Genomic DNA, 213,218 nt, shown 5'->3' with positions numbered 1-213,218 from the left:
CAGTGTTAAGCTAAAGGAATGACAATCTAACCGTGAAGTAATATCTGGCATCCACCTTTCCAACAACATAACTCTGTTGTGAGCTCAGGGTTACTCTCGGCAGCAGCACAAAGCTCTGGGATGAGAGGACGGAGAAGCAGCCACCTCAACCGTGGGAACCCCAGGTGATGAGAGATGGTACACAGTAGGTGATGATGTCATGCGACGAAGGCACTCATATAACTGTGGACCATGTGCTGTGGGAGCACAGGGCTTCCGACTTGAGCCAGGGAGTGAAGGTGTGCGTGCATGTGCGTGTACTTCTATATGTATGCACGCATACACACAAAAAACAGATACTATTACAGGTACTATTATATTACAGACACATGTACATTATCGTATTTATGCATTGTGTATACATGTGTATATGTATACATACATATACACGCAAAATAGATGTTATTATAGACATGTATTTTAGGCATGTGTACATATGTATGAATATGTGTACACATGTGTATGTACATCTATTATATGTACAAATGCACACACGTACCCACACGTAAAATAGATAACATTTTATTATACATATTATATTATAGACATGTGTACATTATCATTTATGTATTGTGTATATGTTGAGTGTGTGTATATCTATTACATACACATAAAATAGATAGTATTATAGGCATGTATTATTATAGGCATGTGTACATCACATGTATGAATATGTGTACACATGGGTATGTGTGTGTGTACATCTATTATATGTACAAATGCACACGCATACCCACACATAAAATAGATAACATTTTATTATAGGTATTATTATTATATTATAGGCATGTGTACACCATTATATGTATGTATATGTGTACATATATGTGTATATGTTTGTGAGTGTGTATGTGTGTAAAAGCCATTACTAAAAAAACAGCTAATGCTCACTGGATACTTAAATACCACATGCCAAGTCCACTGCACAGCGGCGAGTGGCAGAACTGGGGTTTCTCCCCAGGAGCCCGAACATGGACCACGTGCACATGTGAGCCCAGTGATGGGTTCAGGGGCCATCACTGCCACACGCACCCAGCAGGGCTGGGCCCGGGGCCTGTGTGAGGGGGCGGGCTGGGCTGGGAAGGCATCCCCAGCAGCTCAGACAAACTCCCACCCTCCCTGGGGAGTGTCAAGCAAGAGCTCTGTGATCAGTGCCAAACGGACATCGTCTAGTCTCCTGGACAGACTACCGTGCTGTTCTCTTCGCAAAGCAGCTGAGCTCAATGCCCCGTGAAATCTATGAATGTTTTGTTCCAGGTAACTAGTAATGGGCCTGGCGTAGCACGTAACATACAACATGCAGGGAAACGGAATAGGAGGTGATGACATCTGAGGAGAGGTACATGAATTTTGTAAAAAGTGAGACAGCTGCCAACTCTTCCATGGAATAAGAATCTGTCCCCTCTGGGAAGTAGCGCTCAGGATTTGCTTAAGTTAGGAATTTAAGGAGCAAATATTTATGGGTCCCTACACAACTGATAAGCAGGAAAAACAATGTGTCAGAAATCACCTTCTAATTTTAAAAAGTGACATTCATTTATTTGGCTATGTTATTAGGCTAACCCCTAGACCATAGTAATTTAAAATAAACAAATGCAAAGTGGCTGATCCTCAACCAACACCCTGGAAAATATCCTTTCCCCCTTTTGCTGAATAGAGAGAGAATAAATCAGTGGAAAAGAATTTGCGTAAAAGGTGACAAACTGAAATATGAATACTTTCAGTCAAAGTGAAGACTTGGTCTGCTATTTCAGACAAGACTCGATACATAAATATGAGATTGGCAACACAGCATCACATTTAACTAGAATTAGACTATCCTAGCTGTACCAGAAACTGTGTTATCTTGCGTAAGTTATTAAACTCTCCAGGTAAAAGTGTCTTCAGAGAAATGGGGAAAATAACATTCATGAGAGGTGATTCACAAGCAGAAGATGAGTCATTATCAATAATTAGTAGGACCTTCTTCCAGTGGGAATTCCAGCACATGCACTGCGAACCACGGCTCTGTAATCACTATTTGTGGTCTCGCCTTAGCTCATTCTTCTAGTTTCTCCATTTAAAAAGCATTCTTTCCCTCAGTTGTTTTTTTTTTTTTTTCTTCCAATATCTATCAATTCCTTCTTGTATCTCAGACAAAATGTATCGACCACCTTCCTGGTTTCTAACTTCTACCCCTTTCATTCCTTTCAAATCAATGGATAAAAGAGTATTTGTTTCCTGAGGACTCAACTCAGACACATTTCTTTATTTGTAAAGGATGAATCTCACATATGTGTCTAAAGTTCTGGTCCTCAGAATGACACTGAAATACATGGTGAAGTGTATCTTTCTATTAACATGTAGCACATCCTCCCTATATAGAGTTCTTGGAGCTGTTTTGAAGCTATGGATAAAGTGGTGAATCAAACAACAATGACATGTGCTTAACACCATGAGCACTGGCTGTGAGTTCCCCGAAGGGTCAGCTCATCCTCGTCTTGTCTGTAAAGGAGAAATGTCAACACAAACCAGCCTTACAGTAGTGGTATAAACAGCACCTCAAAAACATGGGATTTCTGTGGGAAGCACCACAAAACAGCAATATATTAATTTCATTACATAATCTAAGAATAACCTTAGTAGCAGAAAACACATACTGCCTATTATGCATATCTAATATTTTAAATAATATATCACAAACACAGGTCCACATCAAGGAGGGAAGGCTAACTCCAAAACTACGTGTGATCAGCTATTTTCAAGTTTTCTATTAACATTTGATTGGTACTTCTTTGTTAATTTGGGGGAATCACCTAGGCATTTGTGAGGACCCAAACCAGAGTGCAAAAATAATAATTGGAGGAAAATTTTTTAATTGAGAAAAGTCTATTTTCTGAGCACGAAGCCAAGACCTTGGTTTTCGGGGCAGCCCTAGTGCTGGTGAGGTGGGGTGACCACGTGGACGTGGGGGGTCAGCCAAACCAGCAACAGGGTCACAGAGGAGGGGGGCTGCGAGCCAGATGCCACAGTCCCCGCTGGAGGGTGGAGAGCAGCAAGGATGAGACAGCAGACAGCCAAGGGGAGGGGGAAGGTGCTTAGCCCAGCAAGTGCAATTGGTTAGAAACTATCATGTTACACACACACACTGCAAGTTTCACACTAAGGTATAAATCACACGTCGTCAAAATGGCAGACCAAAAGGAGATCACCACTTCCTAGCACCCTCTATGTCTGGTGCACTGGGGCGCTATGTCTGCCTGCTCAGCGCACCTTCCCTTTTCCTTCTGGCAACAGCACCTCCTATTTCCTACAGAGAATGGCATTCCCACTCTCCTTACGGTCCTGGCCAGGCTGCCAGTGATGTGCCAACCCTCCAGCCTTGTAAAGTCAGGTGACCTAATCCGCAAAAATACGCATGTGCCTCCCGTGAATTTCACTCCTGAGAAGAGCCAGGAGAGGCGGAGATGAACCCACTCACCCAGGGGAACAGCTGCGCCCAGGAAACAGTCAGGACCCCCTGCTGCCAGGACGCCCAGAGCTCCCGGTCCTGACACTTGGCTGTTAACCTCCTCCTCGATCATGCGGGGGACCCAGTATTATTCTAACACTTTTCTTCCTTCAGCTTGGCAGTGCTGGTGTGGGTTGCTTGTAACCCGAGCACTCTGACACTGCCAGGCAGGGTGCTAGGTGCTTTATATGGGAATGTCTTTAATTTTGTGCTCGTAACATCCTTGAGGGGAAGATACCCTGATCCCACGTTACGCACAAGAGGCCGTGGAGGTTAGAGTCGCTTACTCACCGACACACCGCCAACGAGGGATGAAGCGTGATGAGGACCTCACTGGATGCCAGGAGCCAGGCTCCTCCAGCTCACAGACAAGCAGGGATATTAAAAAGTTCCCTTTGTTAGGCAGGCAGGATGAATAGTTGAAGTGTAGGTTTTTTAGGGCAGTGAAACTATTCTGTATGATAGTGTAGTGATGGATACATGACACACATTTGTCAAAACCCATAAAACTGTACAACACAAAGAGCGAATCTAATGTAAATTAATAATATATCAGCATTGGTTCATTAATTGTGACAAATACAGCACACTAATGCATGATGTTAATAATAGAGCAGACTGTGAAGGGCAGAGGTATATGGAACTTTCTGAACTATCTTCTCAGGTCTTTAAAACCCTGCTAAAAAATAAAGTCAATTGATTTTTTTTTAATAAAACAAAATTCCCTTCGTTGCCCCATAAGCTCAACATCTCAGGTGCTTTCTGCTTTGAAGGACCTTTACTACATATCAGCAGATACAACAAATTAAAGTTCTAGATATTGTTTTAATGTATATATTATTTCCCTATATAAAACATCTCATCGTCACATGAAATCCGGATCTTTTATTCTCTGTTCGGTTATGGTGCAAATTCTTTTGTATTCCTGATTAAGAACAATTTAATTGCATACAGTCACCTAACGGTTGTTAAGTGTCATGGTGACTCTGAGAACACGCTTAGTAACCATGGTATTAAGCAAGCTAACATAACAATCAGTAAAGAGGTATCCTATGTGTGAGGAACTGTACCAGGTGTCATGGGAGAAACAACGTATACAAAGGGAATTTTTTTTTTTCTATTTAAGTATATTTGATTTACAATGTTGTGTTAGTTTCAGGTGTAAGCACAATGATTCAGTTAGATACTGTTTTCAGATTATATTCCATTATAGGTTACTACAAGATATTGAATATAGTTCCCTGTGCTATACAGTAAGACCTGTTTTATATATAGTAGTGTGTATGGGTTAATCCCCAATTCCTAATTTATCTCTCCTCTGTCCTTCCCCTTTGGTAACCGTATGTTTGTTTTCTATGTCTGTTGAGTCTCTTTCTGTTTTGTAAATAAGCTCATTTGTATGATTTTTTTACATTCCACATATATTAAATGTCTTTCTCTGTCTGACCTACTTCACTTTGATAATCTCTAGGTCCACCCTTATTGCTGCAAATGGCAATATTTCATTCTTTTTATGGCTGAGTAGGATTCCATTGTATATATGTACCACCTTAAGAAGAGAAGTTTCCTCCCAAGGCTTTTACTGTCTAACTGGAAAGACGAAGAGTAAAGTAGAGGCTAGAGGTGGAACAAAAATGTAGAAGTGTGTGTGACTCGCTGTGAAATGGATGTTTTAACAGAGGTGACCATGACATCCCAGGAAGGACCTGAAGGTCTCTCAGAGCCAGGGAAACAGGAACGAGGAACTCGGCTTGTTTCCGTCGGACAGCAAACCGTGTGACGCCCAGCAGCCCCCTGAAGTAATATAAGGTGCCCGTGGGGCACGGCTGACACATGGCGTGTCCATTTCCAGGGGACAACTTCCAGAGGCTGGTTTTCCAGATTCACAGGACACAGCTTCTGAGTGGTCACCTTCTGCTCCTCCCAGCCGAACCAGAGACAAGTCACATCACTACACTGACTTTGTTAAGGAGGTCACTGCCTCGTGTTAGGAACCTCCAGGGAGGGTTTGGTGCCGTCCTCTCAGGCTGATTATTTGAGATTTATGTCTTGAAATGCCAAACGGCATGTTTAATCTGTCATCCAAGCAGACTGTCAGATCCAGAAATGACAAGATTTAACACACAGTATTTCATGCCCAAGACTAACAGCAAAAGCTGCAGTGTGTCTCTGCACACTCAAAGTAAACACAATGTGCTAACGGGTGGTTTTTCCTCCCTCACCAAATAATTACTGGTTTCTTCTTACTAAAAACAAATTATTTTATTTCACGTAAGAAGACTATGATTAAGTGTACAAAATTACACTTGTCTTTAATTGAACAGATTTCCTTCCTTCCTCTGGGTTAGTGGGATGTTGCATGTTATCATACAGCTTGGGAAAACCCAGACAAGGAAGCCTTCACTTTCAGGACTGAAGCTGGGTTGGTAACAGCTGTTGCAGAACTATGTCTGGTGGGTGGCAAAGTTTCATTCCATCCTTAAAGTTACCTATGGCAAACGGAGCCACAGCACCTTACATCCTGTCTCAGTCCGTTCTGGGCATCTTATAAACAACAGACATTTATGTCTCACAGCTCTGGAGGCTGTATGTCCAAGATCAAGGGGCCAGCCTGGCGGGGTGGGGGCCTCGTTCAGATTCATAGCTAGCACCTTTCCTCTGTGTCTTCACATGGAAGAAGGCGTGAGCGGCTCTGTGGGGTCTCCTCTATAAGGGCACTAATCCTATTCAGGAGGGCTCCACCCTTATGACCTAAGAACCTCCCAAACCCCACCCCCCACCCGAACACCATCACATCGGGCAGGATTTTCAATATATGAATTTGGGGGCATACAAACATTCAGACCATAGCAAATTCTAATTCTAACTTACTAGGAGCACACTGATACCTCCCTAATTTCACCTAAGAGGACACTAGCCTTAGAAAATTTCCCAGAACATGGTGGGCTAAGGCTTTCTAAAGACATGTCCCTAAGACAAGGGTTCTCACCACAGTGCCGTTGCATCACAGCTGGGTCCTCTCCTGTGTGTGGCCAGAGGGAAAAATAAATTCTGTCTCGCTTAAACCACTGTTACCTTGGGGCCTTTGTTACAGCAACTGGCATTTGCACCTTAACTAAATAAGGCAAATCCCAACTAGTGTCACAGGTACTAAGTCAAGAAAGTAGAGGTTAAGACAGGAGGAGTTTTCTCTGTCCTACTGGAATTTAAGGAAGGTCCCAACTGGCTCTCCACCCTTCAATGGAAAATGTCCCTTTTTTGTTCTAATACTACCCCCAGGGGAACAGCCTTGAGCAGTTATGGAGCAGTGAGTCAGTGACCCACAGAGTTAGACCAGGCGAGTTTACCCAGGTGATCGGACAGGGGACGGCGCACGGGGGTCCCTTCCCAGGTGATCAGATGGGGGACGGTGCATGGGACTCCTTTCCCAGGTAATCAGGTGGGAGGACGGTGCACGGGCGTCCTTTCCTGGGTGATCAGACAGGAAGGGCACACAGGGGTCCTTTCCAGGCTTAAGCTGAGATTCCCGTCTGGCAGGTGAGTTCTCTCCGCAGCTTCTATTCACATTAGAGGATTACCACAGGAAGGGCAGCCAGCACGTACTTTTGTGTGATGTCAAGACTGAGAAAGACTCATCAGTGGAAAGGGTGGCCAATGGCCGCCCTGCTGCCCAGCTCGTGGATGAGGTGGGACCCACTGGGGAGTGCAGGTTAGCCGGCCATGTGAGGACACGGGTCCCTGAGGGGCTCCAGGAGACGCTTGCCTTGTCCTCCCACGTGGGCAAGAACCGCAGCCCAGCACTGGGAGGGCTCGTTCCTCGAGGGTGACAGTGAGGAGACCATGGCCGAGGCCTGGGCTCCGTGGACACCATCGAGTCTTCCAGGCCCGCCAGATCACTGCAGGGCCACGTGTCAGAGCTGTGCAGACACACCCAGACCAACGACCCCCAGTAACGCCCAGAAACCCCTGAGGATACGGCGATCCCAGCAGGTGAGGCCTGACGCTGCCCCCAGGTGATATGGACTGTCCCCTGCATGGACAAGACGGCTGCCTGGCTCAGCCGTTCTCCAAGACCCCTCTCCCTCCACCACTCGAGCCAGGAGGGACCTGGCTACATCCAGGGACATGTGACCAAAACAGAAGACGCTCCTGGGAAAATATGTTCCTCTCCTGGACTGCTGGTAGAAATAGAAAATGGTCCAGCCACCCAGGAAGATTGTTCAGCAGTTTCTTATAAAACTAAACATGCACTTTCCACACAATCCAAGAGCACAACAGCCATATGCTTGGGCATTTATCCCAGAGAAATGAACACTCATGTTCACAAACACATACACAAAAACCTAGGTTCATAGAGGGTTAATTTGTGATCACAAAAACCTGCAAATGACCCAAATGTCTTTCAAAGAATGAGCGGTTAAATGGACTCTGGAACGATCCATATGATGAATACCACACAGCTTGGATGGACCCAAGGGCACTGCGCTGAGTGAAAAGGCCAATCTCACACACACACACACACACACACACACACACACACACACGCACGCACACACACCCCCTGTAGAAACTAGTGAAAACCGAGTAAGGCTCCCAGACTGTTACCAGTTGACTGGTTTGATACTGGGTTGCGGAAACCTAAGATGTCACTGTCTGGGGAAGATGGGAGAGGAGAGCATGGAACCCTGTGTGTTAGTTTCACAACTTTCTGTGAGCCTATGATTATTTCAACACAAAAGCTTTTGAAAATATCAGTCCTAGACACATGCACCCCAGTGTTCACTGCAGCTCTATTTACAATAGCCAGGTCATGGAAGCAACTTAAAAGCTCATCGACAGATGAATGGATAAAGAAGATGTGGCACATATATACACTGAAATATTACTCAGCCATAAAAAGGAACGAAACTGGGTCATTTGTAGAGACGTGGATGGATCTAGAGACTGTCATACAGAGTGAAGTAAGTCAGAAAGAGAAAACCAAATATCGTATATTAACGCATATATGTGGAAACTAGAAAAATGGTACAGATGAACTGGTTTGCAAGGCAGAAATAGAGACACAGATGTAGGGAACAAACGTATGGACACCAACGGGGGAAGGCAGGGGGAGGGTGGTGGAGGTGGCATGAATTGGGAGATTGGGATTGACATATATACACTAATATGTATATAATACATAACTAATAAGAACCTGCGGTATAAAAAAAAATAACATTCAAAACACAAAACAAAACAAAAATCAGTCCTAGTCATCAGCAGAAAAGAAAACTGACTATGCAGATATCTTTCTTGAATGGAATCTACAATCATTTTCCTTCAGATTTCTCATACAGTTTAAGGTGGATAGAAACTCTGCCTTATTAAAGTTGTGAATGAAAAAATATCACCTGCCGTATCAGTAAACAAAGGATGTTGCAGCCATCAAGCCATCACATTACAGCCGCCCAGAAGGTGAGCCCTGAGGGAGCTCAGGATGGAGACAGGATGCCGGCCATCAAGCCCTCAGCCACTGCAGCTACTCCCCACCTCCCTCTACCCCACTTCCCGATGGTGCACCCTGAGGACACTCAGGATGGGAAAGCACAGGACGCTGGCCCCAGAGAGCTGAGGTGCACATCAAAGGAATGATTCCAGTGAGCCCAGACTCTTGCATCTTCCCATACACAGAAAAGCGCTAAATTCCTTAACTTGAGATGTCTGGTTTTCTTTAATTAACAGTAATCTTTTGATGTTCTGACCACCTGGTCTTTGTTGCAAAACCTCCTGTACATCCTGGCTCCTCTGTTACCTCTGGGGAGCAGACCCTCGGAGCTGTCTGAGAGGCTGTGTCCTGGGCTTAAGTCCTCAGTTTTGTCTGCCCAATAAAACATAATCCTCAACTTTTCGGTTGTGCATTTTTTTCCATCAACGAAGTCAACGTGGCATAACTGTAGGAAGACAAAGTTTGGGGCACGGAAGAAGAAAGCAGGGAACAATACATATCCTTCGGACTTAGAGGAGGGCGATAATGAAACAATGAAAATATTTTCAATATTTTCAGATTCTTAGTGAAAAAACTGACCTTGAGGGTCTTATTCAAGTAGAGCAATGGGTCAAAAAATAAGATAAACAGGGACTTCCCTGCCTTTCCCTCAGTTAAGATTCTGCACTCCCACTGCAGGGGGCACAGGTTCAATCCCTGGTCAGGGAAATAAGATCCCGCATGCTGCGTGTTGCGGCCAAAAAAAAAAAAAAGTAAACATAAATATAGTGCAGACTTGAATTTTTAAGTCAACATCGATGTTCCGAGAAATTCTTGATTCAATTACCCTTTATGGGCCAAAGAAAGACCCTGTCACCTAACACACAATTTACTGTTTTTTTCCCACCTCTCTTGGGAAAGTAAGATGAAATGACCAAACTGTGACTACTGGGCAAGTTACACAAAAGCTTCATGCACTTTCCCTGGAAAGAGAAATTGTACATATTCGCAACAAGCAGAAGAAACGATTGCACAATTCTGACACAGACTCTTCCCGGGGCCACCCTGGTTGCAGCTGACACGGCAATGAGTGACAGTCCCATGTGCCAGCTACCGTGAAGGCTGTCACCACCCTCACTCCTGTCTGGAGGGGGCAATGAAGCTGTCCGAAGTTTTCTCTTTGGAAGTCATCATCTGGTTATTCATGGAAGTGGCTATAAATTAGGGACAAAAATCGCAGGAGTAGGAGGGGGTGTCCCGATTGCTGTAACTTTTGAAACAATGACTCTCTTGCCCAGGCAGGGGGAGCAGGGGTGGGACTGCCTTCGGGGGGAACAGAGGATTCAGCAGCGAAGCTGGTTTCCCTCTCCAGCTGTCCTGAGCTCAGACGCTGGCTTATTCCAAAGCCCTGAAATTAGCCCTGCAGGGAAGGGGTCCCCTGACTCTGCAAAGTCCTCGTGCAGTCATGAACCTCCACTTTTTTTTAGCTTTACCTGCCACCTTTGGCAGTGTGCAAACACGTAGAGACTTGCACGATATTCTGGAAGCAAAGCTGCACCAACTGAAAAATCCCATGTATCTTCTCTGATCGTGGTCCAGCAAGGCCAGATACACATTAAAATTGTGACAAATACTGGCTGCTGAACAAACACCCGAGTAAACAAAACTGAACATAAACGTCTAACTTCCACAGGAATTTAAACACATGAACTGGGGATTGCTGTATCCTCAAATTCCAACAGTAACTTTCAGAAAATTTAAGAACTAAACTGTGAAATGCTAGAAGAACCATCACAATAATATGCAATTATTTACTAGGATGAAAACTTCCGGGAAAAGGAGAGAGCTATCGGGGGGTTGTATCTGGCAACAAGTCTGCGGAAGAATTGCATCTTTTTTTTTTTTTTTTTTTGCGGTGCGCGGGCCTCTCACTGCTGTGGCCTCTCCCGTTGCGGAGCACAGGCTCAGCGGCCATGGCTCACGGGCCCAGCCGCTCCGCGGCATGTGGGATCTTCCCGGTCCGGGGCACGAACCTGTGTCCCCGGCATCGGCAGGCGGACTCTCAACCACTGCGCCACCAGGGAAGCCCAGAATTACATCTTTAAAAAGCTGAATTACGGCACCAATTTGAGGGCCCAAGGCATCCAACTGTTAGGAGAGAGTGGATTGGGCAGTCTGTAACTGAGACAGTGACTCACATTGTGCAAACTGGTCAATCCCTTTACCCTTAACAGTGGCCACAGAAGGTATCAGGGGCCAATTTTTTTCTCCTCTGACCTCTCCCTATTCTATGACTCTCATCCTGCAGTAACTCCTGGCTGACTTGAAAGGCCTTCTGGGACATCAATTCCCAGGACTCAGTTTTCTCTATCAGACTGTTGCAAATAAATCTCATTTTACGCCTCGGCTCATAACAGCAGGGAAAGTGCGTTCCTGCGCCTCTGCTTTCTGGTGCTGTGTTTAATGCTGCAGCTGAGACCTGAGCATCCCCCACCACGAGACACAGAAGATGGGACACCACCGCCCCCATTCAGCTCCCAGAAACAACCGAGCAGTAATGCAGTAAATCACCATCGTAATTGTCTCGATAGAGCCAGTCAGCTGGCTTAATGAGACAGGAAGGAGGCTACCGGGTAAGAGGAATGACGTTTTAACAACTCACGTCCAGCTGTAATTTATCCTTCACAACACATTTAATTTTTCTGCGGCGTTCTCAGAAGCACCGTTGCCATTTTGAAGATGCCGAACCCTGCGTGACCCTTCTTGATCACTTCCCTCAATCAACACAAGCATACAGGACATCCTTTAAGTGCCTGAAAATATAAGCTAGCAAAATGCGGTCTATGTGCCTCCTTTCCTGCTGGGTCTGCAGCATTTGAGATTTAAAACCTTCCAATTGACAAGGCCGCACTCGTGCAATATTCTCTTCTCATTCTGCAAGGCTTGGCGAACTCCGGTCTTTTTTCATGCACAACTGCCTCCTTCTCGTCAGGAAGGTGGACCCGTGCTTTCTGTTCACCGTCTCCACAGCCCGTTAAATATTCCCAAATCAATGACCAGCGGCCCGAGTCTGCCAGGTTCAAATTCAGAAACAAAGCTGAGGTTCCCAGAGCCACAGGGACGGGCCATCGTGCTGGTCCCGGGGGGACCGAGAAGGAGCCCCACGTGAGAGCTGGGCCACGAGGACCACAGAGAGACACGGCGCCCGTCCTAGGGCCCTCTTCGTAGTTGGTGGTCGCTCTGCAGCGCACACAGACGTCGGATTACAAGACAGTACAACTGGAACACGCCATCCCTCTGCACTGAGCCTCTGCTCTGCTCGGGGACTCCGCCACCAGGCAGGTGCTCAAGGGCCCTGGAGCCCGGCGCGGCCTCCTAGCTTCAAGGGCGCCTCTGCCTCAAGATCTCACACCCTACCGGACGACGGAAGGAGCTGCCTGCTTGCTGGGGGGGGGCCTCGCCCTCCCGTCTGACTTACTGCCCAGGCCCCATCCCTTGTTCACCTTTGTCAGGCCGCCTCTCATCGGCTAACGATACACACCCCGGCCTACACCCAGCAGGTGCAGTGAGAGCGGCACTCACCCTGGCTGGCCACGTGGCCACGTTCCCCCGGGCCCGCCCCCAACCTCGCCTCTGCCCTTCTCTAAACACTGGAGATGCTGCCTCCACACGTGACGATCCCCCAGCAGCGGCGAGATTAGCCTGGTCACCTTCTCTCGTCGCTCACGCTGTCCTCAGAGAGAAGTTGGTGAAGGGACAGAAACAGCACCCTCCGCAGTGCCCACCTTAGGAAATACAGCCTCTTAGTTCTTGCCTTTTCTCAGTACCGAGAAGGGATTTTTTTATTATCCTTTTGACAGAAAACACCTCCAGGAAGTACATCTGGGGCAGAATTCTTACCAAAGTAACGTCTTCCAAGAATCCAATTTTTATTCAGACTCTCCGTGACTCAAAATCTTGAACTCTCAAGGGCTTGGGTTTGGCCCCGCAGGGTCAAGCAGCCAAAAACCGAGAGGCTGGAGGGAGTGAACGGCCTGCTGAGGGGCAGGGCACACCCGCTACGTCTGAATCCCTAGAAACACAAGGCTGTCTTCTCATTTTCTGAGAGCTAATTGTTCCAAGGCCCAGAGGGACCCTCCACACAATCACTTTCTGCAGAGACTTGATTCCCTGGCAAGAAAAGCCTTTTAATTTTTTTCCTTCTGGTGCACGTAACCCATTGAATCCCATCTAATTCTTTAATGAGGCTCTGTTTTCCACACAGCTCTCACATTTTAAAATTTCTTGTCCACTTCTATTCCCGAAGCATTGACAAGATTGTCTGGTTTGCTTCACTTGAGCCCTGCCTACACGAGGTCTAAAACAAACAGAAACAAGAAACCCAGACAAGAGCAGTGCATTGATTTGATTGTCAACAATGATGTAAGCTGATGGCTTCACTGAACTAGCCAGTGATTTCGTCAACGTGATTTAAGGGAATCAACCTGATTCCCTTAAAACTATCAAACCATGTAAATAGCCAAATTCCAGAAACTCTTCTAAGGAGAATAATTTCTGTGTCCTCCTCCTTTAACAGTGAGCTGAAGCAAGGCTCCTCTGAATTTGGGGGGAACTCCTCCAAGCCCTGATGAGTGTCACGGGGCTGAGAGCTGTGCAGAAATGCAGCGTGATGGCCTGTCGCCCCGAGCGAGGAGCTTGTCTGAGAAGCGCGGATGGCGGTGCTGCAGCCACGGATCCCTGGGAATGCAAGTAAGCGGACTCCCAAGGAACGTTTAGCTCTTCTTGTGGGGAGTGCTGCAGACGCCTATCTGTGGATTTCCAATGGATCTGATTTTCAGTTTTTAGAAATGGCAAAGGGGGACGTGACCTCTCCGTGTGGTCGCAGCGGCCCTCCTGGTGGTCTGCAGCACGAGCCCTGAACAACAATTCATCCTCACCTGCCACGCTGGGCAGCGCATGGGTTCAGACAGGGGCCCTGTATCAACAAGGAAACAGGTTTTTTCTTTAAATCTGAAGATGTTATTCCAAGTGTGTCTCGGCCGACAGAGCTGTGACTTGGGAGCTTTTTCTTCAGTCCCCCAGGCCCCCAGCTCCCATGTCTGCCATCCCAGGTCGCCGGCTGCAACGGATGCTCACCACCAAACCACAGCCTCGCAGAACCCAAACCTGCGTACACACACACACACACACACACACACACACACACACGTCATGGCGAATCAAGAAGTTGGCACCTTCTTCACTGCCTTCTGTTAATCTCTCACCTTTCGGGTGGATTTTCAGATACAGTGATCAGAGCAGTTGAGGAGGGGAGAGATGTAAGTCTGCTGGATGCGGTGTTATGTGAACCTTTGCAGACTCTGCTGAGAACAGAAGCTCCGCCCACCTGGACCTCAGTTTCCCCTCCTGCAGAAGGTGGGCGGCCGTGTCTGCCAGTTTGAGAAGGGCAGGTACCATCCCGTCTTTACGACTCTCTAAGCTTCAGTGTACAAGGAACAAAGTACTGTTTTCCTTCAGGCGGAATAACTACAACAAAATCTCCTGCGTCCCCTCCCTGCGCCTGGCTCTCACAATGATCATGCGGCCATCCTGAGAACACGGCCCTCCGAGCGGTTTATCTCCCATCGCTGTGCCCCCTCCAGGGGGACACACACCCCACCCTCGGCTCTGAGGAAGTGCTCACATCCATTATGGAAGGATACTGTCTTTCTCTCAGATAAGCACCTCGACTGCTTCGGGAATAGTCTGTCATTGCTGCAGCCCTGGGACTCGTTATTGTTGATACGATGAAGAACCGGCCTCCTCCTCCATAGGCGGTAACTGAAGGGGTGGCAGTGGTCCCTGCGCCCCATGACAAGGCTGGCGTCACCCTGGAGACCAGGCCAGAGGTCTGCCTCTCACTCCTGTCCCGGTGTGCTTGAGGCCGTAAGGCAGATGTCAGAACACAGGCGGTCACAGCCAGGGCTCACCTGAAGGCACAGGGAAGCCACCTCTGGCATACGGCGGGGCGTCAGGGCTGTGACTTGTATCTACATCCAAGATAGTATTAAGAGCATCAACTGTGGACCCTGACAAGCTTTCAGGAGTTTACTTTCTGTATCCAGAGGCCACATCAGAGTCTACTTGGAGTGGACAAACTCAGGAGGATTGAATACTTGAAATTCGATGGAAACGAATCCACGTCCCGTTAGCAGCGGGTAAGCTAGTCGTCGGGGCTTCCTTTGACCAGTCCTTTGTTCGCTCGCTCCGTCAGTCCCATAAACGTTCCCCGTTTCCTGCTCTGCTCCGGACCACATGCTTGACTCTGGGGTGAAGCGGTCTCGCCCTAAAGAGCCCACCCACCCACCTGCTCCCCGCTTTCTGCTTCTTGTAACCTTTCTCTTTCCGTCCTTCTTGCCTTAAACATTCAGATCTAAAGCCCTTTGCCATTGTTTCCTACTTTCGCCCAGCCTTATGAGGGGACCGGTGATAAAGCAGAAGTTGACCCGAGTAAGACACGAGAAGTAAGAAGCCACGTTTTGCCCCCCTTCTGCTCGCCACTGAAAACACCAGAAACATCAAATAAAATGTGGTTTGGGGTACTGCACGCAGCGTCAAGCCTGGGGAAGCCGTTCTGTGGTTTATACTGTGTGGAGATCGTTTTAGTGAAGGGCAGTGCCAATACCTGGTGAGGACACTTTAGCCACAGGTGTCTGAGGACAACTGTTTATTTAGTAAAGATCTACTGGAGTGTGAGCATTTGAGATTGTTTTTCAAAGAGCAGATTCTTCCCTCAGTACCTCAGGGAAGCTCTTTTCTATTACAAAAAAGGTCAATTTTGGAGTAGAAAGAGGGACTTCCCGTGCTCAGCAGGACAGATGCACGGCCCTTTGTGTTCACAGCTGGTGCTGTTGGTGCCTTTCTGGGAGAGGGGGCTCCTAAACGCTTCCACCAACAGATTTGTCCTTATCTACACGTCCCTGTCCCTTCCTAACCCTCGAGACATGGCAGCCCCTGGGGAGACGGTGGAATATGCTGCCCTCCGCCCCAGAACATGCCACTTTGGTGTGCTGATTATTTTGAGCTGCAGGCAGTCACCTGAAAAACAGCGACGGCAGCTAGAGGCTTTCCCTGAACCTCCTTATCTGGCGCCAGACACTGGTCCTCCCCTGAAGGACCTCAGCTGTCATAAATCCTCTCCCCGGGAGTTCCATCAGTCCAGGGGGTCCCACTTGTCACAGGGGAGGTGACTAGAAGTCGACACCGCACCCGGGAGAACGTTGTCACAAACCATCACCCCTCCCATTCCATTGTAAGGGCCCTTTCATCTTTCCTAAAAATCACCTACTCTCCCCCAGAGTCCTGCCCCCTCCCCTTCCCTATTAACCTGGTGTCTGAGCCCGGCTCCTAAGCCACTGGGGCAGCCACTCATGTTCCCCCGGCACCTGCCAAGTACGCACGAGGTAAGCATGTCACCCAACTTCTGTGTGTGGTGCTTGCTAGCCTGACTTTTCTTCCAGGAGTCTCAGCGAAGAACTCAGAGGGGCAGAGGGAAAATGACTTTTCCTCTCCTGCAGCTGAAGCTGTGCTAGGTATGCTGAGGGTGTCTGGAGGCAAGTACCAGAAACCACTGGACTCTCCCACGCACCGGGGCACGTGGCACCAGGATGCAGCGTCCCCGGGAGCTTTAGGCAGGGGCGCAGCCGGGCTGCAGGAGGGGCTGCAGTTGGGAAGCAGAGAGCATCTGCCTTCCTGAGGGTCCCCTCGGGCTCTCCTGCTTCCTCCTCTCAGCTCCCCGCAAGGCAGAGGACGGCGAAGCACAGCCAGCCGGCCCCTCTGTGGCCGTTCCTGCCACAAGCATGCCCCAGCGGCTGTCTCTCCCTCCTCCTAAGCGGCCCTGCTTTGAACCCAGGCTCCACCCCTGCTCAGCCATCAATGCCGGCAGGCGAGTCACGTGACCGTCTCCACCCACATGGAGCAGACGCTTCTCAGACAAGGTGGGATGGACTGAGGGCTGCAATGCTGAATTTTGGTAAAGACACCCCCCAAAATGTCTGCAGGGTGGCCACCAAATTCTGGCAGCACGGATCAACAGATGACAAATAATGTATTAATTCTACATAATGAGATCGTTTTGTTTCCAGACGGGGCGGCCACCTCGTACCACAGGGTGGCCGATGACCCGGGCACAGAAGGAAGCGGCAGAGCCAGACTCCGCAGCGTGTCATTATCCCGGATGTCCGTGCTCCTGGGCTAGCCGGCCACACATGCCCACGTGGATCATGTCCATAGGTTCGTACATAATAAAGAGATCATTGCCTCGGCAACCAAATAGCCTCCAGTCACAGAGAACTGTTTAGCAGGCTAATTAGCAGCCTTGCTTAGTCTTCCCCAGGCCCCCGAGAATGATTCACGCTAAATCCTGAGTAATCCACACCCTGGCTCTCAACTTTCCACTATCTGTCCCCAGCCCCGACGGTATTCACCATCCCCTCCCCTAGATGGTCAGCAGCAGTAGGGTCGTGCTCATCGTAAAAAAAAAAAAAAACGTGGTCTCTCTAGCATGGCGGCTTCAGTACAGCCGGACATGCTATGTGTCCGCTGAGGGCCCCCAAGGCATAGGAGAGAGCGACAGAGACAGAGAGACAGAGCCATATCACCCTCTGTAACCTGGCCTCCACACCCTGTTTGCTGTGTTCTATTAGGAGCAAGAAGCTAGAGCTGCCCCATAATTGAAGGGAAGGGTATTAGCCTTTACCTTCTGATAGGAAGAGAATCAAAGAGATTGTGGATACGTTTTAAAATCATGATGGAAGTTTCCGGTCTTTGCACAAGAAGTACCAGGAGAGGCATCCGGAGGCCCTGCAGTGGCTGAGCTGTGTTATCAAAATGCAGCTCCTTCGACCTTTCCTCTCAGCATCTTTAAGGACTGGCTTCTCGTCTTATGTTCACACAATGGCTGCTGCCTCACCAGCAATCACATCCGTCTTCTAGGCAGGGTGAAGGCAGAATGTCGTTTGTCTCCCACCCCCAACTCCCTGCTTGCCTGAGCAGGCACGTTAAAGCCTTCTCATACACCATCTGGCCGACTTCCGCTTACATTTAATTGCCCCAAATTGTGGGCCGTGGCTGTCAGGAGCTCAGCTGAGCTGCCAGGGGTTAAAGACCAGCCAAGGAAGGCAACCAGGAGCCACAGTGATGCCTGTCGTCACCCACGGCAATGCTACGAGCACCCATCTGCCCCCTCCCTCCCACTGGGCGAGAGGCTGGGTCAGTGCAGACACGGGGGTCTCACTTTCCAGGGAGCCGGAGCACAGGGACCAGACTGGGGGGGAGATGCTCCCTTTAGACCCTGCAGCCTGGCCGTGCACCAGTCTCCTGGGGGAGGGCTCACATCGGAGGTCTCCCAGGGACAAAAGACTTTCTGACGGCCTTATCGGGCCTGAGAAACCGCAGACAGGTTTTTACCCTGGAGCCAGACCCCTCAGGCCCCAGAGAAGCTGAGAGATTCTTTTCTAACATTTACAATGAAAGAAGGCAGGGGCCCGGGTGGCCGGGATGCTGGTGGAGAGGACAGATCAACATTGCCCGTCAAGCAGCATAAATTCCCAGAAAGGATGCGCGGTTGCATTTCAGATGTGTGGATGTGTAATGATTCAACAACTGTGAATTCTGAAATATAGTTTAATGTGTATATGTAATAGATATCAAGTAGCAGAAAATATTTGAGGAGAGAAAAGTCAGGAAAAAAGTAGGGGGAGGAGGAAATGAGAGGAACGAGTGAGGACAAAACCAAGACGGCTCCCCTGAAGCCAGGAGGACGGGAGGGTAGGCCGGCGACCCCACAGGACGGCAGGGGAGGCCAGGGACCCCGCAGGATGGGAGGGGAAGCCGGGGACCTGGGATTCAGTTTCTCAAACCCAAGGGAGGTCACTGTTGGGTTTGTTTGACGTGTCCTTCTCTCAGCATCGTGAATTTGGTCTCGCCTGTTTTTGGCCGTAGCAGTTCACTCCCTTGTCAGCATAAAAGACTGATCGTCCAGAATGAATCTCGCACTTTCCCAGACTCCTCTTCAAGCAGAAAGTTCTGAAAATGAACGCACCCTGCTTCCTAGGTTTATTTACCACCCCCTCTGCTAGACTTCCAGCAGCTGTAGGATCATGCTCCTGCAAAAAAAAAATTTTTTTCCTGCTCAATTCATTTTTAAATTTTTATTTATTTATTTGTTTTTGGCTGCATCGGGTCTTCGCTGCTGTGAGCGGGCTTTCTCTAGTTGCGGCGAGCGGGGGCTACTCTTGGTCGCGGTGCGTGGGCTTCTCATTGCGGTGGCTTCTCTTGTTGTAGAGCACAGGCTCTAGGCACACAAGCTTCAGTAGTTGTGGCACGTGGGCTCTAGAGCGCAGGCTCAGTAGCTGTGGCTCACGGGCTCTAGAGCGCAGGCTCAGTAGTTGTGGAGCACGGGCTTAGTCACTCCGCGGCATGTGGGATCTTCCCAGACCAGGGATTGAACACATGTCCCCCTCCATTGGCAGGCGGATTCTTAACCACTGTGCCAACAGGGAAGCCCCCAGTTCATTTTTTTTTTTCCAATTGTTCTGCTTTGTCAATCAATCAACTTCATTAAGGCTCCCAGGTGAGCTGTGCATTCTGTTATTTATTCACCCATTAAACATATATTTATTGTCTACTGTATGGCAGGTTCTTTGCCATGTTTCCAAAATTAGATGTTAGACCAGAAAGTAGGGGGGTTGAGAGATAGAACCACTCCAAAAAGTACAGTCTATTTGTGGACATGGAAATAGATTGAGCACATCCAGAATACAAAACACTTAGCAGCTGTGCTAAGCAGTCTGTAAGATGGCTCAATGGCCTTGCTTCCTGACATTCATACTCTGTCTTTAAGTCACTTAGTAACCCACTGAATTCAGTAACTCCCTTCTAACAAATCGAATGTAGCAAAAATGATGGTATACCGCTTCAGAAATTAGGTTATACAAAAACACTGGCTTCCATCCTAGGGTCTCTCTTTCTCTCTCACTCTCTCTCTCGTTTGGATTGCCTGCTCTGAGGGAAGCCAGGTGCCACGTTGGGAGAATACTCAGGCAACATAAGGGAGGCCCACGAGGCAAGAGACCAAAGCCTCCTGCCAGCAACCGTGTGAATGAGTCCAGCCACGCCCGGGACTTGGATGAGGGCGCCCAGGCCAACAGCGTGACTGCAGCCTCATGAGGGACCTTGAGCCAGAGCCACCCAGCTAAGCTGCTCCCAGGTTCTTGATCTCAGAAACCACAGGACAGTAAATGTTTGCTGTCTTAATTTGCTAACTTTTAGGGAAATTTTTAAAAATTCAGCCATAGATAACTATTAATATAGAAAGGATAAGCTTCGTTATAGCTCTGAGTTTTTAAGGGGGCAGAGTAGTGAAATGGTAATTGGGTGGAATGATCTCACAATTGGCGGAAACAGGCCATAAAAGACGGAGTCAGTACTGATGAGAAATGTTTGTCCATTCACTGTTGCTGTGTATTGTGTGAGTCAGTTATTCTAAATCAAATGAAAGTTTAGCCACTAAGGTTTCAGAGTTTAGAAAGTCCTCTGAGGAAAATACAGCATGATCCAGTACTTTTGGCTGCATAATGTCCAATTATGAAAACTTACTGAAGACCTTCAAAAAAGGGAAAGAAAAGCAGTTAACGAAACCAAATATAACCCTTTGCCCACTTGCCTTGTTCTGTACGTTTAAGGTCGATGTGTATGTGTGTGCTTCTTCTTGGTATCTTCAAATACATGCTTTTTTGTAAATAAATGAGTTATGACTGCAACAATTATACAAGGTTGAAGAATTTAAAGGGTCTGCAAAATGCTGTATAACACACTCACATAAAACCTATTCAAGAAAAGGCATGCAGCAAGGCAGGAGCAAGAGTGTACAAGCCAGCATCGGGGCCTGGGACATTGGCAGGCACACCCACACAAAGTCTCTTCTCAGTCACACAGGACGCACTTCATCTGTGGGTTATGACCAGTACTTGTCAGGAAGTTAACATTTCTCATCACAACTTCTGTGTAAGCTCCTGGCTCGTAACTGTCCATTTCACCTGTGACAATGTGAGCAACGCTTGCGGCCCGTCCTCTCACAGCACCTGTAGCTCGATCTCAGTGATCAGCATCCTGGTCTCTCAAGGCTATGATACATTGGTTGACATCTTCTAGGATGTCAACGCTTGGAATGTCATCTACAGCTTCAGTGACGACATGGATATGATCCTCCCACATGCATCTGTACATTTCCATGGTTTTTTTGACCACTTGACTTTTGGGTCTTGCAGCCAAAGCAAGTGCGGTGTTAATCATCTGTGGACACAAGGTTTCCGGGTGATTGGCTGCAACTGTGACAATCTTAATTCCATCTTCATTTGTTGACATGGAACAAGCAAGATCTGCCACCTCTACAAGCCTGCTGGAGTGTTCACGAAGTATCGCAGCATATTCTTTTATTTCCTTTTATTTTCTTTTAATATTCTTTTAATATTCTTTTATTTCCTTTTCCCGGCCATTCTTGGCAGCTTCAATGAGAACCAAAAGTGAGACTGTCGTATCCAAAACATGATCATGACACATGATCTATAATAACCTTACGGAGCTGTCTGTGAAGGTCTCTTGTCTTCCCGCACATGGTTTTTACCGCAATATTCAAGGTATTTACTCCTTTCCTTTTCTCCGGTCTTTAAGGACTTAGTCCCTCCACTGCCTCTTCCGAGCAGCCATCTTTCACGCACCCAGTTCATCTCTTTAACACTTAGTTGTTTTTTCTGTCAAAGTCAGAGATGAATTAGCAATGACTTGGCAGCCAATCAAAATTCATAGCAAGCTATTTTGTGACCCGTGGGTCAGAAACAAATTTCCTACAAACTTCAGGAGGGATCTCCCTTGGGTTTGTTTGGGTGGGAAATTCACATCCTGCTCTGGGTTCTCAGCCCTGAGCAGGGTGGTGGCGCGTGCTCCTGAGGCAGCGTCTATGCAGCTGGGAGTCCCTGAGTTGCCTCTCGGCGATTTCCCAGCGACGCGGGGAGGTCTGAGGCTGCGGCTGCCAGTGAGTGATTCTCAGCTGCAAGTCCCTGTTAGCTGTGGACCAAGAAGAGATGCAGGAGAGGGTGAGACCAAGACTGCCCGTCTTCCCGGTTCTGAGGCTGGACCACTCTCCTCCCCAGGAAGAGAAAGGCCACCACCGCCAGGCGTTTCCCAGGTGTGACAAACACGCTGAAGTGAAATCAGCCTTCCTTTTCCCCGAGTCAGAACTGCATGGTTCGGGATCTGTCAGTGAATCTCGACGGATGGAAACGTCTATTTTCGAACGCGTAGAATTTCCCATTCCAGCAGGATTAGCAAACTCTCAAATTGCTAGGAGTTGACCAATCGTTTTTGTCGATGGTCATTCCACTGAGAAGAAATGATCTTGGACCTTCAGTCATTAAAAGGATTGGACACATGCAACATGTCCCTTCACGTCACTATGTTTACTGAAGAGCAAATGCTCTGCAACATGGAACATCTGTGAAGACAATACATCGTTTCTGACACTGTGCTGTCAAAGGGACAGAAGGAAAAGCTTTATACAAAAAGAAAAGCAAGTACGGCCAGCTAGTTAGTCAAGAGGACAAAGGCAGGGGGACCTACATTAACTGGATCTTCACAGCTGCTAAAAGCCTGACAAGGGAACTATGCAGTTTAACCAGCTACCAAGCAATGCGGCATTTGAGTAACACAGAAAACAGAAGAGACTTTAATTTTCTCCTTGTCAGTTTTCAACAGACAGGCTGTCACTTGAGCAAGCACGGCTACCACGCGGGCTGCAGAAGGACCCCGTCCTGCCAACACCCTGGCTCAACGTGACACGGAGTGCAGGATGGCTGCACCGTCTCCCTCCATCACATTTCAACCAGCCTGCCCCTGTGAGGGGCTTCCTTTTTTGGGCACCACCAGCTCCCTGGGCTCTGTCGTAGCCTTCGTCATAGTAAAGGGAACATGGGTGAAAAGCGGCCACCGTGAGCATGTCCTCCTGGGCCGCTGTCCAGCCCCATCAAGGGGATTCTGGGGTCACGTGCCATTTTCCCAGTTACTGGTCTGGTGCCAATTTAGTTCAATTTAACAAAAAGACTTTAAGCCTTAGGTTACTCCTGGGTGCTGAGGCTCTGGGTCATATACTGTGTTTCCAGATATGATTTCAAAAGTGCTGTCTGGGGAATTCCCTGGCGGTCCCGTGGTCATAACGGACTCGGCGCCCTCACTGTCACGGCCCGGGTTCGATCCCTGGTTGGGCAACTAGGATCCCGAAAGCAGCACGGCAACCTGACAACAGTTACGGACGTCCCCAGAGAGCCGGCGGGTGTGTAGGAAACGTGATCCACATTAATTATTTCCTGAGTGCCGCTTACCCTCTTATTCTCAAGGAACCTACATTCTAGCAGGGAGAGAGGGTAACGACGATGTCACCAAACAGACAGAGCTGACCCGCCTGAAGGGCCTGCTCTGAAGAGCAGGGCACACGCTGACGATGAAGATCAGAGCGGCCTCAGCGGGTGGCTGGACGGGCCGCTCCCGGGAGGTGTGTGAGCTGAGCCCCGATGATGAAGAGCCGGTTCCAGGCCAGCTCTGAGGCCAGAATAAGCTTCTAGAGAAATCCAGGGCTCAGAGCAGGAACGGAGCCGGGAGGAGGGCCCGGTGAGACACGGGGTGTACTCGCCCTGCAGCAGGAAGCCCCGGGAGGGCCCAGCCGGGTCACCAGGGTGCCCGGGCCACAGAGCCCGGGCGAGGCACGTCCAGCAGGGTCCTTGCCACCGGCCAGGCAGCCTCCGGCCAGGTCCCTCTGGTCGCTCTGCACCAGGAGCGGCCGTCCCATCAGCTCACACTGAAACTGTGAACCTTACAGAAGTCCAACACCTGGCGCCTGTCTGATGGGCTGATTCTCAATCACGCGTTAGATCACTATATCCTTAGAACAGGGGTCCCCCTGACCCGTCGTGAGAACCCCCGAAGAATTCACTCTGATCCACTGACTCTGAATGTGCCCCTTGGAAAACAACAACAGGCCTGGGACCAGGGCTTGAATCTGAGGCTAAGAAGAAGCATTCACTGATCAGAGGTCCTTAGTTCCCAGCCTTGTTCACAGCTGTATCTTAGCACCCAGCACAGAGGCTGACACGTAACTATTTGCTGAAAGAGTTCACACGTTAGCCTAGTAAAAGCTCAAGAAACACGACGATGAAACCTCGGTACTGCAGCACCCCAACCAGCTAGATGAAGTGGCCTTGGACACTAGCCCTGGTGTGTGAAGACCATTTGCGGGGAACGGTGGGATGGACCCACATCTACTCCAGCCTCGGGGCACCAGCATCCACCGCTCACTGCTGCTCCAAGCTTCTGGGACCGCCTGACCACGCGGACGATTCCATCTCTGGCCTGTCCCCCTGCCCTCCAGGCCCTCACCCTCCAGAGACCAGGCAGGCAGTGTCTCCCTGACCCACGGGGCCCCGGTGGGCACCAGCCCCTCATCCTGTCTCCCAGCTGCCTTCCCCTCTGCCCTACTTCCGGCTCTGTACCAAAACCAGGGGAGCCTCTTGTGGGAGCGATCAAGCCCTAAATCACTCGTTTTATTTCTTGGAGTAAACTTAAGGCTGAGAAAAGGTTCTGGAATGACTGCCCTGGGGAACTAAAAGTCCATCTGGAAGCATGAAGAATGTGAAATTTATCCCTCCGTGGAGCCCCACAAGTACAACTACGATATCATCCTTTCTGAGAATTCCTGCCAATTTTTTATGGGGTCAGCAGAAAGTTACATCTTAAGTGAAAACTGCACAGCTTTCTGCAGGGGTAGGGAACTGGTGCGACGAGGGATGTGGAAGCTGCAGGTAACAGTGCAACTCCACAGACGGGATTTGTGAACACCTGGCCCTTCACGTCAGGACGCGGGACGAGTATGTCATCCATCCAGATACTGACTGAGTGGCTGCTGTGTGCCAGGCATTGTAGGCACCGAGGGGGCAGCCATTGCCCTCGTGGAGCTGACCTCTTCCTGGGGCTGGAAGACGGGTCCTAAAGGTCTCACTAAACATGATGTCCAAGGTCAACGTGTGACGTCTAGTCCTTATTGTGGCTCAGACAGTATGAAAGAACGAGCTTGTTGCTTCATTATAGTTGAGAGTGAGATTTGAGAGTGAGACAGATGTGTAGTCATTGTGTGAAAACTCCCAGAATAATGAGATCTGGCATTGACATGTTCTCTCGTACTTTTCTTCTCAAGCTGCAGAGCTCGACTGGGAGATATCTGGCAAAAGGCCTCGCTTGCCTAAGCTGTCACCTGACAGCGTGTGCGGCTCTGGGCCAGCCCGGCTCCAACTCAACTGCGGCAGCTTGATGAGGCCGTGAGCACAGAGTACCGAGTACCGTTAACATGGCAGAGTGGCTGTAACTCATCCCATCACGGCTAGAAATTATCCGCCTCCAAGGAAAAGTGTCAACAGCGGTCATCTTCCGGAGGGTCGGCAGTTCTTAAATTTTAGTTTCAGAAGCATCACTCAATGAGTCTGTAACCAAGAGGTCCCAGCTCCTCCCCTAGGAATTCAGCTTGAGGTGGTCTGGGGAAGGGCCCAGAGGTGCATTTTACCACTGTGCGTGCTGATTCTACGGCACGGGGCTCTGGTAACCCTGGGACGGAGGGTGCAGACCTCCAGGTCCTGTTCCCCAGATGTACAGCATCTTGGCAAGGATCTCCTCCTTGGAAGGGAAAACGGTTGGAACAGTCTCTTGCACTGATTAAGCTTATTCCTTCCTCTCATGTGTCCAGCAAATACTGTTTAGCAACTGCAGTGGACGTGGTATAGTCTGCCTACTGGAGGGAGGGTGTCAGGATGACTGCGCACCAGCCGCTGTCCCTGGAGATGGAGGATCTTTTAGGGACAACGGTGGGCCCCACTGGACTGAGCCTGCCTGACTCTGCGTCTTCTCGGTGCTCCCCAAACACCCAAGTTTTCTTTCCTCATCTCCTTCAAGTATTTACTGAACGGACTTCTTTCACTGAAACCTCACTAGATCATTTTGCACTAAACCCAGCATGTCAAAGCCTGAACCTCTCTCTTCCCCAGAGTCCTCCCCGGCTCTGTAAAGAGCAACTCCCCTCTTCCAGCTGCAGAAGCAGAATCTGTTCGCCCCTCCTGCACCCACTCTCTGATCCATGGCAAAGTCCTGATGGTCCTGCTCTGAGATGTGCCCAGAACCCACTGCTTCTCCCAGCTTTCCTCCAAGCCAACGTTGCCATGTCCCCGAGTTACTTGCCTCCCGTCCCCCTCCCCTTCCCCCCGCTAACCATCCTGAAGGACGAATCACCCTCTGTGTGCCTCTCCCCTGGGAAGCCTGCCCTGACTCCCCACACCTGGGTCTGGTGTTCCTGTCCTTCCTTGCTGTGGTACTTCCTGCACAGCCTGGCTTGCTGACTCCCTGTTTATTCTTTTGTTTTCTCCGTTAGGTTGCAAGGTCTGTAAGCGTAGGTGTTGTTTCACATAACCTGTTTCCTAGTAGGCGCCCCGTGACGGTTGGTTCGTTTAATGAAGGGGGGAAGGGAAGACTGAGGCAGAGGAAATAGTGGAAGAAGACTCAGGATCAGAGAGGGCAAGCAGTGCCGTGTGCCTGGGCAGAGGCTTCGTGGGATGTTGCGTGGGACACAGAGAGACATGTACATGCGGACAGAGAAGAGGAGGAAAACATGGGAGGTTCTGGGTAGAAAACTGGTCTTTGGTCAGCTGTGGGGACCACTGGATGATTTTGAGCAGAATGGCACACGATGCTCCTTTCAGAAGATAATCTGGTCCTGAACTGGACTGAAAGGGGAAAGCACAAAGACAGAATCCGCCCAACCGCATGAGGAGAAATACCCCAATTCGGACAGCAGCAAGGGGATTGGGGAGGAGCAGACAGAAGTGAGAAACGTTTGGAGGAAAGATACTGGATGCTGAGGACAAAGGAGACAAGGCACTTGAGGCCGGATCACGTGGCTGGAAGAACAGCGGTGCCTTTCATGGAAAAACGGAGAAACTGCAAAGATGGCATAATTAGGTGCAAAGAGCATGAGTGTGTCTCCAGGCCTTTTGAGTCTGAAACATTCTCAGGACAGTCTGGTAAGAATAAACTGAACCGGAGATTCAGGGCTAAACTCTAGGAGAAATGTCTCTCTCTCTGTAAAGCCTGAATATTCCAGCCTCTGTCCCAGGAGGAGAGCGAACACTTAGCTTTCCAGGAGTTTGGCTCACGCGGACATCAAAATGTTTTTGAACGTTGTTTAAAGGGTTGTTTAATTTTCTGAAAATATTTAGTATCCTTTCTTATTAAGTGGGGCAACACTCAGCAGTTTGGGTGCACTTTTTCACACCTGGAACCTCTGGAGCCAGAGGGTTCTCGCATTCGGCGGGGATGGGCGTTAGCCCTGTGAACATATGGCAAACTGGTGGAGAACATGTACACGGTGTAAGTCTGAGAAAACCTGCCCAGGTGCTGAGACAGTCTTTAGGGCGATCCTTCTGCTTAAGGCATGTGGCTGGGGCAGTACTGCTCTGCACAAATGTACAACGTTTCCAGTATCCGGAGACTCAGAGGCGCTTCTGTGCATGGCCAGCAACCAACTAGAACTGAACTTATCGATGCTTCCCATCTACCAAAAATACACATGCAGGGGATTTAATTCTAAACGCAACTTAAAAAATGTCTGATACAGATGGGACAAAATGCTAGTATTTGTTAAATCTACAAATAGATACTCGGATCCCTATTATGTTATTTTCTGCACTCTTCTGTATGCTTGACACACAGTAGTTCATCCTTTTTTTAAAAAAACACTTCAAAAAACAGATATGCGAAACAGAGCCAAAGACTGAGATCCTGAGAACCAGGCAAGTCTGGGAAGATGACCTACAGAAGCAATAGCGTGACCCCACTTTGCAAAGTTCCTGTCCCCTCCAAGAACAAAAGGCCATGGTGGTGACCAGAACGTTCGAGGTCATGGGATAGAGAGGGAGGTAGCGATTCTCTCTGCTGGCCGTGGGTCCCACGGGTCTGTAATAGTCCTTGTGAGGTCACCGCCAGCCTGGGAAGTCGCAGACCCACCATGACACACTCCCAATTTGACAATTACGTGGAACCCAGCAGAGTGACAGAGGAACTTCCTCGACAGCCAGGCCACACCGTGCCCCGGAGCTCGGCTTGGTTCCCAGAACAGGGCCACCATGTCACGTGCTGTCACGGTGCCCTTCCCAGCAAACACACCCAAGGTGCGAGTCTCGGGGATCGGTATCTCCTCCGGGGCTTCGTGACCAGGGAGACGCCCCAGTGACAGCTCCTCCAAGCTCCCCAAAGCTTTCCAGCCTTCTATTCCCTTCCTTTGGACAAGCAGAGAGCCTCCTCTGTAGTGTCACAAAAGCCTGTCTACGACTTAGGCTTTGGAAAATCCAGCATTTCCCAAAGCTGACAGACGCCTCCTCTGCCCCCGGCTTCTTGCATTCAGGCCCGTGTCAGAAACACAGCGTCATGACCACCAGCCACGTCGTGGGCCCAGTGCAGGGACAGCAAGGCTCCAGTGCATCAGCTCTTAAGACCAAATAGAGCGGCAACACCGCCGAAAGAACCGGATCCTGGGGACCCCCTGTGGGCTTTAGACTTCTGCAAGGGGGAGGGGAAAGAGCGGACATGTCCTTCCAGCCAGACCCTGAGTGGAAATCCTCCCAATAAAGTATCTTTCAACAAACCGAAAGCAGAGCTCCCTCTGGCTCTCAAACCCTTGCAAGCAGTCAGCATCCAGCCACAGCTCCCACCCTCGGGAACCACTCCCAGAAAGGTGCCCTGGGCCCCGCACCTGCTCCCCTGGGGCTGTGCCGTCTGAGGGGCCCCAGCTGCCCCTCTTTACCAGCAGCCAGGCGTGTGTGCTGGTGACTTCCCTGCACCAAGCTGCCAGGACCTGCTGGAACAAGGAAGACTGAACATTCAGCCCTGGGAGCGCCCCCGAAAGCAGACCTCCTAAAATCTGCTTGCTTCCATCACAGTGCTGGAGCCCCCGACCCTCCTGTGGGAGAAGACCGGGTCAGAGATTCTAAAGGTCGGACCGACAGCAGCCCTCCTTCCCAGCATCCTGGGACCCCGGGGTCGCAGGGCCTCCTGGGGGCTGGGCTCTGTTTCCAGTCGAGGGAGTGGGAACATCACGCCACGTGCCCACTCGCCTGGCACCTGTGAGCCCCGCGGCCCTGTGTTTTCCTTCAAGGACAATCGCAAGGATCCCAGGTCCTCTTCTCTGCGGCCAGGCTCTGCCCAGCAGGCACAGTGCTGGAGCCTCAGCCCGTCGCCACGGAGGCCTGCTGGGCGCAGAGCAGGTCCACACGCCCACAAGACGGTCAGTCGAGGCACACCAGTCGTCCTCTCGGCGGTGGTGTTGCCTCTTGTTTGGGGGCAGGTGTAGGGCAGCAGCCCGAGGCAGAGAGGAACTGAGTCGTCTCCCGCAGCCCCGAGGAAGTGCACGAGCTGGGTCCTAGCTGTCAACGGAGGCATCTGGCATCGTGTGGGCTTTCCGGCTCAGAAATACCGAATAACCTCATGTGCATCCACCCCTTACACTGGATGAGGTTTATGATGCCACAGACACAGCTGCTGGTTAAAGGAAGGCCACAGATCGGGGAACAAGGTCATCCAGGCAGACCACGCCATCCAATGCTCCTCTGGTCCCCATAATATACATTTTGGCAAATACATTTGAGGGACAAAAAGAGGATGCTTGTCCTGGGCATGTATCCAGAAAAGACGAAAACTACAGTTTGAAAAGATACACGCACCCCTATGTTCACAGCAGCTCTATTTACAATAGCCAAGACACGGAAGCAACCTAAATGTCCATCGACAGATGAATGGATAAAGACGATGTGGTATAAAAGTCAACCCTCAGAATGGGAGAAAATATTTCCAAATGAAGCGACCAACAAGGGATTCATCTCCAAAATATACAAACAGCTCATGCAGCTCTACATCAAAAAAACAAACAAACCACCCAATCCAAAAATGGGCAGAAGACCTAAACAGACGTTTCTCCAAAGAAGACATACAGATGGCCGAAGAAGCCCATGAAAAGATGCTCAACATCTCTAATTATTAGAGAAATGCAAATCGAAACCACAATGACGTATCACCTCACACTGGTCAGAATGGCCATGAAAAAATCTACAAATAATAAATGCTGGAGAGGGTGTGGAGAGAAGGGAACCCTCCTATACTGTTGGTGGGAATGTAAATTGATACAGCGACTATGGAGAACAGTGTGGAGGTTCCTTAAAAAACTAAAAATAGAACTACCATATGACCCAGCAATCCCACTACTGGGCATATACCCTGAGAAAACCATGGTTCGAAAACATACATGCACCCAGAGGAATGGTTAAAGAAGATGTGGTGTTATATATATATATATATATATATATATATACACACACACACACACACACATACATACACACAATGGAATATTATGCAGCCATAAAAAAGAACGAAATAATGCCATTTGTAGCAACACGGATGGACCTAAAGATTATCATATAAGTGAAGTAACTCAGACAAATATCATATGATATCACTCATATGTTGAATCTAATTAAAAAATGATACAAATGAACTTATTAACATAACAGAGACAGACTCACAAATTTCAAAAACAAAATTATGGTTACCAAAGGGGAAACGTGGGAAAGGGGGAGGGATAAATTAGGAGTTTGGGATTAACACATACATACTACTATATATAAAATAGATAACCAACAAGGTCCTACTGTAGAGCACAGGGAACTCTACTCAACATTCTGTAATAACCTATATGGGAAAAGAATCTGAAAAGAATGAATATATGTATATGTATAACTGAATCACTTTGCTGTACACCTGAAACTAACACAACATTGTAAATCAACTATACTTCAATTTTTAAAAAGGGGGGAAAAAAAGAGGATACCGTAACAACATTAATCTTAAACAAGATAACAGAAAGAAAAGCAACCACAGGTGGAACACCCAAAGGGCGGGCATCATTGACAGATGTGTCTTGTCTTCAAAGGCCCTGTGTTGGCATCTGTGCTTTGGACCCCATACAGCACGGTGTAAATGCTGGTTAAACCTTTGAGCGTCACAGGACTTGTAAACGGCATGATTTGTTTCACATCAGACAGAAACCAGAGCCTTTCTAACTTGAACCAACACTCCTTCCCTCGAGTTCTACCCTCGGTCAACACCAGCTAATGTGGGCTAGGTGCGTGGGGTCCACACCTGAGGGTTACCCACATTTTCTTGAGATTCCTCCACATTCGGCTCATCTGGATATAAACCGCTCCCCACCCCGACCTAGCTCCCGGCTCTAAGTTATACAACTCAAGTCGCTGTGGCAGCAATTCCGAGGAAAGAGAGAAGAGGGACGGGGAAGGAAAAAGATAACGGCCCAAGCATCACTCCTCAAACTCTGATGCGCTGAATAGAAGGGTGTGTCGGAAACAGTCCTGGTCACAGCGGGCGGACCCGGCAGTAACAGGACGAGCATCATTTCATAACCACACACACTCACTGTCTGTCCCGACATTCTGTCATCACTCTGGCCTTGATGATTGGCCCCAGGATGGTGTGGCTTCTTCCTTCTGAGTCGGAAGCAGGAGGGCAGCCCACACCCTGTCCTGTGCCCTTCCTGTGATGCTCCTCCGCGGCTCCTAAGGTGGCTGTGAAGCTGGTGTCTCTGCTCCACAAGAAGCCGTTGTTGGGCGTCCGTCCTTCCCGGGGAGCAGCCGTGCAACACGTGGACGGTCCAGGCAGAGTAATTCACGCCCAAGCAGGAAGAGCTAGCTCCTCAGCTGCGTGCCGCCCTGGTGGCTCCCAGCCCACGCACGCCCCCTCCTCGCGCCCTGGCTGCCAGTGACCGCGTTCCAGGTGTGCCAAAGCGTGCTTCCCCCATCTCAGTCCACGGACGACCCTCACCCTGACGCTCGCCACCCACTCACAGCACAAACAGCACAGAAGAGAAACAGTGACAACAAAAATCACATCACTTGAATATCCAGAGAGCTAAGGAGGTAGAGACACTGCTTACCTTCCTAAAACTCATCGCGACGGGGCTGTCTGCTTGGGGCACTGGACTCTGCTGGTGGGCACTGGTGGGGGTGGTCTGAGAGCCTGCAGAACCCCCCAAGTTGCCACTCGTACTGCATTCATCCCCCACGCCTCACCCCTCCTTCAAAATGACTCTGTCAGCAAGTCCCGGAACTGGTCATTGAGGCGGGCGGTCTTCCGGGCAGTCTGCTCGGGTAGGACCTGACGCCTGGCACCCTTCATCCTTCAGATGCGGCTGCTCCGAAGCCTCAGAATCCCTCAGCCTCACAGCTCCTTCCAAGGTTCTAGGAAGGCCCCTGGCTGTGCGTGTATCTGTTAGTAATAAAATGTACAAACGTAAGATAGTTTAACTCAAGGGCCTCTCGTGCCAGGTGGCGCCAAGGTGGCCGTGAGCCCTCTGGGGCTGCAGCCACGGGCGCCGAGTTAGGGGCGCATCCACCTGGATCACAGACGCATCTGTGGATAGCTAGTCACTGCCAGTCGCCCGATGCAGGAATGGCCTCCAGGAAAACCAGCACCCATTGTGCCAACTTGCCCGGCCTCACCATGAGGAAGAGCAGAGCCCGGCTCTGCATGCAGCGTAGAGGCGTGCTGCAGCTTCGGGCACCAGGTGCTCGGATCACAACCCTACAGCACTGTCAGAACACTGGGAGCCGGAAGCCAGTCTGCGGGCGATTCCTCGAGTCCACAGCTTATCTTTTTTTTTTTTTTTTTTTTTTTGCGGTACGCGGGCCTCTCACTGCTGTGGCCTCTCCCGTTGCGGAGCACAGGCTCCGGACGCGCAGGCTCAGCGGCCATGGCTCACGGGCCCAGCCGCTCCGCGGCATGTGGGATCCTCCCGGACCGGGGCACGAACCCGTGTCCCCTGCTTCGGCAGGCGGACTCTCAACCACTGCGCCACCAGGGAAGCCCCACAGCTTATCTTTAAAGGGAACGTGATAGGGACTTCCCTGGCGGTCCACTGGTTAAGGCTTCGCCTTCCGATGCAGGGGGTGAGGGTTCGATCCCTGGTCGGGGAGCTAAGATCCCACATGCCGCGTGGCCAGAAAAACATAAAACGGAAGCAATATTGTAACAAATTCAATAAAGACTTTAAAAATGGTCCGCATCAAAAAAATCTTTAAAGAAAAAGTAAAGGGAGTGTGATAGATGTGATCCCAGATTTACCACCACCCCAGAATTTTAAATGGCTTTAACCAAGAACAACACATTCAAACTATCCATAAATCCACTTCAACCAACCAGGCCAGAGGAAAGACTGAACGATATTCAATCTTTTGTTTAAAAACATGACCAGAGGGCTTCCCTGGTGGCGCAGTGGTTGAGAGTCCGCCTGCCGATGCAGGGGACACGGGTTCGTGCCCCGGTCCGGAAAGATCCCACATGCCGCGGAGCGGCTGGGCCCGTGAGCCATGGCCGCTGAGCCTGCGCGTCCGGAGCCTGTGCTCCGCAACGGGAGAGGCCACAGCAGTGAGAGGCCCGCGTACCGCAAAAAAAAAAAAAAAAAAAAAAAAAAAAAAAGACCAAAGAATATACAGGCAAAGGAGGTAGGGAGGAAAAGTTTTACAGAAGTATAGCAGCCAGTTAGCTAATTCAAACATTGTATTATGTTTCTGGATTTTGTGATTTTGTATTATTTGTTAGCTTTTTTAAAATACATAATTCTCAGTGACTTCTTCACTCGTTATGTCATAACTAATTTTGTAACCTAATTTTGCATCCTTGTTCTTTTTTATTGTCAGGAGAAGAAAGAATTTATCACCTGCAGCAAGTAAGGAGAACACTGGGCATCTCTCCCCAAGCAGTGTCTCTGTGTTCTTCTCCTTAAAGAGGCTCCCTGGACCGTGTCAACTTCCGGCTCCACCTCTGCCCCCCACGTCCCGTGGAGAAGCGCAGGGAAAATGCTGAAATGGTCTGAATGTTCACCGAATTCAACGCTGCTCCCTTTTCCTCGTGAAAGTCACCCCCTCTGCTTTTCCTCCTCTCTCCCTCCTCCCGAGGAGGTGGCCCCAGCTGTGTCCCCGGAGCTGCGTCCTCCGGGCCACCGCCTGCCACTGCCGTCAGCATCCCCCAGCACATGCCCGTCAGCTCTGCTGAGATGCCACCAGCGATGACAAGGTCCAGGCAACGGGGGGGTGGCGGGTGTGGCGGCGTGGGAGAAGGTGGCCTCCAGAGGTGGGAGACCACTGGGGACAGCTGCACACAGAGGGCCTGGGGTCGGAACAGCCCCCCAACGATCCCTGCTGTGAGGCCGGCACCGACACCCGACACGCCACTTACGGGAAGTACATCCGAGACAACCCCTGATGGGCCCAGGCAGACGCGAAGCACAGAAACCTAGCTGCCCTCTAAAACGTCAAGCTTTTCCGACGAGAAGCGACAGGGCCGTCGTGACCACTGTGCCAGCTTACGAACCGACCGGTCTTTACGGACGACCGCAGGAGTGCAGGTGGCTGAGCCTCCACTGGATCTGCGGGGCAGCAGTGTTATCTCCCTGTTTCCTCGGGGGGAAGGTCTGGAAACGGAGAAACACTCGCCGACTAGGTGAGGTGCTCTGAGCGGTCACGAGGGACCCCGCTTCTCCTTTACCCGGGCTCCACCAGGACGGGGGCAAGTCACACTCACGTCACCCTGCCTTTTACTCACACGTTTTCATCTTCACTTACGTGGCGTGGAGGCATAGGGGTTCTCGAAGATTAAAATAACATTTTAAAATTTTAAGCTGAGGTTCTTTACCTCGGGGAGTTACTGGCTGTCCACCCGTGGGTCCGACGGCGCTGATGTGCTCAGGACACGGGCCAGACACAGCAGTCAGGGAAGGTGCTGGGCGGAGTCACAATTTAGGACGTGAAGCTGAAGACACGTGACAGAGCTAGCCGTGCGCGTGCGTGCGTGAGCGTAAGAGAAAGGGCGGCGCGGGGCGGCGCGAGACAGAGAGAGAGAGGTGGTGCTTTGATCTGGAGTTTCAAAAGGGCTTGGCTTTAAGATGATGCTAAGACCTTGGAGGAGGAGATGGTAGAGCAGGTGTTAGCTTCTAAATGATGCAGGTCACGGTATGAGGTCATTTCCCCATCAAGAAACAAAGCAATGAAAGTATTTCGTACACAGGACAGGGGGCGGCGGCGGAGCCTAGACAGGCAGGCGGGGGGAGAGCCGTACAGGAGGCGTGGGCGGGGTGGGGGCGGCGCATCCCCGGCGCTGAGAGTCTGCGGGCTGGGGGCAGAGAACGCGGGGTGAGGGCGGAGGGCCTGGGGCCTGTGTCTCCACCGCCCTGGCCGCCTGCCCTACAGGGACGCGGGGAGGGCAGGCCTGGACTGATGGAGGGCGGCGGACGACCACCCACCTGAGCCCCCTCAGCTCTCTCTCCGAGTGGGGAAGTCACAGCCCCTCGGGAGCGGGAGGAAGGGTTGGTGACAGCAGCCCGGCCGGGATGCAGGTGGTCAGTGGTGAAAGCACGGGACCAAGGCCGACACTGAGAGCAAGGTGACAAGACGTCTCCAAGGGGGTGGGCTGGGGGCAGGAGCACAGAAAGCACAGGCCTCACCCCAGGCTCAGCGGTGGAGAGGACGAGGGAGACCGGCCCCGAACGAGTTAAAATCCTGAACTGACCGAGGAATTGCCCAGAGGAGGCTTTTAGGCCAGAAGGGGGTCTGTTACCCTCAAGGGCCAAGTTTGGGTTTTCACCACCTCACCAGCAATCTCGGTGCAGTCCCAGAGGAATAAAGGCCCGTTTTGCACATCAGAGGTGTCACCATACATTTGAAACCCACTGTACACGTTGGAAATCCCTGCCCCCTGCCCCACGTCCCCGAAAGAGTCCAATCACAAAGGCCGCCTCGTGTGCTGAGGATTCGCCTACTCTTGGGGTGGGATTAGCAGGGCCTGGACCAGACATACTCTGAACTTCCAGAAATCTGCTGCTGTCAGTGTTCCTTGGCACTTCCTGACCCTAATTCGGGGAAGGATTCAGGAGAGGAACATGTGGTCTCTCATACAGGTCACAGGCCACGAGCACCGTTAGTCCTGTCATCCTCATAATCACAGTTCCCACCACGCTGGCCTAATCTAAGGTAATACGGTAAGTCCCCTACATACGAACTTACAAGTTGCGAACTTTCAAAGATGCAAATATGCATCTGGTTCCAGCAAGGAACCAGAACCTGTGCCGTCAGCGTCAGGCGTGAGTGACATTGCAGCTTGCCCTCCGTCCCCTATTGCTGACGATCCTTCAGCTCTATCATCTCCCACCTCCTCTCCCCCCTCCAGTCAGTAACTCTTCTTGCCTGTTTCCTCGATGCCAGCCCCTGTGTGCCAGCTGTTGTACTGGACTACTGTACTTTACAAGGGACTGTACTGTAAGATTAAAAAGGGTTTCTCTATTTTTTGTGTTTCTTTGTTTTTTATGTATTATTTGTGTGAAAAGTGTTAGAAACCTATGATAGTACAGTACTATATACCCGACTGTGTTAGTTGGGTACCTAGGCTAACTTTGCTGGACTTATGAACAAATGGGACTTACGAATGCACTCTCCGAAGGGAACTCGTTCATATGCAGGGGACTTACTGTGTGAGTAGTATGGGGTCTGCTTTTTCTTTGTTTCTCTCCCCTTTCACCTGCTGTTATCTTGGAGGCAGAGAATGACCATGTAAGCACGAGTTACCCTGTCCTCCCAACGTGGCATCCACTGTGCTCAGGGCCCCTCGGGACCCCTCCCCGTCCACCCGGAGCAACCAACTTGAGCACCACAATTCCCTTCGTTCGTCCCCTGCGTTGTTTCTCTCCTGGAATGTGGGTGAGAGGCCTGGACTGTGCTTCTCCAAGTGCCCTGAAGCTGAACGGCTTCGTTTGCTTTCTTTGGACTCTCTTCACTCACCCCCCTCCCCTCGCGCAGCTCCAGGCTGGCGTGACTGTCACGATTCATGCGGAACTGAAATGAAAGCATTACCAACCCTGCAGGTAAAACGAGGCTATCTCCCATCTCCACTGTAAGTTGGGTGCAGCTCAAGTATTCAGCAGAGACTAAATCAAATCTCTTAAAATCCTCGTGCATATATTAGAGCGACTTATATTACCTTCGTAATGCCAGATATTTCCATAGAAAACAGAATCTTAAAATGGCAAGTTCTAAGCAAAAATAAGCAAGTGGGACTACCTCAAACTAAAAGCTTCTGCACAGCGAAGGAAGCTATCAACAAAATGAAAAGGAAATTTACTGAATGGGAGTAAATATTTGCAAACCATATATCCGGTAAGGGGTAACTCTCCAAAAGAGCTCATACAACTCAATAGAAAAAACAAGCAATCCAGTTAGAACATGGGCAGAAGACCTGAACAGACATTTTTCCAAAGAAGACATACAGATGGCCAACAGGCACATGAAAAGATGTCCCACATCACTAATCATCAGGGAAATGCACATCTAAACGACGGTGAGATATCACCTCACACCTGTCAGAATGGCCATCACCAAAAAGAATACAAATATCAAATGCTGGAGAGGGTGTGGAGAAAAGGGAACCTTCCTGCACTGTTGGTGGGAATGTAAACTGATACAGCCACTATGGAAAACAGCATGGAGGTTCCTTAAAAAACGACAAATAGAACTACCATCTGACCCAGAAATTCCACTCCTGGGTACTCGTCCGAAAAATATGAAAACACGAATGATAAAAGATACATGCACCCCTAGGTTCATAGCAGCACCATTTATAAGAGCCAAGACTTGGGAGCTCCCTAAGTGTCCATCAATAAATAAATGGATAAGGAAGATGTGGTGTATACACACAATGGAATATTACTCAGTCAAGAGAAAGAAGGGGATCCTGCCACATGCAGCAACATGGATGGACCTGGAGGGCATTATGCTCAGTGAAGTGAGTCAGAGAAAGACAAATACCGGTTGCCAACAGTGGAGTCGGAAGGTATAAACTTCCAGTTATAAAATGACTAAGCCCTGGGATGTAGCGTACAGCATGCTGACTATAGTTAGCAATACAGTACCGCAGAGTTGAACGTTGCAGAGAGAGTAGATCTTAAAGGTTCTCGTCACAGGAAAAAGATTCTGTAACTGTATGGGAAAGGATGTTACCTCGACAATGTGGCGATCATTCCACAATATGTACGTATACCGTACCATTATACACCCGACGCTAATGTGGTGTTATATGCCAATTGTATCTCAATAAAATGTTTACATAAAAATATTAAAGCTAAAAAAAGTTGGACGTTCACTTAGTCTAAGCTTAGCTGCGGGCCCCTCAACAGCGCCTCTACTGCTGGCCACGACCTCTCATCTGAACACCTCCAGTGACAGGTACGTGTGACACGCCCCACCCCACCCCTGCCCCAGACTCTTCTAGCTCAGGCGGAACTGCTGGGGAACCACTGACAGAAACCTCCGGCCCCAGCCAGGCCCGGGAGTAACTGCTTGCGTGAGTTCTCTTTCAACAGGAGGTCCTGGTAAGGAATGCGGAACTAACAAGCCACCACCGACCGGAAGAATTCAGGCGGGCCAAAAGGAGGGAGGAGACACCAGCCCATAATATATCCTGCCAACCTCCCAGAATCCTTGTGGAATCCATCTTGGCTGAGATGCGTGTGCCACCAGGAAGGACCCTGCGTTGGACCAAATATGAGCCAGGCAAGCTGATTGGCCAGAGACAACCCGGAAACTAACCCCATGACCATAAAACCCGAGACAGAGCCACGTGGAGAGCAGTCCTCCTGGGCTCCCTTACCCCGCTGCTCTCTGCCCGGGCACGCCTTCCCAATAACGTCTCTTGCTCTGTCAGCACGTGTGTCTCCTCGGATAGTTCATATCCGAGTGTGAGACAAGAGCCCACTCTCGGGCCCTGGAAGGGGTCCCCCTTCCTGCAACAGAATGGTTTCTTCCTTTTGCTGAGGACGCCCTATAATTGGCTGGATTGGGCCTCGGTTTCAGCCCCTGACACCCTGTGGGCGAGATCTCCCCTTCTCCCATGTGCACACTCTTTGGGTGACTGGTGACCCCTCTCGTATCCCTCCCTCCAAGGCCCCTCTTCCTGTCCCGGCGCTGAGTCCACGCACCTTCCCGGAGCCCCTGGGAGCATCTACGACTGGCCGGGCCCTCACTGACCGTAGTGCTCAGGGCTTGGCTCGGGGCTCAGCTGTGGCCGCTCAGTGCGGAGCGGGACCGCTTTGTTCTCAACACTGCGGTCCATTCACGCGGCCTAGAGTTTAATTAGCTTTCCTGGCAACCGCATTAAACAATGGCTTGTTTCTTAGCGGCGACTAGGCATTTGAGCGGTTGGGTTTTGAAAACCCGAAAACAGAGCCCGCCATTTACTTACTGATAGACTTTGTCCTGTCCTATGGGCTGGTTCATTCAGACTTTCAGAGACCTTTTGTGATTCTGATTTTTCCCTTGAATGTATTAGCATTCCACTCTAGTTCTGTGTCACCTGCAGATAAAATAAGCCACCGATTAAAAAAAAAAAAAACGCAGAGTCCTGCGGTATGCCAATAACAACCTTCTTTTAGATTAAAAAGGATTGATTAATTAGCAACCCTATGATCCTCCGACCATTGATAAACCTACCCAATTACCCTCTCCCTCAACCTCTGGGAGCAGGACATTAGCCAGTCTTTATGGCCGTCATCATCTGAGCCCCTTTTCTATGTGGGGCAATTACTCACCTTATGAGTCTTTTGGGAGCCAAGACCAACTCCCAGAATGAAAAAGGCAGAAAATGCCAGCCTCTGGCTTTCCCAGCATCCTTTGCAGCTTGGGTACAGCCATGGGATCCGGGCTCCAGCGGTTGGAAGCATCGTGCCGAACTTTGACCCAGGAGCTCGAGAGGGTGGGGACAGCTTCATGCCCTTGGGGACACCAGGGTCATGGTGTCGGCAGTGGGAAAGGTGATGCCCAGGCTGGTGTTGACAAGCTCTTGTGTCCTCACAGGACCAGCCCCGTGATTTCTGGATGTAGTTCTGACGTGTGATGTCCAAACCCGGCTGTCCAGCCCTTCCCGAGAGTCGGTAAGCGGCTCTATATCCTTGAAAATCCCTTTTCTGCTTAAACTAACTAGAATCTGTCTCTGTTGTTTTGACCTAAAAGCAGCCAGTGAGACCTGCCTCTTCCCTCATCCTCACGGCCCTGGAGTGAGTCCTTCCTGGACTGTGGGCCATCATCACCAACCTCTCTTACACATTTGCCAGTCGGATGGTCCTGTCGGAAAAGGAGGTGAAAACAGCCTGACACCATGTGTTTTTTGGGACCTGGGCTGGCTCTTCAGAGTCACTGATGCCCTTTGCGAGAGCTTGGAAACCATCTTCGCGGACTTTCTTCAAGATGCTGGCCCAGAATCAACAACAAGCCCACTGATCTGAACTGCACAGAACCTGCACTCTTTCTCTTTTTGAAAATTACAACTGTCATCTCCCCATCTCTTGGGGCTCCGTTATTTTTCACGATTCCTCCGAGATTATCCCAAGGATTTCTCCACTGCATCTGTGGATTCTTCAGCATCCCGGGATTTCCTCTTCCTGGCTAGGAACATGCTCTCATACAACCCTCTCAGCTGTTTGATCTGCACTTTTTAGTTTGCAGAGGACTCTTCTTTGAGAAGACAGAAGCCACGCAGGGGTTGAGGGGCTGCACGTTCTCTGTGATCTGTGAACAACCCCCCACCCAGCTTCCACGGCAGCTTCCTCACAGCCCCGCACATCCCTGGAGGATGAGGCAGCGTGCAGCCGTCTGTCTGCGCGTCCGACGTCTGAGCCAAACCCCGTGCCCTGCAGCCTACATATGCCGTCCTTGTGCCCGGAGGAGCCTGTGCGTGGGTGGGCATCCTGACCAGTGGCTGCAGCCCACCCCAGACACCTGCTGCCCTGCAAGCTTCACGCCCATCACTGGCGACTCAGATCCCACCACAGAAACACAGGAGCCGCCACGTAAAATAGTTTATAATCTCTGGGCCTTACTTACCTTTTTAAACGTCACCGTTTAGTCTCACTTAATACAGCTTACGTATCTCTGGCAACAAAAGCAAGATTATTTCAAACTGTTAGAATCGTGAGTCTTCAAAAGCACAGTACTGAGTTCAACGTATCTGTGCCCAAATATCCAGTATTCAGTTAATGAACTACTCAGACCACTAGAAATGGGGGTGCGGGGGAGAGTGGAGGAGGACCCCTGCCAGGAGGCTGAGGGGCGTCGAAGACGCACATGGTCTGTAGGCAAGGGGCCAACCCCCGAGGCCCTGTGCTTTGAGGGTTTAACAGGAGCGGGCTTTCTGTCAGCGAGGTCGCGGTCTTGTCACGGAGACGGGAGCTCTGTCCCCTGGCCCCGGGCCCCTGGGGCTGTAACACCCTGGGCTCGGGCCTGGGAGGGCGTGAGGGCCTCCCGACCAAGCCAGCCCTAGAGAGTCAGTGTTCCCAGAACGTCTACAAAGGGCTCTGCTCTGGCCCAGTGGAGCAATGGGGGCAGATGACACAAGACTCAGAGACGCATTCCACCCCTCTCCCTCCCCTGCTGAGAAGACCACCAGTCCCGGCCTCAGCTGCCATGCCCACCACTACCCCACCCGGTGCCCAGGAGCTGCAGGGATTAAGGGGCTCAGCTCCAAGTCCCTGGGCCAGTTTGGCGGGGGTGCCCTTCACTGAGATAGAGATACCCGGAGGGTCCCTGGCCAGTGAGATGGGAGGAGATGGCCCGGGCTCTGACACCTGCCAGGCTGCGGGAGGAGACCCTGCCCAAACCCAGCGCCTCCTCCCCCAGCCCAGCTCTGGGCGCTGGTCCCGACTCGCCACCACCAGGCCCTGTTCAGCCACCAGCTCCTCTCTGCCCTGATCACTTAGTGACCCACGACCCAGCCCGTCTGTACCTACGTCTGCACCCAGGCTACCAGAAGTTCATGGTCAGGTACGGGGAAAGGGGCTGGCGCGTCTCAGGAAGACTGACACCCGTGTTCCGGTGTCAGGGAGGGGCCCTGGAGCGCTCACTCTGCTGGGCCTGAAGGGGTCCTATGATTCTTCCACGTCTTTAAGCCCCAAACATACGGCCTTAGGTTCCCACAATCCTGCACCTACTCTCATTCTTGTCGCTAAGATGCCAAACAAAAACTGCAATAAATCTAAATGTTCCCCTTCTCCCAAAGGTGAGATCCCACCTTTGGGGTGGATCCCACCCCATACTAAAAGAACACATCTTAACTACCGTGATCAGAGACACACAGGACACCCCGCACCCTCTACCACCTTTAAGAACAAGGAAAATCACAGACAAAAGTCAGCAAGTACGTGATTGAGAAAACCATAATTTGAAAAGATACATGCACCCCAATGTTCACAGCAGCACTACTTACAATAGCCAGGACATGGAAGCAACCTAAATGTCTGTCAACACATGACATGACAGATAAAGAAGATGTGGTACATATGTACAATGGAATATTACTCAGCCATAAAAAAGAACAAAATAATGCCATCTGCAGCAACATGGATGGACCTAGAGATTATCATATAAGTGAAGTCAGAAAGAGAAAGACAAATATATACTATCACTTATATGTGCAATCTAAAAAAAAGATACAAATGAACTTATTTACAAAACAGAAACAGACTCACATAGAAAACAACTTGATGGTTACCAAAGGGGAAGGGGGGAGGGATAAATTAGGAGTTTCAGATTGACATACACTCACTACTATATATAAAATAGATAACCAACAAGGACCTACCGTAGAGCACAGGAAACTCTACTCAACACTCTCTAATAACCTATATGGGAAAAGAATCTAAAAAAGAGTGGATACCTGTATATGTATAACTGATTCACTGTGCTGTACACCTGAAACTAACACAGCATTGTAAATCGACTAGACTCCAATTAAAAAAAAGTCAGCAGGCACACGAGCAGATCGAACAGTGCAGAGGAGACGGGTCCGACACAGCAAGAGAACAGGGCAAGAAACGGGAGACCCGCTCGTACTCCTGAGGAACGATCACGAGGGGCAGCGCTTCCGGGGGGTCCCACCAGCAGCTTCCCGCTCAGATCCCGGCCTCGCCCACCAGCAGAGGAGCAGAGCCAGCCCCTGGGGGCTTGGGTGCAGGCGGGGCTGCCCTGCTCAGCCTCCCCTCCACGCCGCCTGCACTGCAGGGACGGGTACCTGTGATCTCTGACTGCCCTTCTATTTCTATGCCTGGGTTGTGGGGGAGATTCGTCAGCACAGGACAGAGGACAGGGGGCGTCAGTACCAGCCCAGGACGACCTTCAGCCACATCAGGTGACACCTCCCCCAGGTCTATCTCTGCATTTTGGGACACAGGAATCCACGGTCTGGACTTGCCATCTCTGAGGATCTGCGTGGTCATCTGGCTCCCAGGATGTTTCCTTTCTTTGAGGAAGAAACACAGACAATTCTGGGTCCTTCTCCTCCCTCTGTCCTGTTAGATGGGAAACATTTTCAAGTCACCCTGTGTTCTGACCTTGAGAAATCACCAGCAGAGTTAACAGAATCATCAACAACATGTGTTTCTTCCCTCCCTGTGGCCATGTGCCTGGGGAGGCTGGAGGGATGCAATGAAAGAAGAAAAGGATGAGAGATGGAAAGAAATTGCATCGGGGGAAGGCCCAGAAAGGATGCAGGTCCAGACAGCAAGTGTGATGCTTGTAGGTTATGCGGTGGCACCTGCCAAAATCTCTCCTTGTAGCCGGGCTGTGGGTTCTCCGCCCGCAGTTATATGAACAGCACAGTGGGCAGCGGGGTGGGTGCCTGTCTCATAAAGGATCTGGCCTTACTTTGCACATGAAAAATCAATGTAAGGAAACACTCTCACGTTTGTATATCAACTATTGGGCTGTGTTCACTGAGATGTTTGTGATTTTAAAGACATCTTTCCTACACGTCAATCCCCATCATCTACCGGCAGAATTTCCACGTCATCGCACAGTCACATTAGAGCAAGGACACAGGGATTTTATTTCAGCTCTGACTGGGTCTACAAGGCCTTTGCATTCTTTTCTCAAAGAGGAATAGCTTAAAAAAAAAATTTTTTTTAAGAGAGGAGAGAAAAGGGTCAGCATGGCTGCCAAGAACTCCTTGGTTTGGTTCCAAAGCACTGTGAACAGAACTCGCTAAGGTCAAATGGACCCCCCCCCCCAGGGGCTCCGTGCAGAGGAGACGGGAACTACGCCGCCTTCCTCGGCCCCTCCGTCTGCTGTGGTGGGTCCTGCTGGCCTCTCCTGCTGGAAGCTGCTCTCCGGGACCCTCTTCTCGCCCCGTCACCAGACGACAACTCTGTCCTGTGAGCCTTTCCCAACTGCAGCCGTCGGTCCTGGCTTGTCCACCTCACACACCCATTGTCCTTGAAGGAGTTCAAAGCACCTGGTTGGTCGTTTTCCCACCGTTGCCCCACTTGAGCTTAAATGTCATGTTTTCAGGAAGAAATTTAAAAGTCCCGCCATCATTTTGAACTCACCGTTTCCAAAATGGAACTTCCCGTCTTGACCTGGAACTACACTTCCGGCTGACGTCTGCATCCTTCTCAAAGGCTCCGCGGTTGCCATGGTCACCCTGACGCACATCTTAGATGCTGTTTTTGTCCCACCTCCTCTATTCTTCAGCCATCAATTCCTACCGGCCCTTTTCTCTAAATGTCTCTGCCAGCTTCTTTGTCCCCTCTGCCCCGCGCAATGGGGGCGGGGCGGGAAGCTCCCATCTCCTCATCTCTGACCCCCGGGCCCCCAGCTCCGCATCTGATCTCCCGTACAACGGCCGGGCTGGTCTTCCCCCCACGTCACTTCTGTATCGGGAAACCTTCAGCAGCATCAGGTGAACCCTTCCGCCGGCCTTTCCTGCCTTGCAGGCAGGCATCTGGCCCTGTGCTCACTACAAAGCACGCACGTACTGTGCAAGCCCTGGGTTTCCATCTCCCCACGGACGAGCTGCCTTGTGTCTGCCGCTGAGCCTTTGTGTTGCAGTCCTTCCTGTGTGCCCGCCTATCCTGTGCTTTTTCCGAAATGTATTGGAAATTTCTCCATCTTCATCGCTCAGGCCCCATCACCTTTTTATCTAAAACGTACTCCCACCTTCCTCGCCTCGTCTCCTCCAAGCTTATGTCGGGTTTGTAATCTCTGCCGCAAAGTTAGTAGAGTGATGCGTTGTCTTCTAATATTTCTTAGAATTTTCAGCTTGCATGTTTCTCCCCATCCAGACTGTGCTCTCCTTGAGGGCAGGGACAGTGTCTTATATCTCTTCCTCCCAATTATCCCCTCCTCCTGGTATCCTACTTGTTTTCCATGATCCCACATTTTATCTATTTTGCTTTTATCATTTTTTATTGTGTACATTTTTGTAAGCAATCCCCAAACTTTTGCAGGATAAAAAAACAATTTCTTCTGTATCTTTCATAATACCCATCGTTGTAGTAGCTAAACACAGGTGATTTGTGAGAACCCACTCAACAAATATGGAGTTGATTTTGAAATATAGTAGGGCACGTGTATTAATCTCAGGCAACTAAAAAATGTATTTCAGCCCCTTAAGAATCTGAATTTAGGGGCTTCCCTGGTGGCGCAGTGGTTGAGAGTCCGCCTGCCAATGCAGGGGACACGGGTTCGTGCCCCGGTCCGGGAAGATCCCACATGCCGCAGAGCGGCTGGGCCCGTGAGCCATGGCCGCTGGGCCTGCGCGTCCAGAGCCTGTGCTCCGCAACGGGAGAGGCCACAGCAGTAAGAGGCCCGCGTACCGCAAAAAAAAAAAAAAAAAAAAAAAAAAATCTGAATTTAAGTGGAATCATTTAGGCCTTTTTCCCCATTCTGATTCAGCTCTGCTGTTTTTCATTATATCCCAGTACTCTGATAATGACTTGATACAACTAAAACTGAAAAGACAGAAAAGGTAAAAACAATCAAACAAGAACAACAAAAAGCCTCAAAGGCTCTTCAGATGGGATTTTAAAGAGGACAGCTGGTAGATCATTTCTATATGAGGACACGGGTGTATGGGACATTGTTCTACACACCAAGTTCCATGAGCCCAACACCCACACTGAGCAGTGGAAGGGCAGGGCAGGTAGAGACGCAGACACACAGAGACACAGGGCGATAGGACAGAAATCATACAAAACAGGATTTTTTTTTGAATTTTATTTTATTTATTTTTTATACAGCAGGTTCTTATTAGCTATCTATTTTATACATATTAGTGTATATAGGATCTTTTTTTTTAAGGAAAGAAAAAATGCATTCTCTGGCATAAGGAACAGTTCAGAAAAAAAGGCTAAGACTCTGATTTTTAAAGTTTTGTGTCTGTTCTCTCACGCCTAAGCCACTGGGCAAGATCATTACAGCTCTGCTCGTGTGGTGCGTTTCCTTTGCGACGCCCTCTTCTTGGAAGCTTCACTCACTCCGGGGTGATTACAGGGGCCAAGTGATAACAGGCCAGTCCTGCACATCTGTCTCAGTGGGTAAATAGATCACAGGCGGGATCATTTCAGCTTGGAGGGTAGAAACTCGAGCCCAGCTTTGATTTCTGCCACCATCGCCACATCACAGCAACCCCAGTTGCTGCCCCAGAGGAACCAGCAGCGAGGTTACATGTGGACACGGCCCCAGCGCCACGCGGCCAGAACGAAAGGGCGTGGCAGCTCCTCACCCTCCTGGCATCTCCTCCTGGACGGGATGGAGGGCTCGTCCTCACTCCACGGCCTCGCAGGTGCCTGTGCTGTGTGGACCCCACTGCTCGAGCACCATGGGGCCCACGTGATAGGGGAGGTGCTTTTAAGCACCGCGTCTGTTCAATTGTTCTGTGTCTGTCTTTATTTACTGGACATGGAGGGTTTCAATAGCCATGGTGGGCTTATGGAAATGGAGCAGTTAAAGCTGGTCGCTGATCCACAGAAAGGACTCGCAGACTTGGTGGTCCTGCTGCCTGTCATCTTGTAAAACCTCAGAAGGATCCGACCCCCAGACCCTCCCTCCCCCAAACCAGGGGTCTCCATCAGAATCAGGTCCCAGCAGAAAGCTCGCTACACGTGTGCAAGGGAGGGGAAGAAGCGTGGCTTACAAACGACGCTGGGCTCGCAGGTGTGGAGAAGGAGCTGGCAGCCGGGCCTCCGTCCTCGCTTTGCATCTGCCTTTACGGGCTTTACGGAACGTGCTCCTGGGATATCGCTGATAAGGAAATTGGCTTAACCCCAAAGGACGTTTTCGCTTTATGTCTTGTAGTGCCCTTGAGTGCTTAACAAAAGGGAAAAGGTAATTCTATCAAGCTTTCAGTTTTCACTGGCAGAAGGAATGGGCTCGCCAGGAATGGGATGAGAAGCACGGCCTTGCTCCCGGGGTTCATTTCACAGTGAGTTACAGGGCTCGAATTCTGCGTTTTCTCTCTATAAACCCCGACCCCAATCTGCTGAGAACATTCATTGGCTCACAGGAGGCAGAGCCCCTGACCATCACCTTGACAGCCCACGGAGCCACGTGTCCATCCTGCTGGCCCCTCGTGGACTCAGCATCACATCAAGACGCACTTGGAAGACATGGGCTGACCTCTGAAGACTCCCCGGCCTCTGCGTGCAGAGACGCGGCGTTCCCTCCACACAGCAAAGGCCTCAGGGAACCCCAATTCTCTTCGCGACTCGAATCCGTCACTTGGCCCAATTCTTCGCTGACGAGGGAAGAAGAAACTATTAAAGAGCAAAGAAGTAATCTCTACTGCTGAAGTTACGATGCCTTCACATATCTTGGGTGGGTTTCTAATTCTACTTTCTTTTATTTTTATTTTTTGGCCGTGCTGCACGGCATGCGGGATCTTAGTTCTCCGACCAAGTGTTGTCAAACCCACGCCCGCTGCACTGGAAGCGTGGAGTCTTAACCACTGGACTGCCAGGGAATTCCCTTGAGAGGGTTTCTAATATGATTTATCTTTAAATCATGGGCTGGTGCCCCTGAATGAGAAGCTGGACCCAGTATAGCACGTTTCTCCGTTTTTTGGGTGATCATCTAAAAACAGATTTTTATTCTCTTCAACTACACTATTACAGTAGCTACTGGCTACATGTGACTATTTCTGTTTAAACTTAAATTAATTAAAATGCACTCAGATTAGAGATTCAGTTCCTGGGTCACGGCAGCCACACGTGGCGAGTGGCCCCCGTACTGGACAGCACGGGTATGAGACATCCCATCACTCCCAGGGCAGATGCTCTGATGGACAGCGCTGCTCTAGAGAATAACCACTGATGCGTTTATTTCTCCCCTACGCTCACCTATATTCCGTATCTCAAACATTTACCAGCAATTCAGAGATAACTATACAGCCGCCTTTAGCCTCTTTCATCAACTAAGTCTTGTGAATTCAAGGCCAGCTGGTTGTGGCAGACTGATTTCCTTCCAAAGAGGGTTTTTCAGACACTCCACCTGCAGAGATGATGGAAGCCCCTGAAGGGTGAACTAGAGAACCTGCAGAGAGAGCGAGCTGGAGGGACAGGGCCAGCAAAGACACTATGAATTTTACGTCTTACCTGCTTACCTGAGGAGGGCTTGGGGTTTTTTTTGTGTGTGTGTGTGTTTTTTTTTTTGCTGTACGCGGGCCTCTCACTGCTGTGGCCTCTGCCGTTGCGGAGCACAGGCTCCAGACGCGCAGGCCCAGCGGCCATGGATCACGGGCCCAGTCGCTCCGCGGCATGTGGGGTCTTCCCGGACTGGGGCACGAACCCACGTCCCCTGCATTGGCAGGCGGACTCTCAACCACTGCGCCACCAGGGAAGCCCCTACCCTGGGTTCTTGAAGGCAATGTGCTCTGAATACTCAGCAGTGGTGGCAACATGGGATGGCCCTTCTCTTCCTAAACGACGTCATTTTTCCACCTGCCCCTGAACTCAGCAGTGATCATTCTCTCCAAAGTGGGTATCCCTTGCTCTCTCACTTAATTTCCAAGCTCTCATCTCCCTAAAACATTGTGGATGTCTGCTCCTCCCTTCCAAATCTGTGACCCCCACAGGTCGGGGCCTTAGGTCCTCTGTCTGTCCGAGGGGAGACTCAGACAGAGGAAGGAAGCTGGCACAGACCCGTCTTGAACGGTGGACAACAGTACCACGGCAGTTCCCTGCTCTCCTGCCAGAGACACTGCATCAAACACGACCTAAAAGCCGTGCTGTGTGCATCCTTCCCCGTCCTGACGTCTCCCTAAGCGGCAGCACACTCTACCTCATCTTTGTCCTTTACCTGTGAAGCTCAGAGATGCGCCAATCCGCATGTCAGGGACTTCCCAGCGGGGATGCTTTTCATGGTTGTGTAGCTTCTGCTGCACAGATGTCACCAGAGCCCCACCGATGGACACTTAGGCTGTTGCCGGTATTTTGCTGTGATAAACAACACTGCAATGGATAAGGCACGGGCATTTTACACTTGATGAATAAGTGCCTCTGGAAGACAGATTCTTAGAATGGGTGAATGCATTTGCAATTTTGATATTTTCTAGGATGCTCTCCCTAGATGTTTTATCAAATCACGTTCTCATCAGTAAAATAAGTGCTCCTAATTTCTCATTTTTAAAATTTATTATTATTTTATTTTCTTTTTTTTTGGCTGCGTTGGGTCTTATTTGTGGCACACGGGATCTTTCGTTGCGGCGAGTGGGCTTCTCTCTAGTTGCGGTGGGCAGGTTTTCTCTTCTCTAGTGGCACACAGGCTGCGGGGCGTGTGGGCCCTGTAGTTTGCGGCATGCGGGCTCTCTCACTGAGGCGTGGGGGTTTAGTTGCCCTGCAGCATGTGGGATCTTAGTTCCCCAACCAGGAATCGAACCCGTCCCCTGCATTGGAAGGCGGATTCCCTTTCTAACTTCTTTTAAAGTTTCCAACTTTATAGGTGAAAAATATTTCACAGTTATTAAGTGCATCTACATTAGAAATATGGTAGAACACCTTTTAATATATTGGCATTTCTTTTTTGAGGAACTGCCAGTTAATACTGGCATCAGGTTGGTGTGGGTGAGAGAGCAGACTACAGTCAAGGGGTTTATTCTCACACAGATCATGTCTGGAGATGAGTAGTTCAGGCCGGCACGAAGGCTGCAAGGTTATCAGGGTCTCAAGCTCCTCGTTTCTTTCCCCCCCATCATATTAAAATGTGGCTTTGGTCTTAAAGGTCACCTAGGCTCAAGATAGCTGCTGGAGTACCAGCTAACGTGTCTACACTGCAGGCTACAAGAAGGAAAAAGAAAACGGCCACACAAAGAAAACGGCCACAGGGTGTGTGCCTCCTCCCTTTTAAGAAGCCTCACAGAAGCCCCCTTTGACATTTAGCTTCTGTTTCAGCAACAACTCAGTAACGTGGCTGTGTCTGAAGGAAACTGGAAAATGGGGCTTTTTAACTGACGGCGTTGCCTGGGAATCAGTTAATAAGGGAGAAGAGGGCACTGGGTATTGGGAGGGCACTGGCAGTTTCTGTCCCATATTCTTGGTCAGTTTTACTTTTGGATTTTCATTCTTACTCTTATTGAGTCCCAGGAGCTCTTTATATATGAAGGAGATTCTCCTTGCCTGTCACAGGAGTTACAAAAATTTTTTCTATTATTTTCTTTTGACTTTGATTAAGGTCTTTTGTCACATAGGTATTTTTTCTGTAGTTGAAGGTATCCATGTTTTCTTTTTTACGGCTTCTGGTTTTTGAGTCACATATAGGAAGGTCTCTCCTGGTTCCTTCTGGGACTTTTACGAAGGTCTCATACCCGGAAAGATTCAACTCAAGGTCAAAGCCTTCTGGAACCGAATTTCCTCTCTGTGTTGTGGGCCATAGCAGTGGCAGCTGGCTCACTGACCACTCTGCTACCTCTGGAGACTTAAGGACATCACTCAAGCAGTCTGACCTGTAGCCATAGTATGGTGACTTGAAGACCACTGCCACATGCAGGTCTTTCCATCAAGGTTCCTGGGGTCTGGGTGGCTGCAGAGCAACAAGAATTTGCATTCAGTGAGCTTAAGGTGCTGTTTAGGATGGAAATTTAAATAGCCAAGTCAGAAAGTTATTACAAGTTATTAACAGAAAGACAAGAGAAATGAGAGAAACATTCCTCTGTAAAAGAGGGAGGGTATTTTAAGGCATTCATAGTTCACACAGGCCACCCCAACAGTTCCTTCTGGTCTCTGGTGAGAATCACTTACCACCAAGAACAGAGCCGGGCGTTCACAGGAGTCAGGGAAGGGCAAGCCTGTGCTCAGCTGGACACGGCAAGTCTTGTGTGACACCCCCTCTCTTACTGCGGTTGGTTGGCATATTCTTTTTCTTGGAAAAAAGCAATTCAAATAGGATGCTACCTCGATAAGAACATAGCTTAACCGGTTCAAAACAGTTTTTAAAAAGTTCACATGGATACACACAACAAGTTGTACAACTTAGTCTAACCTCTACTAAAAGCGTTTTCCAAACTTGAATCCTAATGTGTAGAGCTCTGGATTGAAATGTTCACCTGAGCTTCTCTGGAGGCATGAAAACACTGTCCTGTTCTCATTAGGAATAGAAAATCACATGCACCGCAGTTGGAAACACCACCTTAACTTGTTCTTTCTAAATCTGATTAGACACAGCAAAGGCTCGTGCATACACCCCAGGAGACTGTAGTGAAATATCTGAAAGCAGAGGTGAAAATAGTGCACGTGTTAAAATAGCGCTTTTCACAGGGGGAAACTAAATGATCACCGACTTGCCCAGGTGGTTACAAAGGTAGCTTTCGGCAAAAGCTCTCATACAACCTACAATTCCTGATTCTTAATTCTGACAATTTGATAGCAACTAAAAGTTAAATTAGGAAAATACTTTTTTAACCCGATAGACGCAATCTTTTTAAACTTACGACTTGCTGGTTTTCCGTGGGGGTTAAAATCACAGCGAGTGTGAAGATGATGGGCCCACGCCTTGCGAGACCTGCAGGCTACGGCACGGCTGGTTTAGGTCTGGTACTCCCTTCTGTGGCCAAGAAGAAACTTCCAGAGTCACCGGACGGTTTAGCCACCGTGAAGGGGGAAAGCAGTGCAGCCCCTGGTTGAGACTCCACACGCTCTCTTTTCAGACTGTAAACTCTCTGGGGAAACCTTAATAAATAAGGTTTGTTGGCTGGAGAGGTAAACTGTGGATTATTGTAGATGCCATCTGTCTGAGGAACATGCAAAGAATTTTTATGCCGTAGAAACTGTGCCATGTTTAAAACAAAAAAAGAAAAACTTTAAGGATGGACACAATGGATGCATAAAGGCTGAACATCAAATTTTAATCTTGAACCTTTTCTCCAGTCTTCAAATTATTAACATGAAAAGGAACAATAAATTGCAATTTTATCATTACCTTAATCGCCGTGTAACAAGCCCTTGTTACAAAATCTCCATCTACAGTGCCCAAAAAACCAACAGAAAACCCATACATTATATTATCTAAGTGATCTATTAACAGATGAAATTTTAACCAACTTCATACCAGGAAACTATTAACAGAGGTACTTCAATCACATAGCTTAAAATATGGAGAAAAGACAGGTAAAAAAATGATCTTATCCTGGAGTAGTAGTCTTCTTACTTTTTAAAATTTTTATAAAATACACTAATTTCCCAAAATAAAGAATATTATGACACATTGGTGTCAACTTACACAGATGAAAGCTGATGGCAGCTTTGTTTCTAGCTAAATTTCATTTCACCAAAACTTTATATATTACATGAATATCCCAGTAAAGTATTTTTTAAAAAAATTCAATACACAGGAACATAATATACAGTGTCTTATAAAAACAAATGGTTAATTTAGGAATGATTTCGTTTCAACCATGTAATGGATCTCTTTAAGACCATGAAGCCGCTAGCTACTGCGAGAAGACGCGCAGGCCATGTTTTGATTCCCCAGCTGCAATTCTTAAAAGTAAAAAATGAAAAAGGCTTTTGCGTCTGCTTTTTCATGAGAAAACTGTGGCCACGGTCTCTGACATCGCCAAGCCCAATTCCCTGGTTCTGTTTGGAGGGCGGCCCTGACCCAGGCTGCGGGGCCCGACAGGGTGAAGGTGGGCTGTCAGGGCGGGGTTGCAGGATGCGGGCTCCGCCCACCTGCACCCACCACCCTGCAAGGGGGGCGCCGCCCTGAGGCCCCGCCTGCAGCCACCTGGAGGGACAGGGAGCCCAGGTCACAGCCGGAGAGGGCCTGGTTTGGGGCAGAGGAGGGGCTGCCCAGTCCAGCCCAGGCGCGTGGGCATCACCCGTGGCCTCTGTGCAGGGGGTCCACCACCCTCGGGGGCGGGGGTGTGGGAAGCGCCACACGGACGCCTGGGCCGCCTCGCAGGGTCCCTCCTGCATGACTGCACAGGCAGGTCCCCAGGGTGACAGCGCGATGACATTCAGAGCCATCCTCAGACAGCTGGCAACCTCGGTTCTTCAACTTCCAGCCACCGAGCTGAGCTGCTCCGTTATGAAACTAAATCTATTTCTGAACACATGCTGTCCAAGGGCTGTGCTTTATTCTTCCTTATTCTAGGGAATCAGAGACCTTCAAGGTTAAACTGAGGACCAGGTCTTGGAGTGATTCCCGACCCCAACCAGAGAGAGAGGCTCCTGCCTCGCTACCCCGGGGTCCCTCAGCGACACGGACTCACTTGCGTGTCCTGGTTTCCCAAAGAGACAACCAAACCCGAGAACGGGCATCTCTGACTCAAAGAAGCCGAGGTGAAGCCCGGGGGGGCAGGGGCTGCCTCTGAGTCAAGGACACGCTTTTGCTCCCGACAGGGGATCCTCCAGCTTCTCCTTGGCTATCATTTCATAAATTAATAATTTCTTAAAATCATAATCCAAAGAATTTATCTATTACAAGAAAAATTCAAGTTTAAAAAAGCAAATAAATTAGTTAAGCCTTGTAAACAGGTGTCTGTCTCAGCTAGATATCTCTTTAGGAAAGGTTCCTCTGTGGAGTGAATCGGACAGGACCAGGCACACGGCACGCACCCTGGTCCTGCCGCCCCGGGGCCCTGTGGGCCTTGTGACGGATGCCGTGATAGGCCAGGTCCAGCCCCCGGCGGCTCCTCAGATGTTTTCCACGAAGCTCCCGGGGAAGAGGCCCGTCTTCCCGTTCCGCTGCAGCGTGCCCTTGAACCAGCCGTCCTCCCGCTTCCTGTGCACAAACACGATGTCGCCCTCCTTGAGTTCCAGTTCTGCCTCACTCTGCGGGGGGTAGGAAACCACCACCCGGTGCCTGCAAGAGAGGGGGGGAGTGAGGGAGAAAGAGATGGAGCGGGGAAGAGAGATGGGGGGGAGAGAGAGATGGGAGGAGATGGGGGGGAGAGAGAGAGAGAGATGGGGGGAGATGGGGGAGAAAGAGAGAGATGGGGGAGAGAGAGGAGAAGGAGGGAGGGGAAGCAAGGAGGAGTGGGGGGAGAGACAGAGTGGGCTTAGTCACAGCTGCTCAGAGTTGAGCAAAGCCAGTGCACACGCCTGAGACGCTGACAGAACAGGACGGAGCACAAGTCTGCCTATAATGTTGGTAAAATGACTCAAAATGCCACCGTCCCCTGTTGAGTAGAGACTTGGCATGAACAATGTTTGGATGTGCATAATGGTCCACAACTGACCAGGGGCTGATTGAGGAAATCCTGCCCTAAACACCCCAATTCTCCCTGGGGCAGGTTGTCCCAAGGTCCACACAGGGAGGGGAGGACGGAGACCACCAGTTCAATCCACCACCACCAGCAAGGAGGCCGGCATTCAGAACTCAGTTGGTCTGACATCTGTGTCTGTTTCTCCACTGGTTCTCAACTCAGGTATCAGTGGAAAAATATGTAGTTATTACGGAAAGATTCCAGAAGCCTTGCTGGTTTAAGGTCATCTACCCCCTGCTTCCATGCTTCTTCGTATCCTTCTGCAAAATTATGGTTAAGAGCCAGGGAAGCCAGAGGGAGGTGAGCTGTTTTTCACAGTCTGTGTGGTCTCCGCCCACCTGTGTGACCAACAGAATCCTGTGAAAATGACGGTCTCTGGTCCTGAGGTGAGGTCCTAACGGGCGTGCGGCTCCCACCCCGCTGTCTCCCGGGAAACCAGTCCCACACTGTCAGCTGACTCATCACCCTGTGGACAGGACCACACGCCGGGTAACAGACGTCTCTTCCCATAAGCCAGCGGGACCACCTTGAAAGGGGTCTTCCAGCCCCAGTCAAACCAGTTTACACAACTGCAGCTCAGGCTGCCATCTGGACACTCATCCTAACACACAGCCTAAGCCAGAATCACCCAGGTAAGCTACCCCCAAATTCTCAACCCACAGCACTATGAAATAATACGTATTTACAGTTATTCTAAGCCACTGAGTTTTGGGGGTGATGTGTTATACAGCAAAGGATAACTAATCATCTCTCCCTGTCTCACGCTAATTAGTCAGTCTTCAGCTACAAAAGTGGTTGGGTTTCTACTCTCCTTTGGGTCTCAACGTCAGAAAATGAATTTAGAGCCTCACAGGAATTACTCTTAACGGCAAGTAGAGAACGTCATGGGTGAAGAGTTGGTCATCAGAACCGATTCTACAGAACTGCCCTAAACTCATGAAAGCCATCTGAGCCCGGTCCTTTTGGAAGATTGCTAGTTTCACCAGCCTCTATTCCATAAAACCCAGAATCCACTCATGTTAAGACCTGAGGAAGAGCCCCAGGCTATGACTCTATTAAAAAAAGGCATCTCTGCAAAGGCCCAGGGGCCACCCACACCATTTCCCAGCAACCCTGGGCTCGGGAGCCAAACCATCCTCCAGGGTCTGGAGCAGAAGCGTGGCACAGAGGCTGCCTGATTATCTCAAGAAAGGTCCAGAAAACTGCAACGTGAGTACCGACAGGCTTCAGTCAAGCTTGGAGGAGGTGGGGGAGGCCTGGCCTCGTGGGAGAAGTGGGCCTGGGGTCCACGCAGCCTTTGGGGCCACTCAGAGCAGCTTCACCGTGGGCGGCCATCGGGGTTCTCATCTGTGAACTAGGGCCGCAGGGGCCTCGGGGTTCTCATCTGTGAACTAGGGCCGCAGGGGCCAGAGCGGGTGGCATCAGGTGATGTGTGGAGAACACAGGTGGGACGCACCCAGCATGGTGTCTATCACAGAGCTGATACCCCAAGTGCCAGCCCGCAGCACGATCGTGGGGCTCCGGCTAGGGCGGGCGGGGGCCTGGCGCTGCAAGGAGGTGACCGACAGCCGCCTCTACCCAGGAACGACTCACTGAGACAACACACTGACAAACTTTAGAACGGCAGAGTTAGGGCTCTGGAACCCCTTCTCTGACAGCTTCCCACTGTGGACTAACCTGAAGGAAGGAACCCAGATGAGAAGACTTCTCAACTCTGATGCCAACAGGCTGAAGATCCACGTGAAAGCTCATGCCGCCGGGACTTCCCTGGCGGCCCAGTGGTTAAGACTCTGCCCTTCCAGGGCAGGGGACGCGGGTTCGATCCCTGGTCGGGGAACTAAGATCCCACGTGCCGTGGAGCAACTAAGCCCGCGCGCCACAACTACTGAGCTTGTGTGCTCTGGAGCTCTGGAACCCGCGCACCACAGCGAGAGAGGAGCCTGCACGACACAACGAAGAGCTCGTGTGCCGCAACTAAGACCCGATGCAGCCAAATAAATAAATATTTAAAAAAATTTAAAAAAAAATCCAAGCTGCCACTTGGGGCAAGTTGAAATTTGAGCAAAACTTTATAATTATGGAAAGAAGCGTACAAGTGACTCAAATCATATTCACAGTAGCTCTCTGATGAAATGTATCCCCACCGGTCCTCTGCCAGCTGCCTTACAGGTGAAATGGAACAAAAACATTTCTTGAAAAAAGTGAATAGTTCTAATATTTGCATTTTAAAAACGGTACTAAACCAATTTTGTCAAACATTTCCTGAACTAGAATCGCTGCTAGGCTAAGACCACGATCTTCCTGCCAAGCCCCCAGGGCAGTGGATTTTCACCGCTAAGGGACGGGCCTCCAGGGCTGATATGAGTGGGAACTGCGACCTCGGGGTGTAGGGAGACCAGCCGGTGCAGCGGAGACTCTGCTCAGATGCTGGATGTGCCTCGAGGGTGTCTGCACCAGGTTTCCAATGCAGCCGCTCAAGGCCAACAATGGGCCCAGCCGGCCACCGTCTCAGGTGTGGAGGAGCTTTGCCAAGTGGACGTTCAGCAACCCCCGGCAGATGAGAGCACAGCCGTCGGGCCCCCGGATGACGCTCGGCTGGATCTGAGCAGGGACGCTGGGCAGCCCTGAGCCTCAGGGGCCACACTTCTTTCCCGTGGCCGCCACGGGACCTGGGGTCCACCTGCAAGTCTGCACTCCGGCCACGCCGCTGCGTCCCCTCCCACCTGACCAAACAGCCTGCCTGTCCTCCCGCCTCAATCTCCTCCTGTCCCCATTCCATTTTGCAAAGAAGCAAAATACTAACTTTAACTGCCAGCTCTATTTGTAGCTATTTCTGGCTCAAAACTCCTTTCGGCTTCCCAGCGCCTCTCAGTTAGGTTATTCCTCAGCCTGGTGTGTGAAGCCCTCAGTGACCGGCCTCAGTCTCTCTTTATAGCTACAGCTACTATTATCCCCACAAATGTGCCAAGCACGCCTCCACACGGGGACACTCCCCCAGGCGTGGCCTCTCTCCCCACCCCATGTCTTGGCTCATGTGGTCCCCTGGGGACTCTCTCAGACAACCTCCGCGCCCGCCCACGCCTGACAGGCCTCTCAAAGCCTGGCTCCCACCTGCCCTGCGGCTGCAGGTAACTTCACACCTGACCAGATTCCAGAAGCCTCGGCACTTCGCACTGGCATCCCAGCCTCATGCATTCGGCCAAAACATGAGCTGCTTCAGGGGCGAAGTGATGGTAAACTCACCGTATACACCTCATACCACCGAACACAGTACATACACATGGTCATTCTTTTTTTTTTTTTTTTTTTTTTTTGCGGTACGCAGGCCTCTCATTGTTGTGGCTTCTCCCGTTGCGGAGCACAGGCTCCGGAAGCGCAGGCTCAGCGGCCATGGCTCACGGGCCCAGCCGCTCCGCGGCATGTGGGATCTTCCCGGACCGGGGCACAAACCCGTGTGCCCTGCATCGGCAGGCGGACTCCCAACCACTGCGCCACCAGGCAAGCCCCATATGGTCATTCTTAATAAGCATGCCGAATGACAAAAATAAAAGTCCTGATCGTATAGGAAAACTACTTTTTAAATGGACAAAGCTCCTCAAAAAGGAATGAAATTCTGACATTCAGAGGTTACAACGTGGATGAATCTTAAAAACATTATGCTAAGTGAAATAAGCCGCACGCAAAGGAACAAATATATGATTTCACTTGTGAGGTTTGCAGAACAAACTCATGCAGTCAGAAAGTAGAATGGGGGCTGTCAGGGGCCGAGAGAGGACGGAACGGGGAGTTAGTGCTGAATGGGATGATGGATAGTGGTGATGGTTCTACAACAATGTGAACGTACTTAATGCTACTGAATTGTACACTTGGAAAAAATGGTAAAAATGGTATTTGATCACAATTTAAAAATTAAGTGAATTTAAAACTTAATGGAAAGATGAAAGAAAGCAAAGAAAGAAAGAAAAGGAAGGAAGGAAGGAAGGGAGGGTGGAACGGAGGAAGGGAAAGGGAGAGAGAAAGCAAGAAAGGAAAGCGAGAAAGAGGAAAAACCACCCAAAGCTGCACAGTGCTTGGCTGCTGGGACGCATCTCCTGCCCCCTCTGGACAGAGCCCTGGGGTCACTGTGGGACGTACAGAGTGGCTCACAGACCTGGCACTAAATAGGCCTCGGCCTCTTGGTGGCTGTGTGACACTAAATAAATTTTTGGTGATAATGACCAGGGTGGAATTTGAGAAAAAGACGCTTGCTGTATCAAGAAGCTTCGCTGACATCCCAAGGGCAGTCCTCCCGCTCTGGGCTAAGGTATCTGGCTTCTGACTAGATGAGCACTTGCAGTCTTTTATTAGCACGAATTTTCTATTTCCTTAATTTTTCTGGTCTCTCTCATGTTCTCTGTAGTTGGTGCATTTTTGGTTTAGCCCAAATTGCACCCCGTGACTCTGGGAAGCACCCTGTCCAGCTCCCTGGCCTGGGGGTGCCCTTCACTGCTTTCTGCCAGTTGCGACAGCAAACTGCTCTCCAATTAAGTACTTCACTGGCAAAACCAAACTCACTCGCTTTGTAGTTTGCTTGAAGTCCGAGTGAATTATGTCCATTGCTTCACCCAGTGGATTCACTGTCACGGGCTCAAATTAATCATGCTGTTTAAGCCCGACTGCCTTTCTGTAAATCTCTACCCAATTTGTATGTTTCTAAGCATTCTAGCAAAATCCCTCATCAAAGATCAGAGGTTCTTTGCCAATTCAGCAGATGGGCTTATAGGTATGTGGTTTTATCAGTTTAATTCCTAAACTTAAAAATATACAGAGATGACCTGCTGTGTCTCCTTAAGCCCTTTATCTGTAATTTTTTTTTTAGTAGGAAAAAAACCTGTCACATGCCCTTTCTTTTATTTGCCATTCCTTCTGAAATATTTTATTTCTGCTTTCTCTTTGCAATTTCCTAATTATATTTTTCCCAGTCCCTCCCAAAGAGAGCCTAAAACATCTGTTCTGTTATTTCCACTGTCATCGATTCTATTCTGCCTCCAGGATATAACATTTCTTGCTTGTTTTCTTCAGTCTCTCCAACAAACACTAAAGAATCCTTTTGTTCCTCAGAGAACAGTCTCAGCTGACACCAAGATCTGTCAACACACCTCCAGGCTCCTCCTTCCTTATTGTGAGATGCTTATGTCTTTCTCTCCTGAGAATGCTTCTTCCGCCTGACAGCACTGGGCACCCTGGTCCCATTCTTTCATTTGAGATTTATGGGGCAGGGTCATGGTTTGAGAGGAAATTTTATTCCTGTTCTCATTCTCATCTGCAGATGAATCCTATCTCATACTGGACCGATGTTAGACACTGAAAAACATTTCAGTGAAATTCTACCAGGAAAAATTCTACCAAAAGAACCTCCGGCTTCTGCGCTTTGTGGGGGCTGGAGTCGTGAGTTTTAGATTGTGAATCGAGGACTCTGAGATCATGAAATGCTTCCTGAATTAGACTAATGTGACAGTTAATCTTCCCTGCATTTTTAGCATGAAGTACTTTTTATGATGTTGAAAGTTCTGAAATACTGAAACAGGCAATCCCTAAATGATGTCCTCGGTAGCTTCTGAGTAACCAAAAAATTTCATTCCCAGTGGACAACAGGATAATAGACTGTTTTCCTCTTCTGCTTGTTTCCCCACATTTTCCTGTTGTTTTTATAGTCAGGCAGAGCTAAGAATCCAAGTCAGATTCATAACAACAGCCGCGCTGTATGAACGCAGAAGGGCTGGGAGAAGTCGGTCAGGCTGGCTATTACATTCAATATTCCAGTGAACACATGGATTATAAAAATATAAACGCGGGGCAGACATTCTCTCCCAAGAGCACTTTCCCACTTGTAAAGATGGAAATGGTGCTATACAACACCCGGAAGAGGATTCCAGCACACCGTGCCCCCTCCGTCCCACCAGTAAATCCTCTCCGCTCCCCGTCTGAGGGGCAGCCTGCCCCTGAACCGCTGTCACCTGCCTGCACCGGCGGCCCCTCCTTTGCAGATGCTCTGGACAGCAGCAGCCTGCTGTGAGCAAGGAGGAAGGAGCTGGGATGCAGAAGCTCACAGACTGGGCACATGTGGCATCTGGAAAGGAATGTGTGCTCGGGGAAGAAAAGTGTCACTTGGAACAGTCACGCCGCCACCACAAATGACAGGGGAGGGGAGAGGCTCACGGCTCGGAGGGAAACTGCACATCAGTGCCTGAGACTGAAAGAAAGAAAGTAAGCTGCCGGACTGGCACACAGGTGCGATCCCTGGAAAGCAGAGAAACACCGCAGAGAAGAGCGAGACTCTCGGAATAAACGATGACGTGAATTTGGGGCAGGATTTCAAAGCTTTACTGAGAGCCCAACAGGTGAGGGGAAAGACACAACGATTTTATTGGCGGGACAGAAACACTTTTTAGGGTGACGTCTCATTTCATAACTGGTTTCATAAGGGTCAGAAATACATGAAGTTACTTCACTTCCCCGTAAAAGTGCACAGTAAATTGTGTACCTTGTACTCAAGGCGCGTAGATTGTTTGACGAATTCTTTCCCAGGTTATTTTTGAGTAATAAAGTGTGCCCCCCCCCAAGTCGTCTGAATGAAAGCCTCAGATTTTGGTGGGTATAAGTGTCCCCCTGAAATAGAGTTAAGGTGAATTTAAGTCATTTGAAAGTATAACACTTTCTAGAAGTTTTTGAATGAGTAACAGAAAATGCTGCCCCAAAGGCAACACCTCCACAAACTAGAAATTTGCTTTATTTATGAGATGAAGGGACAGAGGGAATAAAGCTTACAGAGACAGACGGCACCTTTAAAGCACGTATTTATATATTTCTGCATTATGGGAAAACAGTCCCCTATTTTTAGTGTACTGTGCCGTGTTTCTAATTCATACGATCCTAGTAGGTTTTTGTCTTATTTACTAGATTTTCTCTCCTAATGCGCCCCTAAGAGCCCCAGCAGCGGAATCAGAAAGGGTGGCTCCCGTGTGTAAATTACGGTGACTCAGGGCCACAGTCACGGAACGGGGCTCGTCGTCCTGCGGGTATCGGAACCCAGTCAGCGGGTCAGGAGGGGGTCAGGCGGGGGTCAGGCGGGGAGAACTCGGACGCCCTCTGGCTCAGGAAGCATCCAAAGTGAGTAGGCAGATGCTCCAGGTGCTTCACAACTAGCAGGTCGTGACGTGAACCTCTGATGAAAATGCCAAACATGAAATGAGGGCGGAGGGCTGGCCCTGAACGAGGAACGAGAAGGAGCGGCACCAGGGCGGCGGTGACCCACAGCCCCGTCGGGGACAGTGCTGGAGACACGGACGGAAAGGGGGTCACAGCCCCACGGGGCGAGAACACAGAGCGAACGGCAGAGGGGGAGCCCGTCACCCCAGGGGGGCCAGGCTGGCCGTCACCACGGACCCAGTGAAGGAGACGTGAGGCCCCTCGGACGCCACAGACCTGCCGGCTCCCCGGCAGCCGTGACCATGGACTCACCTTTCACAGACCGCAGGCCTCGCGTCACCGGCCGCCGGGCCCAGGGACGAGCAGGGCTGCCGCGGCGGTGGGGCCACCGGGGCCGAGTCCAGGGAGCAGGTCCGGCGCTGCGGGCCGGGGGCAGGGGCCGGGGCCGGGGTGTCGGCATCACAGGGCCCGGGGCAGGCGCAGGGGGCGCCAGGGGCCCCGGGCAGCAGCTCAGCCCCCGGCTCGACGTCCAGGGTGGGCGAGGCCGGCGGCGACCCCCGCGGCTTGCGCTTGGTGGAGGCCCCGGAGAGCAGCTTCAACAGCCCCTTTCTCTCTTTCTAGAAAAAAGAAAAAAGCACAAGAGTCGAAGACATGGTTCTGTTGCTGCAGTTTCAAGTTCTGATGTGAGCTTTCGAGGGGCGCCTATGGGTGTCTGGGGACTCTCGGTCTGGATCCCGGGGGCGTGTGTTCACCTGCCCTTGGCCTCCCCCGCACCTGCCTGGGCATTTTCCCTAGTTCTGGACATTCCACTGCTCATCGGCATCCTCCACGGAGGAGGTAAGACAAGCAGAGAAAAATGATGTGAAACCCAAATCCCACCTATTCACCTCTCAGGCTTGGTGAAGGCAAAGCAGCACTTTAGGACAAAATGGAAATTTCAGATTATGGCTTTAATTTCCTGAAATTCTGCCTACCCTAGCTCTAATTCTTGTGTGCTGAATTAGCATAAACCTGCTCCCATTTCTACAGCCACAGACCTGACGCTTATCATTTATAGGGGTGATGTCTGTTTTTTTTGGTCCGTGCCGCGCGGCACGCGGGATCTTAGTTCCCCAACTAGGGATCGAACTCGCGCCCCCTGCAGTGGAAGCGCGGAGTCTTAACCACCGGGCCACCAGGGAAGTCCATGGAGGGGATGGGTGACGTTTTGATGAAAGTGTTCACTTGTCACCACCTTGATGAAATTAAACAAACCAATAATAACAGAAGTCAAACCATTTCTATTGCGCAAGTACTTCCTTGATCAAAAAGCCAAAAACAAACTCCACAAAATTAGAAAAAAGCGCTTCAGTATAATAAAAACCATTGTTATGTCTCTTTGTTGCAAGCAACCATACAAGTAAGAATTTTTCCTAACCGTCTCACAGAAGCCACCTCGTGGCTCGACAGCTTTGTTCTGCTAGGAAACCAGAGAGAGGGCTGGCTCTCCTCCGTGCCCAGACCCCAAGCGTCCGTGTTCTTCTGATGCCCAAGCACAGGTTAACCATCATCACTTTAAATTGTTTTACTAAGATGTCAACTACACCATCAGGTCCTCTGACTCAAAACATGGCCTGAGAATAAAACACTTCAGAGAAATGATTCTTTAGAACATTCTCCAGGCAAGCTGGGATTATTAAGGTCCACTAACAGGGAAGCAGAATTATGAGGGGCCCTTAAGGAGACAGAACACTGAGGAATTTTTCCTGAACACTGATTAGTTCAGACTCAGTAGAAGTCCCTTAGGGGGAGGCATAATAACACAGTTTCATTAGAGGCAGGCTGGCAGAAAGAGGAAGAAACAAAAGTAATCATGTAGCAGATGAACAAGTGTCCCAGGGGGTCTGCACCCCCAGGCCCCATTTAGCTATCGCTACCCACAGCACCTGTAACCCCCGGGGCAGGAATGAAGTGGAGAGGGGCAGGCTGTGCTGGACCATTTCTGTTTGTCGGAGGTTCAGGCTGCAGAGCTGGCGCATCAGCCCCCCAACCCTTCCCCTCCCTCCCGAAGAAGGTTCTCTTGCATCTTTAGTCAGGCCGGGCCTCAGCCACACCTCTCTGACTTCTGCTTCACCCCTTCACCTTCCGTAGGGCCATGTGTGCACTGCAGTGAACGGTCCCACATTCCTTGGCCAGGTACCCGAGCCTGCATGTCCTACGGCGCCAGTGCCGAGAGCAGGACACAGATGAGCTGGCAGAGGACGGGGGATGGGAAGCAAGCTGGCCGGACCCAGGGCTGAGGAAGGAGGAGAGGACAGTCTGCACTCCACAGGGCAATGGTGATTCCATCTACACGGCAGCCTGTGAGGGGGAAGGACACACCTGCTGGCACATCTGCCCCTCCTCTGAGGGAGCCTGGGGTCTCGGGGCTGATACGTGAGCTGGGAAGAACGTCCAGCCTTGCAGGTCCTCAGTGGTTCCCGCTGGGACATAAGGAGGCACACGAGAGCCCCGGGGCCCCACAGGTCTACTGAGAACACAGTCCGGTGATAAACTCAGTCTCAGGAAACCACGGCTAAAGACTCTTCCTAAAAGCTCAGTCCTCATGGCAGGAAAACAGTTAACTGGATGCCTCTCGGGGAACAGCCTCGAAAGTGATTAAGAAGAAAGATGACTCTGTTCCTCTAAAGGGTCACACACATGAAGTGCAGCTCCAGTGACTTCCAGGGGATGTGTGGGGATGGGCTGGGGGATGGGGTGCGGATGGGGGTGGGGATGGGGGAGGGGGAGGGGATGGGGTGGGGTGGGGATGGAGGTGGGGGTGAGGATGGGGTGGGGTGGGGGTGGGGAGGGGATGGGGTGGGGTGGGGATGGAGGTGGGGGTGCGGATGGGGTGGGGGTGGGGAGGGGATGGGGGTGTGGATGGGGGTGGGGATGGGGGAGGGGGAGGGGATGGGGTGGGGATGGAGGTGGGGTGAGGATGGGGGTGGGGTGGGGGTGCGGATGGCGTGGGGGTGGGGAGGGGATGGGGGAGGGGATGGGGTGGGGTGGGGCTGGGGCTGGGGAGGGGGTGGGAGTGGGGATGGGGTGGGGGTGGGGATGCGAGGACTGGGATGGGGGGATGTGGGCAGGGATGGGGCACTGGCATGGAGGGTCCAGTAGCCGGGCTGTGAATACCATATTCCAGTGTTTCCATGTTAGCAGAACACTGAGCCCCTTGAGAGAATTTTGCAAACTCAGACATGTATCATTAAGGGCACCTTTGTTTCTCAAAACACAACAGCAGAAATGAAAACTACGGATGAATTAATAACAGATACACTTCAGCAAAGCAATTTTTAAAATGTCATGTTAGCATGCACGGAAAAGGGCATATCTTTTAACATAAATCTTAATAATTCTTCTCCTGTGGGTTTTTCCAAGAAACTATTCCTAGATGTATAATGTTTTTGCTGTCATAATTCCTCTTCAGAAGATTTCATCATTTAAAATCACATCTCATATGAAAACAAAAAGCTATTTGGGTCAGGAAATCATCACCAGATAGCCAGAAAGAGTTTCACATATAAACATAATGTCTGAACATAAAGTCAGTAAGTCTGTATTAGTCACACAGCAGAGGCGGGGGACACTATGGAAACGCCACGTCAGAGCTCCTTCCCAAGCAGAAATGAATCGCACTTGAACTACCCACCATTACCCACACCCGAGCCGGTCTTCTTCTCTGGTCTGCTGTGCCCTGAGATGCACAGAGAACGTTGCAAGAGGGAGGCTTCTGGGCCTTTGGTATCAAAAATCTACGTCGTCAGGCTCCCAAGGATAAGAGGTGCTGTTCACAGGAAAGCCACCTCCGACACCTAATTCACACCATCGTCTGATGATAATCACTCGTTTCTTAAGCGAGTATTTACTGAGCATCGAATACGATGCCTCAGTGCCCTGGGCTCTGGGATCACAGCAGTGAATCTGCAGCAAGAAGCTCACACCATCCGGCAGAGACGCAGCCCTGCGGGCACACAGGTGCTCACAGGAAACACAGCAGGGCCGGGGGAGGACGACGGGGTGCTGGCCCCAGTGGACGCGTGGCTCAAGAGGCATCGTGCATGGAGAGAGGGAAAGGCCACGTGAGATTCCAGATGTGGTTAAACACCAATGGGCTCAAGAACCTTGCTCAGTGCGTCCACAAGTCTCCATGTTTGTTCCTGACACCAACCTGATGGAACAGGAATCAGTACTGTCCTCATCGCCTAAGGCTCATCAATGGTCATCACTGTCAGGGGTGACGTGGGCTTTCACCCGAGCCCACCCTCTGCTCTGAGCTCAGTGTGGCCACATCTCTGGAAGCACCTCTGCCCTGGGGACCGTCCGCCAGGGCTGCAGGCCACAGAGGCCAGGGGGCCCAGCTCTGCGGACGGGTCTGGACCTTCCAGACCCGGCTCGGCAGGAACTTCTTCTCCTTAAGACAATGAAACAGCCAAGCCACAGACTCCCTTGTTTCTGACAGCGAAACACGAGCTGGGAGGAAGGAAGATTGCGGGGCAAAGGAAGCCACGAGCAGGGACTTCAGGATGAACGTTCAGGAGAGAAGGAAACGGGCACTTAAACCCGAGATGGATGCTCCAGTCAAGAAACCCAAGAATGGGCCTTCCCTGGTGGGCCAGTGGTTGAGACTCCGCGCTTCCGATGCAGGAGCCGTGGGTTTGATCCCTGGGCGGAGAACTAAGATCCAGAGGGCAAAACATAAAATTTTAAAAAAGAAAGAAAAAAAAAAGAAACCCAAGGTTAACAGCAAGGGTCCTCAAGCATCAGCCAGCACAGTGACAAAGAAGGGGACAGTCGTTAGGGATCCGGGGCACTAAAGTGGACGTGTAGGAAAGCCACCTTCTAGGAAGGTGTTCCAGGAGCCTGGGGCTCAGCACCACTCGGCTGGGGGGCTCGGGAACAAAGGACAATATGGGGACGATGCTCCCAGCGCCTGAGGGACTAGGGAGGTGGGCAGAAGAGGAGGGCGTCAGAGATGGGTTCTTCTCTTCTCCTGTTGTGCGATCAGGACAGTTGAGTTAATTAAACCATCAGGCTTTAATCAGAGACCATTAGACAAGCTCTAAGCAAACCAGGCCTCCGCCTGCAGACGCCTCAGGGTTGAGAAATCCACACCCAGGACAACCAGTCACAGAGGACTAACCCTCCCCAAATAAGGGGACACTTAACCTGTAGCCAATCACGTAATTTCCCTGCTCTGTTTCTGCATCTTCTCTATAAAAGCCTGGCCCTCAGCTCCTGGCTGGTGTCTCCCGACCACTCCCACTGTGGCACTGCCTGATTTGAACAGAATTTTGCTCAAATCAAACTGTTACATTTTTTAAATGCCTCAGTTATGTTTCAACGGAACTCAGAGTTTATAAGAACAGCCGATTACATAATTGGTGCTAATGAAAAAGATTTTATTTCTAGATGAAAGCTCAATAGACCAAAATAATATCTGCTATATTTTAGTATCTAGGGGAAAAAAGCATGTATACGCCACCATATTAGTGGTTTTCTTTGAAACCCTGGATCACATTTAGGTTTTAGATGTCTGGATCTTCTCTAACTTCTAAATAAATATGCAGAAGTTAAAAAAGTTTATAATTAGAAAACAATAAAAAATGTATATACATATACATGAGTATCTCATAAGGACTGAGAAATACATTTGCCCGGAGACGAGCTGATCAAATAATGAAGCCTTTAAATGGAGCATGAAGTTCGAAAAATGTCCAGATAAGCGGTTAAACTGATAACCGTAAAAGCTATCAGAGGTCTTACAGAAAGAAGAAAAACAGTGGTAGAAACGCCCAGAGTTTCAAACAAGAAAAAACTGAGATAATGTTTGGAAACATATGACAGACCTTCCAATACCTATTTATCAAACCACACAACACAGTTACCGACAGCGTTAGCTAGAGATTTCACGTCGGGGCAAAAACACGTTTCTGAGAGTGGGTGAGCAAGGACTTCCAGACAAAATACTGTTCAAGAGGAACAGCTCTGAGCACACGTGGGAGTGACCCGCCATGTGGGGCAGCCTGGCAGCCCCCCAGAGGGCCCCCGTGTGCAGAGAGAAGGGCACGATGGATGGACCCTCACATGGGGGACAGTTTATGTATATGGGGAATGCCGATCACAGAATGACAAGGGAGACAGAAATAATGAGGGAATTGTCAAAAACCTAGATAGCGGCTGCAAGTCCCAACAAAAACTAGAATCTCTGATACACTTAGAATCTCGGATACACTTTTCCCTTGACCTGCTGATAACTTTTTTTCATATTTATTTATTTATGTATTTGGCCGCGTCGGGTCTTGGTTGCAGCGCTCGGGATCTTCTGTTGTGGTGGGCGGGCTCTTCATCGTGGCACACGGGCTCTCTTGGCAGTTGTGGCGCTTGGGCTTAGCTGGCCCGCGGCATGGGGGATCTTAGTTCCCCGACCAGGGATCGAACCCACATCGCCTGCACTGGAAGGCAGATTCTTAACCACTGGACCACCAGGGAAGTCCATGACTTGCCGCTAATTTAATCTCACAGGAAGCCGAGCTAACTGCAACGTAGGGTCTAACTCTGATCACCTGGGGGAAAGGCAGAGCCCAGGGGCAGAGATGTCCAGCGGGTGAGGACTCCGAAGTGCGTGCCCACGAGACAGACTGCCCGTGGTCAGGCTTGAACTCCGAAGGGTAAAAGAACTGATTTTAAAAGTTCCCAGAAAATATATGCATGACCGGAAACTCAAAAGGAAAGATGCTTCAAGAGCAGTGGGAGGGCTTTCCAGAATGAGGTTCTAAGGACACAAATGCGAACTACCTCAGCGGATGAAAATGCAGAGCCACCCAAAGGCACTGATGTGATGCCCCAGGAAGCGGCCGAAAGGACTCTACAAAGGGATCGGGAGAAGGGCCCTAAGAAGAACATATCACGGCCGCGGCAATTCAAGAAGCTGAAGACCAGAATGAGCTTAAATTACACTGGCAAAAATGCTAATGACCAAAAACAAAGTGTGTGTGTGTAGGGAGCGCTGCCTCAAGTTATGCTCGAGAAAGGAAGAACGAGAGAGACGCGGAGCCGCCGTTTGGGGTGGATGGAGGTCCTCAGACACAGGAAGAAAGGGAAGGGCCACCTTCCGACGGGAAAGGAAGAACAAAGCCCCTTGACAGAAGGGAAACGGGGGAGGAGACTGGGATTTAGAGATCAAACCACTCCTCCTCACAGGCTGAACCCACCCCAGCGGACAGAGGAAATGCAACCAATAATCTGACAGATCGGGATGCCCTGGTGGCGCAGTGGTTGAGAGTCTGCCTGCCGATGCAGGGGACGCGGGTTCGTGCCCCGGTCCGGGAGGATCCCACATGCTGCGGAGCGGCTGGGCCCGTGAGCCGTGGCCGCTGAGCCTGCGCGTCCGGAGCCTGTGCTCGGCAGTGAGAGGCCTGCGTACTGCAAAAAAAGAAAAAAATCTGACAGATCCTGGTGAACCTGGGATCAGGGTCAACTCAACAGGCCAAAGAAGGGCACATCTAGTCCTCATTTTCATAAAGAACACAACAACACGCCTTGCAGACGTGGAAAATCCTAGAACAGTGTATTCGATGAAAGGCTGACTTAGGAGAGGAAGTGAGACCGAGGAAGAGTCTCTTCCAGGAGATGCTGGCTATAGTCAGTTACAGCAGAGATGATGGGGCAGCCGGGGAACAGTCTGGATGGAGGAATGAGAGACGCTCAGACCTCATCTGGCATCCGTCAAGCTCCCCCTGGATGTCCTGGGCAACAGGATGGAGCGATGTGGGCAGCGTGACACTCGTGCGAATCATGGGATCACTGAGTTTAGAGTGACTGGGACAGTCTCTTTAGTGAGCTGGGAACATTAAATGAGGTGAGACTTAGAAAGGGACATCTGAAATCTGTGACATGAGGAATAGGAAAAAAAAAACCGTAGAGCATAGCCTTTCAAAAAAGAAGATAATGTAGAAAAGAGACCGTCATGTAGAAAAGAGACCGTCAATTTTCTTTCTTTTTTTTTTTTTTTTTTCCCTGCTGCACAGCTTGTGGGATCTTCGTTCCCGGACCAGAGATTGAACACAGGCCCTTGGCATTGAGAGTGTGGAATCCTAACCACTGGACCACCAAGGAACTGAGATCATCATTTTCTACATAGCCCCTCAAAACACAGAGCGAGGGTCTGAAGTCACAGAAGACAGGTGTGTGCTGAAGCGACTTTCTCCGAGTCGGAGGTGCCTGAAGACAGCAAGGATGCTAGGGAGCCAGGGCACAGGGGCCACAGGGGTCCAAGCAGGGGCCAGTGGCCACTTGTCAAGGATGGGGACTCAGCAGGATAAATGTAAGGGCCTTATCGGTTGCTGCTGTAACCAATCACCCCAAACTTCACGGCAAAAACCCGGTGTCAGCAGGGCTGGGTCCTCCTGGAGGCACCGGGGGAGAGCGTTTCCTCGCCGCTTCCCGGTTCCAGGAGCTGCTTGCGTTTCCTGGCTTGCGGTCCCCTCCTCAGGTCACTCTGCTCCCTGGTTCCAACCTCACATCTCCTCGGGCCCTGATCCTCTTCCCTCCCTTATATGAAGATCCTTGTGATTATACTGGGCCCACCCGGATAATTCAAACACCTTTCAACCTTTAATTGAATCCCATCCGGAAGATCCCCTTTGCAATGTAAGGAAATGCATTCTCGGACGTCAGGGATCAGGAAATGGACATCCTTGCGGGAGCCATTATTCTGTCTAGCACAGGCGTTACTTCAGCCTCAGAGACTCCGTGAATGCTTCCCTGGGAGGCCTGCGGCTGAAGAGTCTGTCCTGCTCTGTGACAATGGCCCTGACACACCGTCCCGGAACCTTCAGATCTAAACTGTAAAATAATTCTTCCGAAGATACTGACAAAGTTGACCATGTCAGCTTGAGTACAAGTTTAACGTAGTTAATTATAAACAAGGAACAGATACCAATCTTTTGCAAAAACACTCATGTTAACTCAACAATTAAATATTAACTTTTTAGTAGCCTGTAAAGTTTATTTCCTTGCAAACCCCTGCTTACGGGCTTCCTTAACCATTTAAAGAGAGCAACATACATGACCACGGAACCTGGTGATGACCCTAGAGCTGCAGGCCAGCTCTGGGGAAAAGGCATGAACGCTGGGGGGCAAGTCGTGATTACAATACAATTGCGCAGAATCTGCTGTCACTCTGCTCTTTCTGTGCATGTTTAATCAGCAGGCATTTCCCTTGTCTCCAAACGCAACCAGAAGTTAGTCTTTCAAACACAGCTTCCCACTTACATCTCCTTTCAAATTCAGGCCCAAAGGAGAGGTTTTAAAAAGGTCTATCAAATTAGAAAATAATTTCCCCCCTGTATTTCAAGTCAAGAGAAAACCTATCCACACAGATTAAAATCAAACACAGTGTAGGAACAATAAAGCCACAAGTAACACTTCTGATCAACCGTTTCTAGCCCTTACTATATTAAGTACATTTCTGCAGGACTGTTAACCAGAAGCAAAGCTCACTAAACAGGAGGAGTTAAGGTCAGCGAGGGGGTGGGGTGGAAGCCCCCGGACGCAGACCCCAGCTTCCCACACCAGGGTCTAACTGCAGAGGGCCGGGCCCCGGTCGCCTGGCAGGCCCTTGGGGTGGTCACCTTGCTGTCCTTGTCTGGCTTGGCCGCTGAGCTGCTGTCGGGAGAGGTGGGCGGCCCGGGGAGCACGGTCACTGGGCGACCGCCAGGCTCAGTCTCCAGGGAGGCGGCGGGGAGGCTTGGCGGGGCCGCAGCGCAGGCCAGCGGGGCGCCGACCCGGCCCAGGCTGCCAGCAGCCACGTGGGCAGGGGGACCCATCGGGCCGGGGGGCTGGGGCGAGGCCAGGGGGTGATGGGGCAGCCCCGCGGCGCTCTGAACCTGGATGGGCGTCACGGCCGCCGTGGGGCGCTCCTGGCTGTGTGCCGAGACTGGAGAACGGGAGAGAAGAGCAGAGTGTGACTTGGCTGCGTGCCGCTCACTGACCCCGCGCCAGACCAGCGCGCCTGTCACGATGGTTAAGAAACCACGGTGGTTTAGGGGCGCTTACTTGGTCTTGGCGGGGTGCCTGGACACCACCCTTCCAGATCCCGGGATCAGCCCCACGTCAGCTGAGTGCCTGTGAGCCCACTCCACCCAGGGACCCAGCGACACCCCTACAGGGTCAGGTCAGGCTGGCCCCAGAGCTTTTTTATTATCATTGTTCTCCCTTTTCTCAGTAACCCTTTTCCTTCCTTTGGTTATTCTGACAGAACTGAACAGTGCTCTCCACCACTGTTACCTAAGACTCTTGGGAGGTTTTTCAGTGCTGTAGAAAGAAGAAAGCTATTGAAGGTCCGCTGGGTCTGAAGCAGAGCTGTGGTGAAGCTCATACCAGACGCTCGGCACGGCGATCCTCAGGGCGCCACGCCGCTGCAGCAGTGGGATTCGGGACCACCTGATCTCGAGCACAAAAGTCACATTTTCAAGTACTATGGACATCGCTAGGGTCCACCTAACTTCCTTCAGACTCTCCACCTGTAGATCAGGCTTGAATTCACGAGCCACGCAGGCGGAGTCGAGTGGCTGTGACTAGACTGTGCCTGCCTGTCTCCTAACGCTCTTCATTGATTTTAAAGTTCCGTCTGTCCTTCTCAGCATCTGTTGTAAAAGGTCTGATGTTGGTCGGGTCCCCCTTCCTGGTGCCACCGGCCCGGCCCCCCTACCTGTCCTCACAGCGCTGCGCGCCTGGTTGACGGTCATCTGTCCGGACATGTGCAGCAGGACCTTGGCCTGGGGACTCGTCTGGATGTGAGCTGCTGACACCACGGCGGTGGGGACCCCGGGACCGCCGGCCATGCCGTTCCCCGGGGGCTTCTGGGCAGGCGCTCCTGCGGGGGAAGTGCTGGCCGGTCCCCCACCTCGACTTGTCTGGCCAGCGGTCGACACGGGGACTTTACCCTGGGAGGCGCTGGTCGCTGCCCTGCCGAGACAGAAGCCCAGTCCATCAGCAAGACGGGAGACAGAACAAGTAACGACCAGAAAAACGACGCAGAGCTTACAAACAGGACACGTTAGGAAGTGAATGGAACTATCTGCCCAAGGGTAAGAAGAGCAGATTCAAAGAACGACGGCCCTGAGGCAGAGGACGGTCTGGAAACTGCGTCGGAGAAAGGACATACCGTTCCTGGTCTCAGCTCCCACCTGAAGCTAAACATCCCCACCAGCTTCCAGGCCCTGGAGAAGCCGCTCTGTTAGACGACAGGGTCTATGTTGTCACGGCTGTGTCCACGTGCCCTGCCCTCCTCCCTAACTGCCCCGTGTACACGTGCGTGTGTGCACACACTTTGCAACGTCCCCTCTGGCTTCCTTCGAACTACCTTAATCTCATTCATGTTTCAATCCTGTCATTCCCAGCAGCCTGGCCGAAGGCTCAGGCCTAAGACCTCGGGATTCTACTGTTTCAGGTGGATTTCTTCCTTCTGTGACCCTTGATTACAAAGTACGGTGTGTTATTTTTTTAGTAAATTCCTTATTAAATACTCCTGACTCAGTAAAAGTTCCCTGAAAGCAGGGCCACGTGCAATGGTTCTTTTCCATTCCTCTTGTACATGCACCGTTATAGGGGTACAGCCAGCTATCAACAAATATTTACTGGTTGAATTTAACTAAATTAGGTTCACTGTAGCTTTACGTAACGTATTTTTTTAATATTCTAAATTCACTTAAACAACAATTCTATAGTAACTTTCTACCAAGCAGGATACTCCATTAACTTGAACCTCCTTATTTACCATGAGGAGGAACAGAGAATTTACTGTCAGTAAGCATCTCTCCAGAGCCTTTTGGATAATTTGTATTTGAATCTTATGAAAATGTTTTCCTTCGCTAACTTGATTTTTTGTTGTTGCTTTGGTTTCTCTCCCTCAGTTGTTGTGGCTTTTTGTTTGTTTTCTTCCCACCAGGGAAGGCCTAGCTGCCATCTTCTGGATGTGAGCGTAGATTTTAACACACACCGAGGAGAAGGTTTATAGTGATGCAAAATCTGCAAGTCAAATGAAAGCTAACATGCTGTCACCTTCTGCAAAGAGAATGATTGTCATCTGATTAGGCTGCTGGCCAGCCTCTGAATCAAGGCCAACAGCTGACAACATGTCAGTTCATTCAACTATTTACTTAAAATCAGGGACTTTGAGAAATGATTTAACACAGTGAAGCTGGCCCATTTATGAAGAGCCAGGTGGCCCCAAACTGGGGCTTCCTCAATGATGATGCCGTTATAGGTCATTGCATTCGTTCCAGAGCTATTTTCCTCAGTGCCCAGAAAGGGGACTACCTTTAAATAAAGTGAAGACTATATATCTATACATCTAAAGGTCTTGCTTTCTACTGTCCTCAAACACGGTTTCTCAACCTTGGTGACACTTGGGGCCAGAGAGCTCCTTTCTGCGCAGGCTGTGCCGTGCCCTGCAGGTGTCCCGTGCGTCCCTGGTTTCTGTGCGCTGGAGACCAGTAGCACTCCCACCCCCCATCGTGACAATCAAAAATGTGTCCAGCCATTGCCATATTCCCCTGGGGAGCCAAACTGCCCTCATTTGAGAAGGGTGAAGGAGCTATGTCATATTGAAGGAATTCTGTTTCTGTGTTACAGAAAATAATTGTGAGAATTCAGAGGTGACCGCCAAGCTACTGGAATGGCTGGCTGGCTTTCAGCACCTCTTCACCAGGTGACCTCAGACGAGTTGCTTAACCTCTCCACCCCTACGGGCTCGACGGCTGAGTGGGGATCGCGACAGCACATACATCATCAGGGAGCTGTTTAAGGACGTGGCGTTAACGCGTGTAACGCGTTTAGAAATCTGCGTGTCTGGCATCTCGTAAGCATAACGTAAACATTGGAGTATTAATAATATCGCTTTTATTTATACTAAATGCTACCTTTTTAATTTTCTGGCAGAAAAATATTGAAAATGGTGTCGCTGAGTCTCCTCACATGTAACTTAAAGCAAATAATTTAAAACCCAGTACGTTTATTGGTAGAAACGTACAATTTCACATACATCCGTGTGAACAGTGAGCTAAAATTTGGAGAATTAGAAGGGATTTTGGCAAATACAGATAGAGATCTTTAAAATGCCGGCTGTAAAAAAAAAAAAAAAAAAATGCCGGCTGTGTAACAAGCAACTGTAGTGGGAGGAGGAATCCTGGACAGGCTGAACAGCATGGGAAAGGACCAAGCTGCTCTGTTTAGAACTCAGAGCCCTACCTCGTGACGGGGGCCACATAATTGCCAGGGAAGACCCCTATCTTGCTGGTGTGCATGGACGTGCCCTTGAACCAGCCGTCCTGGCAGCGCTCAAACACGAGAAACATCTCCCCCTTCCTCAGCTCCAGCTCATCCTCTTTCCGGGGGGTGTAGGGATAAATGGCAACATACCTAGAAGAGGAAAACACAGTTGATTTCAAGCTGAGTAACAGACAGACCACAAGATGCTCCAAACTCTTCTTTGGCACAAAGCCTTGGAGGTTTCATACAAAAGTAAACAGAAAATACAATCCTTTAAGCTGTGAGCAGCCTTGGTCACTGTCCACTGAACTGCTACCTACATAGAAAAGACAGAAGCCTCCTGACTCAGAACTGCACACCTGGTCCTCCCAGTGTGGAGGCGACGGTCCCTCCAAACGGTACTCGTGGGTGCGAAGGAATCACTGCAGCTTCCCAGGGTGCAAGCCTGCTGTGGGGCGTCAGGTGCCCACGGGGAAAACTGAGCCCTTCAGATGGCCCTGGTCAGACTTGGGAAGCAGCCCCGGCAGGAACATACAGCCCGAAATCCCGCTGGGAAGCTCGGCACACGGCTGAACCCGAAGGCCGGCCGCACCCGCATCCGAGCGCTCAGCCAGGGAAGACGTGGAATTTGCATGAGTCAAAGGCAAGGCGAGTGCAGATCGCAGAGAGCCCCCGACAGCTCCTCTGTGCGCGGGATTGTGCCCCAACACATGGAGCCCACAGATCAGCGGGCCACGTGAACCAGGCTCCCAGCATCTCCTGGGTCAGTCCACACCGGGGAAAAGCCGCCAATGCGAGCTGCATTCGGCCACGGGGAGCCCCTGGACGGGATAATGTCCAGACTTTTCACTGTAGGGGACCTGCAGCTTTTCACGCGCTCGCTCTGCTAGGTCTGGCCTCTGCCCAGTCCCTCCCTGTTCCCGAGCACCCTTACGCAGGGGATGAAGGTGGGGACAAAGCCCTGGCAGGAGCGGCAGAGGAAGGCCGGGAAGACCCGCACTCAGCAGGCCGGCTGCCCGGTGGCCCATCCTCAGACCCACTTAGTTTCTGTTTCCTAATGAACGACACGCACGACCAAGCATACGACACCACCCTGGCACCAGCGCCCCCCAGAAAGCCGTTCCCCGCGTCTCTGCTCGGGCTCCGTCCGTGGCCAGAAGGGACGCCGCACTTACACGCTGGGGCGCGTCTGCGGCCGTGAGTGTGTGGTCTGGTCAGCGGGTCCGGCCACGGGTCTGGAGCCCATCCCGGGAGCAGCAACAGCGCCCATGGGGGTGGCCTCCTGGAGCGGGGGCGGGGGGAGAGGAGGATTCATAGTCTGGAGAGAGAGAGAAAAAAGAAGAAACAAATGACTTATGCACATCTTTCACAGCAAAGAGGAGGGAAGAGGAATCAGAAACCCATGAAAAAAGACATCGGTGGAATCCACGCAGAGCAGAAGCAGCTGCCCTGGGCAAAAGCCTCCTTGGAAAAGAGTCCTCTTTGTTACCCTTTAAGATCTCAGAGCCACAGCAACCCCTTCCCCAAACAGGTAAGCCATCACACCTGGGAGAAGGGAAAGAAAAAAATGACACAACTGCGTGTAATTTCAAGATTGATGGCTGCAAACCAGGACCAGGATCCAAATGCCTTTCAAGGGGGCGGCTATAATGTCACCCTGCTTGCTAGGGATTAATTTGTGATTGTTTCTGCAACCCGAAACTTAAAACACCACGGAAAACAATTTAGCTGCACCGTATGGCAAACCGTCCCCGCAAAAGAAAATCTCCTTTGATGCCTGGTTTCCCAAAACCACACACAATAGAAAGCCACAATCACTGGGCCATTGCTTTTACTTTTGTTTATTCTCTTCTTAGCTCTGCCAGCTTTTGAAATTGAGGACTATCGAGGCTGGTAATCTTTAACAAGTACACCGTGAGCAGCTGCTGGTTCCTTTATGGGCTCTGCCTACAGGACTCCGTGCCTTTTCAGAATCAATGGAGCAATTGTTACCTTCTGATCTATACACCCCGGATAATTCTTTAGGGTCTGGGTACCGAAACTCCTGGGAAAACAGGCACACAAAGACCTGCCCAAACCCCTACCTCGCCTGCCCTCCCCAAATCTTTGAACCGTTCCACGTAAACACCGAATCAAAGGAGAAATAAGGAGGCTGAAGGCTGCCCCTTGGGAGGTGTGCGTGGCGTCTCCACATCAGCTTAAAAGAAGAAAAACCCACGGTTTCTAAACATAGGGAACAGCAATTTGTTTCTATTTTTTTGGAAAAAAATTTAATCTCATCAACGTGTCCTCCATCTGCCTATTAATGTACACAGTTCCAGAAACAAAAGCAACTGAGTAGAAAAGGATATCAAATTTCCAGACACATGCTGCACCCGTTTCACACATTATATTTAATTTTTCCACCTCGGAGAAGGCTTTTTCCACCCTGCAGCCGCGGCAGGACACCCAGTGCAGGATAAACGGCGCATTGCAGTCCCAGGGCGGGCGGGGTCGTGGCGACACTCACAGAGCAGGCCGCCCTGCGCCCCGGGGGCAGCTCCGGGGAGGCACACAGGGCCCTGCAGCCTTTACCACCTTTAACCAGGAAAGGTTGAGCACTCATGCTGTTGGTCTCAGAGACAAAGTGGACACAAATCGAGATAATCCTGGTAGAAGACTCAGCGCACGTGACCCAGGCGGGTCCTGGGCAAGGACACTGAACAGAACAGCAGCCGGAGGGCGTGAAATCACCCCCAAGTTGTCTCCTCCAGTCTCCCCAGGCCTCACCTCAGAGCCGTGGAGCCGTGGGGGGCAGGTGACACAGGGGACAAAAGGAGCCCAGGCCACCCACCCCTGGAATCACTCAGAGCAGAGCCAAGGGCCCACTCGGCTCTCTGAGTAGAATTCCACTGACAAACGGAGGAGAGGAAAACTGTCTGCTGCATCTTCACGTCAGTGACACAGAGGCTGTACTAAACTGGCCCTATGCGGAAAGAGACGGAAAAAAAAAAAGGAAAGACAATCCAGGGACCTGATAAAAACACAGGCCACGCTGGTGGTGACAGAATGTAAGAACACATCACCTCTTAGAGTTAAAGAATGCAGTAAGGGAATGTCTGGTGTAGGTGACTTTTACGAAGAGCGAGTCAGGAGGCATCTGAGACCTGGCACGAGAGAGGAGGGTCTCGAAGATCCCAAAGGTGGTGCTGCGGCAGAACGCAGCTCGCTCTCTCACGGGTGGTGCTGGTCAAACTGGGCAGACTTCTCCCCATCGCTGGGCTGCGTATCTTCGGAGACATGTGCACGTGTGTGTGCGCGTTCGTGGGGGGATAAGCGTACAGAAAGACTAGCGATTACACTCAGGCTCCCCAGCGTGGCTGCCCCCTGGGGCCGGTCAGATGCCAGGGCCCCAGCGTGTCCAGGACTGGGCCGGCCAGGAGGTCCCATGGGCCGCTTGGTGAAGACCCCACGCCGAGAGAATCTGGGGACGTGGACGCGCGGGAGCGACCGCGTCCTCCCGTCACCGCACGGCTGGGCGCCGGGGGCCAGGACACACCCTCCTGCCGCAGCAAAGGCACCTGCGGGCTGCTGGGAGCGCAGGACACCTCTGGTCACGACAGCGTTCAGAAGCCAACACCACGCTTGTCACTGCCGTCACCAGACACTGATCTAAAGCAGCGGGGCTGGGAAGCGCGCCCGTGCTGAGCCGCAGGGAGGAGCTGAGGGCCAGGGGAGCGGGGCCGGGCCTCCAGGGTCCAACGCAGGGGACCAGACGTTGGCCACGCTGTCGCTGAAGCGGGCCTCTGCTTGTGCTTCTGCAGATCCAGACCCTCTCCTACCCTCTCCAGGGGGCGATGGTCTGAGGCCAGAACGACAGTCTCTGAATAATACTTTGCTTAAAACCAGGGCTCGGGGGCAGGGTCTGTGGTGGGAAATGGTCACGTCTGCCCTGCCCAGGTTCTGTCCCCGACCCACTGATCTCTCGGAAGAGATAGCTTTACACCGTGGAGGATGCCTAGGGTTTGGGGTCAGAAACGTAGATCCTAGCTAGCGCCGGCTCAGCCTTTGAGGGCCGCCCTCGGGCTCCCTCCAAGAAATGTCCTGTATGAGTGACCAGTTCCAGGCCACCGACGGGCCACATCTGCTAGTGGACGGAGAGAGTTCAAGGCCAGACTGTGGCCCCCTCCTCTCTCCCCTCCCTACACCCAGCCCCGAGGTGCCTGGGGGCCGAGCTCCACGAGGTCCTCACCCTGGGCGAGGGCTGCAGGCCGCTGACCAGGAAAGCGCTTTGCCTGGATGGAGCCTGAGGTTCTGACGGTAAAAGGTCCATGTTCTTTCCGACCGTCCTTCACGTGTGTCTGCCCTCACGTGTGCCCCTCCCTCTTCTCCAGGGTAGAAAAGTGGCCGGTGGCACAGACTATGGGCATTTCTGATCCTCTGAGCAAAGACCATTTAATATCCCCCAATCCCGTCATCCTTTCTTCCTGAACATCCAATTCCAATGAACCCACTTTCAACCTCTCTCCAGGGTCTTCCTGTGTCGTGAACTCACACAGGTGCTTGGCCACCCAGGGGACAGCAGGAGGGGCGGCTGGTCATCCCTTCTCGGGGCAGCAGTGCCACCAACTCCCACAGCATCACCGCCTGTACACGGCCACATGCGTGCAGACACCTGAGTGTTACAATGAGTAGGAAACAGAAAAATGGAAGCACTTATAACCAGCGATTCAAAAGAAACACTCAGGTGTCAGAATTCAGTAAGATTAAGAAGGTGGAAAAGTGAGTTTTTCATCTCATCTGGACACTCCCAGGAACTCAGTCAGTCACTCGTGGGCACAGCTATGAAGAAAAGAAAAAAAATTAGAGTATATTTAAAAATGCCAGAGACAGATGCTTGGAAGATGATGTCGGAAGGGGAGATGTAATTAAGAATTTGGTAGATTAAAAAAACCTCTCTGGGAATGGACTTTCTCTCACCAATTGCCTTTGACATGTGAGGAGACACACCCACACCGTTCACCGACTTTGCAGAAATGCAGCAGCAGGTCCGGGAAGCGGCCCTGGCGGCGCCCCGGGCACAGCGGAGGCTCAGGATGGAGGCTGCAGAGTCAGACACCGTCTCGCTGTCCTCGTGTCCCCATCACCCAGCTCTGTCCACGGGAGGTAACAGACCCTCAGCGAGGGCTTCGCGAACGAGAAAGCGTCCCGTGCGCCTGCCGCCCTCAGGGCAGTCTCATATGGATCAAGGGCCTTGGTTCCTGCGACGCCAGGGTCCTTCTCTGTGGTCGCTATAGAGGTTCTGTCCACATCCTGTCCCCCTTCTGGTCGTCAGAACTGCTGCCGATTCCAAACGCTTAACTTCTGCTTCTCACGCTGCCAAGCTGGGCGGTCCCGTCCCTACGTGCAGAATCCTGCCCTGACCCTCCGGACCCTCCCACCACGGGCGACAATGGACTCAGTACGTCTTGGCTATCCTGAGAACATGACATCATTTAATTCTGTTTCTTTAAGTGTACACACACACACACACACACACACACGCACACACTTGTTTTCGTTATGGTTACACACTGTTGGGTGCAATCTGATTTCAACTTGGCCATGGACTGTATCTGGCCTTTTCTGACCTGGCTACCTTGTGACATCTTGTAGCTAAACACCTCTCAGCTGGTCCAGAGGGTCAGGGATCAGCCATCACTTGTTTCACAAGTTCACACTGTGCACAGGACACGAGAGCAAGCTCTTCATCCACCTCCCCTCACAGGATTAGCTGGGAAAAAACCCTCCGTGCCATGAACAGTCTGATGTCTGAATGCGATAGATGTAATACCAGTTTTGCTTCTATTATTAGATAGTTAACATTTTAACTGTTACTTGTGAGAGGTACAGGACAATATGCTCATAATTCCACTCTGAATAAAAGATTAAAAAGTCTCAACTTATGAAAAAGGTGCTGGAAATAATGTTCACGTCCTAGTCCAGCAGAGGTGCTTATCACCGAAAATCCACACCGGGAGACTTCCCTGGTGGTCCAGTGGGTAAGACTCCACGCTTCCGATGCAGGGGGCCCGGGTTTGATACCTAGTCGGGGAACTAGATCCTGCATGCACGCCGCAACCAAGACCCGGTGCAGCCAACACAAATAAATAAATAATTAAAATAAATAAATAGGGGGCTTCCCTGGTGGCGCAGTGGTTGAGAGTCCGCCTGCCGATGCAGGGGACACGGGTTCGTGCCCCGGTCTGGGAAGATCCCACATGCCGCGGAGCGGCTGGGCCCGTGAGCCATGGCCACCGAGCCTGCGCGTCCGGAGCCTGTGCTCCGCAACGGGAGAGGCCACAACAGTGAGAGGCCCCGCGTACCGCAAAAAAAAATAAAAAATAAAAAATAAAAATAAATAAATAAATAATAAACAAATAAATAAATAAAATAAATAAATAAATAAATAAATAAAATAAAATGTGGGTTTCCTTCCCACCATGCCACCTACGCTTGCTGTGATCGCACTCAAAGTCTTGGGAAAGGTTTCACATTTTAAACAGGATACTTGCCAGGTTGATGGAAGACACAGAGGGTACATGTTACCGAGATTTTTCCACTTAAACCTGACATAGTAAATCCAAAGCATTCCTGCCAGCCGACCAGGGACTCTGAGATCTAGACATCTCCCGGGGTGACAGGCAACAGATCTGCTTATAATTAGTTTTCCATTAAATGGAATTGGCATACACGCAGCATTAATAAACCGTCCTCTTGCTGGACATGCAGCTCTCTTGTATAATCCTGGGATAAAATGGCTGAATGTAAATTAGTTTCTGTGTATTCATGCTCTCTCGTGACCTGTCGCATCTATACGCCCTAGAGTGCGCCCAGCTAAGATCAACTGGTAATTTACTGTATCGTAAAATTGTTGGCCCACAAGGGCTGAAACTCAGACAGCGCTTCGTCTTTTCCACTAATTAATTTTTCTAAGATAGAAAAGTCAGTCTCTTTTCCCTTAAGAAATGAAATCAGAATTTTTCCACGTGAAGTAGTCATCTGGAGATGGAAATTCCAACAGGTTGTGAATGTCCTGGGGTGGGAAGGAGAAGAGAGGGAGGGAGGGAAGGGAGGAAAGGGTCTTCTCTGGAGATGAGAGGGCACGAAGATTGGGCAACTCAGCTCTGCTCAAAACACCCAGGGCCAAGAGAACCTCAGGGGAACCACCTTTTCATAAAAATTACCTGACTTTCACCCTCTCCCTAAAGGAATCAATGCAACTTCTCCCACCCCAAACAGCTGTACTATCAAGGAAGCTGTCATTGTTCCAGAAATATTAACAAAAAACTTTAACTCTAACTGGAACTTATTAACGTCCATTTAAATTCAGGAACATGCTTAACTCTATGAAAAGCTTTCAAAAGTCTACATCAAGCTAGGTACTATACATCCCACCTTATTTCAAAGTCGGCTTTCAGTTATTCATAAAATGCATCAAGACAAGATAAATATAACGTAAGAAAACAAGGCAAAAGGTCAATGAGGGGGACAGGACCAGATGGAGGCAACAACCTGACTAACGTGCAGTGAGGTCCTTGCTGGGGGGTGAGGGGAGGTGCACATCTGTCTCTAAGCAGCTGAGGAGAGAGAAACAGAATTGGCAACATATATAAAGTCCACAGCCTGAAAACAAACCAGCGCGGAGAAGCCTCCCTGTTCCCGGTACAGACAGCGGAGAAAACCCCAGCAATGAGCCAGACCGACCCCGGGGCTCTGAGGAAACCAGTGAGCACGCTGCACCCGCCGTGGCCCTCAGCAGAGGCGGATGCTCTCTCACGGTCACCTCCCTGAGTTCCAGGCAGTGCCGCCTCCCCGAAGCAGACACGACTCTCGCGTTATACGCGAGGGCCAGAGGCTCAGAGAGGCTGAGTGACCTCACTGCCGTATCACAAAGGAGAGGCTGGGCTGGACCCCCATCACCGACCACACTGTTTCCTCTGAGAGCATCACAACTGGGAGAGATTCTGTAAAGCAAGCTAAGGGCTGGGGTCCACTGGGGAGAAGGATTTAGTGATCTTTTCTATCCTCATTCAACTCAGCACTGGAAGAAACAGTCTGAAAGTGTAGCGAGGCAGCGGCCCGGACGAGAGAGGCTGGTTCCTAGCAGTTCCCCTGCAGGTTTAGGAAACATGGATTTAAGCCATTGTGCCGCTGCTTCCCGAGGTTGAATTTCTTGTTTCTTCCTTTTCAGTTTTCTCCCCACAGAGTTCTTCTTCGTATCAGCTTCCCTCGACTGCCCTCACTCTTCCTGTTCATTTCCCCGTTAGGCTGTCTGAAAGCACTCAGCGGTTTTGTTCAGACTGTCTGCAGGCTGCGGGGCTTTCTGGAGAATCACACATCTGATAACCTCCAGGGAGGCCAGTCACACAGACCAACAGAAGACCAGGAACCCAAAAGGAACTGTAATCGGAGACAGGAATCCGCCCGTCGCGTGACCCGAGGCAAACCATACGGCCTCTAGGATCCCAGCTCCCTCAGTACTTCGATAAATACGCCTGGTCTAGAAACCCAAAAGAAGCAAAGGTTAAGCCTTCAGAAAATCAGGCTGACCTTTAATGAAAATTAAAAGTTCTCCCCGGAGCTCTTCCTGTAGCCTCAGGCCACCGACCCTTGCCATTAAAATAAAGTGCTGGCTATCGGCCTGAGACTGTGATTTTTTGCTAAAATGAATAGAGAGAGGATGAGAGATGGAGACCCCACCCTCACCAAGCATCATGGTGAGCTGCGGTGTCAGGAGGGCGGCAGCCAGCCCACAGGGCTGCGCACCTGTAAGCGGCAGGCACGGGGGTCCGGCGGGAGGCGGTGGTGCACACTCACCGAAAGGGCGGCCGGGTAGGGGGCCTCTGGCGGGACCGTGCACGAGGGGCCGGTGGTCACCGGGCTGCTCGGGGGCGGGGTCACAATCAACCCGGTGGTACTTATGTGGACCTGCCAAAGAAAACAGAGTGAATAAAAGAGGACGCACGCGCAACAGATGAGACCAGCGAAGCCCCGGGCACCGAGTCACAGCTCAACATTCAAGACCCGCACAGCTCCCGTCACTGGGGGAAGGCAGAATCCCCTTCAGGTTATCCAGCCCAAACGTACTGAGGCCCTAATGTGTGTGAGATGCCAGGGAGCCACTTGACAAACACTGGTCACGACAACGTTTCACATACAGGATCCACGGCTGCTGGCCTTCCCGACAGCCGCTGCCTCACACGAGTGCTGCCGGGACCTGCCTGGCCTGCAACTAGCCCGTTAACACCTGCCCAAGGATCCTGTTCCGGTGGGTTGTCCTGAACGCTCACCAGTCCACCGACTCGTGAAATCTACACGACATGCTTAAGGGATCGTGCCACCTTCAGGATCATCTCCCGTGGGGAATGCGTAATTAAAATGCAGCTGCCCGGACCGCCGATCGCAGGCAACTAAAACCTTTCAGGGAACAGGGTCAGGCCAAACTAGCTGTTTTCAAAGGTGTCTTATCGGGACTTCCCCGGTGGTCCAGTGGTGAAGACTTTGCCTTCCAATGCAGGGGGTGCAGGTTCGATCCCTGGCCAGGGAGCTAGGATCTCACGAGCCTCGGGTCCAAAAAACCAAAAACATAAAAAGCAGAAGCAATACTGTAACAAATTCAATAAAGGCAAAAAAAAAGAAGGTCCACATCAAAAAATAAAAAATGTCTTTAAAGAAAAAAAAAGAATGGGTGTGTTAGCCATAACACTACCCAAGATTAACTGATTAGTTACTCAGGTCATTTCATCGCAGGTGTTCGGCTACCTGACCAATTTCGCTCCCGCTGCACCCTGGGTGTGACTACAGACCGCGGGAGTGGGTTCCTGCACAAACGGGAAGTCTTTCCTCCACTATTAAAGGAATGTGGCTGGCTGCTACCTCGTCTCCCCAGGAAACAATGTTCCACCAAAATTGCTGGGCTTTTTGTAACAAAAACTTAACCCCAAACCTAGTTTCCTCAATCCCAATAATTAGGAAAAAGATTATCAAGACAAAGAGAGGCTTAGAGATCAGTTCCCAGATGGCCTGAAGGACTTTCATTCCCTCCCAGGCAAGGAAAACCAGCATGCTAGCACACAGCTGATCTTCACAGGTCAAGTCTGAGCTACGTGGAATCCACATTCTTGTAAAGCTACACCTGTACCTGGCAGCTCATACACTGACTGAACCTAGGCAGAGCCAAGGGGCACCTCCACAAAGGCTCCCCGCCAAACCTCAGGTTCGGTCTCTCCTGTGAACCAAAGTCTATTTCCATTCAATTTCTAATGAGATGCACATGGATTTTTCATCCTAGGATAAAACCTAGCGGCCTCTAGCTATCCTATTCAAGAAATGCGTTTGTGTATGTACTCTGAGGACAAGTACGTACTCTGATGCAAGTTGGCATCACAGGAAACACGAGTCTTTCTTCGAAAATAAATGAGGCTCCGTTCAAAGTGCACGCTGTTACCTAGGAACCTTTGGGGTGGGAAAAACTTGCCAAAACTCAGCTTCCAGGGCCTGACCCTACAAGCCGCGGAGGAAGTCCTCACTAGTGTCTGACGTCTCGCCAAGAGCCCCAGACCGGGAGGCAGGGTGATGAGCTCGAATGAGTCCGTGAACTTGTACAGTCATGTTGTGAGGGCGTGGGGTAGACCACAGGCCGCCTGGGGTCTCTGCCCGCACGGCCCTGGACGTGGAGGACCCTGCAGGCCCCAGTTCCACGCAGGTAAGGGAAGAGACAGAGTCACCAAAGGATGACTAAAGGCAGAAGCAAGCGGCAGGAGTGACCAGGCCGAGCGGGGCAGGTCTCCAGAACGAATGCCCTGAGCAGGGAGGGCAGCCTGGCTTTCCACTGTGCTCACTCCTTCCCGTGGGGCTGCACACTGGCTTGGCTTCCTCCCCGGGAAAGGGCTACGTGGAGAGCGGGGAAAGCAAAGAGGAAGGAGTGGGTGGACCTTCTTGCTTCCCCTGAAGCTGCTGGCAACACAAAAATGCTACAAAGCACTGAACATCACGAATCACTCCTGCAGCTAGCAGAGGGCACAAACATTGAGGGCGCGGCCGGAAGAGCAGACAGACGCCTACCTGCTTGTGACACCACGTGCTTCACAGACGCCCATCACAGACATCTGTGCACACCTGTGCTGGGGACCTGCCTGACAGCACAGCCTACAAACCACCTTCCAATTCACGCATTTGACGGTGCCAGAGTCACCGATACGATAACAAGCAAGCTGTCTGCTCCCTTCTGTCCTGCAGGATTTCGACGTGACAGCGTGATCTCTAAGTGCCATCCGGAAACACGAGGACGAGCCCGGACAGGGGAGCTGACCCGGAGGCGACATCACAGTGGCCTGACCCCCTCCACGTGGCTTTCGTTCAGGTGCGAGAGGATGAATGTTCACTGCTGCAGGCCCCGTGCTTTGGGTTTTCTCATCAAAGCAACCAAACCGCGTGAAGCAAAAGCAAGAAGGACACAAGGCCCAAAGCAGGAGACACATCCAGCCTAGGGCCCGTCACGTCTACAACAGGTCCGTCCTGGGTTGGGCTGGGCTGGTCCTGCTTCACTGTGGCCCACAGTGCCCGGTGATGGGCCCAGGACCTGGGGCCGGGCGTGCGTGCCGTAGCCGAGGCTGGAGAACCCAGGCAGCGCTGCAAACCTCTCTCATCTCTTCTAGAAATAACTTCTCCCTGAGGCAACATGTTAGCACTGAGAACAGAACCTGTTAGAACACGGGGAGGCCGTCTTCATGGAAACAGAGAGGAGAGCCCGTTTCCCCAGTTACTGCACCCAAGACACAAACAGCCCCGCCCTCCCGTGCCCACGCCCAGCGCCATGCCCGACACCGGGGTCTCTCGGACAGACGCTGGGTGACCCGCCTTCCCCTCCACCTTCTCCACGGCCACAGACGGCTGTCCACACCTCCAAGTCTGTGCCCTGCTGAGCCGCCCCGAGTCCCAGCAGAGGCTCACCTTTTATTTCAAGAAAACATCACTGTGAATGCTGCTAAGGTCACGAAATGAAAAACAGTCCCGCGACCCAATTTTCCATAGGGAAGAGCCCTTGTCACCAGCCCCTCCGTCAGAGCCTCCCTCAGAGAAGGACCTGCAGCTCTGACCCCTCCAGGGGTCACCCCCCTCGTACTCCTTGCTCAGACCTGGAACGGGTCTATTTCCACAGGCTTGACCCCTTCCTGGTTCTCCTCTATACACTGTCCAACTGACTCACTCACTCAACACATGTTTATGTTGCTTACTGTCTGCCTGACGCTTGGGAACAGCAGTGAACACACAAAGCCCTCTGCCCTCTTCCGTGTGTGTGTGTGTCCATGTGTGTATCTCTGTCTGCGTGTCGGTGTCCTACTCCCCCTGCAGGGTCACGTGCCACGGACACACGACCTAAAAAAACGCTGCTGAGCCACAATCCCATTCAGAAACTACGAGATCGTGTGGACCTGCAGGACGGGGTCAGGTGGCATTGCGCTAACCTTGCTAAGGAAGGCCAAACGCTGCACTGCACATTTTTATCCCGTGGTCCAAAACAGGCATGCGTCAACCTGTGTAGTATATGTTTGTTTTTACAAAGCACAGTGGAATGTATATAAAACCTGCATGAATTTTAAGATGAAACACAAGACTTGAAAGCAGTGTCTCCCGCTGCGGCAGGCTGCTCAGGACCCGGCTCTCTGGCCTCTGGTGGTAGAGGACACAGCTCTCCTCTGCCTGGGTAACTGTAGCTGCCTGTGACCTGGGTGGCCCCCCGGCCCGGGGCTCAGTCTGCCCACAACTAGGGTCTGACGCACAGAAGCCTATGTCTTCTCCATCCTGGGTCCACGGTGCATGCACGGCGCCCAGAGCATCTGTAAGAAGGCACTCGAGACCTGTTTGCCAGATGAATTACCAACGTTCCCAATCATCGTGTGTATTTTTATTAACACAAGAATAACATGTAGCTATGTCTTAAGGCCATGCAAAGTCTTGATGGACTAACGAGTTAAAAAAATAGGGGGCTTCCCTGGTGGCGCAGTGGTTGAGAGTCCGCCTGCCAATGCAGGGGACACGGGTTCGTGCCCCGGTCCGGGAAGATCCCACATGCCGCGGAGCGGCTGGGCCCGTGAGCCATGGCCGCTGAGCCTGCGCGTCCGGAGCCTGTGCTCCGCGAGGGAAGAGGCCACAACAGTGAGAGGCCCGCGTACCGCAAAAAAAAAAACAAAAAATCAAAAAAACGCTAGGCCAATTTCTAGTTTAAACTAAATGTTTCTTCCCGTCCTCTCCCTGTAACCCTGACTGGAAGCCTAGACACCACGGTGAGTGACACAGACGCAGGCAGCTGCACACCCCACACCGTGACCACGGCACCTCCAGTTTGGGTGGAGATGAGGTTTCAGGGGGCGAGAAGGCTCCGTCCCGCTGAATGGGGACCTGGTGGGGAAAGCACTCAGCGTGACTGGAGTCATCTTGTAATTGCCGCTCTGCCCTTTGGAGGTGACTGAGCCGACCTGGGGATGTCCAGGCTGGTTCCCCCCCCCACCCCGCCATTTCCACCCACAAATGCAGAGGGCTTTGCCCTGGGAGAGCTGCTGTCCCCCGAAGGCTGACACCATGGTGGCCCCGGGGCGGGGCAGTGCAGGTACCTGGGAGGGGGCGCTGCACGAGAGCCCGGCCAGCTCGCCGATGCGCGCGGCGGCCGTGGGGTTGCTGGAGCTGATAAGGACCGGGGGGCTGATCTCCACGGAGTGGCGCTGCTGGGTGGCCTGCGACGCCCTGCCGGCCGTGGTCAGGGAGGTGAACGAGTGCCGCTTCTTCGTGTTCTTCTTGGCTTCGGGCTGCCTGGGGGCCGCGCTGCTCGGGGCAGCGGCCGGGGCGCCCTCCGCAGCGCCAACGCCCCCCGCGGGAGGCTGGTCCCACTCGATCAGCTGCTTGGCGGCCGAGTTAAACTGCAAACCAGCAGAGGACACGAGAAGGTCAGATGACAGGGATTCTCGACACCCTTGTATCTAAAGCTGAGCATCATCACTTTAAAGTCTGCGGGTGCAAGTACACCTTTCCTCCCACGTGAGATGTCTTTTCTCTCGATACGAGGACTGCACTGTACGTACATCACAGAGAGATGCTAAGCCGAGGACAAACAATTCCAGTGCAACACCAGCAAGACTAAGAACATTTTTCTCCCCCAAGAATCTTCAGAGTGTCTAATGTTAAACGTTGCCAGTTAACAAATGAAGATTTATTTCGGCCCCTGAGGAAATGCAGGGAACAGTGGGGAGCAGGGCGTGTGGTCTCAGGGCAGCCTCTACTGCTTGGTAACAGCTGGGCTCTGCTGCCGGCGGTGACTGCGGGCAGGACCGCCACCATGAACCTGGCACACTTCCACAGGAATCACCGCCCCCTACCTCCCTGTCCTGTGCGGGCCCTCACAGAAGTGTCGGCAGAAACTCCTGATGACTTTTACTTTTGAAAATCACGTGCCCGCGATTTTCCTGAGCTTAAATTTTGAATCATAACACGTTGAGACCTGAAATCCAAGTCCTGCTGCCAAGTGAACTTGGCCTGTTTGAAAAGTTGTCTGAGTGTAAAGTTGGGGCCCGACGGTTTGTCAAAAGCTGCCCACTGCGTTGGGAACGCCAGCAAGAAAGAACACAGGGTGTTTCTGTTCCCTGAGGTCAAATGCAACATTTCTAGAAAGCTTGCATGACAAGCAGCCGCATATGTACTTACCCAGACAGTACAGTCACAGGAAACATCAGGCATAGTTTAACCTCTTAACAACCATGAAGATGAAAAACAATAAGCTCCTCGAAGAGAACTGGGGAAACAGTAAGGATGGTGGGGATTTTCCCATCCCAGCACTTCGCACATGCCTCTTTCATCAAATGCTCTTTTCGCACCTAACTGGTTTAGAACTGTGTCTCCCCAACCGTGGACGAGGACGTCCTCCCAGAAGGATGGAAATCCTGTCGCGATACTGAAAGATGTGAACTTGCTCTGGCACCCGTGGCTCAGGAAGTTGGTGACTGAGCTCTGAAGCCAGTGCTTCCAGGTGAAAACTGACTCAGAGGGTTCCTGGGGACCCGCCGTCACGTGGCCTGACAGCTTTTCTATCACAAGCCTACCCCTCCTTCAGACTGCAGAGATTCTATCCACGTAAAAACTTTCAAGACTCGCAGGCAGTAACGCCCCAGTAATACTGGGCGATGCCCGAGAGCCAGGGGCAGGGGGAGGGGAATCAGGACTCCAGCGGGTGTTAGGGACTAAGGGTGGGCTGCTGGGAAGGAGCGGCATTTGGCCCGGAGACCCCGTGTTCACAATGCTGCCTTGGTCCCAAGAGAATCATATGCCCCAGGAAGCAAGGCCATGGCTCTGTTTTCATGGCAGGAGTGGCCCAGACCTCGGGACAGAGCGGCAGACTGTGTGGGGCGAGGGTCCTTGTTCCTGCACAGGCTGGGGACGAGGGTCTGAAATTGGAGCAGACAGACTAGTCCCTTCATTGCCCTCACCCCAAACCCATCACCCAGTGAGACGGAAGAGCAGGACTGCGATGCCAGAGCTCAGGGGTCTGGGCATGCCTCCTTCCAGGGTGAGCTCACCTCGACGGGAAAGCAAGGACCCGACGGCTTTTCACGGAATTTCGAGGAACTCTGTATGAGCTACAGTGTGGCTTTCTTTCCACGACCTTCTCTAGCCACAACACCTAAGTTCACTGTCCACCCGCAAAACAAATCCGTGCCCTAAAACACCTTCCTCCCAGCCCTGGGTGAGAACTAGCTGGTAAGATTCAGGGTGGACACCAGGTAATTCAGTAGCTGGGGCACAAAGCAGGGAGCCGCAGGATTTGCTGACCTTAAAATTGTAAATGTCCCTTTTTGGGACACCCTGAAATTTAGAAGGAATTAGTCTTTGAGAACTTTCGGAAGCATAAATAAACACGAGGAAGGAAATACTGACATAATAATAGTAATAACAACAGTCATAACAAGGCAATTTAAGAAACATCAAGATATTTTCTGTGTGCAGCTGGCCTCTTTGCTAAAGAGAATACAGTCTTTTTAAAATACAGTAATTAGGGCTTCCCTGCTGGTGCAGTGGTTAAGAGTCCGCCTGCTGATGCAGGGGACGCGGGTTCGAGCCCCGGTCCAGGAAGATCCCACATGCCGCGGAGCGGCTGGGCCCGTAAGCCATGGCCGCTGAGCCTGCGCATCCGGAGCCTGTGCTCCACAACGGGAGAGGCCGCAGCAGTGAGAGGCCCGCGTACCGCAAAAAAATAAATAAATAAATAAATAAAATACAGTACTTAAATTTTTCTAAAAGAGAGCAAAAAAATTTAATGAGAGCTAAGTTGAATAGTCACTGTTTTCTATAAAGCTTTGCAGAGGAATCGGCCTCTAGGTTCTGAGCATCAGAGGCTACACATAGCAGGTCTGTGCAGAGGGACCTTTTCTAATTCATAACCCACCAGGGTGCTTGTTCCTCAACATGATGGTTTTTCAATAAAAGGCAAATAAAGACTTTAAAATATATATTACAAAAGTAATACACGTTCATTACTTTGAACAGGAAACAGTGTAGCTTTATGGTGAGTAAAAAGTGACGGGCCTCAGCCAGGTTCTGCCTCTGTCTTCCCCGCCGACCTGTTTCCCAGTTCTCTCACACTCGACAGTTTGGAACATACCCTTCCATGTACTTTCTATGTAGATGTTGTTCACTAAGCACCTGCTTGATTAATTTTAACACAAATGCAGCCAAGCAGCACATACATTCTCTCCTCTCACAGCATCTCATGAAAAGCCCTTCCTGCGAACAGAGCAGGCTGGTCGCATGGTACCCGCTGCATCCCCCTCTTGTGCACCCTGCCCGAACAACCATATCTGCAAGGCAGACTCCCAAAAGGGAAGCTGTCAGGTCCAAGTGTAGCCTAAAGCATATTTGGAAGGATAGTGCCTAATTGCACTCCAAAAATGTGTCGTTTTCATCATCTCTGAGAGCGAATAAAAGTCCCTGTTCCCCACATTGTTCACAGTGTTAGGTGTTACCATTTTAAAAAATCTCTACCAGTTACAGTATTAGGTGTTCTCAATCATTTAAAAAAATCTCTATCAGTTACAGTATTAGGTGTTACCTCTATCAGTTACGGTATTACACGTTATCAATCATTTTTTAAAATCTCTAGGTGTTATCAACCATTTTTAAAGAACTCTATCAGTTGAAGAGAAAATTTGTATTTTCTTTTAATTTGTATTTCTCTATTAATGAGATTAAGCATCTTTTTTCTTTTCCTAGGATTTCCTTATTCCCACGCTTTATCCATTTTTCGACTGAGTTGTATTTTTCTTATAGATTTATAAGTGCTCTCTACAAAGTACAAAAATCGTTCTTTAATATACTATGTATGCATGTATGTGTATGAATGTGTATATATCTCCATTAAGTTAGAAACATTGTTCCAATTTGTTTTTTCACTTGATATGTTTGTCATATATACATTTTTCTTGGATGGGCAAATTTATTCACCTTTTCCATTATGGCATCTCAAGCTAACATCATGCTTTAAAAATCTTTTTTCTACAATCATTTTTAAAAATAAAATCATTTTTCTCCTAGTATATTTATGGTTCCTCCCTTTGTCCGTGTCTTTGAACCACGAGGATGTGTAAAGACTGAAGCAGAGACAGTGCGTTCTTTCTTCCAGGGGCCCAGCAGCTTGTAGAGCGCCCATCCCCTCCTGCCAGCTCTGAAAAGCCACCTTCACAAGCCGGGGCAAAGGGAGAACCCTCTGCTGCACTGCCAGGCCCAGTGCCCAGTCCCCAGGGACGATGCTGCTGGGTGGAAATTCAAGCCACTACCCCTTCAAAGCAGAAATGAGTGTCTGCCTCACGTCACAGTCCTCTGCAAACTGTTTTTACACAACGGCAACGGGGAATTTGCTTTTCCGTCCCTGCAATTTGGGTAACAAGGCTTTTGTTTTGGGATGATCTAAATACAAAAGCAAGCTTAGTCTTCATTCATAAAAGGAGACTTCCCCACAGCAGAGGAATAAACGGAGAGACTGAAGGGCGTAGTCAGAAGTCTCTCTAATGGATCCGGAAGCCTCCCCCAGGTAGCAGCTCCATTTAGGCGTCTGTAGAGATGTGCTGAACGAACAAAGACATAAAGACGCGCTGGCCTCTCAGAACCATTGAGGGAAGGGAGTACTGCCTCAAGACCAGCACTGTCCCACCAAAGTAGAAAAAGAGCCACAAGTGTGATGTGAAATTTTCCAGTAGCCACATTTTAAAACATAAAAAGCAGCAGGTAAAATTAATAACGTATCTTACTGAACATACGGAAGATGTCATCCCTTCGGCATGTAATCAGTACAAAGTTACGGAGACAGGTACGCCCTCTGTTTGGTATGAGTTTTGCCATCCGCTGGGCACTGGCCTCCCGCCTGCATCCCAGCTGGGACAAGGCACAGCGAGAGTGTCCCCGGAGGCGCATCAGCAGCTCACTGCGCGCGGGTGGGTGGGGTGGGGCCCGTCTCCTGAGTTCATCTCTCCTGAGTTCATCGAGCGCAAAGAACGTGCGGAACGGGAAGGACACCGACGTGCGCCTCCATGCCGCGTCTCTGCAGCGTCCTGGGCCCGAACAGCTGGCCAGGAACACGGCACTGCCAGCCCCACGCTCGGAGGAGCTGCTTCGCTGACCAGTCCCTTACCTTCCCCTCCGGTGGCCCCGGTGACTGGAAAATAAATACGCTAGCATGTTCTTTTCCGGGTTTCTGACTATGAAATGTAAGGGATGAAGGGAGGGAGCACGTCATCGAAACCCTGAAAGAAGTTTCCTTCAGGGGAGCTGAGGAAAGGACCATCGAGCCTGGAGGTGAAAGGCCCAGGCGGTCTCAGGCCCCCATCCTAGCCGGCTGAGGAACAGTGGGGCCATTCGAATGCCCTGGCTTCAGGTTGACACACCAGGACGGGAACCTCTGTCCTGTGCGCCAGGGGGCGCGGGGACAGGCCTGTCACGTGCGATGCGCCACACGAATGTGGTTTACTCTCACCATCACTCGAGGCCCAGCCTGCCCTTCACTTGCCCCGTCGCCTGGGGGGATGCGGGTGCGTGTCTCCTGTTTCTCAGACGTCACATGAGGCTGGCCTTTGCGATCTAGAAAGTCTTATGCCCATACAAGGGACAAATGCCTTTTCTCAACACCAAACAGAAAGACCCCCTTCACAGTAGGCAGAGGCCGAGACCTTGGGTCCACGGTGACCGGAGTTAAAGCTTGTGGACACCTTCCCTCACCCCTACTTTCTCTGAGCGACTGTTATAAGCGGGGCGCAGTGCCGGGCGGGGAGAGAGAAACATCCCCTCGACTCGGGAGAGAAGAGGTCCAGGGAAGCGGCACCTGGGTTTCTAGCAGTAATCGGGGGCTGTGCCATCATGTGTCTGCAGAGCTGGGGCAGGAGAGGTCAAGGGACGCCGGCAGCAATGGTGGACGCTTCAGCGACCTAGGGAGGGTCTCTCTCTCTCTCTCCTCTCCCCCCCCTCTCTTCTCCTCTCTCTCCCTCTCTCTCCTCTCTCTCTCTCCCTCTCCCCCTCTCTTCCCATCTCTCTCTCTCTCCCTCTCGCTCCCTCTCCCTCTCTCTCTCTTTCGCTCTCTCTCTTCCACCTCTTCCCATCTCTCTCCCTCTCCCTCTCTCTTCTCTCTCTTTCGCTCTCTCTCTCCCCCTCTTCCCATCTCTCTCTCTGCTCTCTCCCTCTCTCCTTCGCTCTCTCTCTCCCCCCTCTTCCCATCTCTCTCTCTCTTCTCTCTCCCCCTCTCTTCCCATCTCTCTCTCTCTCCTCTCTCCCCCTCTCTTCCCATCTCTCTCTCTCTCTGCTCTCTCTCCCTCTCTCTCTCCCTCCCTCTCTCTCTCTCTCCCTCCCTCTCTCTCTCTCTCTCTCTCCCTCTCTTCCTCTCTCCTTCGCTCTCTCTCCCCCTCTCTCTTCCCATCTCTCTCTCTCCCTCTCTCTCTTCTCTCTTTCGCTCTCTCTCCCCCCTCTCTCCCCCTCTCTTCCCATCTCTCTCTCTCCCTCTCTCTCTCTCTCCCCCTCTCTCCTTCGCTCTCTCTCTCCCCCTCTCTCTTCCCATCTCTCTCTCTCTCTCTCTCTCTCTCTGCAGCTGCTGCCAGTGTCAGCTGATTCTTTTTTAAAGGAAAGCTAGACATTTAAGCCTATGTAAAATCTCCTGATTTTCCATCTGAACAACGAATTAAAACGAAAGCACCCTGCAAGCCAAGCGTGGAAGTCCTAAAGGCCATGCCAGCCGTGGGCTCTGACAGGGCAGGAAGCGTGAAGAACATGCAGGGCCAGGAGGGGGCGACGGCGCCCAGGACCGCCGGCTAGGAGGAGACCAGGGGGGCGGGGCCGGCCGGGGGCGGGGCCGGGGCGGGGGCCGGGGGCGGGGCGGGGGCCGGGGGCTTTTGCAGGGAAAGGAAGAAGCAAGCATCACGGCTGGGGTCCCCATCGCGGGAGGGTAAAGCACGACAGCAGCTGGCCGGCAGCCCGGAGGGCGATGACCGCAGGGACAGCCAGTGACCCTGGGGATTCTGGCAGGAGAGGAGGAGGGAAGTGGCACCGTCACTGAGGGGCGTGCAGCCAGCGTACAGCCCGAAGACGGCGAGAGGCTGACCCTCCTCCAACAGGAAGGGGAGCCTGGGCGAGCAAACACTGGAAATGGAAACCAGCAAAGGTGCGCGGATGCAGCCCTGTCTGGGGGAGCAGGTGCGGAGGGGCAGCCCTGACCCCAGGACGACAGAGACGCCAACAGTGACCACGCAGGGAGGGCGGGGGGAGCTGGACCCCGAAGGTCAAGGCTGAAGGGCAGGCCCACCATTACCTCGGCAGCGACAGATCAATCGCGGTACCCAGGAGAGCGCCCAATGGATGACTTAAAACCTGGGCCAGCTCACTGCCCTGTGCTCCTGGATCTGACAAGACACCAGGTTTGGGGTGTGTTTCTCTCTCACCAAACACACACAGTAAACAAGAAACGTCTGGTAACCTAAAGGATACCATCAACAACACATTCCGTCTTCAAGGACCTCGTGAGTAGATGCAGGAAGAAATATACACACATCCATCTCAGGAGGATAAGAATATGGAACTGCCATTAAATTCTAAGCAAGCATTTGTTGATGTGACAGGACACACGGACAGAAATCCCACGTTGATACGTAATCAGTTAATAAACCAGTGAACGATATTTCGCCCCCCTCCCCTGGAACCCAAAGTGTTGGGGGCAGCGGGTGGGAAATAGAGAGACCGCCAGGAAGGAGTTGGCACAGAAGAGGCCATGCGGCGACCCCGCACAGGGGTTTGGGACCTTCCTCCCCCTTCCCGCCTGCAGAGATGCCTGCTCACACACCCGAGAGGCCTGGGGGACAGGCCACTCCACTGTCACCAGGGCAGCTGCTCCACACCACCTCCCGACACCCTTCCTGAAACACGTCTACTTCACTACAGGGAAGCTTCTTCCCAGGAGCTTCATCAAGGTGCCACAGATGCACACAAATATGCAGGACACTCATTCTGTCTCTTCCAGGACACAAGACAACCCTCGCTTAATTAAACGGCACCTACTTCACTGCTTTTATTTGGGGGGGGGGGCTGCATTGGGTCTTCGTTGCTGTGCGCGGGCTTTCTCTAGTTGCAGCGAGCGGGGGTTACTCTTCATTCTGGTGCGCGGGCTTCTCATTACAGTGACTTCTCTCTGTTGTGGAGCACGGGCTCTAGGCGCACGGGCTTCAGTAGTTGTGACAGGCGGGCTCAGCAGTTATGGCTCATGGGCTTAGTTGCTCCACGGCATGTGGGATCTTCCCGGACCAGGGATCGAACCCCTGTCCCCTACATTGGCGGGCAGATTCTCAACCACTGCGCCACCAGGGAAGTCCCTACTTCACTTCTTTAAAAAACCTTAGTTACTACCAAATTTAGGGTGTATAAGCAATGTGATAAAAATTTCAAATAATAAAATTTAAGACCTTAAAATACTGTGGTTTTAATGAATGTGTGATTTTTTTCTTAAAAAAGGCAACCTCAGTTCTTTGAAATTGTTGAATGGTTCATCATTTCTGAAAATTAACCTTCTGCGTGTTCAAACCTGAAAAGTTGTCACTAGTCTTGATGAAAAATCAAAATGAACTAAACACTTCTTAAGCGAAGCTTGGTAATAACAGTGATTCTGTGCCAACCTTAGGAAGACTAGCCATCATCACATATCCTCAGAGGCAACTGCAGGGCAGGGGTCTAGGGCAGACACAGGCTGTCTGAGAAAGACCACAATTCACCTCTCAATTACTGGCTGGGTGTCCCTAAACAAGACACTTGTTTAAAAAATGGAAAAATAATTAACTAAATTACAGTTTAGCTCCTAAAACGTTTATTATGCAGTCACAAAAACTGATGGTTAGTAGCACTATAATAGTGTAGAGAAAGGCAAAATCATATGTGTGGTCTCATTAAATAAAGCATAGGGAGAAAGAATGGAAGGATATTTACCAAAATGATATGTGATGGGCCTAAGGGTTCTTTCTTTCCTTTCCAACTCTTCTGGAATGTGATTATACCATAGACATAAAATCATTAAAAATGTTTTTTTATCTACGAAGCTCCCAGGAAAACACTGAATCCTATACACACGTAACTACACTCTTGGCACGCGCCAGGCTTTAAGAACGGACAAGCTGCAAACGATGGAAGTTTGACACAAGGAGAGGGCTGCTCTGTTTTGTTTCTGCAAAGGAGGATCAGGGAAGAATGGCTTCATGAGAAATGATAGTTTTCATCAGGACCCTGAAGAAAGGGTGAGCTTTCCACAGACACATGGACCAAGAAACATTCCCGATGAGCTGTAAAGGTATGGAAAATTCCCAGGTATGGAATTTTCCAGGAACAATCATCAGACCAATTTAGTGAGGGCCCAGGGGAATGCGGCCAGGCTAAAGAATTTGAGGACTCCTAGGGGAAAGCGCTGCGGACATTAGACACCAACTAGTCATTACCCTTGGCCTCTGCTCCAGGCTCCACGGGACGCCTGCAGGTTTATGTTCTATGAAACTACCCAGAGTGCTGGAAACTGCCTGCTCGTGAAGCGAGAAGTCGATAAACATTAACCCATCTTTGGAATCTCAGCTCCCAGAGTGTGTTCCTGATGGAAAACAAAAGGAAACTCTTAAATTGTAAAGAGGCTGCTGCATAACAGATGGGGTGCAAACTGCCCTAAATAAATCCTTTCCTAATCTACAGGGCTCCTTTTCCGATTGGGTCTGGCCAGGTTGCCTCGAGCTGTCCGCAGCGAGCAGGGGTTTTTCCTCGAGTCCAGAGACCTGCCTCTGCCCTGAGAAATTCGGAATCCAGAGATCCTCTCCCCTTCCGTCATTGTGGCAAAACAAAATGCAACTATTACTTGCACCAAGCTGACAGCTCTCAGATACGAGCGCAGCGCAGGACAGAGCCCATGGGGCTGAAAGCCCTACTCAAAGCAGGGCCGGTGTAGACGTGGAGGTGAACGAATGTATTACACTGGGCACGGGGTAAGTCTCCGTCACCGGTTCCTCAACAGCAACTCGATTTCATTTATAGACATTAATTTACCTCCCTCACCAGTTCCTCAACAGCAGCTCTAGATTTCATTTATAGAAATTAATTTACCTCAAAAACGGAGGGAGAAAGTTAGTGCGGCAAGCAACTGCCTTCCTGACTTGCCAACAATGTCTCTAAATGTATTTTATAAAAATTACTTCACTTCAGAATTGAAGGGGTATTTGGAAGCCAAGCAATATCATAATTCTCTTTCCAACTGGCCCCCAATTTTCCTCCATTTCTCGTTTAAAAAGAAAAGATTTCAGTGAATTGAACATTTCACTTTTGCATTTAAAAGGAAAAGAATACATCCCAAAATACGAATGACAGAATATCTTTTTACATTGTTCAACCCGCTCTCTCTGATTAAGAGATCAAAGACGACGATTTTGATCCTCGGTTCTCATTACTCTCCAGAGCAGGGGTCCCCAACTGGCTGAATGTTAGGAAGCAGGCTGCACGGCAGAAGGTGAGCAGCGGGCCAGCAAGCGAAGCTCCATCTGTATTTACAGCCGCTCCCCATTGCTCCCGTCACCGCCTGAGCTCCGCCTCCTGTCAGATCAGCGGTGGCATTAGATTCTCACAGGACCCCGAACCCTACTGTGAACCATGCATGCGGGGGACGTAGGTTGCGCGCTCCTTATGAGAATCTAATGCCTGGTGATCTGAGGTGGAGCTGAGGCGGAGACGCTAGTGCGGGGGAGCGGCTGCAGATACAGATTATCCTTAGCAGAGAGGTCTGACGGCACAGAGACCGTCATAAATCAACTGCAGACTCAGGTCAAAACCTTATCAGTGAGTGGCAAGTGAAAACAAGCTCAGGACTCCCAATGATTCTTCATTATGGTGAGTTGCATAATTACTTCATCATATATTACAATGTAATAATAATAGAAATAAAGTGCACAATCAATGTAACTCGCTTGAACCATCCCCAAACAATTCCCACCCCACCGCCAGTCCATGGAAAAATTGTCTTCCACGAAACCAGTCCCTGGTGCCGAAAAGGTTAGGGACCGCTGTTCTGGCACAAAGACTCTAAGAAGTAAAGTGAACAATGCTCTTCTTAGCTCCTTCAAGGGGCACCTTGACAACTTCAAACCCGATACCTAAACCTGCACCTGTAATTCCCTGAAACACAGATGACATCTCCCAAGTCCCCATGTCCACAGAAAAGGAAGCTATCATCCCCCTGAAGGCCGCTGGTGCTCCGGGAAACGCACACACGTGACTTTCCACAGTTAAAGTTGATGACACCGTTCTGTTCCCTGGGCACAGAAATATCTCCCAAGATTTGTCTGATTCTGAAAGTTGAAAACAGCAAACCTCTTTACACTTTAAATACGTGCAGTTTATTATATGTCACTGATAACTCCATAAAGTTATTTTAAAAGAATGAGTATCCTTAACAATTAGGCCACCCTACGTCTGCTCAAAGTGAGCCAAAGGAATAGTGTCAAGCAGGTGAAAATTCATGTCAGCACGTATCGAGGAGATCATCCGTAGAGGCTCCGGGATCTAATCCACAGAGTATGGCCACCGTCTGGAAAATTCTAAACTAGGCATAACCAAAGATTCACCCAGCTTCATTAGAAAACAATCTCCCTAAAGTCACCGGAGAGACCTTGTGCTTTGAGGATGGTGGGGTCCGGATGTATCACCAAGACGAACCGATGAGAAAATACATGGCTGGGTAGCGAATGCTGGGCGTTCTGGCTGAAAAATGTCAAAGCTGGCCACCTCTGAAACCAGTTCATTCCTGATGTCGGCTCAAAAGGTCCTTGGGTTGCTCACTCACTCATTCAACCCATGTTTACTGAGGGTCAACCAGGGGGAGGTGACACGCGGGGACCTCGGGAGAGCGGGTGAACCAGACAAGATGCTGACCCTGGGAGCTCACGTTCCATGCAGGGCGGACACTGGGAGACAGTAGCATCCACAGATGAGACAACTACAGGTGACAAGATGCGGTGGAGTGATTACGATGACAGCGGTGGTGACGGCCATAGTCCCCCCTACACACCTCTCACTAGCTGCAGGCAGCGCACAGCACCGCTGGACGACCTCACCCTGAGGGCTCTACTATTTCACACATGAGGAGACCAGTCACGCCACAATCACCGGTCCAGCCAAGACTGGAATCCAGGCCGTCTGGGCTCCAAGCCCAAGGTTTTCCAGGATCACAGCACCTGGTGGGTGAGGCAAAGCAGGTGGAAGAGGAAGGACCTCTTTAGACGAGGTGGTGAGGGCAGGTGTGCCCACAGAGGTGACATCGGGGCAGCGATCTAACCCGGATGCAGCCCTTCCTTCCTGCAGTTAACTACAGAGCCAGACAGCTGCCTACCAGGCCACGCCCACCTCACGCCACCTGCACGCGAGGAGTGCTCACTTTCACATTCTATCTGCAGCAGAGTTGCTAACCAATTTTTTTTGTTGAAAAAACTGGGTGATAGTTTATATGAATGACTAAGAATCAAAATATTGTACGACACATTTAATAAAAATGTATAGCTCATAAGCCTACAATACACAACAATGTTTGAAATTCATCCAAAATGCCATATTCAGCACTTACTTCATTCAAACTTTGGGCTTGCTAGGAATTACGTCATCTTTGTCCAAATGACCAGGAAATGTGAATGAGTCAGCTCTGAATTAATGAGGGTGTTAAAATCGTTCGGTTTTGGAGAAGCCCGATATTTCTGAACAAAACAAAGAGCAAGCTACTGATTCCTTTTTAAAAGCGCACTCACAAAAAAAAAAAAAAAAAAAAAAAAAAAAGCGCACTCACTCCTCGACAAATACACCCTTTTACACATATCCTGACACGCTGTCTCCAAGAGGCCCCTGGGTTTCCCCAAGAAACATCTACCTTCCCTACAGAACAGAACCCACAGCCTCGGGGCTCTGATGGGAGAGTGTCCAGGGGAGCGTGATGGTGATCAAGGCAGGAGACCCCTCACCTTTACAGAGACCCGAGGGGCAGAATTCAAGGACGTTCACGTGGCCGTTCTCTCCCTAGTCACCCCCAGCCAGACTCTCCTTCTCTGCTCAAACTCTGAAGAATCTGGTACTTTAATCGGAGGTCATTTGTCGGCAGGTCACCGTTTTCTCACTTCCCGTGATACAGGTGGGGAGCCCGGTGCACAGTCCTGGTGCTGGAGGGGAAGGCGGAAGGGAGGTGGGGAGCAGGGATGGGAAGGGCACAGCACCCCACCATTGCCTCTCATGCCCTGGGTCCCCCGACTCGGCTCTCTGCTCAGCCACCGCTGACACTCAGCTCCCAACTCGACCCCAGAGGTCCTGCTCCAGGCCTGCATCCCACCCCCTAGCCCATCCTGCTCAGAGTTTCTGCCCCAGGCAAGTTCCGCGGGCATCTCCACGAACCAGCCACCCAGCAGGAGTTGGGGTTCCAGCTTCCGCTGTGACAAGCCCAGATGCCACTCTGCAGACTCAGTTCTGAACTCACTTCCTCACAAGACGTGGCGCTGAGATTCTCTTATAGGACCACTGCTGTCCTCTGGGTCACGGTCCGATCTGAGCGTCAAACCATGGTGCACAGGACATAGCAGGGCCAGGCCCTCTGAGACACACCATCACACACAACCTTCTCACACCTTGGGGGGTAACAGTCTGGGGGAGCAGCACCATGAAAAAAGCAAAAGCGGGGCTTCCCTGGTGGCTCAGTGGTTGAGAGTCCGCCTGCCGATGCAGGGGACTCGGGTTCGTGCCCCGGTCCGGGAGGATCCCACGTGCCGCGGAGCGGCTGGACCCGTGAGCCATGGCCGCTGAGCCTGTGCATCCGGAGCCTGTGCTCCGCAACGGGAGAGGCCACAGCAGTGAGAGGCCCGCATACCGCAAAAAAAAAAGCAAAAGCACCTAACACTGGTGGAAACCTAAATGTATATCTACAAGGTATAAGAAAATAACTTGCAAGTGAATTTTTGTAACACAGTCTGTTTTTACAGTGAGGTATGGTCTGGACCCTAAAAGGGTTTACAGAGCAAGAGAAAGACATTATTCAGGAAAAAGCCCCAGTTTTTGATTCCCATGGTTAGCTGGCTTCGCTCCATGTGAGGCTGCCCTGTAAGACAGTCTACGCTTTACATGAATGGCTGAATTTCGGTAGGTTGCTACTGAAATCTGCCACCCCTTCTTCCCCTAAAGGCTGAATCCCCATGCTAATCCCCAGGTGCCAGAAACTTCCATCCTATGGCCTTACATCAAAGGGAAGCTCACGGTCTCCCCGGGAGAGATGATTCGTTCACCTCGTCTCAACTGGCAAAACTGTGGTTCAAATGAGGAAAATACTCTCGTGAAAGAAAAGAGGCAGAAGAATGAAAGTATTTTCCACTTGGGCAGAAGTTTATCTTTCCAACCGAAGTCAGAGTAAATAATCCTCATGACTCAAGTGACTCTCGGTGACTCTGGGTTTGCTGTGGGTGGATCTCTTATGCCTCTCACGCAACTCTACACCTGCCCAGTAACAAAAGCACAGCAATCCTCTTCCACGCCTCACACGCCAAGGGCTAGCAAGTAGTATTGCTAATACCCAGCAAACGAAGACAGGCTCTCACGACTAAGCTTGCGGTACCCACACTCCTCACTGTAACGATTCAGATGCTTGGGAACGCGTGTAACTTTTTGTGACCGCAGTTAGAATACGTAAATAACGTGCAGGAAGGATTACCTGAGAGCTAAGAATTTTTTTTCTACTGTTTACTTTCAAAGGAGGAAAAAATATTTTAATAAACAGGAACACCTGAAGGATACGGATAAACTTCAAGGCTTTTACATGGTCTGAATTACCTTTCCACAGATTCATGGTAGTCCAGGGGAGTTCTACTAGGAAAACGCTGGCCATCTCACAGTCTGTGGGGAGACTGAAGGCTGGCTACGATGACACAGTTTGTCATTTTTGTCCTCAGAACCACGCCAAAATAAATGCCTCAGACGAAAAGACGGGAACACAAGTGGTGTGGGTTTTCTTTTTTTACATCTTAAGATCCATGCTTTGATATCTTAAACAAGAGAATTACTTTCAATTTCCCGATCTGTGCTGTCTCTTACTTTCTGGCCTGTGCACCTGCTGGTTGTGCGGCTCGGGTGTCCTTTCTGCCATAACAATGCACCTTTTCCATGCACATTTACCCAGGACACAGACATCACTAAGAAATCGCTTCTTCCCAGAAGCCTTCTGTGATCTCAGCTAACCTTGTATGGTTGTTTGGGCTGGTCTTTCGTTCTTTGAAAATCCCTTCAAATTTTGTTTTTGACATGAAAGTCTCATGACTAAAGGACATGAAAGTTTATGATAGGTATAACTGATTCACTTTGTTATAAAGCAGAAACTAACACACCATTGTAAAGCAATTATACTCCAATAAAGATGTAAAAAAAAAAGAAAGTTTATGATATATGATGTAATAAGGCAGAATGTAACTTCCTAGTTCAGTCTTCATTTGTGTTATTCTTTAAAATAATACATGTTACTTTACACATATTCCTAAAAAGCCTTCGCTGAAGACTTCGCTGAATCGGTTGGGTCATGGCTTTCCGAGTAAAGCTGGTTAAAGGGGGCAGCGTGGCTAGTTATTGTTGGGATGGGGTGAAGGCGGTTCATTGCTTATTTAACGTTTTCTGGAGGCTACCGTGCAAATCACTGTCGCAGTTCTGAGACGTGGGGCACGTGGAAGAACGCGTCAACAGACAGAAACACGCGTCTCTCACCTTAGTCGGGACCTTCGCCAGCCTCTGACCACACAGCTGCCGACAGAAAAGAGTGGCTGCAGACAGCACAGGGGCCGGCAGGGAGCCCAAGGTCCCACTCAACAGACACACCGATGCCCTTAGCAGGGGACAAAGTGCAGAGTTCAAACGTTTCCCAGTCTCCTGGTCCTCAGGAATCGTAGGGCAGGGTACAGGAATTCCATCCCAGGATTTAGAACAGCTGCATTCCTGGGGCTTTGTGCTATGAGGGCTTTTTTTTTTTATTAATCGATTAGGTTTTCGTCTTTCTTTTTTTCCCCCTAGTTTTATTGAGACATAATGGACATGTAACACTGTATCAGTTCAAGGTGTGCAACAATGATGCGATGCAGGTACATAGTGAGAAGTGATCCTGAGGATTTCTGAATACTCAAATTGCACACTGAAGACTGATTTGCTAAGCAGAACACGAACACAACTGACGTTTCTACAGACGGACTTACCTCAACGTACGAAATTGGAAATATTCCTATTTTGTCTGCCAGCATGCCTTCAGCCCAGTTTTCGTCCACTCTGCGGATCACAGTCAGAACGTCATCCTGAAGAAACAAGGAACGTTACTCTACCTCATCCCAGGAAGCTCGCCACCTAATTTTCTTTTCAGTATGGGACTCAAGTCGTAAGAGTACATGAGTAAAAGTTCCATGACGTGTCTTCAGGATGTGAATGGAAGAAGCTGATGAACTGAATGGTAATTAGCAGTCAGCTTCGCCTCCCCCATCAGAACAGACAGCTGTAAACTACCAGCCCCTCCACCGAGGGGCTGACGGCTGAATTTGTTTAGACCCACAAATTGCAACCTCAAATCCCACCCAGGCCCCCTGAACCCCTGGTCCAGATTAATTTTCAGGCTCTTTTCACTTTTTCTCTGATAATACACCAAATACCCATTTAAGTGTACACACTACTGTTTTTCTTTACCAAAAAAAACACAACATTCTGCTCAAAATCCCAAAGCATTTTATCAGTTCAGTAGATAGTCTTGTGTGCTTTGCAGCAAAGAAATTTTCATATAAAATAAGGAAGCAATGACGTTTCACTTTGTTATCCATAATTCAGGGAATTAAAATCCCCGAATGGCGCACACACACCCCGAAACGTAGCTCAGAATTACATTTAGGCCCTAAATACGAAAATGATACCACACAGCACATCAACCAAAATTATCTTTCACAGAGAACAGTCTGTGCACAAAATTACTGTCTTTGTGACTCTGAGAAGCCTGCTTCCAGATATTTTTAGAAGCACAGTGAGATAGTTCACATGAAACTATCATATGTTTTTGCACAAGGAAATAGAAGCCACAGTCTATGCAGTCAGGTACAGAGAAGGCGATGCTGTTCTCACTTTACCTTTGCAAACGGAAGGCAATCTTTGTCGGCTTCCTTGTCTTTAACTTCAAAGTCATAAAGTGCTTTGCACTGAGGCGGGGGCTGAGGTAACGGTTTGATGATCTGCACGAAGTTGGTGGGGAAAAAGCCATGGACCCCGTTGACCTCCCCGTGGTACCAATTTTCATCCACTTGTCGCCGCAAAATGATGATGTCACCTTTGCTGAATTTAAGGTCCCCGGGCTCTTTGCCTTCGTAGTTGTATAATGCTTTGGCACATGGTAACTGAGGTATTCCCTAAAGGAAAGAGAAGAGTTTTAATGAAAGAACGGTCCCCACATGTCTGAAAATCCAACTGTATTATCATGGTTGTTAAGTCAAGGTCAACTCCACACTTTGCCCTACAAAGAAAACCTCACATTAAAAAGCTGTATACTGGGCTTCCCCGGTGGCGCAGTGGTTGAGAGTCCGCCTGCCGATGCAGGGGACACGGGTTCGTGCCCCGGTCCGGGAAGATCCCACCTGCCGTGGAGCAGCCGGGCCCGTGAGCCGTGGCCGCTGAGCCTGCGCGTCCGGAGCCTGTGCTCCGCAGCGGGAGAGGCCACAACAGTGAGAGGCCCGCGTACCGGAAAAAAAAACAAAAACTGTATACGTACGTGTCACCAAGAGCAAACAAAACAAACAGGAGACCGTCCCCGGCCCCTGAGCTGGCATTCTGTTCCTAAGGCTAATTTAGTGAGGCTTTTGCCTTATTTGGGGTTTTTAGTACATGGAAGTGCTGCTGTGTCTGGCTTCCTGGCGTAAAACTCAAAAACTCATAAAAAACTTAATTTCCGCTATTAACTACTTTACTCAGCAGGATAAATGATAAGCACCAAAAAAAAAAGAAGGGGAGGAAAAACTCAGAACAATTCATTCATTTACTAACTGCTCTTAAGCTTGACAGATAAACATCAGAGTTTGGCTTTTGGGGAAAACTTTTCCCACGGCATTCACTGTGGGCAGCAGCTCCTTCTCCTTCGTGGACTCAGGGATGAGCTGGGGCCAACTCTGTGCCGGGGTCTGGAACGGCCGTGAGGAGGTGAGGCACCGCTCCCGGCCGCTCAGAGGTCATAACCCGTGATCATGCACACATAGCCTTTACAACCTACATATGACCACTCCCCCTTTGCTCTTTCCTGCCTAGAGAGCACCGTCAGGCTGAGATGCTAACAGACGGGGTTTTGGATGTGACCACACTGCATTATGGTTTTAAGTGACGGCTTTAACACGTGTGTGTGCCCCCAGGCAATCTAATCACCAAATGGACTGGATATGATACTCCCTCTCCGGTGGCACTGGAGGTGCCCTTCCTGAGCATTAGGTGTCACTTTAAGATGACTTCTGGCCTCTCCGGGTCACGGCTGCCTACCCCTGATTCAGAGGATAAACGGCACGTCAAACAGCCAAAGTAATTCACTGAAGGAGATTCCTGAGCTCCTGCTTTTTCCGTACTTACTCATTTATTCATCATCCGGAAAACATTTATCAAGCTTTCCCTTCTTCCCAGGTGGTGTGCGAGTGCTGAGGACTGAAAGAGGGACAGGCACAGCCGTTCCCCTTAAGGCACAAGGCTCTAGAAGTCGTTAGGCCAGAGGGCAGGGACTGAGTGACCCGGGGACGCAGGGACCGAGCTGTGACAGCAGCAGAGGGCAGAGGTCTTGGGGTGGAGTGGGTGGGAAATTGAAACACTTCCTGGAGGAAGGGACACACGAGCCACATCTTCAAGGAGACAAGAGGAGCCAGCAGGAAAGCCGGAAAAGAAGAAAGAAAGAGAAACGCAGGGCGCTGGGGGCAGCACCCCCAAAGGCAAGGAGCACGCGGGGCAGAGGGACCGGCTTGACGGAGAACGCAATGCTCAGGAGGGAGCAGGCATGTGAGTGCACACAGGTGGGCAGGCAGCTTACAGGGGCCCCAAGTGACAGGCTGAAGTGTCTCAACTGCTGTGTCCTTCAGGCAGCGCCAGGCGGGAAGAACCCTGCCAGGAGGGCGAGTCCAGCCGGGGGGTGGGGGGGGGTGGGGGGGGGGGAGAGAATGGGCAGGGGGCGGGCAGGCAGGGGGACGGCGATAGTTTTTTTTTTAAGCTATTTTAAAGTCTCTCCCTGCCCCCGCCCCCTCCAAAGAAGTGGATCAAACCCTGATGGCAACAGAACTTCCTAACATAGTTTTGCATAATTAGTTTAGCTTCCAGTCAGAGATTCAGCGTCTGGCCCAGCTTTGCTTGGTGAGGTATTCTTGCTTGGCGTCAGAGGAAGAGCCGGCTGCTGCTGTCGACTGCCGCGGGCGGGGGGCCTGGCCAGCCTCGCCCGTGGCCTGCCGGGTTTGCTTAACAGGAGCTGCTCCGGAGGACACCGGAGCCCAGCCTTCCAGAAGTCCTTGGACCCTGCAAAGGCCCTCTGACCTTCGGACCCTGCTTCTAACGACACGACCCCCGTCACCCAGGCCTGACCGAACCCCATCGACTACTCCAATGCGCCCTTCGGTTTCCCCTGTGGGACGCTGATGCCGCCCGATCCTTGCTTTGGCTTTTTTTTTTTCTTTTCTTTTTTTTTTTTTTTTTTGCGATACGCGGGCCTCTCACTGTTGTGGCCTCTCCCATTGCGGAGCACAGGCTTCGGACGTGCAGGCTCAGCGGCCACGGCTCACGGGCCCAGCCGCTCCGCGGCACGTGGGATCTTCCCGGACCGGGGCACGAACCCGTGTTCCCTGCGTCGGCAGGCGGACTCTCAACCACTGCGCCACCAGGGAAGCCCCGCCCAGTCCTTTGAACCGGGGTTGCAGTCTTGCCGTGCTGGCTTCAGGGAAGGGTCGTAGGTCCCGTCCCCTCTCACAGAAGGGCCTCGCCACGTCCTCTACTTTACCGTGTGTTTCTGGAAGTCTGGTAGTCACAGTTCAACAATACTTCCTAAGACACACTGGAGGAAATGACAGTAAATAAACAAGCAGTAAACAGCGCTCTGAGCGACACGGCCGGAGGAGCGAACTGGCGCTCGGAACACAGCCCTGGCGACATGACTGGTAGCCCTGCGGCCGGGATCCCAGCCCAGCTGCTCACCTGCTGTGTGATCCTGAGCAGGTGAGCCTCTCCGGGCCTAATTTCACCTTCAGGGTGCCATGAGGACCAAGAGAAGCAAAGCGTGTAAACCACTGCAAGCGGCCGGTGGGCAGACGCGCCATCACTGCCACCGCCCAGCAGGAAGGGCGGGTCAGCAGGGACCCAGGGCACCTGAAGACACGTCCGTCTCTGCAGCCGTATACGCCTCCTTTTGCACGAATTCACACAGCACTGGCATTTCCAGAGCACACTCACTGTGCAGCAACCCAAAGCCTGCTCCTCCTAGGGAGGCGTCGGGACTTCACGGGGGGCGTTTCTGAAGCGCACGTTTGTTTTCATCTTCTGGGTGAACAGAAGAAATTACAGACGCACCGACACGCCCTGTCTAGTAGGGGGTGGCGTTCTGTGAGAGGCTGTATCTCACCCTGGCAGGGCCAGTGCAGGGAGCTGGAAGGCTGTGTGAATTAACTGAAGATCCTATTACTGGCTCGGTGACGGAGAGCTCTGTGCACCATTAGGGCCTGTCCTCTCGGTTTTCTCCCCACCTCGATTAGTTCTGTTTGGCCAGCCAAACGCAGCACCGAGACCCAGATCCGGCATTCAGGACCGCTTGGACTGCTCCCTGGGGAGACCTGTCAGCTCCCCAGTGACCCACAGGACGGCTCTTTTCTCATGTGCTGGTGTGGGAGGGAAGGAATGTATTTCTCCGTAGATCATTTCCACGCACCGGCGGCCTGATGGACTTACTAACATTCCCATCAAAGCAATTCTACTAAGTGTTCCTAAAATCATCCAACATTCTTAACACATGAGCAGCAAGAATAAAACTTCAGGCAACAGTGATGTGCGTTACGGTCAGCCCGGTTACATCCCTGACTGCCACCGGAAACGCACCAACTCACACTGATTTGTGAATCGGTTTCTCCCAGTGACCAGGAGCCACAGAGAAGCAATCCCGAGGTCAAGGGCCACCTAACCCACCAGCGGACACCCGGGCACCCGGCCCTGTCCTTCTCTGCTGTGCTTTTCCAATTAAATTCCAAGAGGCTGAAAATCCAATTGTGTCAGACTTCCCCAAAGAAGGCTTCCTGTATGAAATAAAACGAACCCCACCCTGATTTCAAATCCAGTGAAGTGCACTGATCTTTTAAAAGACTGATCGCCACACAGATTGTGGAAGGTGAAGGAGAAACGGTTAAGCGACTGAAGAGCAATAAAGACTGCATATTCCTCACGCAGCGTCTGAAGGATGAAGCCAAAACCACCGCCTGAGAGAGCCCAGGCCTGGGCTCGCAGGGAAACGTGCCTGGAACCTCAGAGCCCCTCGGTCACTGCCCTGCAAAGGCCTGGGAGTCGTGGCCTCGCCCGGCCCCTGGCCTCCTGGCCCTCGGCAGCCTTTCCAAGCTGCTGCCCGGCCAAGGCCGCAGTATCTGCAGAGCTCACGTTTCACTTGGCTACACATGAAAGGGAGGCTCAGAAGCCAAGAGGCTGCAGAGAGCCCGGCACTGCGGCCAACCTCGCCCTGCAGCTGCCACTCAGGCCTCGGCAAAGAGCTGGGCAGTTTAGGCAATTTGAGGTGTGATAACGTTTCGGTAAACAGTGACTATTTCGCTCGTGTACAAAAGAGTAGTATGCCAGTGCGCCCGTTTCTACTTTTCCAATAATTTTTGCTTCCCCATTACATACACAGGTATTTTACAGGGCATTAAAATCCTCATGAGACCGGCACGCAAATACTTCTGATTCACTGCTTTCCACTCCGTTTCCGTACCATCGACTGTATTCCAATATCTCTGGCAGAGCGCTGCTTGATGATCTAGCTGAGATCCTAAGAGGTAAATAAAACATTCACTGCCAATTGATTTTACAGACGCTAAATGCCAGCGCCCAGATACACATGCAAGACAGCCTCTCTAAATTCAAATTCCTTCATGCGTTTCTTACTGCTCCATTAAGTAAAAAAAGATTCAAAGACCTACTAAAAAGAACATCTAGAAGATATGCTTGTCACCGGAAAGCCATAAAATGTGTATAATTTAATAGTTTAGCTGTATTTCAATTGGCATAGACTCTGGCTGGTTGCAACTTGACTTTCAAAAACTTTCCAGAAAGAACTGAGGCCCAAAGAAATAACCAGATAGGAAGCACTAAGCACTGCACACAGAGTAACAGGTAGCAAAATGGTTTAGGAAAAGACTGTTTAAATGTTCCTTGTACACAAAATACATGTTGGCTTTTCCCTACCCCCCACAAAGTGAAGTATCTCTCTGGACATAACAGCATTTCTTTAAAATACTGATTCTTTAATAGTGAATAAGTCTTAAGTGCTGTTCTCAGAACCTCTGGGTTGGATTACCACTCAAATACGACTTGATCAGAACTTGAAATGTTTCCACTTCAATATAACAAACATCCCAGATGAATATTACGAGGTATTTTTCCAAGGCAACAGCAGAAGGGGCTGTGAAAGCCATAATCCCACGAAAGCCCATCATTTTACTTGCTCTTTCCTTTAATATTTCTATGTGGACAGCACTCTGCCGGGGCATTTTGATCTGATCACTTTCTTAAGCCTCCACCTCCATTTGCCACATAACATTTTCTCATCAGACTGACTTCAACCGTATCTACCAGCACTTGGAGGACAGCCGCTGCGTATAGACAGAAATGAAGAAAACCATGTTTTTTTCACTCGCATTTATTCTTTGTTTGTCCTTATTCTGCTGGGCCAGTGTCCCCAGGCCCTGCCTCCAACCGTCTCCTCTGCCCAGACCTGGCCCCTCCACCCACCATGGAACAGGGCTGCCCAGGCTAGCCTGCCTGCTTCTGTGGAACGCGGCCGTCCCTCCTCCTACCACCCTCCCCCTTCCTCTTCCTCACACCCCTCCCGCGTTCCCACACTCCTCTCCTCCCAGAGCATCTGAGCAAGCAAGCAGCTGGGGACACTTTCCAGCCTTGTTTTAGTGGCATTAACGTTGTAGGGGAAGGGTCGGGGAGAGAGAGAGAGAGAGAGACAGAAAAAAAAAAAAATAAACTAAAGGTAAAAAGAGAGGAGATGAAGCAGCAGCTTTCTCACCAATTTCCCTGGACTGCACTCTCGCTGCTACAGACTCGAATGATGATACATAACTGGCGACTTAACCAGTACTTAACTAAATGTAGAGACATAACAAAGTTAGTTCGAGTCAAGTAATTATGTTCAAACATCCGGGGAGAAAGTGAAGAGAAGAGTTCTCCAAACTTAAGAAGAACTGATATGAGACTCTGCTAACTGTTTCTCCAGGAATCATAATACTGAGGATCAATAAATACATCTGTGTGGGGTGCAGTCAGGCCCACCCCCCCGTCCCCTCTCCTACTTGTCCAGGAGAGCCCTGTCCAGAGCACAGTGTCATAGGCAGTGCTATAGGGAAGACGGAGGCCAAAGGGAAAGACCTGTATTTAGGGGATTAAAAACCCTAAGAGGGCTTCCCTGGTGGCGCAGTGGTTTAGAGTCTGCCTGCCGATGCAGGGGACACGGCTTGGTGTCCTGGTCTGGGAGGATCCCACATGCTGTGGAGCGGCTGGGCCCGTGGGCCATGGCCACTGAGCCTGCGCGTCCGGAGCCTGTGCTACGCAACGGGAGAGGCCGCAGCAGTGAGAGGCCTGTGTACTGCAAAAAAAAATAAAAATAAAGAATAAATAAATAAAAATTAAAACCCTAAGAATTAGAGAGGGGACAAGAGAACCAAAGGGCCACAACAGCAGCAGCGGGAGCAGTTCTGGAAGCGTGGGCCTGGCCACACCGCCTGTGTCTCTGGAACCTGAAGATGATCCCGGTTACCCTCTTCAATCAGATTAACATGCTACACCGTGACTTTCACGGACCTCCTTTTGGATGCTTTCACGTCATATTTTCCACCCTCAGCAAGCGAAGCAGTCTGCTTTCATCACCTCCGGCCTCGAACGTGCCACGCCTCCTGGCTACTGTCTGCCTGTCTGCGTCCCCCCAAAGGTGAAGGTGTAGAGGCGATGGTGTAGAGGTCATGGTGTAGAGGTGGGTGCTTAGGTCAAGAGGGTGGAGCCCTCGAGAGTGGGATCAGTGCCCTAATGAAAGAGGCCCAGAGAAATCCCTCATCCCTTTTGCCCTGTGAGGACACAGTGAGAGGTACCAGCTGTGGATCCAGGAGGGGGCCTCCACCAGACACCTGATCCTGGACTTCCCAGCCGCTGGAACAGCGAGAAATCATTTCTGTTGTTTACAAGCTGCCCGGTCTGTGGTATTTTATGAGAGCGGCCCGAACGGACTGAGACAGCCCTCCACCGAAGGCCACAGGGCAGCCCCCCTCAACCCCACCTTCCTACCCGGAGGGCCCCCAGCCCCTGGACACGTGCTTAGTTGACAAGGAGGTCGGGTTTCTCCCACTTACAGTTTTCTGTCTGGGACGGATGCCTCTGTTGTTTGGAATCAGATGTAAGTAAGACCAAGTTCAGGGTGCAGGTCAACAGGACAGACCGTTTCCCAGACGCAGAAGCCACGCCTGCTTTAGGACCAGAGCGGGTGCGGCCTCCGTGGGGAGGACACCCCCCGCCCCTCGTCTGGAGAAGGGGCTGCTCATCCCGCGCCTGGGCACACGGTTCTCACATCCACCCATCACTCGGCTCACAGCCTGGTCCCCACAAGAGCGCAACACCTGTGCACCTGAGCTGCATGGCCATCTCTCATCATGAGCACCCGCCTCAGTGCCTGCGATGACATCCCTGCTGGACGAATACATGAACAAATGAACGTCATCGCTAGCGGGCTGAGTGCTGCAGTGTGGATGGCAAAGTGGGAAAAACCACAGCCAAAGGGAAAGCCGCTTAATAAGGCGATTCTACAGTGGGTCAGGCTCACCAGCTGTGAACACACGGACCACACGCCTCCACGCGTGCGTCGTGTTGCTTGGGGACAGCTACCCACCCTTGTGGACTGTTCTTAGCACCTCCTCTGGGGCACAGTGCGAGGTAGATACAGGGGAACAGCAGGAGGAAGGAGGCTTGTCACTCCCCGTCCCCTGGGGCTGCCGGGGAGCCTGGCACACCGAGGTGCACGCGGAGAACCTGGAGAAGCGTGAGCCGCTACCGCTCACTGGTGTCCACTTCAGCGTGTGCTAGAAACATAGCTAAAAACGCGATATGCCCTGGAAGAGGGCAGCTGAGGGCTTTGGACTGAGTGAATTGCTGGCATTTGAAAAACGTGAAGCAAAGTCTGCAGCACACCACAGCAAACAAGTATCTTCCTTACAGACTCTTTTGGTGGTTATAAGCAAACAGTCACACAGCTGATATACAGCTTCTTTTGCTTGGGTGGCCTTTAAACCGGGAGTGTACAACTGACAGACAAACCATTAAAGAAAACAAATCTTATGGATGTTTCCAAGGGCAGAGAGCTCTTGAGAATACAGTCACTGAACTAAAATGCAGGAAATTCATGTCGCTCATTGCTCTGAATATTAGTTTCTCTGTTTCATCACATTTAATAATTATGATAATATTTTGCAGAGAGCAGGAAAATTTACTGGGAAAATTTGCTGCAGTAACTTGAGCTGCCATCTTGAGGATTCATGGCAGGATGAGGGACACTTCCCGGTAAAAAGTCAACTTTCTATCTATTTGGAAGACAGCTAGATTCCTGGCAAGGCCCGTGCCCCAGCCCTGCCTGAACCTCCCACCTGCCACTGGAGTCGTGGGGAAGAACGGTCCTGCATGATGGGCTCTGCAGAGCCCCCATCCAACCCTCACAGAAACCCAGGGAGGTAGGGAGAGCCAGAAACATGGCAGGGCGGGGGTAGGAGCAGGTTTTCATACTAAACGGGAAGGTCAGGTGAGACCTCTAGTTCAACTGCCTGGTTTAGATGTTTGTGTCCAATGTTTTCATTGATGCAGTGGAGAGAGATGCTCACATAATTTAAACATGACATCAAATGTGAAAGACAGTTCATAGTTTCAGAACTGAAACAACACTGGAATAGAGCCACGCATATATGGACAATTAGACAAAAGTGTCAAGGCAATTCAACTGGGGAAAAGCAAGTCTTTTCAACAATGGATCTGGAACACTTAGCAGCCCGTGGAGGAAAAAGGCATCTTGACCCCTACCTCACATCACATACAAAAAATAACTTGAGATGGATCCCAGAATCAAATGTAAAATCTAAAACTGTATCAGTTTTCTAGGAGAACACACAGGACACTACCTTAGCGATGAGGCAGACCTCCCTCACCTCCCCCCACAAATCTTAACTAACCATAAAACTTTATAAATTGAACTTCATCAAAACCGAAAAATTCTGTTCATCAAAAAAGACAATTCAGAAAATAAAAATGCATGCTACATATAGGGGGAAATATTTATAATACATATACATGACAAAGGACCTCAATTCGGAAATATAAAGAGCTGCAAATAAACAACAACCAACAAACCCAATTGAAAAACAGGCAAAAGATTTGAGCAGACACGTCGAAAAGGAAGTAGACAGGCACTCAACATCCTCAGTCATCCGGGAAATATAAAATAAAACTAGAAGGAGATCGTATTTCACACCCATCAGAGCGATTAAAATGAAAAAGACTGACAACAGAAAATGCTGTCAATATCACAGAATGAACAACTCACACAGGTTGAGTCTAAAATGGTACAACCACTCCGGAAAACTGCTCGACCGCTTCTTATAAAGTTACAAACGCACCTACTCACAACCCAACAATTCCAGTGCTGGGTGTTAATGCAAGAAATGAAGACATGTCCACATACAGAGCCACACAGAAATGCTCCCTGCGGAACTATTCACAACACCCCAAACCGAAAACCCAAACGTCCATCTGCGGGAGATGGGCACTGGACTCCTCAGCTATTTAAAGTAGATAAATAAAGAACAACGTACTGATGTGTACACGTGGGAAATCAGAATAAACATGTATCAGAATAAACATATACAAATTACATCTACATGACTTCCACAACAGGTAAAGCTCATGTACTGGAAATAAATCCTCACAGGGCATGAGGAAATCCCTGAGATTACAGATGTACTCTATATAACTTGACAGGGATGCTGGTTATCCAGGCGTGGACATGTGTTACAACTCAGTAATTCCACACTTAAGGGTTTCCACACTGTAATTCACATAATGTAAATTTTACCTCAATATTAAAATGTTTAAAAAATAACCAGTGGCGGCACTGAGGGAAGACCTTAGAGATGACCACACATGCCAGATACGTGGCGATGTACGCACGTGGAGGAAAAACCACACTAGCGTCACAGTGAGTGACAAGCCACCCCGGCCATCAAGAGAATGGCAAAACTGGGAAAACAAGAAACCCGGTTCAGAAACGGAGATCGGGGCCCAGCGGGAAGGAAACCCATCACCGAGGCACGGAAGTAAGTGTCCACTGTCATCTGATCCCACACCAGCACTGGGGGCCTCTCACCAGACGGCTAGGAACCCATCAACTAGGGATCCAGCCTGAATCCCACAAACAAAAGGAACACACAACTGCAGGGTTCTCGGTGGGGAGAGACAGATACAGATGATTTTGCCTACATCTCAACTATTCTTCTTTTTTTTTCCTATAAATTTACTTATTTTATTCATTTATTTGTGGCTGCGTTGGGTCTTCGTTGCTGTGCGTGGGCTTTCTCTCGTTGCGGCGAGCGGGGGCTACTCTTCGTTGCAGTGCGCGGGCTTCTCATTACGGCGGCTTCTCTTGTTGTGGAGCACAGGCTCTAGGTGCGTGGGCTCAGTAGTGGCTCACGGGCTCTAGAGCGCAGGCTCAGTAGTTGTGACAACAGGGCTCAGTAGTTGTGGCTCACGGGCTCTAGAGCAGAGGCTCAGTAGTTGTGACACATGGGCTTAGTTGCAACGCGGCATGTGGGATCTTCCCGGACCAGGGATCGAACCTGTGTCCCCTGCATTGGCAGGAGGATTCTTAACCACTGCGCCACCAGGGAAGTCCCTCAACTATTCTCTATACATAATATTTGAAAATACTATGACAGACGAGCTGCAGAAGCTGAGATGTATCCATGGGGCAGTCGGTCTTCCAATACAACGGAAAAGTCTCACGCAGGGAGAGTAAGTCAGCTCCATATTCACTGAAGAAAACACACAGGCTAACACAGATGCATGCATTATTTAAGTGGGATGAAAGAGTGTCCTGACAGCGAGGGCCGTTAAATATTGCAATGGGTTATGACACCTCTGTCACTGGAGACTCTGAAAACTCCGACCTTCTCACGAGGTGGGTTCTGCCCAAAGGCAACGGAAGAGATGATGACTTAGGATCTCTATGACTTCTGAGCCACCAGGTCATTCGAAAGGCTGCTTTTATTCCTGAAGTTTCTGTCTCTGTTTGTTTTTTAGGGGCGGAATCTCCGGGATGAGGAGGGAGATGAGCTGCAGGAGGGTGACACCGAGGACACATGTGGAAAGAAGACATCTGGGAATGTGAGGGAGCTGCAGGACCCAAGTGCAGGGGCCTCAACGCCCCAGGGTCCAGGTCACAGGAAAGCAGAGGCGGCTCGGCCGTGGGCCGCAACACGTAACCTGCGTGTCTCCGTCGCTGCTCTCCAAAGGACCGCTCTGATGGCCGATGCAGCGTAAAGACGGCTGTAATCACAGAGCACGGACACCCTCTCACTAGGAAATCATCTATTATCAGGACAGAGGGCTGACCCTGCGAACCCAGAGAGTGCAGTCAAGGTCTTTAAACAGCAAACACACAGACCCTACCTAGGCGCATACGCTTCGGGATTCTGGCTTTCAAAGAGCATTAAAAGTACAACCTTACAGCCCTTTCCGCTAAGCTCTTTCACCTTTGACTAAGTCTGTTGTAAAAAGATGCTTGAAAAATACTTGAGGATGTTCTGTGAGTAAAATGAGTGTTACTGAAAAACAGTAACTGCCTTTATTCCCTACTTTCTCCAAATACCTGACTATGTAAGAGGAAAAGAAATATCCAAAACAAGCAATTTTACTGACGCTCCCTCAAAAAAAGAAGAAAAAAACCCCCCCAGTAATCCAATTCAAGTATATTGATCTCCAAAAATAAGAAATAAGAGAAACCTAAGGGGAAAGATTTACTAACTAAGACACTCCTGACAAGCCCAAATCTAACTCTTCTTTTTCTGAATAACTAAACAGTAGGATATGAATTACAGGTATTTTTAACCAAAATGAACCATTAATCAATAGATATATAATTTTTTATATTTCTAGATGATTAAACATCTAGCAGTGAATATAAAATTAAGCAAGACTCCTTGTAATAAGCATTTAATATATACGGCATAAAAACATAACAGATCATTCTAACTGCGTTCATAAAAATAGATAATTTAAGATGATGAGAAAATTGATCATTAGAGATGGCTATGGCGACAGATTAATTATAGTTAAAAATCTATTAATGTAATATACTACATTTGTATGTTTTTCTAATTTATCTTACTGACGCATAGTTGATTTGTACTGTATAGCAGAGTGATTAACTTCTATATATATATAGTGTGTGTATATATATATATATATATATATACACACACACAATCTATTTTATACATCTATATGCTCTTTCAAAAGTTGTTTAACTAAATGTTTCTTTGGGCAAAGCAACCAGGTTTTCACGTCCACCAGGCCGCGAGCCCCTTGAGGTCGGGGCCAGGTCTCACCTTCACATCGGCTGCCCCAAATTAACCCGTTATATTTCACTCCATCCTACAGAGACCCACCAGATTAATTGTCTTAAAGAATAGCTTTTATCAGATTACCTGTCTGATCAGCCTTTTTCTAATTCCCTTTCTAGCAAACTCAGTTCAAACCCCTCTCTTTGGCACTTGAGACCCCAAACGATTATCTCAAATACCTCACCCTCCTTCTCAACAAGTATCCAGTATTCTAACCAAACTAGAGACCCTCGAGTTCCCCTAATATGGTCTCTCTTTCCCAAGCCCTGGGACTTTTTTCCAACATTCTCTCCACCTAAGGAGCTCTCTTCCACAGACCACTTGTCAGAAGCCTATGCACCTTGCAACACACAACTCAAATACCACACTGTCCAACCTCTTCCTTATTCCTTAATACAGATGTATATTCTCCGTCCAGACCCCACAGGGTTTTCCCTATAGTTCTCTATTGGCTTTACTGCACCTTTAAAATATGCATTTGAGATCTTAACTGATAACAGTACAGAGACTGAAAACGCCTTGAGGGTAGGGATGGTCTCTGATGCCTTCCTGAGTCACCTGCAGGGTGCAGCACTGGGCCCTATTCACAGTAAGCGTATTTACTGAAATGACTAGGTCCCTCCCTCCTCCAGGCACCCCTTCCCACCTGCCACACAAACCTAAGAGAGAAGAGGACGTTCCCTCACCTGCCGCCACCCCGCACACTGTGTCCAAGGCGGCAGCGTGCGTCGGGTGTCCTACAACCAGGAACTCTGCGGTGGAAGTTAGTGGGACAGCCTGGGTGGTATCTGCCGATACGTACCAACCAAACAAAAGGTCAGGGCAGCGAGACGGGCGCCTGCTTGTACTCATGGTTAATTTACCTGATCCAGGCAAGGAAGAGACGTCGTAAATTGGTGTGCAGTGGTGGCTAAACACATGCATTTAGTTGCCTTACTGGCCTCCCACCAAGGTCATACTGAATTTACTAAGAGTTGTTTTTCTTTAAATAAACTATAGCAGTGCTAAAAAAAGAGGGAGAACATCCATTAGCATACCAGAAAATTTTAGGAACTTCGAGAAGAATGAAAGCAAGTGATACCAGAAAAGTTTCACTGGCTGGAGTGAAAAATGCATACGGCAGGGCTAACAGCCAAGATGATGGCCCTCCTTGTGGAGTCAAGGCTATGTCCCCAGACAAAGGGAGGGGGGCTAGGAGAGATGAAAGGGAGCTCTACAAAGCCCCGTATCCGCAAAGAAGGAAGACAGGCAATAAGGGGAAGGAGCATCAGGAAAGAAATACAGGAATGGAAAAAATTTTTTCATGCACTGAAGACACCCAAGATCTCAGCTACAACAGTTTCACAAAGTACCGAGCAGGATTAGTAAGGGTAACAAAGATTCATACTCAGGGCTTCCCTGGTGGCACAGTGGTTGAGAGTCCGCCTGCCGATGCAGGGGATACGGGTTCGTGCCCCGGTCCGGGAAGATCCCACATGCCGCGGAGCGGCTGGGCCCGTGAGCCATGGCCGCTGAGCCTGCGCATCCGGAGCCTGGGCTCCGCAACCGGAGAGGCCACAGCAGTGAGAGGCCCGTGTACCGCAAAAAAAAAAAAAAAAAAGAAAGAAAGAAAAAGATTCATACTCAGACACAGCTTATAGCACTTCAGGACTTCAAAGATACGGAAAAAATTCTAAAAGACTCAGGGCAAAAGAGTTTATCGTGGCAGAACTAAAGTCTGACTTCCTGGCAGCAGTACTGGATAAAAGAGGACAGCAGAGCAATGCCTTTAAACTTCTAAGGGAACATGATTTAGAAAATCTCAGCGAGCTAACCTGTTACTTGTATGTGTGGACAAAACAGAGACATCTTTGAACACACAAAATCTCAGAAGGTTTATGCCCTGTGCATTTGAAATGAAAAAAAAAAAATTACTGGAAGAGGTACCTCCCATCCGACCCCTCGGATCCATCGTCCAACAGAAGACCCCTAAGAGATGACATGTGATGCAAGAAACGTGACAGCCCCGTAGGACCAAAGATGGAAAACAAATGTAAAGAGGACCCACTGGACTCAGGAGCTGGACCCATCCCACCGCGGTGCAGGACCCCTGACACAGGTTACGTGTCCTCCCTCACGGATTCAGACCCACGGCCGTGATGAATGGTTATATAATCGCAATACCGCAAATGCTGTTGTTTTGTAATCCATCTCCAGACACAGCAAAGAAGAATTAATTATAGCTACAGAAGGGAATGTTATAAACTCTGATAATACAAGAAGTCATATGCTGAACAAAAACCAGGAGTTCTGGAAGAGGAGGTGGGAGGTGGAAGAAGAAATCTAAATTTTATCACTGGGTATCTGGAATTGATACTAAGGCTAAGCAATCGAGAAATGGAAACATTATCTGAGGTTGTAAAGGTAACCAGCAAAAGCACTACAGAAGGGCTTCCCTGGTGGCGCAGTGGTTGAGCGTCCGCCTGCCGACGCAGGGGACACGGGTTCGTGCCCCGGTCCGGGAAGATCCCACATGCCGCGGAGCGGTTGGGCCCGTGAGCCATGGCCGCTGAGCCTGCGCATCCAGAGCCTGTGCTCTGCAACGGGAGAGGCCACAACGGTGAGAGGCCCGCATATCGCCAAAAAAAAAGCACCACAGAAGAGAAAACAGTGTATGCACCTACCTCTTGGAAGCTGGACTAGCTATGAAAGGACAGACACTTGTATTTTTTATTTTAGACTCTTCTGTGTGGTTGCCTATTTTCTACCATGAATAAAAAAATAAAAGGCATAAGAAAAAGGAATGCAGTGTGCCCCTGTATTTTTCTTCACCAACACATGTAGCCTTTAAAAGGAAATGAAAAGAAGAAAAGCTATGTAAACCCTAAATACCCCCAGCCGCCCCCACTGCCAGCCCCAGGCCCGCCCCTCACTGGTAAGGATATTCAGTTGCATAAATAATCGACTCTCATACTTCAATGCAGTATCAGCAGAGCATCAGTAACGTCCCCACTCTGCCCCCTTGTCGTTCAGGCTCTATCTCATGACAAATACAGACTTGTTGGTTTGCTGGGCTAAGTTCCTTTACGAATACAAGAAAGGAGTAAATGTATACAGTAAGTCCAATAGTTTAGAAGAAGGGGGTGGGACCTAAATTATCTCCACAACCACGCTCACTTCTTTACAAGAACTTGGATGTGCTAATCAGCATGATTTCGCCCCGAGAATGTGTCTAGTTGATGGTGACCCTGAGATGCAGCAGAGTTAAACATGTCAGCTTTGGAGAAAATAAAAACCTAAATATCCATACCTTCCCTCAAATGAAAAAGGGTTAGTTTACTGAACCGGTGAAATACGTGGCGGTCACCTGATGTGTCACCTTCAAAAATACCTACTTCTTGTGTGAACTTAAGAAATCAAACTGTGTTCCTGACGACCGGGTATCTACTCACTGACAAGCTACTTTCAAACAGCGGGGTCGGGGTGGGGGGGGCGGTGGTTAGCAAGCTGACAGAGTAAGAATTCTTAGAACCACCGTCACAAAAACTTGATTCACCAGAGAGACGAGATTTCTCTATGTTTAAAATAAAGCCATTATTTTCTCAAAGCCTTCTGGAAACGTAAGAGCAGTCCTAGCACACCATCATCACTGATCTGACTGCAAGGACACGCATCACACTTCATTTTAATCTCTCCTGGGTCTCAGGGTGAAATCACACTGATAAGCGCACTCAAGTTCTTGTAAAGAAGCAAGGAGCAGGGCTGCGGATACAGTTTAGGTCCTTTTCTTTCCTTAAACAATTGGACTTACGGTATACATGTGCTCCTTTTTTATACCCATCAAGGAACTTAGGACAGCAAACTAAAAAGTCTGTATTTATTATGAGACATAGAGCCTGAATGACGAGGGGGCAAAGTGGGAATGTTACTGATATGCTGTGTACACTTTATATATACATATATATGAGTATGCGTATGTGTATATACGCATATATATACAGAGAGAGAAAGACAGACACAGAGACAGAGCAATGGGGCCCGGGCTCATACCCGATAACACAATACATAAAACCTGGTGCTTTGCAGACGTTAGCGAGCACCCCCTGGCTCGGCCGTCACCGAGCGCTGCTGTCACTCTGGCTGCGTGGGGCTGGCAGCTCCCAGGCGGTGCTGGGCTGCAGGTCCAGGAACGATGCTCCCCACGGGGCGGGGGAATCCGGATCAGGCTCCTTCCCAGCCTCCTGTGCTGCTTCTCCTTCCTCAGCTGCTCCGAGCCCAATCTTTTCTAAGTTCACCCCAAGGTGATCTCACCCGTTGCCTTCTAAAACCACGTATTATCTGCTGTTACCAACCAACCTTGACCGTATATTAGGATCAAGTAGAAAGTTATTTTCCTTCTTTTAAAGTTGCTTAAGGTCCCATCCCAAACCAATTTAATAAAAATCTCCAGGACTGGGTCCGAAGTGTCGGTTCTTTTAAAGCTCCATAATGGTTCTCACGTAGATGGCCAAGACCTGCTGATTTATACACTGATGTCTCCCCAACGCGACCTCAGCCACAACCTCTCCCTGGGCGCCCGCCTCTCCCGTCTCCCTGCTGAGTGTCTAACAGGTGCGCCCAGGTTTGCAGGGAGACCCCTTGCTCTCCGCCTGCTTCCAACACCTGATCCCACCAGTGTTTCCCGCCTGGGCTCCCTGAGCTGCTCGGGCCCAAAGATGCCTCACCACGATGCCTCTGCTCCTGTCCCCGACAGCCCACTCATCAGCAAGCCTGGGGCTCTGCCCTCAGACTCCATCCCAGGCCGGTGTGCTCGGCACCGCTCCCAGGGCCACCGGCCTGAGCCAAGACGACCCTCGCTCTAACGGCCACCCCCGAACCCCTGGAGCCTGCGGCCCAGGCTGTCCTGCCTGGTGGCCTCCCCGAGGTTTCCCTCCCTCCCGCTGAAAACAACATACAAACTCCTTCCCACCAGGACGCTTTCCACGCCCGGCCCTGCTCACCTCTCTGGCTCTCCCCAGCTCCCTCCGGCTCCGGCCTGACACCTCCCAGGCTCTTCTGCCCCGCCTCCTGAGTGCCTGCATCTTCCCCCGGCCCACCCCAGACCATCTGGGTCTCCCACAGGGCACTGCAGGGGAGCCCTCCTGCCCCCATCTCCCCTGGCTCCTTCCACCCGCCCCGCATTCATCACGCCTCAAGCTGCACTGCTTAGTCACCTACCGGCTAGTAAGCTCTAAGGACAGCACGTTGTCTTGTTCGAGGTAGGATGGCAGGCCTGTGTCCGTACCAGGTAAGCTGTGGGCACTTGGTGCACGCTGGCTTTTGTGAACAAAACGCTTGTGTCCTCCTCAAAATTCATGTGCTGAAGCCCTCATGCCCAGTGTGATGGTATCTGGAGGAGGGGCCTTTGGGAGGTGACAGGTTTGGATGAGGTCACGAGGGTGGAGTTCCCGTGATGGGATTAGTGCTCTTAGAAGAGGAGATGCCAGAGAGCCTGCCTCCTCTTCCTCTCCCCACACGTGGGCACCAAGAAGGTCACGTGAGCAGCACGAAGGCAGCCATCTGCAAGCCAGGAAGACTCTGTTCCCGCCAAGGATGGAATCTACCAGAACCCCCAGCCTCCAGAATCGCTCTGGAAGCCACCCAGTCTGTGGCACTTCGTTACAGCAGCCCGAACAGAGGAAGACACTGGTGAAATGAACGAATGAGTCGTCAGAAAGAAACCTGGATGGAGAATGCTGAGGTGTGCCCCAGAGCCCTGCACCTGCCCATCCTTTGGGGTGGCCAGCATCTGTATCGACGCTCTGAATGGAGGTGCTGAGTGTGTGATGGATCTGTTGCAACACACACCTAGCAGGGAGGGCCAGCCAATACGCTACGACAGCAAGATTTTCACCCATGATCGATATGGGCCAAACCAAGCAACTGTTTTTACTAGAACGAACGCAAATTTGTGTACTTCATCGTTTAAAACCACTCGCACAGGTACAGGGAACTACAGAAGACCTGCCTGAACAGCAGACTGAATGAAAAAGACTCAAAGGCTTTGCTGTCAGCAAGTTCAAAATAAGCCACCAGTACCATGGAGATGCTAATCAGGACATTAGTCTGCATGAGTGCGATGCTGGTGACAACCGGGGAGGGACAGTCCTTCCACGACTGACTCATCGATGGCACAGGGGACCTTGCTGGTTCTGTGTATCCTGGTTTAACGGGAATATTAGGAACATGATCTCTGAACACACAAGAATGGTCTAGAAATCATGTTAGAAGGACTTAACTAGGGGAAAACAAGTAGAAAGGGGAGATGACAACAGGAGTAGTTGAGCACTGACTACGTGCGGTGCACACACTCACCCGCACAACAGCCAGCGAGGCAGGAATCACTACTACTCTCGCTGAATGGCTGCAGAAACCAAGGCCGCACCCTGGTGACTGGTGCGGTTCGACCTCAAAGCTCACGCTCACATCAGGACGGAGCTTTTAAAAACTCGACCATTTGATGCAACAGAGCAATATTATTCTTTTTTTTTTTTTTTTTTTTTGCGGTACGCGGGCCTCTCACTGTTGTGGCCTCTCCCGTTGCGGAGCACAGGCTCCGGACGCGCAGGCTCAGCGGCCATGGCTCACGGGCCCAGCCGCTCCGCGGCGTGTGGGATCTTCCCGGACCGGGGCACGAACCCGTGTCCCCTGCATCGGCAGGTGGACCCTCAACCACTGCGCCACCAGGGAAGCCCTAGACTTATTCTTTATAATAAGATATTCCTTATAGTTCCCAGGCCTAAAACTAGAACAACAAAGGGACATCACGATGGGCCAAGCTCACGGGCAGTGGAAGGAAGGATATTCCCAGCAGCGGCTCCTGGTCAGCAGCAAGGACGCAGGTGAGGGCTCAGGTGGAGGCTGCCCGCTCGTCAGCATCCCGCCCTGAATGCGCTCTGGGCCCCTCGCAGCACTATTCTTCAACAAGACACGCCTCCTTTTCCATCCAAACATCTACTCCAAGCCCACAAAAAAGAACACTGGTCATTTTTCCAACCCTTCACAGTGGTGTGAGCCAGGTACACTGGAAAGGACAACAAGCCACGTCTAAGTACAGCGCGCGTCTCTCGTTTAGTTATTATGAGACAAGGGATGTCAGCCGTCCTCTGTCACCCTGCACCGGCCACCTGGTGGACACAGGTGTTCTCATAAGGCGCATCTGCTCACCTCTTTGTCCTCCCATTTCACATTCTTTTGGAAAACGGATCTTTTATTAAAGATTTCCTCAGCCTGTACGCTACAGATCTTTATAAACACCTACTTGGACCAAGGAGACATTTTTCATCCTCTAATTAAATAAGGAGATATAAACAAAACAAAAGACAGCATTTGCAAGGACAGAAACAGAGTCATAAAATCAAGCACTGAAAGATCTCCACACTGATCTTAACGAACGATAAATCTGTAAATGCAAGGAAAGTTTATAAAATAAACATGGAAGAACATTCATAATCCACTGTATATGTCCATATCACTAAGAGGATTACTCCAATATAAGCTATTTTACATGCTAACAATTTTATAATGAGGCACATTTTAACTGTGTTAACTGTGTAATCTACTATTTAAAAAATATTCAAATGTTTTAAAATAACTCTGTATTTTCAAGTTGCTTACATACATGGAGACCGGCTTCCACGGAGGTAAGGGGTGGGAAGACAGAGGAAAAACCCTAAACATATAGTTCACTGATACAGTTCCCTGCGTGACTGAATAGAAGGCATTCCGTGTGTCCGTATGGGCTGAACACACATCCAGACAGATACTCACTAAGCTGATACGTAACGGTGCTAAAGCCTTGGTTCTCACAGACGGGGTCCCTGAGAGTTAAACAAATTTCAGAAACACTGAGCCTGACCCCTGTTCTGAGACACAGAATCACAGGGTGCTGGGGCTGGAAGGAACCTGCAAGATTATTTAGCCCAACTCCGGCACGTCAAGACAAAAAAGGTGACACTTATCTCAACATCACGCAGCTGATCAGTGCCAGAGCCAGGACCCTAAAACCCAAGAAGATGTGATTTTATGGGGCCAAAGACACTTGGCAAGTGTGATGCAGTTAAGAGCCTTCAGACGGGGTGCTTAATCCTGGACTGAGCAGGCTGAATGTAATCACAGGGTAATTAGAATCAGAAGCACCCCGGCTGCGATGGGAGTCAGAGGCAGCTGTGCTCAGGGTGAGCCCTGACGCTGCGGACGCCGATGGACAGGCTGCCCCGTCGCGAGCTGGGAAGGTGGAGGAGGGTCCCGGTCCGGGCCCACGTGGCCTCCAGACAGTGGAAGCGGCAGGAAACTCTCTGGGAGCATCCGGAGAGCGCTCAGCCTTGCCGCTGCTGCAGTGTCGGCCCAGGGAGACTCACGGGGCCTCGGACCTACCAAACTGTAAGAACATCCATCTGTGTTGCTTTAAGCCACTAGGTCTGTGGTGACTTGTTACAGGAGCCCTAGGAAACTAACTCACCACGCGAATCCACAGCCACCACTCGCATCCCCGGGCCAGTCCGAGGTCCAAGGCCACAGGGGACAGGCCCGGCCTCACATCACGTCCGTCTGTGCGGAACTTCCCGTCTGTGCTCGGGTCCCACGAGGATAACGGGGCAGCACTGCACGGCTCGGGCCGGGAGAGTAGACTGCAGGGGGCCCAGGCCAAAGACAGCCCCGCACAGACGCTGGGCAAGGCCATTCCCTGTTTACTTGAGCTCATTCTTGGAACTACATTTGCTTCCAAGTGAAATACAATTTACTCTGAATAGATTTTACAGTGTTCTACTTGAAACAGCTGGTTGGACTTCCCAAAAAGCATCTTGTCAGAACTCTGTATTTTTTCCTAAAACATATTCCTCCCGCTGAGTCACATCAGGAGGCTTGGTGGTGACTGCAGATCACCTCTTGAAGGCAAAGCCCTTCGACTCCAGTCTGCAATCGGCGTCTCAGAGGACGGCGCGGCTCCAGAAGACACGTCACCTGCACGCAGAGACAGCCTGCACACCCCCTGGCCACGGCCCCTGCACGGCCGGCCGAGCAGAGCGCCCAGGTGGCCACAAGTGGTCCTTTCCTTTCAACATCCAACCCAGTGCAGCTCGGTCTGGGACGGGGTTGTCCACGAAGAATAAAGCAGGGGGAGGAAAAGAATCAAACTGAACACCTGCGGAGGAGAAAAGCATGCCAACCAGACCTCCAAAGGCTCGAGTCCCAAATCCCGCTCGTGTAAGTACTGAGCCTCCACCGCTGAGCTGTGGGCATCGCCCAACCAGCCAGCACCCGTGCAGGGCACTCCACACACCGCACAACGGGGGACGCTACCAACCACTGCCCAGGTCAGAGCCTCCAAGCAGAGTCAGAGGGCGCCAGGTGGCTTGGGGCTCTTTTGACCCACATGGTCCAGCCCCCAGCCTCTCCCCGACCCCCTTTGTTTTGTCTTTATTTACTTGGTTCAGCCTTTGGTTGTTGCCTACTCAAGTGAATAAGATTCAGCAAAAGCACCTCAAATACACTGTGCGATCGTGAAACATACTAATTTACATCAGATTCGTGCGCATTCGAAGCAAACTCAGACACGTGACTCTTCCCCTCCGTCAATTTTAACAGAACCACTGCCCCCTCCCCCAAAACAACTGAAACCCAATGCTTTCAGGCACTTTTATTCCTCAATCTCTTAATCTCTAAGCTCAACAAACAAACAATTTAAACAAATCTTCCAATGACTCGGGCACCCATGGGCATTCTCCTCACCAGCTCGAGTCTCACCTGCCCACAACCCGGCCTCTGTCCTTAATCACACGCTCACTCCAGGAAACAGAGGAAGCTGCGCTCTTTCCTGGGTGAAGTCAATCAAGTCTGAAAGGAGCCACCCAAGGGGCTCAGGGAAAGCACACCCTGTGCAGGAGGGCTCAGTCCTCCCACGGGGACGCGGGGTGCTTCTTTGCAACTGTCTGGGACCATGGTCCCTACCTCTCTTATCTGGGAGGGGGTTCAGAGATCACCTCTTCTACTCCTCTTGTTTTACGGAAGAAACACAGGTGCAGTGTCTTTCCTACCCTGCTGCAATTCAGCCACAAACCCCTACTACTTGGAGCCTTCCAGGCTGGGCCAGACCCTCCTGAGTTGCTCCAGGCAAGGGCAGAAACAGCGCTGTGGCCCCGGCTCCATCCTGGGAGCCACAAGGAAAATAATGGCCTTTCTGGGAAATTCATCCTCTTTCTTTCCTCCCCGATTTGCCTGGTACATCCACCGTCTTCTCCCTGCTCCCTACCTGTGTCCCACATCCAAAATTCTTTTCACAAGCATTCCCTTTAGACAAACCTTTTAATAGAGAACTCATTAATCAAGATTAATGAGATCTTTTACGCACCAAAGAAGTTAAACTAATGGTGAAATCTGAGGCACCCTGACGATGTCTGAGTGTGTAAGAGTCCTCGTCCCAGCTCTCTTCCATCTATAGCATGTGGACAACTATCTATCATACTCTCGTAAATTTAACTACTTATGTCATTCAATTTTTATTCTTTTTTTAAACGGAGATCTCAAGTTGATGATTTTCATTTTTATTTTATTTTTTTTTGGCCGTGCCGCACAGCTTGCAGGATCTTAATTCCCCAACCAGGGATCGAACCCCAGTCCTGGAAGTTAAAGCACCGAGTCCTAACCACTGGACCACCAGGGAATTCCCCCAATTTTTGTTCTTAATTTCATTTTATCGTGGTAGGACAACTTCACATGAGATCTACCCTGTTAACACACTTTCAAGCACACACTGCAGTCCTGATAACAAAGGGCACAGTCTGTTTAGCAGCTCCAGAACCATCATCCTTCCTGCATCACTGAAACTGTGCGCCCTTACACCCACGCCCTTGCCCACTCGGTCCTTTCAAAACTCTGCGGCTGTGGTCCACTCACTCCCATTCTTCTTCTATGACTGTGGTGCTGAAGAAGAGGGGACGGAGACCAGCACGAGACCACGACCCCGGGGACCTCAAGGTCACCCAGCTGGTCGGCCCTTCCTGCAAGTGGCCTTGGGGCCTGACTGAGGCCATCTCTCCATTCAGCTCTCCAGCCATCTTCCTGACCAAGTTTTCAAACTCAAAATTAAGCTCCACGGTCTGACAAAATTGGTCTGATATTTACACCCCCACCACTCTCCAAATCCTCTTACTGGGCCTCAATTTTCTCTACGGTACTCACATTCCACTGCATGTCTATCTATACACCTACGATACTCTGTGACATACCTATTTTTGCTGTCTACTGTGCCTCACCTATTAAAAGAAGGAGGAGAGGGACCATATTTGTTTTATCTATTGCTGTATCCCCAGCCCAGAGCTGTGCCTGGCATGATGCAAATATTCAAACCATTTCTGTTGAATGAATAAATGGAGTTTCTGTGGGAGAATGAAATAGAATATTTGAAATGGAGACTATTCCAGAAAATCAAAATATCTGCCACATTTACACTACATACCCTTTTTAAAATTTTTTTTGGAAGTATAGTTGATTTGCAATGTTGTGTTCGTTTCAGGTATACAGCAAAGTGATTCAGTTATACACATTATATATATTCTTTTTTCAGGTTCTTTTCCCATTATAGGTTATTACAAGATATTGAATATACTTCCCTGTCCTATGCAGTAGGTCCTTGTTGGTTACCTATTTTATGTATAGTAAGCGTGTATATGTTAATCCCCAAATCCTAATTTAGCCCTCCCCCCCTTTCCTTTGGTAACCAGAAGTCTGTTTATGTCTGTGAGTCTATTTCTGTTTTGTAAATAAGTTCATTTGTATCATTTTCTTTTAGATTCCACATACAAGTGATATCATATGACATTTGTCTTTCTCTGTCTGACGTCACTTAGTATGATAACCTCTAGATCCATGTATGTTGCCGCAAATGGCATTTCATTCTTTTTTATGGCTGAGTGATATTCCATGGTATATATGTACCACACCTTCTTTATCCATTCCTCTGTCGATGGACATTTAGGTTGCTTCCATGTCCTAGCTACTATAAATACTGCTGCAGTGAACACTGGGGTGCATGTATCTTTTCGAACTATGGTTTTCTCCAGATATATGCACAGGAGTGGGATGGCTGGGTCATATGGTAACTCTATTTTTAGTTTTTAAGGAACCTCCATACTGTTCTCCATAGTGACTGTACCAACAGACATTCCCACCAACAGTGCAAGAGGGTTCCTTTTTCCCCACACCCTCTCCAGCATTTGTTATTTGCAGACTTTTTACTGATGGCCATTCTGACCAGTGTGAGGTGATACCTCATTGTAGTTTTGATTTGCATTTCTCTAATAATTAGTGATGTTGAGCATCCTTTTCACGTGCTTGTTGGCCATCTATATGCCTTCTCCAGAGAAGTGTCTATTTAGGTCTTCTGTCCATTTTTGATTGGGTTGCTTTTTGTTTTTCAGTTGTATGAGATGTTTGTATATTTTGGAAATTAATCCCTTGTTGGTCGTATCATTTGCAAATATTCCTCCCATTCCAACCCATTCTGCGGGTTGTCTTTTCATTTTGTTTACGGTTTCCTGCAGAGGCAAAAGACCCATACTCCAAAAACTATAAGTTGCTGATGAACAAAACCGAAGATCACACAAAAAGATGGAAAGATACACTGTGTTCTTGGATTGGAAGAATCAATATTGTTAAAATGACCATACTATCCAAGGCAATCTACAGATTCAATGCAATCCCTATCAGATTACCAATGGCATTCTTCACAGAACTAGAACAAATAATTTTAAAATTTGTATGGAAACACAGAAGACCCTGAATAGCAAAAACAATCTTGAGAAAGAAGAATGGAGCTGGAGGAATCACACTCCCTGACTTCAGACTATACTAGAAAACTACAGTAATCAAAACAGTATGGTACCGGCACAAAAACAGACACATAGATCAATGGAACAGGATAGAAAGCCCAGAAATAAACCCACAAACCTATGGTCAATTAATCTATGACAAAGGAGGCAAGAATATACAATGGAGAAAAGACAATTTCTTCAATAAGTGGTGCTGGGAAAACTGGACAGCTACATGTAAAAGAATGAAATCAGAACAATCTCTAACATCAAATACAAAAATAAACTCAAAATGGCTTACAGACCTAAATGTGAGACGCAATACTGTAAAACTCTTAGAGGAAAACATAGGCAGAACACTCTGACATAAACTGAAGCAATATTTTTTTGGATCCACCTCCTAGAGTAATGGAAACAAAAGCAAGTACACAAACGGGACCTAATTAAACTTAAAAGCTTTTGCACAGCAAAGGAAACCATATACACTACACATCCTTGACTGAATACAATCAATTTAATAATTTTAAAGTTACTTGTGCATTACTCTATAAATTAGAAGAAAGATAATACGTTATTACAACTGATTTGTTAGATACAGCTGATTTTCATGTTCAAATCAGGTAAAACACAATCATTTACAAAAGAGGCTGACCAAGAAGATCACTTCTGGAGCAAGTGCTTAGACATGAGGACCCATGTAGCATGACCATGTTTCAACACACAGATAATTAAGAATGCCAAAACATTCTCTCTTCCAAAGTATTCTTAATTTCCTAACGTTAAAGTTCAACATTCCTCAAAAATACGATGACAGAGACTTTGAGAGAATGGAAACTAACATAACAGAAAAACCAACCTCCACAGTTTGCAATATAGGAGACACTTTATTAGTTTCTATCACAGATTCATTTGGGATCTTTAGGTGCAGTCTTGGTCTAACATGACTTACAAAGGACTTACGGGAAAGGTTTCTCCTGAACACAAGTGACTGATTTAGGTCCCCGTTAACAACCCCACTCCTTTCTTGCTTCAGAAGGACGGAGAAGAGGCAGTGATCCAGACCTCAGATGGCCCGTCCACCTCCTTAAAGACATCACACTGCGACACAGGTCAGTAGGCAAGGCACTGCTTTTTTCTACCATAAAAGGAAAGGAGAAAGGTGACTTTTAGCAGGGTTTTTCGAGACTTTCTAATAACTGCGGAAAGTTTTTTTTGACGTCAACAAGAAACAAATGAGTTAGGACATGACTGTGTGTTGGAAGCCTTGGCCAAGAGAAGAGGTACGTAGAAAAGGGATGTTTTGTTTCTGTAAAATCACCAATTTATGAGTGTACAAACCTCAAGCTGACGGGTTTTCTCCATTAGCAGGGCTCACAGGAAGGGTTGTTTGTTGTTAAAAGCAGTATTAACAACCCGATCCAAAAATGGGCAGAAGACCTAAATAGACATTTCTCCAAAGAAGATATACAGACTGCCAACAAACACATGAAAGGACGCTCAACATCATTAATCATTAGGGAAATGCAAATCAAAACTACAATGAGATATCATCTCACACCAGTCAGAATGGCCATCATCAAAAAATATACAAAAATTAAATGCTGGAGACGTCGTGTAGAAAAGGGAACCCTCTTGCACTGCTGGTGGGAATGTGAATTGATACAGCCACTATGGAGAACAGTATGGAGGTTCCTTAAAAAACTACAAATAGAACTACCATATGACCCAGCAGTCCCACTACTGGGCATATACCCTGAGAAAACCGTAATTCAAAAAGAGTCATGTACCAAAATGTTCATTGCAGCTCTATGTACAACAGCCAGGACATGAAAGCAACCTACGTGTCCACCATCGGATGAATGGATAAAGAAGATGTGGCACATATATACAATGGAATATTACTCAGCCATAAAAAGAAACGAAAGTGAGTTATTTGTAGTGAGGTGAATGGACCTAGAATCTGTCATACAGAGTGAAGTAAGTCCGAAAGAGAAAAACAAATACCATATGCTAACACATATATATGGAATCTAAGAAAAAGAATGTCATGAAGAACCTAGGGGTAAGACGGGAATAAAGACACAGACCTACTGGAAACGGACTTGAGGATATGGGGAGGGGGGAAGGGTAAGTTAGGACGAAGTGAGAGAGTGGCATGGACATATACACACTACCAAATGTAAAACAGATAGCTAGTGGGAAGCAGCCGCAAAGCACGGGGAGATCAGCTCAGTGCTTTGTGACCACCTAGAGGGGTGGGATAGGGAGGGTGGGAGGGAGGGAGATGCAAGAGGGAGGAGATATGGGAACGTATGTATATGTATAACTGATTCACTTTGTTATAAAGCAGAAACTAACACACCATTGTAAAGCAATTATACTCCAATAAAGATGTTAAAAAAGAAAGAAAGAAAGAAAGAAATGACAAGGCAAGTTAATGCACTGAGGAAAGTTATTAATAAATATGTGGATTTTTTCATTCACTTAAAATACTTCTCAGCATGTCCAAATAAAAAAAAAATTCATTCAGAAAGCAGTATTAGCTCCTGTCACTCCTTCTGCCCAAATCTGAGACCAGAGGTGTGGGGTGAGGGGCCCAAAGCCCGAGCACAGCCCTTGGTGACACACGGAAAGCCGCGCCCGGAGGCCCCAGACCCGGGAGCCCCACGAGCAGGTGGACCGTCACCCCCAGCCCGCCTCCCAGACCCACGTGCTGGAGCAGGGGCTCTCCCGCAGGCCACCTGCGTCTTCCCAGCAACTGTCTGCTGGACGCGTCACAGCAACGCGCTGCATTCAACCCTAGATTTTAACGTGTTTCCAGCTCCATCGGCACCTCACACGTGCACATACCGACACAGGTCTGACCTGGAAGATTCTAGAATAACAGACAGTGAGGCCTGTAGGGGAACCCACGCAGGCTGCGAGTGGTGGGCGTTAGCCCTAGGCTTCACCCCCATCACAACTTCTTCACCTCCCTGGCCTCACACAAGGGAGCTCTTCTTCTCCTTTTGAGCCATTCATTCAACTTTAACACCATGAGGCCATCCTGAAGAGAGTGAAGGTTCCCGACCTTCACCATCAATCCACAGCCACCACGCATGACCTGTGGGCCACTGAGGAGGAGATGCCTATCTCTGGATGATGAGGCTGGTCCAGAAAGGATCCCCAACTTCCCGATCACCCGGGCTGGGAGGCCATTCTATTTTTCGCACGCTGGCTCCACAGGGAATATGCCAAGACAGGGTCTGTGTCCCGGGGTGTGCACTAAATTACAGCTCGGAGAGCACCTCCTCCAACTAAACCAGCAGAAAACGCACAGCGGTGGACAAGATCACACACGCGAGGGATTATCTTCAAGATAAAGGCTTTTACTTCCTGACTCAACATCTTGGTGGCTCCTAGTTTTTAAACAGCAATGTTGCAGGACCACCAAGATAAAAGCCTCCCTATTCCAAACGTTTTTTAAGTGCATTTTGTGTTATCTGCTTCCTACGATGATGTTTCAACTGAAAGGGACAAGCCTGGGTAGGAATTTCAAGACTTCCTTTCCTACATATAAAGAAACTGTACTTTCATATTTCTCACTCATCCCGCAAGTGTTCACTGGGTGCCCAGCCTCATGCTGAACTCTGCAGATAAAATGATGAATGAAGAAGACATGGCCTCGGGCTTCCCTGGTGGCGCAGTGGTTGAGAGTCCGCCTGCCGATACAGGGCACACGGGTTCGTGCCCCGGTCCGGGAAGATCCCACATGCCGCGAAGCAGCTGGGCCTGTGAGCCATGGCCGCTGAGCCTGTGCTCCGCAACAGGAGAGGCCGCAGCAGTGAGAGGCCTGCGTACCGCAAAAAAAAAAAAAAAAAGAAGAAGACACGGCCTCTCCAGGTGGGAGCCCACAGCTGGGGAGCAACAAATCCCAGGAGAGATAGGGCCGGGAACCTTTCGACTCCGGACCTTCTCAAACAGTTGAAATATTCTAGATATGCTGGAGAGAAAGAATTCTAAAAATTTTAAAGTGAGTCATAGTCTCAGCTGACCTCTTTAGAGGCACAGAAATGAACTATGACTCTCAGGGAGCATCGTTCTTTTCTTCTAGGAAAATTAACTGAAAGGTGATTACTACCCGCTGACCCCCATTCTCCAAGCTGGTGTGGAAAGGAAACAAGAGGGATGAATAAAGAGCTGGCATCCACATAGCGGTCAGAGGACGCAGGCCAGGCGCTGCTCACTCCGAGGGGGGGAGGGGGGACTGGGGGAGGGAGGGCAGGACGAGGCCCAGAGTTAGGGAAGGACGGGTCAAGGTGGGGAGCAGAGGGGGGAATGAGTCCAACACCAGGGTCACAGCCTCCAGCCCGAGGTTCCAGGAGTTGTTCTAAGCTGGCTTCCAACTCAGCCTCCTGTATCCCCGAGCCCTCAGCGGAGTCTGTTACACAACAGCTCTGGGACAAGTGGTACTTTGGGAAGGAAGGAGAGGGGATGCCTTCCCCTGCTTGAGGCAGTGTGGCTGAGAGAGGGCCGCCGGCACGGCTGGGGAGACGGAGACGGGACAAGACAGTCAGGGCCAAACGGGAGCAGGGGTCCAAGGCCACAGAGGCCAGAGAAGGGCCACACGGGCCCTCCACCCACCTACTCCCCAGAGCCTCAGAAACGAGTCACATACTGGGCCGCCCAAACTCCATGGGATGGGGACTCCAGCCGTTTTCTGTAACTAGGAAGGAAAGAGCACAGAGCTGAGAGATGTCGGGATCTGGAGGTTATACAGAAAACTTAGTGCAAATAAAGCAACGATTCCCCCTTCCAGCACGGGTCCTGATGGCCCTATTTCCCGAGTGCTTACCCTAAGAGAGAGCGCTGGGAATGCCCGACGCACTGCGAGGCATCTGTGCAGTTTAGGTACCTCTCTTTATAACACTGAACTTACTTCTTCTCAAAGACTGACTATGAAATGACTGTGTATATCATATTCTATTTTCTTTCTCATTCTATTATCAAGTATCCTGTTCCTTTAGGCTGAAGAAATAATGAAAACTGCACTTACAATTTTAAAAGGAACCCTTTATCTTTATATATTCCAAAACATGCTTTAGAAAATACCAGTGTTACTAATAAAAATAGTATTTCCACAGGTACGTTTTCTTGACTATTAAAATATACTCTCCTATCAATAAATAATCTGTTCTTTACATCTGGTTTATACACCCTCCTCTCCACTCCAGGGTAAATTAAGATTCTCTTTAAAATCTCAAGGTCTCTCTTTTACGTTAAAGGATTCTTTTCGGTATTTCTTTAACTATGAGAACTACTAGCAACTACCGTTCTAGTTTCTGGTTAAAGTTTAAATTAGCTTGTTTCACACAGTTTTATTTTCTTTATGACAATCTCTTTCGCTCTCTCTTCTGGTTGGCAAGCAATATGTTTAAGCTTATTTCCTTTTTCATGAGAATACATTTCATATACTGTATCCAGCAATAACAAAGCAGTCAAGATCTTACTGAAAACTAATCATCTAAAGAAGATGGGATACACACATATGATGGAATATTACGCAGCCATAAAAAAGAATGAGATAATGCTATTTGCAACAACATGGGTGGACCTAGAGATGGTCATGCTTAGTCAAGTAGGTCAGACAGAAAAAGATCAAGATCATATGATATCACTTATATGTGGAATCTAAAAAAAAATGGTACAAATGAACTTATTTACAAAACAGAGTCACAGACGTAGAAAACAAACTTATGGTTGCCAGGGGGGGAAGCGGGAGGGGGGAGGGCTGGGAATAAACTGGGAGACTGGGATGGACACATACACACACTAGTGTGTGCATCAATCTTTCAGCAAGGAGTGTGAAACACAGGCTATTTTCTCCTCCAACATTTTGGTGGCTGCATCAGTAGGGAAATACTTTATCAATGTATCACTTGTAACTGACTTTTTCAATGGAATTATGCAGCTACCTTGACATTTTCAACAAATTACAAACTGTGGAAAAGAAAAAAATTATACATACACACACAAATGAAAACTTCTGGGAAGACGTTGAAACTGTCTCATTCTCATAAAGACAGCTTTGGCTTAAGGAGTTATTCTGAAGAGACTCTTACCGGTTCAAGTGGAAGCTCTGCCAACCGTCTAAGCACTCTGTGCTTTTCTCAATTCTGTTTCCACTGATGCAACACTCAAGGGCCCTCAGAATCAAGTGACCACTGATCACAACAATGAACGCAACGCCCTCCACAAACCACTTAAAGCAACTCAGGAGAGGCTCTCTGCAATCAGGTACGTGGTAGAGCAGCGCGGCCTGGAGCACCCGGGGCTGATACTCTGCTGGTATTCAGTCCCACGAAAGCCCCTCCTTTACAGAGCTGGTCCCCACATGGGGCCAAGCGGGCAGAGCCAGGGATCCAGCACGAGCTCCCCGCCCATCACAGCTCCGGCTGCAAAGCCAGACAAGGCAGCATCCGGGCAGGGGGAGGACTCGGTCACGGCATGTACGCTACGGCTCCCCTACCGGCCTCTCTTCTACGGATCTTTCGAGTCACAGATTTTCTGTTTCAAGGGCCATCAGCACAATACCCCAGGTTAAAAATAAAACCAGTATCTCCCTGTACCTTCAGAGAAAGTGGGGCGCGTAGAGGAAGAACGAGCCGTGGACCCCCTCCACCAAGCTTAGTTAGCTGTTTGCTCTCAGACACACCGCTCAACCTCTCTGAGCTTCTTCGCTCGTGTTGTTAGGCTGAAGCAAGGACGAACGTGCAAAGCACCCGAGGCTATGGATTGCTGCTGTGCTCCCCCAGCCACATTCAGGTTTAAGTTTCAGCAGGAACACGGTGTCAGCCTCCAGCAGACCAAACAGAGGACTCCTCCCCCGGGGATATCTTTTCTTTTCACATAAGGAAGTGCCGGTAGCTATTCCAGAGCTGCTAGGTTCCGCTTCAGTATACAGAAATATTAAGTCTGCAAGTTAAAGCTGTCATTCAGAACTGTTCCCTCTGGGACAGACAGACTTTGCCCCGCTACTAAGGGTGCTGCGCCTGCGGTGTGGCTGAGTGATCATTACAGCGCGGGCCCTGTCAGCGAGCACATCCCGCCGTGCACACGGGGAGGTGGAAAGGTCTCCCCACGGCCTGCCCGTCACCGGAAGAGAAGGTTCCTGGGCCTGGGGACTGGACCGAGGACAAGGTCTCCGTTTAGAAGTTAACAGACATCCATCCGCTCGGTGATGGAAGAGGACAGCCCACGAGCTCTGGGAATAAATCAGCTGCTGCAGGATTGGAAATCTGAATGAAAGAGTCTTTTCCAGGTTTATGTTCCTTTGATGTTACTGGGTTTTTTTTCTCCTGCCTGGATGTTTGGTAAAATCCTCTTTTTAAAAATCTTTATCCGCTGTGCTAAGGCAACCTAAGGGATGTGCATTTTGTTCATATTCAGGCCAGAGCTGTAAAGGGGACCAGGGGACAGTCTGACTCCTGGCAGCGAGCACAAGAGCCCCTGAAAACCTGTCCCAAGAGAATCTCCAAAATATTAAAAGAAAGACAGACACACTCGGAGAAAATGAAATCAAGACAGTCCTCCATCTAAAATATTTTCTGTATAATTCAAGTATGACTGTGTATTTTAACCTTTTTGTTATGAAATAAATCATCCGCAGAAACATGTGCAAAACAAGAGATGCAGTTCAAAGATTTACCACAAAGGGAAACACTCACAGAGCACCACCAGGTCAAGAGACAGACCCTGTCAGGACTGGAAGCCTCCCCCTGATCCTAGTAACACCCAGCTCCCCCCCCTTTCCTAAAGGCATCCACCATCCTGCCTCTTACCTAAGTCTGCATCCTTAAACACGATGGCTCTGTGGTGCTTTTAAAAATGTTACTTAGGGGCTTCCCTGGTGGCGCAGTGGTTGAGAGTCCGCCTGCCGATGCAGGGGACACGGGTTGGTGACCCGGTCCGGGAGGATCCCACATGCCGCGGAGCGGCTGGGCCCGTGAGCCATGGCCGCTGAGCCTGCGCGTCCGGAGCCTGTGCTCCGCAACGGGAGAGGCCACAACAGTGAGAGGCCCGCGTACCGCAAAAAAAAAAAAAAAAAGACAAACTAACCTCTGAGTTGTTCTTTGGGTTATTGTAATTTGCAGTTCTGGAGTTTTCATTTGGTTCTTACTTATGCTTTCCAGTTCCCCTGAATTCTTTTCTTTCCTCGAAAATAGTGAACGTAATAATTTTGAAGTCTGTTTCTCATGACACCAATTTGTGACGCTTCTCTGCATCTTTCCACTGCTATTGTTTTTCTGTGTTGTGCTAATGTTTCCTTCCTCATCCAGTGTTTATTTCTGATTGTCAGATGTTGTTTTTGGCAAATTGTTAGTAGAAATAATTTGAGGGTTAGGGTAATATTATATTCTTCCAAAGGGGATTTAAGCTTGTTTTTGCTGGACACCTATGGGACTAGTACTCTGGAATCACCTCCATCTCATGTCAGGGAAAGAGGTCATTTGAAGCTGGGCCTCCATCCTCCCTGATCCTGGCCCCATAATTCTTCACTATCTTATAACCTCCCCAATGCCTCTAAGTAGAATACTTTTTTAATTTAAAGACAATTTTTCAAAAGAGAAGTTTTAGGTTCACACCAAAATTGAGAGGAAGGTACAGAGAATTCCCAAATGCCCTCCACCCCTACACATGTATACAGCCCCCCCATGATCAACGTCCCGCACCAGAGTGATACGTGTTACAACTGATGAACCTAGGTGAACACGTCATAATCATGCAAGGTCCACAGTCTACATTAAGGTTCAGTCTTGGTGCTGTATATTCTGTGGGTTTGGATAAACGTACAATGACGTGTATCCACCATCACACTATCATACAGACTATTTTCACTGCCTGAAAAATCCTCTGTGCTCCACCTATCCTTTCCCCGCCCTCACCCCCTGACAAACACTGATCTCTATACTCCATAGTTTTGCCTTTTCTAGAGTGTCATAGACTTGAAATCATACAGTAAGTAGCTTTTTCAGATTGGCTTCTTTCATGTAGCTATATGCATTTAAGATTCCTCTCTGTCTTTTCATGGCTTGAGAGCCTGTTCCTTTTCAGCACGGAACAATATTCTAACACCTGCAGTACCAGAGTTTATTTCTCCATGCACCTACTGAAAGACATCTTGCTGCTCCAACAACCAGTTATGTTTTAATTTGCTTTCCTAGTCTTCCTTAGCAAGAGGGTTAACCCAACTTACCCAGCCCACTGCCCTAGACCTGTGTTTTATTTTAACAAGCAGATCCTTTACTATATCTCCTCAAAGCCAACCCACATATTCACCCATGAATTTGCCTACGACTGCTTTAGTTTTATCTAACAAGGTATTTATTCTCAACTGTAGTTTTATCCAACTTTAGTCTTACTCAACAAGACGTTATTATCAACTATTTAAAGTCCTTAAAATAGTTTCGACCATTTTATTCTAAAAGTACTGAAAAAGAAACACTCAAAAGTAAACAAAAGTCAAGTAAAAGAAGACACAGAGGGCTTCCCTCGTGGCACAGTGGTTGGGAGTCTGCCTGCCAATGCAGGGGACGCGGGTTCGTGCCCCGGTCCGGGAGGATCCCACATGCCGCGGAGCGGCTGGGCTCGTGAGCCATGGCCGCTAAGCCTGCGCGTCCGGAGCCTGTGCTCTGCAACGGGAGAGGCCACAGCAATGAGAGGCCCGCGTACCGCAAAAAAAACAAGAAGACACTGAGGGGAAGACCAAGTGAAGGCCATGAAAGGTGGCACCCACAAGCCAAGGAGAGAGGCTCTCAGGAAACCAACCCCGCCCACACCTTGACCTGGGACTTTTAGTCTCCAGAACCAAGAAAGTAAAAAACAAAAAAAGAAAAACAACAAAAGGAAAAGAAAAAAATCATCTGTAATTCTGTAACTTTTGCTTTTAATTACACGAAGGCCCATTGCATAGTAACTGTGCTTGTATTTATGTTTTAATAAAACAAACTGAATTTGGAATGGCATAATAATCCTTTAAATATAAATGAAATTATTAACATTTTATATTAAAATCACTGACTTGGTACTCTTTCCACAAATAAATGATGAAACTTTTCTAGCACCTCTTGGTTAGAAGAGTATTATATCCTTTTAAAATATGAATAAAAGTTAACTCCTGACTATAGGACACCGAGGAAGAGAAAAATATAAAAAGTTCCAACAGTTTTCTTTGCTGTGTAAGAAAACTACAGCTGATTTGCCTGCTGGAACTGCTAAATAAAAACTGACACCTCAAAATGAGAAAGTTCTCCTTTGAAGGAAAAATAAAAATGTTCCATAATAGTGGTTTAGAAAAATCCAATGGCCCAAAGTTACTGCATCAGATAAGATTTTCCACTCTTTCTGGCAATATTTTTGAACTGGAGAAAAAGTTAAATTACCTAATGGAAAGGTTAAAAACAAGGTCCTCTGTCCCCCGCTTTCATTCGCTTTCTATAATCAAAAATTGACTGTCAAGCTACTGTAGTTTTCATCACTTTAAACCACAAATGAAAGGCCTCATGTTTAGACCACCAGCAAATGAATACTTTTACACATATGTAACATCCTTAGTTATATTAATATTAGTGTTCTCCTGCAATGCATATATGTCTACAAATAGCAGAGTATTAAAACACCAAGTTCTTAACTCTTTATATGCTGTAATTTTCCACAGGGCTGGTCAATATAAATGTGTATTTAAAATTACACACCTTTGTACATGTCCCCAAAATACATGTATTTGTTTTTGCCCCTACTTTTAATATCATATTCAATGTAATATATATATATATACACACACACACACACACACACATATACATACCAACACATGCAACCTGATTTGTACAATATTTGGAAAGAAATTTGTGTTATTAGAAATAATGCATTCCCTATGGAAAGAAATTTTTAAATTGACCTTTTTTAGATCATCCAATTTGTATAAATCTTTATAAATGTATAAATAAATATAGAGTATGCAAAAATGAATATTAAAGAGAATAAGTAGGATTGGAAGAATTAATACTGTTAAAATGTCAATACTACCAAAAGCCACTTATAGATTCAATGCAATCTCTATCAAGATTCCAATGCCATTTTTTACAGAAGTAGAAAAAAATTCCTAAAGTTTATATGGAATCCCAAAAGACCCCAAAGACAAAGAAACCCTGAGAAAGAAGAACAAACCAGGAGGCATCATACTTCCCGATTTCAAGTTACAGTATAAAGCTAGTCATTGAAACAATATGCTACTGGCATAAAAAGAGAGAAATAGACCAAGGGAACAGAATCAGGAGCCCAGACATAAGCCTAATCGTACCCAGTCAACTGATATTTGACAAAAGAGCCAAGAACATTCAATAGAGAAAAGACAATCTCTCCAACAAATGGTGCTAGGATAATTAGATATTCACATATAAAAGAATGAAGCTGGACTCATTATCTTACAGCACTCACAAAAATTAACTCAAAATGGATTAAAGATGAAAATGTAAGACTGTCACCATGAAACTCATAAGCTCCTTGACATGGGTCTTGGTGATTTTTTGGATACAACACCTAAAGCACAAGCAACAAAATAAACAATGAACAAGTGGAACTATATCAAACTAAAAAGCTTCTGCACAGCAAAAGAAACCATCAGCACAGTGAAAAACCAACCTATAGAATGAGAAGAAAAGACTTGCAAGCTATATATCTGATATGGAGTTAATATCCAGAATATATAAAGAAAACATAAAACAATAGCCAAAAACATACAACCCAATTTAAAAATGGGCAACGGACCTAAACAGACATTTCTCCAAAGAAGATATATGAAAGACCAATAGCTACATGAAAAGATGCTCACTGCCACTAATAATTAGGGAAGTGCAAATTAAAACCACAATGAGGTATCACCTAACCTGTTAAAATGGCCATCATTTTAAATGCTGGTGAGGGCTTGGAGAAAAGGGAATCCTTATGCACTACTGGTGGGATTGTAAACTGGTGCAGTCACTATGGAAAACAGTATAGAGGATCCTTGAAAAATTAAATATAGAATTATCGTATGATCCAGAAATTCCACTTCTGGACATAAACCCAAAGGAAACAAAAACCTGAACTCTAGAAGACAGCTGAACCCTAAGGTTCATTTCAGCATGGTTTACAATAGCCAAGACATGGAAACAACCTAAGAGTTCCTTGACTGCCGCGTAGATAAATAAGTTATGAGAACACACACACACGCACACAGAGTAATATTATTCAGCCATAAAAAAATGAGGAAATCCTACCATAAGCTACAACATGGATGGAGCCTGAAGGCATTATGCTCATATAAGTGAAATAAGTCAAAGACAAATACTACACGGTCTCACTTATATGTGGAATTAAAAACAAAAACCAAACTCCTAGAAAAAGATATCTGACATGTGGTTACCAAAGGTGGAGACTTGGGGGTGGGGGGAGACTGCAATTTGAGGAAGGTCACCAAAAACTTCCAGTTATAACATAAATAACTGCTAGAGACTAATGTACAACGTGATGACTATAGCCATCACTGTCAGACGATAAACAGGAAAGTTGTTAAGAGAGTAAATCCTATGAGTTCTCATCACAAAGATATATTTTTTCCTTTTTAAATTCCTTATTTCTTTTCATTGAAATAAAAGAAGAGGATAAATAAAAAGAAATCACGCCTAGACACATTATAATGAAATTGGAGAACATCAAACACAAGATAAGATTTAAAAGTGAAAAAAAGGTAGAACATATAACAAAGGAATAACAGTTAGGCTGAAAACAAATTTCCACCCAAACAGAAACAATGGAGACCAAAAGTTAGTGGAAATATCTTTAAAGTGCTAAAAAAAAAAAAAAAAAAAAGGGAAGAAAGAAAAAAAAGGCCGTCAACCCACACTTCAAACCTAGAATTAAAAGTATAAGAGAAAAAAAAGACATAGTCACACAGACAAAATGTGAGATTATTTATGACTAGTAGAGTTCCATCCACTAGAGCTTCTAAAGGAGGCACTTCAAGAAAAAAAAAATGTTCCCAGAAAGCAAGTCTGATACGTAACTGACCTACTGAACGCACAGAAATAAACAAAGGCAAAATGAGGAGAAAGAGGAGTATTTCCAAAGGAAGGAACAAGACAAAACCCTTGAAAAACAACTAAACAAAGAGAAGAAATCTACCTTATAAAGAGTTCAAGGTAATAATCACAAAATGCTCAACAAACACAAGAGTAGAACGGATGAACAGTGAGAAATTTAATAAAAAGTTAAAAAATATAAATAAGAACCAAACAGAGCTGAAGAATACAATAACTGAAATAAAAAATACACTGGAAAGAATCAACAGTAGATTAGATGATACAGAGGAACAGATCAGCAAACTGTAAGACAAGAGTAGTGGAAATCACTCAAGCTGAAGAGAAAAAAGAAAAAAGATTTTCTTTAAACAATGATAGTTTAAGAGACCTCTAGGACAACATCATTCATACTAACATCTGCATTATAGTGGTCCCAGAAAGAGAAGACAGACAGAAAAGGGCAGAGAACTTTTTTGAAAAAATAATAGCTAAAAACTTCCATAACCTGGGAAAGGAAAGAGACATCCAGGTCCAAGAAGCACAGAGAATCTCAAACAAGATGAATCCAAAGAGGACCACACCAAGACACACTATAGTAAAAATTGCAAAAATTAAACACAGAATCTTAAAAGCAACAAGTGAAAAGCAACTAGTTACGTACAAGCAAACTCCCATAAGACCATCAGCTGACTTTTCAGCAGAAACTTTGCAGACCAGGAGTTTGCAGTTCTATCTGGCAAGGCGATCATTCAGATTTGAAGGAGAGATAAGGAGTTTTACAGACAAGCAAAAGCTAAAAGAGTTCAGTGCCACTAAATCAGCTTTCCAAGAAATGTTAAAGGGACTTCTCTAAGTAGAAAAGAACTACAAATATGACTTCTCTAAGTAGGAAAGAATTACAATAGGGAAAAAAAATCTATTGGTAAAGACAAACATACAGTAAAGGTAGCAGCTCAGCCAACATAAAGCTAGTAGGAACGTTAAAGACAAAAACAGTAAAATCATCTATATCCACAATAAGTAGTTAAGGGATATACAAAACAAAAAGATGGAAAATGTGATGTCAAAAACATGGGTAGGGGAAGTAAAATGCAGTATTGTTACAATGTGTTCGAACATAAGAGATCATCAACTTAAATTTATGTATATGTTGTTTTATGTGAATCTCATGGTAACCTCAAACCAAAAACCTATAATAGATACAAGTAGAAAAAAGAGTAAGGAATCCAAACATAACACTAATGACTGTCTGCAAATCATAAGTGAAAAGAACAAAATAAGAAAGGAACAAAAAATTATAAGAACAACCAAAAAAGAATCAATGAAATTGCAATAAGTACATACCTATCAATAATTATTTTAAATGTAAATGGACTAAATGTTGCAATCAGAAGACACAGCATATATGCAGCCTACAAGAGACTCACTTCAGAGCTAAAGACAAACACAGACTGAAAGTCCAGGGATGGAAAAAGGTATTCCATGCAAATGGAAACAAAAAGAAATCTGGGGTAGCTTACTTATAGCAGACAAAATAGACTTTAAAACAAAGACTGCAAAGGGACTTCCCTGGTGGTCCAGTGGTTAAGACTCTGCGCTTCCACTGCAGTGGGCACAGGTTTGATCCTGGTCAGAGAACTTAGATCCCATCCCGCATGCCACTTGGTGAGGCCAAACACCCCCGCCCAAAAAAACCCCAAAGACTGTCAAAAGATAAAGAAGAACATTACATAATGATAAAGAGGTCGATTCAACAATATACAGCAATTACAAATACATATATGCACCCAACATAGGAGCACCTAAATACACAAATCAAATATTAACAAACATAAAGGGAGAAACTGACAGAATCACAACAACAGTAGGGAATTTTAACACCCAACTTCCATCAGTGGATAGGTCATCCAGACAGAAAATCAATAAGGAAAGACTGGCCTTAAATGACGTATTACATCAGATCAGCTTAATGGATATATATAGAACATTCCATCCAAAAGGAGAAGAACGCACATTCTTTTCAAGCGCACATGGAACAATCTCCAGGATAGATCACATGCTAGGCCACAATACAAGCCTCAATAAATTTAAGGAAATTGAAATCATATCAAGAATCTTTTCCCACCACGAACGCCATGAGACTAGAAATCAAATGCAAGAAGAAAACTGCAAAAAACACAAACACCTGGAGGCTAAACAACATCCTACTAAACAACCAGGTGGTCACCGAAGAAATCTAAGAGGAAATTTTCAAAAACCTGGAAACACGACGTTCTAAACTCTGTGGGTTGCAGTGACAACAGTTCTAAGAGGGAACCTTCTAGTGACATAAGCCAACTCAGGAAACGAGAAATATCTCAAGTAAACAATCTAACCTTACAACTAAAGGAATCAGAAGAAGACCAACAACAATAAACCACCAAAGTTAGTGGAAGCAAAGAAGTAATCAAGATCAGAGCAGAAATAAGTAAAATGGAGATGTTTTAAAAAGGAAAAGACTGATGAAGCTAAGAGCTGCTTCTTTGAAAAGATAAACAAAAATAATATACCTTTAGTGTGTATCAGAAAAAGAGAGAGGGCTCAAATCAATAAAACCAGAAATGAAAAAGGAGGAGCTACAACTAATACCACAGAAATAGAGAGTATCATAAAAGACTATTAGAACAATCATACACCCCAGAAAATGAGTAACAGAAGAGAAAAGGATGAATTCCTAGAAACATATAATCTCCCAAGAAAGAATCAGGAAGAAATAGAAAAGATGAACAAACCACCAGTAATGAAACTAGATCAGTAGTATAAAAAACAAAATAAAACAAACAAACAAAAGTGCAGATGGCTTCACAGGTGAATTCTACCAAACATTTAAGGAAGAGTTAACATCTATCCTTCTGAAACTATTCCAAAAAATTGCAGAGGAAGGAACACTTCTGAAATCATTCCATAAGGCCAGCATCACCATGATAACAAATCCAGACAAAGTCCCCACAAAAAAAGAAAATTACAGGCCAATAGCACTGATGAATATAGATGCAAAAATCCTCAAAAAATTACTAGCGAACCGAATCCAACAAAACATTAAAAGGATCATACAATTAAGTGTCATTTATCCCAGGGATGCAAGGTTGGTTCAGTACTGGCAAATCAATCAAGGTGATATACCACATTAACCAACTGAAGAATAAAAAGCATGATTATGTAAATACATGTGGAAAAAGCAATTGACAAAATTCAACATCCATTTATGACAAAAACTCTCAACAAAGTGGGGGTAGAGGGAACATACCTCAACATAATAAAGGCCATATACGACAAACCCACAGCTTACATCATACTCAATAGTGAAAAGCTGTAAGTATTTCCTCTAAGATGGGGAACAAGACAAGGAAGCCCCACTCTCACCACTTCTATTTAACATAGTATTGGAGGTTCTAGCCACAGCAATCAGACAAAAACTAAAACAAAATTAAAAAATAAAAGGAATCCAAATTGAAAAGGAAGAAGTAAAACTGTCACTTTTTAGATGACACGATACTATATAAAGACCTCAAGATGCCACCAAAAAAACTATTAGAATAAATGAGTTCAGTAAAGTTGCAGGACACAAAATTAATATACAGAAGTCAGCTGTTTCTATATACTAACAACAAATTATCAGAGAGAAATTAAGAAAACAATCCCATTTACAACTACATCAAAAAGAATAAAATACCTAGGAATAAATCTAACCAAGGAGGTAAAAAGAAAAAAACTTGTACTCAGAAAACTTTAAGATTTTGTTGAAAGGAACCAAAGATGACACAAACAGATGGAACGATATACTGTGTTCATGGATCGGAAGAAATAATATTGTTAAAATGTCCATACTACCCAATGCAATCTGCAGATTCAATGCCATCCCCACCAAAACACCCATGGCATTTTGCAAAGAACTAGAACAAATAATTCTAATACCTGTATGGAAACACAAAAGACTGCAAATAGCCAAAACAATCTTGAAAAAGAACAAAGCTGGAGGTATCATACTCCCTGACTTCAAATTATACTACAAACATACAGAAATCAAAACAGTATGGTACTGGCAAAAAACAGACACATAGATCAATGGAACAGAACAGAGAACCCAGAAATAAATCCATACACAAATGGTCAATTAATCTGTGACAAAGTAGGTGAGAATATACAATGGGGAAAAGACAACCTCTTTAATAAATGGTGTTGGAAAAACTGGACAACTACACACAAAAGAATCAGTCTGAACTACTTTCTCACACCAAACACAAAAATAAACTGAATATGGATGAAAGATTTAAATGTAAGACCTGAAACCATGAAACTCCTAGAAGAAAACATAGACAGCATTCTCTCTGACATTGGTCTTAGCAATATTTTTTTGAATATGTCTCCTCAGGCAAGGGAAACAAAAGCAAAAATAAACAAATGGGACTAAATCAACCTAAAAAGCTTTTGCACAGCAAAGGAAACCATGAACAGGAAAAAAAAAGGCTGCCTACTAAATAGGAGAAGATATTTGCAACTGATATACCTGATGAGGGGTTAATATCCAGAATGTACAAAACTCATACAACTCAACATCCAAAAACAAACAACCCAACTGAAAAATTGGCTGAGACCCTGAATATACATCTTCCCAGAAAAAAGACAAACAGCCAACAGACACATGCAAAGATGCCCCACATCACTAATCGTCAGGGAAATGCAAATAAAAACCACACTGAGACATCACACCTGTCAAAATGCTATCATCAAAAAAACAAGTGCTGGAGAGGGTGTGGAGAAAAGGGAGCCCTCCTGCACTGTTGGTGGGGATGTAAATTGGTGCAGCCACTGTGGAGAACAGTATGGAGGTTCCTCAAGAAATTCAAAACTACCATATGAGCCAGCAATTTCACTCCTGGCACAGATGTGAAAAAAACAAACACATTAATTTGAAAAGATACATGTACCCCAATGTTCATAGCAGCACCATTTACAATAGCCAAGATATGGAAACAACCCAAGTGTCCATCAACAGACGAATGGATAAAGAAGTTGTGGAGAGATATACATATACGTATGTATGTGTATGTAAATATAACATGAAATACTACTCAGCCATAAGAGAGAATGAAATTTTGCTACAGGCAACAACATGGATGGACTTGGAGGGCATTATACTAAGTGAAATAAGTCAGACAGAGAAGGACAAATACTGTGTGATTTCACTGACATGTGGAAACTGAAAAACAAAAATGAACAAACATACAAAACAGAAACAGACTCATAGATACAGAGAACAAACTGGTGGTTGCCAGATGGGATGAGTGGCGGGGGATGAGTGAAATAGGTAAGATTAAGAGGTACAAACTTTCAGTTATAAAATAAGTAAGTCATGGGGATGTAATATACAGCATGGGGAATATAGTCAATAATATTGTAGTAGTTTTGTGCGGTGACAGATGGTAACTAGACTTATCACGGTGATCATTTTGTAATGTAGAAAAATAACGAATCACTATGTTGTACATCTGAAACTAATGTAATATTGTAAGTCAATCATACTTCAATTAAAAAAAGAGAGCCTCTACATAATGACAAAAAATTAACTGGAAGGTATAACAAATCTATATATTGTATATTTATTAAAGTTGCCTCAATTATGTAGATATAAAATTTAATAAAAACACAGGAGAAACTAATAAACCCATCACTTGGTAGGAGATCCCAAGACATGTTCAATGTAGTAAACACAGGTAGTACACTCAATAATAAGAGTACACATTATTTTCACATGAACGTTTTCAAAAACTTTGTATGTGCTAAGCCACAGAACTCTCAAGATTAGCTGATTTCAAGATTAGTTATTATACAGACCATGTCCCCTAGTCACAAACCAATTAAGTTAAAAGTCAGTAATACATGGATACATTTGAAATACCTATACTTGGAAAAAATTTTTACCATTTCTAAATAACCCATAAGTGAAAACTAAAGACTGGAAAGGAAATTTACAGATTAGTGAGAATGAACCACAGTTCACAACAACATGGATGAATAAGAAACACAATATTGAGTGAAAAAAACACATCATGACTAGTGTATTTCCATTTCTTCGAAACTACTTGTACTAATTCGGTCTTTACCAAATTGTGTACTAAATTTTACACAACTCTATTTTTACAAGACGAGTGAATAATAAACACAACCTGGTAGAGGAATGGGGCAGTGAAAGAACACACGTCACCTCTCACTCGTACTGGTCACACACTCTGACAATTCAACAGAGGAGGTTCATCATATACGCAAGTTTCATAACACATACACCTTAAGGTCTCTCCTGGGCATCATGTGTTACCATCATCTGATAACAGGCACTTACACCTGTGACCAATTCAACTCTCTACGTACTTCTTTCGTCATTTTAAATCCTCTTTTATTTAAAAGAAAGCTCCACTTCTACTCACTAGTCTCTTCCTAATCACAGATTAGGAAAACACTTCAGATCCCAGAACAGACCAGGGAGAAAGATACTTCTGATCCCACACGAATTTGTGGTACGAACGCAAGTCAGTCAGCTGACAAGCTTCTAGAGCTTCAGGGGCCAGAACCACGGTGAGGCTCCCGTCCCAGTAAAAGGGCAGCAGAAGAGAACAGACATCTCCAGGGTGCCCTGGAGCCAGGCAGACACAGGGCCGGTTAGAGACAGAGCACGCGAGGATTCCAAACACACACAAAGTAGGCGGTGAACTCTCGCCACCTCCGATTCCCAGCGATCCAAAAAACTTTTCTATGACAAGATTTAAGGCGTATGACCAATGTTTCTGAAAGAAGCATTTTCTGGAAAGGATTACATTTACTGAACAGCGACAGGAACATCGGAATTTGGAATTGAAGTTTCTACTGGGAAAAGAATGTTTTCTTGAATGAACCTCCTCCCTCCAACTGCCAGAATCAGCATTAGCAATTAACAAATACCCAGGCTAACTTACTCCACAGGTAATTCGGTGATGCAAAACCCAGGATGAATTGGGAGATGGGGATTGACATGTATACACTGATGTGTATAAAATGGATGACTAATAAGAACCTGCTGTATAAAAAAATTAATTTAATTTTTAAAAAAATTAAAAAAAAAAAAAAACCTCCAGGAAACAGTTTATATCCACTGGGAATATCTTCAAGAAGGGATTAGAGGGGGCTGGGCAGGAAGGATCCAAAAAAAAAAACAAACAAAAAAAAACACCAGTATCTGCTAAACTAAAAACACATACGCACACATGGGAATTATTTTACTTTCATCAAGTTCTGAAAGTAGTAACAAAACCAGGGAGAGCGAAAAGAATCATTTCACACGGGTGTTTCAGGAAAGCTGAAAGCGGCAAGCATTTAGACCTCATGTTGCTGAATTTGTTTGCTTTTCCTCAGCCTCTGTCTCCTTAGGTTGCTAATTTCCCGCTCGAGGTTATAGTTCTGCATTCATAACACCATCATCGTTGCCATGGTAACTTCCTGCGCCGTCACAGAGAAAACACAGCTGAGTCCCTCCGGCAGCCCCGACTCCCCCGCTCCCCCGACCCCCGTCAAATCCTACGTTGATTTTACTCCTTCCAATGTAAATACGAGGGTTACTATTGAAAGTTCTAGGGAGAAGGTCTTAACACCGAACCCCACCTACCATCCCCACCGAAGCAAGAAGAAACCCAGCAGCCCAGAACCCTGGTGAAGTTGTAAGCAGAAGAAGCCAGCTCCTGGATTTGCACCCGAGCTCCCCCGGCTCTGAGACACGGGCCTCGGGCACAGCATCCAATGGTCTCCAGCCTCCGTTTACCCATCTGTAAAATGGCCAAGGACCTCATTGGATTGCTCTGAGAATTAAATGAGATGATATGAATGAGACACAGCACAGCGCCTGGCAAATGTCCATTTAAGTCAGAGGCCACCTTGAGCTCCCCGGAACTTTCAGTGATCTCTGACCTCCAGATACAGAATTAAACAGGAAGCTACGGGTTCAGTCACTCAGGAGATATCCATTGTGTGCCTGGTCTGCACCACCCAGTGCCCAGGGGCCGGGAAGGGGGAGGGCCGCGCGTGTGCTGTGGCCACAACAAAGGCTGTTTCTCCCCCCAACTTCTTCAGTTTAACGTGCACCTCTTCGGCAGGAGGTTGGCTCCTGGGATGAGATCAACCTTGGTTCTGGGCCCCATCTTCTCCTGTGTCCACACATCCAGGCAAATAGAGCACAGGTTTATAACTGAAACAGTGAGCCTCTGTGTGGACGAGAATGGAGTCCAGGGTGGACAGGACTATTTCAATTTACCATCTCCTCCGAAGGAGGGGATGTGGTTCTTTTCGGAAGGGAATTTAAATTGAACAAAAGTCTTCAGCTTGCAGCCAGCTTATAATTATTATTTGGGTTTGAGGCACAGGGACAACTGTCTGAACCTCTGAAAACACAATGGAAGTAAATATCCACCTTTAGAAACCAAAGTTATCAGTTAATTCCAGGCCTGTGGAAGTGCCTATTTCTAAAGAAATAACATAATAATTTTACCAGGCAACTTCATGACAAGTGGAGAAGCAGTTTACGTTTCTTAGATACATTTGTCATCAGATACTTAATCTGTGCACCTAAAGTAAAGCTTAATAAATTTACCATTAGAAACGCGGGGGAAAGACAAATACCATATGATATCGCTTATATGTGGAATCAAAAAAAAGTGATAAAAATGAACTTATTTACAAAACAGAAGTAGAGTCACAGACACAGAAAACAAACCTATGGTTACCTGGGGGAAGGGAGGGGAGGGATAAACTAGGAGACTGGGATTGACATATACGCACCAGTATATATAAAACAGATAACTAATAAGGACCTACTGTACAGCACAGGGAACTCTACTCAAATACTCTGTAAAGACCTACATGGGAAAAGAACCTTTAAAAAAGTGGATATATGTATATGGATAACTGATTCACTTTGCTGTACACCTGAAACTAACACAACATTGTAAATCAACTACACTCCAAGAAAAATTTAAAAATTAGAAACACTGAGGTGGTCTTCAATAAAAAGAACTTTGAAAGACACAATTGTGTGCCTTCTGAGCAGGGAAGGAAAGAAAAAAACTACAGGAGGAAAACATAGCATTCTGTATCTAGACAGTAATGTGAGTTCTCCTGAACACTGTTTGGGCTAGAAACTCTTAGAAAAAAAGGGTTGGGCTTCCCTGGTGGCGCAGTGGTTGAGAGTCCGCCTGCCGATGCAGGGGACACGGGTTCGTGCCCCGGTCCGGGAGGATCCCACATGCCGCGGAGCGGCTGGGCCCGTGAGCCGTGGCCTCTGGGCCTGCGCGTCCGGAGCCTGCGCTCCGTAACAGGAGAGGCCACAACAGTGAGAGGCTCGCGTACTGCAAAAAAAAAAAAAAAAAAAGAAAGAAAAAAAGGGTTCATGGTCAAATAAGCTTGGCAATACTGCGTGAGACTGACAACCCACATGAGTGTATTAAGGGCTCGGATACGTTCTGCAGGAAAGAAACTATTTGTATTTGACCAAATACCCACAGAACACACCTGAAGGAATGCTGTGGTTGAATACTTTCCAATACCACACAGTAACACAGTTACTGGACACAGAAAGTGCAACACAGGGTATTAACTCAACACTCAAAACATTTTGCTGTCTGTAGTTCCCTCAAAATAAAAACATCCTAGTGCTGTTCTCTAGTTGTTTAACAACCTCCACCAGAGATAAGAATTATGGTCTAAAAATGTGTAAATCGTAGCTAAATGATATAAAAGAACGGAAGCCTGTTTGGTTGAGGATACACCTAGAACGGTATCTGGCATATAAAAATACGTGTTGAATGAATGACTGAATAATCCTCTTTCTTCTTCTTCATTCTAGTCAAGAGATAGCTCTTCTGATTTGCCCTCCAAACTCCCTAAGAGGAAGCAGGGACCAGGGATGCTATTGAAATCACACACTTACGAGCACATGACAGAAGAAAGAACACAGACCGGGTGCAAAACAGGGCTGTGTGACCTTGAGCACTTACTTTTTGCAAAACAGGAATTAAAACTGTTTTTACCCCAACAGACTACTATGAAGAAAGTGCCTGGCATGATCGTGGCACAGAGAAGGATTCAAAAAATACCAATCCCTTCTCTCTCCCTCATTCTGACTGACTTTTCCCTAATTTAAACCCCGAGGAAACAGCAACTCAAAGGTAAGTAAAACGTCCTGGGGGACTGTTGAGTGAGCTGAATAAGCCAAAATAAATCCCACATCAAATCTGAGACAAGAAGGAATTCGCTTCCGAAGACTGTAACACTGCTCCCCGTTCGCCTTCCTAAAGGTCTTGAGCGCCGGAGCGTCTTTTAATCTTGAGGTGCGCATCTTCTTTAATCACACTAATTCAACAAAACTCCGAGCACATCATCTCATTAAATCACCCTATTCTCTGTCGAAGGCTTCACAACTTCAAAATCAAACCAGCCAGTTTTCACCATAAAACACTGTCTCTTTCTTCCAACAAATCCACACCTAAAAATGTACCCAAATAAGTTTAGCCCTGCACATACGCTAACAACAATTCGAGTTTGAAGATGGGTACTGAGCACACACCTAACTTACACAAATAAGACTGCATCTGGGGCCCGCCCTGGCGGTCCACTGGGGAAGACTCCGTGCTCCCAACGCAGGGGGCCCGGGTTTGATCCCCGGTCAGGGAACTAAGATTCCACATGCTGCTGCAACCGAGACCCGGCACAGCCAAATAAATAATTTTTTTTTTTTTTTTTAAAAAGACTGTATCTTGCTAAGCTGTCAGATATCAACCTCCCCCTTTGAAGAGTCTGGGCTCCATGCTTATCTCGTTTCTGAAATCCGAAGTAATCTGTAATACTGAGAAGTTGATTTGATGATGAAAAGCCTTTATAACAGGGCTGGGTTTCCTTTCTCTGTGCCAATCAGGAATCAGGGAACGAAGGAGAGATGGGAATCACGTATTAAAATGGAAATTCGTGCAGTTACCTGATATGCTGACAGAATAAGGGGGGAGTCGGGAGAAATTGCTTCATTAAATGCACTATTTACGTTCCAGTAAATCCAGCGTTTGAAAATGTTGACATTTGTTTTGAAACCGGATTCAAATTTAGTACACAGCATTTCTTTGTTGGCAAGAGCTGCAAGTGAATGCCAGTAAGTCCGGCTGTTTTACACGCACTCTGTGTGGAGGGTATCAGAGGACCTATGAATCAGGTCAAAATTAACACCACATGGATGACCTTGGAGAAAAAGAAATGACTTGTCAGAGTCCTATCACAAAAACTAATTTATATTTCTGTAATCCCACTGATAAGGCAGTAAGAAGCATGGCTAACTCCCCCATGCGCTATCTCTTTTATATTAATAACTCTGATTTTGCAAAACTAAGATCAAATCACCCCAAAATGCAGGCCCATTTCCAGGCCTGTCAAATGTACTGACCTGCACAGAGGGGCATACGGAGGCGCTGAGCACATCCTTCTGGGGTTGTTGTTAAACCATCTGACCTCATTCAAGTGTTGACAAATACTCACCTGTCAGAAAAATCTCCCAGCATATTTTTTCACTTAGTAACACAGCCAGGAACCCTTGGAGGAGCCCGGTGGCATCCCTAACTGGACTCATAAATTTCGCTCTTCCCCCTTCTTGAAATTTGCCAACACACCACACTGACACTCAGCGAAAGTTTTCTGACTCAAGAAAAGGAAAGATAACACCAGGATTATGTGAAGAATTTCTTAACAAAACACACACACACACACACACACATGCACACACACACCCGACTTGGGAAAACAAGCAAACCACAGTCACAGGAGTTCTCAAATCCGCTTTGGCGAAAAAGCCCCTGAAAAAGCAATTCCAGCCCACTTGGGGCCTTTTACAACTGGGTCTTGCCCTCACCACCAACACAAGAACAATAAATAAATTTTTAATTCATGTTTCTAAATGGAATAAATAGTGACAGGACCTGGAAGGCAGCCAATGCAGCAGCCTGAGAGGCACCGCGCCCGAACCCTCTCAGATCCATCAGTCCTTCCAGGCATTTGCAACAGCGGCTCTGCAGAGGGCCCTGAATACCCCACTTGAAGAGAACGTGGAGGAAACATGACCAAACCTAGGAGACACTAACTGACGTTAAGTGACACCACACTTCCAGTTACCTGAAAATGATACCCTTTTGCATCACACATGATTCTGGCCACAAGGGACGCTGGAAGGTCCACTGGATTCATGACCTCTTGCAATAATTTCGCAACCTGTCCTCACCCGAGGCCCGAGCAACACTGACCTAGAGTCTAATGTCCAAAAAGACTGCTCATAGGATTCAATCAAATTTAAAAAATGAAGTCAAAACGCACCTGGGCCAAGCAATTGCCCTGCGCAGTGAAGGCAGGTCATACTGCGAACCCCCATCCCAAGCTCTCAGGACGCTGGGTGTGCAGCAGGAGACACACCGCGCTGCAGACACACACAGGGCAGGGACAAAGCGGACGGGCAGTAATCCAAAAAGACACGGCATCTGCTGGCTTCTGGGTATTACACCAGGGTTCCCACATTTTAAACCAAGTCATCACAATACACTCCAACCTTTCAGGATGGCCTCTGGCCTTGGACCAATATGCGCCCAGGGAGGCTGAGAAGCTGGGGCTCTGTCCACACACGAGGTCATCGGAGCTCCTGCACAAGCCACCCGGTGGAGGACGCCGCTTCAGACAGCTCCCCCTTCTTTAACTGCTCCTCTACCGCCAGGACCCACGGAGACGCAGCAGAGGACGCAGGAGAGGGCCGCTGACACGCATGCCACCCTCCAGAGGGATCCCCGGGAGCACCCAGCCTGTGTGGCTTGGACTCAGATCACAGACCTAGTGGCCACACCACGGGGGGGACCCTGCACCGGAGAGGAGCGGGCAGGCGTGGCAGGGCCCAAACCAAGCCGAGTGGCACCTCTGGCCTGCCAGCCGGGCCCTCCTGCACCACAGAGCAAGTGGCACCTTCTCCAGCAGAGGAAGCGGGTCTAGAAATGCCCAGACCGAGCTCAGACGTGCTAATTCAAGGCGTCCAGTTTGGGCTTTTCTCCTAAAAGGAAACCACCTTCCTTCACTAACCCTCCTTCACCCACGCCCCGCTGTCTGACCCCAAGTACTAGCAGTTTCTGCCCAGAGTTGAAATGACCTTTGCCTTCCCACCCACCCTGGCTTGGCCCGGAATTCCATCCATCCTTTGTGCCCATGGAGCCCACTGGGCCTCACTCTCCGCCCACTTTTACTGTATTCCTCAAGAAACTCTCTACCAAGGAAGCAGTTATCACTGGGCAGAGAAAAAAAGGACGAAAAAGCAATCTGCACAGCATAAAGCTATGCCTCTTTCTAGGAAGACAGACACAAAGGTTTCTAAAAAACATACACATGATGTATTTTATGTGAGTTTTAACAAAACTTGGGAAATGTTGCTATCAAGTCAAATGTTTCCTTCCTAATGATTCAGTAAACAATTATGTTTCATTCCTATTTAATACACACACCTGAAGACCCAGTAAATGACAATCGGCCACCTTAGCTACACCAAGTCCGCTGTGTCCTGACAACCCAAGGACAAAATGAGGTGACAGTCAGACTCGAATCAGTGTCAAACGTAGGGCCTGCAGCTGCGAGCCAGCTCCTAGAGGGCCCCGGACATTAGTTGTGAGTCACATGTAACTGCAGGGACAGAGCCCAGACGTAGGCTGTGAGCCCCACCGTGCACGAACCCCTAGGCGTGAATAACGGTATCAGAACTTCCTCAAGACTCTGGTTTCTGTGGCTGGAAAATAAGGAGGAGTTGGAAAAAATAATGATAATAGAAATGGGGAAAGACGAAAACCACACCGAACAAAATAAAAATGAACTCCGAAGTGGAGAGCTGTCTTTGCCTTAGTCCTTCGGTTCTCAAAAAGAGGCCCCCTCCTCCAAGAAGTCTTCCCTGATGCCAGGTCTGTTTGAGGTGCTGCCACCCTGAACCCCCTCACGCACTCCCCTGTCTACAGCACGTACTGCCCTGCAGGTCACCGTGCAGTCACTAGTCCACCCTCCCCACTGGGATTCAAGCGGAGCGAGGACAGGGACCATGTGGCGCCTGTAATTGTAGTGGTTTCAATATCAAGCTTGGCCCATGATGAGTCAGCCACGACTACTAGAAAAAGGAAATCAGATGTGTTCAAACCCTGACTCAACACTGTGACGTGAAGTACTCAAATGTCCTTACCTGCAAAATGGAGACACTAAGGTAGATAAGATTGTATGTAACACACCGGGCTGGCGGGCGGGCAGGAGGGTTCCAGGCTTTCCCTGGGGCCTCTCTGCCTTTTTACCCTTCGCCTCCCTCTTCTTCCCCTTCCTGCTCCTCCGCCTGTGTTTGCCTTCGACCTTATTTCCATCTTCTTACCACAGAGGATCATTTGCATCTGAAAACTGCAAGCTTCACCTTCTAATTCACACTAAGGCAAAATGTTTTGTGTGACCGCTTCCCTCATTGTCTAGATACTTTTCAACCTATGATTATGCATAATATGAGGCAAATAATGAAGCAATGCTAATTTTATACATGATAAAGAAACATTATGCAGAATTCAGTTTATTATTTCCAAAAAAGATGTAAGCCTAATAGGGTGTTTAAAAAAACTTTTTAAGCCTATTGAAATAAAACTGCATTTGCCTAAGTAGTTTATGAAAAACATTTCTTTTCATAATAACATGCACAACTTTGCATAATTATTATTTTATTTTTTATGCTGCTTCAATGTTACACTCTCAAAGAAAAAAAAAAAGAAAAACCACCATGCTCATCAAAACAGAATTATTTTCACAAGACAATGCAAATAAGAACAAAAGACGAAAAACACTTACATCCTTATTCCTAAGCCCCATAAAAAGTCTCCACTAATCTAAAAACTACAAGCAGTGAATATAACAAAAAAGAAGCAGACTCACAGATACAGAGAACAAACTAGTGGTTACCAGTGGGGGGAGGGGCAAAATAAGGGTAGGGGATTATGAGATACAAGCTATTAGGTATAAAATAAGCTGCAAGGATATCCTGTACAACAAGGGGAATACAGCCAATACTTTACAATAACTGTAAATGGAGTATAACCTTTAAAAACTGTGAATCACTATATTGTACACCCGTAACTTATATAATATTGTACAGCAACTATACTTCAATTAAAAATAATTTTTTCAAAGAAAAATTATTAAAATCTATGCATTGCTTAAAAAAAAGTCTCTACTACTGTCCATAATGGAGCAGGTTTGGTAAGTCAACCCATTCTCTAAGGAACTAAGTCCAAGGTCGCCATGCTGCCATCATTCACTGGAGAATCAGAACAGGCTGGGTACCACATCAGCCGGGTCTGCGGCGGATGAGGAACTAGGTCAAACCCTTCTTAGCAAGTTACCTCGATTTCAATGTCGGCCTTGTGTGCGTCCACAGCATGTTTCATAGCTAAAGGTACAGAGCACCATGGACAGTTATAGGCTAGACAACGAATGTATAAACCTATCTGTGTGGTTGGTAGACAAAAGCGTTCGAAGTTTTATTTCCATGTATATCAGAGAATCTGTCAGATGCTGAGGAAACGGGCACAAAATCGTGCTGACGCCACCCAAAGCCACCATCTGGATGGCTACCCCTCTGACTCCACTCACAGATGGGGCTTTTCAAAGTGGTATTAACTTACATTTTACATCCTAATGCCGAAAATGCAAGAAAAGTGGCAAAAATCCAGTTTTAGATACTTTTTCCCAAATGTAGCTAATTAATCTTTCCACCATTCATACCACGACGTAGCCTTTTGCGAATAGCACTGCAGAGAAATAAATGTTTCTGTGATACCTTCATTATCTCGTTTCTAAAATAGCCTCTGAAATGTTTAATCATTACTGAAGAAAATGGAAAGATTTCTAGTCTGATACAACAGAATGACGCAATAAGTTCAGTGCTCTTTTTAATATTTACGCAGATATCTTTATTTTTTTCCATCATTTCCTTCTATTTTTTTCCTTTTAAATAGACTTTGCCTTTTAGAGCAGTTTTAGGGCCCCAAAAACAGTTAAGCTGAAGTATGAGAGTTCCCACATAACCCTGCCCCCCACACGCACAGAGCCCACTATCAACAACCCTGACCAGAGGGGTACACCTGTTACAATCAACAAACCTACAGTGACACACCTAGGTCACCCGAAGTCCAAAGTCTGCGTTAGTGTTCCGCCTTGTTGAGCGTCCTGTGGGTTCTGACAAATGTATAATGACACCCACTGTTACAGTCTCATGCAGAGTATAGATTCACTGCCCCAGAACTCCCTCACCCCTCCCCCATAACTCCTGGCAACCACTGATCTTTTTACTGTCACCATAGTTTTGCCTTTTCCAGAATGTCATATGGTTGGAATGATACAATATGCAGCTTTTTCAGATTGGCTTCTTTCCCTTAGTAATACGAATTTTAAGGTTCCTGCATGTCTTTTTACAGCTTGATAGCTCATTTCTTTTTAGTGCTGAATAATATTCCACTGTCTGGATGGACCACCATTTATCCAATCACCTACTGAAGGTTCCTTCCAAGTTTTGGTAATTATAAATAAAGCTGCTATACACATCTGTGTGAAAATACGTTTAGACTCACCTGGAGCACAAGTGCTGGACCGCCTGCTAAGAGTATGTTTAGTTTTGTAAGACGCTGCCAAAGTGTCTTCCAATGGCAGCACCATTCTGCATCCCCCCAGCACTGAATGGGAGTTCCTGTTGCTCCACTTCCTCAGTAGGTTATGGATGGTGTTGTCAGTGTTCCAGATTCTGGCCATTCTAATAGGTGTGTAGTGGTGTCTCGTTGTCTTAATTTGCATTTCCCTGCTGACATATGATGTGGAGCATTTTTTATATGCTTATTTGCCATCTGTGTATCTTCTTTAATGAGGTGTCTGTTCAGTTCTTTTGCCCAGTTTTAACAGGGTTTTCCTTTTTTTTATTGAGGTATCATTGGTTTAAAACATTATGTAAGTATCACATAAATTATATTTCAAATTTTGTGTACACTACAGCACGCTTGCCACCAAAAGTTCAGTTTTCATCTGTCACTATACACTTAACTCCCTTTACCCCTCGCTGTTTACTTTCTTATTGTTGAGTTTTAAGAGTTCTTGCAAATTTTGGATAACAGTCCTTTATCAGATACGTCTTTGCAAATATTAGCTCCCAGCCTGTGGTTTTTCTTCTTACTCTCTGGATAGTGTCTTTTGCAGAACAAATTTTAAATTTTAGTGAAGTCCAGCTTATCAGTTTTTCCTTCATGGGTCATGCCTTTGGTTTTGTATCTAAAAAACTCATCATCAGATCCAAGGTCACCTAGATTTTCTCCTGTTATCTTCTAGGAGTTTTATAATTTTACATTTTATATTTAGGTCTATGATCCATTTTTAGTTAATTTTTATGAACAGTGTGAGGTCTGTGTCTAGGTTCATTTCACTGCCTGTCGTTGTCCAGTTATTCTAGCACCTTTTGTCAAAAAGACTATCTTTTCTCCGTTGTATGGTCCTTGCTCCTATGTCACAGATCAGTTGACTATATTTAGGTGGGTCTATTTCTGAGCCTTCCATTCTGCTCCACTGATCAATTTGTCTGTTCTTTTGTGAATACCACCCTGACTTGGTTACTGTAGCTTTATATTAAGTCTTGAAGTCAGGTAGCATCATTCCTTCAACTTTTTTGTTCTTCTACATTGTGTTGGCTCTTCTGGATTCTTTTGCCTTCCATGCATACCTTGGAATCGGTTTGTTGATATCCACAAAATAACTTGGTGGGATTGTGAATGGGACTGCATCAGATTTAGAGATCAAGGTGGGAAGACCTGATATCTTGGCAATATTGAGTTTTCCTATCCATGAACATGGACTATCTCTCCATTTAAGTTCTTCTTTGATTTCTTTCATCAGAGTGTTGTAGTTTTCTTCAAATGGATCTTGCACATATTTTGTTAGAGTTACACATATTTCATTTTTGGAGGTGATAATGTAAACAGTGTCGTGTTTTTAATTTAAAATTCCACTTCTTGGTTGCTAGCATGTAGGAAAGCAACTGACTTCTGTAAATTAATTTTGTATTTGCAATCTTACTACAATTGCTTATTAGTTCTAGGAGTTTTTTCACCAATTCTTTAGAATTTTCTACATAAACCATCATGGCATCTGCAAACCAAGACAGTTTTATTTCTTCCTTCCCAATCTGTATACCTCTTATTTCCTTTTCTCGTCTTACTGCATTAGCAAGGACTTCCAGTATGATGTTGAAAAGGAGTGGTGAGAGAGCACATCCTTGCCTTGTACCTGAACTTAGTGGGAAAGATTTGAGTTTCTCACCATTAAGTATGATGTTAGCTGTAGGGGTTTTGTAGACAATTATCAAGTTGAAGACGTTTCTCACTATTCCTAGTTTAATAAGAGTTTTTATCATGAATGGGTATTGAATGTTGTCAAATGTTTTTGCTGCATATACTGATAATCATGGCATTTTTCTTTTCTTTAGCTTGTTGATGTGACAGATTACATTAATTCACTTTTGAATGTTGAACCAGACTTCCATACCTAGGATAAATCCCACTTGATCATGGTGTATAATTCATCCTATACACTTTTGGATTCAATATGCTAATATTGATATTCTGTTGAAGGTTTTTACATCTATGTTCATGAGAAATATTGGTCTGTAGTTTTCTTTTCTTGTAATGTCTTTGTCTGATTTGGATGTTAGGGTAGTTCTGGCCTTGTAGAATGAGTTAGAAAATATTCTATCTTCTTAAAGAGACTGTGGAGAGATCAGCTCAGTGCTTTGTGACCACCTAGCGGGGTGGGATAGGGAGGGTGGGAGGCAGACGCAAGAAGGAGGAGATATGCAGATATACGTATATGTATAGCTGATTTCACTCTGTTATAAAGCAGAAACTAACACACCATTGTAAAGCAATTATACTCCAATAAAGGTGTTAAAAAAAAGAAAAAGAGACTGTGGGGAGTTGATATTTCTTCCTTAAATATTTGGTAGAATTCGCCAGTCAACCCATCTGAGCATGCTGCTTTCTGTTTTGGAATGTTACTAATTACTGATTAAATTTCTTTAATAGATACAGCCCTATTCAGACTGCCTATTCAGTGACATCATTTTTGTTTGTTATGGAAGTTGCATTTTATTTCTCTCAGGAACACCAAATTCATAGATTTATGATTGAATATGCAGGATAATCACTTGTTTTCTAATAGTCAAGTAATGTAGTATATGTAGTGTAGGCTAACTATGTGTCTAAATCTTTATTTCTAAGCCAGGCAAATAACTAAAGAATCCTTTAAAAATCCATATTCTGTATAAGGTTTAGGAAAATTGGAAATTATACTGTTTAAAATTAAGAGGTTTAAGCATTTAAAAAGTTAGTTTAGCATTCCTCTCCACAATTCCTGAATTAAAGACATCCAGCTATTTTTAACTGCTTTCTCTCATTTTTGAAATATTATATTTTTTCATATAAATTTTTCTATAACTGTCCTTACTCATTTTGTTGTTGTTGAGTGTAAATAAGATCTATGCAATGACCATCATATCTGTTCAGAATCAAGAAATGCTTTCTCCTCATGTTTTCATATCAAAGAGTCATGTTACACTCTAATATATGAAGAATATGTCTTGAAGGCAAGTCATTTGAAAATTACATCTACATGTACAACACAGTATAACTGCCTAGCTATTCCAAGCAAAATTTCTTTTCTCTCATCTACTAGATACACACACACGTAAACTAAATATAACAATTAAACAATTATTTGGGTGTAGTTAACTATTTCTTTAAAAGACTTACTAGTAAAGTAATTAAATCAACTTTGGAATAAAGTTTTTAAAATCTTAGAATAAAATGTTAATAAAAACTGTCTTGGGGTACTGTCACAGTGAAAAGGAGCTGGAATAGATTGGGAGGCCATGTGGAGAGGGGCCAGATTGGGGGGGGGGTCATCGTGGACTTCCCAGCCCCAGCCAGGCTCCCAGCTGAATGCAGCCTACAGGGTGACGCCCACAGACAGCACACGGGGTATAGAACCACCCAGCTGAGCCCAGCCAACCCGAGAACCAGGAGAAATGATAAACTCTTGCTTTAAGACATCAGCTTTAGTGGTCGTTTGTTACACAGCAATAAACAGCAATACAGCAACATAGGAAAGTATCTTCATAACCTGGGTTAGTACAGATTTCTTCAGCACCTTGTCGAATTTCTTAATGGGAATAATTCTTCCATCGCTTTTGTATTATCCATTAATTGCTAACTCAAAAATTATTTTTAGAAAAGCAGTTCATCGTCTTCAGTACTTTTCCTGCTATTTAGATTTTTGGTAAATGAAATACATTTGGTATTCCATTTTTCAATGTTATATATTATGACACAGTAATATGCCATTTAGTGCCTTGAACAGTAGACTTCCCAGGGTCAAATTTTAAATCTGCCTGATGTCATTTCTTACATGGTCGGGAGGCCTTGGTCACCCACCATGAGCTGGGCAGGCAGGTCAGGACCAAGGCCAGTACAGGCAGCTGTAGGAAGAACAGAGCAGCCTGGGAGAAGTCTCAAAGCTGGAGGCAAACACCAACGCTAACTGCTGGGCAACAGAGAGATGACCCGACAAAGCGGCACCATCAGGAGTGTCCGTCACCAGGCGGTAAATCGGAAAGACAGGAGCAGGGTAGGTGATGGCTGATCGAGTCAGGAAGTCATCAGCGAAGGGGCCTAGACACTAGTCAGAGCTCAGGGGAGGCTGGAAGGAAAGCAGCACCGGAGACAGAAAGCGAACCCAGACCTGGAGGGCATCTGGTTGGGCACTAACCAGGGCTGTGCTGGATAAGACCGGATGTAATTGACAGTGAGGAATAAAACACTGACCTGGTAGTGGGGAGCGGGGGGGCGGAGCAGGGGGTGACTGTTTGCGGGGAAGAGGAGTTCTGCAGACGGATACACAACACCGTGAATGGACTTAATGCGTGAGAACTCTACACTTAAAATGGTAAATTTTATGTTACATATATTTTATTGCAATAAAAAGAAATGTTTCAAAACTGAGGGAAAAGAATGCTTTCTATCATCATTGGTCAAAAATACTGGGTCTTGGGACTTCCCTGGTGACGCAGTGGTTAAGAATCCGCCTGCCAATGCAGGGGACACGGGTTCAAGCCCTGGTCCGGAAAGATCCCACATGCCACAGAGCAACTAAGCCCGTGCACCACAGCTACTGAGCTTGCGCTCTAGAGCCTGCGCGCCACAACTACTGAGCCTGCGTGTCACAACCCATGAGCCTAGAGCCTGTGCTCCACAACAAGAGAAGCCACCGCAGTGAGAAGCCCGCACACAGCAACGAAGGGTAGCCCCCGCTTGCCGCAACTAGAAAAAGCCCGAGCACAGCAATGAAGACCCAACGTAGCCAATAAATAAATAAATTTAAAAAAAAAAAGAAAGAAAAATACTGGGTCTCTTCAATTACCCTGGGAAATTCCTATAATCCCTCAAATCACTGCAGTGCAAGAATAATCTGCAGATTGAACTTCCAACAAGAAATTAATTCAAGTATGAATGCCTTTACCCCTATGGAGAATACGCAGTAGCCAGGATTTGCATCAGAATCAAGTTTGATGCAGCCATCTTTACTTCAAATGTGTGTGTACATACATACTTATACATATACATACATATATGTATACATAATAAATATACATACACACATTTATATAAAATACTTGCCCCTCCCCCCCATGAAATTCACCAGCCTGACCTGGAAACCCCTCACCATTTCCCTGGAGCTGGGACTGAAAGCCTGGGGATGTGGCTGCAGCCACTCTGACACAGGCAGGGACCAGAAAGGACCACCACCACCCATGACCAAAATGCAGAGAAAGCCCAGGTGGCTTATTGTTCATCAGGGAATTAGAGCAGCGTTAACTACCTAATGAGAGCTGGCTGAAGCCAATACTGGGATGTGTTTGTAGGCATGCAAAGTAGGTAGTAGAGTGCCTAATAAATACATAAATTTATTAATGGGAGGAATTATGTAAGAATAAAAGGTGTAAGTAAAGGTAATCTAGTAGATTTTGCTCAGGCTAATTAGGGGTTAACTGTTCTTCCAAGGTGCCTTAAAAAGTACACAGTAATTTAGAGCATTTAGAAATCAGACTTTGGACAGATCCACCCTGTAACACACAGCCTTGAGCACAGAAGCGTGATTCCTCCACCGAAAGAGCACGCACCACAGAGCCACAGACCCACACTCCTTCATAACCTTCCTTACGCAGCAGAGAACTCACAGTAAACCCAGCTACCTGATTTCTCAACGCATACAAGATTAGAAGGCGTATCTGACAGGTGCAAGGATAACAACGTGGAAGAGGTGACAGAGTCCGAGCTGGGTGGAGGCCTGGAGCCACAGTGAGCACAGGGCGGAGTCCCAAACCCTCGGGGGAGGGCCTTCCACGCTGTGCAGTTTTTGTCCAACCAGTGAAGGGAGCGCATGATGCGTTTAAGGAAAGACTTCATAAAAATTACAAAAAGAAAAAGGGTTCTGTTACCTGACGTCATAAACAACACTGACAAATATTCATCCATGAAGATACCTTCTTTCCCACCAATGTCAAGCAGAGGAGCCACTGCCTGAGTTCAAGGCTACCCAACACTGCCTGCTAAAAACGAACCTATTCTCCCCGGACAGCCCTCGCCAAGTACTGGAAGGATGTGAGCAAGGGCAGCTTGCGTTCCCTCCCCTGTGTCCACTGTCTTCTGCTCCCTGTGGCCACTGCGGGCGGGGGACCCGGGACACAGCTGCCCCCCTGACCCAGAGCCAGGTCCCTGCATTTCCTGCTGCGGAAACCGGGGGCTTATAAGCGTTGAAGGTGGGAATATTTCTTCGTTTGTGCTCCTCTATGTTCTCTTATCAAGCCAGCAATCACCAGAATCAATGATTTACTTGTCACCCTGTGTAAAAGCATTCCGCTCACCTAAATGTCATGCTTTTTATTCCGAGATTTTAATTGTGTCTCAGTGACAAAAATGATACTGGGATAGTTTTGGATTTTTTTTAAACAATCAACACCCATGTAATCAATTCAAATCAGCTTGTGCTAATCTAAACTCGGGGAAAAGCAGAAGGGAGGAAAGGAAAAAGAGGAACTTTTCATTAATACATTAAAGAGATACCAAAATTACCTCAACTCCGAGTGAACCGTCCGTCTGCCAGTATGCCTCCCTACCTGTCTACAACTAGAGAAACCTAAGCCACGAAATAGCTTGTGTTCTAGACTGCACATGATTTTGAGTGTTTTAATAATGAGACTGAAATTGACACAATTTTCTGTCTTTACTATGAACTCCTTGTAACGGGAAGAAGAACGCCCAGAGCTGGCTGCCTCTTCACAGGAAGACTTTTCATTCTGAATACATGTCACTTGACAAGTTCTGGGAGTAAACATTTATACGAGCTTTCCTTGGTCAGCCATGAATGGGCCCAATGAACTTCTGTGTGATCCTCTCTTCCACAAGATAAATTTCCTTTTTCTAGTGCTTCTGGAACGCACGTTTTGGCATGGGTGGCTTGAGGAACGGGGGACACCTGCTCGGCTTCAAGAGTGGCCATTGTCTGGCCTTTGGAGATTTTATCAATTCAAGGTCTGGCCCACCGTCCAGCAGTCTGGGCACCTGGGCACCCAGCTGCAGGGCGAGTCGCTTCCACGACACTGGACTCCGCAGCCAGACGGCTGACCACACGGCTCCGAGCTCACCGTCACGCACACCCGCCTGACCACGCCATCAGCCCCCTATCACGTAGGGGTGGGTGGCACACAGGCAACGTGACTTTCCGTGAAAATGCAACTGGAGAAACAGTCTACCATCCATACACTTCACGAGGAAGTCACGGCAGAGGCTCATTATTGTGAAAATGAATGAGGTCAAAGGTCAGTCACATGTAAAATGCGCCTTCAAGGCAGAAGTTTAACAGACAGACAATTCTGGTTCAGTTCAAAGTTTAGTTAAATTTGAACGTCACGTGTCAAAATGGTTTACACACAACTTAACTGTAATTCCAAAGGGCCCCGAGCGGTTCGTCAGAAATGAGAGGCATACGCTGCCTTTTACACAGCTTCCAACTTGCTGACAACACCCATTCCACGCCTCGGGGGACCTGGAGTGGCCGCAGTGGCATCAGGATGAGACAAGGGGCACCAAACCATACCAAGTCAAGACATGATTTTATTCCTTTTGTCATTTTTCTTTCGAGTGGAAGATTCCTAACTCTCTGCTCCTGGCAATGTTTATAAACAGAACTTTGAGAAGCCTCCAAACACAAAAAAAAAATCAGTCTTTTCAACAAAGTGTGATAAAGAGTGAACCAGCTGAGTCCTTACCCTGCAGACTCGGTGGAAGCCCCCTGAAGGCTTCAAAAACAAAACTCAAAAGCTGCCCAGATTGCTGGTTTTGATCTCCATCAAAGAAAAATCATGTATAACTTAAGCTTTACCATAATCCATTATACTACCAACTCTGTTCTGGGGAAATTTAGAAAACGTTGACATTGGAAAAGAAGATTTGGCCCAATACATGCAGTAGGCTATAACCTTCTCCACAACAGCATTTCATTTCAGCCTAAAAAGACTATACTCTTGGTAATGTACCTCACAATCTACAATTACGTCTTATAATAACAGAATGTAGCTGTTGGAGCATGGTGACCATTTTGAAATACCCATAAATATTGAATTACTATATTGTATACCTTGAACTAACAGAGTGTTATGGGTCAATTATACTTCAAAAACATGTAAACAAACTCAGAAAAAGAGATCAGATTTGCTGTTATCAGAGGTGGAGGTGGAGGGAGGGGGGAATTGGATGAAGGTGGTCAAAAGGTATAAACTTTCAGTTACAAGAAGTACTAGGGATGTAATGTACCCCGTGATTAATATAATCAACACTGCTGTATGTTCTATATGAAAGTTGTTAAGAAAGTAAATCCTAAGAGTTCTCACAGAAGGAACAAAAAAAATTTTTTTTAATCTATATGAGATGGGCATTCACTAAACTTACTGTGATAATCATTTCACAATGTATGTAAGTCAAATCATTATACTGTACCCCTTAAACTTCTACAGTGCTCTATGTGCATTATATCTCAATGAAACTAGAATGAATAAATAGATAAATATTTTTTAAAAGAGCATAGCTGGGCTCCCCTGGTGGCGCAGTGGTTGAGAGTCTGCCTGCCGATGCAGGGGACATGGGTTCATGCCCCAGTCCGGGAAGATCCCACATGCCGCGGAGCAGCTGGGCCCGTGAGCCATGGCCGCTGAGCCTGCGCGTCCGGAGCCTGTGCTCCGCAACGGGAGAGGCCACAGCAGTGAGAGGCCCGTGTACCGCAAAAAAAAAAAAAAAAAAAAAAAAAAAAAAGAGCATAGTTGTTAAATCCAAGATGACATAACACTTCATTTTTTCCTCCCTAAAATTTGCCATGAATTTTATGTTTCATCATGCACATAGTATCTACATTCCACAACTCCAATAGCTTTTTATTAGCAGGATCCTGAGTCTTTGTATAGCACATATACTAAATTGCTCAGCTAAAGCATAACCACAGTGCTTACTGGATAATCAGACCACAATATAATAAACTGTACAATCCGTCCTTCTAAAAGTAAGCCTTCCTCCCTTCCTCCACCCAAAGGACACGCCACTAGCTCCTCCATGTAACGTTATGAAGTGTGATAATAACATATATCCGATCCATTTGTTTGTTGTTTAAGGCTGACTTGTTTCCCTCCCAGGCAAAACATTCTGCAACGTAAGATCGGCGACGATTATTACCTGTTTTTAAATTATAAGTCGTTGGTTGTTCTGTATATTTTGACACCTTCCTAACGGGGATTTAAGATAATAGAGCTTAAATCCAAATTAAAAATATCGTTAGATAAATACCGGAACAAAATAAAAACAAAGTCTGCTTCAATAAAAGTGGAATCGTAATCTGAGGATAAAATTCGGTCCATTTACTGCTTCCCTTGTTAATCTTTCACCTTCTAAACTGCATTTTACAACTAAAAGTGAGAGAGAACTGGACTTAACAACTCTCTACTTCGCGACTCTTTACCTTTTACGGGTTAATTCCCCGAGATCCGTCCTGCTCCCCACCATACCCCTAACTCACAACCTCTGCTGAGAAAGCGGTCTGCACAGCAAGTTCTGCGCGGGTTGACCTAGAACCCCAATGGGCGGGACGGCGCCCCCGGATGCACGCGGTGTGGACGGCACCCCTGGCCCTGTGGGTGTGGGCGGCGCCCCCGGATGCACGCGGTGTGGACGGCACCCCTGGTCCTGTGGGTGTGGACAGCGCCCCAGGACGCACGCGGTGTGGACGGCGCGCCCAACACGTGTGGGTTACCAGGTACCCCACGCGCCCGCCGGCCTGCGCAGCCGCAGCCCCCATGGGGGAGGCACCCACGACGTGGCCTCCTAGGTCCCTGCGGGTGGCCCGGGTCTCCCCCATATGCACACTTCCCGGCCCACACCTCAGGGGGGGCCTCTCCTCCAGGAAGACACGGAAGGGCACCTACTCAAGTGACGGGGGACGGGGTAGGCAGATAAAGGCCCAGGAGCGCTCTCAGGAGCCGCCAGATCGGACACGGCACAGCGGCAAGGGCCCCCGAAAGACGGCGGGAAGTGGAGGTGCGGACGGAGCGCCGGAACAGGTGCGGCCAGCAGGGGCCGAGAGCGGCCGCGTCCACACCCGCCCCACAGCGCCCCTCTGGAAAGGACGCGTCAGTGCAGGTCACGGGCACTAGGCGGTCACGGCGCCTTCTGGCGGGGGACGGGGTGCACCACGAACTCGACCGGCAGGCACCGCGCTCACACGCTTGTTCTCCAGGGCAGGAGATGGGTAGACAGACCCGCAGGCAAACACAAAAGCTCACGACAGGTCGTGAGGGGTACCGAGAGGAAAGACAAAGCAGAGTAAAGGCGCAGTGATGCTGGGGGGACTCTGCAAGAGGACCAAGGAGGAGGTGACACGTGAGCAGAGACCCGAACCAAGTGAAAGAAGTGACTCAGGCAGAGGAAGGAAGGATGGGAGAGCACGTGCAGAGGCCCGGAGCAGGAGGGCGGCAGGAGCCTCGGGGGACCCGGGAGGCTGGGGAAGAACAAGCGAAAGGACGGGAGACAGAAGCCACAGCAAAGGCAAGCAGAGGGGTGCGCCTTCCCAGCAAGGGCACTGCTGTCACTGGGGTAGGAGAGGGTGGTCCTGTCCCGCTCAGCATCGTGGGCCCTGAGGCATTGGAAGCCCACAGGACCATCCCTGTAACCATCAGAGAACCACCCTCGTGCCAAACACCGCTGCAGGGACAAGAAGGGGCAGAGCCGCCCCTGAGAACCGACGGCCAGATCCCACGTGTCTTTGCTGTCATGAAGAGTCGGTGCGATTTTGTTCTGGGCATGACCGAGAGGCCTGCAGTGCTGGGAGCAGAGGAAAGAGCACACTGTCTGTCCTCTAAAGCTGTGGCCAGAAGCTTATCTTAGAAGACGTCTCTGTCTGCTGCTCGAGGACCTGACTCTGGGAGGAGAAAGCAGCCTGGGGTGACGGGGTTCAGGACACTGCAGTCATCGGGGGTTACGACAGCCTGGACAGGGTGGGCATGGCAGGGGTGCTGGAGAGTAGCAAGGGGCGGGGGGGATCATGAAGAAAGGGCCAGCAGAGACTGCCTGGGGCAGAGCGTTGAAGAGGGGACATCAAAGAGGAGGCTGGAGCCCTGAGTCCTTCGGGGCCGGCCTGGGCCACGTGGTGGCCTTCCGCAGGTGCCAGGGTAGATCACCCCCTCTCAGCAGAGACCCCAGCACAGTGCGCGCGCCGCGCAGGGACGAGGACAGACCGCAGAGGGAGCCCAGGTGCAGCAGCCCCGGGGGGCTGGGGGCAAGATGTCACCTAGACAGGCCGTGGGGTGATGCCCGCCGCCCGAGACTCCCCCGGGGACACAGGGTGACAGGCCACGAACTAGCCGACCCGGAGAAGGAGAAGAAGGGCAGCGCGTCCAGCTTCAGCCTCGGGCACCTTGGCCAGACGCCTCCCCAGCAGGAGAGTCAGCTGGACGTGGGCCCAGAGCCCAGGCAGAGGAGAGGCTCACCGCTTGGCCATCAGCAAGGCGGCCCCCACTGAAGCCACAGACTGATGTCACCACCTGGGGGGGTCGGCAGAGAAAACCTGGGCTTGAAGGCTGTCGCGGGAGGAGGCAGAGGAGCCTCAGGAAGCAAGCTGTGTGCCTGGAGGGGGACGCAGGTGAGGGACACCTGGAGGGGGACGCCGGTGAGGGGCAGCGCTTGTCAAAGGAAGGGAGTAAGGGGCGGGAGTAGCTTGAGGGAGGGGCAGGGCGGGGGAGAGGTCGTGTGAGAATGAACTCGAGGAGCTTAGAGGGAAGACCCCAGTGTTAAGGAGAGACGGACCCTCGGGGCGATGCATCTAAGGGACGAGACAAAGAAGACAGCCAGCAGCGTACTCTGAACGTCACCACCAAGCGGGCCACTATCCCAGTAACGACATCAGAACAGGCCAGGCTGGGACTCAACGCTTGTCTCGTTTTGTGCGTTTAATGCAAAGGAAAGAGGTGGGTGGTTAATTACCTGTGTTAAGTGAATGAAGAAGCAGCTTCCAGATAAGGCAGAACACGCTGAACATAAAAGAGTATATTTTGTTTCTGAAATTAAGTTAAACTCCTACTGGGTTTGTTTTTCACGATCACTTGACATTACAATTCAGCTTCAAATTCATAAATCGAAAGGATTCTGCTTTCCACCATAGTTGTCGTGTCTCTCAAGGTTTTTCCTGATCACCGAAACACCCCCAATTCCATAGCAGTGAAAAGCAAAACACGTAAGATGCTACACGCAAGAAAATTTCGACGATGCTTCATTAAAAAAAAAGGCAAGAGAGAACAGAATACCGAGATGAATTAAGTACTTAATGAGATAATAAATCATAGCTCATGCTGGCTTCATTTAACCATCCTTCCCTCCCCAAAGGGAGGTACAGAAACAGCACAAAGCAACAACAAAAAGCTTTAGGTCAGAATCTTTCTAAATATTTGGCCATGACACACCATCAATTTAACAGGAAACTACTGCAGATAATGAAAGTGTATCTTCATAACTATATTTATTCAGTGCACCGAAACTGTCATGAAGGTAAAGCCTTATAATAACTGTGACTGGGTAACAAACTGAATGAGTTAAAATAGCATTAGTTACCCTTAATTCTAAATCTAAGTGGTACACACCTCAATCACCAAACTGGTTTTACAAACACATAAAAAAAGAATTGGTAGTTCCATTAATTCCAATTACAAAATGTTAACAGGAATAGGAAGTTAAAAACTCACTTGACTAAAACATCGATCAATAATCTATTTTCAAAAAACTCAATGTATTAAACACTAAATAGATGTGAAATGGCACATGAGAAGCAAAGAACTATTCCCTATTTCACATAATTTAAAAATGTTCCTCTTGAATAAAATGTATCTGTCACCAAATATTCCATCTTTCACTGCTAGGTACACAGTAAAATGATTCAAGGAGACCACCAATGGGGACAAAAGTAAGTGGGTTTCTTAACAGGTGTGTCAAGTTGGAATTTATGCTTTACGACTTGTAACGGAGCACAGCAACACAGTGTTTCTTTTAAAATCCGAACGAGCACTTTATACTGTGAAACAACATTTGCCGGGGGTAGCTGGGGTCCTTGGGGGTCCCTCGGCATCTCTGCACTACTCATCTCGCTGTACCACACACTGATGGTAATTACTCTCCGCCGGTGGAAACACCTCGAGAGCAGAGACCTCGGATGCCCAGGCAGCAGAGCAGCGCCGTCAAGATAAACCCGGCCACTTTCAGGGAAATGTCAAAGGGCAAGGGTGGCTACAATGGAATTTCCCGCAGGCAAACATAGCGTCCAGGATTCTGGAGCAGAATCTCCCGCATCCCCAAATGCTTCAATTCAGGCCACTCACAAGGAAAACTTTTTAAAAGGTATTTCACAAGAGGGAATGAAGGGAACTCTATAAATCCTGGAGTCATGAAGTGACTCTGAATCCCAAGCAGCTGATCTGAACTTTATTAAGGATTTTATTTCCTATGGAAATAACAGGATACATTTTCAATTCTTACTTTTCTTCAACAAGTCGTTACACTGCGTCACTTTTTAAGTGTTCCCAGGAGGAGTAAGCAGATCACCACTGAACACATATTCTAAATGCACATCTTCTACAAGAACTAAAAAATCTGCACCAGAAAACACTGGCTGTAAAACCAGGTGATCTTCAAATACAGGGAGTCAACCTAAACAGATCACAGTTCGCATGCACGTTAGTTTCCTGGGGCTACGGTAACAAATTAATACAAACTTCATGGGTTAAAACCATCCAAATTGATCGTCTTAACAGTTCCGAGGTCAGAAGTCCAAACTGGGTCTCGCTGGGCTAAACTCAAGTGTGGACAGGACTGCACTCCTCTCTGAAGGCTCCAGGGAAGAACCATCCTCTGGCTTGTGCCCCCGTACGGAGGTCACCCACGCTCCTTGGTTTATGGGTCTTTCCTCCACCTCAAAGTTGCAGCAAAAGCTGAGCCCTTCTCACGCGGCATCACTCTGCCCTTCTCTGCTTCTCTCCTCCTTTGAAAGGCCCTTGGACCCCACCGGACCCATCTGGGCACTCCCAGGTCATCTCCTCACCTCAAGGTCAGCTGAGCAGCAACCTTAATCCCATCTGTGCCCTACTTCCCCTCTGCCATGTGACAGCATCCTCCCCAGTCCCAGGACTGAGGGGGAAGGGGGCCATCGCTCTGGCCCCCCACAATTTGTAATAATGTACTAGTACACATACCATTTTATTTTTTTCATAGAGACACACAGACATATTGCCCCCCCCACACACACACACACACACTCCCTCTCTCCCTCTCTCTTTGGATGTTCCTGCTCCAATTATGAGTTCTTGACCGACTCTGCTGAACAATTCTACAAACATCTGTAGAACTTGGTAGTGTTAAAGCTTTATTTTTTTAAAGAAATCTGTTCTTGAAAGAAATTTCAGATGGCTCCTAGAGTACAAACCAGAAACTATCTTTAAGTAAAAAATAATAAAAGCAACAAAGCCCCACCAAAGAGCTGTTTCAGGTTCCTGGAGAGTCTGATGCCTCCTATAAGCCCATTTCAAAGGGCTTATTCCAAAAGAGATCCAAAGGCTCCTGGAGGTATAATTCATTCTGCTACAGTCAGGTTGACCTATGGCTACACTCCTATTAAGTTAATTTTACTGTGTCTCAAAAGAGTGAGTTTTTCCAGAAACTCTCAAGGTCTCCATTCAGTTAACCAAAGATATCTGAACTCTGTCTCAACTGTCACTGCTTTCCAATAAAAATAAAACATGACATTTTAATTCCAACCTCAGTTGTGGGAACATGGACTCATCTTTACAATTCTTTTTTTTTTTATTAAGTGAAGAGGCTTGCATAGAACAAATATGTGAATTTAATTAAGAATACTTTCGTCAAACTCAATTCAATTCTCAGATGCTTCTGCTGGCCACTTTCTTTAAATAATGATCAGAGGAACAGTTTCTGAATCTTCTAAAGAGCAATTTTAATAATAATTTATTCTAAAACACATGACCTTTTTGTTCCCCAAACTGACTGTGTTCCTTGGAACACTTGGAAATATAAATTGGTGTATCTCAAAAAACAACAAAACCCCCCAAAAACAAAAAAAAACCTCTTCTGTGGTCACATGTGTTTGGGAAAGGATGTATACATTATCCTCTTTTAGAGGGTCACCAATGCACATTAACTGTTTAAAATTTACAAGTCCCAAAGCACTGAAAGCTCTAAGTGTTCAACCTCACTGTTCTCAGAAAGTTTTCCCAACGCCCCTGTGAACCTCCGGGGAATGAGAACATCTGCACAGGGCATCACTCACTGAGCACTCAGAGCAGCCTCATCACAAGTGGGAACAAAACCAGCCCCAGCTTAGCCCAAGAGTTTATGGGATCTATTTGCAAATATCAAATGTACAATCAATGACATATGGCAGCTAGGATTAAGATTTACTTGAGGGCTTCCCTGGTGGCACAGTGGTTAGGAATTCGCCTGCCAATGCAGGGGACATGTGTTTGAGCCCTGGTCCGGGAAGATCCCACATGCCGCGGAGCAACTAATCCCATGCATCACAACTACTGAAGCCTGCACGCCTAGAGCCCGTGCTCTGCAACGAGAGGCCACCGCAGTGAGAAGCCCGCAAACAGCAACGAAGAGTAGCCCCCACTCACCGCAACTAGAGAAAGCCCACACACAACAATGAAGACCCAACACAGCCAAAAGTTTAAAATAAAAAAAAAAAAAGGATTTACTTGAAACAACACAACTGTGAAAATGTACTGTAGCCTCTAACGGTATTTATATGCATGGGTCATTTAAAAGAAACAATGTTTAACTCAATATGACTTTAAATGATCCCTGTCTAAACAAACCATACCATGTCTATAAATAGTCAAAATGCATCTTACTCAAAATGCTGGTCCTCAAATACAGCCATGGATGTTTCGTCCACTATATATAAGCAACAGATTCGTAAAAGGCATTCCAAAGGTTTTCTTCTTCATCCATGGAGTTAGTCAAAAAGAATATTCGGGCTTCCCTGGTGGCACAGTGGTTGAGAGTCCACCTGCCTATGCAGGGGACACGGGTTCGTGCCCCAGTCCGGGAAGATCCCACATGCCGCGGAGCGCCTGGGCCTGTGAGCCATGGCCGCTAAGCCTGCGCGTCCGGAGCCTGTGCTCCGCAACGGGAGAGGCCACAACAGTGAGAGGCCCGCGTACCGAAAAAAAAGAATATTCAATTCAAATAAGCTGAGGTTAATTTTGAAGGGATGGGGAATTGCTTTGAAGTGGTTCTCACCGTTTTTCAATAAAAGTCTAGAAATATTTCAATCTAAACTAAAAATCTCACCTTTAATCTTAAACTATTAGCTGTTCAAATATTAGTGACTCTCCCTTTTTAAAAAATTCCATAAATGAGTTCTACTTCTTTAAGTTTATAGTCATTGAGTAGAAACAATACACTAGGCTCAACAGGTTAAAAAACACTGTCTTTGGTCAATGAGCGACCTGCTCTGAGAGATGCTAAGATACAGCATAAAGACCACAAGGTCGTGGCCTGGGCAAGATCCCAGCTCTGCACACAAGCTGCGTGCCCTGGGCTGCTCACCTTCCGGCATCCACGTTTCTTCATGAACAAACGGGAGAGGCAAGGGCCCTGGGTGAAAAGATGCAGATGCTGAGAACAGCACCAGCACACGGGCATTCAGCCAACGTGTCCTGTTATGACATTACTGCTGATTTCACGACACTCTGGCTGACCACGCTTGTTGCCCCAAATTTGTTTGTTATTCGCAAACACAAAGGAGAATACATCTCTCCCCCACTCAAGATCCTAAACTGTGAAGATGAGCTTTTCCCCAAAGCCGTGACAGGATACTTTTCCTCCGATGACCCATAAGCACCGACTCCCACTTCTGTTCCCATCAGAGTCCTGAACAACTGATGGCTTTTTCTACTTCTGCCTGGACCATCTCTCTTCAATTATGGATTCCTTCAGCTATATTCACCAAATATCCAATACCTGTCGGGCACTGTTTGACACGAGAAATATAAAGATATATAAGTATCAGGTCCTGTCTTTAAAAACCTATTAGTATAGAAGGAGAAAAAAAATGAAAAAAAATTTTTTCAACAGTTTAAAAAATTCTAGAATGGAAATATATCCAAAACATAGGACAGACTATTGGCAAAAAGGCAGGCCTGGCTGTGTTGCTAAGGGGAGGGGCCCGAGGCCGGGGAGCTCGTCAGGTGGACAAGGGGAGGGAGGCTGCTGAGCATCTGTTCTAAGCGCTGGCCGGCTGGGGAGGGCACGAGTGAGGGCCAGCGAGGGGAGAAGGTAAGTGGACGGCAACCCTGCAGCCTGTGGACAGGGCCAACACGGTGAGGCTCTGTGCTCTACCCAGTAGAGGGCCTGAGAGATTCAAGCAGAGGCCTTAGTGCTCACGTTCGCGTTTGGAAAAGATCACTGTAGCAACGTGGACAGTAAAATAAAGGAAGTAGGAAAAATGGTAGACCAAGTCATAGAGCATCATGGTTTTCACAGGCTCCAACAGCGGTAGCCCTACTGAGCATCCTCACGCCCTTCAATGTGGGACACTGAGCCTCAGCTAGGTCACAGCCTCGCCCCAGGTCACACAGAAACGCTGGAACAACGGCGGAGACGGCCCTGAATCCAGGTCTCCTCCTGCCACCGGCCCCTCCTCTGCACCCCTCGAAGGTCAGATCAAAGGTCACCTTTGGTCACATCTCGTCCCTGGCGTGACCAGGGCAAATGAACCGACCTGGGATCAGATGCCTTCTGACTGAAACAGCAGGGCACACACATCACAGCTGCACCAAATGAAGCTGATGTGGTAAATCTGGGAGAACCGTGCTTGAGCCCTGAAAGCCGGCGCTACTAGAGATTTTTACCCTTCTCCGGTGATGTGCTCAAACCCTCAAATAAGATTCATGCCCATCAAATAATTAACGCAGGGGCTTCCCTGGTGGCGCAGTGGTTGAGAGTCCGCCTGCCGATGCAGGGGACGCGGGTTCGTGCCCCGGTCCGGGAAGATCCCACATGCCGCGGAGCGGCTGGGCTCGTGAGCCATGGCCGCTGAGCCTGCGCGTCCGGAGCCTGTGCTCCGCAACGGGAGAGGCCACAATGGTGAGAGGCCCGCGTACAGCAAAAAAAAAACAAAAATAGTTAACGCAGGACTTCAACTCTTCCACCCCTGTTAAGTACCACCTGCTTACCCATCCCGTGCCCTGAGATATCCCTCGCCTGCCACCCTGATCCTAAGTGACCCCCAAACTGAAAAGGACTCCTGCTTGCTGCTGCTGTTGTTTTTCCATTCTTACCTCACTCTGCCAAACCTGTCCACTTAGTCCACCTAAGCACCCCTGGAAAAGCAGCGTCCTCACCCAAAGCACTCCGGAACTGGGCCTCCACGGGGCGCGCTTCCAATGTTTTAGGTCCCTCCTGGTCAGGTGGAGGGGTTTGGGGAGGGGGCTGCTGCTGGCGTCTGGTGGGGAGGTTTCAGGGATGCTGCTAAGTAAGTACCCTACGATGCACAGAACAGACCCACCCAAAAGGAACCAAAATGCCAGCGGTTCGCAGTCGAGAAGCCCCGATCGAGAACGATCCCAGGCCAAGCAGTGCAAGCTTCGAGCTCTCACAGGGCGCAAACTACACACAACTCTCCCAGTACAGGGCCACAGCAGTCAGAGAGCGTGGGTTTGGGTGGAGAGCCTGTACTGCATCTAAACAGAGACATCCTGATCACTGCCTTCACGGAGGATGAATCAGCGCACTTCCGACAGCAGACTTCTCACTGACCAGCCTTGCTAGGACGAGCACCCAACGCGTCTGCAGACGGACTCCTACTGTCTCCAGTAGGGGGTAACAATGGCCTTGACTGCACGGGATCCCACCGGACCCGAGGGCTCTTCCTATGAAAGCCATCCACGTGAACAGAACCTCTCCGTCAGGTTTCTCATCCTTGGCACGGCTGGCATTTTAGGCTGAATAATCATCTAGGGCAAGGTCTTGTCCTGTGCATGGTAGGATGTTCAGCAGCATTTCTGGCCTCTACCCACTAGATGCCGGCCCCACGTCCCCCATCCAGGTCAACATAGGTCCAGACACTGCCAGACGTTGCTGGGGGTCGAGACCACTCCACTGATGACCTCGGCTCCAGAGCTTACACACCAGACTTCTCACTTAGGTTTACACATCTGCATTTTCATTCACTGATTTGCTAGGTATAAATGTATTTAATAACTAAATCAACAAGTTCTTTAACGTTGATATTCTTGAAATAGGATACCACCTGTAACCCTACCGTGGGAAACACGATGCAGCAACACTTCGCTGATTCTTGATGAACACAAATGGAAATTTATGAACACTGTTGGCACCAAGTATCAGGACAACCTGGCTTTCATGACAACAGAGCGATACCCTGACAGACCAACCTGGCCATCTGTCTGTTTTGCTTAGAGTTACGTTTCTAGAGATGTCCTTTACTCTGCGGCACGACGAAATTCACAGTTAAAGGTAGTAGCTGCCATTGACTCAATATTTACTATGAATTCCATACCTGCTATTCTAATAGCAATACCCACTCTGTTTTTTTTGTTTTTTGTTTTTTTGCGGTACGCGGGCCTCTCACCGTTGTGGCCTCTCCCGTTGTGGAGCACAGGCTCCGGACACGCAGGCTCAGCGGCCATGGCTCACGGGCCCAGCCGCTCCGCAGTATGTGGGATCTTCCCAGACCGGGGCACGAACCCTTGTCCCCTGCATCTGCAGGCAGACTCTCAACCACTGCGCCACCAGGGAAGCCCCCACTCTCTTATAAATGATACAGTAACTCTATTTGACAGGTGCTACTGCTATTCCCATTTTAACAGGAGGCAATCGAAGCACAGAGTGGTTAAGTAACTCACCCAAGCTCACACAGGAAATCCACAACAGAGCTGGCATTTCAGTCCTGAATCCACCCTCCTGCCTGTCCTGCTCCTCCGCCTCTCGTATAAAAGCATGCCATATTCATAACTACAAAACATATGATAATGAGCACACCGTAAGGGGATTTTACTTACTCTCTTTCAAAGACACGTTCTCTGCACCGTAAGCGACAAAACACCGCGGACACCACGCGCGTTAGGCCACCTGCCGTGCACTCCCCACGGCTGTGGCCACTGCACTGCGGCAGAGGCTGGGTCCCCAACCAGGCTCGTCCCGAGGCTGCTCACAGACCCCGCTGCTCCCTGCAGGATGCACCTCCCGCCTCCTTCAAACTGCGTCAGGGCCCAGCAAGGGTCTGCACAACGGAATGTGAGCAGGAGGGAAATGTGTCACTTCCAGGGGTCAGGTGGGAGACGCTTTGGAAGCCAGAGCCCGCCGGCCAGCCCCCTCCTGAAAGCAGAGCTGAGACGGAGCCTCCATGGTGCCGGGGCTCAGAGGACCGCACGCTGGGCACACGGCACAAGTGAGCACCGAGTGTGGGTCATGGGGGCCCCTCAGACTGCAGGGCCGTCTGTCACCAGCCACAGCTTAACCCGCCCTCAGTGACACATGCCCTCATCAGCTGAGGGACCCTTACCTGGCCACTCAACTCTCCGTGTCTACTTCCTTATCCCTGAAACCGAGATGTAACAGCGACCACCCCCCGGTGCTGCAGTGAGAATCACGCAGGCTCACACGCGTGAAGAGCCGGAACCTGCCCGGTGCGGTCGGCACCCGCTGTCCACCCTAACCCCTCCCGCACGCCGGCCACCTCGCCGCCAGGGTCGAGGGGCTTCACGCCACAAGGAAGGGATGGACAGATATACGTACTGCTCCCGACTATTCTAAGAAGGAAACGATAAATACACAGACTCAGACGCTAACAAGTAACTCACTGACCGTACAGAGTTTTCTCAAAACACTAAATGTTGGGAGCCAAGAAGTTTTCGCCATTAGAAGATGGCCGACACCCTGCTTCTCTTCCTGATTTATGAGATAGAAGTTCGCGCCTAAAATGAAAGCCCGCGCACGCAGCACCAATGATGATTAGCCAAGTACTTCCCTCATTCTGAATCCCGCCCCCCTTTCTCTGCAGTGTATAAATACAGCTACCGCAGCAATAAAAGTTTGAGGCTTGATCAGGATTCTGTCTTGCCTCCATTCTTTCGCGTCTCCTGCCCTTCCCCCTTTTTTTCAACCCCCACAGGTTCCTCCTCAGACTCACAAGGGTTTGTCCTGCTGGTCGGGACTCCCGGGGACGCCCGGGGCCGTACACAACTAAAAATAGAACTGCCAAACTACCCAGCATTCCACTCCTGGGCATAGATCAGAAAAAAATGAAAACACTAATTAGAAAAGATACATGCATGCCCATGTTCACAGCAGCACTATCGACAGACGCCAAGATGTGGAAGCAACCTAAATGTCTATCAACAGAAGAACGGATAAAGAAGATGTGGTACATATATACACAATGGAATATTACTCAGCCATTAAAAAGGCAAAAATAATGCCACTTGCAGCAACATGGATGGGTCTGGAGGGCATTATGCTAAGTGAAATAAGTCAGACAGAGAAAGACAAATACTGTATGGTTTCACTTACATGTGGAATCTAAAAACTACAACTAGTGAATAAAGCAAAACGAAGCAGACTCAGAGATACTGAGAACAAACAAGTGGTTACCACTGGGGAGAGGGAATGGGGAGGGGCAGTACGGGAGTAGGGGATTAAGAGGTACAAACTATTATGTGTAAAATAAGCTACAAGGGGCCTCCCTGGTGGCGCAGTGGTTGAGAGTCTGCCTGCCGATGCAGGGGACACGGGTTCGTGCCCCGGTCCGGGAAGATCCCACATGCCGCGGAGCGGCTGGGCCCGTGAGCCATGGCCTCTGAGCCTGCGCGTCCGGAGCCTGTGCTCCGCAACGGGAGAGGCCACAGCAGTGAGAGGCCCGCGTACCGCAAAAAAAAAAAAAAAAAAAAAAAAAAAAAAAAAAAGCTACAAGGATATACTGTACAACGTGGGGAATATAATCAATATTTTTAAAACTATAAGTGGAGTATGACCTTTAAAAATTGTGAATAACTATATTGCACACCTACCTGTAACTTACATAATGTACGTCAACTATACTTCAATTTTTTTAAAAAAGTAAATAAATAAACAACTAATAAAAAAGAAAAAAAACTAAATAATAACACCCATGATGTCCTCTGGTACAAAGTGATGGAAAAAGAAAGAAAGCAGAAGAGAGAGGACTGCATTTAACCAGCCCGACTGTGGCTCCTGCCTCACCCTCTGCCAATAACACGCATAGAAACAAACAGAAATACACACATCCCCTTCTCAGTGAGCAGACAGTCCGCCGGCCAACTAGAGATTCAACAGGAGCCCGGAGTGTGGTGCCAGCTGGCTGTGTGACACGCACAGTAATTAATGTCTCCTGAGGTCAAGGAGGCGGGGACAGAACCGGCAGACAGAGGAGGAGTGACGTGATGGGGAACCAGCGGCGGAGGTTCCTAGACACACAGGAAAGGTGACAGGCAGGGAGAGAGGATCGCGCTTACCATCAGCGATCCTTTCGAGGAGCATAATCTTCCAAAGGCCATTCTCACCAGGTGCTCTTTATTTACCTGGGAGAAGAGTAAAACTGCTTTCGAGGGCGGGAACCATTGTCCATGCCCACGGGAGGTCGCCCGCAGCAACCACCAGCTTGTTACAAACGCAAGGTTCTGAAGGCTTTACGAGACACAATTTCGGTGAAGAAAACAGAGGGAGACTTTCTTAAACACAGAGAAGAACCACATTTACATACTGAAAAGTATCTTACGCTACTGAAAACTAACCTAGTCAGGGGACTGGTGTGATAAAATATGTATGTGGAGCTTTACATATTCTTTAAAAACTTTTCTTGGAGTTGATTTACGATGTTGTGCTAGTTTCAGGCGTACAGCAAAGTGAACCAGTTATACATATACATGTATCTGCCCTTTTTTAGATTCTTTTCCCACATAGGCCATTGCAGAGTACTGAGTAGAGTCCCCTGTGCCGTACAGCAGGGCCTTATTAGTTATCTGTTTTATACATGGTGGTGTGTATATGTCAGCCCAATCTCCCACTGTATTCCCCACCCCCCCCGCACACATTGTTTAAGTGCAGATCTGGATGACAAGGCCCTGAACGTGGCTGGTGGGAGGTCCACCAGCTGAGTCACGGGCAGAGCCATGAAATCTGGGGAGCTCGCTGGTGGCGAGTTACAGATGGTGCTGGACAAATCAAGGGGAGAGGCCGGCCACAGGAAGAAGGTAGTGAGGACAAAGGTCAGATGCAGGCTTCGCCCTGTGAGGAATCAGTGCTGAGACCGCAAAGGGTGGGCACCCCGCAGCCTTACCCAGGGGACAGCAAGACCCGTGCACGGTCTGGCTGTGGAGCCCTGGGACAGCCCGGGGGAAGTTCAGGGGCCCTCTCTCCAGAAAAAAATACATTTTCATGGACATCCAGAATTTTAAGTTTTGGTGGTTAGTCCATTAGAACGAAAAGTCTGTTCTGACCACATACATCTACAGACCAAGCCTGACTTTGGCCAGTTCCTAAACACAAGACCATACCAGAGACACCTGGCTCACCTCAGTAATGCTCTGATGATCTTTTGCCTACCTACTTCCCTCCTCAAGCGGAATTTTTGCCTTTTCAAACCATATGTGGGTTGCTCTTTCGGCCACGACTCCACCAATAAGGAGGGTTAACCAATCGACCTGCTCTGTACAAAGGGATGTTTTTGTCGAGGTCACACATCTCTGTTCAACCATGAGGGGTATCCTGCAGGCCAGGTGTGCAAGCGACGTGCAGACAGAAGCTGATGCCCAAGGGGCAGGGCGTAGGGGAACGAACAGGAGGTTAGCAGGGTGAGCTCGGAGCCACACACGTTGTTCAGAACACAAAACAAAGAAGTGCCAGGAGCAGCCCTGGAGCCAGGCAACAGGCTAACGTGCACTTGCACCAAACAGCTGTTCACAGGCTTCTCGAAGAAATGAAACGGCGTCGTCTAAGGTTTAAAACTTTCAACCGCTCCAGCGTTAGCAACGTCTGCCTCGTTACCAAATATTTCTACCTCAATGAAATAAGTATAATCTTTTAAAATACTCGGGAGAACTGCAATTAATTAACTGCAAATCATAATATAACACGAGACCCATCAGTGAAAAACTTTTCTTTAAAAATAATGAAGGGGGGGCTTCCCTGGTGGCGCAGTGGTTGAGAGTCCGCCTCCCGATGCAGGGGACACGGGTTCGTGCCCCGGTCCGGGAAGACCCCACATGCCGCGGAGCGGCTGGGCCCGTGAGCCATGGCCGCTGAGCCTGTGCATCCGGAGCCTGTGCTCTGCAACAGGAGAGGCCACAACAGTGAGAGGCCCGTGTACCGTAAAAAAAAATAATAATAATAATAATGAAGGGGGGCTTCACTGGTGGCGCAGTGGTTGAGAGTCAGCCTGCCAATGCAGGGGACATGGGTTCAAGCCCTGGTCCGGGAAGATCCCACATGTCGCAAAGCAACTGGGCCCGTGAGCCATGGCCGCTGAGCCTGCGCGTCTGGAGCCTGTGCTCCGCGACGGGAGAGGCCGCAGCAGTGAGAGGCCCGCGTACCGCGATGAAGAGTGGCCCCCGCTTGCCACCACTAGAGAATGCCCTCGCACAGAAATGAAGACCCAACACAGCCATAAATAAATAATTTAAAAAAATAATAATAACGAAGGGACTTCCCTGGTGGTCCAGTAGTTAAGACTTCGCCTTCCAATGCAGGGGGTGTGGGTTCAATCCCTGGTCAGGGAGCTAAGATCCCACACGCCTTGCAGCCAAAAAACCAAAACATAAAACAGAAGCAATATTGTAACAAATTCAATAAAGACTTTAAAAATGGTCCACGTCAAAAAAAAATTTTTTTTCAATAAAAATTTAAAAAAATAAAAATAAAGAAGTCTGACAGTCAGCATCACAGAGCACAGACACTCCAAGTGGACACTGGGACACCTACTCCCGGAATCTTAAGATGGTCAACTTTCTGAAAGTCAATGAATACTTCTCAACATGCTTTACAATGAACTCAGTTTCACTCAAGTATTTAAGGAAGTGGTTTCAGAAACTGTCTCCAACTTGGGATGCCAACCTGCGTTATTCCTTTCCTGCCTACGCTGCCGGCGCACAGCGCTCGCTCGGTAAACGGTCCAGGCCTAACTGAACATTGCCCTAGCATCCTTCTCACTGCAGGGAGGCCTCAGAAGGGAGTGAAGCCCTTCTGAAATGTTTACTAGGGGCTAAAAAATTTAAAGCTAGGCCAACGGCTCAAGTCTATGTGAAACGGACCTAAGTTTAAACCTTCCAATTAATATAGGAAGTGCAGGCTGGATACACCTAGAAGGGGCTTGAACTGATTTGCTTCGACAAACACGCCCTTCGGCACAGGCAGCGAACTTCATCCCCACTTCTACGTAGGATCGTTTGGCCTTATCTTGTAGGGGTGCCGTTTGTGCTTTAAATTACCATCCCCTGCAGTAAGGGCCTCAGAGGTGAGGAAGGGTTCGAACGCACCTGAGCAAGGAGATGTGCTTTGGTGCAGGCCTGCCGCCCACATGGGCACCTGAGCTCCACCCAGAGACACAGAGAAAGCCAGCAGGCCCCAGGGTGGGATCCAAGATCAGCGGCTCCAGAAATGCACCCAAACCAAAAGGAGAACATGGCTACCCTTCTAAAAGCTGGGGCCGAGACCCCACTGGAGCGTCATTCGGGCACCTGGACCGGGGACGTGAGGCCAGCTTCCCTCCGCAGGCCCTCGGCGCCCTGCAGAGCCAACCCGGTCCTCTGCCCTTACGGCCACTCCCTAAATTCGCAACTGGGTAATTAAAACAGCAGAAGGCGTAGCATCAAAAAAATGTTTTAAAAAAATATAAGATGACATTTCACTTCAATATTTCCCATGAAATCTGAAAATTTTACATATAAACAATAATACTTATAGGCCCCAAATATTATAAATGGGCTCCTTTGGTGGGACAGGAAGGGATGTGATTCTTAATCAAATATTTTTCTAGTTGAAGGACTTCCCTGGCAGTCTAGTGGTTAAGACTCTGCACTTCCACTGCAAGGGGCACAGGTTCGATCCCTAGCCAGGGAACTAAGATCCCACAAGCCATGCAGTGTGGCCTATATATATATATATATATGTATATATATATTTATATTTTTTTCTAGTTGAATAAGAAGACTTTTTTTTAAACAGAGGAGTAAAAATTATAATAAGTGACTCTGCCACTGTCCCCAAAGGGGAAATACTCTGCTGAAGCCATTTCGATCATTAATCTGATCTGTGATTTAGTCCCAAACATACAACTGCTTTCTATGAAAACTCTTCTCCCCACACAGACACCTCGCTCGTGCAGTGACCCAAGTTCTAGCATCCGCATAATCATTTCTATCAAGCAATGTTTTTAGGATGCAATACCACTTCCAAAATTTTCCAAAGTTAAGAGAGATGTGAAAATATTCAATCCCTGTGTCTTAATAGCTAAGATCTGCGTTTACATCTTGGAAGTGTTTTCCTCAACCATTAGCACAAGAACAAAATACAGATTCCCGAGGGCCGGCCCCAGGAAACCGAAACCAGTGGGTCTTGGGGGAGGAGGGGGGACTAGGAATCTGCATTTTTAATAAGCACCCTGGTGTTTCTGATGCAGGTGGTCTCGAAAAATAGCACCGCAGGGAAGACAATTCATTTCCATTAGAGCTGTCTGTCCAGGCTTCAACTCCGTGATTTTTTTTTCATTTGACACTTCTTAAACACTTGGATGAGTGTTTTTCAAGGAAAATCTGTGAAATGTCATTTTCACCGCAACTACAGCACAACACCAGAAGGCAAGGCACAGCAGACAGAGTGAGGACTGCAGGAAAGCTCACCTCCTCTAAGGAATCATTTAAAATTACATCTGCATGCGATCTTGATCGTTCCAGGCTAAGTCTCTCATTTTCACCTTTAAACAATATTTTCAGCACTCCCCTGACTATTAATTTTGTTATCTCCATTCTCCAGTTACCTCATTCCGCTACAAAGTGAGAGGATGCCTGACATTTAAATCAGCCTCGGCAGCCTCTGCCCTGGGTTTTCAGGACGTCTTGCTTTCATGCACCACGCTTTTCCTATTGGAACTCTTTAGAATCAGATTTTATTTCTGATCCTAGATGTTATTATTTTCCACAAGATGACTGAGAACCTACTGGAAATCTCCACCCAGCCACAAATGTAATTTGTTGCACCGAATACGGTCTCCTATTTTCAAATCACAAATTCAGATTTTCACTCAAATAACTGCAGACAAGGAGAGCTACCCTGGCGTTACCGGAGTTGACATGTGAAGTCTGTCTCCAGGGCAACAGAGTAGTAAGGGAGGTTCTGAACCGCACTCCTGCTCGTCTGTGATTTAGCAACAGGCTTCTACACGCTCCCATCATGCTCTGGCCATCCCTTTGTCTGATCTCGAAATTACACGGAGTGACTTTTGGGTGCTTGTCCTACTATTTTGTTTTAAGACACTCTATTTCAAATTTTCTTGCTGTTTCCACGTATGTTACCTTTTTTTTTCCTTCGAATTTTCGCTATCAAGTCATTACATGCAGCTGCTCTACACAAACACACAAACTGGACAGGAGCCGCACCACCATTTTCAAAGTTTTCCATGTGAATTGAGGACTGTGTATTCAGTGGCTTAATTAGAAACCTGCAAACCCCTCCAACCCCTCCACACAATGGCCTAGTGCTGATTCAGTAAGAACTTCCTGCTGCTTTTGTAAAAGCTCTTCCCAGTTTTTTTTTAAAGCCACTACACAGCCGATCTCTTTCTACCCAATTCTGCAGTTTCACAATACATCTTCTTTTTTGTGAATTCAAGAATTCAACTATACTCCCAATGCCAGAACGTCAATCAATCTAAATTCTCTCAGACCACAAGTTAATCATTTAAATTCATCTAACTATAACCAGAATGACTTGAAGGGGAAAGACAAACAACACCAAAATGCATATGGGAATATTTAAGACAATATTTAAGATAGACTATGGGAAGGCTGTGTAATAAAATAATACAGAGGACAAAATAATGATTTTTTTTGAGTTGCACATATTTGACCAAGACACAATGGCAACCCCAGTGATGAGCTTTTCTAAACTTAACCCGTGGTTTTCAGTTCCGGTTTTATAACCTGCTAACTCCTTTAACGTCTTTAAATTGTACTATTATTTAACAGTTTATTAATAGGAAACAAACAGGATAGTAAATAAGGCTGTGCATGAAAAAGGTACTGATATTATAACAAAGCAAAAATGTGAGTTACCCAATGTTTATTAAAGGTTACACAAAACGCGGGATACACAGAGATGACTACGTATACGTGTACACACGTATACAGAGATGACACAACACACACAGGTGAATACGCTACAGTCAACAACCCGTATTCTGTGAGCAGATACTCCAGCATAATGACAGCACAACTAGGCATCGAACATCCGTTTAAACGAACACATTTATCTTTTGCTTTACTACAAACCAAATTCCTAGACTGGCCTAGATTTTAAAGGAATGTGCTTATGCTTACCATGTTAAGAAGAGTGGTTTTGTTTCAAAGATTAAAGGAAGAATAAACTTCTCAAACAACAACACTCTGACAGAGTAACCTCCAAGAAGGAAGGAGAATGTAACTGTCACCTCCGAACGGATCCACTCAGAGTTAAGGCCTGTGTCTGTGGATGAACCGTGAACAGAGGCCCTAATGCTCGCGCACAAGCCTCACTGCCCGATGATCTACATATTCAAATGTCCGTGTTAATGTCTCCGTCTAAATTTGTCTATCGCTCACCTATATCCACTGCATTCTGACAGCCACAGGTGAAGTATGCTTGTCTTCTTACACCAGGATTAGCAAAAACAGTCAGAAAACAAAGGTCCAACTGGCCTAACACCATCAGCCATCTACCCTCAAGATCCCATTCTTACAGGAGGAAACCTACATGGAGAAAACCGCACAATCCAGTCATAACTAGAGCAATGAGAGTCAAGCCCCAGTCTCTGCAACAAATAACACGGTCAGAAATACAGCAAATGCAGCTGAAAGGAAAAGCAAAATCGCTGTGGTAGGTCGGTAATAAAGACTGTAGTCTTGTAAGGAACGGCAGGATATCCTGTAAAACGAACGTATAATTTACAAATCATTTTTAAAGCTACCAGAAACCAAAGGAAGGGCAATAGGGGAGGATTTACAGAAGACCACCTTCAATACCTCTTCCCATAAAACTGAATCTACAGAAGAGAAAAGCGCTCCTGTTAGCTTTTAATGAAAAGGCAGGGAAAACATCTCTGGTTCATTCTCCTGTGCAAACACCAACTGCTTATGTCGAAAAGAAAAACAGTTTTGTCAGGGGTGTCACATCCGTTGTAGCTGCACTAGTTGAAGACCTGGCGGGCATTAGAGGACTTCACAAGCCAGGTGGCCCCTCCCCTGGCCCCTCCCCCTGGCCTGCAGCTCTCTTTCATGCTAAGGGTAGGTTGTCAGGCAAGGTGCTACTTATTCAAGTTCTACTCTGAAACTCAAATCATTTCATTGTGTGCAGAACAGGACTCAGCTATAGTTTACTCCAAATTGGAGCATGAGAAAAATGTTTCAGAGAGAGCTCAGCCTTCCAAAAATAAGATTTGGTTGGTGGGGGGCGGTAGCAGCTTGAGAACAAAAATGGTCCCCAGCACGTCTCAGTCTTCCCACCTAAGTGTACTGGGCAGGTGTTATCGCGGAGCTGGGGGGGGGGGGCGGTCTGTGACCCTGCCCTTCTGCAGCCTGTCACTCCGTTCTGCTCCACAGACTCTGACGAGGTCATGCTTAATGGCCAAAAAATCCACCACATGCCTAAAGGAGAAAGTAGAAAAAGATAGGCAGGCCTGCGGGCGTGACGTCTGTTGAGGCATGCAACTGTTATTTTAAACATAATTAGACTAATTGCCTCGCCATCTCCACCGATGCAACTGCACACGCAATTAATTAGAACTGATTTTAAAAGCCCTGTTTGGAATCCTTTGTTCCCCACTTCCTACAGATCAAATTATCAAGGAACAAATTCAATTTTTCAACTTTTATTTTAAGAGAGGCACACACGTGCATTAACTGGGTCTGATCCACTAATGCAAGTCATTTAACCAGCAATTACTCTACTCTGAAACTAAAAGCCAATTCAAATTTTGAACACTATTATAAAATAATTCCCTGGGAAGTATGACCATCTTGCAAGACTGCTGGTGAAAAACATGAATAATCTCATAGCTCTCCACCTAGAAAGGAAGGTGAAAGAAGACAAAGTTCTAGGACCTCCCTGGTGGCGCAGTGGTTAAGAGTCCACCTGCCAATGCAGGGGACCAGGGTTCGAGCCCTGGTCCAGGAAGATCCCACATGCCGCGGAGCAACTAAACCCATGCACGACAACTACTGAGCCTGTGCTCTAGAGCCTGCGCGCCACAACTACTGAGCCCATGTGCCACAACTACTGCAGCCCGCGCGCCTAGAGCCTGTGCTCCACAACAAGAGAAGCCACTGCAATGAGAAGCCCAAACACTGCAACGAAGAGTAGCTCCCACTCGCCGCAACTAGAGAAAGCCCGCGCACAGCAATGAAGACCCAACGCAGCCATAATAAATTAAATAAATAAATAAATAAATAAGACAAAGTTCCATTTCACAGGAAAATTAAAGTATCAAGAAAGCTGCCTCTTACCACGTGCTTTATTCTCCACAGATTTTTCTACCCCCAGTCAAAAGTAGTTCACTTTAAAAAAGACATTAAGGAAAACACAACAAAGTAGTGAATATAACAAAAAAGAAGCAGACTCACAGACATAGAGGACAAACCAGCGGTTTACCAGTGGGAGTGGGGAAGGGCTATGTAGGGGGAGGGGAGGTACAAACTACTGGGTGTAAGACAGGCTCAAGGATGTATGTACAAAACGGGGAATATAGCCAATACTCTGTGATTACTATAAATTGAAAGTAACCTTTAAAAATAGTACAAAACATTTTTTTTAATCTAAAAAGAAAAAAGGACTCCAAGGGCCATTTAACAGAGTCGGGTGCGATGGGCTGGCTGATTGGGAAAATTGTGAAAAGGTGATGACTGAGGACAAAGGCTGAGATACTGGAGCTGGAGATCGCAAGATGGAAAAGAGAAAAAGCAAGCTTGACGGCTGCGGGAAGGAGAGGTGGTGGGACCAGCTGGGGGTTCCTCCCGAATCAGCATCTGTGAAGGGACTGATGCCGGAGGGCAGCGTCCACAGCCATGCCGGAGGTGCGCCCGCCCAGCCGCAGTGACCACCAGTGACCAGCCCCGCACGGCAGGCCTGAAGGTGGGAGCGGTCACAGCTCACCTGATCTGCGCTGAAGTCTAAGCTCCCGAGGCGGCCGCACTCCGACAAAGGACGGCGATCCACGCGGGGCACAGCACGGGCTGTCACTACAGAGGGGCTTCTGCCCACGGGATCTGAGGCCAACGAGGCTCACGCCCTTGCTGCGGGTTCCGCAGACCCTGCAGCTGACCACGGGAGCGGGAACGGGACAGAGAGCCAGCCACACGGTCCTGCAGCCACGCACCCAGCAGGGGCTGCGGTCCCCCAGATGGGACATCAACGGTCCCCCCAGCGTGACCTGCTGCCTCCTCACAGTGACCTTGGAGAACCGCCTGGAACCGTTTCTGGACATCCTTGAAATCTATGTGGAGACGGACCGTGCGCCAATACGTGGGAAAGCAAAGAATTCTCCGGGAGTGAGAAGTACAAAGACCCGTTCCCCTGCTGGGAGCGCCTGGGCAGCGACGGGAAAAATCGGTTTCCAGCAGGCGGCGACCTCCCGGGCGGTGAGCCGAGGAAGCACGTGGGGTCTGGTGTGGTCCCTGGTGACACACGAGGGACCACGGGGGATGCCCCGGTGAGTCCCGCGTGTAACAAACACAGCCGCGACCAGATTCTGAACAGGAAAGGGGCTCCTGACAGGAACTGACAGGAACCAACGCCCCGTTCAGCTGGGGTATTCTGTAAAGGAAAGTACACGCTATCTTAGAACGAATTTGCATCCCCACTGCATCACAGGAGGGATATATATGCCGGAGTCACGACACAGCCGAGATGACTAGGTGTTTCCACCCACTCCTTAAACAGCTGTAGGTACAGAAAACAATGTCACTCCTCCTCACAAGAGTATGTGAAGCCCAGGATTTGCAGAAATATATGAAAAAGACCATGTTCCTCTCTGTGCTCTCATTATTCTGGGAGCTTCAACAGAAGGAGTGCTGAAGCGCTCTGTCAGTGATACAGGGCGCGTGTTCATTTCCAAAAGCTAAAAGCAGAGGCGCCGCTCTAGTCTGAAATCACGTTGCTCACCTCTTGGGTTGAACAAAAGGGCTCACAGCAAGATTATTTTTTAAACCGTTCCACATTTATCCTCATAAAACAGAACAATGCAAAATGAACGGCCAAATAAGCAAACATGACACTTTAATGTACTCATCTGTAGAAGTTCTCGGTTCCAACTTAAAACATCTCAATGATTCACGATCATTTTCCCATTTGCCACATTTTTTCAGCATGACGTCTGCGGAGTGGTGGAGACCAACATACTTCAAGTAAAACTCATTCACCAAGTTCTTAATTTAACAAATTCTTTACCGAGGGCCAGGCAGCGTTCTAGCTGCCGGGGATACAGACAGAAATAAAATGAATCAAAGTCCTGGCCCTCACGGAGCTTACTGTCTATTTAAGGGAAAGAACAAACAAGTAAGTAATCCATGATTTTAAACGGACCTAAGTGCCACAAAGAAAAATTAAGCAGGGCAAAGCCAGCAGAGTGACAGGAGGAGGCTGAGGGGCTTTGGGGGATACGGCGGTCAGAGAGGACCTTCTGAGGAAGACAGCAAACTGCAGAAAGGGAGCGGGCCAGGCTGAGATGCAGGTGAAGGCATTCCTGCCCTCCAGGGAGGGCAAAGAGCAGGTGACAAAGCCCCAGGCCTTCGTGATGTAATAAACGGCAAGAAAGCAAGCTTGCGTGGCTGGAGCAAAGTAAGCGGCAAAGACAACGTGGCGGGAAGGGCGGGGCTCGGGTACGCGGCTTCCGTGTAACCATCCTGCAGTTCTGAACAACAGGCGTCACGTCACGCTGACGGAAACACCAGGGACCCCAGGGGACCCGGCGGGGCAGGAGGGCGAGTTAGGAGGCGATTTCAACAGTTAGAGCTTCATCTGACGCTCTAAACGCTTTCACCCTCAGATCTCGCAGGGGGTGGCGACCCACTTCTTCAACTCACCTCTTTCTAAAGAAACAAGACATGGAGACCGTATTAGCACACATGCCTCGGCGACTTTATTAGTCTGAAAAACTGACAACTGTTGTTTCAAACAGTCTCAGTGGAGCAGCCTTAAAATCAAGCACAAAACACAAGGACCATCCTCCCCTCCTTCACTGTAACTACGGGAAAGTCATGTAGGAGTGAATAGCTCTTTTGTCCTTAAACAGGCTATTTGAAAAACAGAAGCACACTGTCTTTTATTGTCCATTCATGGTTCACATAGCCCCTGGGGTTGGCTTTCGTCCTTCAAAAGCCTTTAATGGACAGGTACACGTAAGCCTTGCTCTGTAGACTGTGAGAGCTGGAAGGCGTGGGGAGGGCCCACGGCTCCCCTGCGTGCCTGAAAGGAAAGGGGTATCAGGTACGCAGGGTGACCTCACCTGTAAGGTATGCGCCAGGGACTCAGAACAAAGGTGGCTTCCTTCCTTCATAAGGAAACACAATCTGTCCAGAAAACTGCTTCATTGCTCTTGAATGATTTAGGGCTGCACAGTCTACTAGAAACAGCTCCAGTCTTTAACCTCTGTTTATTTTATTAACAAAACTGTGTGTTACATCATTCTTTGTTCAAACCTTAAAAGAAAGCCCAGCATATTCATTAATCAAAACTATATATTATTGTTCAGGTCACCTTTGATCATGTGTTTGTGCCAGGTAAGTGTATTTATCAGTCAGAGACTGTAACGGACACACTGTATGTCTCCAGGGTCAGGACTCTGGTTTCCTGTCCACGTGAAATGTGGAAGGAAGGCAATTAAGCTGGTGTTTTAGGTTGTACTTAGTATATAAAAGGAAGGCCCGCATTTTCACATTTTAGGGCATGTTGAGTTTTCCAGCGTATGAAATGTTATCGCTGCTCCCTTTTTCAGATAGGGATATCGATGCAAAGCAAGTTCTTGGAGCACAGAACGCATTCAGTCATGGCTCGCCTAGATGCAACCAACAGAACACCACGTTGCTGAAGTATTACTTCGCTCTTTCAAGATCACAAAACATCTTGCTACATATCTTTCCCCCAAGGTCAGGTAGTCAAGAATTTACTCTCTTGAATCCCACGCACATTACTGCATAGGATCGGCTCTTAAAAGTGATATCAGGCCGTTTAAAGTTGACTTTGCCGACAAACTACTACGATTGCTACTATTTTCGCCCTGAAGTTACTGATAGATAGTTGTGATCTAACTTCTCCCAGCTTTGCAGATTGCCTTATCAGGACATAGCTGCCAATAACTGGGAATGCTGCATACTTGTCAGATAACACTCAACTGACTAGAAAAACTGATACTAAGTATCAAACTGAAAATCAGTCTTGGCCTCAATCTGTCTTTAATTCACCTATTCTACTCTTTGGTTTAAGTTACCAATGTGTCTGGTAACTTCCATGAAATTGTGACCTTTCAATCCAGTAACAGAGGAAAAAATCTGTATAGAACGAGCAAAACACAACCTGTTTCCATACCTTCTGAAACTCCAACATTTATATGTAAGGCATGTTGAACAGATCCCACCCTGGCCAACACACCCCAGTTACAGAAGGGATGGGTGGACCGCAGCAGGGCTGCAGCTAAACAGAGATAAGACACCAGCCAGCTGTTAATGCCAGGACTCCCTGCCCAGACCCGGACCTGATGCCACTACTGGAAGGAGAAAAAAGCCACCAGCAGAGGGGTGAGAAATTTACATATCAGGTTAATGTGAAAAATAAACTTGCCTCTCAGTCCAGGAAGTAAAGAAAGCTAGGCTCACAAAGAAGAAACTTAAATAAACCTAGCAACACATGCGAATTTGCATAATAAACATGGATGCAGCATCACGCTCCTTTGACAGAAAACTCTCCACGTACAGCACGCCCAGAATCTGCCGTGCGAAGCATCTCTGAGGTCACCGAGCCTGTCTGATGGGCTGGCTGCTCCTCCAGATGGACCACTCTCTTAACGATAATGAAATGCTGGGTCGATGTAGTGCTACTTATTTGTGAGTATCACACAGCTCAGTCTCCTGACAGAGGGGATAGCAACTCAAGGTATTTCCACGCATTAGAGTTAAATATCTGACACATGAACAATCACAGGGACTCATCCTCGCAGGTACCTGAACCAGAGCCGGCTTAGGATTCGAGAACTGGAAAGTGTCCCTTGGGGCTACTTTATTCTTCTAACTGCCCCTTTCTGCTTCATTTTCAGGAATTTTAATTTAATTTTGACCGTGCATGATGCCTCTTGTGGGATTTAGGGTGTGGAGGTGCCGTTCCTTGCTACCCACATCATCACCTGTGCTTCCTGCCATCCGCAGGAGTGCCGACCACAGGAATTACTCAGTATCTCCATCACCTGCACCAAAACCGAGGCCTTGATTACAGGTAACATTTTCACTCCAACAGCAGACTTGCAAGCAGAGCAATCAGAAGGTGTTTGGTACTTCAGCATGTGCTGTTACAGCCACATGTAACTCAACGAAGTCAGAACGCTCCCTCACACCATGCGCAAAAATAAACTCAAAATGGCTTAAAGATTTAAACAGAAGACAAGATACCATGAAACCCCTAGAAGAGAACAAAGGCAAAACATTCTCTGACATAAATCATACCAACGTGTTCCTAGGTCAGCCTCCAAAGGCAACAGAAATAAAAGCAAAAATAAACAAATGGGGCCTCACCAAATTTATAAGCTGTTGCACAGCAAAGGAAACCATAAGCAAAAGAAAAAGACAACTCTATGGACTAGGAGAAAATATGTGCAAATGATGCGACCCACAAGGGCTGAATTTCCAAAATATGCAAACAGCTCATACAATTCAATAACAAAAAAACAAACAAAGAATCCAATCGAAAAATGGGCAGAAGACCTAAATAGACACTTCTCCAAAGAAGACGTACAGATGGCCAAAAGGCACATGAAAAGATGCTTAGCATCGATAATTATTGGAGAAATGCAAATCAAAACTACAGTGAGGGGCTTCCCTGGTGGCACAGTGGTTCGGAATCTGCCTGCCGATGCAGGGGACACGGGTTCGTGCCCTGGTCTGGGAAGATCCTACATGCCGTGGAGCGGCTGGGCCCGTGAGCCATGGCTGCTGAGCCTGCACATCTGGAGCCTGTGCTCCGCAACGGGAGGGGCCCCAGCAGTGAGAGGCCCGCGTACCGCAAAAAAAAAAAAACTACAGTGAGGTATCACCTCACACCAGTCAGAATCACCGTCATCAAAATGTCTACAAATAACAAATGCTGGAGAGGGTGTGGAGAAAAGGGAACCCTCCTACACTGTTGGTGGGAATGTAAATTGGTGCAGTTACTATGGAGAACAGTATGGAGGCTCCTCAAAAAACTAAAAATAGAGTTGCCATATGACCCAGCAATCCCACCCACCCAGACAAAACTATCATTCTAAAAGATACACGTACCCTATGTTCACAGCAGCACTATTTACAACAGCCAAGACATGAAAGCAACCTAAGTATCCACTGACAGATGAATGGATAAAGAAGATGTGGTCCATATATACGCTGGAATATTACTCAGCCATAAAAAAGAATGAAATAATGCCATTTGCAGCAACATGGATGGACCTACAGATTATCATACTAATCAAAGTCAGAAAAAGACAAATACCATATGATATCACTTAAACGTGGCATCTAAAGTACGACACAAATGAACTTATCTACAAAACAGAAACAGACTCACAGACATAGAGTACAGACTTGTGGTTGCCAAGGGGGAAGGATGGTGGGGGAGGGATGGACTGGGAGTTTGGGATTAGCAGATGCAAACTATTACATATAGGATGGATAAACAACAAAGTCCCACTGTAGAGCACAGGGAACTATATCCAATATCCTGTGATAAACCATAATGGGAAAGAATATGAAAAAGAATGTATGTATGTATAACTAAATCACTCTGCTGTACAGCAGAAATTAACACATTATAAATCAACTATACTTCAATAAAACTAAAAAAAAAATAAAGAAGGTGTTTGGTAAAGATTAACACCATCATTGCTAGCTAATTCCTATTAGATCCACTTCCTTTTCCTCTGTGTCAGAGTGACAATGTGTCGGGGGTGAGAGATAACAGATCACATATTTTAACTTTCATAAGACTTTTGATTCAATTCAGCAGAACATTCTTTCTAAAAAACTAGGAAACATTATTTCTAGACCACCATGGTGGGGGTGACGCAAACGTTGCGAGGGCCACCTTCCACAGAGGACCTGATGACAGTGAAGTTTCCCCAACCTCTGGTAACACTCATAGCTGTCTTAGATCATGGAGAATGAACACAATTCAGGGCACCAGAGGGATACGTGTGGTGAGGTCTTTCTCTTATGAAGACAAAAGGGTCGGTCCAGTGGACCTGGGGTCCTGGAATCTGAACTGTCAAGCCCATCAAGATGTAGTTCCTGAAATGAACACCCACTACGTTTTCAACCGTAAAGGACAGAAAAGAGACACAAGACACAAGATTCCCGCTCTCAAGTAACGTACAACTTGGTACAGGAGACAAAGCTAAAAAAAAAATCATGAGTTAGAGAACAAATACCAAATGAGAGCAGAGAATCCTCCAAATAAATGGAATAAACAAGTTAAGTATGTGTTTAAGATCAAGGGTCCACATATGATAATTCTCTATTACAGAAACAGCATTTGGGATGGACAGGTTTCAGTTCCCATGGATGGTTCCTGACTCCACTGTGAGGATTACAGAAACAAGAGGTGGTTTAATTAGGAAGGTACTCAAAACTAAGGGCTCAAATAAGAGATGGGAGAAAACCGAACTTTCAGGAAGAGAAAATCTGAGGGTCCAGGCGAAGCATGAATCAGCAACGCAGTGAGTTATTTTTAAAGATATACAAGGAGCACTGCACTCAGGAGGGTCACGTGATAGTCCTTCCACAGCGCGAGGCTCTATTCTACCCAGAACTTCTGGACCAGGCTCAGGGCTCCTCTGGACCGGAACCCAAGCACGAGCAGAAGCTGGCGGGCATCCAAAGCAGAGTGACTAAAACGATCAAAACATTAGGAAACAGGTCCTAAGAGGACACGTAAAGGAAGTGCAGTATTTAGGCCAGATAAGGGATGGTTAGGAGCACTTCTTTCCCATTGGGGACGGGACGAGAGGAATGGGATTAAACTGCAACGACAGGGATTTGTATTTGATACAAAAAAAAAAAAAAAAGAACTTCCTGGCTACGAAGAGTGTGCGTCTGGAGTAAGTTGTCAACAAGGTTTGAAATGTCCTTCTCCAGAGACTTTAAAATACAGTACATGATCTTCATAAAATGTTCACTCAGTGTCCTTTCTTACCCTACAAAGGCAGGAAGTGAATATTTTAACTATAAATAGAAGCTCCATTTAAAAAAAAAAAAATCCAGACTTATTAAAAGTGGAAGCACTGCAAGGCTCTTCACTGTTGCTGCATTTTCAAAATTCATCAGAAAGTTACCAGCTACACAAATGTACTTATTTAGCCAGAGATGGGTCTAGTCACATAAACAAGTGATCAGCTGCTCTAGGTAGGAGATATAAAAAGAACCAAAACATGGACAAATTAACCAGAGTGTCTATCTAAAAACATCACGGGGGTGCTCTGGAAGGAGGGGAGGGCAAGGGTGAGAGGGGTAAACAAAAATCGGCCGCAAGGAATAAAACACACATTCTACATCCAGCATCCAAAAGGACCCTTGTGAGGCCATTGTAATCTTTCCTAACACCAGTTTTTAAAAATTAGAACCAAACTACAAAGCACACCTAGTCTTTCTTACAGAAGTCTTAGGAATCTAAGACTTTTCAAAACAATGCCAAAGAACAAAGTCAAAAGATAAGTATTTTAAATTATTTCAGCTATTATTTTCCCCACATCATCAAAAAGAGAGATAGGGAGGGAGGGAGAGGAAACAGTCACGGCTGGCCAGCACACAAGGAATTCCACGGCCGCTGGGGCCACAGAAGCAGGAGGAGAGACATGAGGGCCCCAGCTCCTTTCACAGCCCAGGCCCAGGGTCACACCCAGCCAGTGGCAGAACCTGGACGAAACCAGATTTGGCATCACTCGCAGTCACTAACTCATGAACAGCTTGTGCAACTGAAGTTTAAGCTGCCTGTTTAAAACAGAACAAAATGCCTGATGACGTGCACATTACAAATGTGGGTTGATTAAATCACCAGACTCCACCAGCATGCACGCGCGCGTGCACACGCGCACGCGCACACAAGGTTGACTGCACCACGTAACTGACAGAGGGCACTCCAAGCTCTCACTTCTGGAAAGAGGACCGGCATCTGAGCGTCCCAGGTCCCAGGCACTGGAGGGCGGACCCTCACGGCTCCACGAATGACGTTGGGCTAAGGAAGGTGCAGAGCCTCGCAGGTAGCAAGGAGCAGAGGGGAGTCTGCCTGGTGCCAAACCCCCTGCCTGTTCTGCCCCATGGCCTGCTCTCCAGCGCTCAGAAAGGAGCTCTCGTTCAGAGGAAGACTCAGCTCCCGCGTCCCCCTGACCCGTCTGAAGGAGCCTCTGTTTTCTGGGACATCTCCCCACCCCGGATGAAGCCCCTGCTGCCCCAGGCGGTCCCCGATGCCTCCCGTGGACTCTGCAAACTATCAACAGCATCCCTCCCCACTCCCACCCCACGTGTCCCTGTGTGCAGGATCCAGTCCACAGTCACTGCCCTCCTCTGCCCAGGCTTGTGCGACCCCAGAGAAGCTCAGCTGCTTCCCACCCGCATTAGGCAAAAATACGCCGCCCGCCAGCTGCCGGTCAGAGTGGGACAGCACGGCGGTGAGATGGGCTCAGGCCCCTCGAAAGGGCAGCATCCCTGGACATGGGGACACCCTGTCCCCAGCTGTAGGGGGCCTCAGGCAGCGGGATGACACTGCGGGCAGAACAGGGGGAGGTCGTTCCGCCCAGGAGGCCCAGCGAGCAAACCAGCCCCAAGTCGGGCTCTTAGCTGCCCCCACCTTCCTGCTGAAAGCCTGGCCGACCCTACCGTCCGTCTGAAGGTCCCTGTGGCAGGCAGGGCCTCCAGGGGACACCGAGGAGATGCCGGTGTCCCGGGGTGACTCAGAGGCACATTGCAGGTCACCGCACCCAGACGATACCCAGACACCAGCCTCAGTCCGTCCTAAAAGCTCACGGCCGGAACTGGCCCTGGCTTGGGCGATCGTGCCAGAATTTCCAGGGCCGCACAGGAACTCAGATACAGAAATCCCTCGTTTTAGAGAAGGGGAAACGCCTGCCTATGGAACAGAAATCATTGGCTGCAAGTCACCAGGCCAGGACTAACACCAAGGCTCCATCACTTCACCACCACGCAAGTGGTCCTCAAGTCACACTTCCTGCATTCTCGCACCTCGTTCAGCGAGACCAGAGCTTTTGGTGCCACAGCTGGGCTTTCTTGGGCAAATATTTCACACTGTCCCCTAATGACGACCTTCAACCAACACTTCGGCTTCAACAAAATCACTACCTTTGTATGACAAGAGTTTGGGGTTTCCGTATCTTCTAATATTATGGACTTGTCATAAAAATAAGTAGAAAACAGAAAAATGAAAATGCTAATGGTATTACATACTATGAAATACGTAATACGGAATGAAAGTAATTAGACTGACCAAAAGTGGTAACGTATTTAGCCTGAAAGACTTACGCACTTCAATTGTGCTCAGCTGCGGGGGAGAAAAGGTTAAAAACATATGAAATGCCGGAAATAATATATCAAAGAGTGTGTTTAAAAGACAAACTCAACCATGGGAGAAAAAAACTGAGACGTCCGCTAACTAAATGTCCCTTCAAATGAGCTGACAAATAAAAATGTGAGCTCTGAGGGTTCGTTTATTACATACATTGTTTAATCCATGTGTTTAACGTGTTAAAGAACTTTTTAAAAGGTCTTTAAAGATATATGTTTAAAAACCAAGCAGTTATATAATGAAGAGTGTTAGAAGATTTCTTAGCTCTACAGGAATTCAATCCCCTCGTAAGAAATCTAATGTTCACCCTTTCATCCTTGGTGTCCAAACACCCTTCCAGGAAACTTACACCGATGCCAGGGCTGCTGGTACCCACACTGAGGCTCTGCTCCGTCGCTGCTGGATTATTTGTGGGGAAGGAGGGGGGTCCTTCACATGAATTACACCCAGGGATGGAGTCCCTACAGCAAACCCGCATTTCATCCTGGGCAGTTCTCACTACATTTTAAAATAATGAAAATTCACCCCTGTTCATTCATTGCTGAATTATAAACAGTGAACACAGAGTGTTTCGAAAGGATTTCTGTCCTTGCAAAAAATACTTGGAGGAATTTTTACTTCCTTAGGCTAAGAGAAGAAAGTTCAAACTTGGCAGGCCTTGCCTTTCTGCGCTATGTTTACTGCAACGTAATTCACTTGCACAGCCTGCTTACTGCTACCTTCTTCCACGTTCCACAAGACAAATCATCTACTACTTAACTGCTACCGCCATCCACATGGACTGGCACCTCCATCCCCTTCCCCACTACCAGGAGGAGCCCACTCACGGGCCGTCCTTGATGCAGCTGTGTCTGCAGCTGCATGTCTGCCAGTCTTCAAGAGGCCAGCACTCCATCCTCCGGACAGGGCACAGGCTCGGCCAAGGGCAAGCATGGCGGGGCCGCGCACAGGGTGCTTGGAGCTCACGGGTTCTCTCTTTAGCATCACTGCTCTCAGAAGTCTCTGAAGGTTAGAAAAAAATGAGGAGATATACGCAGTCTTTGTGACAAAAGCTCGGGAGGATGAAGCCTGAGTTCCACAGTGAGGGTGCCTCAGCAGCAAGGCTGCTTCGAGGGTAAGGTGTGCACCCCAGGACGCTGTGCTGCTGCGGAGAGCCCGCCTGACCCACGCCCGAGTGGCACCCGAGCCCTCGCCATCCTGGGCGCAGCGTGCAGTGGCTCCACCAGGGGCGCACGGGACCCCCAATACCATGCACCCCGCGCCCGCCCGGCTGTGGGGGGAGATGGGGACGCAGACACATGGGCAGAAGGCCCTGTGGAGAGGAGACGGGGATAGGAGGGGTGCGTCCACAAGCCGAGGACAGCGGGGTGTGCCGGGAGCCCCCAGAAGCCAGCGGAGGCCACAACTCTGCCGACACCTGGATTTCAGACTCTGGCCCCAGAACTTCTGTTGTTCTCAACCACCGGCCGGGGGTGCTTCGTTACAGCGACCACAGGAAACTAATACACGTTCAACAAACCTCTCCTGAGTGTGTCCTATGGGCCAGGCACCACAAAGTTCTTAAGAGTCACGGGTGAACCAAACTCAGCAATCCTGGCCCCGGGCCCCCCGTGGAGCTTCAGGCCCTCCAGTTCTGCGTTCCTGTGAAGAAACGGAGCCCAAGGCTTCCCTGGTGGCGCAGTGGTTGGGAGTCCGCCTGCCGACGCAGGGGACACGGGTTTGTACCCCGGTCCGGGAAGATCCCACATGCCGCGGAGCGGCTGGGCCCGTGAGCCATGGCCGCTGAGCCTGCGCGTCCGGAGCCTGTGCTCCGCAACGGGAGAGGCCACAACAGTGAGAGGCCCGCGTGCCGGGGGGTGGGCGGGGAAACGGAGCCCAGAGCAGCCGAGCAGTGGCCAACACAACCCGGACCTCCACACCTCCCAGCGTGCCAGCCACACCGGGGAAGGGCTGGGCCCACCTACCTCCATGGCACGGGGGCCGCCTGCCCCTTTTTATCAGAACAAAACAGGCACCAGGGACAGTGAGGTGAAAGGAGCCCCGCTAGTTACACTGAGGAAAGCTTCCAGGGCCGCAGCAGCGTGAGGACGAGGGGGACACGGTTAAGGGGGGGAAGCAGGGAGCAGACAGGCCTGGGGTGGTGGCCAGCTCCATCCTGACAGCGGGGGGCCTTGCACGAGTTTCTAGGCCTTTCTAGCCACCCTTCCCTCATCCATAAAACGAGGATACCTTCCTGACCAGCAACGAGAGCAGACGGGAAGCTCTGAGAGAGACGCCGTTTCAGAGAAAACCTCAAATTGCAGAATAGCACGTATAACACGATCCTATTTCTATTCCGTTTTTTTCCTGGGGGGGAAAACACACAAAAAAACCTCTGCACAGTGCTCACCTCTGCAGATTAGGGACAGACAGATTAGAAGCCTTGATATTCCCCTTTACATCCTTCTCTACCACAAATTTCTTACTATGAGCACATATTACCTTTAATTTTTTTAATAGAGAGAAAAACAGTATACAGTCATTTAAAAAGCATGCAGCATGGTAATTCAGTGAGTTGTACACTCACAGTTCGTGCACTCTTCCGTACGTATAGTATACCTCAATAAACAGGTGTTTTCTTTTTAACGAGGTAGGTGTATGTGCTGAGCCATGACAAGATTTCCCAGATATATTCTAGTCATCAGATATGCAGAGTACGGAATCCCACTTATGTCAGGAATCAAAACAACCAGATGCATACACATATAAACACATGAGAAGAGACACAGAAGGACACACATTATACTTCCAAAGTGGCGAACGTTTTTACAGCCAGAATGTTTTTAGGAACTCATTTTGCAATTTACATTTTGAACATTTTTTAAATAACAATACTCCTTAGCTGCGGAGGGTTGTCTGAGATTTACACGGTAACAGTCACAAGATACAAATGTGATACAAAGAAAACTCATTCAGCATTTTCCTGTTGTACACAGGCTCCCGGCCCATCCCAGCCCTGAGCCTCGATGCAGGCCTGACTCAGGAACAAGGGAGCGGTCAGGGTTGAGGTGGACAGGAGGACTGAGCAGGGGTCAAGGATGACACGATGAATAAATAAGAAGAGGTCAAGAATGTCTGCAACACAGTGTCTGGCAAAAACAAACACCTTTTTCTATTTAGACTCGGTCACTGGGAAACATCAAAACCTCTACCTCGGTCCAAACCACTACCTGGAAGTCTTGCTTCCTGGGTCCAGGAGGGATGGTCCCCGCTGTGCCCTGACAGCCACCCCCTGGCCAGGGGAAGCGGGTCCTGCCTACTCTCGCCCACCTCCTCCACGACCCTCATCACAGGCACGATCCTGTATCTCACCGCACAGTTCGGGGCCTCACCACCTGCTGCCTTGCTTGCTGTTTCCTGCGTGCTCGCCCACTCTCCCCGACCCGCGCACGCACGACCGCGGCCCCGCCCCACGGCGTTAGCCCCTCCCCCTCCCCCCATTCCCCGCCCTCCTCCGGCTCCTGGACCCCGCCAGTCCAGCCGGCCAGGCTCCACCAGTGGGGCTGGCAGGGACTGAAGGTCCACTCGAGGTGACTCAGCACCCAAGGGCGCAGAGGCCTGACCCCGCCCTCCCACAGGCCTGTAGGCCCAGCCCTGCCAGCGCGCAGGGGACCAAGGGGACCGAGGCCACGCGGGGCTGACCCGCAGGAGCCCATCCATGGGCGGCACTGGGGCTGCACAGGCCGGCCGACTGAACAACAGGCGTTTATCTCATCATTCTGGAGGCTGCGCGCCGGAGACCGAGGTGTCGACGGGGTGGCTACCCCCGAGGCCTCTCTCCTCGGCGTGCAGAGGGCTGGCCGTGTCCCCTCTACCCGGCTCTGCGTCCTGATCTCCTCTTAGGAGGACGCCAGACGGTGGATTAGGACGCACCCGCGTAAGCTGCCTTCACCTTAAGCACCTCTTCGAAGGTGCCACTCCTGAGCGCAGCCTCACTCTGAAGACCTGGGGGCCAGGACTTCAACCTATGAGCCTGGGGGGACACATTTCAGCCCCTAACAGTCAGCTGCAGGGAGAGAGGGTGCTGGCACTATGGAGAAATGAAAGCAGCAGGGAGGAAAGCTCCCCTGTGCCCCTCTTCTTCCCCCATCCCCCAGGCCTCTGAGGCACGCTCCAGGCATGTCCTGAGCCCGATGGCCATCTCGGTCCCAAGGACCCTTCCTTCCGGCCCCAAGGGCAGGGCACTGACCAGTATGGCCACAGGGTCCTGGGTGGCTCCCGGCCCAGCGCTGCACCAGAGGCCTCCTCTTAGGTCACTAGCCCCTCCCTCGCTTTGTTTTCACTCACTGTCCTTGTTTCTTCCTGGGAGCTCTGCCTCATCCGGCCGTAGGTCAGGACCTCTGGAATACTCTGTCCCTTTCCCCGCCAACCCCTCTCAACTAATTAATACCATTTCACCCTTAAGACCTCAGTTCAAATGCCTCGGCCTGAAGAAGTTTTTGAAGACACACAGACAGACACACACGCACACAAGTGCGCGCACACACACGCACTAAACCAGGCCCTCGCCTATCATCTCCCCAGCTCCCAGCCTAACACTTAGCACCTGTAATGACCTACCTGTACTGTTATCATGCTATTACAGGTGTGTCTCTCCCACCAGACACACAGGTTCATAAGCAGAATCTGCGTCTGGTTTGCCCAGCACTATCTATCCAGCAGCTAGGGCAGTGCCTGGTACCTAGTAAGTGCTTGATAAATATTTGCTAGATAAAGGAAAGAATACAAGTGCAAGTCAGTGTAAATCAGGGGTCATGTGATCAGTGTTTGCTGAATATGCTCGCTGAGGGAGCGGCAGTGTGAAATCATTAAGTATCAGCACCTAGACAGACAGATACACGCACAGGTATTAGACCTGGAACCAGTGGAGCCACAGCTAGAAAGCAGAAATTTATTCCATTAGGTCACAATTCTATAGGGATTAATCAAACATGTCCACATCGAACTCTGTACATACTTATATATATAAAATCCACCTTCTGCAGGTATTTTTCAGCCCATGGAAGCAAGTATCTGCAGCCACCAGCTCCCTGCACCTCGTCCCACTGGTCCACTTTGGCGCCAAACCAGCAGGGATTCTTTACTTGGCGTAAAGAGCTGGTGGTTTCCAGTGGTGACGCCGACCCAACACTCTTCCATTTCTTCCTTCCTATGAGGCAGGAAACACTAAAATTCTGGGAACAAGATGTGTGTCACACGTTGGAAATGTTCGTATCTGCTGATAACACCCAGTCTCCCTGAGGTACACGCATGAGGAAGCCACATGGCCACGATCTAACGGAACACGGAACATAACCAATAACCAAACAGCACATCCCACGTGGTATCAGCACTGGCTTCCACCACACGTGGGAACAGGCTCTCACACCCCCGGGTCGAGTCAGAAGAGCTGAGGATCTAGGATTTATGATGTCATTCACCCAGGGGACACTTCAGGGGCTGGCTGACAACTCCATGGGTCTCGCTTTTAAAAGAAGCATTTTCTAGTTTGGGATTCGCAGATGCAAACTATTACATATAGAATGGATAAACAACAAGGTCCTACTGTAGAGCACAGGGAACTAATTCAATATCCTGGGATAAACCATAATGGAAAAGAATCTGAAAAAGCATGTGTATATATATATATGTATGTATAACTGAATCACTTTGCTGTACACCTGAAACTAACACAACATTGTAAATCAACGATACTTCGATAAAATAAATTTTAAAAATAAAATAAAGTAAAAACTAAGAGGAGCGTTTTCTGAAATGTATATATCTTTCAGGTCCTTGGGCTGTTTGTGTAGCCCTGGTTGTTTTGAATATTTCAAAGTAGAAGGTACCAGTAATTGCTAATGAGAAATTATTTTAGACTTGGGGGGAAAAGAAGTGCTTTTGACAAGAATTACAGCATCTGCATCAACCCACATTACTAAATAATTTTGTCTGTTCATTGTCTTGTCCTCCACTCTCTGTGCCCCCCGCCCCCCCCAAAGTAACAGACATGATCATCTCCTGCTTTTACTGGCCTCAACTACTTTATCCAAATTATAAGGCTCAAGCTCAACTGAGCTTCTTGGCAAGTAATTTTTCTCATGCCAAAGAAGAAACATAAAGTAAATCAGGAAAATCATATCAGCCAGAAAAATAATACTGACATCATCAAAATCATAGAATAATGTACCTAAGAAATGTGAAACTCAACCTTGGGAGATTAGCAGTTCAAATAAATGAACATTCCAACATCACACTGTCAGTTTCCACATCAGAAAGAAAACTTAAAATCCAAAGGACACTGAGCTGAATGCTTGAGCCCTCTTCTTAAATTCCTTTTTATCAGTAATCAAACATTCACCACATTCCTCACAACAGGTAAGGCAACGTGTCAACCACTGAGACACTTCTATTCACAGCCAGAAGCTGGGCCTCTCCAGTCTAATTAACAAGGAAACCAAATCCCTCCAAGGAAGCAAATCTACCCCCTAATTAAGCGAAGCAGACCTAGGTCGGGTGTCTCAGAAACGATGGTTCTGAGATTGAAATATTCATGAGGCCACAGATACTAATCGTGTAAACTCCATTAAAAGAAGGCAATCTAAGAAAACGCTGCAAGCAGACCAATTTCAAAACTAGGGGGCTTCAAATAAGCAAAGCAAACCTCCAGAACCCAAAGTTCTCACTAACTTTAAAAAAAAAAAATTAAATATGACCCAAAAGAAACCTGAGAGCCTGGGGATAAAACTGTTTTCCAGCAATTAAAACACTTTGCGTACTCTGCATCTAGTGATGTAAATACATCATTTGTAAAAGATAAACTTGAGAAGAAAGGAAAGGAATGGTTAGAAGGTAGTCATTCCCTACAGCTCCCAGAGGACCACATCTGTGAATTTACACTGGTTAATGCCATCCCAAAGGGTTATTCCTACCTCACATGAAAAAAGTCAGTTTTGAGTGTTTACAACAAATATTTGAAAAAAGAATTCTCATCCAGATTAACTGTTCTTTAAAAATGGATTCTCTCAGTTTGGCAATTATCAAGATTGTTTCTTCCGACAAAATTGAAACTGCTTTAATTATCGAATGTCCACAACTACTTTTCAGGTTTACAAAAATGAGAAAAGCATGCCTTCACGGGGTGCCGTCACCGGCAACATAATTTACATTTCTTCAAAAGACCTTACCTTCTAGAAATTTCAGTCGTGGTAACTGCCCAGATATTTAGCCTCACTTCAAATTATTTCAGCCCAAACCCAAAACCCAAGAAAAATCTTTCTGATGGAAACATTTCGTTTCACTCCCTATAAAACCCAACATAAAGCTACATCCTCTGCTGTCTTAGCATGGCTCTCAATGACGTTTTGTTGCTACAGCAACAAAACTCTGCTACCTGTGGCCATGATTTGTTAAGAACTCCTCCAACCAGAAAATTCTGTGCTGTGCATTCATAAAAGCAACAGAATGGCTCCAAGCCACTTAAAAATTAAAGCTCGATGTCCTACTTGTGATCTACCCACACACATATTTATAACATGTCTACATACACGCGCACATACATACATACTCGTGGCTCTCCCAGCGCCATCGAAAAGGTAAAACCGCACCAAATTTCCATTTTAAACTCGGCATAAAAAACTTCTGTATTTTAGATTTCATTGAATAATTGCTACTGTTTCCCAAGGTTTATCTTAAAACGTAATAGAGGCCCACCATCTGGGAGAGAACTTTAAAAACAGGAAAAATTATTTATATCCAATCTCATTCCTCCTATCTGTTCCAGTAACGTGACTCCTTTAGCCATGAGCTGATTTAGAAAACATCCAAAGACTAAAGAACACACACCGGCCATCAGCACCGTCACCCACCGCACCGCCTCTTCAGGCTACTCACCCTCACCGGGGGGCTCCAGGCTTGCGCCCGAGGCTGCTGTCCACCCTGGGGGCAAGGTGGATCTTTCGAGCTACAATTGGCCACAGCGCTGCTCTGAGCCCTCGAGGCGTTGGTGCAGTTGGTGCCACTGCCCCCCGCAGGGCCGGGTTTCCAAGGCCTCTGCTTGATGCCATCCAGCAGTCTGACCAGCAGGATGTTGCTTGGAAGCTGCTCCACGCCCGCGCCAACCAGAGTCCGGCACTCGGGGCATCTGAGTTCGTTGCGGGAACCGACGATGCCCAGCAGACACCGTTTGCAGAACGTGTGCTGACAAGGCAGGACCCTGGCAGAGACGTCGAGCCGCTCCAGACACACGGGACACTCCAGAAGGTCCAGAAGGGCCGACTCATCCATCTTCCTCTAGTTCACCGAGGGAGACGCTCCACGCGACGCGACCCTGAGAGTGGCTCATGTAACATCCATGTCAGACGCTGCTCTGGGGGCACGGGGGCAGAGGAAGAAAAGACAGAAAAGTGTGATCGTCTGGGGGAAAGATGCAGAGGAGAGCCAGGAACCAAAAAGCACACAAAAGTACTGCCTCTGAAGAGCGTAGCCTTGCTCTGGAACATGGGGCCTGAACTCCAGCGTCGAAATAGGCTTTCTAAGCAATTCAGAATGAGTCCGTAAAGGTATCTAGTTCAGCGTGCAGAAAGAGCTACCAAGTACTATTCAGGACTCTTCCCATAAATAGGATTTATGAAACGTAATAAGAACATAATTGCTTCGGCTCTCAAAGTGAAATCTGCTGCCTTAGTAAACTCAACTCACCTGAGTAGGTGAAAGTGGCAAAGGAACGTTTCCTCCACCTGAAATCCCTTTCCAATCCCAAGTTCCCAGTATTTAAGCCACTCTGGTGGTTAGGAAACCGCACCTTATGTGATTTCTGTGGCACATGGTCCCAATATTAAATGCATATGTTTCTTCGCTGCTCTTAAAAATAGAACTGTTTAATCCTGCCCAACCAAAACGAGACGAAGGTTCACAATTCTAAACAACACGCTAAAGACGGTCCTGAAAGCAGCTCAAATACAACAGCACCCATCAGGGCAGCCGTTGCCAAACTCAGAAACGATTTCTGAACGGCCTGTGTTAATCCCATTCAGAAAATCTGGCAAAATTATCACCCAAAGAATTTGAGAATGGAATGCTGGACTGAGAACCGAGGGCTTAATATGAAAATGGGGCCATTCAGGAAAAGAGCGTTCAAACCAGAGCCTGCACCGCTCTCCCCTACCCCCAGTTCAGTGCGGACGTGTCCAGGGGAACCGGGTGGCGTTGTGGAGGTCGGCAGGAACTGCTGCCCCTGACGGCGGGGCGGGGTCAGACCGCCCCTCTGCTCGCCGCAGGTACTGCGGGCCCGCGTGGACGCCGGTCCAGATGCCTGGCCGTCGGTGTAGACGCGCCCGCAGCCAGGGGCGGGGGCCGCCCGCGCAGACACGCCGGGGCTGGTGCCGGGAGCCGCCCGCGCAGACACCCCGGGGCTGGTGCCGGGAGCCGCCCGCGTAGACGCTCGCCGGGGCTGGTGCAGGGGGCCGTCCGCCTAGACCCCGGGCCAGGGCCGGCAGGGCCGGGTGGGTCCCCCCGCCGCCTGGCCGCCGCCCCGCGCCCACGGGAAGTTTCGGGAGCTCAGGACCGCCCGCAGCCAGCGTCGCCAGGTCCTCCCGCCGCGCGACCGGGCGCGCGCCGCCGCCGCAGTGACCCGGGCCGGGCCGGGCCGCCCAGCTCCGCTCTAACCCGGCCCCGGGGGGCGGGGGCCCGGGGACTCGGGGCCGGGGGCAGGTCCTACCTCCGCGCGGCGCCCTCTTTGTCCGCACGCCCCGCGCTCTCCCGCTCACCGGCCTCAGACGCCGCGGCCGCACCGAGCTCCGCTCGCTGCCTGCGCGCTCCCGCCGCCGCCTGCCGGGCCCGAGGGAGGAGGAGGGAGGGGCAAGGAGGGAGGGGATGGGAGGGGCGAGGAGGGGAGGGGAGGGGAGGGGAAAGGAGGGGGAGGGGAGGGGAGGGGAGGGGAAAGGAGGGGGAGGGGAAAGGAGGGGGAGGGGAGGGGAGGGGAAAGGAAGGGGAGGGGAGGGGAGGGGAGGGGAGCGGGAGGAGCAGGGGAGGGGAGGGGAGGGGAGCGGGAGGAGCAGGGGAGGGGAGGGGAGGGGAGCGGGAGGAGCAGGGGAGGGGAGGGGAGGGGAGCGGGAGGAGCAGGGGAGAAGGAGGGGGGCGGAGAGTAGAGACTGAGCAGGAGGAGGACGGGCTGGGGAGGGAGGCCGGCCGCCCGCCTCCCGCGCCCGGGCGCTGCCGGGGTCCAGGGTAGCTCCCGGGGGCACGGGGGAGGGGACCTGAGCGGCCGCCGCCGAGGCTGGGAGCGCGGCCGAGTGGGGACGCGCTGCCCGCATAGGAGCGGGTGCCACCGGGTACCCCGGACACAGACCCGGGCGCAAGCCTCGGGACCCGGCCCAGGACCCGGAAGGCGGGGTCGACGGGACGCCCGGCCCGGAGGCCCGTCCTACCCGCCCGGGACCCGGGGGTCAGCCTGGCCCGGGGCCCGTGTGGCCCGAACCAGCCCCGCGGCCTCTGGGGGGCCCCCGCACACACCTGTAAACCGAAAGGTCCTTTGGAAAAACACGTTGTCCACAGGTTTGGGGGTTTGTTTCTCAGCCTCAGTTTAGAGGTAAAACAAGTTAAAAATTTGTCATTGATCTCAAAATTGTCATTTTATTTGCATTTGCCATCCACATAACAAAAAGTTTTCCCA

At 48.5% G+C, this 213,218-nt stretch overlaps 1 protein-coding gene across 2 annotated transcripts; it reads right to left on the bottom strand.

Moving 5' to 3' along the window:
• Positions 1-52,063: 52,063 nt before the first annotated feature.
• SH3RF1 (SH3 domain containing ring finger 1) lies at positions 52,064-212,358 on the bottom strand. Of its 2 annotated transcripts, XR_014296943.1 has the most exons (13): positions 212,265-212,358; positions 210,440-210,914; positions 105,947-106,222; positions 105,038-105,133; positions 88,865-89,167; positions 84,069-84,179; positions 76,406-76,548; positions 75,210-75,380; positions 72,670-72,926; positions 71,591-71,895; positions 62,247-62,551; positions 54,097-54,343; positions 52,064-52,084 (listed from the first exon to the last, which is right to left on the bottom strand). XR_014296943.1 is itself a non-coding variant. In XM_082657536.1 (12 exons), exons 2-12 carry the CDS (start codon positions 210,830-210,832, stop codon positions 54,175-54,177), a joined length of 2,529 nt encoding a protein of 842 aa, XP_082513662.1. In that variant the 5' UTR covers positions 210,833-210,914; positions 212,265-212,358; the 3' UTR covers positions 52,369-54,174. The 2 variants fall into 2 exon arrangements, 1 of the variants encoding a protein (XP_082513662.1); XM_082657536.1 differs by lacking the exon at positions 52,064-52,084 and having other exon boundaries at positions 52,369-54,343.
• Positions 212,359-213,218: the final 860 nt, after the last annotated feature.

The sequence above is a fragment of the Grampus griseus genome (genome assembly GCF_964374135.1).
Source record: "Grampus griseus genome assembly, chromosome: 6".
In the NCBI taxonomy this organism is placed as follows: domain Eukaryota; kingdom Metazoa; phylum Chordata; class Mammalia; order Artiodactyla; family Delphinidae; genus Grampus; species Grampus griseus.
Note: the sequence above shows the minus strand (reverse complement) of the source record. Positions and strands in the feature narration are given on the sequence as shown.

Coding starts and splice junctions, on each gene's coding strand:
- SH3RF1 (XM_082657536.1), bottom strand. CDS start 210,832: ATGGATGAGTCGGCCCTTCTGGACCTTCTGGAGTGTCCCGTGTGTCTG. Junction 84,180..88,864: donor CGTGCAGCGCCCCCTCCCAG/GTACCTGCACTG, acceptor TTTCTTTGGCAG/GTCCACATAAGTACCACCGG. Junction 71,896..72,669: donor GCGCAGCGCTGTGAGGACAG/GTAGGGGGGCCG, acceptor CCCGTTCTCCAG/TCTCGGCACACAGCCAGGAG.